Source organism: Neolamprologus multifasciatus, chromosome 16 (assembly GCF_963576455.1).
Source record: "Neolamprologus multifasciatus chromosome 16, fNeoMul1.2, whole genome shotgun sequence".
Taxonomy (NCBI): domain Eukaryota; kingdom Metazoa; phylum Chordata; class Actinopteri; order Cichliformes; family Cichlidae; genus Neolamprologus; species Neolamprologus multifasciatus.
In genome coordinates, this window is record NC_140454.1 from 29904475 (window position 1) to 30168185 (window position 263711).

The window sequence follows — 263711 nt, forward strand, 5'->3', positions numbered from 1 at the left end:
AATATGTTGGACACATTTGTCAAGTGGCCAGCAACATGACTCTAAATCAGGGGTGGGCAATTGAAGAGCTAGAAAGAGAGAATATTTCTCCAATATTGGCTTCTCTTCATTGGCTCCCTCTTAAATCCAGAATTGAATTCAAAATCCTGCTACTCACATACAAGGACTTGAATAATCAGTTCCCATCTTATCTATAAGAAATATGTTTACATTTTGGTGCGAGTATGCTAACTGTTGGATAAAATTAAGCTAATGTTTTCTTGTGCACTCTTAAGCTTAAGTAACTAGTAACACTCTCTCTTCTAATGTAATGAAGCATGAATGTCCTCATCTCTTAAAAAGTCACTTTGTTACTGACTCTCATGCTTCCCTGCTTTATTTGGAGTTTAATGGAGGTTATTAATCCCATTTGCATACAGATTTCCTGCCTGATAACCAAGTCACAGCCCGCTTCTCTGCTTTTCCCAGAGCCAGCTGCCACATTGCATCTTTATACTCTACGCAGCTAATCTGTCAGAAAAGCCAAGGGCTGAACTGTTAGAGCTTTAGGGACGCCATGCTTCACTCTACCTTTGCTCCCTCGCTCTAGAGATTCAGGGTCGCCTCGTGTAATTGTCCTGCAAATGCATCAGATATTCATGAGACACACTGAATGTTCCCTTCAAGAGCAAAGCATTCTCCAATTTACATAAGCTGTAAATTATCGTTAGGGAAGTCAGGACATGCCTATGCTGTAAGTGACATCTAGGAAAGCCAAAGCAGACATTTTGAAAGGAAGCTGGCAGGACTGGATGTACAAATATGATAAAAAGCATGGGAGCCTGGTTCACCAGAGATGAACTTCTTAAGGGAACAGCCCAACATTACAGATGAATTGCGATATATGCGAGTCAAAATTATTATTTATATACCGTGGGTTATACAGTGATCTTAAGTTGGAAAAAAACATACCATTAAATCATACCAGCCAACTTGAAAAACTAATGTAAGCAAAGTGGAAACTCTGTAACACATCCCACAACAGACAGAGGACGATCCCCCTTGAGATTTAAGAGAATGCTGTGGTGATTCACACAGTGCAGGGAGTAGAACAGCAGATGAGCTTTAATAGAACTTACCTCTAGGCAAATAACATCTGTGGTGTTTCTCTCCCACAAAGACACCAACAACAAAACAACTGACTGGTCTGTTAAATGATCTTCTTTCATTAGTGAAGCCAGTCTAAGGACTTATGTAACTCCCACATTTCCAAGAAACCACAAAACAATATCAAAATCAGATTTTACACCATATTAGAATTTATGAGTTACTTGAACTTGTCCAACAACCAGTGTAAGGTTTACGCCACACATATATTATTAAAATAGCTCAGTATGTCTCTGTAATTGACCAGTATGCACAATCTCTTTATTCAAAATATTTTTCATGCAGAAATATTGAAACACAGTCCCAATCAAAAGTTTAAGACCGCTTGAAAAATGGCAAAAAAAAAAAATAATCATATTGTGCATGGTTAGATCTTAACAAGGCTCCAAGTTGAGCTTCAACATGCAACAAGAAGAAGTGACAATGAAATAAAAAAAATTGAGCATGAAATTTATTGAAAACAAAACTTAAATTGAAACAGGCTGTTTTACAGCTGATCAAAAGTTTAGGACCACACCTCCAAAATAACAAGAACAAAAACATAAACCTCCCCAAAACAGAAATCCAAGTTCCAAACATGAACTCAGTAATGAGTAGCTCCACTGTTATTGTTGATCACTTCAAAAATTCGTTGTGGCATGTTTGATGCCAGCGTTTCCATGAGGTGAGTGGGAACATTTCTCCAAGTGGTGAAGATGACCGCATAAAGGACATCTACTGTCTGGAAATGTTCTTCATTTTTATAAACGTCTCCTACCTTCCATCCCCAAAATATGATTTTTTGACATTTTTCAAGTGGTCTTAAACTTTTCATTGGGACTGTATTGTTGTTGTCCATGATTTTTTTTTTTTTTTTAATTTATTTTATTTTTTACCAAAAAAAGCATTAAAAAATGTAAAGCACATGATCATTTTTTGATTCTAACCAAAGCTAACATTCAACTGATCCCATTAGATCGGAGCTGCCTTTTCTTAGCTTTGGAGCTGTGACAAACTGGAATACACCCCAAATTTATATGCTCTTTTAAATTGCACATTGTATTGTTAAAATATCCAGTAAGGCCAGTCCAGGCTTAACATGTATCCTGTTTTGACCTCAGTGTATTTTATAAGTGAAGCAAAATTATATGGAGGGACTGATGTCAAATGCCAAACTTGAACTTTTTCCCTTTATGTGAGCCATACATCAGAAGTGTCAGCTGGATTTTTACATGTTTTATTGGATTCTCAGCATAAAGGATCAGCTCCTGTACAAACACAAACTCACACGCCTATGTAGATGAAAGCACAGCCTGCTGTCTCAGAGGAACTGCACAAACATTGTCAAACTACTGCCATCCCCCCAAATAATGCGGAGCATAGTGTGGCACAGTCTTAGCTTCTCAGGCTAAACAAGGTGTTGAATTTGTCTGTGAAGGTTCTCAGTCATCCAGGTCATCGTAGTCTAAGGAGCTTGGAAAGAAAAGCGTCTGGACTTCTTTGAGTTGCTTGAAGACGTTTCACTTCTCATCTGAGAAGCTTCTTCAGTTCTAGGGTCAAATGGTGGAGAGTCTGGGACTCTGTTGTTGAATTACTTTCTGACTGGCAGCTTCAAAACTATGGAAAGTGTAAAGTCTCAGAGGAATCATAAGAAAGTGCTAGTGGTGTCCTTAACACGTGCAGCACATGTTGTAGAAGTACCCAGGTTTTAAAATCACATACGGAGGGCAATGTGACTCAGCAGTTCATCTCCGCTTTATGGGGGGCAAAGTGATTCAGCCTTCACCAGATGGGGTTCCAGGAAACAAGGGCGATTGGCTGAGCCTTCCCAGTCTAATGTGGCAAACAGAGATGAGCACTGAGGTTACTGTTCAGTGTTCTTTTTGAAATGATCACTTCCTTCAACTTCTTGTGGAAACTCAAATTACCTTCCATGCAAAATTGACTGCCTTTGAACTTAGAGACTCTAAAGAACCCAGTTTGAACCAGGTGTACAGTCACTACAGCCATTTGTAAGGTTTAAAGTGGACTCACTGTTTTATATATTTCATTTTTTTCCAATCCTGCTCTGCTAAAAGTTGTTTAGAAAATGCAAAGTCACTTGAAAAAGTTACCAGAGACCAAAGTTGGACCCATATCAAGTGATTGTGCTGTGAGTGTGCTCTCATTGGCTGCTCTGTGCTGTAACTCACAGAGCTTCTTGATTGGGCAGCACCAAAGGCACGTAAATGATCTGTGTGGTCTCTCGAGGTGAAATTTAAAACACACAGCCTTACATAAATAATGTGGGACCTTTCAGTCTTATCTGCAGTCACACTTTGTAGGCACAACAACAGAAAGACTCCTGAGGGCATTTTAAACAGTAGCAGCACCATCATGTATACATGTTACATGCTAAAAGGCTTTCCGAGTACACAGATTAAACCGATATGGTGCCAAGTGTGGCGACTAACAAGTGCGTGAAAACACAAACAAAATAAAATGCACCGCATCAGCTTAGGGTTAAATTTCTGTTTTTGCTGGCAGACTATGTGTAGACTGTAGTATAACACAGCCCAGCTCCTGTTTTGAAAGGAGAAACCACAGAAAAAACACATGTTTAGGTGTTTGAAGAGGGAAGTCTTGTTCACTCTGACTCTGAAAGGATAAAATGAAACACGGAAATGGGACACATCACGGGAAAACATTCCCAGCATACCCAAAAAAAGGCAGATGCTCTCATATTACTGTCTGATTGGATTAAGAGAGGAGTGGACACATGAAAGGGAAGCTTTACGATATGATGAAATGCTCATATTGAACTCTGAAGAGGCAAATAAAGATTTTTCCAATGTAAGAGCCAGCAGTAAACCACTAACAATCTGTTAATTCCTGAGTTGTGATTTTAATATGTATGCTACATCATGTGAGCCACAGTGACCCAACCTCAGTATTTACTATTATATCAGCTACAAAACAGAGAGATTTGACTTTCCTTTATTTATCCAGCTTATCCCAATTTGAAAGTTATAGACTGTAATTTCCTTTATTTTGAGAGGTTTTGTGGGGGGTTTCTGTATAAATTGACTGTAAGAATCTCTGTGAATATATTTTCCACTATGTAAATATAGTGGAAAACGACATACAGACTGTAAATCCAGTCTGCATGTCGTTTACGCATACTTTCCCAAATTTCAGCTTGGAAACTTTGGGGAATAATAAAGTTCTGTGGGTCTGAACAATTGCTGGCTGCACATGACTTGCTTGCTCCCAGCACAGTGCGGATTAAACAGGCCGGGGCAAATTTACATTTTTACATGTATTCTGAGTTTTAGTGAATAGCTTGTACTACATGTATGTGGTATAAATGTACATGTAAATCTGCAGATAGACTTGAGTGTGGACCTGAGGAGATACTGTAAACTCTTTTATTTATTCTAAGCTATTTGATTATTATTATTATCAATATTTAATGGTTAACAGGACCTTTCAGAGTGATCATGGTGGGTAGATGACTGAGTGATTTATGGGGTTATATAGTGAGTTAATTAATAATAAATAATCATAATAAACTATATTTATGTAGCACCTTTAACCTCCTAAGACCCAAACTCTTTCATGGCATGCATTTTTAATTTCTCTTTGATATTTGAGCTGATTGGGTCCTGATTAATTTAAAAAGAAAGAATTACCAGATTTTTTTTTTTACCTGATTTTTGTTTCTAAGAAAAATGAGAGTCACATATGAGGATATTCATTTAAAATTTCGATAGAACAGTAGCAGTATAATGTCCTCGTAAGTGGATATCAGGTCCTTGTAGAGCAAAATTGATAAATAACTAAATAACTAAATAAATAATAACTAAATAACCCAAAATGTGATGTCCACATATGTGGACCCCAGGTCCTAGGAGGTTAAAACACATGTTACAAAGTACTCCCCAAGACAAGATGGGAAACAAACAGCAAAACATTTAAGAATAGACAAAAGTGAAACGACATTAAGTGTGGGAACACAGAAAACACAAAGAGCTTAAAAATAATGGCTAAGGAAAATAAAAGATGGGAACAAGGTCATTTAAAAGCAAATGGAAAATAATTTAAAAAAAAAGGATTATTAGTGAAAGATGATAAAACAAGACAACATAGAAGTCCCATAAAAATAACTGTGGAGGCACAGAAAATTTCCACTTCCCACTTTTAGAGGGAATTAAATGATGATAGTCAATCTGATCTCCTCAGGGAGATTGTTCCAAGGAATCGGAGCCCTGACATAAAAGGCTCGATCACGCTTGGTTCTCGGCCAGCAAAGCCTTGGCTGAGGATCTTGGATTACGACCAGGCAATTACAGTGTCAGAAAATCTGAACTATATTTTGGTGTGATTTCAGAGTGGGCTTTAAAAGTCAACAATGAAATCATAAAGTTAATTATAAAGTTAATAGGTAACCAATGGGATGAAGCTAAAATAAGAGTGACATGTGCTCTATTTTGGACCAGCTGTAGCTTTTGCTTTGTTGGTTGATCCAAGTGTTTAATGAGTTGAAATAATCTAACTTGGAGGAGATTAAAAAAAATCAGGACTATTTTTAGATTAACTTAGAAACACTGCAGAACAAGATTGGACAACTGGAGTCACATGCACGTTCAGGTTAGATTGTCAAAAATGTTGCTGAGGTTTTTACAGCTCTGGCGAAACTTTACAAACGCTGAGCTCAGGTGGAGTTGTGTTACATGCATCAAGGCCATTCTATGTTATCCATATTTAGCTGCAGGAAGTTCTGTGCTAAATAGCAAAACAGTCATTGACTGCATTCAATTTAGAATTAGTGGTGTTGAAAGAGATGAATAAAGAAAACTGGGGAGGTCCGGGGACAGACCTTTGAGGTACCCCACAGTGACTTGCCAATGACAACACTGAAAAAGCTCCTATAAGTAAGAATAACACATCTTAAAATGTGAACCAGAGATGCCAAGCAAGTGTTGGAAACAGTTCAAGAAAATACAGTGATCCATGGTATCAAATGCAGCGCTCATGTCTAATAAAACTAAAACAGAGGATTTAGCACCAGAGGCTCATTCATCACTCTGGAGTGCTGTCTTTGTGCTATGATTTGCTCTAAGGCCCGGCTGGAATGTTTCAAAGAGTTCATTTCTGTTCAAGAAAGCAATCAATTGTTCAGTGATCTTTGGAAAAACTTATTCAGGAAATTAGGTTCCACAGGGAAAGAATCAGTGAAAACTGAACAATTAATTATAGATCAAATATGAAAGATTCGGAAACTTCCCTTAGGAATCTGACAGGCAGGATATCTGGGATGCATGACGACAGTTTAATTTTATTAATTATCTCAGTCTCTATAGAAAGGACTCAAAGTGAATAGAGGTTCTGGGAGATTCTATTGTAGCATGTGAAAAAATGGATATTAGACTGTGTTAGTTTAAGTGTGTTGATTTACTGGATATTTTCTTAAACAGAACCATCTGGCAAGTCATGTTTGAAAAGTATGGAAAGGGCAAACACCTAAAAAGTATGTGTTACCACAAGTAATGGTTCACTCACACCAGAGTAAAAATGTCCTTGCAAATAGGAAAAGTTCCAGGTGATTGACTGATTTTTTTATGTCACTAACTGCAAGCAGTTGCAGTGACTAACAGGTTACTCAGAGGTTGAGCATGCAACGCCATCAGTTTGTAGGTGACCACTTTCCATCACCAGGTGACTGCAACCATTCTCCTAACATAGTCTGTCTGGGGCTGATTGGCAAAGGGTTGCAAATAACTGCCATCTATCAAAAAGAGCATGTTAATATTTTTTAATCTGTCTGACTTAAATATCCAACATGTGCAACTTGTCTGCAATGCATCTCTTAGCAGTAGGGAACAACTGAACTGGTTGCCAACTGTTTGTACTCTGGTTAAAATCTCTATGTTAAAGCAAGATTGTTAAATGAATTCCTGTATAGACGGCAACAGTTTTCAATTTTCACCTATTTGTCATGTTTATCTCTATATTGTCTCAAACAGACTGCATTTAATTGTCTGCTTGACCCCACTCAATCATAAACGGATAGACTGCTTCCACTCTGTTGCTGTTTTAGTTACTCGCAGTCAGTGGTCACAGACCTGTTCTCCATCATTTTAAGGTGATGAGAACACAAGTTCATTGCACACAGCTGCAAGAATTTTGATCATGCAACCAGTGTTTCCCTAGTATGATGTTGCATAACCATTCAACAGAGCAGAGCCATTTGGTAAATCAGTCAATTCTGGAAGCAGTAGGAAGACAAGCAAAAACATCTTTTCCATTGTGGCCATGCGTGCATAGACTTAAGCCTGGCAAGATGGACTCTTCCATGATACGCATGTACCATGAGAATCCAGCTAGCTAACAAAGCAGATTACCACATACTGCACAATGTGTTACATTCAAGTTACTGTTACGCAACTATCTGTAAATCTATTCATGCAAAATTAAAAGGGGATTTGCAGGCATGGTGGCGAAATCTCAGCAATCAGAAAAACATGCTTCGCTTCAGTTCATTCAAGGAGAACTCAAATGCGGTCATTCTTATGCTCAATACAAAATGACACTGAAAGTGTTTTTTGTAAAAAAGGTTCATGCATTCAAACATTTCTCAGTAACGTAATATAAATACATTTAATCTTCTGAAGCTCACTAATCGGCATATGAAATAAAACAAACCAGGCTTCTCTCCCTCTCTCTTTAGATGTTTCACAAGTCAGTACAAGATGAGGAAGCTGTTCTCCATGAATTATTGGCAAGAAAACTAACACATCACCAGTGCCTTGCAGTTAAAAAAGAAGAAAAGATGACAACAGACACACACGGATGACTCCAGGCAGGGCTGAGCAGCACTGTGAAACAACCCTACGAACTGCAGTCCGACATGGCTGAATAAATAAGGTTTTTTGAAGAGTTGTCATTACTCAACTATCAGCTATTTGTAACATTACCTGCCTCAGGTAAGGTTTCCTTCACTTAGCTCTGCAGAGGAGGCAATTCATTCTGCTCTGAGGCTTCTGTATACATTATTGGGAGTCTGCACAGGCATGCAGCAGGCGTGTTGCAAAGAATACTTGTAGGCAAACAGATACTGTTGTCACTGGAGTCAAGGGAGGTTGAGGTGATAATAATAATGGATTGGATTGATATACCCAAAGCGCTTTACAATGCCATTATTCATTCACTCTCACATTCACACACTGGTGGAGGCAGCTACAGTTGTAGCCACAGCTGCCCCAGACTGACAGAAGCGAGGCTGCCATATCGCGCCATCGGCCCCTCTGGCCAACACCAGTAGGCGGTAGGGTAAAGTGTCTTGCCCAAGGACACAACGACCAGGACAGAGAGCCCAGGGAACGAACCGGCGACCTTCCGGTTACAGATACACTTCCATGCATCCATGGTTTACTAGCAGAGCATACCTTGGAAGTAGGTTCAAGTCTCTGTTTTACTTGCTACTGTTCATAGCAAGTCACAGTGCTGTTTCTGTGCTGCTGGAAATTTCTGTTGCACAAAAGTAGTGTCGTAACTTCTCATTTCACATACACTTCCTAAAGCATGGGCCCTTTTTTTCTGAGGGAATTATACACATCTTTTTCCTCTTGACTCGTGGATCTCAGAGTGATAAATTGCTCTGGTACATTCCAGTTTGGGCTGGAGGAGACCCCCACTCACCAGACACACAAGGGTGGTTTACCCATCTGTGGAAGTAACTGGAATATGAGGGCCATGATTTTTTTCCCTCCCCCTCGGCTGTGGAAAGAAAAGGCTCACATCCTAATAAAAGTGTGACATCACCACAGTGCATTCATTTGCTTTATACCCAGTGATTATCTGTCTGGTGTGGACTGTGATTTTCATGTAAGAAAATAGATTGTTTGTTTCCTTTGACTGCAGCTTGGAATATCATCATCACATAGGTTAATAGACTGTATGTCAAAACCTAACAATACATTTTCAGAGAAACTCTCATATTCATATTCCCAGGGATCATGGAGTTCATTTGACCTCATCGCTGGTGCATGGTAAGGGGAGATGGCTTTATTACTCGAGCTCCACGAGGCCTGGACATTTTCTGCCTCCGTATGCAGAATCATTCCCCAGCCTGTGGTCACATTGGTTTGGATGAATTCTACTTTTGCTGTTATACCAAATACTCCTAATTGGCCCAGTGTTCTCTACATAGTATGGTTTAAAATAGAAGTCTCAGATTGAAGAACAAATGAAGATTCAGACAGCTAAGAGTAAATTAAATGTTTGATTATGTATATCCAATCCTCTTTGTCTAATGTCATAGTTTAATGGCTTAAACTCAATGATCCTACAGTGAGCAGTGAACAGTGAACTGTAGGAGGCACATTTTTCTATAGCTTGCCTGCTAGAGCTTACAGTTATGCATTACTAATTGTGTGGCCTCTTTGAGTGAAAGGTAGGTGCTGTTTAGTCCTGTTTAGCATTTGGTTGAACTAAAAGACATTCTAAGGATTTGTTTCCTTAGTGGTTAGCCAACATATACCTTGTAATATTATCTGATTTGAGATAGAGAGGCTGCACCTTTCTGTCCAAACAGTCTAGATAGATATCTGACCATTTCCCATCTCTAATTTTTCCATATCTGTCCAATTTCAAAAATACGAAAAGCCAAAACACGAAACACAAAACTTTTAAAAAATTATTTCATTTATTGGTCTACGTATTCTGAGTAGGCACGGTGGTTAGCACTGTTGCCGCACAGCAAGAAGGTCCTGAGTTCAATTCCACCATCAGGCCGGGGTCTTTCTGTGTGGAGTTTGCATGTTCTCCCCGTGGTTGCGTGGGTTCCCTCCGGGTAGTCCGGCTTCCTCCCACCGTCCAAAGACATGCAGCTTGTGGGCATAGGTTAATTGGATAATCCAAATTGCCACTAGGTGTGAATGTGCGAGTGAATGTGAGTGCGAATGGTTGTCTGTCCCTGTGTGTTGGCCCTGCGACAGACTGGCGACCTGTCCAGGGTGTACCCCGCCTCTCGCCCTATGGGACAGCTGGGATAGGCTCCAGCGCCCCCCGCGACCCTGAAAAGGAGAAGCGGAAGCGAATGGATGGATGGATGGATGGATGGTATTCTGAGTAATGATTTATGTGTGTTGAAGATTAAGATTTCCGTATATCTACATCGTATATCAGCACCTTTTTCCAGTTATTTCTGGGGATCCCGAGACATTTCTGTCCACATATCCACATTAATTATGTAACCAAGGTGTTCTTTAGAGTTGGGAAAGCCAAGGAGGCATGCAAAGTAAAAAACAAATAAAATCCTATTGTCCAAGTTGTCCCTAAACCCTTTTCTAAGGTTGAGACCAGCCAACTTTTGGAGAAAACTCATGCATTAAGTTACTCATTGACGAGAGGCAATATGCTGCTATAACTTGTAAATATGAGTGCAACAAACAGATCAGAGATTTCTGATAAAACTTCCCCATTTTTAAGCTGCATGGAGAAGAGAATAATGTTGGAAGACGTTAAAGCTCCAGCAACACCTAATTCCTTGAACGACACATTTTGGCGCGTGGGCTTCATCAGAGTCTCGGAAAAGTAACGGGGTTCTGCCACAGCTATGTAGAGATGAGGTAAGCAATGTAACCAGGGGTGAGCATAATACATCAATAGTCATGTAAGGCGTGTGTTGGAGCCACTCTGGATTTAAAAGGTGACCTACAACATACTGAACTTTGCCTCTTAAATTGAGAATGGGGATATGAAGAAGTTCTTTGTTGCAAAGTGAAGTCACGGACTTTCCCTGATGGACTTGCATGTTCACATCTTGTTGTTCAAACTGGCTAATCCCCCCATGCCTCTGGGATATAATGTCAGATTAGGCTGAAAAAGTATGAAATCAAGTATTTCTTCATCTTTTCAAGTCAAGTCTGGACCCCCATCTAACATCACAACATAACAGTCTGCCAGTTTCTAAATAGACTGACATCCATGCCATGCAAAGTGCTTCAAGCCTGCATAGCACTCCATAACACTCACAAACATACACGTCCAGTCCTGTTCCCCAAGAAAGACTTTTATTTAAGAAAAGCTAATAATTTTCTTCTGATTTAATTTTCTTAGATGGATTTGAAATATTTAGAATGTGAATATGAGCACGATGTCATAAAACATCACAATTGTCCATTTCAAATGTCATGAAAAACCGGACAGTAGTTTCAAAGATAACTTGTCATGGTAGAGAGGCTAAAGGTTCATTCAAAGCCACGAGCTTTGTTATGAATAACTAATGATGATCAAGTGGTTTATGCCCGGAGCAAGTGCTGGACCGCCTGATTAAAGGCTATATGTCATCCATCACAGTGATGTGTGTTTGATTACTCTTAGCTAGTGTGCAACCTTATTATTGCACAGTCACATAGAGATCAGAGTCTTGCTAGAGGCTTTGTAGAGAACTGCTTTCAGCTAGATGTGGATATTAACAAGCTAAAATACTTAGAGTGACAATATTAATGCAGCTATCTAATAGCCTTATATTTTAAAATCTCACAGGTTAGTATGGTAGATTGGGAACATGTTCTATTTACCAGTAAATATAACATATAGCTAAGACTGATAGAAGTGGTATTAATTATTAAGGTATTTGGTGATAAACCAAAACATAACAAAATATTTTGCTCTGTTAAGACTTCTGTCGTAATGTGTGTCCTATGCAAATCTAAGTGTGCAGGTGCCCTTCTGTCATTGGTGGATCCAGGGGATAGTTGATGGATGCGGATTGGCTAACAACCCGGAGACGATGTAAATGATGACACCGCCATGGACACCCAGGGGATTCATCCTTGGGTCGTCTCATCCAGCAGACTTCATGTTGCCTGCCCAGCGCTGTTTGCTTTACACAGGAGCATGTACTGGACTGCCTTTTTGTTCTCATGTTAGGGAGGCAAGTTGTTGTTATTTGGTTTAATTCTTTTCGTAGGCAAGTTTGGCACATCCTTGAGATAGGCTCCTTTTGTTTGTTGTTTTGGCATTAGGTCCACCCACAGTTATAGTACTGCTCCTTTGTTTTGTGTCAAATCACCACAGGAATCCACTCATTGTAAATAAATCACCTTCAAACTTTACTAGCTGTGTGATGTGCTGCTTGGGATCAGACGAGGATGGATCACCCTGATGATATCGTCTGGCCACCCCTAGACGGATCATAACAGCTCTAATTATGGCACCATATGTGAGTAATGTTATTAGAATATCTGAATCATCCAAAGTGTCAAGTGGCAGAGTAACTTAATTAGACGTTAAATGCAAACATTATAGATATACATAGAATTTAAAAGTCTTAAATACATCAAACATGGGTTAAATTTGTCATTGGGTGTACTTTTATGCAAACCAAAATTCTTCCTCAGCCCAGACTGTTAAGCAAACCTCATGTGAAAAAGAAATATAGAAAATGAAAACACACTAATTAAAGTACAAACACAATGCACTCTCCTGTTAAAGAGGTTCTAGATTTACTTCACAACAATCCCAACACCCCTTCTTCTCATTTAATGTATCTCAGACAAAAAGGTTTAAACTGAAGTAGCAATATCACTGTAAAGGAGAACAGAACTGTTTAATCGAGTATCTACACCATTATGTTGTCAGAGTCGGTGCAAAGAGGTTGAGGTGGATGCATGGGTAAACATAACATTACAGAAACATCTTTTTCATTTCTTATTTCAGACAAACATAAGGTCAAAGTCAAACAGCATAATGTTCCCAGCAGTCTGTACACAGTTACAAATTCTGTTGTTAAAAGGAAGTCATTCCTGGGCTCAGCCAAGATAGTGGCAACATGACATGATGTCTTTCCAACTCATTAAGATTAACACAAATATACAGGTGGAATAATTATTATGACTAAGGCCTCAGTCAAGCAGGTCTAGATACTGGTTGGTAAACACCCACTGACAAGTGCTAGGTGACATTTCTTGTAAAAAGGGTGCTGAGCTCCTTGTAATCAATTTGATTGCTATCAGATTGCCACAGTTGCCCATAGTTTGCAAACACTTGCTAACTAGATCCTGAGCGGTAGTGAAACTTGAAAAATTGTGACACAAACCATAAACTGAGAATGTTTGAAGTAAACTTTATGCCATACTATGGCAACCAACATATTTTCTTCAAAGGCCAATTGTCTCTGTTTCATATTTTGCACTGTACTTTTCACAATTTTCCTCTAGTGCCTGCCAGAATGTCCTAAACTGGTCTCTAGATCCATATGACTGAGATTTAATGACTGACAATGCACATTCAGTATTTGGTCAGATGCTAGGTCATTGCAGAGTTCTCCAAGAGCTCTCAGGATGCTACATTACATCTCAGCTCAAAAGAGTATGACAAAAAAGGGAGAGAAGAAAGAGATTCTTAGCAAACCTGTCTTGAGGAACGTTTTTTTCACATATTAACCCTTTAAAGCCGGTCAGAGCAGCAGCTCCGTTTTGCATAAATATTTTTAAATCCTGGTAGCACTGCAACCACATAAGCTAGCGCAATAATTTGTTTTGCATATGAAACCAGAGGAGTTGTACTTACATCTTATGCTATCAGCTTGTCCTCGGTCACAGTTTCCTTCCACATATAGCTTTGCAAAAACTGCATAAAAAGCACTTGCAGCAACAAAAACATAATATTCCAGAAACAGGCTTTGCCGATCCGATCAGCTGTTTGTAACACTTCCTAGTCCATCAGCGCGAACTATCGCATGTCTGCCTTGTCCTGCCTGCAACCGGAAGTGACATCATTTTGCATTTGCAAATGTAGTTTTTTACCATCAGGGCCTTATGAGCCTATACTGGTGTTTTTAAAAGTTATGTTTGACTTTATGACTTTCTGTATCGTTTCTGGGATGCTTAGGACTCATATTGCACTGCTGGAAATAGTTTATTTTGATGCATATGCTGTTTTTTTGCGAATTTGCATTAAAATATTTATTTTCGTTTTTCCTGCAGTATATAAAAATTGGTGTATTTCAAAAATAAAACTATGAAGTCACTCAAAATAAATTTCCTGTGGTGGGAAACTATTTTGTGCAACTTTTTTGTATTTACAGTTTTGAGGGATAAGCCTCTTAAATTTCTCTAACTAGAAATATATGTTAAAAAAACAAAAACGATTTTCAATTTTTTTGTAGTTTATTGCACTTTTTTGCAATTTATGTAATTACTATGCACTCAATGCAGACATATTATTAAACTTTGGGCTATAATGGTTGTATTGATGTATATCAACTTGAAATGCTCCCCAAAACGGCACTACAACATGTAAAAATATAATATAAGCTCTGGCGGACTTGGTTCTATGGTAGGTCTTAAAGGGTTAATAAAGTAATTCTGATTATGATCAGTGTCTTTTTAAGCATTTATTGAACTTCCTTAATTTTCCAATTTCTTCTGAGTCTCTGTAGAATTTTTGATGACTCAGGTTTGAATCACCTAGAGTTATTTTTGAAGCTTTGCCCCATGCAAACATGGATAACCTTTAGTCAATGTGACCAATTCAGTCAGTCAGCTTACAGCAGCCCTCAAAGTCCTCACTAAAGCAGTCATAATTTCCCAGTCTCTAGGAAGATTGCCTGACTAAGTGTGATGTGTTTGGGCTGTGTTTTCTCATAAAGTCAATGAATAAGGCCTTTTGAGCTGTTCTAAATAATACTTTTGAGAAATGGCAGGTTTAGGTTATATTGTCCATCTAGAAAACTTGACTCAAGTGCAAAGCTGTTATAAGCCAATAAAGCACATTTATGTTTGCTCATTTTCATGCATTGGACTTTTTGCTTCTATCTGTGTTTTAAGTTATGCTTCTTCCCACCATCTTCCCCTTCGTGTGCCTCTCAACTCCTCTGTCTGAAAAGTAAACAAAAGTCTGAGTCCGGCACTCAAAGGCAGGACTTCCATCCCCCTCAAAGATAGCTGGCCAATGACTCATGCTCAGTGGCCTCAGTCCTCCTCACATTTTCCACAAGGTGCAAATCATTTCTCCACAACCATGTAAAACCAAATGTACATGTGGTCAGGCATTAGGCCACACTGAAAAGCTTCAAACCATTTATTGATCTGGTTGTTCCAGTTCTCTGGAATAAGAGCTGAAGCTGCTAACCGCTAGTGCAAACTTCCTTAACATTTGAAACTACAGCTTTGGTGAAAAAGAAAAGAAAGTATTTCAGCTCAATCACATACACAGAAAGGCAGTTTTACTTTTTATTTCTCACTGTAGCCTCATAAATATGTGGTAATATACAGCCAGATGCTGAAACACACTTGGGATTGGGATTTCTATTTACATAATGCTCTTCAATGAAGTAAATTTAGTTTTCTCTATAAATTAGATCTTCTGCTTATACTCTCCATTATAGTCCTCCCACATTACTGAGGAAATCCCTTCCCCAGATTGCCTGCCGTCTGCAAGGAGGAGCTCATCTCTGACAGATGACTCTTGTGTTATGGCTTTGTTTCATCATTTGTAACCTGACATTCCCATTGGTTGCTTCATTTGAGAGGTATGTTCAGACTTGTCCTGTTAGCTGTTCTGACATCTATCATCATTACTATCACTGCTATTGTCAGGAGAAATGAGAAAGAGGCAGGGAACATGCTGATTAATTTAACAATTGGCTTATTTGATCACTAAGAAAGGGAGCAGTTGCCTAAAAATACATTTGTGACTTGTCTGTCAATTGAGAATAAGCTATTGTTTTGGCTTCTTTTAATAGCTATAGAAAATAAATGGGGTTCCACTTAAGCTGAGTTGCACACGTTCCTGCATGCACATTGATCTCACAACCACAAATGCTTGACCTGAGAAAAAAGACTGCAGAAACTTTGGGGTGAAAGGATTAAAAGTTGAGCTTGGATCACTTTGACTAATGCAACACGAAAAGTACAGTTAGTTACAAAGAAACACCAATGAAAATCTTTTTGCATAGTATAAAACAATATTGTCTTTTGACTTTGGTTTAGTCTTGATTTTCTGGTCAATCTCCTACAGTCACCTGTATTCATGAACTCTGGCTAGTAAGTGGTGGAAATAAAGCTTAGAGCTTGGTTATTTTTGAGGGACTCAGAGTAGAGATGTTATTCATCCACATTAAAAAGAGACTGAAGTGATTCACACTTCAGGGATGCCTCCTGGATGCCTTATAGATGAGGTGTTCAGGGAATGTCCTACCAGAGGGAGGTCCCAGGAGAGACCCAGGACATGCTGGAGAGATTGCATCCTTCAGCTGGCTTGGGAATACCTTGTTGTTGATGTTTCCTTAAGTTACACTGTGGACTTCAGATAAGTGATGACTTTAACAATAATTAGTAGAGCAATGACATAAACATAACATATTTATAACTCTTTATGAAGCCTACATAAAAGTTAAGTAACTGCATCATAATAGTGCAGAGAAACTATGATGACTGTCACAAGAAGAGATATGCCGCTCAAGTAAAAAATACTGAACTAAAATCTTTGGAAGAATTATACAACAACAAAAAAATGCAAAAGTTGAACTTCCATCAGAAAAATTGCATACTGGGTAAACTTCTTGATCTCTTGGATTAACTGGAGATTCTATACGTGAAACGTTTAGCCTAGTGAGCAGTGAAATTATAGTGAATTTAGACAGTGCTTCAAATTACCTGCCCACATAAGTCCCTGAGCCACAGTGAGATGGCCATTCAGTAATGAAACTTGCTTTGAGGAGTTTGTGATAATCACTCATTGCTAAGTACTAAAACACTCCTTTGGCCCAGTTTTCTTCAGGATTGCATCAAGAGCTCAGCAAGAGGACTGAGGAAGATATTCACTTCGAGTTGACCCTGGTTTCACCGTAGCATATGGCTCTCATATGTGGGTACACAGGAGAAGCTTTGGTGTAGGTTTCTTGGGCTCAGTCTGGAAAGATTCATGCTATGAACAACAAACCCCTGCTGTCCAGATGAGTTTTGGCTTCCATAATAAAAGAGCCAAATTAGGTGAGAGGACAACTGAAAATGGATAATAAATGCCAGGAATAATTAATGGCAATAGTTTTAGCCTGATTTTGCTGCTCAGCATTACAATAAAAAAATACCATTTTGCAGACAAACACATGGCTAAAGTTCCACCAGGAAGGATTTAATGTTGTGAATGTTTGTGTAGATCATTTTGTACCTTGAGCATGTATTTCTTCTGTTAAGGAAATCAAATTTGCTTGTTTCAGGTTCTTGCTTGTTATTGTCTCTGTTTTACTGGCCTCCAATGTCTTCTCCATTTGGTAGGAGGACTTGAGATGAGATGACTTTAGCAGATGAGCCAAAACCATGAAAACTGCACGTTAGGAAATGGGGGAAATTCATCACAGCCTTGGCAGTCAGAGTGTGGAGGGAGGATTGCTGGGGAACAAGAAAGAGATAGCACAGGGGGAGATTTTTCCGCTGTAGGAAGTCAGCTCACAGCTTACATCGCTTGGGAGAATTCTGTCAAAACTTTCTGCCTGTAGGATCACTTTCATTTTCAGTACTACTTGTTTCAGATTTTGTGCAAAACTCGCACCAACTAGCTCAAATTTGACTATATAAAGTATGCATATATGTATGTATGTATGTATGTGTATATGGCCACAGTGAAATACAGCTTTCAAAAAGATAATTCATGCTTTTGTGTCATCCTCTCTAAACTACCCAAACTCTGTTTACACTGGCATCAGATGCAAATCACCCCTGTTTACAAATGGCCTCAAAAAAACAGCATCTAGGCTCTTTTCCATTTACAACAGTTTCTATTTGAATTAAGAAGTGATTTCAAACGATTTAATTAATCACGTGCAATATGTTGTTGGTAACTCCTCATCAGTTTCAAGTGTAACTTGAAACTGAACTCCTCATCCTCATTCTCAGGAATGAACCCTTTGGTCTGCCAAAAATGTTCTCCTTGAACTTTCCAAATATTTAAAGACTAATTATGCATTTGTGGCCAGAGCTACTAAACTTTTTTACAGTCTGCATGAACACTCGGTTTCACCAGGGATGACATGGAACAGTTTCACAACTCGATGCAAGCTCGAGTCGGTCTGTAGGACTGTTGCTCAATAAAACCTGTGATTTAAAGTTTTGAGGACCTTTTCAACTATACATTCACACTGGTGCCTTCAGTGATTCAAGTGAAAAGAGACATGTAAAGAACAGGAAAAATGCTGATGATTCAATATCTTGCAGAATCACCTTAATCAATAACTGGAAATAATTGTAACTGTATAATTTTATCACCATCTCGCATCATTGTGGAGGAACTTGGGCCCAGTTTTCTTTACAACATAGCTTCTCTTCACCATAACATTCATTTATTCACCACTCTCTTAAGATCTCACCAGCGTTTTAATCAGGGTGAGGTCTGGACTTTGACTAGTCCATTGTTTGGTTCATTTGTTCTTCTGTTTTGGATCATTGTCCTGTTGTATTAGTTGATTGGACAGAGGGCCCCACATTTGACTCTAGAATACTTTGGTAAATGGAAGAGTTCATGGTCAAGTTGGTGTCTTCAAGGTGCCCAGGTCCAAGGCTGCAAAACAAGCCCACCACGTCTCCACCACTGTGTTTAACAGTTGGTATGAGGTGTTTGTGCTGATATGCTGTGTTTGGTTTTCACTACACATGGTGCTGTGCATTACTGCCAAACATCTCCACTCTGGTCTTGTCTGTCTAAAGAGCATTGTTCCAGAAAGAGTTCAGATGAAGTTTGATTCTGCAAACCTAAGCAATGCTGCCATGATCTCTTTAGGGAGAAACAGATTTCGATGTTTACCCTGTTTTTCTAATAGTACTGTTATGAATTTTAAAACGTAGCATGCTACCTGAGGCCTATAGAACATGACACGTAGCTTTTAGTTTGTTTGGGGTTTTTTGGTTTCTCTGATCATTACAGTCTTACATTGAGATGAATTTACTTGGATGTCCACACCTGGGCATGTTGTGGTACTGTGGCCATATAAGAACAGAGGTGTAACGTTGTTTTTATTTTAAAAAATGGAATGCAAACTCCAGAACATTAAATACATAGCAGAGTAGAGCTGTCTAAAACTTGCCAGTTCTGGAAGCTGCATTTCTACCACAGGATCTTTCTCCATAGTCCAGGACTATGGGGACCAGGCCTGCAATAAATTAATCTGTTGATTCGAGCCACTGAAAAACTTTTCATCTGTCAGGTCTAATACTGTATTTATTGGTTCTTGTCAATGTACACAGAATAAATACTTTCTTCTTCTTTGGTTCAGTATTTTCAAGATGGACAAGTATTACATAAGTGTGGGTCACCTGGAGGTTTCTTTTTATCTCAGTGAGCTCCTTTGACAACATCATATACATCATTGAGGTCTGCATCTTACAGTGGGCTCCATGTGCTTTCCATATGCTCCAAAATGCTTTCTGTTCTCCAAAAAATGAGTTGACATCAGAACTAAATCTTTTCATTTCTGATGTCTGAGGACAGAATTCTTATTCTGTGCTGTGGTTTAAAATGTAATGTTTGCAATGCAGGACAGAAACAATTCTAGTTCATGGTTATGGATGGGTGCTTCTCCTGAGGAATGGTGAGCTTGCTGATGGTGTGTGAGCTCTGGCTGCACAGTCTGTTTATTGCAATATTTTGGCAGTCGTAGCCTTGGAGACTTAGACACTGCTAATTATTTCCATTCTCCGGTTCAGTCCAGAGCTAAGCTATCAAAGAAGCCCCCCTACCACAAAGTCTGTCAGTGCCATCAGATGTCTTAAAAAGGAGCACAGAATGTACAGATGTTTTACAGTTTGTCTTCCTTCAGAAAAAAATAAAAGTTAAAAAATAGCTTTTTGCTTAAAGGCTCGAAACGAACATTTCAAACACACCTTCAGAAGTGCGAGGCATGCTGTTTCAGAGCCAGGCCTCATTCTGCTTCAACTTTTAAACGTGTTTTTAGGTAATGCAAGTGGCAAAGTGCCTGTATTCCAAATCACTGTTGCAGGCACTTTGAGTAACTGCTGCAGTCATCAACTTTAGCCAGAGACACTGAAACATCATAGAGGATGAGAATGTGTGAACTGCTGTGACGCAGTTTAGGCAAAGTTATAGGAGAAAAGTTTTGGGTTTGGCAGTCATCTGATACCATTTCACTCTGGACACAGGCTTCATTGCTTTAAAAAGAAGCCAAAAAGGAGGAGTTTAGTATCGTGGGTGGAGATGGAGGAGTAAATAGATGGATGATGCCAGATGTGTCAGATCAGAGATTTTCATAACTACTTCCCTATACAGCAGACTTGCAAATGTGAAGTCAGTGATCTATATATAATTTCTTTCCTGGGCCATTAAACACATAGCAGAGTTGAGCTGTCTAAAACTTGCCCATTCTGCAAGCTGCATTTCCACCACAGGACCTCTATCCATAGTCCAGGAACCTTTAGAGGAACTCCAGGGACCGGGCCTGCAAGAAATTAAGAGCAGTGCAGTGCAGTCTCACAGCAGTTTGTGAAATAGTCATGCAAAGCAATCTAGTTTTCTTCCTTAGTATTTGAGTTTGTGTGCATGCATACAGATTAGAATATATGGAAGTGGGAAGATGAAATATTTGGTTTAGGAACACAATATGCAGGGAATCTCATGTTGAAGAATAGAAGGAAATAGAAGTTCATGTCCAGCAACATTAATAGATTAAAGATTGTGAGTATTTCAAAAAATGCTGTGAGACCGGGTTGACCAGAGATATCCTTTTATTTCAAGTCAAGTCTGAAAATTCAGGAACTTTGGGGATGAGGTTTGCAGTACAGAATTCTTTTCAGAGATCAAGAACACTTTTTGTTTGCGCTTTGCCACCAACCCCAGCTTGAAGCATGCACCAGGAGCATGCTTGAATATCTTCCAAGTCACAGAGGCCTTAGAGACTGGTCAGAAAGCAACTGGCAACCACCATCGTGAGACTGTGAATAGTGTGATGCAATTGGAAAACAAAGACCATTCACCTTCTTTAAAATCAATACGTGTTTATAATGGAAAAAATACAAGCAAAAAGCTGTACGCATGGACTATCCCACCTTATTGTTTTCAGTTGACTAAATGAGCAAAGGCTGAAAAATAAAGCCGTTAATTGCTTGTGATAACACGAGATTAATTTACATGTGAGTAAATTGTGAGTCTTTCAGTGTATGATGATGATGATGATGTAAATACATTATGAACATTTGTTTTGGTAAAATAAGTATTGCTTAATTCATTAATAACAGAGTAAGCGCAGCCACAGTCTAATGTGTTCACTTCCTTTGAGTTTGGACAAAGTTCAAAGAGTTTTCAGTTACAGTGCAGTGAAGACAGGTCAGATATATTTAGGATTTTTTTTTTTTTTAGACAGGAAGCAGAGTTGGATAATCATCTTTCAAACCCCTGAAATTTGAAAATATAATCCCTTCCCCCTTTAATGTATTCTTAGTGATGACAGTGTAATTTTAGCAAATGATATTTGTTCATGACTCTGTGCCTTTTATGTAAAAAGAAACCAAGAGCTGCAGATTGATCTGCTGACTGCAAAATAGATTAGGAAATCACCCAAGATGCAGCAGACATTGTGCATGCAAAACCATGTTATGAAAGGGGACCTACGCTGCTTTCCCCAGTTTTCTGTCTTATATATAATTGGTGGCTATTCAGTTTAAACATGGGTAAAGTTTTCGATAATGAGGATGAGGTCAGCAAACGTACAAAAGGTCACGGTTAAAACTGATTTAGGGGCTAGATTCTCACACTTTCATTGTACTTTTGGCTTTTAATAAAAGCACATATTCCTGTCTTAATGAGGGGCGGGCAATCAGAACAGTTAGCTTCAATGGAGTGGGAGGAATGTTACAACAGCTTGTTTCAGATGCTGGTTGAACTGAAGGGCTGCACCAAAGCCTGTAAAATTGAAAAATATAAATAAATAAAAAATAAATAAATATTATTTTGAACAAGCTTCTCTTGCGGAGTCCAAGAATAAAGGAATGGGTTGAAAGTTAGCTTAATTGCCCCCCCTTTATCATCTTTTTTCCATCAAAATATTAAGACTGAAGCAGGATTTATTACTTAAGAGCACTTTTACCCTCTGCTATTTGTAGTTATAGATGTATATTATTGAGTTTTGAAGACATTTTTTTGTTGTTGGTGTGGTGTGGCTGAATGTCTGTTGTATTATGAAACGTGAAATCTTCCTGGAAGCAACTTTGCAATCAAATAATTAGATTACTTCATGTTAATACATGAAGAAAACCTTGCCATTAAGTTGTCTAGTTTCAGATTGTTTCACAGATTATCCAGCGATTGTTGATTTTAGCTCTTTTTAAAATCTCATTTACATTTTTATGGTTAATATGATGCTTCAAATTTCCTTTTCGGAATCTACTGCATTTAATATTTACATTGCAATAGTCTTGATAGCCACTTGGGGTTGGCTAGCTAGCTAGCTTTATTCATAAATGGCCTGTCTTACAGCACATAAACACGAGTCTGTTACCGAAAAATATACATCTTTTCTCTCTAGCTAATTTCCCCCATTTAAACAGATGAGGAGTATTGCTCAAACATTCCAGTTGTTTTGAAGCTTATAGTTTACTTACAAGGGTGATGACTGCTTTGTTGGACAGGTAGGTGTCGGTACACGTGTCTGAAGCAGACGGCTCAGCTTGCTGAGATCCTTGAGGTAGACATCTTCACCTTTTTTGTGGTTTTTGTGCCCTTTGGGGCATTTTAATTAAATATCTAACACCCAATAAAGCCTGCTGTGCAATCATTTGTACTTGCAGGCTGCTAGCTGGTTAACTAATAACCGCTAACACGCCACCATCTTTTCTGTTCCCAAAAAATCATCCCACAAGATAGTGATGGCTAAAATGCCAAACCTGAGGCTTTAACCCATGATTAATCCAGAAACAAATGGGGGACAGTAACTTTAGCTTCATATAGTGTTCTACAACGAATGATTTAGTCTCTTTAAAAACAAACAAACAAAAAAACCCACATGAACCTTGTTCATTTACTAATTATAACAACAGCAAATCATTTAATTTAAATAAATGTGAAGCTTGCCTTAAATAAAGGCAGTCCAATCAGCACATGCAAGCAGGGAGGCAGTTCCTCTGCATGCAGATTAATACTGTTTACTTTCTAACCAGTCAGTTGCCAAGCTAGCCTGTATACAAACCAGCAGGGGACAAACCAGGATTCACACTAATTGATTCCCAGATCACTTTCTCTCCCTTTGGCAACATTCTTTGCGATGACAAAGTCTTTGGAAACAGGCAGCAACTTGCAGTGTTTGCAGTCAGTGTTCTAGTGTTTCCTTTATCCTTCAGTTTACAGAGAAAATATGGCTGATGCTTCTTGTGAGTCTTGTTGCTCTGTGGGACTCTGGGGGAATTGGCAGACATGGTTTCTGGGCAGGGCGAACAAGAAAACAGCTGTCTTTCTCATTACCTCTACTCCAGTGTCATGAACCCCCCGCTCTCTCTATATATACACACATGGAATAACCTGGCACTTCTAGCACCTGGTGAACATGGCACACAGCTGTTTCCTGCCACATTGTTGAGGTTTAGATGTCTGTGTGTCAAAACTCGGTTTAGAGTTAATCTACAATTAAGAGCAAAAAAAATAAGGTGTGAACTACAGCTCTATCACATTAGCTTTTCTGTTGCTATTTAGTGTTGTCATTCATGATGTTATTCATTACACTGATATACAGATCATACTTGAAAGTGAAAATCATTCTCTTGGAAACGCTCTGTTATTCCTTTGTCTCTCTTCCATGTGGATGAATTATTGGCTCATTTGAAGCCTATTTCACTGATTTATGGCAAATGTGAGCAAATAGCAACTCCCAGGGCTGCAAAGTGAAGCCAGTAACAAATGTCAAAAACTGCATTTCCTCCAATGGCCACTTGGGGCTGTCTCAGAAGTCGAATCAATCCTCATAGACTCCCATTAAAATTCCAAAGTTTTACAGCACAAATAAACAGGTTTAAGACTGGAAAAAAGGCCATAACTAGCATAAGTAACTGTAAATCAGCATCCAATTACAGCCACATCTTGCTAATCAAGCTAGATAACCAGAGTTAGCATTAGCTAGTAACAGCCCTAATCGAGCTTTTTGTTTGAATATGGTCCCATGTGGTTTAAAAATTAAAATGACAAAAAACAAGATGGTGACAGTTAAAATCTCAGAGCTGAGGCTCATAAATGCTATGAGGATATAATTGTGGCTATGTCATCTTTCTAACACAGTCTACGAAATAGATTAGTAGATTATTAGAAGCATATTGATGTTGTTTTTGTGGCAAGAAAATTATTAGATTGTATTAAAATTTGGAACTTTGCTAAGGTGCTACAAGATAAAGTGAAAAAATAAGCCATTTAAAAAGTGTTGCATTTTTTTTGTTTAAAATATTGCTCTCTAATCAGATGTCAAGCTGTTGTTTGCATAGGCGATTTCCAAGTTCCCATCGTAAGTCAAGAGGTGTCGACACCAGATTTCTCTCTAAAATTACACTCCAGATTCCCAGCGATGACCACCTACATTCACGACCACCCACGGCAGCTATTTCACTTTGGTTTTTATCTCTCTTTGTGTGCTTGTTGCTCAGTATAATTAAAGATGTCAGTAATTGCCTAAGAAATCCATCTAATGTAATCTTCAAATAAACTTTCTTGACTTCAGTTTCCCTTTTGAAAAACAATTGTAATAAACTCTATTCTTACTTTTAATTGCCCAGTAAAAACTGTCCTGTTTGGTGCCCCAGAGACAGCAATAAAAAAGGCGCTTTTATGGTCTTTCTTAGTGACCAGTTCTGAAGTAAAATAGGAGAGAAAAGAAACAAAAAATCACCTTCAAACAAGCAAAGTCATTTTTCTTATCTCCTCCTTGACATCTTTTTCTATGCGTCAGAGTAAAGACAGCTCATTTTTTAAGATAGATAGAAAGAAACACTGGAAACTATGAGAGCTTGTGAACATGGGTGTAGTTCTCTCACAGCCACAAAGCCTGTGAGAGGATGGTTATGGGAGAGGGCTGACAAAAGGGGGAGGAAAATTAGGCTCGCCAGCATTCTTCTCATTTAAAGCTGTAACTACACAAAAAAGCACTCTCGCAGTCAGGGTTGGGTCTGCTGCTTACAAGGAGAGGCACTCTTGTATTCATGGTGGTGCAGTGATAACCTGAACATTTTTTTTTCTTCTTCTCATCCCTTTTCCCCTCGCTTTGCACACAAGGACAGCTCATGTCTTTCTTATAGACATGGAGAGCTTTGTGCATTTAAGGACTTTCCTTTTTCTGTTGGTCTCCGTTGCTCAGGTTTTGATTGTTTCATCTCAGACCAGCGGTAAGTGAACCCCATCAGCTGCTTATGTTAACACCTATTGTTGTTGGTGATAATGTGTGAAGGTGGCTAACCTTCAGATACTGGCTTGGACTTTTTGTGCAGGCATGAGAAAACTTTGAAGTACAAATTAGGCTTGGTTGTATAGACTTATGTTGATTATTAATATTGCAGAAATGTAATTAAGTGATTTAGGAGAAACTATTTTAGATAGACGGGGTTTTTGCTGGTTTGTTGACTTCTCCTTGCACACGACAACTTAATTTGCCCCAGTGCCTTGTTCTGGTGTGGATGAGAAATGTTTCCAGCCCACTGAAGAGTCTGTGTCAGGCTTAAAGATGATTAATACGGAAAGAGAATCTTGTGGATTATTTGCTAATGGCAAAAAAAGAAGCTCTGCATGTCAGAAAACAGTTCAGTGGAAATCTGTCAGTGATTGCGAGTGATGTCACCCTGAGGCAGTGAAAATGTGCAGAGCAGGGAAACGAGGACCTTTGTGGTATTACATTACTCCTGCACGACTCTACCACTTTGGAAGATTCATTAAGTGTCACCACAACCCCCACCCCTGCCCCCCACCCCCTTACATTGTGCATCTGTGAAAAGAATTTCAGCTTTAGGGGAACACATGCTACATGTTAATTCAGGGCAGATGTGAGGAGCAGAGATGCTGCTGGAGTCACTGAGACTGTGGGGCTGCTGATGTCTCCAGCTGGCAAAGCTGCGACCTGGAACACCTGAGAGTTCTTGTTTTACTTGAACCACGCTTCCAGCTTTTTTTTTCCCCTCACCGGAGTGTTTGATGTCTTGCGTCGTCACAGGGACTGACTTGTTCTCCTCGTGATGTCATGGGGCACACTGAGCACTGGACTGCTGTTAGAGAGTGTAATTAAAAAGAAAAGCTATTTTTCCTTTATATAATTAACCAAAATTAGTTGTTTTTTCTCTTTGGGTTCAGTTTCATGTAAAGCTGTGGTGTGGTAGTTGGACACTGGATAGAGTGCCACCCTGTGGTGAAAGCAGCATGTGTGCACTTCATCTGCACCAAAGAAATTTAACACAAACTTTAATGCTGACATTTGATGATCAGTGCATTTAACCTGATTTAAATATACAAAGAGATCCAGCTGTGCACATCTGCACGTTTCTGCCGTTTGTTCTCTATAGCTCCTAGAAGCTATGTTTTAAGCATCTCACTACTCTAGCTGGTTAAATCTCACTTTCCATATTTGTTCATATTCAGCAGTACTCGATCTTGCATGCTTTTTTCCCCCATGGAACATAGGTGGGGGGAGATGGTTGCATTTCAACCAAATAAAAACTTTGGAAAGTCCGTGGTTTCTGTTGACTAAGGGAAAATGTGGTTCAAGGCCCTGTGGAACAATATACTCGTGTCTTAATGAGGGGGGCTTTAAAGAGACAGTGACCAACTCTGCTTGTATGGGTTTTGCTTGAGAGTCATTACATTTCATGTTTTTTTTTTTAACAACTGTCTGCAGCAAGACCAAAAACTATTTCAGTTTTCCTCTACTGTCTGGAATGACTCATGTCAGAAGTCCTGAAGCACACTTAGTGTTGCAGTGAGATCACTCATCGGGCTAAAATATATCCTTGTGCCAGATTAAATGCATGATTAAAAGGTCAGTATTTAATTAGGTGTTTTTCCCACCAGGTGACTGTATATACAATTTTAATGTAGCCACTGTGAACCCATTGGTTCTTGTCTTGAAGTGTTGAGCTGAGCAATTTGTCCATCGCCATCTTGGGGTTTTGAAACCGGATGTAGCAAATGAGCATTGGGAACTAAGAAACACTTATACAGTAGCAGCTTGGAAAACAAATGGTCAGCCCTAAAGCATTTGCTAAAGCATTAGCTTTATTGTCATTTTGAGCCCAAATAAGAAAGCAATTTAGTAAATAAACAGCATGTTGTATTTAAAGAAACTTGGAACTAACAACATTAGGAAAGTGGTTACTGAGGTCATAAATCGGTAATTAGCCTGTAGATTTCTTCATAATCTGACATTTTGCAATCAGAGGAGCCCCCTGCAGGCCATTAGAAAGAATTCTAAATAATCTTCAAGAAGCAAATTATCCAATCCAAATGTTTACAAAGTCAAATTTGAATATTTCCATATTCCATTTAGTTACAGGGAACTACTTTTATAGGGAAACTGCAGCTTGGCAGATGGTCGATGAAACTCTTGTCATACTCGCAGAAACCTTTTGTTAGCCAACATTTTGCTTTTTTTGAGAATAAAAAAAAAAGATAGGACACTGAAGTTACTGAAAATCAAACACAATGCTTTGAAGACAAAAAAAAACATGTTCGAAACAAATGTTGAACGTTTTAGTTGATACAGCTCTAGATTAGAGACATGTGCCTGCACATGTGTGGAACGTTTTCTGCATCAGAACATGGTTTGGAAAACGAGATCAAGGAGCAGACTTTTAGCTCACACTTGGAAATGGTGACGCCAGCACAGAACACCAGGATAAAAGAAAATATATAGTGCAGGCCTCAAAGAAAAACTACAACCTGTGCTGGAAGAAGCAGATTTTTTCAGTAATATTTGGAGGAAAGTTTAAGGATGTGAACACGGAAAAAAATAGCAATAAAATACTGATTCCAATAACAAGAAACAGCAGTCTGTGCCCGGAGTTTTAGCCAAGAACAGAAATCATGCATTTGTCTGTGTGTGTCTGTGTTCATGTGTGTGTGAGACCACTTCTTCCAGACACTGACAGAGCTGTAAAACGTCTTCAAAGATGGCACTTTGCACCTTACATCAAAGAAACTCAACACCCAGTCCTCATGACACCGCTGGCTTTCTTCGAGTGTATTCGCAGTTACATTTGTCTCATCATCACCAGCTTTTTCATTTCCATCACAGCCAAAATCTTAAAGCGTCTCCAAGCATATTTTTTCCTCTGTTTGAGAGAAACCATTAGCACAAAGCAAAAATCTAGTACTCCAGATCAGCAGACCAGCATGAGGTCACCCTGCCTCCTAAATTGGTTCCAGTTGTTGTTGCCACATCAGTGACATCGCAACAAATGGGCTGTTTTCTACTAAAGCTGAAACGTCCAAACATGTGAATTCATCCAGGTCCACAGACGGCTTTGATTAGAAACACATGCTGCATTTTTGAGCTATGACTTGATTACACGCCTTCTTCTACCAGAGTTAAAGGCAAGACAAGGGAAGGGGGGAGGGTCAGCCTTAAAAGGTTGTACATTGTCTTATATTGTTTCAGTTACACGTTTGAGGAGGTGTTATGTCAACTGATGTGAAATGTCAGACTGTAAACCCGGGGTGTGTTGGTGGTAGAGACAGTGGAGCTGATTAGGAGTTTTCATGCAGGGATGCATCATGGGAACTACTTATAAACCAGAGTATTGCAGTCAGAAAATGGAGGATTGGGGGAAAGGATGACTTCCAGATGTTAAAAAAGTCTCTTTGGCACTACTTGGAATATATAAAAAAGTCTTATTTGGAAGGGGAGGAAGTTAAACGGCCAATATAAAACAGTGTGTCAGTGTTGCTTTAGGTAAACTGTGAGCCAGTAAGTTTTACATCTGTCAACGCTAAAGACACCCTAAACAGTCTGAGGGGGACAGCCCATCTCCCCTGTCTTTACAGGTTCAAGTTAAAGTAGCTATTTGTTCCAAGGCCGTGCAATTATGGCTCCTCCTAACAGGTTTCCTGCCGCTTGATTGTCACTTGCTCGCCCATCTGTCCTGTGATCCTCTCAGTTTGTCTATGTAGGAGGAGGATGAGAGGACAGACGGTAAACACAGAACAGGCTCATTTCCCCAAATGCTACAATTGTCCTAATTTAAGTATAATTGACACTGAGTCCTACGGTAGTCAGAGGAAGAGCTTGGCCACTAATTCACAAGTTCTGTGTCACAGTTGAATAAATAAAGCTAATTTTAATTCATGTTTATACTGATATAGTTAAAGATAGTTGCAAAGCACTACAAAGTGTAAAGCTTTAAAATTAAAGGTGCACTGTGACTATATCAGCGTTACGGAAGGATTATGTATATAGAGCATGAAAATCCAAGCACATTTCACATGATCCACTATCTACTCCTTTTCATTACTTTCTGTTATATATACTTACATAGCCTGTCTCAAATAATGAGGTCAGCATTATTTACAAGTTTACAAAAGCCTAAGCTCTTGGATGTTTCAACACCAGCAGTTATTTCTACTGTCTAAATGTTGTCATACATAGTCCTGTTTGAGCCTTCTGACTGGAAGGGTCAGCTAGTCAGAAGAGCTGGGTCATTGCTAGGGTGACCTTATAGAGACAGGAGTTTAAATGGCTGCTTTCATGAGGTGGCTGAACTGAGTTGGTTCCAAATGATTTAGCTGAGTGTTATTTTAAACTATGAATCATGCTAAGTTATTTTTGTGAAGTCAAAGAATAAAAATATGGAGCTGGAAGTATAATAAGTTCACCATCCATCCAATTTCTTGCTGCTTATCTGGGTTTGAGGGCAGCAGTCTATGCAGAGAGGCTTACACCTCCTCTCCCTAGGCACTGATGTGTTCCCAAGCCAGCCAAGATATTGATCTCTCCAGCATGTATTGGGTCTGCCCCAGGGTCTTTTCTTGGTAGGACGTGCTAGAAATACCTGTCCTAGGAGTCATTTGAGAGACATCCTAGTCCAGGGGTGTCCAACTCCAGGCCTCAAGGGCCAGTGTCCTGCAGGTTTTAGACACACCTGAATCCAATGATTAGTTCATTACCAGGCCTCTGGAGAACTTCAAGACATGTTGAGGAGGTAATTTAGCCATTTAAATCAGCTGTGTTGGATTAAGGACACATCTAAAACCTGCAGGACACCGGCCCTTAAGGCCTGGAGTTGGACACCCCTTTCCTAATCAGACACCCAAGCCACCTCGCTTGGCTCCTTTTGATCTGAAAGAGAGCAGCTCTTTCTTGCTGCTTGTACCTGTGATCTCATTCTTCCGGACACTACCCAAATCTCATAACTACAGGTGAGGTTAAGAGATCGACTGGTAAATGCAGAGCTTTGGTTTCACACTCAGCTCTCTCTCCACCGCAGCAGATTGGTGCAGCATCATAAGGAAACAGAAACTTTTCAATTTTAGATTTCTATTTTAACAATTTTTTTTTTAAACAAGAAGTTTCTTTTACAAATCTGGAGATGTGAAGTTTGTAAGAAGACACAATATTAGTAGTCTAAAGATTGATTTTCATTTTGGAAAATCGAGGCTCCATCCTTTCAGTATGTGTCAAAAAATGTTTCATGTTCCGTCCAATCATTCTCAGTCTCTCTGTCTCGTCAGCGCCACGTCACTTCAGTACTAAACTGCAGGAGCAGGCCGTTAATTGGTCATGAAAGTAAAGATTATAAGCTTTCAGGCAAACATTATCTTTCTCCACAATTAAAAAGTAATATAGTCCATCACAAAATGCCAGGAAAACAAACATGGCCTTCATGATAATGCTTTTGAGCAGTCAGCCATTGCTGGTGCGTAGCCTGTTCAGCGAGTGTTGATACAGCTGGTTGTAGTTTTTCCTGCAGATCGGGGGGACTTTTACCCTCTGGAGCTTATCCTCTGCAGGTTGGCAGGTCTCAGTGTAATGTAGCACTCCCTCTGTACATGTTCTCTGTCTCTCCTCTGCTGACTGTTTAAAAGCTGCTGTAGTAGCTTTCAGGAGATGTTACAGCCCATCTGGAAACCTTTCTTTGTCTGTGGTGAAGTGCTTCGGTCCAGGTAATGATTCTGTAAAATCACACCACAGTTGCCGTGGAGGGAATCAGTTGATTGTCATAACGGGAAATGCAAACACATGCAATTTCAACTTCTCCTACAGTTTTAAATGAAACATTTTAAAGTCAAAATTACCTCAAGTCTTCAAAAAATGTGATTTTAAGGCTGACTGAAAGCTTTTAGAACTGAAGAAGCTGTTTGGATGAGAGCTGAAGTGACTTCAAGGACTTACAAAAGACATCTGGTTGCAGTAAACTCAACCACTTAAGTCTACCATGACCTGGATGACTATGAACTTACAGAAACACATTCTAAAGTCCTACCATGACTTGTTTGAATGCCACAAAATGGTGACAGTCGGCCATAATTGCAGGTTGCGGCCCGACCCAAATTCTAAGCTGAGGCCTGACTGTGTATATTACGACTGAAGAGGGAGACTGAATGGTGCTACATGGGTTACAGGGGTTAGCAGTGTGGCCTAAGACATGCTGTTAACAACTTGTTGGACAGCTGACTTCACAGTGAAATGCCTCATATATGAGCAGTGCTTTGAGGTACTTTTCTGTCCAGGTGGTCATAAAGCTGCAGCAGCTGCAAATACTGCAGATTACTGCGTTTCACTGAATACAATCATATTCAATTGTACGTTACACAAATAAATAAAAAAAATTGTTATGGAAGCTTTTTTTCTGAATACATAATTTGGAGTTAATTTAATTTATTTGCCATAAAACTACAAATTCAGAATTGATTTCAGCAGTTACACTAGAGAATGAAGCCATAAAGCTATCAGAAAAGGTACCAAGGTCATTAGGATCATTTTCTTATTGGCAGCTAATCTCACTTCAGGAGTTGACCTCCTGTTGGTCATTAGAGTGCAGGCATTTCCACACTGGATTCACTTTTTCAGATCTGGCAGTCATGTGACACAAAAAGCTTTCTCACGTTGCACTGGCCCAGTGAAATTCTGATACACAGAAAACAATTTCTTCAAATGACTGCTGCTCATGGTGGTCCTACAAGCTGCTGAATCATTGGGTACACTTAGTTTTCCACAGGATTGCAGGGACTCCTGTGGTAAACTTCTTTATCACATATTTTTGTACAGAACATTTGTACTTAAGTTAGTTTCAAAGACAAAAGTACTGCTATAAGAACTCGTCAGCAGTATCATATTATTAAGTTTTCTTGGTGTTGACCAGCAAGAGTGCTAATAAGCATGTAAGGATTTCAGAATTAGACTGTTAGCAGCTGGAAAATGTCCACCATCTCAGACTTTTGCAAATCAATTACAATCTTTCTGGTGTTTTGTCAGGCCGAGTGGATTTTAGCACTTTAATGTGAGGGCCAAACTGAGCTCCTCTTCTATTGGATTTTGATTTGAATGTTAGTTCCAGCACACACAGGGTTTGTATTTTCTAATCATCCCATCCAGATCCCATCAGAGGGTATGGTTTTTATTGAAGTGTCGTCTATGATTAAAGTCATAGTTTGCTCAGCAGATGCATGGACTATCTGGGAGCAGCAATAGAAACCAAGAAGACTTGCTAAGTGTTGGCTGCAGAAAAAAGTAAGACTGATTGGACTAATAAAATTCTGCCTATTTAAGACTTTCTTTGTTTCGCGACATTTCTTCTTTAGGCTATGATGTGAAGAGCTCACAGCAGGTCCAGTGGGGTAGTGATTTTTTTTTTTTTGGTAAAAAAGAAGGGAGCATTCTTTTAACACAATGTGAAGTCTGTGCCGGCCACTGGCCATAATGTCCAGCCAGTGTTCCCAAACAGACGCGTCTCACATCGAGCCAGACCAGTGAGATGTGGAAATGTCTGCTTGTTGTCGGTGACTCATCGCCACCATTTAACCTCAATGGTTTTAGCAAATGGGTGAAATGCTTTGGCAGACAAGTTGCCAAAAGAGACAAAGTTAATGAGAATGAATTAAAGTGGTGAAGCCAATGTTAAATATTGGAAAAAAAACAATCTTTGCTGGATTCTTAGTGTCAGCCAGGAGCCTTTACGCATCAACCGCCTTTACTGCTTCACCATTCAGCTGTTTACAGCACATTGAGGAAAGTTAGTATATTTCACCCAGAAGAACAACAAACTCACATGCTGGCGTGGTAATTTACTCTGTGCTAGCTTTGAAATTATGTCCATATGAATAACATTAAAACTGCCATTTTGCATTTTTGTAACGCTTCAAATTAAAAAGAAAAGCAACGCAAACACAAAGGCTGGTGTGGGATAACCGGGTAATTCACGTGTTGGATATTTTCCGCTCAGGTTTCACTTGATCAGCCGTATGAGATTCAAAAAAACAAAGGTTTACACAGCTTGACGTCTGCTGTGCATCATGCCACTCTCTATTTACTTTGGCTACATAAGAGCACTAAGTGGAGGCTTTGAGCCTTTTTTTTGAGTTTTATTCAGTTGCATGCTCTTTCTTGTTTCTAAGCTTTTTTTCCTGGTGTGGCACAGTGTTTAAAGAGAAGGGAGGGGTAAGCTTTAAATACAGAATCTTTTCATCGTAATTTTATATCTACAGTATTAGGAGAGGGGCATTGAGGGGGGAAGAAAAGTCCTGGCACAGCTGCGGATCAGAGAGGAAGGAACAGAGAGTAGAGGAGGAGGAGGAGGCAGGGACAGGGGATAAGAAAGGGAGTCTGAAAAGAGAGGGAGAGAAAAGAAAGGTGAGAATGTGAAAGGCAGAAGAAGTGAGAATGAGGGGAACCCCGGAGGATTGTTTGGGACACGTGATCAACAGCAGATACCTCCATGTGTATGTCGCAACAGACTCCAGTTTAAGAGTTAGGATGAAGGAATTTCCTCTAGAAAAGTGGTTGTTGTTGTTAATTGTGATTAACGATCTGAAGACAAGACAGATTGAGACATATGAGATTACTGCAAATATGTTCTTTTTCATAACGGAACTGAAAAATTGGTCAGCTGGTGATTTGTTCCACATCTGTAAAGCAAAACACTTCATTGTAATTTTATCTGGTGGGAGACCGCCTTCGAGATTTCTGCGACTCACAGCTGTCTGTGACATATTGGATAAAGTATGCATCTGTTACTGATAGGAGGGAGGGCTTTAAGCAAACAAACTGCAGCAGAACTGCCAAGAAGTGATTCGCTGCTAGTGAAAAACGTTTTTCATTGGTTGATGCAGTTTTTGGTGTTTTGCCATAATGTCACAAGGACCTGGGTGGGAATATTCCCTTCATACTTCTGTCATTAGAGAAAATGGGTCACTGTGAAGTGTATCTCAGAGCATTTGCTTCCGAGTAGATTGAACAATAATCTTTTTGTCAGTCAAGAACTTCAAAAACAGGAGAACATTATTTCATGTGCTTCGTCCTTTAAAATTAGTAGAGTAATGCTGCTCATATACAGTTTTTCTTATCTAAGACTCTTTTGGCAAGACACGTGTATGCCAGAACTGAACCCAAGGCCGTTTTAGCAAGTATTAGAGGTTCTGATTGGTTGAGAGGTTTGGATTCACTCTCAGTAACTGCACAGTTTAATATAGTTTAATCAAACATGTTTTAAATGCATGTAAAATCAGCTTTAGCTTGGGTTACTTGCTTAACCTTCAACTACAAAACTATACCCTCTTCATTGAGCAGATTTGATCATGCAAATTATGCATTGTGCAACTATGCACATTTAATTCAGTCAAAAAGCAAATAATAAAAATCGGCCTTGAATGAGACTTTAACATTAGCCACAGTTAAACTGGTGTTTTGTACCAATGGGGTGGCCGCTGGGCAAAAGGAGCCAGCACCACAATGTGACCAAAACATCACAGGAAATGAACAGATGTGGCAAAATCACAAGTAAAAGTGAAGGAGTACAAAGAAGGAGCATGTGCATATTACGGGATGCCACAAGGGTCAAGCTCAGCCACAGTCCTGCCTCTTTAGCTGATCTCAGTGATAGCTGATGGATAAACAGATTTACGGACATTCAACATGTTAAAAATATGAAAGAAAACCAAAACGTGTTTTCCAGACCAGTATTAAAATAATAAGTAGAATAAAACAGAATAACACTTAATAACTTAAAAATCATATAGTAACAAAAACACATACATGAACTGATAAAGTGCAGATGAAAACTTATGGCACTGAGTCCACTCAGCCTTGTTGCACGGGCGTTGAGGCTACGCAGGCTTCTGCCTGAGGGAGAGGGGGTAAACGGTTCATGGTCTGAGTGGGAGGGGCCTCTCATGAGGTCCAATAGCCTGTGTCTGTCAATATAAATGCCCTCTGAAGATTTTCACCATTCTTTACAGCACCTTCTTGTCAGCTTCAGAGACAACCCATGTTGTCAAGAAGCTCTGCAGATTTTCATGCTGTGTTTGTCTTGGTATCATCTGTTGTCACAGATTTCTGCTCAGATCTGTCTATAGTTTCTCTTTTCCAAAACTGAAAGTTACCAGGGCTGTGAAAGCGTCAATGCCTTGCACACCAATTGCAGTCTACCTAGAAGGATCACATGAATGGAGAAGACAGAACTTTGGAGATTCAAAAACATATTTTTTAAGATGTTTAAAGGGAAAAAAAATAAGATCACAGTCAATATACAGAAATGAATGGCTCAATTTATAAGGGAGCTTCTGCCATCAAAGTGTATAAAAGGCTTCATAGGAACTCAGTGCAGATTTCAGTTATCCTTCCAAGAATGCTTTGATTTACCTGTTGTTGAATAATTACAGTTATTCATTTATTTGCATAACCAAACCCAGACAGTCTGGCTCCAGCAATTTCATAGATACAACCTTCTGGAGACAGAACCATGTGGCCAATCCTGCCTTGACCTTATCACCCCTATTTGTCTGTGCCTCCAAAAATGCAAACTGCAGTAACTTCAAGGGCTTCATTTGGCAATAAAGAGAAAGCGATAAAGTCTGTGTGTCGCCCCTGGGCTTTCAACCTGAGTGATGTCACAACAGGAAGGGGGCCTCGTGTTGACCCCCGTCTCCCTGTGCTCGCTTATCTGTCCGATCCTAACAGCGGTCCAGAAAATTACCGTTTCTCTCTGCAGCAACGGATATAGTTTGTACCTGCAAGGAGCCGATCACTGGAAACAAACTCTGTGATTTCAATAACAGATGACTCGAGGAAGTACTTGGCGTACAGCTGAAATAGTTCACATGAATAAAGTCGTGGTTTCCATTTTGGAGATAATGCTGAAATAATATTGGATCAATTTTATCTCAAAGTGTTTTGGGGAGGTTTTTGGCCTAAATGTGGGCTCAGACAGTGTTTTCCTTACAGATGCAGATACAGATCTCTGCTTCCAAACCCCCCCAACAAAAACATCTTCCATAACAATGACTGTTTGTCTGATTCTTAGGGCTGGAAACCATTAGTAAAAGTGCATTTCTGTTAATACAATAACGTCACATTACTTTAAAACAAGGTTCCTCCAGCAATGTTTTGAATAGATGATGACTGCACTGAAAGCCTTTAGAAAATGCTGCGGCGTTTAAATTTGCTAACAGAATCGCTTCCATGTATTTATCTAAAAGTCCTCAAACTTTCATTTTAAAGTGAAAAGGGATTGTGAGGAAAGTCACTAAATGGCCTGGAATTTGTGTTGAAAATAAAACTAAGCAGGACAAAAAGACAGGAGCGTGGCAGAAAGATCATAAAGATAGTGTGTCCTTTGATAGGGATAAGGGTAAAGAAAGGGAGATTGGAGAGCTTGAGGGGGGATATGAGAAAACACAGGCTAATGCGAAGGGAAAAGTGGGATTTAAAATGGAGCCTCCGGCAGCTGCGGGGTTTGAGGAGAGGATGCAGCGTCCTTAAACTGCTGTAGCGCAGAGGTCAAACAAAATGTGGACGCAATAAATCTCTCTTGCCTTCGGGCTTGCTGCTTCTCACAAATGCAGAATCCCTTGTAAAAAGAGAGAGGGGAAAAAAAAAGAAAAGCCTCAAAGCTCTTCCCCGCCTGAAGAATGATAGTGGCTGGACATGTGCCTTCCATCTTTTAGCATTTACAAGTCAACATGTGAATTATTGGAAGTGTTTCAAGATGAGATGCCCTTGAAATGTCGCACATATACCAGCAGCTTTGTGTACACGAGATGCAACTTTGTGCAAAACACTGTTTTCTGACTTTGATGCATGTGACCAGCTTAACTATGTGCTGCCCACATTTATCCGTGTTCTTGCATTTTGAAAACGATGCAAAGACGAGGGAGAGAGAGGAGACAGGCGTGTTATGCGAGCGCCGCAGTCTGCACATGAAAATGCAATGAAAGTGGGTGAAAATGATGTGAGCTGAGATCATTCTAGATGAGGTTTTTTTATTGGTACCATCTTAATAACAGAGAAATAAACATCAAGAAATCTATAAAAAAAAGTCAGCAGCATCATGTTTTTCTCTGGACTTCTTACCTCTATAATAGACTGTAGGTAAAAGATGGTGACATCAGACCAGGTCACATGGTTTGTGACCTACTGCTTTAAAGCAGTTTTGGTTGTTTTTTGTGTTGTTGGGGTTTTTTTTTTCCTCGGGGGGTTAGAGGTGTCAGCTAATTTTACTTAATTTACTTAGCAAGGTGCATCGGCAGACTGGGTAGGTGTATAAACACAGACGTCCTAATTAGTGCTAACAAATAATTAAAAAACAAAAACATTCAGACAGACTTCTCGGATGGTCATATTATCCATAGTATTTATGGCTAATATGAAAGCATAAACATGAATGAGAATCTTGAATAAGCCGAGGTGATGCAGGTCAGACAGAGACCGACCACCTGTGTCTGCATACACCTCTCAATCAAAGCAGCCACACATTTTATCATGCAAAATCTTAAGCCTTAATATGATTTACATGAGGTAATTAAAGTTAATTTCTTCTTTAAAGTTGTACATTTAAAGATAGAGTCTGGATTTCAACTCATTTTTGGAGCCAGCCTGGAGTGGTCATTTTGGGAACAGCAGCAGAGGTTGCCTTTTGGAGTCACTCTAGATGTCTGAAGTTCACATTGTTGACACTAGCCCATTTCAAATGCAGCAGTAGTTGAATATTTGACCATGAAAACCGATCTTCACAATGTGTCATGCGAGAAAAGATAGTTTACTCTTTGCCCTACACAGACCTGCTGGTTTCATCTGGCAGTATGAAACCAGCAGGTCTATTTAGTTGATGACAATATCACAAAACCAAAACCTCAGGAATTCTCACAGATAACAAATGGCTAAGTGACTCTACCAGACATCAGACCGTAATGGTTAAACAGTCCAGTCATTTGCTTTTCAGTTAAATGCATATAGAAAGAAAAGTGCCTCTATTACAGTCATAATATAATCCACATGCTATGCTACCAATTTATCAGTGTCGGCAAGTACAGCATTCATCCATCAAGGAGGAGGACGAGGCTAAATCATCCAGAAAAAGGCTCACTCAGCACTCTCTGCTTCATTAAATCCTTTTAATCAGAGGTTTATTAGACAAGTTGCTCCGGCAGCTGAACCAAACCTTGTAGAGGAACTAAAGAATGGAAGAAGAGCATTAAGAAAACAAGCCAGATACAAATGCTGCACCGTTTCATTTGAGTTACAGCTACAGTATCTTGTAGTTGTCCAAATTCCAGACTGCACTTTGCTAACATTTGGTTTGCACAAACACAAAGGCCTCAAACACTAGCTTTCTTTGTATTCATGTGTTTTAATCAGACATTGTGAACAAACTCTGCTGGAAAGAAATTTCCTCTCAGTCCTTTTGAGTATACAATCCAGAGTTTATTCCAGCACATCTGGCTGTATGTTCAGTTGATGTAAAACACCAGGGTACTCTGACCCCTTGTATAAGTTAACTGCCTGCTCTGGTAAACTGGAATGTTTGACATCATCCTTTTTCTTTTGCAGCATACCTGCTCTTATGAGGACAAACCACAACTATTTATTTATATTAACACATTTGAAAAATCTGGTGAAAAAAAGACAACTGTGTTTGTGGCAGTCAGATAATAGTTCCATATACCCTTGATTGTAATTTCGGTGAGGACCACTTTAGTCAAAAGTCGATTCTTATTCCATATGACAATGTGTGCCTTGGGCTTCTGCGTATGCTGGAAGCCTAAGGCATACATTCCTGACTTCCATGTACAAACATGAAGCAACAGTAAGACTCGCCACGACAGAAAAGGAAAAAAAAAACTATCACTGACAAAGAAAAGGGTTACCATGCGGTCCTGTGAAGTATTTGCACTTAAATGATCGTGATCAGCAACGATGCGTGTGAGCACCTCTTTAAAAGCAGATGTTTTGGCATTTTGCTGATCTGGAGGATTTGCGCGTGTGTTAATATAATTCCACAATCTGTCCAAGGATGAAAAGGAGTAGTTGGGTTTGTGGTGGGTTGCAAAATGGCTTGCAGAGGCAGCTGCAACAGAGGGCAGACTAAAGCAACTAAAATGCTGGGTCCTATGTGAAATTTGAGAAATGAGTTTTATCAGCTAAGACATCAGTTCATGTGGGCTGGCAGTGTGATCAGCTTTTATCAGCTAATGTACCATGGCCGACCTAAACTAACATTAGGTACAGTTCGTTTTTATGCAGCGTATTATAATTAGCATCAAGAATAAATGCCTCAATGTTTTACATATTTGATCATAAGTCCATTATTGTCCATAATAACTATTCTGTAATATTTTAAGTACATCCGCAGGTGTTTGTGTATTTTGTTTAGCTTGATCAGTGTGCAGCTGGAAGCATCCCGAGAGGACATGAAAACCACATGTTTGACAGGGTGCAAGGATTAAGTGGAAGATTTTATTGAAATCAAACAGCTACACCTGGCAAGGTCAAGAGTCACTTCAAGACTTTGTTGTGCATTTTCACATCCTAATAGCAAGAACGGCCTGTCGGAATGCATCCAGTAAATCTGTCCCCTTTCTTATTTTTTGCTTTATCTTTAAATTATAGTCGGCATTTCACAGCAGAAGTCAATGCAGGCAGTTTCAGAGTCATCACTCAGTGAGATTTAAGACTTGGGACATTAAGAATGATCACACGGTTTGATGGATTAAACATTGATGCTTGTATTCCCGAGTGTGTTGGAATAAATTTGTCTAAATGGTAGGTTACGTACTGCACAATGTTGCCATGTGCAATCAGACATCTGCAACGTATTTTGATGCAGAAAAGCAAAAATAAACAAAAGAAGCTATGTGGTCACAGAGTAAACTGAACATAATCATACTTAGAGCCACAGTATAAAACAAAGACAGACCAGAACACTAATGCTCATTAAGAAATGCAATCTGTTTGGAGTCAGTGTGAGGACACTGCATTGCACTGTTTTTCAAAAGAAGTTAAGAATTCTTCTGATACTGAGCCAGAAAAAGATTGCCCTTCAATTGACCTTTGACACTGACCTCAGCAAGAGCAAGTCTAAAAACCTCACTGATGTGTAGCAACTTTCATTTTATCATCCTCAACAGCTTCTCAAAGTCCTGTAATTATAAAGAATTCTCACTCTTGAGCACGATTTCTGTTGTACAGCATAATTATCTCATTATGATAATGTGCCACAAAGACACAAAGGCACACAACCAGTTTGATAGAAGCGACCCCTGCAGCAAGCTTAATTAAACTGAGAAAATGCCACAATGTAAACTCGGTAAATTGCAGATTCAAATTTCCAGCTCTGCCATGGATATGTAGCATAAGATGGAGATGATTCCAGTCCAAGGCAACAGAAGCACAAGACATGAAGACAAGGAGGGGGTGATGTGTACTTCAGCAGGACCACAATCGTCCACTGACTGAACACAGGAAGGGAACAGCTCATAGCTGCGGTTGCCTCTTTAAAAGGAAGAGCCAGTGGAGACGGGGGCCTGTTGATGGAAAAGCCTAGACATGCAATCATTTTAACTTTCCTGGCCCGAGCTTCCTACCCCTCCCTCGAGATTCAGAGCTTTGTTTGTGAAAGCCGAGGTGAAGAGCATGTTCAAACTAGAGTGTTTCTTCAGCTTTCAAGCCCCGTCAGCATCATACGGTAAATCGTGCACACTGCTGAATATTAAACAGACAGGATGCCTTTTTCTGATGTGTTAAAATGCTAGAGGAAATAAAAGGAGGTAGATTGAGGTATAATCACAGGGTGTCGAATTACGTTGCAGCAAAGCACTGTTGACGCGAGTGCCAAAACATTGGGCGTCCTTTTTTTCTTTTTTTTTTACCTATTATGACTCCAGCTCTGGGCTCGGATGGCAAATACCTCAGTCAGTGTTTGTGGAACAGCAACTTTAATGGACAACTTTATCAGTGGACAAGTCGCAGGTTGACCTAAAGGCCATATACAGGGAAGATTTATGTTTGGCCTCGACACTCTGGGTTTTCAGAGCAAGAAAGCACAGCTGCAGCAGAGCCACCCCTCAGCAGCTGTAACTCATCTGCATCTGGATGAGAAATCATAGTTACAGTCCTCATGGTATAAACCATGTCAGCTATGGCAAGTTACTCTGACTGAAAAGAAGGGCTTGTTCAGAACAAAATGTATGATTTTATAAACTTACCATCAACTGGAAAATATCTTTTAGAAATTAGATGATGCTGTGACTGTCAGTTTAGGCCCTGTACTCATCTTTGTTTTTCTAAAAGAGATCAAGGATCCACTTTTAAATGACTCATCATTTCCATAAGTTCAATTTCTAACCCCTCCATTTCTGGCTTCCATAGCTTCTCCCCAAACGCAGTGTGTTATGAGTGCTTCCATATTAGCCAAGGAAAATCCATAAACTATCCCCTTTTTTTTCGTTCCTCACATCTGCCAAGTACATCACAAAGTAGCTTTCCCAGGTTTTCTCCTGGTGGTTGGTGCGCGTCATGACTTATGAGAAAGGAGGTCGGGTTATCTGGTCGATGTCTGGTGAATGATACTAAATGATAGCAGCAGTAGACACGTGAGTCATGTTGAAAAGATCCAGACTCCATGTTTTAAACCAGGAGAGGAAACCGTCTGCCCTGTTAGCTGACTAGTGGAAAGTACAGATCTAGAAGTAGAAAGGGAGCATGCCTTTTCACCGATGTCACAGTCAAACCGTGGCGTCTGTGGAAAAGTGCAGAACCTGCAACGAATTAGCTGAAAGGAGGGGAAAAAGTGACCCTCCCTCCCCCCGACTTCCCCCCTCTTCCTCGGGGCTTGCGGTGGGGTAGTAAAGACCACTCTAAAAACCACACTTCTCTTCCAGTAAATTTCAAATTCTCCCAACACGCAGTGTTTGAAAACTCTCAAACCTCCGCAGGAAAAATTGCTCCCCAGCTCTGTGGCCAACGGCTCTGCCAGACATCCCTGGTTTTATGTCTCTGTATTGAAATGCACTGACGGTACACACAAATTACCTCCAATGCCTTTGAGATAACATTTACCTGAATGGAAATTCAACAGAAGCTTGTTTGAGACTTCAAGTCAAACTGAGTCAGTTAGAAAGAGTTCCTAGTTTGATCTTGTGAAACTGAATACAAGAATGTTTTATTTGAAAAACAAACATAAAGTTTTAATTCCAGATATTGAGATGCATTGTTCAAATAGTTCCAAGCAGATGAAGAAAAATGTTCCATGTGAAGTACTGCTTCTCATTTTGGAAGACCACCACCACAGTGTGGGATATAACTGGCTGCTGAGAAGCAGGAAATTTCATTTCTGCACTATGTGTGTTGTTAGTGTCGTCAAATACTTTGTGGTCGATTGAACAGCGACATCTGAGAAAACATACCTTCAGGATGTGTTTGCTAGTTGGAGTGTTGATCCCCTGTGTGCACAGTTGGTTAGGAGAAACAATCTATGGGTGATGGATGTTGTACCTCGAGGTCATTTGTACTAGCCTATCATGTCTGGATGAGTGTGCCTCTTTTTTAAATGTAACTGATGTAACTATGGAAAAAAATACCAGATTAAGTTCAAAGTGCCCAAATTATGTTTTAGGGGGTTTTGCCATCTTTAAAGTGGGGCTTCAGAGCTTTCTTCCATTACTAAATCTGGGATTTAAATAATCCCGGGATAGTGAAACAATGAATGTGCAAATGCCATTTTTCTTTTGCTAATGCTTTAAAAATATCTCAGTCATCAGCAAAGCAAACCAACTGTTAGCACATTACTTGGCTAATGTTGCTAACATTACCATTAGATTTTACTGTGTGGCCACAGGGAGGTTTTTTTAATAATCAGAATTGTGGAAAATTGAAGGCTGATTTGAAAACAAAGTAATTTAATAATTCTCTAAAGGATACAGATGAAAGTAGATTACAATGCTACTAATTTTAGAAACAGTAGCACCGCTCACGGATTATATTGTACACTGTGTAATTTAATAATTTTTTAAGAAGTCTTTGATGCTAGTTGAAACATGCATGGTTAAACTGCAGTTTTATCATAGCCCTAACTATGCTCATAAACTCAAAGACTAGAGTTACGATACATAACCAATGTTGCCTTGACAGAGACAGGAGAGGATTACATTATACCAAAATACAGGATCAGTAAAGTAAAGTAAGGATGCTATTGGAAAAAACCTCTCAGATTTTTTTTATATTTTTATTTTTAAAAATTCTGTTCTTTTGAACCACAAGAACATAAATGGCCTGTATTTGTATAGCGATTGGCTGCCGGACACTGGCGCCACCGGGCCCTCTGACCACCTCCAGTAGGCAACGGGTGAAGTGTCTTGTCCAAGCTGGGGCTCGAACCGGCAACCTTCCAATTACAAGGCAAACTCCCAACTCTTGAGCCACAATCGCAGCCATAGAGCTGCACCTGCTTTCATATTGTATATATGTAGTTGCAGCAGTCATTTGTGATTAAAATATATACTAAAGTAATATCAGCTGGTAGGAAAGAAAACAGCAGCGGTAGTACAGCATAAAGGGGGTCATTCCACACCATTGTCTGAGATATTACCCAAATCACTGCTTCCCATCCTTGTGAGATTAGATGTAATGAGCTTAAGAGTGTCTGATTACACGGTGCATTTGTACAGAATCCAAGTCCAATTTCAAAGGTCCCAATGTTGATGGTGGATTGTTGAAGAGTTAAGCAATACTCATATTCTCAAGCTATCATTGACTTGCGTTGATCTTGTAAGGAGAATCTCAACATATCTCACAGATATGTTGAGGGTCTCTTCATTTTGTCACAGAAGGTTAGGCTGCTGGACTGCACTGATAGCCATGACTGATCTATTATTAATGGAATTCCCGAAAATATGTTTTTTTTTTAAAATTACTTGATTTGTTATTTTATTGAATTCTTTTTTAGTAACCAAGTTGAAAATCTATAGTAATTTTTTACTGCCTTCAGATATTCATCTCTACATGACTTCTGAAAAATGTTACTTCACATAGAATCAAATGTTGGAATAGATGGAACAATCTTTTTCTATTTGATCCTCAAATGTCATCATAGGTGTCAAATTTTCATACTGATCTGACTATAAGAAATATAGAGATCATAAAACTGTTTCATGTCAATGCCATGAGATGTTCATTAAAGAGCATCTCAATGCGTACTTCACATAATAAGCCAAGTTTTACTTTAGTTTATTGGTGTATTTAAGTCTTCCTGTACATCTGTCCTGACAAATACATGCGTGCAAAGTATATTGAGAACTACAGAAAAGCTGAAAGAATGCGTGAAGTGCAACTCTGATTTGCATTTGAGTCACCTCTTTGCAACTTCCTGCATCCTGCAGCTGGGTAACCTGACTTACCTGCTGTCTAAAGCTCAGAGCTGCCACCTGCTGTTTATATCAGGAACAGGTAAAGGTTTCAGAGCATCTGCAGACCTGAAAGACTTGGGCTCATGTTTACAGAACATGCCAGATGTCTGCTGAAGCCAGACAAACTACATCTACATTTCTTTCTCTTTTTTCTGACCAGAACTCTTTTTTTAATACTATTTATTAATATTTGGGGGGATTTTTAAGAATAACAGTTGGTATTTAGCTGGCAGCATGCTGCATTATTATTGAATAAACAGTTGTTTGTTAACTCATAAAGCAAACTCTGAACTAAATTGAATAATTGGCTTTATGGGAGAAACTCATAGGTGGCTGCAGATTTTTCTCTTTTGAAAAAGAGTCAAATTTCTGAGACGCTGCTTCTGGAGGAAATGATCTCATGTCTAACTGCTGGAGACTTTACCCCGACAGCGAATCACGTTTTCCAGACCCTTTTTTCCCCTCTTACAGTGTGTGCAGAATATGGTGGAAACCTTGTTTGTACATTTAGAAGTACTTTGTGTACACATTGAGCCATCCTGATCTTATGAGCAATGAATATCAGGATAGGCCACAGCGTACGGTTAGGTGTTTCAAAACCAAGATTTCTTTGGTTTCTGCAATCTTCATTATTAAAATGCTTTGTTAAAAAAAGGATATCTTCAATTCAGGAATTTCTCTACAGCGTCCTATTATAAAACAAGAGCTGTTCTTCAGTGGTTTCGTTTTGTATTCAACTGACACAAATTCCACCTTCCAGGAGATGACATGGACTGCACGGCAGACGGCCAGGTGTACACAAACAGGGACATCTGGAAGCCAGAGCCATGCCGGATCTGTGTTTGTGACAACGGGCAGGTCCTGTGCGATGAAATCCAGTGTGACGATCTGAGTAACTGTGAGAAGATGTACATCCCAGATGGCGAGTGCTGCCCCGTGTGTCAGACTGACTCATCAAGCAGCGGTGGGACGGGGAGTTTTGGTGAGCCTGAACCTTTTGTCTGCGTTTGTGGAATTAAAGAAGATTTTTTTATTTAATCTGGTTGGTAGAAGACACGGTGATACAAAGAAAGGCCTTCTCAGGTCTTTAACACAAATTTAATCCCAAAGAGGGGGCAAGAAATTAAACAGCATCGATTAAATAAACCTTCTCTACCATGTAGCTCAAAGCTTTCAGAAATAAAAGCTATAGCAGCAGATTTTTGGGTTTTTTAGTTTTGACAGGCTGCCAAATAATCTGAGATGAATTACTGCTGCCAGCAGCCTGCTGCACATCAGTAGCCTCACACTAAGAATGACTGACAACCGATTAATTGTGCTACTCGACTATTTTGCTTTTGACTGACCTGGGTGTTTATCCCATAATGATTAATGAATTTCTTTGGAGCTGTTTCAGTATATGCTGCCTACTGAGTTGTTACACTGATGATTTGTCTGCATATTCCTTACATGTTTCTTCCTTACAATTTTTCTATGCTTCCTCCTATAGATGGGGGTAGAATTTACAAGGTAGGCCAGTTTTGTGATCCTACACTTTATGTTCGCTCTGACTTCCACTGTCATGTCGTGCGAGTCTGAAAGTTGTTGTCACTTCTTATCGTTTGCGCAGGGTCAGAAGGGAGAACCTGGAGATGTTCCAGTTGTGAGTGTTTCCTACATTTAAACCTGCTTAACTGACAATTTTAAGTCCAAAAAACGTAGCAGGATGAAACTGATGTGTTTGATGGTTTCCCTGCAGGTGACTGGTATCAGAGGCCGCCCTGGACCTATGGTGAGCATCTTTTTTCTTTCTTTACCGGCAGGTTTTACCAAAAAGAACATTTCTAATGTTCATCCACCACAGTTGACACTAGATGGCATGAGAGGACAGCCGCATCCTTCATAACTTCACCTTAAAAGGAGGTCTACGCAGCAGGATAGGCCTCCAGTCAGCTGGGTCACGGTGGCATTTCAAGCCGTGCCAAGCATGCTCGTTGTTTTGATGTTACTGCACAAGTGTCAGGGTCAGATTTTTTTATTGATTCTTCTTGTCTATTCTGACAGGGACCTCCCGGCTCACCAGGAGAAAGAGGACCACACGGACCCAAAGGAAGGCCTGTAGGTCACATCAACAAGCATTCACAGACAACTTAAGAACAGAATATAAAAAGCATGAAGATAGAAAATCTGACCTTTTCCTGTTACCAGTCAGAGCATCACATCCTTCCTCTCGTTATTTTCCGGCAGGACTTTTAGAGAACACGTGGGTTTGCACAAAATAACAAACCACAGCAATATTTATTACCTTAATTAAGACAACGCCATCACTTTATTGTGTCTTTCTCCATTAGACTACGGCAACACTAACAATATTTATCATCTTGCATCATATGCAAGCTATAAATAAGGACGTCATGTCTGTACTATCGATTGGAAACACCCCCTTCGCTATAATTCACTTGACATTTGAGCTTTTTGATTACTGGGGTCATGAGACTGGATCCTCACTAACTCACTCAGCTTAAAGCCCATTCGGTTCAAGGACAAGTGACTAACGGTCAAAAAGTTATGTAATGTGGAAATTTGATCTATGATGTGCTTAGCAAGCAAAGACGTGGCAGCATGAGGAATGAATGTGCTCTGCTTGGTGGAGTTTCAGCAGAGTTGAGGGCAGCATTTTGCTGGTGATTTATTAATACATAACCAATGGTTTTCCTGTTGTACACGCTTTACAGCTCGCAGTTCATAAACAAATGAAAATTAAGTTTAGGTACATCTGTTTTATTATTTTCTTATTGAAGTCAGTGACATGTTCTAGAACACCTTCTGGCTTTACTGACTAATTGATTGATCTTCATTTCCATCTTTACAATTAAAATCCATATAAGAGCTGAAAGGAATAAATTAATGTGAGTGTGAGCAGTTTTAAAAATACTTTTTAAACAGTAAATTAAACTCTCTCTCGTTTACTCTCCAGGGAATACGGGGCCCTCAGGGCTTTGACGGAGAGCCTGGCATACCAGGTCAGCCTGGTGAACCAGGACCTCCAGGACATCCATCACACCCAGGGGTGAGCCAATAAACAGAAACACTAGAGTTTAAACTGCAGGCATCCGTGTCAAGCCTTACATGGTAAGCTAACCTGCAGTGTTTTACCTGCAGGGCCTGGGAGCCCATATGGCTGGAGTGACTGACTCAAAAACAGGACCCATGGCCATGTTGAGTGGCTCCAGGGTAAGAGCATGACAGCACTAATATGGACCGACCTTAACTGGATGTTTAATTAAATCCTTCAGCTGAAAAGCACCAAACTGACGCACCTATTTATCTCAAAGAATTTGCTTTGTTCCTGAGTGGATAACTTTTTTCCCCCACTTGAAGCGTTGGCAGAAAACTTTGGCACCAGTCTAGAACAGGTGTTCTTATTTCTTGTAGTTTCCTTAATACGTCTAGTACTTAATTAAATAAAGCTCCAAGCTACAATAAAGCTCCTATGTTTTGCTAATTATGGATAAAATATAATTAAATAATGGTGTTATATTTTCATTAACTCTATTACTTTGCAGTTCCACATCTTCTGGGAGTGCCTTCGTCTTTTCTGTCTCATTCTGTATCTCCCTCTTGTCCAGTCTTTGGCAGTTTCTAAAAGAAAAATGAAGAGAGCCACTTTTGAAATTTCTTTTCACTTTGGGTTTGCTGCCTGTCCAAACAATGTGACCTGCAGGAATTAAGATATGAAAAGATGCATGTGTGTGCAGTAAAACTTTGTCATTGAATTATGAAATAGTGCCTCTTCAAAGTCAAAAAAAGGTTTAATTAAATAAACCTTCTTATGGCAAAAATTTGTTCATTAGTCACTTTATTCAGCATTTCCAGACATGCATATGGTGCATATTTTGCTGTAATGTTCCACTTTGATCCCAATAATAGAAGAAGACAACAAGCTAATGCTACTGTTACTTACTTGTGGATTAGGGCTAATTTATGGTGATGCATTGGGGTCAGTTTCCTTCTGCAGCAACGACATCAAGAGAAGCAATAGGGATGCCATTCACTTCCATAACGTCCACTATGGATTCTGTCTTATTTGCAGAGAGAATAAAGTCATGAGACCAACCATAACAGCATGATACTGAACCTCAAGTTGCTCTGCGTTCGTTGCAGTATGACTGTGTGTGAATGTCAGATAGTAAGCACATGGAAAAGAAGCGCTTGTATCAATGCCTGAATGAGGCATGTTGTATAAAGTGAGTTTTGAGTGCTTTGAGTGCTAGAGTGGAGTAGAAAAACATTCCATAAGAAGCAATCCATTTATTAACAGCTCAAACACAAACAGAAGCGCACTTTGATCTTCACATACGCTTACCTCCAGACAGGCTTCAACAAATACAACACTAAGTAGACCTGTCTGCAAAACTTTGCACTGCACCAGTGCAATGCGATGGTGGAGCTTTGATTTACTTCACATTTCGGGTGCAGTTGATGAGTCAGCAGCTGATTAAACATGTTAAACGTTGATGATGATGATGATGAAACACGGTGAGCACAGAACTGGAGCTGGTCCTCTCTGAGTCTTCATGTCAGCAGCATGTTGCCCCCCCCCCCCGTTTTCCCACAGTGCATCCTGGTGTTCTCTCTTCCTCACCAGCAGCACCTCCTGTTCCCTCCTCCTCTGCAGGCGCCTCCGCTGCTTCTGTGTCTCCTGATCCTGAATGGTTAAAATCCAGTAATGCACCCTGCCTCGGGTTGTTTCCAGTACTCTCTCGCCCCACTCTCTGCAGGTGTTCACCACCCCCTCCCAGGAGCAGCCCACAAGCTTTGCCGTCTCAGAAACACTCAGAAACAATCTTGCTCTTATCAACCTCGCTCACGCGAGTCCCTTTTCCCCGCTTCCACTGCTCTGCTTACTAACCCCACACCTCCAGGTCTGTTGTTCGCTTCCTCAGTGAAGGGCTCAGGGAAGAAATCCCAGCCTCCTGGAACATCCCATGCCTGCGTGTGAGCAAACAGGAAGTCAGTTGGCGGGAATCTCATTTGAGCATGCTCTCTGTGGACTGTCTGCGCCTTCACTTTGTGAAAAAGATTTTTAAAAAAGTCCAAATATGTGGAGCAAATTGAACTGGGCTTTCTTCTAAATATTGTTCTTAACTAAGCTTTTTAATAACTGCAGATATTTTTAGAAAAAGTATGAATCAATGGCCCAAGGAGTAAAACCTGACTAGAAAGCCTCCCAGTAATTTCAAATGGTTGAGATGAGCCCCTGTTCTTTTTTGTGATACAAGTTATAATTTATTATCTAATTATAATCTTTTATCTAATTTCATTACCTAATTCATATGTAAGTTAATAAATAAAGTACTACTTCCCAAAACATTATGCTAATTAAACATAAAGATTACAACTTTATGAGATTTCACACATTTTAGTGTTTCCTGAACAGTTAATGAAACACAAATCTATTTCATTATTTTATATCTTTGTTATTTTTTTATTGTATTTCTTAACACTTAATATGTCTGTTAGATATTTGTCTTGTTTAGCTTTCATTTTCTTAAGTGTTGCAAATACCTAAATAAATAATGACAAATAAAAATGAGTGTGTGCTTGTGTCTCCTAATTTGCATTTGGTCATTTAGATGAGTTATCAGGATATATATGTAAAAGATATTTAGATCTGCAGTAAGTAAATTATATAGAAGACTTTACAGCAGCATGATCTCGTTATAGAAACAGCTACTGTTTCTGTGCACACCCACAGAGTGTCTACTATCACATAGGTGTCATAAGTATCTCTGTGAATGGAAGTAATTAACTTGATTTTTAACTGCTGCAACAAAAAAGACGAACATAAATAGATATATTAACTTAATCGTTTTTGAATAAAACACATTTAACTGATCTGACGTCGTCTTTGTTTCAGGGAGAGAACGGAGCAAGAGGACCTCCTGGGCCGAATGGATCACCTGTAAGTTTGCAACATTTTTATTAATACTGGAGTGGCGTTTTATTATTTAGTTGTTCTTCCTGTTTTGAATGTTTTATCCTTCATTTTAAGGGTCAAGGTGGACCACAAGGATCTCCTGGAGATGTTGGTGATCCTGGACATATGGTACTCTAACTTCAAGCATGCATTTTCTCTGTTCCTATATTTTCATTTACTTAATGTTATTTGATTTTTTTTGTTTTTGGTAAGCTGCTCATTTTGCTGTCAGAATGATGGGCTGTCGCTGAGTGTTTGCAATCTGTGTTTGTCAGGGTTCACCGGGGCAGAGAGGACCTGAGGGCCCTCCGGGGAAGGCAGGCGAAGATGTAAGTTAGCTTTGAGATGTTTTTCTGCCTCAACTTGTGAAACTAGAGAATTAAAAAAAATAAAAAAATTCTACTTTATTACGGAAAATCCTAATTTTGATCATTTCAGTAGAAGGGGGCAAGGTGCGTGGCCGCCATTTATACAAAAGGTGGCTTAAAAGAAAGAGGAAAGGAAATAAACTGGCGATGAAAGAGAATGAACTGAGAATCTGCAGGAAGACTGATAAGGATCATTTGGAATTGAATCATGCAAAGTGCACAAATTAAAATGTGGAGTTGGAAATGAATAATATGGTTCCCCTGTAAAGGTATACATGCTTTGATAAATTACAAAATAAAAAAATCTGTCACCTTAGATGTTTATAGGTCTTATACGGTACACCTCAAGCACGTTAGAAGCACCAACAGAAACACAGAACCCAACATAGAAAGACGTAACATAGAAAGACGTTTTACAGTCTAATGTGAAAATGTCATTTCCCCACACAGGGAGAATCAGGCAAAGCAGGAAATAGTGGAGAAGTTGGATTCCCTGGATCAGCAGTAAGCTTTAAATTAATAAAAAATTAAATCCTGTGCTTTTTAAAATTATTATTATTTGAAAAAACTAACAATGTTCTACTGTGGTTTTAGGGGCCTAGAGGATTTCCTGGAACACCTGGGCCTCCAGGCCTGAAGGGTCACAGAGTGAGTAATCCTTGTTAGAAGCACTTTAAAACAAGTACCAGTGGTGTGATGATGAAGTGAATTGACTTCACTTTGCTTTAAACTCTTCTGTCATTCACTTTCTCCATGTTTCCTTAAGAGTAAAGTCAGTGTGCTTAGCCCAGCTCTGCATACACAACATAAAACACTATGTGAGTCTTTTTTCTATCTTATTAACAGGGCCACAGTGGACCTCTTGGACCAAAAGGTGAAACTGGAGCTGTTGGATCCAAGGTATAACTGATGTCAAATCGACGGTCTGTCAGTTTGTGCCACTGGTGGATTAGATGGTTCCCATTAAACACTTTGTTTTGTGTCTTTTTGCAGGGTGCCACAGGGCCCAGCGGTCCAATGGGAGCACCTGGACCTATGGTAAGCTATTCTTAAAGTTTCTGTTGCTTATTTTTACAGTCTCCACAGAGCCAGTAAATGCTCAGAAACCAAGTGACAGTAACAAATTGCCTGGAGCAGCCCCGTGCAGATGATGCAGTTTATTATTCTTTTAAGCAGGCGTGGACTTCAGTGTCGGCTGCTTTTGGATTCTGCTCTCATTTTGAATCAACTAAACATGTATTCACTTTCCTGTAACTAAAGCTTTTCACCTTAAACCTTTGCATAAATAAAAAGTAGGTGTAATTTATCACTCTCTGTGGATAACAGGGTCCTTCAGGGATGCCGGGCGAGAGAGGACGCCCTGGACCAGGTGGTATAGCGGTAAGGACGATGACACCATTTGTGTGTGTGTATATATGCGAGTATATATGTGTGTATAGATAGATAGATAGGCCTACTCTATGACTTTTGAACCAAACTGATGTTTACCTTGCAGGGTAAGCGTGGTCCTCCTGGTAATATCGGGAAATCTGGTCCGATGGTAAGTCGCAATATGCTGTGTTTTACTTTTGTGAGTTTACTGTGCACCAAAAAGACTATCATGACTTTTTGGAAATCCAAATTAGATGCTTAGGTTAAACTGAGGAAAATATATTTGGGTTGCAATCATCAGTCTTATTTTAAACATATGTTTATGTGTTACTCCAAATAAACATATGTGAACATGAGCAACAATGGACACACAGATAGAAAAGTAGTGATACTTGCATGGTTGCTGTGCCCTGTTGTATGTCAGCAACCATTATGTTTGCATATTTTTAGATGTGAATTGGGTGATGAAGTTACAGTAACATCCTACTGTCAATACTCTTTCTTAACAGGGCCCCTTGGGTCTCAGTGGATCGCCTGGATATCCAGGGGCCCCAGGTATGAAGGTAAGTAACAAAGAACATAGCTATTTGCTCTTTTATGCTTTCAAAGCCAAACATATCACTTTTATTGTTTATATTAATTGTTCTTGGCTTTTGTTTTCCACAGGGACAGCCTGGCCCCACAGGTGTCCGAGGTCCAGAGGGGGCACAAGGACAGAGAGGGGAGACCGGTCATCAGGGGAGAGCTGGCCCCATTGGCATCAGGGTTAATTTCTTACTTTGTCCATACTTACATGCCACACTTTCACTTTTGCGCATTGATTTAATTTTCTAATTAGAGAGTTTCTATGTTCACAGGGGCCCATGGGAACAGATGGAGGCCCAGGTTCCAAAGGACCAGTTGTAAGTTAACGCTTATTTACTCCAGGCATGTTATTATTAAGACTAAGTGAAGTCACAAAAAGAAACACGTTTTAATTTCTTACAGGGTACTGTTGGTCCACAAGGTTCAGGCGGCCATCTTGGGCCCCGTGGCCCACCAGGACCTCAGGGAAGCACTGGTCAACCTGGTATCAAAGGACAACTGGTAAAAGGCCTCAGAGTTTGAACTGAATTCTTGCTTTTAACTGCCAGAGATTTTGTAAATGCTCAATGAACAGTAAGCTATCGCTTTATGTGCAGGAGACTCACATTTTTGCATTTCTGTGTCAAAGGGAGATGTTGGTGTTGGGGGATTTAAAGGAGAAGCTGGACCTAAAGGGGAACCGGTAAGATTCAGATCAAATAGTCAAACTGATGCAGATTGCATTATAAATCCAGACTTGCCTCTTATTCAGTCTTCTTGTTCCATGTGTTGATTTCCTAGGGTCCGCCTGGTTCCCAGGGAGTGATCGGACCTCAAGGTGAGGAAGGAAAGCGAGGACTACGTGGAGATCCCGGCTCTCTTGGGCCTCCTGGTCCTGTCGGTGAAAGAGTAAGCCTGGATTCTGCTTCCTACTCTAACACTCACCTTTCACGTAGTTCCTCTTCCAGGGCAGGAGTCAGCTCAGTAATTTGTTCACACAACTTTGCAGTTCGAGAAGTCAGAATTAAAGGCACATTAAATTATAGTTTCTGGGATTCTTCACTTTACTGATGTGGTTTAATATGCACATATTAAATCATCACTTCTCTTTCAGGGATCTCCTGGAAACAGAGGATTCCCTGGTGCAGATGGGCTGCCGGGACCGAAGGTACAGTTAGTTACCATAAATCATGCTATATGTACATAATGATTACATTTGTGCTCTGAACATTTTATTTACTGGTTAACCTTTTGTTTACCGCTTGTTTACTTGCTTTAATCAGCAATTTTGTTTTGTCAAAAGGGTGCTCAAGGAGATCGTGGAATATCAGGCCCACCAGGACCGAAAGGTTCTCTAGGAGACCTAGGGCGCACAGGAGAACCTGGTCTACCAGGTGCAAGGGTAACACAAGAACTTGGCATTTTCCCTTTTGAGCTACAATATTTCCGAAAGTTTCTCTTTATTGCTCTAGTTTCCTATCCTTATGTTTTAAAACTTTTTCCACAGGGTCTTACTGGGACCCCCGGAGTTCAAGGTGCAGAGGGAAAACCAGGACCACTGGTAATTCTGAGTATTTGTATATTTTAATGTGTTTGAATCGCACGTACTGGAGTTTTCTTTAAAATTATGATAAATAACCAGTGTCGGTTTGTGTCATTTCAAGGGTGCCCCAGGTGAAGATGGTCGCCCCGGTCCTACAGGGCCCATTGGAAACAGAGGGCCTGCAGGAACCATGGGAGTCCCAGGCCCCAAGGGCTTCAGTGTAAGGCTGCAGCGTCTCTGAAGCTGTGCCCTAATAGTCAAGTCAGTGTAGTAACGTCATGTTCTGTCTCTAATTCAATATATTTTACTCTTAAAGGGTGACCCAGGAAAGACGGGGGAACAGGGATCTGCAGGAGTGCCAGGTCAAAGAGTGAGTACTATTTTGAGTGCACAAGTGTGGAAGTACGGCGACAAAAAGTGCTCTAGGATTAGTTTTAGACTTATTACAGTCAAAAAGTTGTACTTGGGGCCTTGTGCACTTACCTTTTTGATTATATGGCAGAAAGGGAAGGACCCCTAAATAACTTTCAGTGAGTAGCAGGATGATATGTCAGCATTAATGATAAACAGTTTAAAAAAATTTGTTTTCAGGAATTGATAAAAATATATATATTTGGATTTATTAGATCTTTCATGAGCACAGAAGTCATTATTAATTCAATCAACCTAAACCGAACGCAGGCTGCTAGGAGATGAAGGAGTGGATCCCCATCAGGTGTGTAATCGGCAGGATTTCTAAGTGTGACTTTGTCCACAGGGTCCCCCAGGAAAAGATGGAGAGGTTGGGCCTGCAGGACCCCCTGGTCCACCTGTAAGTGTCTGATTACTATTTTTTAAAATCTTTTTGCTAAGACCTTTTTTTTAATTTATTGCTGTTGATTACATAGAAGTGTTTGTCCTCTAACAGGGTGTTGCAGGAGACAGAGGAGAGCAGGGACCTCCAGGTGAAAATGGCTTCCCGGTGTGTAATGTTTTTGAGGCACTGTAAAAGGACAGAAAGTTTTAAAACAGTTCATGGAGTTGGATTACTTCTGGTTCTAAATAATTTCTGAAAAATATCTTTTTTTGTGTGTTCTTAGGGTTTGCCTGGAAATCAAGGTCCTCCTGGAGAATCTGGGAAACCAGGTGACCAAGTGAGTCCAACAAAAACTATGAAAGTAGCCTTGAGTTATATCCAATACTAAATTATTATTGCAAAAGGTCTTGGATGAATTTACATTTCATGTCTTTTTTGGACTGAGCATTAAAGCTTTTTTCTTTCAGGGTATTCCTGGAGAACTTGGTCCTGTGGGTCAGATTGGACCGAGGGTGGGTGAACTGCATTGATTCCAATCACTCCAAGCTGGAGTTTGACTATCTGAGACTCAACTGGTCATATTTGTTTTCTAGGGAGAGCGTGGAATTCCTGGGGAGAGAGGAGAACTGGGTCCAACAGGTCTGCAGGGACCTAAAGGAATTCCTGGTGCACCTGGTCCAGATGGGCCAAAGGTATTGTTATACACCATAATCAATGTATAACTCACAAGTCTGGAGTAGTTTGGGCCAACTCGTATTAACCTTGATGCTTGTCACTGAAGGGTAGCCCTGGTCCCACCGGTGCTTTAGGTGACATGGGTCCTCCAGGTCTTCAGGGAATGCCAGGAGAGAGGGGCATCTCTGGTCCTCCTGGTCCCAAAGGTGAAAGAGTAAGTATGTGATCATCTTTGCAAAAAATGTAGTAATCTTTAGCCTTAGTTTTTTTCATGACTACATTCCTCTTTAAAGTGGTTGCAAAACTTTTTCATTTATTGTGTTTGTTCAGGGAGCAATTGGTGAGAAAGGATCTGAAGGTACAGCTGGGAATGATGGCGCAAGAGTAAGTGAAGCATCTTTGACTTGCTGCAAACACATTTAGTCTCAGCTCACCTGTGAACAAAGGAGTGTGACAGGAGCGTAAGCCAAAACTAATGCTGTACCCATACAAGCTCAAGACTTGTCAATGCTTGTTGAAAGAAATCTGTTTGCTGACGTGACTGCACAAGTTTCTGTTAATGATGAGTGATGAGCAAAGATCCCCAACCACATTTCTTTCCTGTCAACAGGGAGCACCAGGTCCCATTGGACCATCAGGACCTGCAGGACCCAGTGGTGAGAAGGTAGAGTCCTTATAAAACACACATAAAGCACAAAAGCAGTTTGACAGCAGTAGGCCCACTGTTCTGGGAAGGAAACTCTTTGCCTCATGCTGCTCTTACACCAATAAAAATACTGGATTCTCAATAAATTGTTATCCAAATTATTGCAATAAACCTGTGGCTTCTTTACAGGGAGAACCTGGACCCAAAGGGCCGTCTGGACCACCAGGATCCAGGGGAACACCTGTGGGTACACCTCACCAGTGTTTGCATCTTACACATTAAGTATTGCTTTATTGTGCTGAAACAAGGCAGGTCATTACAAAGTAATACAAACATTTATCTTGTGGTGCAGGGGTCGAGAGGTGACCCTGGTCCTATTGGTGCTGTTGGATTTTCTGGCCCCCCTGTAAGTACACTGAAACCCTTTGCTAAATATATGTATTCCTTTGACAATGCCACAGGAGATAAAGGAGGAAAAGCATCTCTGCTAATATCATTTACACCTCACAGGGTCCTGATGGCCAACCTGGAGTAAAAGGAGAGCCTGGAGAGCAAGGCCAGAAAGGAGATGCAGGGTCTCCTGGGCCACAGGGCTTGGCTGGTGCCCATGGACCTCCTGTGAGTTGCAAAATAATGTAGTTGTTCTGACACATTTTTATTTCCAAAACCACTTATTTATTGCTATGCATTTAGTTAATCCAGTTGGTCTGCGAGTTCTAAAGAAGTGAGCTTTCACTTCCTGCTTGCTCCTCATTAGAACAGAATCTGTCAGTTGCACACATTTCCTGCATGCGTGCACTGAGAGATTATGTTCTAATGAAATGTTGATATAATTTTTTGTAGGGGCCAGTTGGTGTTGCTGGCCTGAAAGGAGGAAGAGGAACACAGGGAGCACCGGTTAGATCCATTGATCCTACAATTATAAGTACATTTCAAAACACTATGTTATTTTCTGTTGCTGTTCAAACCACTTCTTTTTTCTTTTCTTTTTTTTTGCAGGGCCCCACTGGTTTCCCTGGATCTGCAGGAAGGGTTGGACCCCCTGGCCCACCTGTAAGTACTGCCCCAAGTTAGGGTTTGAATACAAGGTCACGAAAGAAAAAGAAAAATGTATGGGTTACAAATGTTAAACCACCAAAGATGATGCACAATCACCCGTTCATGTAAATAAATTATTTTACTGAAATAGTTTGCAAATCAAAATAAATGCTGACACAATAAAACAAATCTAAAATTCTACCTTTGTACATTATACCTAAGTCAAGTCTCCGAAAAGGCAAAAACGGCTATCTGTCTCCTTCCCTGTCATTTCAAAAAGGACACCATCATTCCCTCATTAAGCATTCTTGTGTGTATAACAAGTTGAAGTCATTTCAGTTTGATTTATATAAAGCCAAATCTCAACAACAGTTACCTCAAGGCACTTTATATTGTAAGGTAAAGACCTTACAACAGATAATAGATAACTCCTTTATAGTCTCATATTAGTCATGCCTCTACTCTGTGTTGTATGTATTGTATTGACCCTCTGAAATTTGTATGTTAAGGCATCATTATTCTTTTCTGTGATCAATTCTTTAATATTATTTGTATAGAAAGAAAAAACAGGCCAGAAAAGATCATAAAACTGGTGGCAGGATATGATCCATACACACATTTCCATCCCCCTCTTGCCGTGTCCTTCATCTGTCAACCCACTTCCCCACCCCTCGCATTTCTTTTTTATCTGTACCAACATACAGAGCAACATTTGTTTTCCTCAGATGGCCCTGCTGGCAAAGATGAAGTAAATGAAGGCATGGCACACAGAATGGCTAAATGCTGTGAATTTTGGTCACTATGACATAATGCTTTACAATAAGTCTGGATCCTTGTTTCAAAAGTCTCTTTAAACTATCGGCACCAATATGGTGACCCTGACGAAAAAAAAGTTTTATTTAAACGTGGTATCAACTTTTTACTTACTTCACTGAATACATAATGCAGCCTTTGTGCATGTTTAAAGGAGCTGGCGATGTCCAGCTTGAGATTGTCCCGCTGGTTTCATCACCTGGGTCAAACGTGGGTCAAACAACAGAATCAGCTAAGGCTGTGTGAAATGATAGACAAATAACTTTACCGGCTTTGTTTTCCTACTGTCTAGGTATCACATCACCATTGTAGTTAAGACTGAAGAGCACTCAAATAACAGAGGAAAGAGTTAAATATTATAACTACTAATTTCTGTCATCATCTATGATAATTATAGAGATTACAAAAATGTACAAGATATGCACCTCTAGGATTTTGTTTTGTTTTCTAAAGAGAAAAAGTATTCATCTGAAATTTCTTTTCTGTGTGTTGGAATTTTTTTCCCTTTTTAACTTTAAAGGTTTTCAGTGACCACTTGGATCAGGGATAAACTTTTACGTATTGTAGCACAACACGTCCCATGAAAAAGTGCATTTGATGCTTTCGACCACATGAAAATATTTGTGACTGTAACCGGTCTTATCAGGGTCCTTTAGGAGAAGCAGGACCCCTGGGACCTCCAGGAAAAGAGGGTCCTCCTGGACTTCGTGGAGATCATGGACCCCCTGGACGACAAGGAGAACGTGGACCTCCAGGATCACCAGGTAGCCCAGGAGACAAAGGGGACTCTGGAGAGGATGGCCCTACGGTAAAGTCAATTTTATTTTTATTTGTTTGTCACAATTTTAATAAAAAACTTGATTTATTTAAATATATTTTTTAATTGTCCCAGCTCATACATTTTTTTTAGAAATTCCTTGTTGCTTGTTCTTCTGTTTGCCTTTAAGAGTATTTAATTTAATGTTGTCTGCTTTAGGGTCCTAATGGTCCTCCAGGCCCAGCTGGAACTACAGGGCAGAGAGGCATTGTAGGTCTTCCTGGTCAGAGAGGAGAGCGTGGGCCACCAGGTCTCCCAGGACCAGCGGTTGGTATCAAATCCGATATCTGCTGTGTACCAGCTTTGTTACTTACTAGCTTAAAAGTCTAAACTTGACATTCGTGTTCTTTTTATTGTATTGTGACTTTTCTGTTTTCTTTTTTTTAGGGTCCCCCAGGAAAGCAGGGCTCAACAGGAGCGACTGGAGATAAAGGCCCTCCAGGTCCAGTCGGTGTTCCCGGTGCTAATGGACCTCGTGGTGATCCTGGTCCTGATGTAAGTGCATGTTTTAAAGTGTTTGTGGTTCCCAACTAACGCTAGCAAAGCTGTCTAAATGTTCTGTTTTTGTTTTTTTCTTTGTCTGGTCCTCAGGGTCCTGCAGGATCAGATGGCCCACCAGGAAAGGATGGTGTTATTGGACAAAGGGTAAGACGCCGAAAGGATCAAAATATGACATTGCAAAAAGTGCTCATCTTATATTAATCTAAGGTTGCTGGAGGGATATAACTCTTATCTTAAAAGATCTTGTACCTTAGTATGGAATGCACAGGTATTCCAAACTACCCTCTCCAGTGTAGGCAAAGGCTTTGAAGGATCTGTGTGTTTCCTGGAGACAAAGAACCTGAGGAGGTACCAGCAACCCAAAAATGGACTGTTGAAATGGCAAAAATATTAGCATTTGAAAAAACTGATCTGAAGTTTGATACATTGGTCTAAACCTGATGTTACGAATAGAAAAAGATGTTATTTTAGGAAGGATTGAATAGAAAAACATTAGTTACAATATTAGTTTAGCATTAGAAAATGAGGAAAATATTCTGACTTGGGGGACAAGATCTGTGAGGTGCTTGATTCCTCTTTTCTGTTCGTTGGGAATGGACAAAACTTATATTTTTTGCTCTTGGTTCCTCTTGACTTATTGCTTAATTTGGTGTTATTTATTGTGTCTGCAAATGAAGAAATGTACTTTTAACCAGGGTTGTTTGTGAATGTTTTGATGATGACTGCTAAACATTGGTGAGCAATGCCAAAATTAGATTTTTATTTTTTTTTATAGATAAGAAATAAAAAAAAAAAAATGATTAGAAAAAGGGAAAAAATAAAGATGTTGCAGGTAGCTAACACTTACTTACATTTTTAAATTTCCAGGGAGACCGAGGAGATCCTGGTCCAGAAGGCTTGGTTGGTCCTCAGGGACTTCCTGGACCTCCCGGTCCTGTTGGTGCCCCAGGTGATGCTGGAAGGAGAGGAGAGCCTGTAAGTGTTTGTTGTTTTTTTTCTGTTCATGTACAGGGTGTATTAACAGATGTACTGAGGGCACATAAGGACATCCTGGAGGCAGATTTGATTGAAACCCTTAATAGTAACTGAATAATGTGTTTCAGTACCAGAAGGCTGGATGGACTCAGTGTTTGTAGAGGTCTGTGTTCCCTGAGGGCTTTCTAATGATTTTGCTCGTTTTCAGGGCTCAAGAGGACCTCCTGGACCACCTGGCTCAGCTGGAAAGAGAGGATTAGTGGTGAGTCTTCAGCTTGTGGTTATGTGAAACGATCTGTTTTATGAAAGTAAATGACCTTTTCAGATAGCTTTCAATGAACATTCATTTGGATCTCAGTGCAGAACAACAGTAAAAGCAATCTTCATCATTTCATGAACGTAATTATGAAATGCCCTAAATCTTTTATAACTCAGGGACCCCAAGGGCCGAGAGGAGATAAGGGTGACCTGGGTGATCATGGAGAGAGAGGCCAGAAGGGACACAGAGGCTTCACTGGTTTGCAGGGTCTCCCCGGACCTCCAGTAAGTAAAAATGATAATGACTCGGATGACTTCTGCTTCATCTCAGAGGCTTTCCGACCCACTGCATACAGTACAGTGGAGTATTCTTCTGTTATTCCACCTTTGCCAACCGCGCTCTGAAATGCAAATCAGACAGTGATCGAAAGGATCTTTAATTTTTTATTTGAACATAATTCTCTTTCATTTTAATGCAGAGCTTGTAAATGAGTGCAGCTTCATTTCCGTTTTTTGCTAACAATGTTGTCTGTCATTTTTTACTTTGTTGGTACGATCACAGCCTCCCTTTAATATTCAGTACTGTATTAGGCTGGTTTTCAACATAACAGCCCCTTCAATATATTGCTTTTAGAAAAAAAAAATGTTGTGCATAAAATCAAGGTTGATTAAATTTTGCCCCCGTTTTCTTTAAGTACAGTGGACGGATACAAAAAACTTTTTTCAGTCTTGAAAAAATAAGCACTTTTGAACTTGAATTTGTGAACTCACCATTAAAAATGTGATCAGCTGATCAGCTGCAGCAGAGATTTGTGGATAGAATTCAAGGCCACCGCCTAAGCTTAATTTACAGTTTAGGTCTTACTGACAGACGCAGTTTAACCAAACTTTGTTTATCGTTGTAGGAAAAGGATCTATGTAGACATGATGGGATAAACAGTAAAACATTATCCCATCAACCCACCCCTCATGACCCAGTTACTGACAGCTATAAGCTAAATGAGAAAACGTAGTGTATTTACTTTACTCTTGGCAGTGCCCTAAAGTGGACACTTTGTTTCACAAAAATTCAGCTGAACAAAACAAATGGTACCATTAGCTGAGTTTTCCCACTTGAGTATCATCAACAGATTGTGTTCATCGAGTTCAAGTGCATTAAACAGACGAATAAATTTGATTTATTGCTTTTAGGGCACAACTGGTGAGCAGGGAGCTCCAGGAATTGTTGGACCCAGTGGACCGAGGGTAATTGCCACCGATTCATTCGTGTTGAGGAAGAGAATAATCTTCATATCAGCTATAACTTTGGAATTAATTTCTCATATTTGAGGCTAACGGTTCCTTATGATTTAGGGACCTCCTGGACCTATCGGGCCTCCTGGAAAAGAAGGATACATAGGACTGCCTGGACCAATGGGACCTCCAGGAACTCGTGGGATCACAGGAGAAGTTGGACCAGAGGTATTGTCTCATTACGCAGCAAAAAGTGTGTGCAAAGCTCATAAAAAGGAGCCAGATGAGAATGTTTGTTAAAATGCAGAACATCTTTTCAACAGATGTTTGGTACATAGGGAATAGGGGATGGGCAAAATTTCAATGTGTAAATAAAAACCCCCAAAGAGTACAGTATTCACACCATTATTCCAAAACCCGCAGGGCCCTCCCGGAGAACCCGGACCCGCAGGTCCTCCAGGCCCTCCCGGACGTCCCATGGCAGCTGTGGATGACCTATTCGGCGGCCCCCAGGATTACGACTCTGTGCCACCTCCTCCTGAGTTCAGCGAGGACGAAGCTCTGCCCAACAGCAATGCCTCCACCATAGTGCCCGTCGACCCCGGTGTTCAAGCCACCCTGAAAGCCCTCAAGAGCCAGATCGACAACATGAAGAGCCCAGACGGCAGCAAAAAACATCCTGCCAGGACCTGCGACGACCTCAAGAGGTGCTACCCGATGAAGAAGAGCGGTGAGTGAGGTCAAATACACTGCAACTTAAGAAAACACCAGCAAATTGGAAAATGCTGCAAAAACACAACAGGAATTAAAAAACTTACAAAATCTAAAAACGAGAAATTTTAAAAATCATGAAACAAAACGTTTTTCAGGAAATGATAACGTGATAGAGCAGAAGCGGAAATGACAAGCTAAAAATAAATGGCTAATGGTAAATGGCCTGAATGGTGATTAAATCATGTTTTACCTCCACACTTTTTCCAGCTCACAACACTGATGAACCCTCCGCTTCGTTTATGTCTCAGTGTGAGCCTTCACATGTTTTGGTTTCCATCACGTTATCGTGTCCCCAGAAACACTTGTTTGCGCTTTGTGAGATTTTTCTCTCTCACTTTATAGTGTTTTGTGTGTATTTGCAGCGTTTTTCCATTTGCTGATGTAAATATTGACACACAAACTAAAGTTGCTTGCATGTAATGTCAAGGCTCCCGAGTATAGTTTTATACACATGCGCCTAACAAGAGAAAGATCCACAGTTTGATCCCAGGAGGGGACACACATCCATCTGGGGGTGCATCAGGAAGGGTATTTGGTGTAAAAAGTCTGCCAGATCAAACATGCTGTGATTCCTTGTGAATAAGGAAGCAGGACATCCTATGTGTGAATGTGATAACTCAAGAACAGGTGACTTAGGATTTTCAAATTGATACTGTAGTTGCATCTACTAAAGACCTTGGACAGTTTGAATCTCCGTGACCATTACCTCAAGTTTTCAGACAATCTTGAGAACCCAATAACTCGGGAAGGAAGCCACCTAGAATTTATAGCACAGGTCTGTCTCCAAGGAGGCTAATTGCATACAGTCATCCTAAAAACCTATGGTATATACCTTTTACAGCTTGGGAGCTTACAGATATTTGCCTTTAATACCAATCGTTAGCCCTAGGGGTTCGTTCATGTAGACACTGACTTAGTATATCCCTACTTCTGGAAGTGCAATTTATTTGAATGCTTCCATTTTTGTGATGTAGGTGAGTACTGGGTGGATCCAAACCAAGGCAGTGCAGAGGATGCCATTCAAGTGCACTGCAACATGGACACTGGAGAGACCTGCATCTCTGCCAACCCATCCAGCATACCTCGTAAAGTGTGGTGGACCTCCTCCAGGAACAAGCCTGTGTGGTTTGGAGCCGACATGAACAGCGGAACACATGTGAGCAGCTACACACTAGTTGTGTGTCTCTGTGTGTGAGAGTATTTTTAAATCAATCCAGAACTTAACATGTTGTACAAATTTGTGCTTCTAGTTTGCTTATGGCAACAAAGATCAGCCATCAAACACCGTCGCAGTGCAGATGACCTTCATCCGCCTGCTGTCCAAAGAGGTTTCCCAGACCATCACGTACCACTGCAAGAACTCTGTGGGCTACATGGATGACAAGACGGGCAACTTAAAGAAAGCCGTGATCCTCAAAGGCTCCAACGACCTAGAGCTCAAAGCAGAGGGAAACAACCGGTTCAGATACACAGTGGTGGAGGACTCCTGCACAGTAAGTCCAGTGTTTCAACTGTTGTAGTTCAACACATGCCTGACGATGAAGATTGAGTAGTGAGTTAATACTGGACAGGTCTTCATCAGTCAAATCATGATGATGCTTGGTGTCTGCTGGGTGTGAAAGTAGGCAGCAGTTTCCAACAGATTCTATCAGGGTTAATACAAATCGAGTTTTTCAGCTTAATTTATAGCAGGAGGTGAGTGTATGTGCATGAACACGAACACAAAATGAACAGTGTGCTTAGGGAACGAACTGAGGAATTAGATGTATTTCAGGATTTGAAAGCCTTTTTCTTCAGAGTTCACTGACGAACCTGTGTTTTTATCTCTTTAACAGCAAGCAAATGGCAACTGGGGCAAGACCGTGTTTGAGTACAGGACACAGAAAACAGCAAGACTTCCCATTGTGGATATTGCCCCCGTGGACATTGGCGGCCGGGATCAAGAGTTCGGCGTCGACATCGGCCCCGTGTGCTTCTTGTAAAGGCGTCAGCAGGGAAGGGAAGTGTCGAGGAGAATCCCGAGACTGTTGAACTGACAGCTGATGCGATCAGCCACGTTGTACATACGAGTACCGAGGACTGTTGTGGCCCCGTGGCGAGATATTTATTGTGCCTTTCGACCCAGTTCAAGACGGCAAAGATTTATTTTGGAATTTACATGAAAAATTGGTTTGAGAAAAAAAAAAAAAAAATCTGAATCATTCCTCTGTCGTCTTGTGTATGTTTGACTTCGAGCTTTGTGCATTTTCGAGGTCCAAAGATCTTACCCTTTAATTTCGCCAAAGAACATAGAAGCTTTAAACTGTTATTATGACTGCTGTTCGTAAGCCCAGAACGTTTCCACTGAAACTACGACGTATGTCCCACCACTACTAATTTTTTTTAGAGACTTCTCGGTTTTCTTTTTGTTTTTTTACTTCATTGTCTGAATATAAAACATCTTTGTGGTGCTATTGAGGAAACAAATACAGCCGCTTATGCGTTCGCTGGCGCAGGTATTTTCTCATGAGAGTTCTGATGAACCGATGTCTGTATCTAGTTACTCAAAACTCTGTACCAACCATGTAGAACATTAAAGACGCATGAAGACTGTCAGTCACTCAGTGTTAGCTACCTCGTCACCGGAACTGAGAACACCATGACACTACATGTAAATCTTTTGTTTCACACAGGTGCTGTTTTGTAAGTAGTGTGACCTTTGTGATCTTCTCCCAGCCGCACGGTACAGGGCAGGGTTTGGGGATGCCAATAAAGATCTCTCTGTCAACAATGGGGAGATGAATGAGGTGTCATGCGAGTGATGTGTGGTGATTTGTAATTCTTTTTTCCCCTTCAATTATACAATTATGGTACAGTTAAAAGGTAGCACAGAATATTCGATTTTTATGCATGCCAGCTCCCCCTTTGCAGTATCCTGGACATATATGCTCTTGAAATCCTTTTTTTCAATACTCAGTTTTATAGAATAAGACGGCTGAGTGTGCCTGTTTGCTTTGTATTTTTAATTTTTATTTTTTGCTATGCAACAAATTAAACTAAATGCTTGTTAATCCCCCTAAGCTCTTGTCATATTGATTCAGGTATAGTTAGGCTCTTTGCGTTGGCCAGTTTTGCACCTAAATTAATATTTAGTTTAATTTACTTTTTACACAAAGTTTTCAATGTGAACAGTTTGTTTTACATTTTTCCCTTTTTTTGACTGTGCTTTTAAGTAATTCTCTTGTGACCATTTGGTTCGAATTTGAGTATATTTATTATAGATTTGTTAGAATTATGCAAGGCATGGCTGCCTGCAAACACCCCCAAGGCAGAGAGGAGGAGAAGGAGGAGGAAGAGGATGAAGAGGGGGGGTTCCACACTGGAAGCAGATGCGTTTCTTCCTTTGAAAATAAATATTGAAAATACTTCTCTCTGCCTGTTCTTGTTTGAGTAGACTTCATTTTGGATCTTTATAAATTGTCTACGATAGCAGCCCCAAGAGACCTGAAACTTTGTTTTAAGAGAAAAGAAAAAGAGAAAATCAGATGTGATTTTTTTTTTACAGCACAACTGTAGCAACTGAAGAATTCGGACAACAACTGAGTGAATCACTCTCTCCCTGCCTGTGGTGATGTGCTTAAGCACCCCAGTGGTTAAGGTGAATCTTAAATATGAGGAAAATCTGTTTAGACACTGGACCTAATCTGAGCTATTGCACCTCATGTCATAGTTGTAGCTCATGGGGCATTCGCAGAAGGTAGCAGTGATATGGCAGCTGAAGACTGAACACAAAAGGAGGCATTCCCAAGGTAGAGACATTACTAATGGGAGCAAAGGACTCCGATTAGTGGAACGTGACAGGTTGGCAAATAAAGTAAAAAGGTTACCTGGGCACAAATGGATAACTATACAGAAAGCATTTTATGGTGAAAACATATGATGAACATAAAAGGTGTTTAGGGTAAAGTGTTAGAAAGTAACACAACACATTTATTGCTAAATTCAAGTGACTAAGTTTCTTTATTTTTGGTTGATTTCTTTGGTTAAAACTCAGACTCACACTAGAGTAAAAGTAGGAGAGATACTGGGTTGTTCAGTGTTTGCATTGATTGTTTTTGTAGTTATGATGAATTTCAAGTAGTTGGAGTGATCAGCTACTTGCCCAGAGGTTCATTCATTGTGCAATGTCAAGCTTTTGGGTGACCACTTATGACTGCAAGGCGATTGCACAGGTGTCCTGGTGCGAGGCAGCTATCGGCGTAACTTTGTGCTGAACATGGGGGGAGGGGATCTCTGTCTAAATAAATAAATAAAATCATCTGGGTAAATTCCCAGATGATTAGACATGCAACTAGTTTCTTTACTCATAATAACTTAAATGAGTAAAGAAACTCAACAGCCTAATTATGCAAGATAATTCATAATTTTATTTTGGGGGGGGGGTTATATTTGTTGGGTCTGATTATTGGGCAAAAGCAAGGTGATTAAAAGCAAGGTTGCCAAATGCCTCTGTCATTTTTGCAATTAGCATGCTGTTCTGCAGCAACTACACCACTATTTGTGGAGGAACTTCTGTTTAAAATCTACCCATTCAGATTTCTGGCTGGACTCTTAATAGAAGTAATTAATGTGAATTTCTGTGTATGCAGATGGCAATTTGCAGATTTGCAGTTTTCACAATTTATCATAATTAATTGCTGTACTATCCCAAGCAGATTGGATGAAATTGCCATATTCAATATTGACAGTAGACAGAAGGCATCACCAGTCTTATCTCTGACAACTAACTGCAGGTGGTCACAGACCTGATACCAGTCTTTGAAGCAACCATATCAAAGGCATTGAGAGTGTAAGTTCATTGCACACGGTCAAAATCATTTTTGTAACGTTACAGTCTGTGACCGCTGTGGCTTCAGCAAGAGAAAAAAAGGGATCAAATCCTTGCTGTTAGTGTGCATTTGCACTTTAACTAGCAAAATGACACATTCTGTATTAGTGAGTGAAAAAGACGAGAACAACATGTAATCAATGTGATTACGTTACATCGGCTTTTAAGACCTCTACTGCAAATGTGAAGAGACACCTGCAAGCTAAGCACAGTTCCACAACAACCCCAACTTCTGCATCAGTTCAAGCTTTCGCTGAGCAGCATTAATGAGCTTGGTTCTGTGGAGGCGGAGATGCTATCAATATTAACTTACGATCCTGAGAAAACGTCAGTATATTTAGTTGTATTAGTACAGCAGTATTACACACGCTGCAGAAAGCGAACCACGCTAACTGCAGCTACCATGTACAATACCGCTGTTACAGACCTAAATCTTAACTCTTAAAAGTTCATTATATGTACTTAAAAGTCACAAAGGCATATTGGCTAAAAGAGGCTTTGATATTGCAGAATAGAGAGCAGTGGCATGTAAACATATGGACTCTGTACTTCCTATTGCTAACAGGAGTTCCAGTTTTTTTCATGTTTCCCTTTTGTAAGCTGATGGCAATCGCACACAAAATGTTGTGATGGCACTCGGAAAGATTCAAGGGCGTCATTGTGCTTTAGCCGAGCCTACAGCATTATAATCATTCTGCCACTAGAAGAAAATGTTTCATAAACAAATGAACAAATAAAGTCAGATATAAATTATATAACACAGAAGAATGAGCGAGGGGCAGTTTTCATAGTAGGATTTTCTTTAATATCTGTAACAGCAAAGTCAATTCAACAGAAAGTGAAGTGAAATAACAGGAATAGAACTGGCTGGACAGAGATAAAAGAGCAGAAAGGTAAACACCAAAATGGCAACTCAATCTGGTCAAAATCTGAACAGAACAAAGGACAAAGAGCGGAAAGGTCACTGAAGTAAAAAAACAAAAGAAAATATCAGACTGGATTAATCGACTACATAACGTATGAATTAATGTGGATTAAAATATGTGATGTTAAAAGCTCAAAGGTTTTGTCACAATATAGATTCCATTTATTTTTCTTGCCAGCTTGTGTTTGGCATACAAACAGGAATGTGTTGACAATACAGAATTCAAACGGTGCATACACACATATGAAAATTCTGCCACAGAGTGTACCATTGAACATATCGACTATTTACATCTGTCTCCTCCTGTGCAAGCAAAGGTACTCAAAACTAACGCCTCCATACGCATTTTTTGTCTTTTTTTTATTACAAAAATAGCTCTTTACTATAATGGATCTGAGTTTACCTTGAAATATCGAAAACCAATCTAAATGCAAATGCATATAAACCTCAAGATGACAACTGTGACATCTTGACTCAACCGTGGAGTGGATTTTGGCACTTCTTCTTCATACAAACGGGTTGAAAGTGCACCTCGAAGGGTTCATCTTCTCAGCATCAGCAGCGACTGTCTAGCGGGTCCAGAGAGAAGACGGTGCCCTCTAAGGTTAGTCCCATTTTGAACCCCTCCTGGAAGACATGAAGCCACACAGGGCCGCTTTTATAGACACTCAGGCCCTGCTGGAAAAACCTCAGAGGCAAAGACGAGCTAAACGCCACTGACACCGCATCATGCTGGGTCATGCATTTTAGACAAGATCAGAAACGGCAAGGCATGAATCCTAATAGGAAAACTCAATTATAGCAGATCAAAGTAAGTCGAGCTTATTTTGCAAATGAGGCCGTCATGCACCCCCAACATTGTTTATGTGCAAAACAAATATTTTCAAGCTTAAGCAGTGCGTATTTGTTCTTGTTAATCAAAAAGACACAGAGTAAATCATGAAGAAAGCCGAGCTAATGAAGCTGCCACAGATGCACTGGCAGCGTCTGCAAATGTGAGCGCGTGCAGCTGCATTCAGAGCGTGCAAGACGAAAACACAACAGCACAAGCAGAGGGCAAAGGACTACGAACCATCTCTGCCGCTACGAGTGAGAGAGGGAAAGAGATACGTTCAGCTGTTAGTCATTAAGAAGAGAAAGAACAGGGAGGAGAGAAACATCAGAGCAACGCTGCCTCCTACTGGCGACACGCTGCCAAAGCTCAACAGGTGTTTTCCAAACTGAACCTCGGATGTCGCAGTTTTGAAGTCACAACTTTTTAAAGCAAATGTTGTCATTTTCAGGCGGTTTTTACAGATTCATGCGAACATGGTGTAACCGCACTGATAACTGTGTGACAGCACGAAAACAGAAGCTACAGCAGCTTTTTTTCCATGTCCTCCAATTGCAAACAGAAAAAAAGCACCGCTACAAATCCACTTAATTAATCTCATCTGTTAACAAGGCTGCGAGGTGCGTTTCTAATAATTACCAATTACAGGACAGGAAACCCTGCGAATAAATAGCACCGACTAAAGGAAACTATTTCAGGATCACTTTTGTAGTTTGTTAGGAAATGATGGATCCACTTAATTCCACTTCTGCACTCACTGACCTTTAACAAGAACGTGCATTTGTCTGTTAACACAAACAGTGGCTGTAAGATAAATTCACACACTTAACAAAAAAAAGTCTGACTTGTTATCTTATACATGACATCATATATTCAAATCCTGATTTATCGCTTTGGATTAAATGACTGAACACAAGCTCCGTTTTTGGCAATCCGCACAAAGGTTTGAGACGCAGTCTGAAAGCAAAAGTTTATTTCTAATAAGCACCATTATTTTTTTTTATTACAGATCTGACTACAATATTAATTTATGGCTCCATCCCAACCACAACAACAATTGCTTGAACTCGCTCTGCTGTAATATCACGCCATTTTCATGCAGGCAGGAAAACACATCAGAGTGATACACTAAACACTTTTAATTAACACACTCCTTTATGAACACATTAGTGGTTCTGTCCTCTGATTAAAATGAATAAAGGAGCTACTCTTACCCATCGATGAGTCACTAAACCTTTCCTCATTAGATAATTCCACACAAATCGTTTCTATTGCTGTGCGACTGCATTATTTATTTTAATAAAGTGTGTACTGTATGGTGGAACTGATGTGGAGGCAATTACAGCGGTGTGCACTGCTGTTAGACAACTGGAGTTTGTTACTAGGTTCAGCTGAGGCGTCGCTTGTGATGCGTAAAGCCTTTTTTTTACAAAGGCAAGGGGAAAATCTTTAATCTTCAAAGTAATGGTTGTGATAATAAAAAGAACAAAACAGTTTCACAGTTTAAGCAGCCTGCCTGCAATTCTTCTGGAAGAGACACAGCGATGAGCTCACCTGCATCTCATCCAGCTTTGACTGGATGTCTGGAGGGAAGTCAGCTGCCCCGCAGGTGAACGGATCAAACGGCTCTGCACCAAACAAATCTTTACCTACACGCAGAGAGCAGATAAACACTGTAATGATCAAGGAGGCACATCGAAGGGGGTTAAAACACCGAAATGTAAATAGGTTTTTCACTTACTTATATCTGGTGGCAATGTGGTGGGTGGAGGGGGTGGGCAGCCGTTGCTGGCTGGTGTGGGCACCAGGGGTGTCACAGGGGAGAAGGGAACCATGTCAAAAATGTCTGTCGACTGCGGCTTCATTGAGATACTCCCCGCCTGCATACAAAGTAATGGTTGAGCCACCGGCAGAGACCTGTAAGTTCACCCATGCACAAACTACACAGCTATTTTTCTCTTTCTTTTTTTTTTTGCATCAAAGCAAGGGAAGAAGAAGAAGAAGAAGAAGCACAAGCACCACACAGACAAAGGCAGGAGATAACAAGGCTCCAGGGACAGAGAGACAGCACAGAAAAAGAGAAGCGGAGGGTGTTTACGCGAGGCCGCGGGATGCTGCAGCCCTCGTTGGGTTTAGGAGGAAGGAGAGCGGGTTTGGCAGGCGGAGGAGTTAGTAGCCCGGTGGACAAGTTGGACTCCGGTGAGCTCATAGGAGTGAGAGTGACAGAGGAGATTTCCAGACAGGAGAGCGACTTGATGCTGTGGCACCAGAAGAGAGAGGACGGCCTCTGCAGCATGTACGCTTCATTAGCCGCGTTTATGTGCAGCGGCTGAGAAAAAGATCGCAGACAGGAAATGACCAGAAAGAGAGAGACAGAGACAATATTATTCAGTGTTGTAGAATAGAGGAGCTGTGGGTAATTGCATTCTCAGGAGGCTGTCACAAGTGCTGGCATTTGCCCCAATTAGATGCCGAATGTATCGCATTCCTCATCAGACCAATCAGGTGTGTAATTGCTTTGCTTCAGATACAGACCCCTGCTGCCTGCCTCCAGATAGGCCTGGTCATTCCAAACCGGAGTCGTGCATTTAATCGCACAAACACAATCAGCAAAGCCAGCTGTCCTTAAAAGTAGTTTTAAAACTCAACGGTTTAAATTCAGGAATCTTTTAGAATTAAACGACGGTTTAGGTTGTGCACTTCTGGCTCATTCAGAATGCTTGAATCACAGATTATGTTATTAAAGAGTGCTATTACATTAGTCAGCTGTTTCGTACATAATGAAAGTCTTTAAATTAAACATCTCAAAAGGAACAAAAGGAATTTTATACAACTCAACAATTCAGCTGATTCTAGCGGCGTTGCTTGGTCTGGTATAACAGACACTGCAGGTAGTTTTAGATGGATATTGCAGATATTGGATAGTGTAATGCAGTCACTCTATTGTTCCCCGTGGCTACAGTAACTGCTGTTGAAAAGGAGCGAAATTAAAGTCTAAGGTCTCATTTTCTTCTGTAAAATCGACTTTTCTAAACTGAAGGTTGGCATGCTACGCAGTTTGTTCTTACTGGAGGTACGTGTGCTATCATCAGCTGTTCTTCAAGCTCTTGCAGTTGTTTCTTTAGCTCAGAGTTTTCCGTTTCCAGTTCTTGAATCTGCAAAAGATACAAACCGAATCAGGACACAGGGAAGCAGCAGAGTGCAGAAAAATATTTGATGTCATAGTGCAATTTGTGTAATTTGCTTATGATACAGAATCACGTTCGAAATGCTCACAAGTCTTTTTTTTTAACAGAATTTGACACAAATGACAAAACACTGTACTTTAGCACACTGCTAAAAACTAACTATTATTAAGTAATTAATCTGTCGCGGTCAACAATGAGATATTAAAAGGCATTGATATTCAACAAATCTTTCCTGAGACTTTGCTGAAACATTGAGATTATAATAATCAAGAAAAACCTATGACGTCTGTGAACTCATCAGACAAGTTGATAAGTAACCAACTCCACACAGCTTTAAGCCACAAAGGTATAGGATAGCAATGGCTAGTTAGCAAGCTAACTTCAGTGCATATCAACAAAATACACAGAAATCTGCCATGACGTCATAACTAAAATTATCGACAAAATATGCAAAAATGAAAGTTAATTTGAAAACACCTTTAAAACAGCCGACAAAAAGACTAGTTTAGTTGTTTCCTGTAGGGTTACATAGTGTTTAACAAATGTTACTGAAACGGGAGAAAATAGTACACACACATGCTGCTTTGCTGAGTATTACCAGCAGGGGGCAGCAGAAGTGATTTTGGGATTAAATCAAAATAAACGGTAGATCCTTGCCAAGCTCTGCTCAATAGCTATTTCTGGACCTTTGCTTCTATCACAAGGTCTTTATCAGCAGATGTTTATTCATGCTGAACAATTTGAACTCAAAAATCATTAACCTTTAACGTGTCTCCATGTCTGCATGTCTGTGTACATGTTCATAAACTGCTGAGTTGGCTGTACTGTTTAACACACTTGAATACACGTCTGCTTAACCACCGTCCTCCAACTGAGGTTAAAGTACACGTGAGGCTGGTGTTTAGCTAAAACGTCACGTCCCCAATTTGATCAAATTTATATGAATATCTGAATAAATCTAATTTTAAACACTTCCCATGGGACGGCTCCGTGTTTTCAGCTGGGCGTACAATAATTTGATTACAGGCTGGCTCTGTTACAACAGAAGTCTGCGTCATTAATATTCATTACGTTTTTTTCCCTTTTATCAGCACAGCTTAATTGTCCACACTGGATGATTTAAGACAATCAATAGAAACAAGCTCCGCATTAATTAATAAAAACATCAATGCATCTGCACGGTGGTACACGCTGTCAGAGTGTGTGTGTGTGAGCGAACGAGCTCCGCGAGCTGGACGTGAGACGCACTCGTTTCTGCAGGCTTCCAATCTGTTTCCTGGTCTCCACGTCTTTGCCTCCAGACTCCAAGAACTTCTTGTAGGCCAAATCAAAGGCTTGGCCGATAGTTAAAGTTATCTCTTCTGCCTGAAGCGCAAAGGAAACAAAGACTGGCTCAAACACTAAATAAATGTGAGTACAGCTGTAGTTTTCACTTAAGCTGATCGTGAAAGGTTAACTGTAAGATGTAAAAAATACCTTATTTTTCAGCAATCTGACTCATGTATTTCACATTTGTATCCAAGGAAACAAGCAAGCTTGTTGAAGCGGCAGAGACTTACACATTTTTCACTGTCAAAGACGTAGCAGAGGTGTTTGTTGGACTCCGAGTCTTTGCAGATAAAAGTAAATATCCTTTTATCGGTTTTGTCATCTGCGCAGAAGGATATTCTGTGTAACTGACAGTTATGCTGCACTTCCTGGGGGGAAAATAAAGCATTTATTATTTACTCTGCATATGAGAGATGACTTCACTGTGTTTATTTTCTGTATAGTCACAGCTGTCATTTACAGTTGTCTATATCCTTTCTGGACTCACTTTTGTCTTGGGATCTAGTATCTTCACGCCATAAATGGAGATCTGAAGTTCCACTTTCGGGATCTTCTGTCCCTCCGACTTTTTGATGTGCCTCTGAAACTGCAAGAGGAAAAATTAGTATGATAAAAGTGCAATTAGCATATAAGAAAGTATGCCACATGACACACAAATACAGCTACAGTAAAAGCATGGTAAGACATTTTTACCATATCCTGGATTTCTGCATTTAAAGCTGCTAATTCATTAGCAACTAGCTCGAAAATGTAGATATAATGAATGTGTTGGCACTGTTTGTCACATTTCTGCTCAAAGTACAAACGTAAACACTTGTTCTGTTTTGTTCTCTAAGTATATCTGCAAGCAAGCAAGAGCTATTGACATTAGCGAGGTGTCTTATGCTGGTGGCATGACAGATGCAGTTGTAAGGAAAGGACATGCCATGTTTGCTAAGAGTCTGAATCAAAGAGTAAAACCAAACCAAAGAGTTCAGAGATGTAACATTTAGTAGAGCTGAGATGATTATACTTTGAGTACAATTCCCTTTACAGTACATATTGTCATTTGAGGCACTGTTCATGCAAAGATTATGATTATTGCTGCTTTAAAAAGAAAACAAAAACAGCAGTAAAACTGATTGCTGTTCTCATCAGTGTAGACACAAACCTCTGCGCAGCATATTACCTTTAAATGCTAATTAGACTTGATCGAGGGAAATGCAATCATTAAAGTTTCCTGTTTTACAGAAGAAATTAAAAGTGTGAACCATGTAGTGGGTCCATCTTTGTTCTCTGCCAAAAAACTGTTCAAGTCTTTCTTCATTTTGTTGCCAAGTGTTATAAATACAAAGTGAACTTGGCAGCGAGTTGAGGCCAACAACCAGTGAAATTAAACGGGAGTGTATGCTGTCAGTTGAGAAGACATGCAAAGAAGCTGATAATATGAAAACTCCTTTTTATATCTCAAGATAGAGCATAAGAGCATAAGATTCTGACACTTGTTTGTCGGGAGAATCTGACCAATCCAAAATCTACAAACTGCAACAGCATTAAAACCATTGACAGGTTGACACTGATGGCCTTGTTACAATGGCACCTGTCAAGTTAACTGTCATGTCTTGAAGCTGACATGCTGGACACAGAAAATGGCTGTAACAGAAACACAGAGACTTTACCAGAAGCCAGTTGTGAGGGCTATGTGTGGGTTATGGCGCCTTAGGCTCACTGATGCATGCGGAGAATAAAGGCTGACCCGCGTGGTCTAACATCAACTCCGTATTTCTAAAACCTTAATATGGATGTGATAGAGAGGCACGGAGGCACAATGTGCATCCCAGCTTACAGAGTACATCAACTGTATATAAAAGATGGATATTGACATCAGCTGCTGGTTAGTCCAAATGTGAAGCTATGAGCTGAATGGAAACATTGAAACGAGATGTGAGGAGGAAGGTGAGGATCTGACTAAGAAACAAGAAGACACAGCACGCTCAAGCTTTTCAATGATAACAAAGCAACAGTGTACTTTATCTCACTTCTTTGATTCTAATGGGGAACATATTTTATAAAATGAACAACACTCTGTAATTAGGACTTAAAGCCTAATTACAGAGTGTTGTAATTAGGCTTACAATCAGACCTTTTTGCTGAGGTCACAGAAGCTGAAAGCTGGTTTCCCTTATGTGGACCTGTGAAAAACTAAATACAACCCCACGATTCAGTAGCTTACAGAACTACCTTTAGCAACGATAGCTTGACGTAATCACTCTCTGTATGCATTTATCAGTCTCTCAGATCATTGTGGAGGAATATTGGTCTACACTTCTGCCAAAACGCCTTGAATAGATTGTATTTGATTAGCATCACCTGGCTGCTACCTGTCCTCTGAATTCCTATGGAAGTAAAAACGTTGGAATGCTCACAAGTGAACAAATAAGGCTTTTGTGTCTACTGCTTTCCAATCATCTTCTTGCCTGCCTTCTTTGAGCTTCCACTTTGCATGGTTTAAATCTGTCATTCTTCCTTTCAGACTCCTTTGTGCATCCTACTTCCTCCCCATCTCCACCTCAGACACCTGAGCCAAAGCTCTGTTCGAGCCAGCTATTCTAGACTCTGGTCTAGACTTTAGTCTAGACGCTGTCCTAAATCCTTTTACTGCTGGGATTCAGTCCTGCCACGATGGGTTATTGGAGACTAATCGCCAAATATATTAATTTCTCCATCTCAATAAATCATGTTCAATTCTTTCAAGTGATCTCTCTTCATTGAAATGTACAGTTGAGGCACTTCTGCATGACTTTCACTTTTTAGACCCAAAATTACACCCAACCTGTTTATACGGCTGCATATGAAGCTGTGCAGTGTGTCAAAGCTGACTTCTGTGCAGCACTCACAGAACATACATGAGCTTTAGAGTGAGAGCATGGACCAATAACATAATGAACTAGTCAGGGAAGGATGTTTCATCTTTTACATTTTGTGCATTTGTGATGTTTTTACAAGAGGGAAAGAGGGCAACTTGGTGTAATGCTGAGAACTCGTGGGTCCAGGCATTCATATGCATGGTATTTTGCCACGTACCACCCACCTAAACACTAGTCACACTGATCCCTGATGGATGTGGTATTCCCTGACAGAAGTGGCCTCTTTTAGCAGAATAATGCACCTGCCACAGTGCTAAAACTTTTCAGGCATGGATTGAGGGAACTGAACAAAGTTCAAGGTGTTTACTTGGCCTCAATTCCCCAGATCTCTATCCAATTCAGCATCTGTCCTTCGCTGGGTCAGAGCTCTTTTGGGGGCACAAGGCAGACCTAAACAATCTCGGGCAGCCGGTTTAGGTGTTGGCATGGATCAGTTAGCAGACGAAATCATAAAGACAGGAGCTAAAAGAAGATGCGACCCCACAAATTGGATCACATCATCATCACAAAATCAGTCGGAGATTACACCAAGAGATGGAAGCAACTGAGACCTAAAGCACTTTAGAAAAAGTCAGCATTCTTTTCAAAAGCATCCTCACTTTACTTTCACTGCCTTCAGCGGTTACACAGTCGTAAAATTAGAGATAAATGTTCACTAAGTATCTGCTTCTGCCATAAAAATGGATAAAAGAAAGTAATCAGAAGCTTTACCATTAGCCTTCATTAAGAGTTCTTTTATATAGCCTCTAACACTAAAGCAGTAAATTGATGTTTATATAATTTAATACATTTACATTTCAAAGCCTGCAGACACAAACATGACCAGACACGAAGAGAGTGAGAGGACAGTAAATGTGTTTCATGGAGATGCTTCTTGCTTGAGCAAAACCACAAAGGTCATTTATATATACTAAGTGATAGAAGAGTACATTATTTGACCTAAACCATGGAGATGTGCCTTTGAGGCTGTCTCTGAAGTTGCAACATTTTTTTTTCTCTGCACATGATCTCAGGAAGCACAGCTAAAGTCGTCCCGACTGCCAGCGTATCTGGGAGCGTAACCATGGAGCCTTGGTCAAAAGCAGATCAAATGCAATGTAACAATAGAGGTGCGGGTTCGGAAAAACAAGTCTCCCCTTCCGAGTGGCCTCAGAGATTCAGCTCTTGGCAGGAGAAGACGGGGGGGGGGGTGAGGCCAGCATGCAGCGAGCGCAGCCGCATTACCAAGAAGCCGTGACAAAGAGAGCTGCCCAGGTTTCAGGCTGTTCCCATGCTTAAAGGTTTGATTAGATGTCCGTAAGGTTGAGGAGTATGTGTCCGGAGAATAACCCAGGTTAAGTGCAATTTAGTGGGCAGGTTTAATGAAACTGTGTACGAAACACAAAGGAAGCCCTAAATTACAAATGAGGCTGTTTGTCAAAGTGACTCATCGAGCACTTTCTTAAACGGTTGTTTAGCAACTTCCTACTTCCTACCTCTACAACTTTGACCACTTCTACCTTAATTAAAGAAAACAAATATGGGCTGTGACAGGGTCAAATATAATAGAACTTAACATTTTTACAAAAGTTAAACACTTCAGCTTAAAGTGAGTCCTCGATAAATAAGTTTGTTTTGTTTTCCAAAGCAAGGCTAATGTATGTGTCTTAGGCACAGATGTAACATGAATGCTTAATGAGAAAGCTCTTAAAAGAAAACCAACAAAAACAAATCTATTCCCTCAGTTCCTCCACGTTTCTCCATCTATTTTAGTGTCTTTCAGCTCATTGTTTTGGTTTTGATTTGGAATCACCTGCATAGCACCAGTGGCAATAAGATACAGTGGTACCAGATCTTCAACTCGTTTAATTTGTTCCCCAATAAAGACATTTGTACCCCTAATGATGAGTTTTCACATGTCAGGATTTATCAGTAAAGATGTGGTTTGATGACCATTAGCATAGTTTCCTGTTTTTTCCAAGGGTAGCTTCGTCGACAGAGACCACCCTCACTAATTTCTCGTCCACACCCGATCGTTTTGTTTGATACGCCGGCCTAAAATATGACAGCATCTGCTCAGTTCAGAAAATATCTTCAGGGGTTACTCCTGGTAGGCTTTCAAGCAGTAGACATTTAACACTGCACTTCTGACCACCTTACAAATTCATGTTAATTACTCTGTCTGGCCTCCAAAACTCCTGAGGGGAAAGTCTGCCTCTTAAAAGCTTCTCTGTGTTCAGAAGAATTCTAATGCCAGCCTCAGACTGCATGATCTGTTTCTCTGTGATAACAGTCACTCTGTCGGATTAGGTTTTCACACAGTCATGAAATCTTACTCTTTCTGACTAATACTTATGACACACTACAGGTTCCTTCCTCATCGGCCATGTAAGGAAAAAAAAAAGTAAATCGACAGCGACGACTTAAGTGGTGAGCATTGAACTGGCTGCACACAGCTGGTAGAGCGTGCTGTGCTCATACTGGTCAACATCACAGACATCACAAAACCATAATGCTTTCAGACCAAGTCCATTATGAAAAAACACCCAAGATAAAGCAATCAACTGCTGTCCATGATGGGCATTTTCATTCCTAACGCCAAGCCCTGCATTGTCAGTACTGGGCCGCTATTGGGCCAGTATCATACAGCCTGTATCTGGTATAACTGTGCATGCCTTGCCCTTTAATGCAGGGCAGGGAGTCTTTTACTATCACAGCTATGGTGATTTAATGATTTATTTCAGACTAGAACCTGAAACAGCAGATTTTATTCCTGATGAGTATTTCCTGTAACTAAACTTTACATCTACGCTGAGAAAGGGGAGCTGAATGAACTAACGTGCTTATCCAGCAGTTCTACACAGCTTAGGAGCTGAAAAACTCCAAGGGCACCTTGGTGCTGGCAGATGAGGGAGGGGAGCACTTGCCACTCACTCCCACCTCCCCTGCTCTGAGCCCCTTGTCCAATCTGGTCACTCAAGAATGCTCTGCTGTCCTTTAGGCTACAGCTATCTGGAGACTAGCTTTACCTTGAGCTTTCTGACCGCATCCTTTACAACTTCTGTGCCTTTTGGAGCTTCAACCTCTGTGTTTCCAAGGAACTGAAAAGAGAACAAAAAGACGCACACAGTAAAACAAAAGTATTTAATTACATAGCCCAACACAAAGGAGATGATGAAGAATACTTCTAAAATTCAAAAAGCAGGTGTGGTGTCAGTGTGTGTATTATTCAAATTGAATAATGTGTCAAATCAATTTATGACCTCTCCGATTTGCTTCATCCACTGTGCTCAAATCATCCTGTTATTTTCTTCTTCATGGTACGTCTGTCACAGTGAGTCTGTGGTAGGTCAACGTAGTCAGGGTTTAAAGCACCGACATGTTTTTATAAAAATACCAATATCTGGCACCAGTGCATCATATTTATATCCAAGTAAACAAATGAATCCATAAAGTATTAGTTGGATCTTTTGTCAAACTGTAGGAAAGAGGCTTTCTCAGAGTTTAAAATCTGTGGAGCTTCACGTTTAAGTCACTAAAATGTCAAATTTGTCACTCTGACTTCAAATAAATGTAGATGATCTTTCACATCCCGAAGGCATCAGTACATATTCTTCTTCATCATCTTGCATTTCCTGCATTGCAAAAAGTTATAAAAGTGTCTTTTACACATGAGGATTGGATGAACACACACACACACACACACACACGAGCAGCACTTCTGCTGTTCACCAACAGATGGAGCCGTTAACCTTTGAGCCTGAACATCGTGCGCACCATCTGGCAGCAACAGTTGTAATTGTTGCAGTCACACAGGTTGCTTCGCTGCTTCCTGAGCTTAATGTGTGGAGCCTGTTCCAACACCAGACTTCAAAAACACTGGTGTCAGAGCCTTCAAAGCTGGCACAAACAAAATAACAATGTCTCCCATTGGAAGCTGAAAGCAGCTCTGGCAGTTTGACTGTCTCTGTGACACATTAAAATCTTTGTGATGCAGACAATGACTTGGCTGTGCTAATACCCATAAAAATTTGGAGTGCGCACTGCCAACTGCCGTGGCTGTAATAACAAGAGGTGAAATACAGATTTTATTTGTATTTTTTTTTTAATCTTGCACATGTCTGACAGCGCTATAAAAGAACCCTTCTGTCAAAAATCGAATCAATTAATATAGCTTCTCCATCCAAAACGTGTCTGTGTAACTCTTTGGTGGCTGAGAGCCTCTGACGTCTTTCTAAATGCAGTAAGACAGGTGAACTAACACCAAACTGCAAGTTATCAATAAAGCCAGAAGACAGATTGAGGCTTCAGAGCAAAGTGTCAGCATTCTGCATGGGTGTGACAAATGTACTCTCCACACTTACGCTCATCTCTGGGAGTGCTGCTGACAGATGCCCAGAATAGAGTGGAGTAACACTTGTTCCTGACCAGTGCATTCTGGGCTGCGACTGGGGAGGTCTCACAAGGCAAACAGAGCTCGGAGGCTCATCCATCAACTGGTGCACGCAGCTGAAAACGAACCGGCCCTACCTCCCGTTGCCCGCAGAAAGAACTCACATTTCCAACTGCAGACACACACGTGTCGGCCTTGTGGCAGGTCTCAAATGTTCACTCAGATGACACAACATAGAGCTCGGTTCCAACTCACCATCCATCCGGTGTTCACTCCTCCCAGCTGAAAGTTCTCAGATTTTTTTTTTTTTCTTATACACCTTCAGAAAGGGCAGGATCTGTGTTGTGCATAATTTAAGTGACTTGTGAATGTGACATGATTACTGATGAAAGACATGGCAAATCCAACAGCTCACCTCTCAACATCCTCTTTCCTCTTTGAGCCCACAGGTCAATCACACTGAAGCTGCTCATAAAAAGCACCGAATTTGTATAACTGTCCGATCGGATCAAAGAACTGGCAGACCACCGAAACCACCGAAATCAAAGCTCACTTCAGTCTCAGCAGTCGTCACTGCGTACGAAGTTAAAGGTAATATATTTTAAAAACAGTGGACTTAGTTCTTAACTGGGAAGTTGCTGCTGTGATTTGCTGATGACAGCATAACGATTTAGCATGAATATAAAGCTGCAGATCTGTTGTGATTGGTGTGGATGTAAAGATACTGCTGTAAATATCAGCGAGGGAGACTTCCTGTGTTACCTGTTCTACAATTGTTCTTAAAATTGAACTCAAACATGATCAATTAAAGTAATTTGATATAGATATTTTATTCCTCTTAGGAATACGTTTAGTAAATTACAAAAGAAGAAAACTCATCAGCGACTCTCCACTTTGATAATAAATGAATCATTTCAGTCTTTTTTCTAGCGCAGATGGAAATAACTTTCAAATCTCTTTCCAGCTTCTTTTAATTTGCTTGTTTTTCTTTGCTTGTTTTACCAAAGGAACAATCGCTTAATTGTGATTTCAGTGAACAAAAAACATGAAGTCCATCTTCTGTGTATTCCCAATTCAGTCTTTACCCGAAGGATCTTAAACCATAAAACAGATGAGCACGCTTGAATCAGCCATCAGGCACCAGTTTTAGTTCCAATTAGCTTATTATCACCTGCACGCAATACTAAAGTTATTTTTCAGCCTACATTTACACCAGGGGCATCGTGGTGGGTGATGTAGCGTTGCCAGAGATAAAGTTTAGGGGAGTGGCTACTTTGATTGGCAGGTGTTCTGAAAAGGAGCTGTAGTTCGTAGCTGTCTGCTAGGTCGCATTTAACATGTTTGTGATGCCGCTAAGTTTCAAAACATTATTTATAGTTATTTTTGTCTACTGTGTGGTGTAGTTCCTCCAAAAAATTCAGATTTTATTGAGTCAAATTCTAGTATTTTCTTGTTATATCACAGTTAGGATTTGATCTCAGGTTCAGTTCATGAAAGTTTTGAAGTGCCGTCAAATCGAAATGATTGAAGTTATCAAAGATTTTACGTCTTTGTAAACGTTTGAAAATAAAGAAAAAAGGTTCATTTTCTTGAGGCTAAAAGAGAGCTCCCTCTTTCTCTGCTCTAACTATCTGGCACATTGTTCAGTGAACTGCTAACTGAGCTTATTTTTACAGTGCTGAGTGCTTGAAACCTGGGAGATCATGCCAAGCACATTCTCAGCACTCCCCCCCCCCCCCCCCCAATTCCTTCACTGATGAGCCCTTTACTCAGATCTCAGCAAATTTAACCAGACGGGGATCTCAACACTCAAAGCAATACAGCGAGTATAGGAACTGACAATGTGCTTTGATTTTAGAGATGTGCCTTCTGCCGGCTTCCTTTGCTTCTTTGCTGCATGCAGGAAGGCAGCTTCAGCAGTTTGCAGGGATATTTTGGAGGCAGTCTTGGAGTTCCACCTCCGTTCCAGCATTTGTGAAGCCCAAGAATGTAGGCTGACAGATTTTGTGCCTCATAGGAGGAAAACTCTGTCGAAATGAAGCAGAAAACCAGCTTGACAGGGGAGTCCTCCCCAAGGGACACAGTCCCTCCTTCCAGGGGTGTTTGCTGAATATTTGAAAAACACCTTTTTTCCGAGTGTTTTCTAACAGATCCTGATTCCAGGCAAGCCTGAAAGCCATTTCATTACAAGTTAGTCCTGCATCAGATCCAGAGTTCTAACCTATTTTGACACGTGCATGTGCCACTTTACTTAAATCCCTCTCTGTTCACACACTCATTAAAAATAAACAAATCAAGAAGGCTAAAAGACACACAGTCTCCTTCAAATTAAACTTTGATGAGGAAGATTTCCTTCCCCGCATCACAGCACCAAGAGACAACAGCTGCTATGAGAGACGAATACAACGGTATCAATTTTTTGACAGTACTTGAGGTGTGCTGGGCAGGGATTTAATTTAAACACTATTAAAAATCCAAATTATTGTTACACTGAGGAGAGGGGCTGAGGTTTATCAGCCGTCTCTGTCAGGAATTTTTATGCAGCCTCAACCTAAAACAATGCATCTATGGGCAGTGAAGCTCATTTGCTGGACAATACCAGAGTGTGCAATGAAAGGCCTGGTGTTTATCAGGGGAACTGCATTGTGGAACACACAGACAGAGAGGTTTAACAGGCATGACTGGAGGGAATAAACACAGACAAAGGTGGGAGCCACAAAAGAACAGACTTTTTTTTCAACCTGCAATAAAAGTGTCACAGTTCTTCGTTGTTTCATTATTTTGCAGTCGCCCTGCTCTGACAGAGCTCATTAAAATGTAGCAGGCAAAGAGAGATACCTACCTTGGCATTGTAGGCTATGTAATGCTTGGCCAAAGCTTCTGGGGTGTGCATCCATGATTTATCTGAAATGATACAGACAGCTGACTCAGTATGACAGACTTAATCACCCAAGTTAATACAGTACAGGTACAATTAGCCACATGCATTCAGTGGTTAAATGTGAGGCAGTGAGTAGAAGAAATTAGCTGAACCTTTTAAAGAGGAAAAATGGAGAAAATTGGCTCATTCTGCGAGACACAGTGCTTCTTTCCCATTTATTCACACCTGAAAGCTTCACATCACAAGTACAGTTCACCGCCACAGATGTGAGGGTCTAGCAGCATCATTGGAGCACCCTTTTAGGGGCATACCAATGAAAGCTAGGCAAGGGAAAATGCTGATTTTAATTTCACACCTCAAGTTATCCAACATGAAAGGTAATTGGACCTGTGACTTACTGGTCTAAATCCCACTTCTCAAACTGTGTGTGCTTTGACTGAACGCAGCAAATTTCAGAGGCCGTGCACTGTTTTCAATAAAAATGCAAACGCATGGAAGGAAACAGAGCCCGATGTGCTCTAGGTGGAGCAAATTAGAGGGGAGATGCATCTTTTTTTTTTTTGCCTGTCCCGTTTGGCTCTTTTGCCATCAGAATTATTGTCTAAAGGCGAAGAAAGATGCCCAACGGATTTTCTTTACCAAATTGACCATCCCAGCTTTCCGTAATGATCTATTTGATTCACCTTTTATTATTTATTTTATTTTCACTTGCTGAATACGGGACAGACTTGACTGGGGAAAGAAAAGGGAGAAAGAAAGAGGGAAAGAAAAACAGTTGAGAAGAGGGACGGGGGAGAAGGGCAAAAAACAAAAACCAACAGAATAAGCAGAAAAGAAAAATACATATATCGATCACCTGGATCACCTGTTGAGAAAGAAAAAAGAAAACAAGCAGAAGAAAATGAGAGTAATAGAATAAACAACATCACAATGATATATGGGAATATGACAGTAAATACTAAATATTAAACATTATTGTGCAGCACGTAAGATCGACAGCACAGTGTGCTTTGAGGTAGGAGCCAAAAAGGGTGTAGTTTGTGTGTGTGATCACCCGTGTCTACACCTGTGAGCATGGACGCGCTTGTTTTTTTAAAAGGTTCCTTCATGTAATGATCTGCTAGAGGGTGTGGGGGGGCCACAGCCCCGTCCTCCAGGGCATGAAGCAGGTATGGAGGAGATCAAAACTCCAGACATCCAGAGGCCCTCAGAACACAAGAGACCAAGGAAGACCAACAGAGGGGCAGCCGCGCCACTGTCCCAGAAAGAGCTGAGGAGAGTCCCAGATGAGGGGTCATTCAGCAGCCACGGAGCAGAAGCCAGGGGGGGTTGCAGTGACGTGCCCGTGAGCTCCGCCGGCAGCCAGCTGTGCCTGAGTGACCGAGCCCCAGGCCGAGAGGCCGGGGGCACCCCACCTCCGAAGTGGCCCGAGCGAGCCCCAGGCTCCAGGCCCCGATAAGCAGCCGCCAAGGAGTGAGCCGGTGTGTACCCGGACGCCCATCCCCGGACACAAAGAACCACCAACGCACCGATGTCTGAGGGAGTCCGCCCCCGGCAGGGGAAGTGGTGGGGGGAGATAGGCCTCCAAACCTTGGAGGGTCTGAGATGTCCTCAGAGAGGTGGCGTCTGATACCCAACCTGACATATGGACACAGACATACAGGCACACACAGATACAAACATCCATTCCCACCCTCATGCTCTCATATGCAATTACTCAACACTCAACTAACGTGGAGACAGACATAAAGAGACGCTGTACACACAATCACACTCCCCAAGCGTACTCTACGAACCGGGTCTAGGTACCCTTGCCCCTGGAGGGGGGAACTGCACCCAGACCCAGGTGGTGCTACCCTTTTACCTGCGGTGGGGAGAAGCAGACCGCCCCGACTCCGCAGCAGCAGGGAGGCCCCACTTTCCGGACCCCAGTCGGACGGCCAACTCCTCCTCCTAGCCCCCCCGCTCCAGCAGGCCGCAGAGAACGAGGGTGAGAGAAGACTCCTAACCTCCCTCCACCCGCTCATTGTAGTGTTGATGTATGTGTGTTCTAAGGTGCATTTAAAACCCAGGAGGACATGGAGCTACCTGCCAGAGAGCAGCAGGTAAGCGCATAGCCCCTCCTGCTAGCCCTCAATGTCTACGTGTATTTAAAATTGAGAGGTGGGCAACAACGCCAGGGGTGAGGTGTACACCCTGATGGTAATTGGGATTCCGTATAGCGTGCCCACACCCAAGATCCTATATGTATGTGTAATGAGAGTGAGTAATGTGAATGTCTAAGTTGTGGGATAAAATTGAGGCAGAGGCAGCCAGAAGGGGACAGGGGGGGGGGGGGGGGGGGGGGGGTTACCTCCTCTGCACCCTGGTGACGCACCCCTACTCCAAGGCCCTGCATGTGTGGGTGGTTGTGGTGGAGCGGGACGAGGGAGGCAGCTGGAGATGGGGAGGGAAGGAGGGGAGGGGCAAGGCAGCTCCCCCGCTGACCCCAGTAGGCACCCCCATACTCCGCGACCCACCAGGGAAGGGGGGCCCAGGCCCATCCGAACCGGGGCCCAGTGCAGCGGCGCCGCCCGGCCCCACAGAGCCCGGGACAGTCCACCCAACTCCACCATAGAGAAAACTACACCCACCCCATCATCCACTCTTGATGCATCTTTGCAAGTGGACAATGTTTCCATATCACATAAGTATGCGTGCCCTGTTACTCCACTTCAAAATATCAAAAAACAAGATAGAGACGGTAAGGATTGGAGGACTTAACGGAGCAGACACAGTGAGAGTGCATTTTACCAGTTAGCTACAGTTAACGTATCCAAGCAGACTATATAGAAAACCAGTCAGATTCTTCGTGTTGCTGTCACCTGAGTCGTCGCTAGGAAAAAGTATGTATTCCAAATGTGGACAGCCAGTAAGATGTTTATGGAGGTTACTTGTCTCCAGAAGCAAGCAAACTAAAAGTAAAGTAGCAATTAAACGTTGAAAAGTGCGACGAAAACTAGAAATGAAGAACTTCAAAGTAAAAGCTGATTTTTTTTAAGTGTTGGTAAGGCAGAGCTTTTACATTGAAGGCAAGCAGTGTCTGTTACACATTTATTTAAATACAGCTCAGAAGTCAAAATAGCAACAGTTTGCAGACAAGTCGGTGTCTTTCATACAAACAACAGGCGACCGCAGAAATCTGCTTGTATCCACAGCGATCACAAGGAAGTTTTTGGTGCAGCACCTTCTTTGCAAACATTTTACTTACGCTACATGTCGAGTTTACTTGCTACTCATGTTAAGCAAGCTGAGCAAACTGGGTAGCTTGGCTGCCCTCTGTTCAAACACTTATTTGTGTTTTTAGTGTATTAAGTTTGGTGGTTTTCCCGGGTTTGGGTACATGTCAGAGTGTGGTAGTGGATTACATCTCTGGACTCATCATTTGCGAATGTTGTTAGCTAGGTGAACTCGTAACTTGTGTGGTGTTTAGCCACATTAGTTACAATCAGTACAAGGGCGTCTCTCTTCAGTTGTAGGTGGTTACGTGTTTGTTTGATTGCTTCAATTCCTGATAGCTCATTTTGTACATCAGAGACCAAATTAGAGTTAGAAAGACAATCAAATTTGGTATAATTTGGGGTCCACATGCCACTGCATGCAGTGTTTGGTTTCTCAGTAAGATTCACTCCTCACTGTGATACCCAGTTTAAACACAGCAACCTGGTGACAGTCAAAATATTCAAGCTGAGGCCTGACAAGCTGTATGCGCTGGCTGATTGTATATTCTATCAAAAATCTATGGGTTTACATAGCCTGGAAATAAACTTCCATACTTCTTAAAGCATCTAATTTAATAATCCTGCATTTACCATAACATGATTTTAACAGTTTTTTAGACATGTGGCAGCTTTTGAAACATCAGTAAATCCTTAAATAAATAATATTTGTTTACATAGAGCATGGAGTATTTTGTCTGTGGTGCTTTGATGAAAAGTGGCCAATAGGGTGGTCTGCTAATTTGTTCAGTATTGTCTTCGTTCTCTATTTGCAGAGCTAATCAAATGTGAAACTACACACAAATGGAACCATTTATCTTCAAATGGTTCCATCAGATAAAGGATTGCATAAAGTAATATCTTTTGCTAGCATTGGTTAAACTAAATTAGAACCTTAAAACACCATCTCTCTCAGCTGAAACACTACTCCAATGCCACTGCCAATCAAAAGATAATCTGTGTTTAATCACTTGAGTTTTAGCACCGGTGTATTTTTTTGTTGGGCAAATCATCCCACAGTGCCTATAGTTAGTGATTTACAATTTGCCCTGGAGACAGTCTTTGAAGATTTACACCAACACAAAGTGAGCAGTGGTTCAGAGATCATTACAGGTCACTGATGACACAATCCAACGCGCCCATTATGCCATTTTCAGCATTTAATCACCCACTGATTAAGGATTCTTTTCGCTTTCCATTTCCACATTCATAAACGGCTTATCGCCTCGTTAATGAATCTTGGGACAAAAGATGCATGACTGTGACCTTGGGGCCACTTGGCTCCTGTGGGTTGATTGCGTTAATCAAGACTTTGCAAGGTGCAAACGATGTGATGTCAACTTTACCGCGTCCTCTGCACAGGTACGCTAATTACTTTGTTTACATTCATGTGCTGGCTAAGTGGCTTGATGAATTTAAAGTCTGTTCTAATTAGTGTTAATGTGGTACACCGCATTTGTTTAATTGTGATTGCTTAGAGTTGCTAACCTACAATATTATTTTCAAAGAAACGTTGGCAAAAGAGGATGTAATATGTAATGACGAAATGTTATGGAAGATTTTTTGAGATTATACATTTTAATTACAATAATTTATTTAGCAATTGTTTAAATTCACAGATTTAATGTGATGCATATTTGCCTGCCAAAAACAAATACAAACTATTGTGAATGCGTAATATTTGACTCATATGCTGTTAAAACTCAAACTAAATGGATGCAATACATTTAAAATAATCTGAGTTAACACGACTGACTATTTTTACAGCTGTAAGGCAAACTGTGTTGACTTGTTTGAGTAATTTTTGATGGGGAAATATGAATCACATTACGTTTATTAAATGGTTTATTTTAAAATAAGCGCCCGTATTGTGTTTTCTATCCAAATGAATAGAAAACACAGTACTGTGCAGAAGTCTTGAGCTACACATCATTATCGGCGCCAAGGAGGTTATCTTTTTGTAGGGTTTGCATGTCATTCAGTCATTCTGTCTGTAAACACGATAGTTCAAAAAGTTTTTAATAATTCTAAAATATCTGCCAGGTGTGCAGAGTGGGGTTATATTAACATCCATTAAAATTAGGCTTCCATCCACTGAGTTCTTCAAGGTCACCTTAATGATATATTGGTCAAAAGTTGACAAAAGAAAAAACCCTTAGCACTAGAACGTAACTATAAGTGTGGTGCTTATTGTCAACATATATAGAAAGTGTTGTATAAGGATTTCTAATATCCCGTCATATCTGACCTCTGACCTCTCCTTCAGTGTCAACAGACTCATCTACAGGTCAAAGTGATATTAATGCCATATAGCAGGATTTAAAACTATGTTTCTTACTGCCAGTGCCTGTATTGAAATCACATCTGCATGTAGTAAGTGATATATGGGGATTGGAAATATCACATTACCTTGGACCTTTGACCTCTTCATCAAGGTCAAATGAGGTCAAATTGTCATAAATGGCTTTTATCTTCAAAACAGTGATTAAAATTCGTCTGTCTTTGTTTGTATTAAGGAAATGATACTGGTGTATGGGCTAGAGATGGCACGATACCACTTTTTTATGTCCGATACCGATATCATAAATTTGGATATCTGCCGATACCGATATGAATCCGATATAGTGTGTTTTTTAATCAACAAAACGTTTTTTTAATATCTTGCTGCATTTTGTATAAGTTTATACTCAAGTTTAAATAAATAACAACACTAAAGCTATTCTGTTATACCTGTATGTAAAAAATACACTGCGCCCAAAATATTTCATAGTTCAGCAACACTGATCAATCTAATAAAGTTAAACCTGCTCCATCCTCCCTATTCTGGTATTTTAAAGAGTACTTAGAAGAAATTTTAAGCAACCTAACTAATAGGGTTGCAAACTCCCAGCAAAAAAAAAAAATAGGGAACCACCCTCCACCTCATGATGCTTAATCGATGTAATCAAATTTAATTTGATGCAGGGGGAAAATGCACAAAAATAAATTATTTTTCAAGAATAATTAAATAGATTCAACATCTTTCTTCAACAGAATTGCAGACTGCACAGATGGTATCTTCCCAAAGGAAAAAGTACTATAGCTTACTAGGGTATATTAGACTTAACAGTTACTATATACAGTAATGGACTTCTATATATTTTACACAAGATTAAAACTTTGGGTGTAAGAGTCAGATAATTATTTATTAAAAACTAGACATTTTAAATGAGAATAAGAAAGAAAAGTATGTCTTTGTGCCCCCTTTTCCCTGTTCATGCCCTATCGGCCCCCCTGGCTAAACTTTGCTAGATCCGCCCCTGCACAGTTACCAGCTGTCAGCTGCGTAGAAAAAGATCCTGGTGTAGAAAGTAATATTAAATAAATTCTAACAACAGCTTATCAAGATTAAACGTGCTGCTGTTGTTCAGCCGCTGGTTTCCTCTTTCTGGTGAGAAGTGGGCCACAAACTAAGAAGAGAGAGGGACTCGCTACAGAAAAGCCGATCAGCTGATCATTAAGCAGTTTCAAGATTGAAGCAGCAGGAGAGAGAGAGAGAGAGGCAGTCGCTCCAGGTATGGTTGTTAAGCTTAACGTGGGAACGCTTTACAGACATTCAGAGATGAACTTACACACTTGCTTTACTTCTCTCTGGGAAAACGTCCTCAGATGAAATGCTGGTTTGCTAGCAAGGCTACAAATACACACAGCCACTCTATCACGTGATGCACACTGCTGCTACGTGCTACGGTTATGAGCCGAGTTATGCCGCATAGCAAGTTTTGTGAGGTGCTTTTTTGATATTTAATGGATCGGATTACATTTTTTATTTCTCGCCGATATCCGATCCAGTAATTTGGGTCAGTATCGGACCGATACCGATACGTAATATCGGATCGGTCCATCTCTAGTATGGGCATCTAAATATCATGTTACATTTGACCTCTGACCTCACTTTCACATTTCACATCTGCTTTTCTTTCAAGTTGACCCCAAAATGTTTTCTTTCTTCAGTTGTCAAGAGAAAGAGAATGAGCTTGTTAGTTAGAAATATACTGTAGTATTATATATCAAGCTCAAGTTATTAATGTCCTGGTATTTACGAAAAACAAATTTTATAAAAAAAAAAATGAAAAGAAAAATGAAAAACAATAAATGCTACAAATGTAATATAATCCACATAAATAAAAAAAAGAAATACTAAAATAATTTAAACTAATAGCTCCAATTACGCCAAATAAATTACTTTGGACAAATTATAAAAGGCTGCATTTTGCAGTTATTTTTGTTGCACTACTAGTATGTTTGAAAAAATACAATACACAGAAAAGAAGTAAATACTGGACAAAGAATAAGATTTGCACACTGACTGCTTCTTGTGTCCTCCTGTTTTGCTTCAGAGGAGCCAAACGTTCCTGCCAATTTTTGGGGGTTTCACACTGTCTCATTCTGTTCTTACCTTATATGCTGTACTGCCGCACATATATCCCATTTCCATGCAAAAGCTAAAGAAGTGATGGGTAGCCTGAAACTTTTCACAGTCCTGTACATGTAACTGAAATACAGGATCTTAAGAATTTAGACTAAAAAAATTTGAAAAAGTTGATTTTAATTCATTTTGATGACAAACATGCCCACAGCCTTACAGCTAAACAACACTAACACATCAGTGTGGTGGTTTGTTTGCAGTCTCCGGCACTGCACTGTGAACTTTTCTCTACTTAAACTGTATTCCTTCCAGGTTTACTTAACAGCTGTGCAATGAGATTAAACCTGCTTACACCTTGCAATGGCCTCCTCTAAAGCACAATCAATTTCCTAGTGGGAAGCTTGAATGAAAACTGACATAGGAAGCCATAGGCGCCTCCTCCCTACTTTTACAACAAACTCTAAATTCCAAGAAGGAGTCAAGAGAAAGGATGGAAGAGATACTGTGCGGGCTGACACAGCCGCATGGCGGGTAGGCTGGCATTATTTTAAGGTGTCAGCACACACTGCTCTGATGAAAGGAGAGGGGGGGAGGGGGATGCTTTTTGTCTCTCTTTGCTGTTTAAAATGGCAGCTATGTGAGCATGACAAAAACTGGCCACAGTGATGTGTACAGTTGAAATAACTGTTGGGGTGTGAGGAACAGTCAGAATCTGAAGGTCAACTTTGTGTGGATGAACTGTCAAGTGTTGGGTGGATTGAGGGAGAATTTAAGGGCTGACAACCGGAAAAGTGTCGCTGCTCCTGTGGCTCATAGTGTAATGTACTTTGGAGCGACAGGTTCTGTTGCATAAAGGTCACAAGTCCTTCATGCATGTTACACTGCAGCTCCAACCATTATTAACAAGAGCTGTCTTCACGTATCTTTCGCATCATAGAATGATCTCCTTCAAAAATAATGCCTATTTTATACTTATTCCTGAGAATATGAGCCTGGGGATTTATTTTATAAATACATACGGACAGTTAGGGCCATGTCCGTAATAGGTCCTTGAAATTCTGCTGCTGTACACCACCCCAGTGGCTTTTACATGAAACTATTAAAATCGGAATGAAGTGCAGACCTTCAACTTTAATTCAACAGGTTTAATAAAATGTACTGCATTAACTGTTTAGGGATAATAAATCATTATTATACGTACTGTCCCATTTTCAGAGGCTCAAAGTTAACTGGCCAATTGATTGCGAAGCAACTTTGTGGCCAGGTGATGCATGTTTCTTGGTTATTCCATGACAAGTTGAGGGGAAAAAAAAGTCTAAAGTTGACTTCAAAATGTTTAAATTGGTGGCTGTTGATTGGAAATCTCAATAGGAGGTACAAATAGGTGTCAGTCTATTCATGCATAGGCTGAAAAAAAACTAAATATCAGAGAGACAGCAAAAAAACTCAGGATTGACCAAACAGTTTCCTTCATTCTTAAAAACAAGGAATGAACCGGCTTGAAAGACCACAGAAAATATGTAAAGTGCATGGTGAGATGTCTTTATGGAAGGAAATATAAAGGTTTACAACAAGGTGCAAACACCACTGGTTTACACTCAAGAACAGGAAGGCCAGATTAGACTCGACTTTAGCAGAAAACTTCTACAGGAGTCTCGACTTCAAACACTGATTTGAAACATACCACATTATTTGTCAAACATGGCAGAGGCAATATTACAGGATGGGCATGTATGACTGCCAGTGAAACCTGGTGAGAATCTGGTGTTCAGCGGCAACAGGATGAATTCAGCTACACTCTCTGCTCACATTCACACAAATGCTGCATAACTGATTAGATGGTACTTCACAATAAGAATGGATAATGACCGAAAGCAAAGTACAATCCAAGACAAGAAATGGCATATTCTTCAATGACCAAGTCCAGATCATACTATTCAGTTACGACAAAACTGAAGTGAAACCCTTTGAAGTAAAGCTTGAAATAACAAAGCTGTAGACTGCATCACATCTTGATGGTTTGATTTAAAATCCAATGTGGCATTGTATCGCACAAGTAAGCATTCTGGTTGAAAAGGAGAAAAAAGAAAGACGCTTTAAGTTCTAAGTATAATGAATTACTGTAAACAACTTCACCCAAAAGTGATCCATTATTGTTCCAGAATACTGCTTTATTTTCGAAAACTGCCTCTTGTTGAAAATCTATCAGCAAGCTGAACTTGCAGCAGAAATAGCGCCCATGAATGCCTGCTCTAATTACACAGAGTAGACAGATATAAATGGTTTAATCGTTGGACTAGAGTAAAAACAAAAGAAATAAACAACGTTTGCTTCTGGCTAAAAGTAAAATTTCACACTGAAACAATACAAAGAAGCAGCTTTGGAGAAGTGATGGTCCTCCACTGCAGGTTTCACCAATAATGATGAAGAAAAGAACAAAGTTCACCGAGGTTTGAACTAACTCGGGAAATGCTGCCTTCAAGGCTTTCATAAATTAACAAAAGAAAAACAACTGAACACGAGATTGGCTGATAAACATTTTAATGTTTATCAGTCAATCTGAAAAAATTATCAAAAAAATCTCTTATCCACAAGCCAACAGTCGTATTTTACGATTTCTCACAGTTTCTTCATCTCAAGCTCTACTTTTAAAAAGTTCTTCATATCAACAGTGTGAAGAAAAAAAATACTGCATTTACTTTATCAACTTTAAACTACATTGAGTGAAATCCACGGATATGTTGCAAATAAAAATGCACCAGATACAATACAAGTACCTGTGGATTAAAATGACCAGATTATGCGTTCATTATTCCTTCAATTGTTCTTAAATTTTCAGTTTTGCATTTACTTGTTATGTTCTCTTTGCATTTGGCATTATTTATTTCATGCAATCTTGTTTACTTCTGTATTTAATTTTTATTTTTCTTTATTAAGTAAAACAGAAATAAATGCAATCATATACATGGATTAAAAATGAATTTTAAAATGTACTTAGTAAAAAAAAAGGCAAATTTGAGACAGAAATTGTATTTTGCAATTTGCTGTTCAGTTCCTAGATCTATTTTTAAGATCTTTAACGTTGTATTTATGTATCAAGTGATTTAAATAATGTGTCATTAAATTAAATCCAGGCTTTGTCTCGTTTTTCTGTGTAGAACTTTGAAAATATTGGCATTACAGCATGGAACATAAAAATAAATTCCTGCTATTAATAATATAATACAATGACTGTACTAAGCCGGGAAAGATGCTGACCTCAGCTAGACCTTGAATTGGGTAAGGGGTTTAAAAAAAAACGGGTTGATGGGTGGATGGATGGATGTCTGTTACTACTAAAGCTAATTAGAAAAATAATGAAATGCTTAAGTCAAAAATTGCATGAAGTATTGTGGTCACAGAGAAACTGCCTAATATTCCTTGTCCTTGCCTTGTCGAGCTTGAGTGCCACGCTGTAAGTGCACTTTTTTTTTTTTTATACGGCCACAAGACGAGTGCAGGCAATAGACTAATTCACTGCAGTGCTCAATCAATGACACACAATGAATGTGCTGGCTATGCACAGTTCTCCATCAAGCAGAAGACAACTTCAAATGGGCTCCAAGCAGAGCAGACCTAAACCACAATTCTACTGCAGACTTGTGGGAGAGTGTTACGCTGAGATAAAGACTTGGAGAGTTTAAACTATACTTCTCAAAAAGAAGTACATGTGGTGAGCTACATAAATGAAGTAAAACTGTTGTAATCACACAGACATGGGGACAGTAATTCTTCTGAGAAGAAATCTCTTGAGGTTTCGCCTTCATCATATATAGTACATTTGGGGAGATGGACAAAAATGTCACAACTGGCCTGCAATTTAATTCGAGTCAGTACCAACAACACTGCAATACAGCGCCTCAGAAATGAAAGCTCTCTGCAAGTACAAACTGAACATTACAAAATTCATTCACTGTGGTTTCATTATTGCAGAGCTACTGTACTGAAGTTAATTATGTTCTACAAATGCTTATGATTTTGTGTGAAGCTCCTGTAAATTATTGTAATAGGACTCCTCCATTCTGCCCAAAACCTATGGGAACTGAATTTAAAATGAAGAGAAAACTGCAAATATTGACTGTAGGAAGAAAGTCCAGGCTCATTCAGAGCTAATGCAGATTTTAAGGCCAAAAAAGGAAACGCTTAAGGATCATGCAAATGGCCGTGCGGCTTTACAAAATAACACTGTCAGAGCAGATGTTAAGGCAAGGACAATACAGCCTCTCCTCTCACACTGCAGTGTTCTCTCAGGACAAGGCAATCAGACATGCATGAATTAAACGGTTACTACTTATTTGTGCTCCGATCAAATCGCAAACCAATAATAATGGCTTGTGTAATAGTTAGAGGGATCATTTCAGGAATGAACATCACTTGGACTGGTATTTATTTAGTCCAGCCATTCAGCTGTGATGGCCACGGCAAAATTAAAAAGCCCATCCATCCATATCTAATTTCCATGTGGGTGCTTTCAGTTAAATATAATCATAATGGTGGATAGAGAACATCTGACCATTTTTATAGCAACAATAAGAACAAATAGAACGCATGCACAATCCTCTTTTCATTAACTTTAGTTTATTATATGTTAGAGGATTCAGCAACTATCTGTAGCCATGTAGATATTGCAATAAAAGTCGTATTGCAGGTGGAATGATTGAGAACCCTCATTAACCAGCTGAGCTTCTGCAGAAATTTTGTTAAAGGTACTTTTGTGTAAAGCATTTCAAAGCCCTCATTTTAAAATGTTCAAAACCTTCTAAAATGAAGGTTTTGACCATAGCTTTTCCCCCGTGTTGTGATGCCTGTGTGTTGTGTTGCGGAGATATCAAGCAGGGCTCGCAAAATCGCTAGCCTGACGTCCCGGGGCTAGCGATTTTTCCAGTCGGGCTACCAAAATCTAACTCTAATCTAACTATCATAGGAAAATATATGTCAGTGCTTTTGCATTCTTTCGCCAATGTAGCTGAGTAATTATGTCATTGGCATCGAGGAGCCACTGTCAATATGTGACATATTGAAATCGCGTTTGAATTTGCGCTTGCTTTTTGCTTTCATTTTCATTTTGCGATCGCGCGAACGGTGTATAGAGAGCGGCAGCACTGATTGGTGAGTGACGATTAATTGCGCACCAATTCCTCTGACATCGTCTTATCACTCATTAGCTTACTATTCAAACGCGACAAGTGAAATCTCTCGCAGCAAGCTTAAACATGTCAGAGGTTGAGTGCGCAAAGAATCGCTGATCATTATGTAAGTACGTGTGTAAAAGCAGCAGGATTTACGCTGGTATTTTAGTTCTGCAGAGCCAAATAAGACAGGTCAGGGTGAAGAAGGGGCAGCCAAAGAAAAGCCGATCACAAAACGGAAAAGATATGACAAATTCTCACTCCCGAGGCGTAACATGGCGACGTTTTGTCACGTCCCGCGGCGTTCCTGAGGGACGCGAAAGGAGACTTTCGGCGTTCTTATGGTACGCGGCGGGTTATGGCTGAAATCCAGTGCAATGACGCTCCCGCGGTAATCAACGTTCCAGCCCTGTATTCCAGCCCTAAACCTAACCTTATCCCTAGCCCTAACCATAACCTTTTTCCTCACCTTAAACAGGACTTAAATGATGTTAAATAGCGTGTTTCTAAGCTATTTGAAGGAAAAGAGCGAACATGTGTAGATTGAGTCCATACGGTTCTCATATTTCCTCATTTTTCCGAGGTCGTCATTTAGGAATGTGGTGGGTAGCCGAAAACGTAATATGTTGACGATTTGTCACCTAGCCTAAAGACTATGAGGCAAAAAGAAAGCGCAGCTTTTTTGGTTTCATGGACAAAAGAATTTCTGTGGCTGGAATATGACGAGCTAAATAACATGATGTTCTGCCAGGTGTGTTGTGAGTTTCATTTGATTTCTGAGTGGACAAGCGCCTTTGTTACTGGGACCAGTCATTTTAAGAAAGACCCCATCAGAACCCATGAGAAATGCAAGAAATGCATTATTGCCCAGTCTGCAGTATCTTTCCCAGAACAAACACCAATTGCAAAAAAACATACTACAAATAAACCAAGCACAACAAGAACTCCTGAAAAAGCTGTTTAGAACAGCGTGCTATATTGCAAAGAGTGAACTACCATTGGCAGAATTTAGCAGTCTTTGCAAACTTCAAAAAGCAAATGTCCTAGATCTTGGTTCCACTTACTTCTTACCCGTGACTTCAGTGAAAATTTCAGATTCAGGATCTGACACAGACTGATTCATGTTCTACACAGTTCTTACAAGTTCATAGAAATTTCTGTTCAATTAGAACCAAGTATTTGAGTTGATGGTTTTAATTTTTATACAGTTGTTGTGATTTGTATTTTAACAATTTTTTTGATTAATTTTTGTTTACGTTACAATATTATACTTTAATGTATAATATTGTAAAGGAAACCAAACGTAAAAAAAAATTCTTTTTTTATTCGGGCTACTTAAATTTATTTTGGGCTACCAAAAACTGAAGAATGCCTGCCCGAAGGGCTACCAGAGATTTTGAAATTTTGCGAGCCTTGTCAAGTGAAGTTGAAAGTGGTCCGTGCTATCACAGGACAGTGCAGCAAATCAGTGCACTGTCCAACAATGGTTTTCAAGCTTGTGTTACCTCACCATTTACACAGAATTTCTTTTTTTTTTTTAAATTTAATACAGAAATATTAGATTAGTTAGGAGTCATCTTTCAAAGTAGCACTGTAAAATTGTTTCAAACATACAGATTGTAATGCTCATTAGGGTGGATCTAATGAGCTTAGCTACAATACAACTTTTTAGCAAAACACTCTTTCTGGTAAAAAATGCTTCTCAGGCACAAAGTGTCCCTTGATTTTGGTGTCATGAAGCATCGGATTACAGAAAAACTTAGCACGTATTACTGCTTTAAGTACTCTGTCACATTTAAACACAGTGGCTGAGTGTCATTTTGTATTGTGCAGGGTTCATGTCTAGGGGACATTTTAACCCACCAATCGTTCTAGCTCCCAAAAGCAGTATGTCTCTTTTTTAAAAAGCGCCACTTATCTCTTGGCCAGTCCATCAGGACACTTTTTGCCAGCAGGATTGGACAAAGCAACAATAGTTGATGACAGGGTGAGAACATGCTCAGCATTAGAACCACAGAATAAACACACTGCCTTACATTTTCTAAAAGAAACCTAGTGCTTTTATTTGATTAAAAAATAATAAAAATTAGGGCTGGACCATATCATACCGTTCATGGTAATACTGGTATAATATTAGGCAATGATAAGAAATGAAATATCGCAATAGAATATGGGTAAAACACGCATGCGCAGTGCCTTTGTTTTCATACGCACATGGCAGAAAAGGCATGGCGGCGACGGAAAATTAGAAGGGCGAAAGCGGATTGCTGAATGACAGATGTGGAAATTGATGAACCAGAAATGGTTCATCAATTGGTGCAACTTCAGTGATGTGGAACTGGTTTGGCTTTCGTCCGACAGATACACACCAATGCACAATTTTTGGTAGAGCATGCAAGCGGGCCGTCGTTATTACCATGTTTTTCGGAAAATAAGTCGCTCTTAAAAATCCTTGGATTTCTGAAAAATCGACAGTGCTCCTTATAATCTCGTGTGCCTTATGTATGAATTCTGGTTGTGTTTACTGACCTCAAACCAATTTTATGTGGTACACGGCGCTCAAAAATCGGTCACAAAATGTTTTAGTACGACTTTGATACGCTATGAAGCCGCTCTGCTTGATGGATTGTCGGAGCATTACAGCTATCGTAGCAGGAGCCTCGCGAATTGATACGTACTGTGCTTCAACATAATATTACCGTATTGTGTGTGTATAACCTCTTTTTAAGTGTTGTGGATATTATACATGGTTATGCTGAGGATATGTCGGCCAATTTCCACTGTCAGCAAGGAATTTGCATTTGCACTGTTAAATTTTTATATAGCTTTAATGCACAGAAAAAAAAACAGCTGCTTGCTTAAGTGAAAATACATTGATGGGTTTTTTTGCGCTAATAAAGTTGTGGAGTTGTAAAGTATTTTGTCTCACGTCAATTATATCGTCAGTTATATCATTATCGCAAATTTTCAAATATATATCGTGATAAATATTTTTGGCCATATTGCCCTGCCCTAATAACAATTTATGAGAATTTAATACTGGCAAATCAGAATTGCGTAACGTAAGTGCAGCTTGGTAAGTAAGAGTGGAGAACTTTAACCACCCAGTGTTACAGTTAAATACTTCTTAATACTTTTTTTTTATTATTTACTTCTTTTTTGCTCAACAGGATCCAAAACAACTGAATGGCACCATAAAACACATCCATCAAAATGACCATAAGGTGAAATCTGGTGAAGTCTGTGCAACAAAATCTGAATTTCAGTCAGGACCATCGAAATCACAAGGTGATCATATATTTATATAAATTACTGGGAATGGAAATACCAGAGCAGTATGGCTCTGTTGAGGAATCAAATAACTCTTCTTCCTCTAACAGGCAACTGGAATATCGGAAAGCCACATCAGCAAGTCTCAGCCAAAACAGAGCAGCGTCAGTGACAGACAGCAATGACATGGATTACCCATGAAGCTTTTCCCCATGAACACAGCATGAAAGGTGGAGATGAGGTGGAGGTGGGCTGCAAAGCAGCGTGCCAAGAAACGGCAACACTGAACGAGCTAATACAGCTTAGAAAGCCTAGCCCAGAGATCTGTAACACTAAGATCAGCTGATCTGCTGGGACGGCGGCCGAGTTTGACTTCCTGGCCTGCCCAAAATAACCCTATGCCCAACAGCAAACGCTGCCTACAGACAGGATTGCATTAGAAGTAATCAGCATTAAAGAGTTAAACAGTCATCATTTTCAACGTCATGCCATCACTTAAAAAACTCAGTAGGATACAATGATGGTACCTAACAAGCTAAAAGAGCAATATTTTTAAGTGCTTCTCATAGAGTTCAACTCTTCAGTGCAAGTCACGTCCAGGACCATGGAGCAATCAGCACAGGAGATAAAAATGATCAAGATCCCTGCAGGTAATACCTGCTAGACGTGTTCGTGCCCACAAAACGCAGGCCTACACAGAGACAACAAAGATAAATCAGTGTGATGGACCAGTTTTTGGTGCCAGCTGCCAGCCCAAAGAGCCAGAGGCAGACAGGACAGGTGCAGAAACAGAAGAAAGCTGTTGGATAATGTGTTGACTATTGATGTCAACTACTACAAATTAAAAAGTGACAGAAAAAACAGCTAACACGATGTAAACCTTTCTTGTGTGTAAATTCAAACGGCGACAAAATCCAAAGATGATAATTGAACGGAGTGATGTCATCAACAACAAGAGGCAATTATCCTCTTTCAGTCACATTATGACCTCAGCAAAGACTGAATAATTCACTCCAACGTGAAATCACTGGCGAACTTTTGTTCAGCTCATGCAGGAGGCTGCCGGGCTGCAGATGAAATATTGCACATCCGCTGATATTTAGGATTGATGGAAATGTGTTAAGCACAGCTGTGCTCAGATTATTAGGAGACTGAGGAAGTCATGTTCCCAAAGGAGTTACAAACCTCACATCTTCCTCTTATTCTTATTACAGGATTTTTATTTGGATCACTTAAAAGGTACCGGTTAATTCAAACATTCATTCCACGCCTTCGTTCACATTTTTGTCTAAGGATATTTTAAGGATAAAGCCGGAGGTGACATTAAAGCTGTTTATCAACAATCGGTCTGGATTGCAAAAGGAAGGCTGCAGCATCAAGGTCCATGGAGCATGAATGCACGCGGTGAAATATACTGTGCGCACACATGACTGGATATAGATACTTTTTTCAATATTTTGGTTCATGCTCTTTCCCCTCCCGAAAAGATAAGATGCAAAACTTTTATCATATACTGTGAATTCTTGAATCTCTTGGCACCATCTGCTAAAGTCTGACAGTAACAAGTGTTGCAGAAATTCAATCTGCAGAGAAGCCTAAGGGTCAGGCATCTGTTGCTACTCTGATGTAATGGTGGAGGTCAGAAAGCTGCTGTCCTTCTGTTTAGTGAAAAAGCTTTAGCACACTGTTATGGCAGATACGTAAAAAGATGAACCATTTAGAGCTGTAAGCAGTTAAAAACAAGTGGTCAGTTTGACCGTCTGCCCGTGAGCATGTTTGCCTTCTCTGTGACTGATTTTCCTTTCAGCAGCAGCCCTCACCTGTCTGCTTTGAGTCCTTCACACCATGCCTTCGGATGACTTTAATTAATTTTTTTCATCATTCCTGCACACGTGCATGTTTATGCTGAAAACCACAGGAATTAAATAAAAATCTAGCAGCATTTCCGCTCCATGCAATTATATATTGAAATTTTATGTGAGCTGAGGCTCTTGCAAAAACCTTCGCAAACAGTCAGCGTAGTGAGGGGGAAAAGTGAATTAAAACCAAATATCATTAAAGCCCGGCACACCACCTGGGCCCCGGACACTTTTCCTCAACGCTGTCCAAGGCTTCTCCAGGTCTGATGATTCACACCAGAGGGAGCGGGACAGATGGTGGTAAACACATCAAGCTGTTTGGCAAACGGCAGTCCCAAATATCTCCTCCTCTGCATTTGGGAAGGGTCACTTTGAGACTCGGGAGTGTTGCACAACCCTCATAACTGTCTAACGCTGCAGAGACTGGATCTATACGTGCTGTCGTGACTGCCTAATTCTGCTGTTTTGTTGTCCTCCGTGGCTTTGTGCTAATGAATCATTTGATGTTTTTGTTGATCTATCGCAGACAACATTTGTCGAACAGCGTTTTGAAGTTGCACGGTTCATCATTTTCATCTTAAACATGAAATCATTTCATCAGAGAAAATAATAAACATTAACATCAGTCAGTTTGTTTTTTTTATTTGTTTTTTGCGGGGAGCTTTTCAAGCGTGAAGACTTTATAGTGCTGCCAAACTGATGAACTGCACGCAGGAAGAATTTACCATGGCAGCCCTGCAGTTGAGCCTCACCGAAAAAGATTTCTGCACATGATTCACTGAGTGATTCCAAAAGCTTCCAAAGCTTGATAAACAAAACCATAACAGTGAGGGCTTCGTCCAGATAAAGCTGCTTGGTCTTTCTTATCTCCTGCCATGGCATCTGAAGAATTTTTTTTCATTGTTTCCGAGACAAAGAGCCAGAATTTGTTATAAAAATATCTTTTAAAGAAAGAACATACTGGTGGTTGAGCATGTTTAAACCAAGCCTTCCCTTCAGTGATACTGTAGCTTTCTTGAAATAAAGAAATACCCAAGTGACATCACCGCGTTATAGATCTGCATTCCTAACTCTTAGTAACTGAGACTTGGATTTCTTGTTGTTTAAGTTTGCAGGGCTGATATCCAAGATATACAGTGGCTTGCAAAAGTATTCGGCCCCCTTGACCTTTTCCACATTTCGTCACATTACAGCCACAAACATGAATCAATTTTATTGGAATTCCACGTGAAAGACCAACACAAAGTGGTGCACACGTGAGAAGTGGAACAAAAATCATACATGATTCCAAACATTTTTTACAAATAAATAACTGCAAAGTGGGGTGTGCGTAATTATTCAGCCCCCTGAGTCAATCATTTGTAGAACCACCTTTTGCTGCAATTCCAGCTGCCAGTCTTTTAGGGTATGTCTCTACCAGCTTTGCACATCTAGACACTGAAATCCTTGCCCATTCTTCTTTGCAAAACAGCTCCAGCTCAGTCAGATTAGATGGACAGCGTTTGTGAACAGCAGTTTTCAGATCTTGCCACAGATTCTCGATTGGATTTAGACACCAGACAGGTCAGAGATAACGTTATTGAGAAATTTAAAGCAGGCTTAGGCTACAAAAAGATTTCCCAAGCCTTGAACATCCCACGGAGCACTGTTCAAGCGATCATTCAGAAATGGAAGGAGTATGGCACAACTGTAATCCTACCAAGACAAGGCCGTCCACCTAAACTCACAGGCCGAACAAGGAGAGCGCTGATCAGAAATGCAGCCAAGAGGCCCATGGTGACTCTGGACGAGCTGCAGAGATCTACAGCTCAGGTGGGGGAATCTGTCCATAGGACAACTATTAGTCGTGCACTGCACAAAGTTGGCCTTTATGGAAGAGTGGCAAGAAGAAAGCCATTGTTAACAGAAAACCATAAGAAGTCCTGTTTGCAGTTTGCCACAAACCATGTGGGGGACACAGCAAACATGTGGAAGAAGGTGCTCTGCTCAGATGAGACCAAAATGAAACTTTTTGGCCAAAATGCAAAACGCTATGTGTGGCGGAAAACTAACACTGCACATCACTCTGAACACACCATCCCCACTGTCCAATATGGTGGTGGCAGCATCATGCTCTGGGGGTGCTTCTCTTCAGCAGGGACAGGGAAGCTGGTCAGAGTTGATGGGAAGATAGATGGAGCCAAATACAGGGCAGTCTTGGAAGAAAACCTCTTGGAGTCTGCAAAAGACTTGAGACTGGGGCGGAGCTTCACCTTCCAGCAGGACAACGACCCTAAACATAAAGCCAGGGCAACAATGGAGTGGTTTAAAACAAAACACATCCATGTGTTAGAACGGCCCAGTCAAAGTCCAGATCTAAATCCAATCGAGAATCTGTGGCAAGATCTGAAAACTGCTGTTCACAAACGCTGTCCATCTAATCTGACTGAGCTGGAGCTGTTTTGCAAAGAAGAATGGGCAGGGAGACATACCCTAAAAGACTGGCAGCTGTAATAGCAGCAAAAGGTGGAAATGTTCAAAGGGGCTGAATACTTTTGCAAGCCACTGTAAGTAGGTCGAATGCACTATATATTCTGCAACATAGCATCCTCTTCAGGGTAGCATAAACATTTTTGAAATTTTCTAAAGCTTCAACAACAGCTGCTGTCTGTCTGTCTTTTCCAGCTTTCTCAATGGTCCAATGATGGAGCTTCAGAGATCTGTCGTGTTGCCATTTTTCCAGCCTCACAGCTTGCTTCACTACCCCACCCACACTCCGCTTCAAACCAGTGTGAGAACCTACTGACTGATCTGCTAACTAAGAAGCATCAGCCAAATTTAGGTGGCTACTGGATGTAGCTGCGATAATAGGAAGTCCTGATCGGGATATCGTTTATCCACTCTCCCGTTCCACATTTTGATCACTGTTTGTGGCATCCTCAGACAGCAGCAGATGCTTTCAATGTCCTCCAATCTGAGCTTAACATAATACTTTTCCTGTCCCACTCAATGCAACTAACTCTCAAAGTTTCTATAACATTCACAAAGGATTTGTATTTCCTGTTGGGTTCTCTAGTGTCACCGCCATGTAACAACAGAATGGAGACGCCTCACTTCAGCATTTGAATGCACCACCAGGAAGGATTCCCAGATCTCTCTGAAACAAAAACCAGTGTGGGCGTGTGTTTCATTATGATGCATTATTTATGCTGAGGGTGTTTAAAGTCTCTGTGAGTTGATTATGGTTGTGTACTGAAATGAACTGAATCCAAAGATGCCCTGGAAGGTAGGAAAGACTGTGTAACACCACTGGCACGGTTCTTTGAGGTATACCCTGCCCACTGACACAGGTGATGGTACACATTGAGGATGTTCAACAATAAACAATGTCAGGAATAGCTCAGGTTTATGAGCTACACAAGCGGCGGATATGTGTGCTCACCTTTTTTCCTGTTGAAGGCGCGGTTCATAGTGGAAACTGTGCGTCTCTGTGGTCCCTCCTGAATATCTGCCAATATTCCACCTGGAAAAGCAGCAGGGAGACGAGAGTTAAAAATGGTTTCCACCACAAGCATTCAGCAAAAGACAGAAAGTCGAAAAAACAAACAGTCTAAAGTTTCCTTTGAAAAACAAAAGAGGAGAGAATAATCCCACCCTCTTAGACTGAGGCGAGCATTTGCTGTCAGAAAGCGTAAAAATTAAACTCTCAGTGTCTCTGCGTTACGTTTGTTTACCATGGAGCCACGTCATTCTCATCTTATCTGTAGTGCCTTTAACCTTGTGCTGCTGATAAAACAGAACTCACTGTTCTTGCTGTTTAACGGTACAAGGTGTGTCTAAGAATGGTGATTTGTACCAAAGGGAAGCAACAAAGCTGCACGGTAAAACGCTGCATTGTTTACCATGATCCTCTTACAGGCGCTGGCATTAATGTTCAAATCTTTCCAGCAGAACTAGGGCAAATTTTTTCAGCTAAGCAAATGCACACATACACACATGTGTGTTTGTTTAGCTGTTACTAATCATCTCCAGGTTTTTATTACATTACAGAAAGACAAAGAACCAAAAGGATTTGAGGAATACCGATAATGGATAAAGTAAGAGATGATGTGAAACATGGATAAAAGTCAGATTTCGTCCTTCTTTCTTTAAACCTACAGTAGCTGCGGTGATGCATGCGGGATGCGTCCGAACAGACAAACTGTACAGCACATTGACATTGCTACCTCACAGAAACAAAAGTAGTGATTTCTTTTGGGAATGCAAAGCATCCACCTCCACAATGTCTCCAAATGTGACACTGCTTTGACTGCTTTCTGAGCTTTTGCATCAGTTCCCCATGAGAGCCCAGCTTTGGAGAGGACTGCAAGGACAAACTGTCCAGAACCAGGTAGCTGTTCTTTACACATTTGCTGCTGGGAAATGTGCAAGGACTGCCACACAACAGCTCTTTCAATCTTTGCCTCTACAAACACATTATATGGGCTATAAAGGAAATGAACACAACTTTCCCCTCGCTTACATTTACAATGCAAATACTGAGCTATTAAAAGTTTGAGGTTGATGAAACAACTAATCTTGTACAAGCTGCTAAATTTCAACATGATCCAAACTGACACATTTTTTAAAAAAGGGTTTGGTGTTTGCTCTCTACAAGGAACATCCTAGAATAGCCAATGGAATTAATCATTTTTCTTGTTAGCTGTGACACATAAAAATATCTATTAAGCGTATTAAATCTCAGTTATGTCATTCATCAACTGATGGATATACAGAAAACACCCCGCTGTCCAAACAGCCCATTCTTGTAAAACGTCATGTGACTTGAAAGATTCGAGGGAATTTCCTCAGAGCTCAACGAATAAATGATTAACTTCTTAAACATAAATATTTTTAAAACGCAATAAGAACCAGACGGATTTTTAAAAAAAAATATGTTATGATACATGAACTGCTACAAATGAAAGAGTGTGCTTTCATTTTCACAGCTGTGAATGTGAGCTGCAAGTTGTGTGTTAGAGCTGCGAGGCACTGTTTACCATTTTCTTCTGAAAAATGACTTATGAATTGTTTTTGTATGATTAATTTATTGCAAAACTTGACAACTTAGTAGCTCAAAAAGCATCATCCAAAAGAACCCAGACAGTCAGAGGAGACTGAAACACAAACGCTGCTTATTAGACCCAATTCAAAACACAGAGGATGTGAGCGGAGCTAAACCCAGAGACAGACAATAGCAGCACCGTGATTTGGCACAAAGCAGCCAGGCTCTAATATGGAGACAAATATCGATTCACGGGACTGACACCCGCAGCTATAAAACATATACTTTGGCCTCAGAACAGTTGGGACTTTGTCACAATGTTTATGTGATCATTTGTAGAAAATTCCACTTCAGTGACTTCATTCAGCAGTTTGCTTAGCTTGGTAAATGTAAGACCTCAGTTTAGGTGGTTGGTACTTTGGCCTCTCTGCCATTACCTCCCTTCATCAGCTCCCACAGCAACAAACGCTGACGTTGATGTTTATGTTCATCGGCAATTGTGAACAAATGATGACATTTATAAAATGGGTTATAATACGAATACAATTATCAGCCAATACTCCATAGGGCTGAGAAATAAGATTAAAAGTTAAGTGTTACAAAATGAATCGATCACCACGACATGGGAGGGTAACGGATCATTAGCTCTGACTGAGGCTGTGTCTGAGTCTCATATCTTTATTACCGAGGGGAGCGATTCTGACAAACAAACACAACATCGTTTTGAAAAGAAGATTCATCAATGACAGAACTCAACGTATTTCTGAACTCGCATTTAACAGACTGAAAAATGAAACACTCTAAACTGCTCATAATGAGGAACATAATGATGTGAGGCACATCACTGAGGGGAAAACGCACACAATGTAGTGGGCTCTCGCTGTAAGGGGAGCTTTTTTTTCCTCTGACAGAGGCCCCGGAAAAGGTTGTAGAAATTTTAAATGGAACAAGCTTCAGGGTGGAGACTCTGACATTCCTCAGTCAGCTAGAAGAGAAAATCGGCTGCTGAAAGAGACCGACGTCTTCTTGCTTAAGCCACACATGATGCCGTTGCAAGCATCACATAGGCAGGTGAACCGCAAGGACACTATTATTATGTGCATTTAGCCAAAGGCGACAGGGAAAGCAAACTCTGCAGATCTCTGCATCAAACTACTTTGCAGTATTTGGTTTGCCAAATTAGGACCTTGGCAGTCGCTGCTTTGCTACCTGGGACTGTATATTTAGATTTAAGTGCATTCTTACCTTTCTCTTCGAAGCAACAGATATGTGTTTGCTGCAGAATAAAACTGTCTTAAAAGACTCATCTTCCTTTTAATGGTTTCTGGTATTTTGATAGCATCAGTATGGGTTGTTTTATTTTTTGGTTTTTTCCATTCGAAATTGGGGAGAGAGCAGCAGAAAGTATGAGGGGGTGTGAGCCATCGAGAGCATAAAAAGCCTTTTTAACCTAAAGCAGACCTGTGGAGGTGTAGTACACCTGAAAATTAAAGATAAAATAGACTTGAAAATTACAAAAAAATATGCTCCCACTAGGGCTGTGTTCTACCCTTTTCTTTTCCTTAAAAGCACAATAAGGGATACTGAAGCCCAAGAAAATTTGTAAGAACAAATGATTGGAAAGACTGGATACATGGATCCAAAAGTGAACCATTAAAAAGACAAAAAAAAAAAAAAAGGACAGAACTGGCCTGAATCCATAATCGTGCAGAGTGGCTTACACGACCTCCCTAAAAGTCACAGCTAAGAGCTTTAACGTCTTAAAACAAAGATTGCCTCATTCTGGCATCCACAGTGGAAAAAGGCCTGGCAACCTTTTTGTTTGTTTGTGACATACTTGGACGTAGTGCAATGGTTCGCCTGACACTTGACTGTGATATCACTCATTTTGATTGACAGCTGAAGTGTCGCGCCTGTTTTAATAGCTTCCTGTCTGGTGATTCAACAGCACCCTCTCAGGAGAACCCGGATCACACACACACACACACACACACACACACCTACACAGACATAACACTGAGCTGCAAATGTCGTCAGTCTTAAATGTTTACCAGCTGCAGAGGAAGCACCGTGTTCTTCTGAATTCCTCAACAACAGTCCACTCTATACTCACTTCAATGGTCAATTAAGAAAGAATTAATAGTATTAAGACTAATAAGAAAAGCAAATGAGCACATATGTCAATAATTAAATGGCAATAAAAGCCCAGAATGCCTTTACATTGTATTGTAACACACACACACACACACACACACACACACACAGGCTAAGAGACTTAATTACACAGTACATTCAATGTAGGCTGAATTTTGTTTATGAATTACGGGCAAGGCTAGTGGAAAAAGTGAAGCAGCATCTACTTACTTAGATTCTCGTCCTTCCAAAAACCATGTCCAGATTCTGACAACTCACCTTCAGTGACTCATACATTTGGAATTTAGCTTGGGAAAGAAACTTACTGGAGCTGAGTGCAACCTACTCTGACCCTGTGCGGTCTTCCTCTTTCAAGCCCAGTCAACGCACTGAAAAAAAGTTTAACAAACCCCAAAATGTTTCAAAATGCTTCGAATGAAAGCAAGAAAGCAAAGTTAATGTCCCATTTAAAAATCCCCCTCAGCCGCTCACTAATCCAAACCATATGCACTCAAAAGGCAGCGCGCTTTTAACGTGGGATAAGAGCAGAGCGTGCACTGTGGTCCCAACACGATGCCCCAGCAAAGAAAAATCAACAAAGATCCTTTGTTTTCCTCACTTTGCTCTCGCCTCGGCTCTGAAGTCTCGCTGCCTAAGTGCAAAGCATCGCAAATACAATCTGTTTATGAATTTGGTGCCAGGATTCCTCCACTGAATCAACCGTGGTGTTTTTAGTGTCTAATCTGGAAGGCAGTCCTGCTCTCTCACAGCCCAGCACTTTCATCTGAGGTGTATCAAATGCAAAATCCTGACATATTTTTATAAAAGAAAGGCACCTCTCCCCTTCTACTCTTTAAAAGGAGAGGAGAGAGGGGAGAAAGACCTGCTGTATGGAGAGAAACATGCAAACAACAACAGAGTCGAGATAAAAAGCTACTTACTTGCCTCCAAACTGGGGTGGAATAGTGAAGAGGAAGTTTCAGAGGATCTTAATAGTTTTCAGCTGTGGGCCAGATGGTGGTGCGCTAAGGACTACAGTAAGCAGAGATGATGGGGCTTGCAAGCTCAACAAGAAGCGTTTGCCTAGACACAAGATACTTGACATTCAAACCCAACTTCCTCCGCCCACAGTTTGTCCAAAAGGAGTTTCACATGTGCAAAACAAGAGACCCCTTTGGACAGGGACTATTTTGCTGTGATGCACAGGGGCATACCACAGATGAGCCATAAAAGCCATTTCGCCAGAGGTTGCAGGCTGACCCTTTTGCTGCAGTGTGTGATTCATCATCACACTATGCACCCTGGCAACAGCCTTAGGTCAACATCTTGGCATCAATCAACTCAGCAGTACGGCCAAAACATTATGAAGTAGAAGTAACAACACTTCTCTAACTTGGAGCACAAAAAGCCTCCCTGTGAGATGATGTCAACTTAATAATACCTTTTCCTTTTTCTCTGCACTCTGCAAACATTTACGGCTCAAAGTGTGAGTACCGGCAGCTCCAAGTGTTACACTGCTTTAAAATCTGACATTCAATTTTTATCACATAGAGATGAACTGCCCTAGAGTGCCCTCAAAGTGGGCAGGGGTGACGCAAAAACAAAATTGGAGCTGACAAACAGCTGAATTGGCAGCCTACTTTGTCTGCTTATTGAGATTTTTCTATGTCAACATCTAAAGCGTTATGCAAATGTCGTCTCCCAGCGGGCTATTCAGGAAACTGTCGATCTGAATGTCTCCTTCAAAAACTTTTGAGCATCTCATTGAAGTCCAAATACTTGAGGACAAGCAACTGACCACTTTTATTAAAAGTGTATCAGAGGAGGTTGATCCAAACAGGCAGATGAGGTTGCTCCTGCTCTGCTTTTTTAGACATAAGGAGGAGATCAAAATATAAATCATAATCAAATCTCGCAGAAGTCGGTGCGGCGCTGCCACTCACGCTGTCCTCCTCATTTCAGTTTAATGCGCTTCATGTTTTTCATGAGGTGGGGGTACAGTTCTGAAGCCAAGACCTATCACAACAACATTTCTGCTATCTCATGTCACAACACTCCTGCACCATTCACAGAGACACTGTCCACACAGATGAGCTCTCACTGTTACTAACAGAGGCGTCAGAACACGTAGAGGTTAAGTACAGGAACTCGGTGTACGATTTAAGGCACAGATAGATGCATGTAGCTTTTAGTCTGAAATCTACAGTGTTCGTAATGGCCACCAGGGGGTGATACCTGTGGTTGCAAAAAGACTTTCAGTCCTATAAAATCTGTAGGAAAATTAAACTTGGCCCTGACTTTAACACTTTTCTCAGTTTTTGGGCTCAGTCAGCATTTTCACTCATATTAAATGAAACACCAGGTCAACATTCTGTAAATCATGGTGATTCTAAGTACTCGGTACTAGATAACCAAGCCAAAATATGATAATGCAGAATATGCTCATTGGCCAATAATTTGTGACCGACAGTCAGATCCACCTTATCATCACATCTAATAGGGCTGTGCGATATGACCAAAATCTCATATTCCGATATAAGACATCCATCGTCCCGATAACGATATAAATCACAAAAATATAACATTTTCTGTAAATTCTGTGAATCTGGGGCAGCTCGTCTTGCAGGAAGTGTTTCCAGCTGGGCGTCACGTACCTGGAGTCAAGTGTTTTAACTGATGCATGAAACGATACATTTTTAGACATAAGTTGTAACGGCCGCCGTTTTCTTTGTGAGTATTTATTACACAGCGTGCTGCGGGGGAAAGCCTGTTCTAACGTTTGAGTCTAAGGTTTATTTTTTAGCACCTGACGGCTCTTTTTTGCTTCTCATCCGTAAATACTCTAGATCTTTCACGTGATTCAGTTTATTTTGAAAACTCTCAACAGGATCTTGAGCTTTATTGTGAAAGGTTTATGTGGAAATAACCACAACGCATAAAAACAGGCGCTTGTCCGTCCGTAGTGTGGTTAGATTAAATATAAAAGAAAGCGAGAACTTTAAGAAATTAATATAGCCACTACAGTGACCATCAAAATAATGAAAAAATATTGCCGTAAACAGTTTATTTTGCAACACCACGAAACAAACGATAGACTTTTTTTATATCGTCATCCGATATATATCGTTATATCGAACAGCCCTAACATCCACTATCAAAACCTTCACCTCTAGACTTCATAACAGGACTTAACAGCAAAGTTAGGAGGAGGAAATGTGTCAGAAACATCAGAATGACTATGATTATCTGACAGCAATGGCAGAGAAGATGAGAAGGCACCGTTAAGGGTTTGTCAGCAAACCAGTGTGCCGCTAAACATAATTTAAATTAGCATGCTTTACACCAGAGGTCGAGAAGTGGCAATGAAGAAATAGCTTCAAAAGCTAACTATATATAATGATATGCTAATTTTGTGCATATCATATGTTATGTCACTTCCTCATGTTACTATGCTGGTGGGCCAACAGAGCTATTGTTTAGAGTGGAAATATATCCCAGTGATGCCATTTTTGCATTTCTGATATACATAGGTTAGAGTTTACCATTTATTATGGAGGGTTTGATGCCAGGATTTAAGTGTCCTTTTTGTGTCAGTCTCATGATTTTGGTGTGAAACCCGAAACAAACAGCTAGAGAAAGTAATCTGTCTGTCAGTAAGTAATAGTAAGTAACTGTTGCTCAAAGGTTTTCCCTCCTTTTTCTAATCCTCGTGGTTGCTCGGTGTGAACCTAACTGTTGATATGGTGAACTACTTGTAGTTATGGTCAAGCACTAACAAGAAAGTATAAGTACTGAGTTTTAGTTCCCAGCAATTAATAGATGCATTAAAACTCAGATACATTCAAATGTGCATTGAAATGCAATGAGAATACATAACATTTTGGAAGCTTCTATGTATGTGAACTGCAGCAAGTGCAACAGGAAATATAGCTGTGGAGATCAAGCATCTGGCAAATAATGCCTTCTCTTAAAGAGAAGACTTTTTTTTAGTTTCCAGCCAATTTACAAAGGTCACTCGGAGAAGAAAAGAGCACATTTCTTGTTCATTCTCTCTCTTTTCTTTTTTTTAAATCCAGTATCCGGTTAGAGATTCAGCTTGGTAAGGGCCTTGGGTGGCGGTGTGTTTATGCTGGCCGGCACAACTTTGGTTTCTGCATGAGAGAGCATTTAAAGCAGGGAGGGTCTCCGGATTTGGGCTGTTCTGTTCACACTTTATTTTTCTAGGGGTTTTTCTTTGCACTGCCCAGTATCGCTTCACATTTGTGTCTTGTATGAACAGCTGTGGTTAGGTAAGGGAAGTGGCTAGCCGAGACACTTGAAATGGGGACATTTATGTTGAAGAGCTAAAGATATTACTAAATGTCCATGGAGGGGAATTGGGAAAAAATTAACTAATAATTAATGATATCTATAACACTTTAAAAACATATCTGTCAGTGTACACAGAAAGAACATATCTGTGTACAACATTATGAGCCTGTCAATGATTAAAAACAACAACAACACACATTTCACGGGATTAAACATCAATTTTTTAACAGATATTCGAGGCAACAGTGGCACAACAGACACAGCAACTCGAATGCATCTAGGTCAACAGTTAAAAATAATGAGTCATCTCTTCTGACTGTTTCATAACATGGTTGTAACGTCGCACTTCTGGGAATCATTTCTAATTGAGCAGGAAACCAAATAATTTGGATGGCATAGTGATCGTGTCCAGTTTATTTATTTGTAGATATGCAATAACTTAAAGCACTACTCTCACAGGAGAAGACATACGCTGTACCTGATTTAGCAAGCAGCTAATTTCCATATGAAATCCCCAGAACGCACTAAAAACAACTAAATACAAGGCTTTAAAGTATCTTCTTCTGGATTCTAGTATTTACAGTTCTTATGGTTTACAGATTTTCTACAAGTTTAGACTCCAATTATTTTGATCCTCGCCTGGGATGCATGTGTAAGTGTGTTTGTGGGAGTGGGGAGTGGGTGGAGAAGCAGGAATGTGCATCTCAATCAGAAGCATCTCGGTGGATTTTCATTGAAATTTGCAGCCTCCATATGATTTGTGCTTCATCCAGGCAGTGATGCAAAGTGCCAATGTGTGACACCAGAGATGCATTTTCAATTGGCATGACTCGCACCGCTCACTGCGATGTGATGACAATGGCCCAAAGAGAAAGCAATCAGTTCAATTTACCACCACCGTAAAACCAGTTCAAGCAAATACACGATTCCCAAAAACTAAAAACCAAATACCAAAGGATGACTATTAAGGTCCAGCTCTAGTTGTTAAAATGCTAATCAACAGCAGGTGTAATATCAGTTTGTTTTCATTCCAAGGGTGTCAAATATTGCCATTTTGTCACAGCTGCTGCCATCTCAAAGTCACACGCAAGTAAGGGAGGGAAAACCAAATGAAGCAAAGTGCAAAAGGAGACACAAACTGTAATCTCCCAGCTGACAAACCTTTGACTTACTCCAACACCCCTCCATCTGCCTAATGTGGATTATGGATTTAAAAGAGGTCCATTATCTGTCCGTAACCAGTGTTGCTACGACAGGCGAGTTTAACCGTAAGAATTCAAACGTCACCCTGCAGGTGATGCCAGAAGAAATGTCAGGCCATCATTAACGCCATTAGTACGACTCCATGGGGGAGCTTAAATGCCTGGTCAGTAGTTGTGGTGGACTGACGAAATGACAGTCACTGATGCTGCCAGCAGGACTAAACTGGGGCTACAGAAATGCTGTGAACAGTGTGCAGTGCTCATCCTTAGATGGATCTTTAATCAGTCTATTTCAATCTTGCTAGTATTACAGGGAAAAAAGCAAAGATATGTATAAATATAATAAGGTTTATATCTGCTGTGTAGAAGGGCGATCTTTGTGAGTAGCAGAAAAATTCAAGAACAGTATTCTATGACCTTCATTATGCACAAATTTTCTTCCATATTCCAATGGGAAATCTTAATGGAAACATATTGTATGCGCAATCGAAAGTCAGAACGATTGCCCTCCGGCTCTGTGAAAGTATTCAACTATTAATGGGCAACAATCAATCACCAGTGTCAGCCACCTCCTACCTGAAACACCAAAGCCTAAACTGTGTGGAACAGCAACCAATCCTCACTGTATGAATGAGCTGAGACCAGAGGGCTGTTTTTTATTTTCAATTTTTTTTTGAAAAAAAGCGAAGTGTTCGGAGTGTTTGCCACTGGCTGGCTGGGTTTTTTAAGTGTGCATCTTATCCATCACATCCCAAAAACATACATGTTAGGTAGAGGTGGGAATCACCATACATCCCACGATACGATATTATCACAATACTTAACGCACGATACGATATTATTGTAATTTAAAATATTTTGCGATATTCAGATTCTGTACATAAAGGTAAACTTTATCAATATTCATATCTAATATCAAAGTCTCACACTCAGTCTTTCTCTCATTTCAGTTTTATTGTTAACAAACTGAACGGTTTGTATTACAGTCTAGTCCAACTTAACTGAACGCAACCATCTGGTACAATTATAGCTATTCTGAACTATGCAGTTTATGAAAACTATGCAGCCCCTTCAGCAACTGAAGAATTTGAAAGTAAATTAAAACAAAATATAATTTTACATTAAATAAAAAAGTTTTAAACTTAATTAAAATAAAACATGTCTTAAATTAAAATAAGTAAACTGTCATGTTTATTGCTGCCAAAAAAAGTTAAACACATTTGGACAGTGAAGGAATGTCAGGATTCTTGCTCAGAAAAAGGATCAACATGCTCTGAAGTCAGAGCATGTTCCAGTCCACAAAAACCTTTTTTGTAACAAAATATCGATTTCTGCTGTCCCTGTATCGATACATTATTAGCAAACAAAATATCATGATACTACACAGTATCGATTTTTTCCCCCACCCCTAATGTTAGGTATGTTGGTGATTCTAAATTGGCAGTACGCGTGAATGTGAGTGGTTTTCTGTCCAGCATGTACCCTGCATGTCACCTTATGACAGCTCGGACAGGCTCCAATTTGACTTTGACCCTGAATTGGATAAGCAGATGAAAACGGATGGCTGGATTCAGCAATCTTACACAATAGAGGCTCAAAGTGTCCCTGCACATTGGTAAAAAGTGTTTATATCACTTAATTATTTTTTGCAATAAAGACATCTCTCCTTGACCCACTGTAAACTATCTCCAGTAGTAGTAGTAGCAAAGAATAACCCTAAATGTGCATTAATATTTATTTCAAAAACAGATTACATCATGTAATCAATCTTCCTCCGAACTGTACCACATGGAAACTCAATAGGTCATGAACTGGTCCTTTGCTGATTGTACACAAAGCAGCTAATTAAAAGACATGGCGTCCAATATCATGAGGTACAAGGTGAAAGTGGAAGGGTGTCCACTGTGAATGTTCCTCTTGTTGCTGCAGGCTACAAACTTGCTCGAGAGTGTTCAAAAGGTCACGGTGTGTCTGCTGCTCTGCTGTACTATTGATCTGAATAAATTAACTGTTTCATTCAAGTGTTTTGTTAATTAATCGTTACCCTCCCCGCTGCATTCATCTGGAACAAAAGGTCTATTCCGCGGTCATATAAGCCAGGGCGAGACCCAAAAACAGCAATTTTGGGAATTCTAAAGGTCACAACAAGCAGTTTATTAGGAACACCCATGCATTTAAAAAAAAAACTTGGCAGAGCTAGTGCATTAGATTGCATTTGAATGCACAGATATATAGATATATAAAGTGAAAAGCTCTTTATGTTAGATAACATTTAGATGTCAAATTATAGATTGATATAAAACATGTGCTCCAGGTATAGATATAACAGCTCCACCATTTTAGTGCCTCTGGCCTTAAGTAAAACAACAGAAATGGAACAGACTGTGTTTTTCTTACAGTAAAATTTACCAGAGCCTTCAGAAACCTTTCATCTTTGTTTGGGTTTCTCTTTGACTTGTGTTAGATACTTTTCCAACAAGGCTGAATACAAATATCTGTATTTGTGTGACATTATTCTTGTAATTTTAATCCCCCACATATGTCTAGGTCATCTCAATTCAAAGAGGCTTTTCTGTAAAATCTTCCCACACGTCATCTGTGTCAACACAAACAACTGACAGCCCGAGAAAAATAAAACCCTGTATTAGAATATATTCTCTACCCACGTCTTCCAAATGTGTATCATACAGGCTCAGAAAGCTGTAGTACATTCAGTGTTAATATACAGAATTCATCTCCATTATCTATAATTTTTATTTTTAAAAAAGGAAAAAAAAAAACAATTACAGCTCTGAGATGAAGGGTTAGACATTCTACTTGAAGGTCTTAGGTTTTCTTTTCTTATCTTCGATGTGTTTTGTCATTCTCCTCTAAGTGCAACATTGCTCTGTTTTTGTTTTGATGGCTTTTCTTTTGTCTCCATGTCATGCTTTGTTCTTTCCCAGTCCTCTGTCACATCTGCACTGGCAAACAGCTTCTTTCATAAGTTTAAAGCATGGATATATATAAGGCAGTTACACTGAAATCCATCGTTGGATTGTTGTTTAACTTTAATAAAATTGGAATCGGCTACCTGAGATTCCTGAGCATTAATATTGTTAACATTAACTTCACTGAAACTGTTGTTTGCACAAGTCCTTCCAGCATCTGTTGGTCTGTCCTAAGAGGCTTCTTCATCTTTAGCTAATGATCTAGAATCGAATGGCTCTAGATTCAAAGACTGTCCACGTGCAAGTGAAGCCTTCTGAAACATTAAAGGAGTTTGTAGTCTTGCAGAGATAAGGCAAGAACGTGTATCACAGGTTATCACGGCTGCTTCTCGTTAGCACTTCTGCTCAGCTGTAAATGCTGGGCTGATTGCTGTAGTTGTCCACTTTTACTGCGTTATAAGTCCTTAATTTAAAGGAACTTATGGAAGTATGTGCAGACCTGCACTGAAATTCAAGCCCTGGCTCAGGTCAATATTCTTCAGTCCACCATTCTGCATAAGATACAAAGAATCAAGCTCTTAAAGGCAAATAAGTGTTCATTCTTTACAGGCCAAAAGGTCTCTGAGAGAAATTTTTGTGACAATTTTAAGAGGAATAACACCCTGTATATTGGATACAGAACAGAATTGCTTTCACTGGCTAACAGACATGTCATTGTTAAGTTAAGCATGGCATTAAAAAGAGCAGAATGGGTGGAGACAGGCTGAAGTAACTTAAACAGGAGACTTTGCATGAAATTTGCCGGCTAGGCCTTCTTCCTCCGATGTGTGCTGGTGAAAATCATCCGCTAATGGATGATGTACTGGGATTGTGGGGCAGAGTTTGAATTCATGGTCTTCTGAACTAAAGCCTAAACTGACTTCCCCATGATTGCATATAAGCATGGTCATAAACCTCATGACAACGTCCTCCTTTAAATCAAGATAAGATGAAGAAGAGGAGCGTTAAGCTTGGCTCGGAGATGATGATGGAAAAGAAGAAAGTCGGGTGGGTGGGAGCAGTGCACATATGCCATAAATTCAACCGTGCAGAAGAATTATTCCATTATGTTTCATATGCAGGTACATAATTACTAAATTCTATAGAGACGTGTGCCATAGTCTACAAACATTAGTGGAGAAAATGGAAGAGTTTGGACTGACTGGATGTTTGTGCACACTGAAAGTCAGCATAGAGAATAAGTGTGGAATAAGAATAAGAGTGTCTGCAAAAATATGAATCAGTGCATACATCAGGCTTTCTTTAGAGAGGATGAATTTAATATAGTTGAAAAACAAGTGTTTTACCACATTTAAGTAAAACCTGTTGTTCTTCAGTTTAGGGGAATTAAAAGCAATAATTGAAACATAATTCTCAAAAACCACCTCAGATTTTTTTTTACAAATCGGAAAATCTGAGGTTTTGCATTCAACAGGTGACTAGTTAATAGGCTGAAATATCACTTTTCTGCTTTCAATATTTGAAACTACAGGGTTCAGGTTGCACTAATCATTTTGTATTGATTAGGGTCAGATTATATATCGAGTGAGCCGCAAAACTCACACACAGGAAGAACACACCTAGTTGTTGATGCCCAAAGACGCCAGGTCATGATTTTTCAGGCGGCTAATTACAACCGATGGCTGGTCACAGGGGATACGATAAAACCCTGGAGTGTGTCAATGGTGCGCACCTTGCCCGGTGTGTCAACTGGTCAACCAGCCAGCCATTCCAAAAGAGTTTTTGCACCCACTACCGTTAATGGAGGTCCCTTTTGAGGACCTCATTGGGCCATTTCACCAGAGTTCATGTAGATATCACTTTGTATTAGTTGTGTTGGATGATTCAATGCGACATCCCGAAGCAGTACCGCTACACACCATTAATGCAAAGAGTGTGGCCCATGCACTGTTTTAGGTCATTTCCTGAGTCAGCATCCCAAAAGAGATACTGACTGGCCAGGGCATGTCATTCATGTCTCGCGTGGGGTGTTAGACCTAATAAAAGAAAATTTTGAGGAAGGTCCAAGCCCAGCTAAGAATTAAACTCAATACTTTCTGAACCTGAGAGCCAAGCTACACACACTGGGGAGATTTTCATGAGAAAATCTGCCCCAGGTCCAGGAATGTCAGCAACGCCTGTACAACAGAGGGGCTATTTCACAGCGAGATGAAGTGCTTGTATTACTCCCTTCCTCTAGCTCAAAATTACTAGTCAATTGGCAAGTGCCCTTCATGGTCACCCAGCAAATGGGGGAAGTCATATGAAGTTGTACAGTCAGACAGTGGAGGAGCCACACAGATATTTCACCTCAACCTCATCAAAGTGTGGAGAAACTTTGAAACTGCTTCTCTGGTGAGCCTGGTAAAAGTAAGAGATGAGGTGGTGCTGGAGGTGCTAAATTCCACCATTCCCACCTCTCACCATTGTAATATTCATCTCACACAGGCCCAGCCGGTACCAAGCTCATAGAGCACCCAGGCATGACGCTCCATTCCAACCCTATAGATTACCTGAACATAAAACACAAATTATTCAGAAGGAATTGGCTGAAATGTTAAAGATGGGAATAACAGAAGAGAAGAAAGATGGGTCTACATGGTTCTGTGTTGACTACTGCAAAGTGAATGAGGTGTCACAGTTTGATGCTTAGCCCAAGGCCCAGCTCCATGAGCTCCTGGAACAGTTAGGTCAGCTTGTTCAGAGTCCCCATGGACCGGGTCCTGCTTCAATGCGCTGCATATGCTGCTGCTGACATCATCATCTATAGTGACACCTGGGTGGAGTGTGCAGTGGGTGGCTGCGGTCATGGAGTTCCTGAGGCAGGCTCACAGCCAAACCGAAGAAGTGTGTGGTAGGATGGAGGAAGATGCACCCGCAGGTGAAAAAACAAAAACCAAAAAAGGCCATCGCATCCTGCTTACATCCCAAAACCAAAGAGAGGTAAGGTTCTTGGGGCTGGCGGGTTATTACTACCGGTTTGTGCCTGGCTTTGCAGAGCTCACCAGCCTCGTAACTGATTTCACCTTAAAAGGTGCCCCAGATCTGCTGGACAAAGCAGTGCCAGGCAGTGTTTGTGCAAGTGCATAGGGCCCTCTGTGTGTGGAGCAGGGGTTCCACACAAACAAACCAAACACAACTAGCAGATGTCGTACTGTGTGTCCATGATGCCGGGTTTGAGGACTGGGGACGTTACAGTGACACATTGATTTAATAAGACTATGAAGTGTGTTTTTGCCTTTTATGTCGGACATGTTTTTCTCTAATAGATGTCTTTGTAAAAAAAACAAAAAAAACACACAAATAAACAAAACATAGAAGGATTTGTTATTAAGCCTTCCAAATGGCAGATCTTTAACAGTGAACATCCATGAAAAATGTATGTAAAAACTAGGGCTGGGCGATATGACCCAAAATTCATATCTCGATATTTTTTAGCTGGATGGCGATATAAGATATATATCTCAATATTTTTTTTAAGCCATAAAGTAAGAACAAAAAGAGAGTTCTTAGTTAAAGCTGTGTCCCAGATGTCACACAGGCACTTTTATTAACATACAGCACAGATGTACATGAAAAAATTAAACAAAAATTAATTATGAGCATTTATTAATTAATAATGCTCCATAAATAAACTAAAACAATGTTGTTTTTGTGCATAACAAAAAGCTCACAATTGTGCAGTCAAAATGTAAACTAAAAGACGCTGAGCATAATAACATAGAGACAGATTTCGCAACTGCTCTGTTCCAAAATTCTACCGCGTGACTGACAGCCTGGAGTTTGAAATCCGCTTCGTAAACAGGTGCCATTTATGGTCCTTATACACACGTTGAAGCACAGTACGTATCACTCCGCGAGGCTCCTCGGTAGCCGTAATGCTCCGACAATCCATCAAGCGGTGCAGCCCCCTAGCTTAGCAAAGTCGTACTAAAACATTTTTTTGACAGATTGCTGAGCGCTGTGTACCACATAAAATAGGTTCGCGGTCATCAAGCACAACCAGAATTCATACATAAGGCGCGCTGTCAACTTTTAAGAAAATGAAAGTATTTTAGGTTGTGCAGCGCCTCTGGGCTGCATGGCGTTAGCGTGGTTAGGTCGTTAGCTTAGTTAGCTTGTTAACACTTGACGCCGTCCAGCCCCACGCACGGGGCGATGCGCAGTAACTCGTTAACGGAGATTTGCCGTGTCCATCTTGTTGCTGCCTGCAGGTGAAGCGATGGGGGAGTTGTGTTCAGTGAAGGAGAGGCGAGGCAGAGTAACGTTGCGTAGAGACAAAAGTGGACGAAAGAGAGGCAAACTTGCGGCTCCACAAGTATAATTATAACGTAACATAGACTATATCGATATAAACGATATTGTCACATCTTATATCTCGTATAAAAATATATCGATATTTTCAAAAAGCTCGATATATCGCCCAGCCCTAGTAAAAACTGAGGCGGAAACGCAGTGTGACTCTGGCTTTATGGTTAATGGTAAGCTGCTTACAGAGTACTAACTGAGCATCAGATAATGAATCCTGGATGAGTACTTAGTAAAATATGCCACAGGTAACCGAACATTATTGTCACCAATTCAGCAGCCAGCCACTGTGAAATATCGTCTGGCATTTAATAATGACTATAAAAAGTACAGTACTGTGCAAAGGTCTTGAGCCACTTCTCACTGCTTTATAAATTGGTAGGAAAATGGGAAATATGTGCAGCCATGTATTGAAATATAAGGCAAAAATAGAGTTACAGGCACAATTCTAATTGAAAGTCACAATTCATTATGTTGACTTTTAATTGTTCTACTGAATTTCTTCAAGTAACCTTCAGGAATAGTTTTCCAGGCTCCTTGAAGGGACATTCAAAGCTCTTCTTTGGATAATTTTGCTTTTTTGTTCTGCTCTCTGTTAAAAGGACCCGCACTGCTTCAATAATGTCGAGGTCTTGGCTCTAGAGAGGCCAGTTCAAAACTGATAATGTTCCACTGTGTGTTTTGCTATCCAACTATGCTTTTACTGCATTGGCAGTGCATTTGGAATCAAGTGACAATCAGCTGTTTTCCAGATGGTTCTGCAGATCAAAATCTCATGTAATTTTCTAATTCCATCAGTTGTTACAAGATCTCCAATACCACTGGCTGAAATGCAGCCACCACCATGTTTTATAGGTGGTTGTAGAAACTCTTTGTTGTACCTGTCTGTTGGCTCTTTGGGACCAAAATATAAAGAAATGAGGGGCAGCTGAAGACTTTTGCCCAGTACTGCATTTTTGGAAATCATGTTGCATGTTAAAATAAAATGTCATCACTTCATAATTTTTGTTCATTTGCGTTGAAATTTTGTCATAATTAGCAAATGAATTCTGAAATTATGTTTAAATTTATACTAATTAATAAATTTGGCCATAACTGTCTTGGGGGATATAAAACATCTACCAAGATAGTACCAATTTCAAAATGAATGGAAGTGAACCTTTGTGTGAAAAGTAATTATATTCCCTCCAGATGTTCCTGGGGTATTATATTCTCAAGAATGAGATAGATATGAGGTTACAGTGACCATCAAAATCAGTACACAGGGGAAGCTTTGGTCCACAGCAAGCACTGTGATTCAATCAACCAATCCACAGACAATGAACTCTACATCTGCGTAGGTTAAAGAAAGAAACCCAAAAACTATTTATGCAGACTCTGTATACTTGCTAAAAGTAGAACATAGAAATTAAATCACAGACCTTCACCTTTCAGAGAATAAGGCTACTAAAATGTAGCTCTGAGTTGAATCATGAATAGTCATACAGCCTAAAATGAACTCAAAATCCTTACACTGTAATGAAAACAGAGTCATGTAATCTGAAAGAATACAGACAACCCGCCACCAAAATGTGGTTAAGAGAAGTCTACAAAGAATTACTTGATGGGAAACAACGGGGAGTAAACGCTCAAGAAAACTTCACAAACTACAATCCTATTACAGCATTAATGCAATAAAGCTTTTTTAGTGCTGTAGTTTTCACATCCCACGAATTCCCAGCCTAAAATCCTAACTGCAACGCAAAACCTTAATCTAAATTGACAACTCAGAAGGCTGAAACGATTTCCTGACATTTTCAATAATGTGCCCACAAAGCTAGTACTGTTTATGTCATAATGTTATGGGAAAGAGTTTCAAATGGTCTGGCATGCATCCGAATTTTGCATCATTGTGTTTGTGAAAGAAAATAAAATGCAAAGGACGTTTTTTTGGCAAACTACAACTGGTCAAAGAGTTTATGAACAGCTTCCCAAATGCCTGTCACCACATTCATGTTCACAATGTGGACTGCGGAGAAACCAAAACCTGTGCTTAATCTCTACACAGTATCTGGCAACCCAGGCTAGAATAGTTCTACAGTAACACACCACTCCTCCAAAAACCACAGACTGAATTTTAACTTTAGACCCATTAGTGGGTGTATTTTCTAACTTTTTTAGACCGCCCGGAACAATCTACAATTAGTTCACTTCCTTGAATGCATGCAAGAGAGTTTCATTTCGTAAAATAGTGCATATGTAATTTAGGTGTGAGGGGAGCAGATTCTCTAGTTTAAGCTCCGATGGAGGAGCCTTGGTTCTGACTGGAAAGTAAATGTGAATTCCTGGGGAAAGGAAACAGCTGAGCAAGCACTGTATATCTGAAGGGGCATGGCAGCTTCTCCAGAGTGTTTGGATAAAGACTGTACAAATCTGTCTAGAGCCGTCATCTAAAGCAATGATGAATTAATGCTTATACTGCATCCCAGCCAGCGACTGGTATGTCCACTGTTTTTGTCCAGCACTGGCATTTTCTCCCCTTTAATCACTCCAGGTTTCACAATATTCAGACCCTGCAACGCTCTTCAAATAAAGTGAAAATTCAAGTTTAAAACACGATCATTTTGGAAAAAATACAGAAACCAATAGAATGGACAGAAACCCGTAGTGAGCAATGCAGTACACAATAGCAGGTAGTCATTATATTTTCAATTGCCTCTGGATTGCAGGCATTTTTCACAGGAATTCAAACGCTCCTTTATTAGCGGTGACACACTCGTAAATCTTAAAGAAGGATTCATTTATGATCCAACTCTATCTCAATAATTTACCTCTAATCTACACCCCTGTTTCTGCATGATAAGACATTCTCCTGCTTCAACATAAAATCAAGCCAAAGTCATTTATACAAGGCCATATTTTACTGTTAGTGACTCCTCTAAATGTACTGACTACATTAGAAAGCGGGGAAAGCTTTAGGATTATGTTTACTCTCACAAACACTCAAAACGTCCTACAAGGCAAAGCACTCAATATGAACCAAAAGGTCAACAGAAGCTTAAATTGCTCTTATACAATAAATGATTCACTTTTAAAATAAAAAGTCTCCAACGTTAATTCATAAGTAAGGTGCTGCCACAGAGGGATGCTACTCTAAAGTCTAGCTTTAAAAAAATAAATGCCAAAACCCATCAAGACTACAGCTTTACAGAAAGTCTTCTTCCTCTTTATCGTCATGTCCTGACTGTCTGCATATCAGACCCCATCTGCCCAGACTGTCTCCAAAATAATACCTTGCAGAGGTTTACACATTCACCTAACAAGCAAAAGATTCCTGGGTCCCTTGGGGGCTGGGTCAGGAAGTGATCCCATCTGAATAAGGAAGCAGCCTAAATGTCTGTGAAGGTTCTCAGTCATCCAGGTCATCGTATTCTAAGGAGCTTTAGGCTGCTTTAGGCATGCAGTACTTGCTTAGACTTTTTAGCTCAAAGAGTAAGAAAGCTTGGTTGTAAAAGCTTTTTTCTTGGGATCATGATTTTATCTTTGATTTTTACTGAAGAATACTGATAATAGAAATGAATATTAAAAGAAAAAAAGAGAGAAAGAAAAGAAAGAGCTCTAACACTAACTTGCATCTTATCTGGAGGCCACCAGATAGCGATAGCTGTGGTTGTAAAAAGATCTCCAGTCCTACAGAAGCATACGGGAGAGCAGCTTTCTGACCTCACCTCTGTAAACACTTTTTTGATGAGTTTATGGTCTCAGTCACTCATTTTGTGCCACAGCGAATAGAAAAGGTTCTACTTTGTAAATGGTAAATAGACTGGTTCTCAAGTAGTCCTTCTCAACTCTACTTGATCGCTCAAAGCACTTTATACAACAGCTCTTTCACCTGTTCATACAATCACTTTTTTCTGTGCTTTTTCGACCCAAGTGCTTTCTGTCTATTCGTTCATACTTCAATAAAGGCATCAGAGGACAAAATCCCAAGGATACTTAGGCATGCAGGACGGAGCAGGATGGCTAATGATTTGTCAATCCCAAACCATTAGCCAGTGAGCACGCCAGTTACAGTCGGACCCTGTGCAAAATGGGAGAAGTTACTGTCTCAGTGGTTCCGGCCCTACTGTTACTTTTGTTTACTCATGCCTATACCGAACATTTATTATCCCCCAAAGAGTTACGACTCACCCTGATCCCCTAAAGACAACCCAGTCAGAGGGAAGAGGGCTTATTTTTGTGGAATTGCCTTAGAGCATTCTCACAAAAAACAAAAAAACATCTAGTGCCTCTAAATAAATAAATTGCAGCCAAGCTTCACTTCAGCTAATCTGAGTCACTGAACTTGACCTCTTGGTTGTGTTTGTAGTGGCAGCATCATTTTAACAGTTCAGTAACAGTTCAGACCTGCTTGCAGGGTGCTGATCAGAACTAACAACCTCTCCAAGGAATCCAGTTTTGCTGAGTGAACTGTAAGTGGTATATTTAGGTGTCACTAGTACTAATTGTCATCTATCAGTGTAAAGTGGACCCATGCTAGCATAAGCTGATAATTTAGCACTCTACCCTCTTGTTCAAATACGGCCAAGTATGGTTCCCAAAAGACAAAATGAAAGCAGGTATAATGCCATACCATTCAAAAAAACAGGTGACTTCCCAGTGGATATATCCAACTTTTATAGGCAGTCTATGATTTAAACACACAAGAGGATTTAATATAAACAGTTCATCATCCAGGGGTAATAAAAGTGGACTAATTAATAAATTGGTACTTGTGGTTTGGACTACATCTAACAAGCTACAGCTTACATTAGTAATGACAGCTCACGGCGGCTGCTCGTCACGGTAAACCAACATAGTTTGTGGCAGGCAGGTTCTCCGACTGAGCAGCAGTCACAAACATTGCCTGAGCATGAGAGATGAAGAGATTTGTCACTGTAAATGCAGCTGATGGGAATGCAAACAACGTCTAAGCTGACTAAACCTGGAGTTAAACAAAAACTGAAGCAGAACAGTTCATGAGCAAGTATTATCAATAGGCAATTAAGTCGTTTCCAAATCTGCACAGCAATAAAAATGCAGCTTCGACGTCAGTTCATATATTTTGTGACTTACAGGTGTGCATATGAGAGGGTTTCAAAAACTTCTGGGAACCACCGACCTAGAATATATGGACAGCAACATAGCAGTGTATATCATTTTATAATATTTTCCAGCACTGCATGAATTTGAAAGATGTGCTTCTAAAGGAAAAAAGAATCAAAATGTCACCGGTGAGCATAAATACATTTTTTAAGAAAGATAAAAAACACGGCATCGGACTGTCGCCTCACTCCTGTCTGCGTTTATCACAAAGCAGCGGAACCATGACGAGAATATACACAGCTGAATTATGTGTCAAAACTGTAGGTGTGATTGCTACCATATGCCATCTACCGTCTCCCACAGTCACAGTGATATTCACTGTTCAGAACAATAAGCACGCGCATTAGCAGGATCTCAAATGAAGAGGATTGAAGCATGCTGTATAACCATGACGGCACATAATTATAACTTCACAGACAGCTCGGAAGATAGCTGATAATGTTTCTTACTGTTACTGTAGACTGTTGATGTTCAGGTGTTTTTGTTGTGAGTCACTCATCTAAAGGCTGATGGCTGCTCATTAGTGCTGCATCATCTGTAAATAGAAAGAAATGAGAAAAAAACCACTTAAGACTCAAGCTTTCAGAGATGAAAGATTATTCCTGCAGGTCTACTCTCTGATTACATCAAGCAGAAATCCATATCTTTGCATCTAAGACTTTTTCCCCGTATCCAGATGATCCTCAATTCTTCAAGTTACCTAGCTGACAACTTAGCACGCAACCCTTTCAATTAAACACGAAAAAGAAAAGCAAAACACACATACTGTGGCTGACATGAGTGGCTGTCCACATCAATACAAAGCCATGGAGGAAGAAGGGCAAGTTTAAACTTAGGCTGCACACATCCAATGCAAATCCTTCCAATACCCTTGATAAGTAAGAAAAATGCATGTACTGTGATTGTCCAAAAGACCATTGTGAGCAGTCAGGGGAAAAGTAATAAATAAAAAAATATATACAAATAATACAATCAGTGCATACATAGGCTGTGCAAGGCATAGTTATTATAGGTGCTGACTTAGCTTCCAGTGCAATTAAGCACCCTGAATTTTGTCTCATTTCCAATGCTATAAAGTATTTTTATTCATTCAGACTACTGGATTTATAGCACCGACCCAGCTGTAGAGATTTGTTGGACTTTGGTGTGTATCAATGGTTTAAAGAAGGCAAACACATTGATCACTCACTCTCAAAAATAAAAAGTAAGAAAAGAAATCAATGCTGCACTGATCTGGCAATCAGAAAACGAAAGCTGTATGATGGCTGAACCCATTTAATACACTCTGATGCAAGTTTTGTCTTTACAAGTAGCACAATCTCCAACTTCATACCTTCTACAACAATCCCAGTCTGAGTTAAAGAAAACAAAGTATCGAGTTTTTAGCCAACTTTACAGCCAGTAAGAAAAAAAGAAAGAAAAAAACACTCATAACAAACTAACCCCTTTAAAGATGAATGATACCCGTCTGCACTCTGCAGTGATTACATTAAGCAGATATCTAAAGATTTCTTCCTTGTCCATCTACATGTTGTGTATTAAAACAATCTAAGAAAAGCAATTTATAGACTAAAGCATTTAAGACTGCTTTTCTCACTGTGTTGAAATCATCCAAGTCATACAGAGGCTCTTCACAGTAATTTATTGGTAGGTGGAAGGCAATAAGCAACCCCTGGGGTGTAAAAAATGCTAATAATAATGAAAACAAACACTGCAATCAGTCAATAAGGATATAACTGAAAAAGTGGGTGAACTATATTTTTATTACATTAGTTCGTGCCTGATGAATGAGGTGCAGACTTAGCTCATGGCGTAATCAAGCACCATGAGCCTGGTCTCATGTCCAATACCTTAAACTATTTTTATTCATGCAGACTATTGGATTTACAGCACCGTCCCAGCTATAGAGATTTGTGGGCCTTCAGTGTTTATTAATGGCTTAAAGAAAGCAAACAAACACACTGATCAATCACTCTCAAAAATGCAATGTTGAAAAAAACAGGGAAAATCAATGATACGCTTGTGTGGCACTCAGAAACCAAAAGCCATATGACAGCTGAGCCCATTTACTAGAACGCCACGTCTGCTTTGCCTTTATAAGATCTGCAATCCCAAGTTTCTTCTAAAGTGAATCTTGTTTTTACATTTTATCACAGAAGTGGAGATTCTATCAAACCTTCACTGGACTGTGACATTTTTCAGCACGATATCAGAGTTCAAATTAGCACTTCAGAAAGGACACACTCGAGATTAAAGTGTGCTGTCTGCACATTTGATAAATGAGGGCCAAAGTTTTCTATTATGTGTTAGCCTGTAGTAATGCATAGTTATCATAAAAGTGCCTGAGGAATTTGTGGGGAAATGACATTCAGAGATAGATTTAAAGGGCACAGACTGTGGAAGGTGTTGCATTAATTTGAGCTAGGTGACTTCCCCCTGTGAGATTTTGTTGATATATACACTGCTGGATATGGAAATACAGGTTTTGCAATTTTAAAGTCAGCATGTGAGGCATTTCTGGCAACACAGATGATACAATAGTCAGTGTACTGTATGAGGTCAGACCTCGAGCAACACTAATAATATGTTAGAGCAACCTTCTTGCTAGACTTCTGACCTTAATTTGTAAACATGTGAGAAGATAAAGAAGCCATATCACAGACAAGATAAAAAAAAATACATTTCAAATAGTTAATGTAGTTTGGAACATTGAACGATAAGATTTCTCATTTCGGCACATTTAGTGAGAGGAAATTTTACACTATCCAGCTATTGAGACCATATAGTCAAAAAGAGCAGCTAAGCTTTTAGTATTATGTTTCAGCAGTACATATATCTTTGCATTGTATGTATGCTATGTATATATAAATAGAAAATAAAAAAGGGCTTCAAGTCCAACCTTGTGGTACACCACAGGTAATGTGAGCTACAGGTGATGAACTGTTACCCATGTTGACAGAACTTGGACTTTTGAAGTAAGCTAACAAAAGCAAAGTGGCTAAAGATAAAGCTATCCAGAGCACAGAGGCAGCCAAAGACCAGAAGCCTCGGTATGAGCAATGGGTCAAAGAAGTTATGATGGAAACTACAGAGATGAGTGAAAAGGGGTTATTGTCTTTTAGCTGTTGAAGTTATAAACATAACAGAAAGTGATGTAACTACTTTTTTTTTTTGCCAAGGTAAAATAGCCAGGCAAAGGTGGGAGCACAGCAGCTCACTGTCAGTTAATTAACTGTACCTCTTATCAGCAGCAGAGCACTTCATTTTTGATTATTTAAGCGAGAGATCCTGTAGCTTACTCTGGTTTATAAAGTTTAATCATTACATTTATTATGAAAATAATATTTTGCATTGAAGAAAAGTACATTTTTTGTTTGTATATGCTATCAGTTTTCTATACAAAGAAAATCTAAATGTGCAAAAAGTGGTACTGGCAGGTTAAACTTACAAAACAATGGAATGGGTCAAGAAAATTCCAATTGGTGCATCTCTACTGTAAAGCAAAAGAATAAAGCAAAAGAAATACATTAAAATACATTAAATATATTAAAAAGAAAGACATTATATACGATTTTATTCATATGTACCTTCAGTGAAACTTAATGTCTTTTTTTTAGCTTTTGACTTTGTAACTAAATCTCAACATTAATTCAATTTCTTGATTAGTGGTTTTCTGTCTGTTGTGGGTGGTTTCACAGTTACAGGTAATACCATATTTGGGGCATAAATTGGTATCACCCAACTATAATATATACAGGCCAAAGGTATATTTATTTATATTTTAAGTAATAGATTTTATGCATTTTATGCATTTCATTATCTGAAACTATATGACCACCTAGAAGGACACCAACAACTATACTTGTAGTTGATAAGCCTACTTTACAGTCATTTTATCTGATAAGTTGTCTATAATGTTTCATAATGACTGGGATTGATGTCACATGAAAAATCTCACACTAAAAGTGCAGAGTTTGAGTGTTTGACTTATTCCTCTCATCTATGCACACTGGTGGCGTGTGAAGTTCTGCCAGAAACCTCTATGTATTTCTTAGTTCTGCAAGTCCACCGTTCTATCACAATGTATCAGCAAAAGTCCATTTTTGGCATACAGAGAAACAAAAACAAAAACTTCATCATGAAAACCTGCACTAGTTTAGATAAGGAAAAGTTTCAGAGACGAAAAAGAGATGTATGTCTTCTCTAGATTCAAAACTCAAAACCCAACCCCTCTCTCCTCTCTTAAAATCTAATCCGTCCCTTCTCCATGTTGCCATTTCCATCTCAGCAAAAACAAAGGTGACATGATCAAATTTATCCCCTCTCCAGCTGAGAAATAATGCAAAATGGATTTTCTTCAGCAACACTTTCTCACCTTTCTGGCTTCCCACAGTGTGTATTATACTCAATAACTGGTGAATGGAATAACAAACAGCCTGTCATTTCCATATCCCCTCAAGCACTAAGTTTATGTTTCAGAAAAGTGGAATCTTATTAAGGAAACAGGTGTTTAGGTTGCAATGGTTACCATCAAATTTACTTTAAATGTAGGCTGTAAACAGTCCAGTTATTTAAATTAAAAGTGATAACTACCGAGGAGGCAATTCAGTACCCTGCACAAAAAATGTTAAAAAAAAAAAAAGCCTACAATGACAGGCTTCAGTCTGAGCATGTTGGTAAAGCACGTGCAGGAATATGACAGAGGATCACGGCACCATTCTGATGAAATTAATTTATTCTGCTCCTCCTCATTAGGAGAAAGCCAATCACCCAAAAATCATAATTAAAATATGATGACAGCGAGAGGCTTGAAGTCACAAGGACAGGGGTGGGTGACTTGTTATGAAAGAGCGAGGTCTGCTGGATTAATCCTCTTAGGCAAGTTTTGACAGCTAGGCAGAAAGTGGACTCAAAAACAAACTATGAAACATGCCTTGATCTGGAATTCCAAGTAAAGTCAAGTTTATTCATATGGTCCAATATTAAACATGACTCAAAGGGACTTAGAGGCTCAGGACACGAACCCAGCTCAACTTTTTTAAGAGAAGAAAAAACTTCCAAAAGCATACAAAGAGAAAGTATTCATACGAGTATAATCACACAAGAGGATTAAAATTAGTGTAATAGTAAATCGGACACAGTATATTTCACCTAATCAAGTCAGAGTGATATGCCATGGAGGAATGAAACAAGTCAAATTAAATCTTTCAATAACTTCTTCAAAATATGCCAAAAGCTGTTGACCACCAGACAGAAAAACAAGTGGATAAAGTAATTGCGGAGGATGTGTGTTTCTAAATGGTTGAGGTCATGGTGGGCTAGCATCTACCATCCTGACCCATATAATAATCCTCTTTCAAAAATAAACTCTTCTAAACGTATCGAACCCTTTTTCTCCCTCTGGGCTCCATAACGAAAGTTTCCTGATAGCAAAACACCATCATGCGAGCAGCAGCACAGATCCAGTACCAAACATGCTGGAAGTGGTAGATAAGAGACCGAGAACATCCAGATAGCACCAGACTGGCTCTAGCCCATCTCACTTCCTGAGGGGCAGAACTCTGCGTGCACTGGGCAGATGTCAAGGTTTTAGTACAGAATGTGCAAGCTGGCATTAACATCTTGAAACCTGCAGTGTTCTGACCCAAACACAGAAACTTCAGACAGCTTTCTTGGAAGCGTTTGAGAAAAAAGTCAGTGCAGGGACTCTGTGACTTGTAGGTTTTGTAAATGGCTCATTCTTCATGCTACATTAGGGTTTCCACAGCATTAAATGACAACGGGAAAAGATTATGTATGTGTGCTTTAAATAACACCACTATGAATTGATACAGAATAGCATATGAAGCTTTATGGGATGCTGTCACAGAGATTGTGGCTTAATAACGGTTTTAATTTTATATCTTTGATGATTAGATCACTGATAATCCCAGTAATGGAACTGTCATTCATGTTTATATTATTTATATGAAAGTGGGTCACAATTTATTGTGGCTGGGACAGAATTTTTGTCACCAGTTTTTGCAAAGATCGTACTGGATACACTTGTACACTGGAGCCAAGGAGAAGAAGAAAAACACCTAATTAGAAATGAAATATCCCCTATTTGTTGGTATTACAAAGGCAAGATGAAAACAAATGCTCTGGGTAAAGCATAACAGACAATAAAATTGGCTTTAAAAATTTTGGCCATCAGCCATTATCAATGTTTTAATCAGACACTTTGCTAGCACCCTCAGTCTGTTACCAATGAACAGATGCAGTAGACTGTTATCATAAATTCCAATCAATGATAAACACAGCAGAGCAGATTATGCAGACGTAAAGAAAATTATGTGAACAAGTCCAGTTGTAATTGTTATTGTAAAATGATTAATTACGTATGAAAGGTTTAGTTTAAGCTCTTCCAAACCTTAAACAAGTAGTTTATTTTAACTAAACCCAACCAATGCCAAACTAAACACCATAAAAAACAATAAAAGTAAAGAGTAGGGAAAACCACAAGTTAAAAAACCAGGCAAGGGAAATTAGAAAGATGGGTCTTAGACTCACATGCTCAGTTGAAGGTTGAACTGAATATACTTCCTAATGGAGACTAATGCCATTTCAAAGCAGAAACACTCCCACTGGCCATATTTATCAGGACTGAAAACAGCTGGTGATACTGGCCATTTAATGAGCTGGTGAAAATCTGTAAGAAGAATCAGCCTCTCAGCAGCATTTGTTTTAGCAAATCCCAGCTTATTTGGAAGTTAGTGGCAAAGGGCATGGCCAGTCATGATACTTTCTCTGGCGCAGATGGCTTTAAGCGTGGTAGATTGAGGCTGGACATTTCAACCTCAAAAGAGCCCTGTTTGACTGAGCCACGTTGCATTTACTTCCGTAGTTTATGCAACAATAAAGCAAGCACAAGGATGTCTGAGAGCGAGAGCCGTTTGTCAGCATGCAATGACGATATAGTATCTAAACTGCTATTGTTTAAAAAGGGAGCTACTTTAACAACCTCCAACAATACACAAGAAAGCTGTTCCTGCTAAAGGTGAAAACAACAAACTTGTTTCCCCACTTGAGCCAAAAACACACCATTCAGTACACCCAGGCTACGAGGGAGGAGATACTAGCAGCTGGCAACCCAACCCAAAAGATGCACATCACTGAGCATTACCGGAGCACTCAGCTCGATTCCATATGACTGGAAGAGCAAACAGTGGGTGGAAATTACTGATGAAGTAACACGGTGGAAAAGCAGGGCTTTAAGAAGCTGGTTAAATGCTTAACTCAAGGGAAAACATCCCAGGTGGAAAATATGTTTGTTTTATTATGTGACAATGTTGTGCCGGCTCCTGAAGAGTTAAAGGGTTAAGTTAGTGTTAAACTGTTTAGTAGTAGTAGGATCATTGTACTGTTGCTTAAAATCCCCAGAGTAAACACTACCTAGGCACTTTTTGTGCGTACACTGACTTATGTTGTGTCACTGGATATAATGCGATGTCACTAATGTTGCACGATATTGCTGCTGCTGGTGGCTGCTTGTATCAATATAAATCCCACTTTAAATTAGTTACTGTCACCAGTGACAGAAGCATATTGGAAAAGAAGAAGAGAAAATGCCATTTATTTACTCATAAACGCTGCTGCCTGCAAACTCCGAGCATCAATAAAACATTCAGCTTTTTCCTTTTTTTCTACATCATGAAATTTCAGTACTGCAAATTTTCTCGAGATCATTTTGAGGATATATTGCCCATCGTGAAATAGAAAAAAGTTGCATGTTATTCTTCTTTTGAACAGCCATTATTATTATTATAATTATTTTAACCACTCTGAAATAACCACTCAGGTCCAAACATCAGTGTATTTGGTTGAAGATATACACATTAAAGTTCCAACAGGGCCGAGCCACACTTTCATGTAGTACCACTTTCTACCACAAGATACTGTAGCAAGTCAACTAACAACACATCGTGGGTGGTATGGGGAAGGAAATTCTTATGAAGAAATGGGGGTGGAGCTTGAAAGAAATATGTGTTAAATAAATGAAAAACAAAACAATTAAAAATAAAATACCTCACACAGTCCCTGGTGAAATGCTGTCCCCAGAAGTTTTAGTTAATGCCACAGTGTTTAAAAACAGCTAGCAAATGCACAATTAAATCCCGTTCCCAAGATTTGGGATACATATGAGCAAGTTCCGTGCAGTGCAGTGGAAGCGGATGATCTGCTGCAAGAACACCTGTAAGAAGACGATGTGCAAGGGAAGTGCATGGGAAAGACAAGAATTAGAACCATTTTTCACCACAACAGAGATCACAACTCCAACTGTGACCCAGAAGAAGCAAGTGTTAAATGGATTCATGTGCACATGAAGATTAAACATGGATGCACCCAGATATTCATGGGAGTATACGCACATAACGGCAGATGTAAATCCTGCTTTGCAATCACTCCTTAGAAACACAGCTCAAGCTTTATGCTGATTAGCATCTATTTCACGTCATGGTGTTTACAGCAGTTTGTGTTGATTTTGTATTTGTTTGACTTGAATCGTCCAGTAAATTATTGGCAGAAAGACGGCAAAAATGTTCAGTGTGTAAATACCACTGGGAGGGGAAAATTGAGTTTAGCATATAATGAATAAAACAAGGTCTGAATAAGTCATTTGAAAGTGGAGAAGTACTTAAGAGATGGGAACTGTTTTTTATCATTATATTATACTGAATCCCACAAGATCTACCAGCAACACACGCACACGCACACACACACACTTTGCTGCAGAAAAAGCTGCATCCCTTTCCGTGAGAACCTACAGCAGCTTTAATGCACAACCTGACCTAGTTAAGGCACTAACTGATATTCCTTGTCAACCTCAGACAAGCTAGGCTGAACTGTATTTCCACACGTGCAAAGAAACCTTAATCAGCCTTCCCCTCAGTGTGCACAGAGCGAGACTGTTGGCTGACATGGAAAGCAACAAAGGGATTTGTATTATTGATAAAACATTACCAGAACACCTCCCTGATTTGGAATAAATATAGAAGCATATCTCTGCTTCTGCTGAGCCAGCCCACCCAAGTACAATAAACTGTTTTACCTCTAAGTGTGGAAGTGAATTCTACTGTTTTCCTCATGTGGTTTCAGCCTTTTTGACAGACAACAAATACCCCTGGCTGAGCATTAAACTCAAAGCTGAACAGATCTGTTCTACCATTGTCACTGTGTTGATACTCACAGAAGCACCTGTGCAAGTCAAACCAAAAGACAATGCTTTCTGCGAAAATCATCCTGGTGTGAGAAACAGTCTGCACTTAAATGTGCTTTTTGTAAGTGAATAACAAGAATGGTAAAGCACGTGTCAGTGGGGGTAGGCTGACACCTGGGTAATTGAGTATCTTTATCTTCAATGTGAAGAAAATACCTGTAATTATAACTTAAATGGACATTTCAACAACTTCTTTAATAACAGTCACACAAAACCTTTATATTTTTCCCTTCATAACATCTTCATCAAAAAGTTGTGTTTATTTATTTATACAGCACCAAACCACAACATAATAATGTCTGTAACCTTATCTTTTCCACTGAGCAAGCAAGCAAAATAATATTTAAATGGTTCATTTCATTTAAGTTGGAAGTACAATGCAATTCAAAAAGTATAAACTACTACAGAGATTCAGAACCACTAAACTTTACTAACTTTGCTCGTATCCAGTTCAGTCCTGTTTTCCTCTTAAAACTGAACACATTCAACAAGGTGCTGAAAACACTTCTCAGAGAGTTTGGTTCACCACCAGTCTGAACTGTTGATACAAGGCAGGATTAATCATTGTTTCCATGTTGTTTATGCCAAATTCTGACCATAACACCCAGATGTCATAGCAGAAATCAAGACTCAAAGTTTTTCCAGTCTGTTGTCCAATTATTGTGCTCCCGTGTGAGCTCTGCTTTGCTGTTCTTGGCTGACAGATATGACACTCGGTTTGATTTTCTTCTGTTGTAGGTTCAATGTGTTGTGCAATTAGAGATGCTCCTCTGTATACCTTACATGTTATGAGTGGTTGTTTGAGTTACTGTTGCCTCCCTATCAGGATGAAGCAGTCTGGTATTCTCTTCTGACCTCTGACATCAACGGCATTTTCACCCAGAGAACTGCCACTCACTGGATATTTTATTTTTTTTGACCAGCCTAGAGATGATTTTGTGGGAAAAATCCCAGCAGATCAGCAGTTTCTGAGGTACTCAGACAAGCCTGTCTGGCACCAACAACTATGACTCAAATAACCTTTCTTCCTCATTCTGATGCTTAGTTTGAACTTCAGCAGATTGTCTTGACCATGTCTACATGACTAAATGCACTGAGTTGTTGCTATGTGACTGTGTTAATATCTAATCAGGCTGATGGCTCTATGGCCATAAGATGTACACAAGATATAGCAAGTGACTATTAAAAATATTCACTTTGTCAACATAAAGAAATGCACCAGTAGCATAGTAAAATTTATAAGATCCATAAGTTAAAATCTAATTTTAAAAAAGCAGAAATAAAATAAAATAGTAACTGGTAAATTGTAGTATACCAAAAGATGATGACCTCAGGGATCAATGACAGGTGGATGCCACTTGTTTCCCAGCTTTGCATTACATTGATGTTATCCTTATGATTCGATTCATAATAAATTGAATCTACTTCACTATAAATTCGTACCATGTTGTGTACAGTTTAACTGACACTTGGAGCACAGACATTTGTTTAGACTGACACTCTTTAAAATTAACTTGTAAGAAAGGAGCAGCTGTGAGAAAACATAAAGACTGTGTTTCTGCCTGCTGGACTGATTTCAAATGAGAGCTTAGTGAAATTGTGTGTCTGCAGAATTGCCTGTTTATGTCCTGTCCTCAACATTTTTTGCTAAACTGCTGGGTGTTTGTGTTTGTCAGTGAAATACTCTGTATACTGCAGAACAGAAGAGACACAGGTGAGACAGTGATACAAAAAACCCAGAATGACTTAATCGACACCAGAGTCAATCACAGCTGTCATAAGGTGGGAGGTGGGACATCTGTCCACTTATTTTTACTAATTATAATAGGCTTAATCCCTCCTATGTGAACAAGGCTGTCTTGTTGGACTGGTAAGTTCTTTTTCTGCATGTTGGAAGTAGGAAATAGATATGAGATGGACAGCACCTTCTAAAAACACACCAGTGGACACGCCTTCCATAACTGCAGCCATTTTCAAATCCAAATTAAACTTTGTGTTTTCTTTGGTGCACTTAAGGAAATTTAAACCCACCGATGCACTGTACCCTCAGAAAAATAGATTTCTTGTCTTTATATTTACGGTTGGGGGAAATAATTATTTGATCTCCTGCTGAATTAATACATTTACTCACAGAATCTAGTTTTTATAGTAGTTTCATTTTAATGTAGAGAGACAGAATATTAACCATTAAAATCCCTTAAAACACACTATATAAAAGTCATTTCATTTCTTTGGAACTCAGCAAACTTACAAATTCAGCAGGGGATCGAACAACTGTTTCCCCAACTGTATATCACTATTTTATATAGCACTTTTACTTTTATTGGTTTCTTTTTTTTAAATCTTTGCTCAATGTTTACTTTTCAGTGCCTTTCAGTGGTCTAACGGTTTGCTTGGACTATGTACAGTAGTGACATCAAGTACTAAATCACTTTAAACACACCTTCTCTTGATTATTAATCTCACCGTTTGCTTATGTAGTTATAATTGTTCCACTAAACAATATACATTTTATATGTCAATTATAAAGGCTGAGCTTGAATAAACAGAATGTCTCAATTTATTGCCTCCTTAAATGACAGGTGTACAACATCTAAACACTCAGCCAATTGCTTTAGAGCCTCCATGTCACAGTGCTCATCCTTAGTGACAGCTCATACTCTAATAAGTGCAAACCAGTCAAGAGTAAGATTTTTGCTTCCCTTAATTCATCCAAGGGCTGGAAACACACAGAGACTAAGCTTGAGGCTCAACCAAACAAGGCTGTATACAGCAAACGCTGAACAACAGTTCATCTGTGATTGAAAGACTGTCGTCAGAGTTCCAAGTGAGTCAGAGTCTTCATCCCCTGTTTTTCAGAAAGTCCAAGAGCGGTACAGTGTCCTTATTGATAGCTGTTAGAAAAATGATCTCTCTCTCCGTATCATATCTTCCCAGAAAAAGAGGCCTTGCATTAAGGCAAGCACGGAAAAGTCCAGTTAATCCACAGAAATCATAACCCTGACCCTGGCATGTTGCTTCATTCATAAAACCAGACACCGAGTTGCTCTCCCACTCGCCGCAAAGCTACTTCTACAGTAACAGGAGTATTGTTGAAATTACGCTGAGACAATTCTGCTTGTTATGGCTTCGAGGACATGCATTCAGGCCTGGCCTGTCAGACCACTCTAATTAATTCAGTTTGCCATGGCCAGAATGAAAGGGAAAAATCTTCCGTCCGAGGACACAAAAATTGGAGTCAAATCACTGCACTGACTTCCCAGGAATTGTAGAATTGATTAAAAAAATTGACTTATTGTCTAGAAAGGCTTGGCTCCACACTGGAACTGTCAGGCTTTTCAGAAATGAGTCGAACCTCTTTAATCTTGTGCTGCCGGACTGTTTTGGGGGTTTGAGAGAAGCTGATGAAGCTGCGTTTAGTTTTATATATTTCTGTTTGCTGGTACGCTCCACTGATTAGGTATACTTGTATATTAAGGTCATTATGTGCCATTCATCATGCTAAAAGCAAGACTGAATATCTGAATATTACATTTCTCTTTTTTTTAATCCAAGACATCTGAATTTGTTAGTAGTAGCTGTTTGTTTGTTTTTTAATTGAGGTTTTTTTAAAATAAGCACAAGAAAAGCCAAATCCAGGCTGTTTTCTTTGCTTTTCTGTGAATCTGCATTCCCTAAGAAGCCAACGGAGCGTATTAGCAAAGTAAAAGTTTTGCTTTTCTGCTTTTGGTCACATACAAACTGCTGCCTGTAAGTTAACACATCATTTTGTACTAAATGGACTGAAAAATGGTTCATTCAAGGCTGCTGTTAGACTGCCTTTTTAAGTCAAAGTCTTTTTCTCCCACGTCTCCCGGGGCCCAGTTGTCAATCGAGCACCACAGGGGTTCCTCTATCTCCATCCTTGCTTCCTGACTGTGTCACTAACACCCCCAAAAATCCTCTCATCTCGACAATCCTTTGCAGCTCTCCTGTGCAAACTCTCAGTCAGAAGTTATATATTTGTTTCTCTAAAGGATTTCTGAATTATTGCTTTTAATAAATAAAAAAGCAACTTAAATTAAAGTTACAGGGAAACAGAGCTGCGCTCCATTAAAACATAGTCTTCACAGTTACAGTGTTGTGCTGTGAAAATGTGATACTCATTTAAAGAGTCAGACAGGTCTTCTAATGGCTCAATTCAGAGCTATAAACTTGTCAGAGAAGTGAAGATATTCTTCAGTGAGTCGAATCTGCACAGAGTCACAGAGAGGCTAAGCTGCATTTTTAGCACGCTCACATTACTGTTTCAGCGTGAGGTTAAACTCAGCAATGGCTTTTACTCTGAATCTATTCTGGGAAAAGCGACCTTTTTCAGTCTGCTGACCTTTGTAAACATCACAGCTGCTGTGATGTGTTGACAGCTGGCTTCGGTTTTGATTTTGACTTTGACGACAACGCGTTAGACGATAGGTTGGATCCACTGTGACAGCAAATCATCCGTTTTCATTATCTTTATTGTCCACTGCACAAAACATTGTCAAGTGTGACACTCTAAAGACAGGGCAGTAGCAGTATTCTTTAGACTGAGCCCCTCTAATATAGTAAAACATGGAGACAAGTTGAGTGCTTGAGGGACAGATGAAGACTTTAAGCTTAGATAATAACACTCTTGTATTTAAGCACGTACTGCGAGGACAAGGATTTTAATAGTGACACAGCATGAAAGGAGAGTTAGAGTAGACAAGCAGGACACTTTAGAGAATTTATTCTTAAAGTCACCTTTGCACAAGAATGCCCTTGCAGTTGCTCAGATGCTGAATGATAAACAGAAAACGGGGAGTTATAGCTCTAATATCACCTTTTAATGTGATAATTTCAATTAAAAAAAATAATCAATATGAAATAGGTCTTTTCTAAATATGTGTAAAAGGAAAATACATCGCGTAGTGAATTATTTACAAATATTATATCTTGCACTGGCACATTACCATCATCTCTCCATCTGGTGGACAGTCAAGGCTAATGAGAAGTCATTAGCAGACATGTTTCTAATAGGATGCTTTGCCTGAAATGTGCAATTTTCTCAACTTAATTTTTCCTTGGCTTTGCACTTGTCATATTACGTGACTGGGAGGCATGATGGAAAAAATGACACACTTCTCCTTGTGAAACTGCGTTTATTTTTAGACTTTCCGTTTCATTCTGCACTTTATCACATCTTCCTCATCCACAGCTTCTCCAGCGAGGGTTATAATGATCATGAAACAACAGAGCAAAGCAGCCAAACAAACGTCCTGGTTTTGCTTCACACATCCAGTTTTCTTCTTTCTGAAACTCCCCCACCCTCACTCCCCGCCTTGCTTGACCCAGTGCCACCGCTGCTGAGCTCTCATTACTCTAATAGAGGCGCTGATAGAACATAGAGAGATTGTAAAAGTTAAGTGCAGAAACTCAGTGCATGAATCAAACCTGGGGGCTTATTTGACAGCCACAACAGGGAAACAAGAGATTGCGTCAGCTCTATAGCTAAATGCGGTCACTCTACTGACATGTTAGCGCTCTGAGGTAAATTAGCTAACATAGCATACGTGTGCACCAGTTTGAATTAAAATAAATAAATAAATAAATGTTGTTAAATGAAAAAAAAAATGTGTCTTCATAATTACTGAATAATAGTGTTTGAGTAATGGCTTTAATTATAGGGATTAGGTACTGGTCCGTGGCCATGGGGTTGGGGACCGCCGCAGGTACAGGTGCCGTCACAGGTACTGGTTATTTTGAAAGAAATGTTTAGGCATTACCATAGCGACCAGAGAGCATTAAGGGGCAGAGAGGAGGATGTTACTCTCAGTGTTGTTGGTGCATTTCAGGAGGACACTACTAATAAAGTTAAACAATTACACAGTGAATTCATGTTTATTATTATATTTACAAAAAAAAAAAAAAACCCACAGTTTTTATCTTGGTCGTATTTTATAGTGTTGTATTTATCCATGACACCTTAAAACTATTTTCATTGGAGTTTGAATGGTCTCTGTATTCCAAGTTCGCACACTATAGTTCTAAAATTTGATTTGTATAGTGGCTATAGTGTTCATAGGTCTAGTCTTTGTACAAGCCTTCTCATCCAATGAGAGAGAGAGAGAGAGAGATGGATGGATGGATGGATGGATGGATGGATGGATGGATGGATGGATGGATGGATGGATGGATGGATGGATGGATGGATGGATGGATGGATGGATGGATGGATGGATGGATGGATGGATGGATGGATGGATGGATGGATGGAATTTGTATATTTCTGCCCATCCCTGTATCCTACAGTCATGAACCAAACTTCACTAGAGTAGATTTCACTCAGACAAAGTAAGACAGATCTACTACTGGCTTCAAAGTTCAATGCATGTATGGGCCACTGGCCAAAACAATCTGCCAAGGGGCTATCCTTCTTTGTCAGTGTACAGAGCAGCTTTGACAGGAAATGGCCTTGAGGGTAACTAAGCAAGCGAAACACATCTTCTGACTTCTTCTAGTTCATCTTGATTTAGTGCTTCAAATCAGGGTTCAGGATTCCTCCGTTCTTACACTGACCTTAAACTCCCTATAGCACTGAATAACACATCCTCAAAAGCACCTCATCCAAAGTGAAGTGAAAATGGTTTGTTCACATTTTAACAAGTTATGTTATGCTTCACCAAACTGTTATCTCGCCTATGTATACGGCAGCTCATGCATGAAGCATATCTGTGGCTGGGCCAACTAACACTGGACCCATTACATTAATTCTTTATGAAGTACATTTGTCACACTCCAGATAACCTCACTACAGCCTGTCAAGAACAGATGTGTAACAGAGTAGTGTGATGAGGAAAAAATGCATATTATATATATATACATAATATATAAACACATACTGTGTGCACTTGTACAAAATGAAACCTCCCCACTGGGATTTTCAGGTGAACAGCCATTTAAATGTGCTTATCAATCACTGTCATCGCAGCACACTCCACAACAAAAGCAACAACTTGTTTCTGTTTTGGTGTAAAGTTGCACCGCACAATGTCAGAAGTCATTTGAAATGCATTTCCCTTACTTCTCCCATAAAGAAGGTCTGCATTTCGAGACGAGAGACACTTCCGAGTCAGCATGTCACTGAACTGTTCCCGAAAGCGTAGAGCAGTCTACATACTAGCTTCTATGGTGCACTGCTTTATCTCAAAAACATTCCCGCAACAATCCTGATTCTTTACTCGTCATTTGAGGCTTAAAATAAAATCTGCCTTGACGATTTGTTAAGATGGTGCCCACTAATTATTTACAAAGCTTTAAAAACAGTATCAGGCTGATATAAACTTGGCTGGTCAACGCAGTTATGATCAGAGGTCCAGACTGCCCAGCCCACTGGCTAATGAAGACAGAATACAAGGTAGCAGTGTCACAGTCCAGGGACAGCATCTTCCAAGAGAGAAACTCAAAAGAATGACCTCCGCTTGTCAAGATATATGGGCTGTAATGGCGATATACAAAAAAACCCACCAGAAAGACCCCAGCCTGATGGTGCAATTGAACCCAGGACTAGAGCAGGGCGATATGACCAAAAATATTTATATATAGTTATATAACGATATAATTGACACTAGACAAAATACTTTACAACTCCTCAACTTTGTTAGTGGGAAAAAAAACCAAAACATCAATGTATTTTCACTTAAACAAGCAGCTGTTTTTTATGTGCATTAAAGTTATATAAAAAATTAACAGTGCAAATGCAAATTCCTGCTGACAGTTTAACCAAAAGGCATTTCCAGTGGAAATTGGCTGACATATCCTCAGCATAACCATGTATAATATCCACAAAACTTAAAAAGAGGTTATACACACACAATACAGTAACATTATGTTGAAGCACAGTACGTATCACTCCGCGAGGCTCCTGCCTACGATAGCTGTAATGCTCCGACAATCCATCAAGCGGTGCAGGTTTGTAGCTTAGCAAAGTCGTACTGAAACATTTGACAGATTTTCGAGCACCATGTACATAAAATAGTTTCCAGGTCAATAAACACAACCAGAATTCATACACGGGATTATAAGGGGTAGGGCTGTGTGATATAACTAAAATCTCATATCCCGATATAAAACATCTATCATCCGATAACGATATAAATCACAAAAATGTAACATTTTCTGTAAATTCTGTGAATCTCGGGTTGCTGAAGTGTTTCCAGCTGGGCGTCATGTACCTGGAGTTGACTGTTTTAACGGATGCATGAAACTACACGCCGTGCTGCGGGGAAAAGCCTGTTCTAACGTTTGAGTCTAAGGTTTATTTTTTAGCACCTGACGGCTCTTTTTTGCTTCTCATCCGTAAACACTCTGCATACTTTTTCACGTGATTCCGTTTATTTTGAAAAGTCTCAACAGGATCTTGAGCTTTATTGTGAAAGGTTTATGTGGAAAATAAACAAGGGGACATGCGATGGTTTTACCGTCGTTGTTGCTAACGACAACGCATAAAAACAGGCGCTTGTCCGTCCGTAGTGTGGTTATATTAAATATAAGAGAAAGGGAGAACTTTAATAAATTAATATAGCCACTACAGTGACCATCAAAACGATGAAAAAATATTGCCGTAAACAGTTTATTTTGCGACACCACGAAACAAACGATAGCGTGAAATGAAATGATAGACGTTTTTATATCATCATCCGATATATATCGTTATATCGAACAGCCCTAATAAGGGGTACCGTCGATTTTCAGAAATATCAAAAGGTTTGATTTTAAGTGTGCCGTATTTTCCAAAAACGGTATGATATGGCCCAGCCCTACCCAGGACCATTCTCTGTAAACATTTTTTAGTTTTATAATTCAAGAAATTCATCACATTATAGTTTCTGGAGCAACAAAGAAATCGCTCATTGTTAGAAGGTCACAGTTTTACTTAAAATACTGCAATGTGAGTGCTTTTCATCAATATTTAAGTGATTGAAATGTTTCCTGACAAATTAATTTAACAGCTCATAACTGAAAATAGAGTGCTTCTCTGGAGTGCTTTTTAAATTTTTCTGAGGAAAAATAAAAGAAAAACTTGTGTGTTTTGTGTCAGAATTTTGTGTTTTTCCCTAAATATATTAAAGTACAGCTTCATCACTGAATTTAAATATTTCAGTTTGTGTTCATGCATTGCAGAAAGGTTTTATGAATTCAGATTGGGAAGGAATCAGTTCTTACATTTGTACAACATGAATTTTAATCAGTCCAACCAGATATATTTCAAGCCATTATTCCAAGCAACAAAGCCATCTGTGCAAACGATCACAACATGAGCCCTGCCAAGATCAAAGTGATTATTCTGAGGTGGTTTTATCAGGAGACCTCTCCTACTGCAGCCAGCATGTCATGTTTTTCTAAGTATATTAAAGGTTTGAAGCCACAGCGAGATCAATATTGGATATTTTTGACTGTCTGTGACTCTGTGAAACATCTGATATTCTGCACTTTGTGAATAGCTGAGCACATCAGAGCCAAGCAGACGTTCACTCTGTGTTTTACATCACAAAGCAATTATTTTATGTTATAATTTACATACATTGGAAATGAACATATACTACTTCTTGGTTCTGCATATTTTAATGTGTTTGTTTCTTTTCTGTCAAGTGCAATGACAACTGTATCTGTGTGGAGTCGGCCATAACGAGTGCAGATACATTACTAGCAGAGACAATGGTAGAAATGCGGGGAGACAGAATAGCTCATTTATACAGGCTGTAAGGAGGAAGGCCGGGCTGCGCCTGTTGACTAGGCAGTGACTTGGATGGGTACACGGGCAAAGTGATTAGCATCCATCATTGCCTGTTTCTCTTGACAGCAAGAGCACTGTGACAGATGAGGGGACACAATGAGGGGTGAGACAGCAAAGCGTGGCAGCAGATAGAAACCTGGGAGGCAAGAGGGTGACCCTGGTCAGCTGACAGGAATGACAAACTTAGGAAAACATATTAAAAGGTCAAGATAAGGATAAAGGACATTTGCTGTGTGTCAGTTTGGGTCTGAGCAGCCATTGTCTGTTGGTGGGAAGGCAGGAGAAGATGCATTAGTACAAATCTGTACGGGGTATGCTGCAGAGTCATTTTAAGAAACTGCCACTGAAGACAAACATCAGGCTACAGGGCATTCCCACATCTTATTATAGGTCACAATGGATCTCAAACTGTCACAGTGTTCTCTAAAAATATGCCAATGCAAATGTCAAGTATCTGCACTTAGAGCAGGGCTGCAGAGCAAGGATATTCCCTTATATTTTATATTCCCCATGTAGAGGCACTCTTTGGTCACACCAGTGTGACTAAAGACCACAGCTAAGTGTTTAAAACATCTGACTTTCTAATGTTTCCCTGTGAGGAGGGAAACTTCAAAGCAGCAGCTTGGCTTTTTAAATTGATTAAGAGGACAGACTATTTCTGGTAAATGGCAGTCCATTATAAAACAGAGCTGTAAGAGCTCCATTTGCTACTATGCATTTTTTTTTTTTCATTTCTAGAAAGCACAACTCAAAGGAGTCTGAAAGCACGGTTGAGTCAAAAGTAGTTCACATTAAAACCCTTCTAGATGCAAGTGTTGCCACTCTTCAGCAATTTTGAAATGCTCCCAGATTTTATTTATTTATTCAAACAATTAAATCAATGTTTAAAATACTCATTAGCACTCACAATAACCTCTCGTCAACTATCACTTCAAATCTAACAGGCTTTTCTGTCTCCCTGCCGCCATATTGGTTCCTGCTGATCCCAACAAGCTTTTTAGGGTATTTGGTGTTTCTATACTGGCTGTGGTGTGACTCTCTCTCTTTCTCTGTCCTGTGGCCCTGTGATGTACTGGCAGCCTGTCCGGTGTGTACCCCTCTACGGCAGCTGGAAGAGGCTCTAGCCACCTCGTGACCTTAAAGTGGAGAAGTGTTTAAAAAAAGCTGGCTGATTGGAAAACCCCATGTGAACAGTATAAGGAACACAGAAAGTCAGTCTTATAAGCTGTAAAAACAAATGAAACTGATGAAAACAAAAGTGCATAAAGGCAATAAAATGTGAGGCATCATCATCATCAGTACAAGTTGAGTTATAGTGAAATATTTATAATAATATATAATATAATAGAGCATTCGGAAAGCTGTAATGTTTAGTGTGCCACAGCTAACACTACAGTAGCTTGCTAACACAAACACTATATGTATAAAAGTGTTGCACCACACCTCTTAATCTTTGATATCAGCTGGTTTCAGTCCCGTTGCCAGAGGTGTATAAAACCAAGGACCTTTTACACACCTCTGTGAAAGAATGGGTCAATCTGAGCTTTACACTGATCATAGAATATCTAAAGAATATTGATTTAATGATCTTATCTAATATCTAGTTGATCGTTTTTGCAATATGGAAAGTTACAGAGTGGGTTCACCAAGTCCTGATGTGTGTAATGCATAAAAGTCACATTGCAAAGTTCCTCTGTCATTAACACAAACTGTACCGGAAGCTTCATGTCATGGCTTTCCATGTCTGGGTGTATAGCATGGGTATAGTAAATGGTAAATGGCCTGTATTTGTATAGTGCTTTACTTAGTCCCTAAGGACCCCAAAGCACTTTACACTACATTCAGTCATCCACCCATTCACACACTGGTGATGGCAAGCTACATTGTAGCCACAGCCACCCTGGGGCGCACTGACAAAGGCGAGGCTGCCGGACACCGGCGCCACCGGGCCCTCTGGCCACCACCAGTAGGCAACGGGTGAAGTGTCTTGCCCAAGGACACAACGACCGAGACTGTCCGAGCCGGGGCTCGAACCTTCCGATTACAAGATGAACTGCCACCTCTTGAGCCACGATCGCAGCTGACATTAGCTACTAATATTTCTAATATTTCTAACTGCTAACTAAGCAAATAAAGCTCAAAATCATGTAACATCTAATATTTTTTAGAAAGATGGGAAAAGATGCATCACAGCTGCAGAATGATGGGTTTCCACCAAACTTTTTTTAAAAGGTACATGATTCACATATTTTATATTTAACATTACATCTTAATGTGCTGGACCACTGGCTTAAACATTCCTTCGCTCTCTGTCTTATTCCAGATGATATAAGATATTCATCCTCCAAGAGATTCAGCTCATATCTTATATTCTTCCTTCCATGTATCATGTTGTCATGTTGACCTTGTTTTCATCTCCTGTATGTGTGCATGGTGTGAGCGTCGTCTCCTGTGGTTTGTTTCCAGGTCTTCATGATGGTGCAACGCTGGTTACACCTGGAAGTTGGTGCATAACCTCCCCATCATATTTCTTCATGAGGTGGAGGTGGATTTTTTTGTCTATATTAAATCTACGATTGCGTTCCGTACCAACAAGATACCCATTCTTTTTACTTAATCCTTCTCATGGGAGTTTTTCCCTCATTCAAATAGCATTCTTATGCTGCACAGATTTTAAAGCACCTTGAAAGGTGTAACGTGTCATAGTAACAAGAAATGAACTGACCTTTGGTCACTATCTATGATTTAAAAACATTAGATTTCCAGGTTCCTTACGACTTGCCACTGGTGTTATTCTTACATTAAAGATCCGACCATGTTTCCCTCATTGACAACCACTTTCTAAGCAGTCTTTTTTTAAAAGTCTGGTTCAATCCCAAGACAGTGAAAGAAATATGAAATAACCTTATGATCACATGACAAAGCCTCTCTCATATGTGACTCAGTCAGCCCCACACTTGGTACTTTAGCCAACATACAGTTATGCTGGTGAGTGCGTAAGGGCAGCAAACAGAAAATAAATGTGAAGTCAGGCATTTCTGACCCAGTTTTAAAACTTTATAACCTGCCACGCTGCTCCTGTGAGTTACTCTATAAACATTAAGCTAAAATAAGTGCTTTGGCAAAACAAAATGTAACCTAACTCCAACTGCCAACTGCCAGTGCATGTTGGTTTATCTGTACAAAGGTTGAACACACTTTAGATGCAGATTTAGCATTATGTGACAACAAGTGCGCTCACCCGTCACATCATTACAGACACCTGTGCAACCTTAAGCAATCCAATGAAAGAGCATTGATATAAATGTTGCTTTCACTGAGGGTCTATGCTTCTGAGCATTCACAAAGTTTGGAGAATTTGGTCTCTAAATGGTAATTTCAGCTGCTATTCAGTGAGCCCATTTTACACACAAAAGAAGCCAACCAGCAAGAATGATCTGACAGGATAGTGTTTAAGAAAAAGACTCACAGTGAGCAACATAGTCTCCTTTTACAAAGAGAAACTGTCAGATCAGAATCAAACAAAGGAAAAGTAATTATTGAGTCCTAATGCAAAAACAGCTTTAACTGCAATTCAGCTAAAAATGTTCTTCCTTCCTCGAGAATGATCTTAGCTGCTGTGGAAGAGGACAACTGAGACTCTACCCAGCTAAGCTTGCCTCAACAGACTCAGAGTCACCCTCCAGGTCTGTATCTGGGTTCCTGCACAAAGAGCTAACCCGAACTGCTGTTAGACCTGCAATTACATACTAGATTTCCTCACTGCCTACTAGATTTCCTTACAGTACTGCCAAAAGGATTTTTAAGCAACCACCATCCAAGCTGGTGGGCTAGATAAAGAAAAAAAAGACAATGATGGGAAAAGAAACAACAAGATGAATGGAATTTTTATAGCAGTACTGTATAGCAATACATCAACAAAGCATGGTACAAATGATTCATTGACCTGCAGTTGTAGTATTTGGAATTTTATTTCTCTGAAAATACCATCATGAGCAACACTGAAAACAACTTGTGGTTTTTTAAAGGCCTAACATTTCTTTCATTGTCCATTTTATCAAACTAGGTGATCTTATTTCCAAGAGATTCTTATATTTGCAACTTTACTCATGTGTAATATGGTTGTATAAATTATACCAATTACCAAAACTATGTTTTATATATTCAGAAATGCAGTAATTTTTTTATCCTCTCTTTTAGGAGTGCAAAATATTTCAAAAGAAATATATAAATACATTTCTGTCTATCGATCTAGCTCTCCATCTATCTTTCAAAGTGGACAGTGTAGTCTGGTTTACTCTAAACTAGCTGCACTGCAGCACAACATAAAAAGTTGCTAATGTACTTCAAGGATCCAGAATTCCTGCTACTCTTCTTTCCATTAGTGGAGAGAAAGTCTAAATTGCACTGGAGAGCAAATAACTACCGTCTGCTTGAAAAGCAAAGCATGTTTTACTGGCGGCTCCACTGCACCCTCCAAAAAAAAAAAAAAAAAAGTACAGAAGTTTGTTCCTTTTTCTGTGAAAGCTCGGGGCTTCAAAGAATGTGGCACCATGGTGAATGTATGAGCCTCGGGTGGTCAGTGCCATTTTTCATGCAGTAGTTTGCTCGGCAAAGACCTGAGGATGGATGACACCAAGAGGCAGGATAATCTTAGAAAGGCCATCGCACCCTTGGGGATCAAGCTGGAAAACCTCTCCTATCGTTTGCATTGTTCCTTAACAGCCAACCCTTTATACTACTCATGAACTGAGAAACCATTAGTTGCAATACTATTAAAAATGTTCACGGCATTCACTACTCATCAGCAGATCTCACTTATTTCTGGATACTTTTTGGATTCTGCTGCAAAAGGGCATTATGTAATTTTTTGGCAGGGTTACCTTCCCCTTATTGAGAGGTCATGATGATTGACTTAAAGTTCAACACACAACAAGTCATAAAATATGATTAATTAACAATTAGTTAACAATTCAATGTTTCTGTGTCCAAATCTGGAAAAAAGAAAATTTGGATGAAAAAAAGAAAACCTTGTCAAGGGTCTCTCGTCTAGTGTTAACCTCGTCTAGGCTGAAATGGAAAATGGACGGATGAATGTAGTAGAACAAATACTAAGATACTAGATTTCATCAAAATACACAGGAAGGCATACTCCAAGGATCGTTCTTCTTCCTCGGTTTCTATTCGTCAAAGTGAAGAAAAAAGAAAGAAAAAGTACTAAACAAGTTCATTCCAACATGAAATGTTCTTCTGTGTTCAAACGACACCATTACATCAATCCGATAATGAAAAGTAATAATTATGTGGTTTAATTACAGTTTTTGCAAACAAACCACGACACTGCAAAGTAACTTAACCGAGACGGCGGCTATGCATTAGCGAAGTCATAAAGAGGTGTTATGTTGTAGTCAGGTTCGAGCACAGACAACAGCCGTAGAAAAACACTGAAATCCTCGATGTGTTTGCACAGGGAGCCTGCAATTTAATGAGCCCAAATAAATCTAATTAGTTTTAATGTGAATGATCTTTATGGAAGAAGCTTCCAGGCTGATAGTGTAGAAGAAAATAAATAATGGACTTGAGAAGCAATTTACTCCAGACTGCAACCTTGGCAAAACATGTACAACGCATAAATAGGCATTCGGGTCTGTGAGGATGAGATATGCGCTCTACTCAGGCAATGAGCAGAGAAATCAGCCTCCTAACTAAAACGTGAAACAATACCAATAAAACACACATAAATCTTGCCAATTCATTATCAAAAGGAGGATAATGCAGTCGTGTTGTCTCCAGTGCATAAAAAATGCCAGCTGGAAAGAGCGCGTTGCCCTGTGAAATTAACGCTACTCATCAGGAAATAAAAGAGCCATAAAAAGGCGTCTGTTTTCGCCCACAACGGGATGACTTTCTGAATTAACTGTGGACGCCTTGGACACCAGCAAGTGATTTCTTTGGAGGTGTTGGATCAGGAGGACATCCATTATAAAGCATCAGCCACCAATGGTGACGGCGTTAAGTTCGTCTCCCTGTCTGATTTGCTCAAAACCATTACCTCTAAATGCTGCTTGTCAGCTCCACAAACGCTGAATAGTATCTATGAGGATATGATGTAATGTAGGCTTTTTATTCCAGACACTGTGCTTTTCACTAAATGTGAATAAAGATGAGAACCAAGGCAAAACATGGAGGGTTCTGATTTGTCAAAAATTGAATAAAAGCTATCGAAGCTATGTGCTCAAGGCCTCAAGGATAAAACAGCAATGTAACCGTATCATTTTTGTATGAAATAAATTTAAAGTCAGCTGTAAATCTTCATCTAACTTACTGTCTTTGGTCAGAAGACAGGAGTTTTTACAGTTGACAATAAACCTGTTGATCTTGCTGAACTGAATAACTAGTAACTGACCGCTGTTACCAGCCATCCCAAAGAATCAGCTCGGTTCAATGTCTAGTTTGAGAAGAAACAAAACTGGTTTTCTAATCATGTCACAAACAGCAACAGATTTCAGTGGCTTTCAAACAGCTCAGCAAAGCAAGACAGAAAACTGAAATTACCGTTTGGTAAAAGACAGTTTCAAAGCACAGCGACACTTTTGTTAGACTTCTGAAAGATGAATGTAGTCAGCAGCCCAGATGCCTGATTACCACATGTTAAAGAGAATGCAATGCTTAATAAAGGGCAAAACTGTGCGTGCTTGGCCAAGCTCCCATGGAGGGCCACAATTTGTGCGACGAGCAGAAAAACTCATGACAATAGAACAATGAATCAAATGGCTTAAAAAAGTAAAGTCACATTATTTATGAATATACTTGACCATTCCCATATGGAAAAGATATATATAAATCATATAAAGTTTGTATCTGTCTTGTATGAAACTTGTATTAAAAGCATACAAGAGTGAAAACAGATATAAGATCCCTTGAAAAATTATATAATGAAACTTGTATGTTTTGGATACTTACTAAAAAAAATATATGAAAGTAATGAGAAAGTGGCCACTTTCATGAGTAAATCATATATGTTTTTACTATTTCTTTTCCATATGGGTTGTAAATCAACTATAAATTGTAAATCATTGCTTTATAAGTTCTGCTGTTTTATTTTAATTCGTTTTTGACAGAAGGACAGCAAGAGTGACGTTTACACGATGGTAGTGAGACCTGATGTGATGTAGGGTTTGGAAACAAAGGCACTGAGAAAAAAAAACACACAACAACAACACAGAATCGACAGGATCAGAAATGAGTACATCGGAGGGACGGCTGAAGCTGTGAGCGGTTTGGAGACAAAGTAGAACGTGTGCAGAAGAGGGATACAGACCACAGAGGAGGTTAATCAATGAACCGAGGGAGGACGTGTAGATTGTTGGTGTAACAGAGGATGCTAGGGGTAGGGTATGATGAAGCAAGGCCCTAATGTATATAGCATAAGGGCCTATTTTCCCTTCACCCCTTGTAGCCCCCTCAATTTCTCTTTCCCGGGATGAAGGTAACTCAGCACCCACCCACTTTGCGCTGCTAACACGCTTTTGCTTATCACTGCAAGTGCAAATCGCTGAGGTTCTCAGGCATTCTGAGCTCAGTTGTTGCCACATCACAGCTACTCCCTTCCTGTTTGTCTGCCCTTTAAGGAGTTGGGTAATAACAATAAATGCTCAATTCATGTGAATTAAAAACTGAATTAATGTTAAAAGTGACTGAAAATCTATTCACTGTGAAGAAGGTTGTTTTTTTAATAAATAGGATACATGAGAAATATAAATGTACACAACAAACAATGACATGTCAGTGAAGCAGTAGATTATATGGTTCATGATCAATCACAATATGCAAGTTACTGTACAGGAAGACTAAGATGGCTTTGACTGTCTGTACTGCACAAATTAATCAGAATGAAAATCCGCTGAAAAGGAAATTGTTTGAATACAGTATTGTTAATTACATCAGGAGCAAGAATCTTGTGAAAGTAGTGCATGAATGTAGACATGCCAGACGCCAGATGCACACAAGAAAAAAAGAAAAAGTAAATCAGCCCATTAAATGTCCTTAGAACTTAGACCTATAAGGTGATTGTTGTCTCTAAGTTTGATAAAATTCTGACTAATAATAATGAAGGAAAAGTAATTCTTGTGAATTGTGGATCGACGGATGAATGGACAGGATCCTCATCATGGCAGGAGCGCATCAGTCTTTTTGGCCGTTTGAGCAAAAAATGGTAGTTTCGTGCTGCCTAGCAGTAGACTGCTCTACTGTAATTTAACAGGGAAGTTATTATTTTATTATTTGTGCCAGTGCTATTATTAAGTATTTTCCAGCACCCTCCCAACATCCTCTTTGCCATTTATATCAGGCAGATGGTATACTTTATATATATATATATATATATATATATATATATATATATATATATATATATATATATATATATATATATATATATATATATATATATATATATATTTTTTTTTTTTTTTTTTTTTAAATGTCCAAGCTTTCGTCTTATGACAGAGCAACTGTCACTCCTCTACTATATGCTGATTACTGACTGTCTTTCAGACACTCTGGTCCATTATGATAGGTTTCAATGATTTACTTGCCAGATCCTTTTTAAGTGTGATTTAATGTTTAAACAAACTGAAAGATGGAAATGAGGCTTTCGTGTCTGAGTGGATAACTTATTCTGACGGCAGTATGGTTAAATAATGACTCAACTAAGCTGCCATAGTGGCTTGATCACGCATAGTGCCATAAGAATACAAATATAGTATACGGGGAAGATTTTACACCACCCTATGGTTGTGAACTTGACCACAGACATGCAAACACATTGAAGTTAACTTCCATACAGAACCAAAGCTCATTTCCTGTGAATAAGCTAGCTGTCACGGTGAGGGCGAAAGTGCAAGAAAGTGTCCAAAAAGTTAAAATTCTGAGAAATGATGGAAAAGATTTTAGCATTCAGTCTGTATGGCTGCTGTGTCTATTTATAGTTACCGTCACTATCCAATTTTGATAGCAATAAGCGCTAACTGTGAGAAGCCATGTTTCTCATCCCATTAGCTTATCTCTTACAAAGGAAGAAGCTCATTTATCAGGAAATTACATGGCACAGAGACTTTTATTAATCAAAATGTATAACCTCATCCAAGTCTTGATAAGCATTCCTCACTGACATTCAGCTGCGTCCGACCTTGCAATGACATGAAAACATTTACAAGCCATGGGTTAACAGCAAAAAGCCAAACAAAAAAAAAAAGAAAGTAATGACACAGATAAGTATATGAAAAACTAAATGTGTGAATTGTTATGACTAATTTCAGGTTTGCAAGCCGGTTTGGCTTTGCCAATGTCATGCACTAGATTCAGAAAATGCACACAGCATGCAAAACCACACGCAGCGCCAAAGATGAAGACCACATTAAATCAAATCAGTGGTTGTAATCCGCCTCCAATCAGAGGAAGGCTAAAGTCACAGTTTGAAAGCACTAATGTAATAAGGCTGACGGGAGTTTTCTTCTCATCAGCTCGCCCGCTCATTTTTCTTTCATCATTAGCTTCCCATGTCTCAGTTGTGATTTACTTGCGAGATCAATCTGACCTATCCCAGAGACAGGCAAAGACATTTCCTCTAAATGTCAATGGGCAACAGATGGGTATGAATACAAAAGCTCTTCTACTTTTTCATTCACCTTTTCTCATCTCCCTTAGCAATCTTTTAATATTGCAGTGTTTAAAAGGCTACAGTAAGAGATTATAGACACAGACTCTATTTTTCATAGTATTTTCAAGTGACATGTTTAGGATATAAAAGTGCCCTTTTTAAATATTTAATTTAAATGCATATTAAGAGTTGGAACAATCAATCACTGAAATGACTGATTGTTTGAGTATATTTGGTTGTTGCTATTTTCATTTAGAAAGTTTGCTGATTTTTCCCTTTTTTAAATATTGTTCATAAATATCCGCTTTTGCTTGCCCTGCCACATCACTAGATGAAGCAATAGAAAAAAAAAACCCTCACTCGGCTCTAGAAACTTGCGTTACACAAACAATTAACTGATAAAATAATGAGCAGACGCTTATTCATGGAAATGCTAAATGATGAATGATTTTATCGGTAGGAATTATTTTATTTTTTCTTACCAACCGTTTAATTATTTGTCATTTATTCAGTTTGGAAAAGATCAGGGTCTGATGAGAATTACATTCTACATCAGCTTTAAAGATATTTTTAAAAAAAGGAAAAATTAATTTATCAAATCGTCTTGTGGCCTTCACCTTCACAAGTAGATTGACTTTCCTCTGTTGTCATGGAGATTCTTCTTTCTTTTTTTTTTTTTTTTTTAGTTGAGAAAATCACAACAATAACCGGTCTCAATCTACATAAACTCTCCAGGAAATGTACAGTACGTGGTCTGGAACATATTTTCTCTATATTTATACTCTCCTGAGGTGGTTCTAAAGAACTGAGACCACAGCGTCCAGTAAGAAGGACAAGTTCAGGTGACAAAACGATATCACATCCACCACCTATGCACACCACTGGTTAATATCAGGTGACTTACTTAATGGTGAACAACATTATGCTGAAATTTATAATATTAGTAGAAATCCAATCATATGTAAGAGTGGTATACAAATGACTACTCGAGCTAATATAGCAGTACTGCTGCAGAGTACCTGACATGAATGATTGAATTTGTATGTACAAGGTCTGTGCTTGCTATGGCATTAGATCTTCTATCTGATTACTCCTATGAGTTTGCCCATTCATTTCGCTGCACTGGCAGAAAAACCCAAACAAAAATATATGGAAAGTGATTTCTTGTGTCGGGGAGCATACATCATTAAAGCTCAACGACATAATTGGGAATTACAGTAAAATCCCCAGGATCTGGCTCCAAACCAAGCACGTGTCTGAACAGCTTATGAATTTAATTACTTATAGCACATATTTTTGTAGACCCAATATCATACTTAAAAGATTAGTGCTAAATGCTTACAGTGCTAACCATGAATGGGTTACCTCTCAAAATTAAATGCCAACCATGAACACGTATGTCATTTCTATATAAAAAAGGCAAGCACGGTGTGAGCTCTTGTTTCTCCCTATAGTATTGCTCTGCTGCCTGCCTTAGTGTCAGCACACTCTCCAGATTGCCACCCAGCATATTTCAATTTTGACCATATGTGCAGCTGACCTTTCAAAGCACTACCTGTGAGAGTGAAGCTCTATAGAGAGAGAGAGAGAGAGAGAGAAACCGTTCTACTCATGCTGTGTTTTATAAACTCCATCAGATTATAACACCTTCACAACCTTGGGAAAAGTACTGCACTGGAAAACTGGAAAGCTGCACAATTAAAGGTATGAAATGCTGAAAGGACATCATTGGGAAAGATTTGACCCTAAGACCATTTTTAACGTGGTATCCAAGGAGAACAACTAATAAGATGGTTCATTTATCATGCTGAAAGTTTTCATTAGGACCGTCACCTTGTTCCATTCACTGATTTGGCAGAATTATTCACCCTTGGCTCATTTGGGTTTTTTTTAAGGGAGAATATACAACCGCAGTGTGTCGAGACGACACGTTCATGATACGAGTTTTTCTACTTTTGTTATCATCTCCCATTTTATTTTTGCAGATTTGTTTTATTGGACATATTTCTGTGACAGTGACCTTTATATCACCACGCGCTGGTATGAATCCAAGCAAACCTAATTCGTTTTAAAGCCACAGTGTACCAAGTAAGTCACAGAACTATTAAGGAGCTGTATTTCGTGCACTATAAGAATATCCATGAATATCCATTGGCTGATTTTGTTCTAGCAAGCATGACTGTATTAACTAAATCTCAGAATTTAACTTAATTTGACACACAAAATGTTTTTTTTCCCCAGAAACAGTCATTTAAAAGCCCAGTGTATGAGTGCACATAAGAGGCTCTACTGTTCTAACCTTCACTGCTCCTTTTCTAACTTGTTTTTCTTCTTCTTCTTTTTAGCTATAACTGTTATACTAATGTATCCTATTAACATAATGATCTCTGAAAGTTTGAAAGAAATGCCTCAAAGAAGTAAACACAAAAAGTACCAGGCTAATCGGTTATCTGATCTGACTTTAATCTGTCCATTAGTAATGGCAGGCGAGATATTTAATCCTATACTGATCCTGAAATGTTACAAAGGTCAACATGCAAACTGTTGAAGTATTGCTTTGGCTTATTTAAGAAAACAAAAGAACATATGCTCATTTTTAATTTTATCATCAGAAATGCAATTTCAACATTTATTTAAAGGACTAAAGATGATGTTTCAGAACTTTTTAGACTACTTTATATTATTGAGAATGCTTACTATGTTGGGCTTTGCCTACACATTATGCTTTTCTGCTTTTTCCTTCTACAGATGAGACAACAGCACTCATTAAAGCACTGACGGCACCTGCATAAACCAGACAAGGTCTGCACAGGAATTTGCACATGAATTATGATGTTATTATGGGCAGTGCTAACACACCCACAGAGTTGCAGCACAGAGCACGCTGTAGATCTTACACTGCTGTACCTTTCTGATTGGCTGTATAGATCCTCTGAAATAATTTATGCTGCAGAAAGTGGAACAAACATCTTGTTTTCCACATCAAAGCACTGAAGTATCCATTTTTAAAGTGTTTGGGACTTTAGCTGCATTCTTTGTTTCTTCTCTTTTTAGGTCTTAATATGCTCCCAAAATGACAAATCATTTGAACAACACAAAAGATTCCATTAGCTCCGGGGCAGCCTCTATTAAGTGGAACAACACCAGTATCACCCAAGAAAAGTGAGACAAAAGAAACTTGACACATGTATGGCAAACAGGCAGCACCATTCAAGGTTCATTCAGCTCAGCTCGCTTCCTTTGCAAGAGCTTGTGATTAATTGAGATGTATATGAACTGCTTAGAAGATTCGTTCAATCACAGAGGTGCTGAGACAACAGGCTTTGACACTTCTAAACATCGACACCTTTGCCAAGCAAGACCGAAATATCCGTTTTGTTGACTGTGGCGAGTCATCTGTGAGGGTTTTGGACCAAGGCACGACGAGGCTGAGAAAACTGAGTCAGTAATAGGAAGAACCTTAATCTTCCTGCCCAATTTTTATTCCAGAGGTAACAGCTGCAATAGTCATAGTGGATGAAAAGTTGTTTGATGTTTCCAACTGCACACGAGGCTGCAGTCACTTCGGCTTTCCAGCAATCTGACAGCAAACTGCTTGAGGTGGAATGATGAACTTGTTGTAATAGAGTTTCTGGCGACAGTGAGGCATTGAGAGCACGGGCTGATAGTAATGATGATATCAGTCACTGTGCAAGCGTGAACTGATAGATAGACGTGTCTGCTGAACGTTCTGAAGGCAGGCAGACAGCGGCGAGCATGAGCGCTGTCAACATTACAGGAGCATATGCAGATTTTACTCAACTACCTAATGTTCCGACATGCAGCCTCCAAGGTCGCCAATCAGTGTGTTAATATCGTGCTGCATTTTGCAGCGATGTGTCATCTTAAAGTGTCTTAAACAGAGAAACCAGACGACAACACACATACAGTAAGGAGGCTGAGGTCAGTGTGACAAATGGTTGATGGTTGCTGCTTGGCTACTTCAAGCAAATCCTGTGCACCACTTCTAATTTTCACAAAAATTTAAAAATAAAAAGAATATTAATAAATTACATATAGCATTAAATCATGGGACCATCATCTAGCATTTTTTTTTTTATCATGAATTGTCAAAAATTCAAAACAAACCTTGTATATTCAAGGAGAGGAAGAAACATTTGGGTTTTTTGCTATATTTTACCTGAAAATAAATCAACAATAACAACATAAGTGTTAATTTTCTGTGAATGGACGAGTTGATCAAAGAACTATCCATTTCTGCTCTTTTTAGGCTTCCTGAACACACACAAGCAGAGACACCAGCTCACACTGCGCAGCCTGCGTATCCAAGGCTGTTCTTTAAGCTGTCATCCACTACCTACACTGATAATAAGTCTTCTCAGGATATCTCTGATTCAGCTCAGCAGGTGACCAATTGGGCTCAGCAAATACACAAAACAATCTCCAAGCGGAAATTCTGCTACAGATAACCTGAACCCTATTTGTTTAAATGCTTGCCAGCATTAAATGCAAAGATGCATTTAAACCTCTGAATGTTTTGCATGTAATTTCCATTCAAAACACCCCCACCCACTTCCCATCTGCATTTAATTTGGTCAAGTCTGAACTCACTGATGTCACACAAGACCACTGGAACTGAGAGAGCGAAATGAATACCGAGGATAAACGGTTTTAATTAATTTAGAAGCAATATAAATTACTGTGCATAGAGCAGAACTTCAATATTATATATTCATAACATATCAGCTTAAGATACATTTAGATTTTATTCAGAACTAAAAGCTAATCAGGTTGATTCTCTATTTCCATAAAAAAAAAAAAAAACCCTGCGTGAGATGCAAATACAAACAGAAAGCAATGATTTGTGCTTCTCATAAACCCATATCGTATTCACAGCAGTACACAGAAAATATATCAAATGTTTAAACTGAGACATTTTACTCGTTCATAAAAAGTATTAGCTCATTCTGAATTTGATGGCAGCAGTACGTCTCAAAAACGTTGGGACAACAAAAAGCTGGAAAGGTAAGTGGTACTAAAAAGGAAACAGATGAAGGAACATTTTCAACTAATTTGGTTAATTGGCAGCGGGAGTGTAAGATGGGAAAATGGGTTTCAAATGAGCATCTTAGAGAGAGCCTTTCTGAAGTAAAGATAGCCAGAGTCCATCTATCTGCAAAAACCTGTGTCTACAAATTGTAAAACAATTTAAGAATAATGTTCCTGCATATAAAACTGTGAAGATATCTCATCATCTACAGTACATAATATCATTAAAAGTTCCAGAGAATCTGGAGAAATCTCTGTGCGCTAGAGATGAAGCAGAACATATTGAATGCCTTTGGTCTTCAGGCCTGCAGGTGGCACTGCATGAAAAACAGACATGATTCTGTCATGGAAATCCTTGCCATGCTCAGGAACATTTCTAGTAATCACTCTGTGAAAACAGCTCACAAATGCAGGCGCTCTGTGTGCAACGAAGAAGCCATATGTAAAGATGATCCAGAAATGCAGCCAGCTTCTTTGGACCGAAGTTCAATCAAAATGGATTGAGGCAAAGTGGAAAACTGTTCTGCGGTCAGACTAATGGGAATTTTAAATCTTCTTGGAAAATGTGGACACTGCATTCTCTAGACTAAAGAAGACAGAGACCATCCAGCTCAATTAGAGAACATTAGAGCCTCTGGATTTGGCAGCCTGCACAGCACGATCAAGACCTTCAATGGCGAGAGGAATGTACAGGTTTTAGAGCATCATATATTCCCATCCAAAGGACATCTTTTTCAGAGAAGGCCTTGCAAACTTTGGTAAGACAATGATAAACTGCATATCACATCTATTACAGTAACATGACTTCCTAGCCAGAGTCTGGCTGCTGAACCAACTGAAACATTTGATGAATCGTGAAATAAAAAATACAGCAAAGCAGACTTCCTGCATCAGACTGGTGTTAAAAGAAGAGATAAACATGACCCCGTTCCAACTCGTGAGACTTATTGCAATCAAACTCATAGCAAAACATAAAATAAAATGAGCTAAAATAAGCCAATTTCAATGGAAACTAAGGAAAAGATTTCCTGTTCCAATGCATAACTTGGACCAAACTCTCCACAATGTCAAGCTCATGACGGTAGAGCTTCTGGACATGCGAGTCACATGCAAGCCTTTTTTTCTATCTGATTCTTCAGTCTCGGATAATAATACAGTTGAAGGTAAATATGCAGGTATAATTGATCAGGAATCAATAAAGAATACGACTTACAATATATGAAGATAATAGAGGTACTATCAGTGGTATCTTATCTATCTTTACCGCAATCTCAGTAAGTCAGTTTCACTCCCAAGTGCATCATCCAGCACACATGCTCACAACACACGAAAAAATTGAGAGAAATTACCACTTCCTAGACTATTTAATCAAAGCACCTTATTATCCCTTAGTTGCTGACAATATACAGAGTACCAATGGGATGCAAAACAAACGGCACTTGTCTGTCTTTGACTATAACAACACACGACATGTCTAACTAGGACATGTACTGACTATGCCAAAAGCCTGTAAACGAGAGTGAGGACTGAGGGGAAAAACAGCTCTGGGTTCAAAGGTTTAGCAATCACTGCATCACTGCAGGGACCAGAAATGGACTCAAAAATATACCCTTTCTGATGTCTGTGTAGTCTCCTCATATGCTATTTAAAAATATCTCATGTTGTTTTGTTTGCGTTTGTTAGATATTCATTCAAATGTGTTTTTTAAGGCATGTTGTTGAAGACTTTTATTGCATCTTAAATCTGTACCTCCCCCAATATCAGCAGCAGTTTCAAAGTCACTATTGGGCTCTAAAATCAATCAAGCATACAGTTTAAAGCCCCTGTATTTTATGAAACTACCCCCCCCCCCACACACACACACACACACACAAAAGACAATATCACACTGCTGAAAAATATCAACAACAGTCTCTATGATTGTGCTGAGAGCAAAAGTTCCCCTAACAGAGTAAATCACAGGCTGCCAAAAACAACCAATGCCAAGACTACTGAAGGCCAGTAAGACGCTGTCATTTATTAATTAACATGACCTTTATTTTACTAAGACCTCGATGCCCACATTGTTCTTGACTTACTCCGGGCCGAGACACTGCAGCCCTGAATGGCTGTTTGTACAACCCACAAGGCTACTTCATAGAGATTTTTACTGCATACAATATGACATGCTTGACAGAAGCTATTTAGTAACTACTACCAGTCACAGAAGGAACAAACAATAATAACCCAGAGCTCATTCAGCTGCTGTTATACCATGAGTCTGTCAAAAGGCGAGACTCGAGATTGAACATTGAAAATTTGTGAAATCATGCTGATCTCAACAAGTCTTCCCAAAATCTCTATTTCGCCACAATGGGAACCAGTGACTCTTCAGCCATAAAATGAACACTGTGTGGCAGAAACCAGAAGTACTAGAATACGCAGAGACAGCACTATAAGTCCTCATAGTAATGGGCACATGATCTCTCCACAAATTAGGGTCCACTACTTAAGTCAGTGATGTCTGGCAGCACACAATGGCAAGCTATTTACAAAGTTATTAACATCGCCAATCCCCTGCTGTCATCTTCTGCTGAAATGGTTATCCAGGCAGGGTATGATGAAAGCTAAAAGCCATTTCATATGCCTTCGCAGACTATGGAGGTAGATCAATGTGCCTCTTCTCACTGAGAAAATAATAAGGCGATGCATTACACACAATCACACACGACCTCATACTCAGTTCTAAGGCACGCACACAACGAATGCGAGGAATTCTGAAATGGGAGAAAATGTGATGTTTGAAGTAGACATTTATTGGTGTATCCCAGCTGCAAGTGTATCCCCCTGTGTGTGCCTCCAATGTTAAATACAATGATCCAAAATAACGTCACTGCAAATGCAAATGAGAGCGACTTTTTTTCTCCCCCTCTTCCTTTTATTTGAAAAGCGTCAATGAGATGCGGGAAAACGAGCGGCCGAGGAGCAAATATCCACTACCACTAACTTTAAAGTGGCGGAAAACGCGGAAAAAATCATGAATAAAGATTTTTGAGTGAAAATGTTTGAGGCAAACTCGACGGAGCTCGCAGTCCACCTTGCACGGACTTGCGCAACAAAGTTTCCCGTTAAGAGTTAAGGGAGAAATGAATTCGGGAACAACGATGCCTGTCTCCTCCCAAAACTCTGATTTAAAGCAAACAAACAAACATATTATAAACAGCTCAACGCAACTGTGTCAACTTCGTCTTGGTGGCAAACAGCATATCGCACAGGCGCAAGAGTGCAAACGATACACAAAACATTCCCAGCACAGGCGAGAAACTCGATGGTGAACTCCAAACAGCAGGCTCGGTGCTCGGGAAACGGAACGCAGAGCGGCCGTACTTACACTGGAACCACAAAGTAGTGCGAGCAGTCCCGCAGAAAACAAGTCCACGATCCTCGGCGCTGCGCGGTCCGAGCTCCACATCCAGCAAGCTCATTCCCTCCTCTCCTCCTCCTCCTCAGCTCGCCTCTACAGCTGCTGGATAAGTTTGCTGACGTCAACAAGCACTCAGTCTCAGCCGCCAAAGCTCTTTGGTGGAATAATACATGGAAAAGGAGGGGAAAGACGCGACCGGAAAGACCCGGGGAGGCAGCCATGTACGTTAGAGGTTGCTCATGCAAGACAAGGGCCGAAAAAATAAACAAACAAACAAGCCAGAAAATTTCACCACCTGTTATTATTAAAATATATAATGTAATGAAGTAGAGCTTAATAAATGCTCAAAGCGTTAGTACTGCTAAATAAATACATTACCTAAATACATTACTTTACCACTAATCCAGTTAAGTGGATTTACTTTTGGTGAGCAATTTGACTTTACTCACCAAAGTAAAGTCAAAATAAATAATTTAACCTATCAGCATTTACTTATCTCTAGTTGCTAGTTTTGACCATATAGAATAAAAGTTGTATGTGTATGTGCAGCCTCTGGGTCTGAAATGTGCAACCAATAGGAAAGCGTCTTAACCCTGCATTCTTTTTGATAGACACCAGGGGGCGATAGCTATGGTTACTAAAAGTGTGGGAAGATGACACTCATACTAGACCTCAGAAACACTTTCCTGGTGAGTTTATGGGATCTGTTTGTCATTTCTGAAAATGTTGGTTTTTATGCCTTAGTTTCATAAAAGGATGGACTCATGGGTCATTGGCTCAGGTGACAGCTCGGGTTTAGAAGTTTGGAGACTAAGGTTGAGATGGTTTGGTATGTCTATCTTGGAGAGAGGTTAATATTGAGCTGTCACGCAGGAAGAAAAGAGGAAGACCTCAGAGGGGGTTCCAGGATCTAGTGAAGGAGGACAGGTTGGTGTGACAGAGGATGATGCTAGAAAAAGGGTGAGAAGATTCACTGTGATGTTACTAGCTGAAATCAAATGTTTCTGACTTGCTATTAGACCAAAATTTCTGCCTCCTAGCATACAGCAAATTATCACGTTTAGCTTTGCTGTTTGCACTCATGGCTGGCTGCTCATAACTTCATGCTGTCAAGAAATTGGCTAGCTAGTTTGACCAAAAATCAAATGAGCAAGTCAGTTTTTTTAAGGAGCTTGCTATTACAAGAACACATTTAGCTAGCTTCTTTTTATTGTTTTTATGCTAATCTTTGCTGTATCGCTTTTTAAAGCTAAACCATTGCTAGCTAACTAATGAAAAATTTAGACCGCATTTTTTTTCTGTGGCAAATCTGGAATCTTTGTGCCAAGAATAAAGGTGATGATGTAAAATATCAGCATAAGATTATAGTAAATATATTACATAATTTACCTCTCAATTAAAAGTAAATTACTTGTTCATTAGCAAACTACAGAGTGAAAATATGTTTAGTAAAATATATACTAATATAAGGTTCATGATCAGTAATCACCATGTGATAATATATACTTAATTTACCCCAAAGGTTGCACAACCTCGAAAATAATTAGATAATCATTATCATTAAAACGATAATGTTTAACAGATACAGTGGAGAAGCCTGCTGCTCTTCTTCTCATCTTTTAAGTATGATGTGAAAATGTGATCATCATTATGAGCAGGGTGCATTTTTGCATTTTGACTCATTTGACATGAAGTATTATATGTTTTGCACTAAATTAAATTACTTCTATTCAAAAAATGTAAATGCCCCAAAAATGTTTTTTGTTTATAAAGCTAATTTCAGTGTAGTTAATAAGCAACCAAAATTTAAAAAATCTGAAAATGTTATGTTTTAAACATTATCATACTACAGTGGTAGACTGAAACATCTGTATCAGGAGATCTGTGGGGCTGGCACTGCTTTATGATACCCAGCTATGAGTGTGTCATATTGTAGTGCTACAAGAAACATTAACAGGAATTTAGAATGTCTCTATTATATAATTGATTTTTTTCCTTCAGCAGACAGATTTAAAAAGACAGCTATACACAGCTTAGAAATCCAAGGTCCGGCCTTGATGATAAATGTTAAAGGGGCAAAGTCTTTGCTGTGTCTCAGTGTCATTGCTACTACACAGTCCTATTTTCAATTATACTTCAAATGTGCTTTCCAGGTAAACTACGTATCGAGGAGACGATAAAATTGGAAAAAGTTTACAGTGAACAGAGTTTTCCTTTTTTAATTCAAGGGTAAGCAAGCCCAAAATGTAAGGGATCCATAAATGGGCTCGCTAGATTCGAAACAGATCTTTTCATGATGGTAGAAAAGTAATTGCAACAATACAAAGCCTTACACAAATCAAGAAAGACACTCCAACAAAATGGCAGGAACACACAAGGGGGACTGAGACACACTCAGACAAAGGACACACACAGGTAACCAGGGGAAGTCGACACATCAGCGTAATAACAGCTAAAACTAATAAGACAAAAGACAAAGTCAAACTGGACAAAGTCAAACTAACAGCGAAGTATGAAAACAATTTAACTCTACTGACAACAAGTGGGATGAGAACTAGCGCCGTCTCTGACTGTGACCTGTAAGTGAGAAGTTATAGGCTGTACAACAAACTCATTTGTCATCAAGAAATAATATAGCGCTTTTCAAGGCACCCAAAGTGCTTTACAATGCCACTATTCATTCACACACTGGTGGAGGCAAGCTACGGTTGTAGCCGTAGCCACAGACAGAAGCGAGGCTGCCATATGGCGCCATCGGCCCCTCTGGCCAACACCAGTAGGCGGCAGGTAAAGTGTCTTGCCCAAGGACACAACAACCAGGACAGAGAGCCCATTGATCGAACCGGCGACCTTCTGGTTACAGATACGCTTCCCAACCCCCTGAGCCACGGTCGCCACAAATAAATACTGCAAGGAAGAAGAAATGAGTCATTTCCTGGATGTTGTGCTGATTAAGTCATTATTTTGTGGTCTTCCTGATCCAAATTAAAGCCCCGCCTTTTTACAAGAGGTGCGGCCCAACTTAGAAGATCTTAGTGCATCTTTATCCAGATCTGTATCTAGAAATGTTGCACTTTACAAGTGCAAACTTTGATGTTTTGCATCGTGTTTTCACAAATACACATCAAACTGAAATAAGAGAAAGCTGTCTCAATGAAATACTGCTGATCCATAGACTGAGTTCATGCAGATGTACTGGGATTTTTCACATTGGCAGAGGTATGAAGTCTTGGGCTGCCCTTGATTTATGTAATCTATCTATCAGTCATCCTGGCTATTTACAACCAGGATTAGCTGACAGTGAGTAACAGGAGGGATCTTAGACAGGTCACCAGTTCATTAATCTACACGGTGGCTACACAGAAAGAACATTTTGGGTTTGAAACTGCTTTTAGGCTTGAGTCTTGCTGTGAGATGTTACTGTGTTCTTCATGCACCTGTTTAGGTTCTTTGTGGGTACTCCAGCTCCCATTTACTGCCCAAAGGCATGTGCATAAGAGTAACTACATTAGACAAAGGTGTAGGTGTTAATGTCAGCGGTTGTAGAAAAATAAATGAAATTCTAGAGGTGTGAAGAAAGTTTTACTTTAATTCATGTGTCAGAAGATACTGTTGCAGAATCTTTATATGATAAATAGAGCTGAGATGAGAAAAAGCTGAGCAAAGTTTGCAGAAGTGTTGCCAGATGTAGGTTTACCTACATACATACATATTGTAAATAAATAATAGTTTCATTCATTAAGCTCAAACAAACAGATCGTTTAATTGCTTGATATATTTTCTTAATAAGAAGTCAGTAATAGCTGACAGCTGCTGACTTTCATAAAAAAAAGCTTCCTTTAAATATCAGTGAGACTTCACAGTACTTATAAATCCATTTGTGAAGGACTAAAAAAATCTTTTCAGAACAAAATCCAAACAGGTCACTGAATATCCATGCTGACAGGGAGATGAGCTTTGCACAGTCAGATGTGTGCTCTTGTTTAATGCATTTACAATGACATTAAGTTTATTTCACGGCAGCCCAAGTCTGGCTTAGATATTTCACAGAGGATTAAAGAGTCTGCTCTCAAGAGAACTGGCAGACAGTCAGCTTCAAACGACTTTGCCTCATCTACAGTTTGCTAAAAATGTATCAATATCACTGGAGAATCACCGCAGCTACTATTAGAGTATTTATAGTCTGTCCCTCTCTGAGCAACTTTACACATTGTTTTGATGACATTGCAGATGCAGTGCGTGCCTCCAGATTTATTTGGACAGACACCGCTTCCCTCAGTGATGGATTAAGGTGTCCAAGATGATAAATAATATGAGTATCTGATTTTTACGCTGGAGAACCTTCTTTTGTTTTCTCATCTCATATAATTTCCCATGTTAAATATTGCCTCTCTTCAGTCTGGCTTTAATCCACAGTAATAACACAAATATGTCCCTTAGCAATAACCCTCAGTGCAAATAATTTTTAAATGTCCTTGCCTAAATTGCAAGCAGTGGCAACATTTTTCCAGTGAGATGAACAGAAAGATAAAAAGTAAGAGACAATCCTGATGAAATTTCACTTTTTTCTTGTCGTCAGTGATAATGAATAAAAACATTAAAACAATGAAAACAATAAAATGTTTCTGGATGAGGCTGGAAACTCCCAGACATACGTAAACACATTTAGGTAGTTATTTTGGAGCATTATCAAAATTAAAAGTTTTTTTTTTTTTTTACTTCGACCTTAAGCAAGGGTTTAAAAAAGTTTTCTCCCCTGGAAGTTTTACATTTATCACCATCTTTAAAGTTGTGGCATTCCCCCATAAATTTTCATTCAGGCTTCTTTGAGTGTCCATGATCACCATAATTCTCCCATAATGTGTCTGCCTAAACCAATTTAAAAACAGATCTGGTGAAGAAGTATTTTATGGAGCTAAAGCCTGATTTAGAGCCCTCATAGAGCTCCATTCTCACCGAAAAACGATTAAAAACACATCAGTGGGTTCCACTGTGGCACTATTTGTCATGTTCCTTCATTATGATGAACATGGGCACTGTGGTTTGTTTTGAGTCAGTCCTACATATGTCCCGATGCTTTAAATGCTCAACGGACTATCTAATGTGTGCTAATCCATCACTGGAAATAAGCCCCAGCTGATTCACTATTTACTTCTGTTTGAGTAATGTTTGCTGGAAAACTACTGTGCTTAGCTGCTCTGGGAAATTAAAAAAAACAACTATTTGTAATCTTTTTTTTTTTCTTCTTTTTTTGATTAGTGGAGGTAGAAGCTTTTTTAATACTGGAAATTATAATTTTGTCTCTCTGATCTTTAAAAAAAATATATTAAAAAAACCTGTTAAAATATTTCCACAGACAAAGTTTTTATCACAAGTTCATTGAACTTTTTCAATATTTAATCAGGAACACCATATTTCCCATATTTCTAAACAAGTGCTTTGAGAATCTACAAACATAGCCATTAAAAAAGCACTTATAATGCTACACTCACTACAATAAGCAGGGCCTGCATTGCTAATGAATATTGTTGGAAAGAAACAAACAAACAAAATATCTTCTATTCTAGCAATTCACATTCAGCATGAGGATTCTGCTAATTGTCTTGTGTAATGTTATGAATAAAAATGGCATTTAAGGAGCATTTTTGTTTGTTTGCTTGTTAAGTTACTTACAGAAACTTATAAATCATTCAAGCTTAAAGTCAACCAAATCAAGGCATAAACTTTTGTGTCTACACATAACAAACACTTTTGTGTGTGTCTTGGGCACTTTGTTACAGCATCCCATCTCAAAAATACACCATTTGTTCCCATTTCTTTAGTTGAAGCTACAATAAAATACCAACGATAACACAGTTTGACAGGCATGAAAAAGTATTTTTGCACCAACAAGGTGATTCAGAGCTTTTAGCTGGAAACTTGGCGTATCTCGGCACGGCGTGCAGTGTGTCCTTAAACAATTGGGGACCAGTGAAGGACAAAAGAAGTGGCAGGCCTAAAAACTATGAAAGAAAAAACAACAATTTGAACGTCATGTCCTTAAGAAATAGAAAAAAAAACTCTAGCCAAAGCCTGACAAAGGACTAAAGAGATGCATCTGGCCCTTGAAATGATCTATCCTCTGTTCAACAAAGCCTCATCAGAAGTGGTCTCAGTGGAAGCATGGCAGACAAGAAGCCATTCTCAAGTAAGGGAAACAGGGAGAAGAGGCTGAGGTATGTAAATATACAAGAACTGTACTGAAAATCGGAGCTAACATGACTTACAGAATGATCCAAAATAGACTTTTGGTTCAGACTGCCATCACTATGTACTTAAGCCAAGGGTTTTGGAGATAATGTTCAAAATTGACTGAATTATGAATGCATTAAAGTAACACCAGGTTTTATATACCATGCAATACCATCTGAAAAACACCTGATTAGCAATGACTTCATTTTTGTGGATTGAAGCAGTGTGGGATCATCTTAGAAAAGCAGCCAGCATCCTGCATGCCATGTAATGCTTTTCCATTTTTGTTTGCTTGTGTTTTAATAAATCCCTCCACCTACACCCCATTTTCTCTGCAAATGATTAAGAAACGTGGGACGGATCAAGACTTTTGCACAAGACCCCTGCAGAGTCCTGTGTGATGATCTGCTATCAAAGTTGTATTTAATATTTAGTTTTAGTTACCGTATAAATAAAGCATGCTCATTTATATACTAATAATTTCTGTAGGGCTGCGTTGGATAACAAGCCGTAGTGCTTCCTGGTGCCTTTGATCAAGTGACTGAATTTTATACAGATTCAAAGTTCTGTCCTCATTTCTATACAGAGAGCAATAGAGAAAAAGATTGGATTTTTCTTCTGAGATATAACAAACTTGTTGTTTTTTAACTCATCTGTGTTTTTGGTCACATTTGGCTAAAACATCACGCTTGAGCGTAATTGAGAAGAAAAATAAAAAAAAACCTTGAGCTGGGCAAATACCCCCGAAATTTAGGCCACATTAACTATGTAAACTTTGTACCCAGGTTATTTGTCTGTGTTAAAGGCTCCAGCACTCATGGCCAATGTAATTTACTGCTGAAAATGTACTGATATAGAAAAACCTGTGTTGCTGATTTGGAGGGCAGAGGTATAAACAGCATCATCCACTTTCTCCCAATTTACTGCTCTTTTTGTCAGCTCGCCTCCCTGTTTCAAAAGCGCACAGAACAGAAAAATATGCCTTTTCAAAAGAGCTCCCTGCATCAGAAATGCTGTCTCCTTTGTATAATGCCTAAGCCTGCTCATTTGAACTCCAAGCTCAACCCTTCCCATTGATTGTTTCTGAATTGTTTTAGCGTATTGTCAGAACCGGAGCTATTTTCAGGCAACTATTAGAAATGTAAACCACCTCTACCCTGTGGATTCATATATAGAAACCTTTTTTGTCTTTTGCAGTGATTTATGCAACAGCAGCTTGTTTTCGGTTGCCTTCATTTGATATTGCTATTTCCAGTAACCTCCTCACTCCATCAAAAAGGGAGTCTTACCAAAAAAAAAAAAAAAATTCCTCGTCAACAAGCCAGAGCTATCCATTACCACCTGGTAAGATGAGGCTTTGCATTAACAGCAGAGCTAAAGACAGATCTTCATATCCATCATCGTTACAGCTCATCAGCACAGCCGTCAGAGAAGATCACCATTGAAATGATTAATGAAAAAAGGCCCATAAGCAGAGAAGTGCCACGTGTTTCTTTCAATGCTCTTTAAGCAGAGATAATAAGAAAAGGATAGTCTGCTTTGGGAATTAAACTGTGAAAATGAGACCCGTAATTGGCAATATCCTCAACATCAGCTACTGTGAGTTTTCCTTTTGTGGCTTCTATCTGGGATGTTGGTTCTATTTCTGACTTGCAGTGTTGCACTACTTCAGAGACAATTTCAAAGTATTTTTTGAGTCCGCCGCAGTTTTTTCTCTTAGTTCTGCGAGTAATAGTAATGGTGCACAGGTGATTCTGTGCCATTTAAAGATGTTAAAATACAGATCAACCAACTTCAAAATCAGTTGCTCTGTGATCTGCTGCAGCAATAATGGGATTCGATATCCATTCAGCAGCAAGGCAAGTTTTTTTCTTTCCCCCAGAGGCAGAGCGTTTGCCCTGTACATCCGATCTCAGAAGAAGATGAGAATATTGATGTCACATAAAGCACCCATTAGGGAACCGTGCTTTGGCAGTCTTTACCCGCTTTGTGTGATGTTATTGTCTAAAAATTTCACCATGATTGCATGCTTTGTTATGCCTTGCTCACATCAGCTGCTCCCTCCCCTCTTTCCCCTCGTTAGGTATTTAAGATCCAGACAGAGGAGCGATGGAAAAAACGAGCTGTGTTCTGATGAGCCATTTTCAAATAAATATACTCTAAGTGTAAATGGAAATAGATTATTAGCTGTTTTTCACCAGTTATTTTTCATCTCATTTTGCTGTCTGGAGCAGGCTGCAGGTTGGGCTAAACAAGGAAGGATCAATAATCCTGGTAGTATTATTTTCTTTGTAGAAAATGAGACAAAGGTACAGCTACATACCAAGCCTCGTGGCAAACTCCTAATGGCTTCGCAAGGTGGAGAAATGGCCACTCGTGAATCACTGAAAAATGGAGGGTTAGGGCACAGCGACAGCAGCAGAAATACAATGCCAAGCAGATGTGATGGAAGGATAAACAACACCATAAACCTCTATCCAGCCCGCAGACATCTTAAACTTGTGTCACAATCAGTCTTACTCCATAAGCTTGCATCTTAGTGATGCAACTCTGTCACATGGTGGAGTCATCGTCATTATCAGCTGCTTTCAGTTCTGTTTTTCTTTCACCGTTTAACTGAATTTTTAAAGTAGAGCATTAAGAGCAAGAATAAGATGAGGAAGTGACCACAAATTTAATGCTACTGTGTTTTCTAAATCTCCTACAAAATGTGACATTGCTATAATCAAAGTTTTATAGTTTATGTTTAGGCTGAAGAATGACTTGATTATAAGTTGATGCTTTGGAATAAAACAAGTTGAGGGTTATGTTCATGCTGATGAACCACTAAAGATGACCTTTGTAGCTCTCACTATCCTCCCTTCTTTGAAACTAACTTACTTTTCCTTACTTTAGTCGGCTTTGTAAAGCGGATTATGAAATCTTTTTCAATTGCAGCATACTCCTTTTATCCCCATGGTTCTAACAAAAGATCATCTGCTTGCTACTTTTCTTTCATTATTGACGGCCAGCGTTCATTGATTTGTAGATTTCTCAAAACAGGCTGAACACCATCCTCAGCCATCCTAAGCGTTTGGTATATTTTTTATTCTCTCAAGTTCTAAAGTTCAAGTGCAAAGTTGTTGTTTTTTTTTAACAGTTGCTCCAAGTCACCAAATTTCATTGACAGTTGATGAATTGCTTTGGAAAATGTGAACATTTCAAAGGAGGACGGCATGAATTTTGAACCTTCAATTAGCTTTAGTCGTCTTACTGACAAAAACATAATTTATGCTATTGAGTTTAATAACAGAAAAGTTCCTTCCTATTTGCTATTTACAAAAGATTTTTTTTTCAAAAGTAAATAATGGAACATTTTCTGTGAATTCACAGATAATTTTTGTCACAGGACAAAGTCTTTCATTTCTTTATTTCCTTTACAGCGTGAACCCAGTGAGCCTTGCTGACAGCTTCCTTTCATTTACTACAGCAGCAGCATTTTTCTGCTAAAAAACTGAGAAGAACTGTTGAAACTGCACTTTTTTTTTCCTTAAGATATCTCAGACATTAACTGTGAAGTTAACTTTTTTTTACACTGAAACCAACAATTTGGAGATCTTGTTTTTTGGGAGTCTTTTTTCAGCCAATAACTTTATTGGTCCGTTCCACTTAAAAGATGAAGTTAAGCTGTGTGTGTCCTGTTTTATAAAATGATTTTAGGATTTCCTTACCTGGATGACTGAGCATGCATCATGTTGGACCTTTTGAAATACACTATATGTCATTTCGGGGCATTCACTGAAACCATTTATGAAGCATCTTGTGCTGTAGCAGCCATTAACAACAAGGAATAAAAAGCTCCAGCTTATTTTGTTATTGTCAAGAAAATTGTCAGACTATTTGTCTTTCCTTCTTCCAGGTAGTTTCTCTAATTGCGCAAAATATAAAGAGTTGTGTGTACACTGCATGCGGGCGTTAAGATGAGTTTTCAAGTGGCCATGAATCGTAATAATGGATGAAGTAACTATTTGGTTTCCACCAGTTATTTTCCATCTCAGATCCTCTTCACTGAGGTGTGATGAGAGGAAGCTCTGAAGTAAAACAGGCTGTTTTCCATTGCGTTACATTTACAATAAATAAACTGCGTACAATAAAGCTTTGAGGTCTGTCTTTGTAACTCAGTGTCATTTCAGTTTCAGGAGGAACTGTTGTGAGTACGGCAAATTGCGGAATATGCATTATAGTGTGCATGACACATACAGTAAATGCTCTAAAGTGTTCCTACAATAAATTAAGTTTATTAAGTTTATAAAGTTTTTGAATATCAAATTTTCCACAGCAAATCCAAGCTGAGGCAATTTTATGCTCTCCCAGGATCCTCTTGGAAGGTGCTGGTGATAAACTGCTTTCAATTATTTAGATAAATGATTTTTTTCTTGGGTTTGTACTTTGACACATGACCACAGATGCTATTATCCAATTCACCTGAGCTGTCAGAGTGGTACAGAATCATATATTTCTTAGTTCAGATCTGGGCAAAGGTCCCCCACATCATTCAGTATACAAGAAGCTGAAAAACAGCCAGTTCTCCCTACTGACGTGTCTCACATAAATTGTAATTACGCTCCCCTCTTTGTGTTTTATGAAACAATAGAAATTTACAGTCATCTCAAAAACTCTAAAAAAAAGTGAAAAAAAAGAAAACTAGAGAAATGACATTTGGAGCTGAACTAAAAAGCTTTGACGATGAAAGCTTTGTAGCCTCAAGCTACTCAGACCCAAAGGGCAGATACAAGTAAATCAAATTCCTATTACTGGGTTGAAGAGTCCATGTGCTGCAGATGTTATTACCCTCATTATTGCAGTCCTTGGTGGAACACAAAAGAGAAAATGCTGGAGCCTTGTGGGCCTTATTTTTAGTCTGACGTATAGACCTGGAACAATATAGATGAGCTGGGGTAAACCTGCTTGAATGGAGCAGGAAAAAAACAGCTGTTCTGCAACCAAAATAGACAAAAGCGAATGACTCAGAAACCTTCGATTTCAAATCATAGGCAGATGTCCCACCTCCACTGTTCTAATTATACCTCACCTTTTTTAGTGCATGTTTTAATGGATATCAAAGAGGCATACAGGTGCTACCTTCTCATTCTTTTCCTCTTTGTATGCGTGCCATTTTTCTGCCAGTCTAAACGATGGACATGTCCCTGATCATACTTTATAGCGTTCTTCACTAAACACAGGCTTAGTTACTCCTTAGATGACAGATTATATGTACACAAATGAGTCCTCATCCTTGCACATTCCACAAAAGCTATCAGTTGAATTATAAGCCATCTCTAGAGGGTGATTTAGAATACCCGTCGCTTTAATTTTAATTGACTGCCTTTAAAGAAATTGCCAATTTGTTTGCTTGTTATCAGAGGCCTGCAGGCCTGAGAATTCCCTCTGCAATGAAAAAACATCCTCCATCAGTCAAGCTGATAATCCTGGGAATAAAAGCACGCATTAGTAAATAAGTATACGTAAATCTACGATCGTCCCAGACATGCTTGACATTTAGAGCAGAGATTACATCGCTGTATGGAAAACATAAAACCCCCCATGTGTGCTACAACGCCAAATGGAAACAAAAGCAGACGCCGATTAATTATGGTGATATAAAATCTTAACGTCTAGCTTTTAGGACCTTACACAGCGTATTGTATTAGATATAACCATTTTGTGACCTCTGTATTATTACATAAAGCTTTACATAAACACTGAGGATACATATAAAATGGATAGTTTACCATTTAATGTTCACAAAGCTTTCACTGAAAATGTTGCATATCTAAATATTCCTGGAGCCGGTTTCTCCCCTTTTGTATCGCATTATGATAATAGGATGTATGCTGTCGATTTCAGCCGTTTGGCTACTGTGCCTGCTGAATCAGGTGTCCTGGCGAGCGGTGCACCTCTGCTAAAAGCAGGCAAGTTGCCTTGAGCAGAGGTGGATTAGAGCAGCGGATTAGAGGAGCTCACTGTCAGTTTGCTTCAGTGCATGCACCAGGTTCAGTTCTTGATCCCAAAAGGAACGGCTTGGAGTCCCTGCAGTTCTGTGTTCTCAGGTGACGCCATTCAGCCAAACCAGAACTAAAGCATAGAGCTGTGACCGAAGACTTTTTGGCGAGGAGAAAACGTTTCTTTTTATGAGCCATTCTCCAGGGGACACAATATCAGCTAATTGCTGCAGTCTGTAACAAAAAAAAACCAGAGGTGAGGAAATCTGTTGTTAATTGACAAACTTGCGGCACGCTAATTGAAGTGCTTATTAAATATGCTCCTCAGTAGGGATGGGTATCGTTTAGGTTTTATCCGATACCAGTGCCAAACCGGTACTTTTGAAACGGTGCCGGTGCTTAAACGGTGCTCGAACCGGTGCTTAAAGAATGGAGAACACAAAATTGGTCCAAAAACCTCTCATGTTCAGCTGTTTTTTTAGTAAAAAGATAACAATGTTAGCCTTTTCTGCAGCTATAGGGCATATATGGTATCACTCTTGGCTGGAAGCAGTGCTTTAACAATGGAAAAAACAAAAACTTTATCCAAAAACCTCTCATGTTTAACTGTTTCCCACTTTTTATTTGGTCATTTTAGCCTTTTTGGCCAGGGTGAAGGGAGTATCTGCCATCAAACAAGAAGACAGCTGCATGTAGCTATGATGGTGTTTGCTGTTCACCTTACATGCATTAATGTAATAACGTGGTTAGCCTACTCAACGTAAATTATACACGAACAACATTAAGCTACTCAAGCAGAGAAGAACGGCTGCTGCTGCCATCATCATCCTCATCATTTCTGCTACACTGGCAGGGCTAGGGGCCAGGACTCTACTCTTCAGCTTTTTGGGGGATGTTGCTAACTCTTCGTCCGATAACAGGCAACCCACAAGCAGTAGATGTGCTCGGTGTGAGGTCTCGCAGCAAGCTATCAAATACGGCGCATTTTTCGGCTTTTAAAAAAAACGCTATGCGTCGCCAGGTGTTTCATCGGATTTCAGGTGTTACCTCCTTTCCACAGTATCAGCTTAAAGCACTTGTTGCAGGCTGCTGAGTTTGCATCTTTTGCTGTGAAGTACAGCAAGACTTTTGACCGCTTCGTCTTGGGCATTTTTAATCTGTAGCTCTGCTCTAAAAGAACGTACGTACCTGGACCCGCCTACTATCCCCGGAAACGTAAAATGATTGGCTAGAATTCAAAGTGTATCACATCTCAGGAAAAAAAAGCACCGAAATAAAGCACCGAAATGTGCGCTGCTTTTCGGTCTGGTTACTACCGTTTATGTCAGAACCGGTGCCATCATGGCACCGGATACCGGTACCCATCCCTACTCCTCAGTGCCTGTGATAATATTGATGTAGATACTACAAATTAAGATCTACCAGCCACAAATTGTATGTGCATGTTAAACGCTATCCCTTTGGTTTGTGGACTCACTCATCAGCTTGAGCTTTTTTTGGCCATCTTGGGGTTTTTTTCTAAGCTGATTGTGACAAGCAAGGACCTGCCTGAGAAACTGAGGATGCTGCATTCATCCTGAAGTGACTCAATCCTGCTCATCATTTTAAAAATGAACGTCGTGATATAGTAAACAAAACTTGCTTTACTGCCAAGATTGTGGCATTAAATCAAGTGACTATCTTCTTCTTTTATAGTCTGTGATGGATTTGTAAAAAGAGGAAACACCCCCTGCTGACCATAAGCAAGAATGCAGAGTTAAGACACTTGGATTCAGTTTTCACATCTCAAGGCTATGTTCATTTGCTTAAATCAGGGGTGGTTGAACTCCAGGCCTCAAGGGCCGGTGTCCTGCAGGTTTTAGATGTGTCCTTGATCCAACACAGCTGATTTAAATGGCTAAATTACCTCCTCAACATGTCTCGAAGTACTCCAGAGACCTGGTAATGAACTAATCATTTGATTCGGGCGTCTTGACCCAGGGTTATATCTAAAACCTGCAGGACACCGGCCCTTGAGGCCTGGAGTTCCCCACCACTGGTTAAATAGTCTCTATCCTACTAACACAATGAATGCTCAGTTTTTAACACTTTTCTGCCATCTGTTGCATTTGAAACTACCATATTAAAAGATGTCTTCCACTAATCTGTCTGTTTCATTTAACAGCGCAAGCTCACTTTTAAAGAAAGATTACTGACAGGCCATGAACCTGAAGCAATAACAGGCCAGGAAGGCAGAAAACCCAGAGAGAACCCGAGCAGGCAAAGGGACAACATGACATCCTGAAAACTAGCTCAACAGAGCAACAAAGCTAACCACCTTCAGTCATTAACAATATGCTGCAGAGTAATCAGAATGGAAAGAACAGGAAAAAACAAAACCTTGGGCTTAGAACATGTTGAGTGTACAAGGTGATTTTCTCTAGTACCACTCCTGCAGTCACATCAGATGAATAGACCTAATTTAGATACTTTTGTTATTTGAAGCAGTTTGTTACTAAATGTAACCAGATAGGCTGACTTAGGCTTTTTAGACTTTTTTAGAATAACTTAAACTTATTATGTAGTATTGTACTACAATATATTTTTACCTACCCAGGCAGCTCATTCTCTTTCTCTTGACAATTAAAAATAAGAAACACATTCTTGGGTCAACTTGAAAGAATGGCAGATGTGAAATGTAAAAGTAAGGTCAGAGGTCAAATGTCGCATGATATTTATAAGCAAACTAGGATATGATATTTAGAATCCCCATATATCATTCCCTAAATGTTGTTAACACAAACAATAGCTCTGTATAGCGCTAAGATCACTGACCTTCAGGTCAATCTATTGATCTTGAAGGAGAGGTCAGAGGTCAAATCTGACATATTTTAAATCTTTATAATAAAATATTTATTATTATTATTATTAATAATAATAAAACTAAAGCTAAAACTATTGATGCAATACTAAAGATGCAATGTTAACCTACTAACACGAGAGTGATATTCACTGAAAGAAAATGAATAATAAAGGAAATAAATTCTTAATGTTTAAGATTTCTTAAGGAATGTCTTGTATGTAAAGTTTTAGTTAAAAAGTTAAAAATGGGAGCAGAAACTTCATCTGAAATACAGAAGTGTAAAATCTTAAAAAATATATGCATGTCGGGGTTTGTGTAGACAGGAATATATTCATCTGCACCGTTCTTGATTTTCTTGTCAGCCGTGGCTGATTGTCCGCTCATGACAACCTGTCCCTTGTGATATTCAGCAGTGAACTGTTTGATTCCCTTTGATTCTCAGTGTGACAGTGGAAGTCAGGTTGCGTGCCAGTGTTTTTTTAATAACAGCGGCAGTCGGAGGCATTAAAGTCAAATCTTGCTCAGACCCTTTGGAGGCTTTGAGTTAACTTAAACAAAACAAGGTCAAGGCTCCTTAATTAATCTGAAAATGTATTGTGCAAATCTTGCAGGATTCAGCTTCTCTTTTCCTTAACATAGCTCTCCAAGGACTTGCTATACATTTAAATGCCTTGAAGGAACTGTGGATATATTTCCAGTTTTACCCATGCTTGAGTTAACGGAAAAGATGTATAGGATAAAGACATTATAATAATTTAGTGCTACCACTCCAGCATAACCCTACACTTTGCTATATTGTGCTACTTCCAGTACTATATTTCCAAAGCCATAGAATAATTATCTCCGCTTGGATCACCATAAAGGGCATAATGGTTCATTGGCTTATAACAGCCTATGAGCTACCCGGGTACAGTTCAGTATTTCAGTATCCACTTAATTCTCTCTTCCAAAGTACACAGCTACTTTACTACTAGAGTGACTCGGACCACTTGGGTAAACTGAATTATCTTGATCGTAGTGTTTCTGCATGGCTCGATTCCACTAACAAGGTCACATGAGGGACGAAGGACTGACTTTGAAGGTGATTTATACACATACGAGGTGCAGTCATGTCCCCATTGCTCAAAAACAATCATTTCAGTAGCTGCGGCAGCTTGTTGTTGTCCATGTGTCGAATACGTGTGCGCTTTGAAACAGTTACTGAATCCATGTAGGAGCATTATTCAGAATCGTTGTTGCTGTTTCATTATCCAGCTCCGTGAACCAACAGCATGTAGAAAAAGAGAAGATCAAAGGCCACAGTTAGATTACGTTTCATCTGGATAATGGGGAGTAGCTGCCACAGAACCTTTTTCATGTCCATTTGTATATGTGGGTGTTTGTTTACACGGATTTCTACACGGTATATTTTTGCCCTGGATACACTTAAATAAAATATAAGTGCAGGAACTAAACAGACGTAGGTAGCGTTGGTATCAATGATTTAAAAGGGAGCATTTAGCATAGTCTAAAACAGAGGTTTCTAAAAGGTGCATTGAGGTGAGTGCATGTATGCCTGGGAATTTTATGGCAAGCATACGCTGTTATAGTGATGCAGAAGTAAAACTAACCATTACTGTATCTATAGCCTTACTTTTTAGGCACACATGTTATATATCTTTAGAAATCGTAACAAAAATTCTTTCAAAGGTAACGCCAGCGAATTAAAATGCTCTGACTGACAGCGAGGGTGATACTGAGAGTAAAAATATGGTAAGCAAACCAGGTGATCCGGTAAATAGAGAAAAGAAATCAAATGTTCTGTGGATAGTATTGTGAAACTATCTCTCTTAAGGCTTGAGGTGGACAGCATCATCTGTCTGGAGAAGTTGGATAATGCTATCACTTTGCCAAGCAAGCTAAAATGCACCAAACATCCTTTGTGAAAGAAACTTGGCCGGCTTCAAAAGAGTGCTGGACCTGAACCAGAGGGAGCACGACCATTAGTTGGACAGTGTCAGAGTCTGGTAAAGTGAGGGAGGAGACGAAGTAGATGACAAAGGATTTATATTGTAGATATGTGATAACCAGTGCGCCTTGAATGTTCGTCTTGGCTAAAAGTTTGAAAGTCACTTGTCTGATTTATAACACAAAAATAAAAGGTTACATGTGTATGTCCATGCCTGTTACTGTGTGGGGCTTTTTATTAACATGATTAAACATTGGTATACATTTATGCGAAATATACAAACTAATAATCTTTGTTACAATACAGGGATGTGTGTAGTGAAAACACAGATTCATTATGACCTTATTCTACCATCCATTTAGTTAATCAAACGGAAGCAAAAACAATTATACTGGAAGGGTTCCTTTGAATAGCAAAAGAATTATGGGCATCGCCACAGCAAAGTGAGCACAGTTTATGAACCCTTGTACCACCGCAGCCTTTTTTCTGCTGTACTATTGTGAATAATTGTTATGGCTTTCATGGCAAAGTTACATCATCCACCTCTGATCTAGTGTGTAGTCTGTGTTTAAAGTTGATTTTTAAGGTAACATAAAATCCTGCCTGTAATATATTCCTCGCTTTAAACTGCATATTTTGTTCTGTTCTCAGTCAAGATGACACCACACTGCTTCAATAATATTGAGGTCTGTGCTGTAGGGAGGTCAGTCCATGACTTATAGTGTTTCATTATGTGTTTTTCTTTCCAGGCATGCTTTTACTGCACTGGCACTGTGTTGGGGATTATTGCTACACTGAAAAATCAAGCTGTTGCCAATCAAACACTTTCTAGATGGGACTGCAAATTAGGGCTGGGCGATATGACCCAAAATTCATATCTCGATATTTTTTAGCTGGATGGCGATATAAGATATATATCTCTTTATGGCTTTTTTTAAAGCCATAAAGTAAGAACAAAAAGAGAGTTCTTAGTCAAAGCTGTGTTCCAGATGTCACACTTTTATTAACATACAGCGTAGATGTACATGAAAAAAACTACTCAAAAATAAATTATGAGCATTTATTAAATAATAATGCTCCATAAATAAAATAAAACTATGTTGTTTTTGTGCATAACAAAGAGCTCACAATTGTGCAGTCAAAATGTAAACTAAAAGACGCTGAGCTTAATAACAAAGACAGATTTCACAGCTGCTCTGTTCCCAACTTCTACTGCGTGACTGACAGCATTGAGTTTGAAATCCGCTTCGTAACCGTGTCTCTGAACAGGTGCCATTTACACACACAATACGGTAATATTACGTTGAAGCACAGTACGTATCACTGTGCAGAGGCTCCTTGGTAGCCGTAATGCTCCGACAATCCATCAAGCGCTGCAGCTCCGTAGCTTACCAAAGTCGTACTAAAACATTTTTTGACAGATTGCTGCATGCCTTGTACCACTTCAAATCAGTTCGTGGTCATCAAGCACAACCAGAATTCATACATAAGGCGCGCTGTCAACTTTTGAGAGAATGAAACGATTTTAGGCCGTGCATGGCGTTAGCGTGGTTAGCTCGTTAACACATTGACGCCGTCCAGCCCCACGCACGGGGCGATGCGCAGTAACTCGTTAACGGAGATTTGCCGTGTCCATCTTGTCGCTGCCTGTAGGTGAAGCGATGGGAGAGGAGGGGGAATTGTGTTCAGTGAAGGAGAGGCGAGGCCGAGTAACGTTGCATAGAGACAAAAGTGGACGAAAGAGAGGCAAACTTGTGGCTCCACAAGTATAATTATAATGTAACATAGACTATATTGATATAAAGGATATTGTCATATCTTATATCGTATAAAAATATATCGATATTTTTAAAAAACTCGATACATCACCCAGCCCTACTGCCAAAGCTGTTTTCATAATTCCAAAATACCCAACACCACCAGTTTAAATGTAGCTCAAAACCATGACAGTACCTCTCTCCTGACTTCCTCTGTACATAAAAATGTCAAATTTGGATAAATCACTCCACAAAGTCTTATTATATTTGTCGTGACAGCCACCCTTCCACAAGACCTTTTATGATGAAGTTTTGGCAAACAGGTATGTCAATCAAAGGGTCGAATGCTTTTATTTTCTTAAAATTACGGTAGTCCCCGTTATTTAGTAACTATTCGGCCTGTGTTCCAAGCTATCCAAGGTGATCTGAAAATGTGATTTCAGCAGACTGCACCAATTGGCTAGTCGGCGGTGTAACTCGATGAGTCATGAGAGCATATCTTTCACGAAAATCAACACTGCTGTTTTTGAAGCCTGGCAACAGATATTGCCTTTGTTTACACTGTCTTTAATAAAAAAAAAATCTGATTATCCCTTAATAATAAATGACAAGTATGCATTTAAACCTTAAAGCAATTTATTAGAGGGGTGGATAAGCTATAATTCTATGTGTGTGTGTGTGTGTGTGCGTGTGTGTTCACTGAGCCTTGTTTGTGTTTTAGCTAGTTATACGTATATAACCATAAGGCAATATGAATATGATGCTCTTTGCGAGCCTAAAATCAGACTCTCTCAGTGAGGGATGACCGAACGCGTTTATCACACAAGAAGGCGCCCACAACCACAGAACATGGATTTGGAAATCCCATTAAAAATGGGTCAGCTGATAAGAGCAATGAGTATACAGCGCTCCAAGTGACTCCCAATTTCACACCTCAGCATTTTTCTCCATTTAGCGCAAGGGCTAGGGATGCAGCTAGAAAGTGAAGACAAGTGCATATGCACAAAATAATAAAAACCTGTTTGGTTTGAAAAACAAAATGCATGTCCTCAAAGTGCACAGATGACTGCAAAACTATCTGGGCAGTATAAAATATTAAAAAGATTCAACCTCCTGCCTCCTGGCTTCAGGTCTGTGAACTCTGCATTGGGAAAGGATTGCAGATGGTTTGTTCATACATCATCATTTTTCCCAGCATAATGTCCCAACTGCTCTGTCATAACCAAGAAACTCAGCAATAGCCATAAATTGCTCCTTGCTGTGCTGCAGGTCAAGCAGCCTCCTGTTTTTGCCTCTGTACTGACAGACAGTGTGCAAAATGATCCATATTTTAAATGATGGTGATTTCTTTCAAAAAGAGTAGATTCCTCACTCGTCGCTGGGACTTACTCTCTCTACTTGAGGCACAAAGTGTTTCTCAGGGTGTTGCTCTCAAGTGGTGGAAGATTAAAGTATTGACATCCTGTCTATTGAGTGTCATGACTTCCCAAGACTTACTGTTTGTGGTTATAGCAATTTACATCTTACTGTGCCTTATTTTTCATTTTTATGCAGTTTCTCAAAGAAAACAGCTGTTCTCTTTAGCATGCATGTTTCTTCTGTTTGTAGAGAACAATCTCATCTCACAGCACATGCTTTACTGATACCTCACCTGGTAGTTAGCACAGACAGTATCGAAGATGAACGTCGTCACTGTGACTTCACCCAGTGGGTTTCACAATCTTGATTTTCAGTGTTGGTGAGCCAAAAGTCACTCTTGACAGGCCAGATTTATAAATACATATAAACAGATGACTCAGATTTATAAATACATATAAACAGATGACTCAGATTTATAAATACATATAAACAGATGACTCACAAAAATTTTGCAGTTTGTTTTTAAAAACAGAGGCACAGTCAGTTCACTTAGTTTGGTCCAAGTAGCAGTAGAGTGTGTTGCAAACATTAGCAAATAAGTTTGTGTACTTGCTTTAAATATGTTTTACTCTATACTTTGCGCCAATTCTTTCACGTCTTTCTAAAAAATGCTTAACACTCTTTTTTTATGTGTCTAAACTCAGTTTGTGCTCTTGCAAATCTGGGCTTATGAATTAAAAAGTTGGAGTACTTTTGGATTTCTTTTTATAAGCTAAGGCTAGCTAGCTTGGTTAGCAAGCTACTTTCAAAAACTGCACATACGCTACATTCAGACACACAAATCACACAGATACCAAAACAGTGAAGTTGTAGATTTTAACAAGAGGGTCTTTGGGGATTGATTTCTATTTGGAGACAACCTCAAGCAGTTTTTTCTTTGTTGGCTTCATTTTTCAGATCTGGAAGTTTCCCTTTGGCACTTATGCTGCATTCCATTTGAACAGAGAAATCAGTACTCCTGAGTTTCAAATCTGATTTTTAAACTGGAATGCCGCCTCAAGACAAATTTCCAGCTCAGAAAGTCAGAGGAGCCCCACGAGCTCTAATTTCATAATCCAAGATGGCAGCATTGCATATAAACAATAGTAAAACTGTCAAACTTGCCATTGGTGCTATCGCTGTTATGGTTTAGAGACTCATACACAGAGCACTGATGGGGTACTATGCAGTTTAAAACAAACAGGAATTGTGATGGATGAATGGCTCTACCTTGCAAAGGACCAAAACAAACTTGTTTTTCCAACTTCTTCTCCTGGAACTGACATCACTCCCAGCTCCGACATCCAACTTCCAGGGTAAAAGGAATGCAGCATTAGTAGCATTCTTTTTGGTCACTGGTCAACAGCTTGCTGGGGTATTGTCACCATTGTCTGGAGGTTGTCACCTATTACATCCTAGCAGGCGCTGGGGAGAACAAGAGAAAATATACATTAAATGAACAGAAAAAGCTACTTAAACTCTCTTATTTTTCATAACTTGTCCACTATTCAAAAACTATGCTCACATCTATTTCTATATGAATACAATGAACTGCTGTAAATGCTGGAGCAGCAATAGGAGACATCCTTACCTAAAGCAACACCAGCTGCTATGCGATGTGGATTAAAATGACCCATCTACCTTGAATCATTGATATCAATGAGTTGATGTGTCTCAAGAGAGCCCAGAGGATACTAAAGGATATACCTACCTCAGCCTGTTCACCCTGCTGCTATTATTGCAAATAATACAAAAGTAACCACTGCTGTGCCTCCAGACGTCAGAGCAGTTTGTGTCCTCGGGCTGCTAGACTTCATGAATAATAGCTTTATTTTTTAATTATTTATTCAGTTTGTTTATCAATTGAAATTTGTGTTTGTTTTTTTGTGAGTTGCATAAAATGCCTACATCTGCAATTTTGTTATAGAACCCTGTGTTGCATAATGAGAATTAAAATGAATCATGAATCTCGAACGACGCTGTTGCCTCCCAACAGTAGTTAAACCGCGAGGCGGTAACACTTTATAATAAGTGCACACTATTAAACATTAGTTAATGGTTACTTAATTATCTCTACAGCATCTACAAAGTATTTCTCATAATCAGTTAATAGTTTGCAAGCACTGCTTTAAACACTTTGTTAGTGATGAATAAGCTAATGTATAACACTTTTGATTAATCATGTTTTCATGTTCTAAAACTCATTGATTAATCATTTATAAACACTACTCTGCATCAGTTACAAACCAGTCATTTCAGGATGTTCAATGGTATACAAAATCATTGATAAAAGCAGGGGCGATTCTAGGATCAGCGCTTTGGGGGTGCTGAGCACCCAGAGAGCTGCCCAGCCAGGCAAAATAAATTTTACACATCACGATGAGATTTCTTCTCTGTCTCTGTTAGTCCCTGCATCCTTAAATGTCTCCAGTTGTCCCGAGTTCCCTCTGACTGTCTCCTTGGTGCATTTAAAACCCTGTTCCTCCCTGTTCTTGTCGTCTGTTGTTTTCGTCTCTGTTATCAGTTTTCATAATTTTACCATCACTGTGTAAGTCTGCAAATTGCTTTATTAAATCATAAGATTCTTAAATTCATCAAGTCTCTCTGTGCCTGGGTCCTCATTACAAAACATGACATCACTATTTATTACATTTTAACACAATTTAATCCCACATTTGTGAAAGAAAAACACATTTTTGAAAAGTCTGTAACAAAACCATCGAATCCCTGTCATCCCTGTTGGACAACATCTGCCACCCCATGCAAGAGATTCTGACAGCACTGAGCAGCTCCTTCAGTGGGAGACTGCGGCACCCACGGTGTGGGACGGAGAGATTTCGCAGGTCTTTCCTCCCCACTGCTGTCAGACTCCACAACAAAGACTTTTGCAGCTGATTAAACCCTCACACATGCAATAAGACTACTATATGTGCAATTCTTGTACAATTCTTCTTCTGACGAAGTTGTACTTTTGTATTTTCTTACTCAGTTGTATATAGCATTTGTATTTCTATTTTATTCTATTGTATATATTATTCTATTCTATTCTATTTTATTCTATTGTATATAGTATTTTATTTTATTTTATTTTATTGCATTCCAGTGTTTTTTTTTAATTTCTGCTACATAACTTTGCACTTTTGCTGTAACAAAACAAATTTCCCACCTGTGGGACTAATAAAGGTCATCTTATCTTATCTTAAATCTGATAAAGTTTATTTAAATGCTGCAAATAGGCTGTATACATTTCAATGGGAGCAACAGGACGGTATTCATCTAGTATGGATATAGTATCATATTTGTACAATATACTTTTCACGTTTGAACAACATAATATCTCGTTATCACAATATAATATTTATATTGTACGAACGTGATAATTATGTATATTGTAATAATGTGATATTATGTTGTACAAACATGAAAAGTATCTTGTTAGAACAATAAACTTTTCACGTTATAAGTTTATAGTATTATATGGGGTATGTTAACCATCTACTTACCTTTTACCAATGATTTTGTATACCACTGAACATCCTGAAATGACTGGTTTGTAACTGATGCAGAGTAGTGTTTATAAATGATTAATCAATGAGTTTTAGAACGTGAAAACATGATTAATCAAAAGTGTTATACATTAGCTTATTCATCATGAACAAAGTGTTTAAAGCAGTGCTTGTAAGCTATTAACTGATTATGAGAAATACTTTGTAGATGCTGTAGAGATAATTAAGTAACCATTAACTAATGTTTAATAGTGTGCACTTATTATAAAGTGTTACCAGCGAGGCAAACAGACTTTATGCTTTAATGGCACGATGACAAAATTCAGCCGAGCAATTTCTTATTTTGCATCTCTCTCCTGAAAAACAGAGGAAATTAAACAAAGCAAGAGAACAAGGAAGTTGAAGATCTCTTCCTCTTGTCAGTTATAACTCTTTTTGCCTCTCAACTGCAGAGGAAATGATGAATTGTTCTGTAAGTAAAATTAATTTGTGCCGAGCCAAAACAGGAGGGGGTAGCCGTGGGGAAGGGAGAGCACGCTGTATTGATAAGGGCGCCGTGGTGAGAGTGGTTACTAAAGGGTGAATTATGGCTCATCCTTGAAAAGTAAAATTGCTTCGCAGCACATTATTTGGAGACCCTCACTAGGATGCACAGCTGGCAGTGCCACAGTGCTCACTGCTGCAGGCCAGTAGGAAGTCATTACTTTGCTTAGCCATTGATTTTCCTCCCGCTTAAAAAGATGCGCCACAGAAAATATGAACAGCTTTCAAGATAGATTGCCAGGATTTGGAGGAAACTTGAAGGACATTTTATCATAATATTTTGTGCCTAGAAATAAAGCCGTTGCTTTCCTGTTTTCAAACACTGCTGGTGCTTTCAGTCTACTTTAACCCTAGAGAACGTGCTGGTTCTCCTTGCTAACAGTTTTAATAAATACCTTGACATTTCTTTAAATAATTGAGGTCTCAAATCATCAGTGTTGGGAAGGTTACTTTTTAAATGTATTCCATTACAGAATACAGAATACATGCCCCAAAATGTATTTTGCTCCAGCATACTCAATGAGAGTAACGTATTCTGAATACTTTGGATTACTTAATATATTATCATGCTGTTTACAACTACATGAATGTACTATTGCTGTGATTTATTACTGTTACTGAAGGTTCGCGGCTCCGAACCGTAGTAAAGGGACCTCTGACTAATACGGTGGGTTCTGTGTCGGCTCGTAGCCGAAAACTAGCTTTACTTTGTTGTCTGGGTCAACTTTGCTAGCGAGAGACAGAGAGAGGCGTTGAAAGGCTGCTCCAACAGAACTTATTGTTTTTGGAGGAAAACACGAACACGGTGTACAGTCGAGTCTTAATAGCTTACTTACAACTGGGCTCGTCAGGCACTCTTCTTGGCTGCAGTGGTTATTATTATATTTACATGCTTCCAGCTCCCATTTTTGCTCGATGATAGCTCGTACTTTTCCTTTTTCTCCCTCCCTCGCTCACAGACACATAACGTGTATGGCAGTCCATTCTCCCTGCAGCACGGACTACACTGCCTATGATGCTACATTCTTTAGAGCTATACCGGTAGCATTCTGCCTATTAGCTTAGCACAACAACAACAAAAAGGCCTCTCTCACCCAGGAAACACGCAGAGAGAGCGTCACCCTGTAACCATGGCAACCGTAACGCTGCCACCTGGAACAACAGAACGTAGCTGTCAAACAAAACCCAAACAGGCCTGACCCGCCACAATATGAAACAGGGAAGTACCGCCGTGTAATCCATTTATTTCAACAAAGTAACTGTATTCTAAATACCACCTTTTTAAACGGTAACTGTAACTGAATACAGTTACTCATATTTTGTATTTTAAATAAATGTATTCCGTTACTCCCCAACACTGCAAATCATATGCAACTTGGAATATATCCAGTAGCCAAAAGTGTGAGATTCCTAAAAAATATTCCGCTTTAATCAAAACCAAGACTTTGCAGAATTTAGAGGAACTGTATCAGGACTCCAGTAGGAGCTATTATTTAACTAGGTGGGAGGCAATGTGGTCCACATTTGCACGCATTAACACTATCTTGAGCATGATTTTACAGCAGGGCGCTGGCAGATTGGCTCATTAAGAGTAATCACACCATATAAGACTTCATCAAAAAGATATTTGCACTCACACCATTAAGATTCCCGAAGGGTGGAAGAGTGCACCGAAACACAAAGCAGATTTCCATCGAAGCCTGTTTACAGTCGAATCTTCTCCCCTGCAGAAGTGCAAATAGAAAGTGAAATATGTGTAATAAAATTACTTCCTATTTCCCACCTGCCACCCAGTCTATGAAGTGTGATGAAGCAGCCAAAATGTTCATTTGATGCATATTAATTCAGGTCAACGAGCGTGGCGTATGTACGCTGCTGTGAGGTTGTGTGTGTGGTAATTAATTACTCCGGGAGATTCATGAAGCGAAGGAGCGTCCACTCTGGAAAAATAGGTTGTTTACTTTGCCAAATGTTGTTGAAATATAAATGCTTTGAAAAATGAGCAAAGAGTAACTGCTTTGTTGGCTACACAACACACTGGTCAGCTGCAGCTCCATTATAGTGACAACGTCCTGACAGCTCATCAAGCCCTTGGAAAGCCACCTCAAGCTGTTCATTGTGTGCACAAATGGCCTGCGGCTGTATCGCGCTGGCCAGCAGAAACTCATCTTTGGGGAAATAAAATGACAATACAGTGGATGAAGAATGCGTCAACAGATATTTTTTGACTTATTTATACTTTGAGGCTTTTTCGACCTATGGTTGTTTTTGTTCCAAATGCCAGCCAAAAGAATAAAAAGCTACCGATCACAACTGTCATTCATGATTTCAGATTCTCGGTCAATCTTTCCTGTTTGGCCCTTTGCTTACCACCTCAAATAAGTCTGGATGCGTTTAAGGGTTGTTGTTTTTTTTTATCAGAAGGCAAAGGTTGAGGTTAGTGGGAAGCCCCAAGAGGAATGGTTGATACCTGCCCAGTGTCGTAAGCTGCTAAGTGGAGCCTCTGTGGCAGCTGCAGAGGTATATCACCATGGCTATCTAATTTCCCAGCATCGCTTAAGGGACCAACAAGGGCAATTTTCTGCTCTATCAACACTTCTTTCATTTTTCGATGTGGTGAGACGGCATCCTTTAGACTTGGTGTCACACAGCATGTCAGCTCAGAGAAAGAGCCCAGAGAGGAAGACATAAAAGTGCAAATCAGAAAAAACAACAAAGCCGCTCATGTCCAAAAGACTATTCAAGAATGTGGAGCAAGGCTTTAATGAGTCTTGGCAATCAACCGGCAGCTCATGTCCCCAGTGGAACGACCCACTAAGAAAACAAAAGAGTCATGATTTGTCTGTTTCCGTCTCTCCAAAGCCAACTGAAGGCCTGATTTTGAGGCCACCGTGGTTGGGGGGTGAATGAAGCATTCAGTGTTTCAGCGTGAGACAACAATCAGCCTCGCTTCAAGACTCAGGGAAAAAAAAGAACAGTTCTTATTATTAGTGTGCAAGGCTGCAAAAGGTACACAGTACATGGATTCTCATCTTTTGCTTTGCAAAGCATGATTAATGCGATTCATATTCCATAATCCTTTTTTATCACATTGCTTGATTGACTCTAAGCTTCAACGCCATCAAAGAAGACATCCAAATTTATCTTACAGAGAAAATTTAATAAACCCTAATGTTAAGGATGATGTAGATAATGTATCTAACCACAAATGTAGTGCATGCTACGAAACACGAGATCTCTTTTTTCCTACCTGCCATACATATTTGCATAACAAAGCCATAATTGTGTTGTCGAAGAAATATGAGGCTGAGCACCACAGATGGGCTCAGAGATTTTCATTTATATTGGAGCACATTGTTGCTCAGTAACACAGAGTGTAAAATGCAGTTGCTACAGCATAAAACTAACTTTTATCAATCTCCTTCTTAGCAGGGTCAGTGAAACTGAATTCTCTGCCCCCCTTTCAACCTCTATAAAATAGCATCATTATGAGATATTTTGCTCGTTGACCCTAACAACTGTGGGAGCAGTTGCTGAGCTAAGTAAAGAAGCAGAACACTTGCTGACCCGCTCTTTTCCTCTGAAAACATAATTACAGTCCTCAGGGTAGCTGATAACCAAATTATTTTGGAAAGTGAGATGAATAGAAAATTGCTATATCATTGCTTATGCTAAGGAGAACCAATTTTGTGCCATTACACAGCATTTCCTGTTGTTTACATGGCTAAAGACCAGAGGCAGCCTTTGGTTCCACAAGGCACTGGCCTCATGGTTCTTGGGATAGTCCAGCTGGAGACAAAGTAAACATGAGTGTTTATTAGCTATCTAACATTAATTCAGTAGTTTGATAGTCACTGTCATTAGTGTTGGGTATTAGTGACAAGACCACATTATTTTTCTTAGGTTAAAAAAATATGATCTAAAGTGAACTGAAGGTTATTTCCAGCATCACTTTAAACGAGCTCCAAAACCTGGGCGGGTCTGCAGAATAAATGACACGTGTGATTGGTCCACTGTGGGAGAAATGCTCTCCCATACAGTGGGGTAATATTGAACAATATAAATACATTTAACAGTGATATGCATCACTGAGTTGTTGCTCGCATCAGTCACAGTGCAAGTTTACATGACAAAATATTAGACCGGCCTGCCTCCTTGCACATCTCCATCCCCCCTGTTTTTATTCAAATAAAATAGCTTTGCTTTCCATGACCACTTCCTGCAACTATTTCACATTAAAAGCCTTAATAAGAAATGCTAAAGGCTGTTAAATCTGAAATGAACACACCACAGTGCAGTGCATTAGAGTGGTAGTAGAGCAAAAGTAGTAAAATGTTGCGGCTTATGCTAATTAACCAGAAAGAATAAGAATAGGCCAGGAGAGGTGAATAAAGGTTAATCTTTGTAAGATCAAATTCAGTGTTGATGTAAATGAAGAAGAAACAAAGAGTTTGGCTCAGCTTTTACAGGTTTGGCTGTTCTAAAAAAATAAAAGCATCATCCATTGCAGTCTTAACTCTGGCAGTGCAGCCAAAATAAAGAAATAAAAATGTACTGTGTTGCTTCAAGGCAACCTTCAGCTACCAGCAAATCTTAAGGGATAATGCTTTCTTACATCTAGCTCAGTGCATGAGTTGAGAATGTGAGTCAAGCAAGCAAGTTTGTCTTAATGGTTCTTGTGTATTAAAAAAAACTGCATTTCAATAAGATGATGCTATACATTTAATTTTCTCACATCACGAAGAGCTTTTCTTACACTGAGAAAAATCTCATCCAGCCCAGTGATTAATACTTTAAGCTACACTCTACTCCTATGCACCTGATAAGCCCTCATATAAATAAGTATGTCTATACAAAACAAAAACTCCTTGACAAATGCACACAGTGTTAAAGCATCTCATTTGATTTCCATGCCAAGTCTCCTCCTGCATCTCTGTCTTGCCTTGGGCAGCAGGTATCTCGGTGTGCTGTACTAAACGCAAAGATGTCTGCAGTGACATCTTCTATTGTTCTTCCCTGTGACAAGAGTGAATTGAGCAGGCATTGAAATTGTTCTAGGGAAACAATTGGGTGCACTCATGGTACTAAACAGATTCTTCTGAGGGAATGAAGTCTGCTTTGTTCTTACTCGAAAGCCTGAGACTGCGAACACAGCAAAGTGACGTCTGCATGATAAATAAATGACAAATGCTACAGATGGTTTAAATAGATTCAAGGTAAGTTTCATCTATTACTGATTACTGAACTATGTTGAACTGCATTCCTGTGTGTTTTAAAAGCTGTTCAGACTTAAGTTTGCATCTAAAAACTTGCAGTTCAAAGGCACTGCCAAGAACCTGGCCTGAGTGTGTGGGCTGGGCGGACACATAGGGATTTAATAATTGAACTAAGAGACTCTGCTGGCTGCAAACAGTTGGTGAAGGTCCACTCTCCTCCAGCGCCCACACGCACAAACAGCACAGCTGTGTTACCATGCCTTCCGTCCGAGGAGATTACAATGACATACATTCATTCCCTGGAAAAAAAAACTACACGCAACTAAGCCATCATACTAAAATTTATCGATTTACATTATGGAGATTTGCATTTTGTTCTCCACAGTTTGACTCAGTAAAGAGATTTAAGTGCACACAATATGAACAATACAAACACACACACATACAAACAAACACCAAAACAAAAGCTGAGAAATGTCCGTGGACTATCCCAGGTTTGTGTGCTGGTTCAGAGTGAGAGTCGTTGGGGGAAAGGCTGCATTTCTAGCTTTACAAGATAAAAAGAAATGGAAGAGACAAAATGCTTCAATTTGAAATGTTTTGTTTGAAATGTGCATAAATAGACACACAAATCTAATTTGGATCTTTTGCATTTTTAACTTTGGCACCTCCCAGTGGCAGTGCCAAAAACCCCCACACTGGACACTGAAACACTGCTGCCACTTTTAATTAAAACAAGTTAATATTCTACACATAATAGTTTTCAGTAAATATTAATCAATCCAAGAAACAACTTTACGAAACTGAAACAAGGCTTTGTGCAACAAGCAGCAACAGACTACACTAACACACAACTTGGTGACATAATATAATTATTTAATGGCTGTGTTTGGTCACGTATAGAGTTTCATAATTGACATCTTGCGATATTTTATGACACCATTGTGAAAACGGGTTAGGAAAAGATGTTTGATGGCGTTTTTTCACACCAGTTGTAGCTTCTGTTATGACCATCTCAATGAAATGCAGCAGTGCACAGTCACAGCCTCATTTGTTACGTTTGTTCTGCGTATAGTCAGTGAAAGATGAAAGAAGCCTGTCACTAAGATATTTATTGATGAGTCTTTGTCCAGCCAAACATGTAGGAGGAGCCCTGAAGACTGAACAGCTGGAGCTGCATGCACTGTGATACACATGAAACCAACTGAACAGCATACATCAGTGGTGGGCAACTCCAGGCCTCGAGGGCCGGTGTCCTGCAGGTTTAGATGTGTCCTTGATCCAAAACAGCTCATTCAAATGGCTAAATTACCTCCTTAACATGTCTTGAAGTTCTCCAGAGAACTAATCATTTGATTCAGGTGTGTTGACTCAGGGTGATATCTAAAACCTGCAGGAAACCGGCCCTTGAGGCCTGGAGTTGCCTACCCCTGGCATACATTTTAAAACAGCAATTTAACCTGTGCAATAGGTTAAATATATTAAATATTCCTTTAAAGTCCAAAATCTCCACATGTTGCATTTCTATGTTAAGTTTGGGAGAACATAGTGGACAAAAAAGAAGCCAGCTTATAAAAATGCAAAAAATACTCCTTAAATCGAGAACTGAAGGTTACCTGGGGGTCACATTCCTCCGCTCTTTTACAGGCTGCCTGCATCCTCCCACTTAGCTGTTTGCTCTGCTTTCAGTCTTCAGTCTTTGTGTCAGCCTAGGTAAATATCCTCCCAGGTCCAGCTCTATATCTAACACATAAATATGGGAGTGGAATCAATCTTCTCATCTACCACTCGGAGACAAAGTAAATAAGCGCATCCCCCCGAAATGCTTCTAAAGTACACATGAGGACACATTTGAAACAGCTTGTCAGCAATAGAAGGCCACAAGTGTTTTCTTTGTAATCAAAACCTGACTGCTTTTAACCGGTTGCTACGTCTGCGTCAGTGTCTTTGCAGAGTCGAGTAAACACCGTCTGTGTTTGAACTAATTATTCACACTGCTCCTCTGCTGAGTGTTGGGGTGATTGGTTACAATCGCACGTCGAATCCCTCATTACAAAACACTGCTTTGAGGGAGGCTCAGCATGCCCGATGGTTCTCAACGATGCCCTCCTTATCACTGGAATCCATCAGCTGTAAATCACATCAGCACTGCTGATTGCAGAGCGATGCAAATTTGACCTTTTTATGTGTACTGCAATTGAGCAAATAGGCCTTTCATGTCCTTTATCTTGACCTTAATCTGTTATTGCATTTGTCATTTTTGAAGGTCAAACTGTGAGGGAGGGAGGGAGTGATTGAGCGAGCCAGGGAGATACTCGTTTCACCAATTAAGCCTCAAATCAAGCATCGCGCCTAATGAATCAAAAGGAATGAGACTCCATCGAGGAATTGAATGAATAAAATGATCAAACAGGAACGCTGAATTTCTTCAGGGAGAGCATCAGGAATGATTCACAGAGTAAGGGAGGCGCGCAGCACGACTGTGTTTCATGTCCATTTTAATTTGCAGTTTGTGCACCTTTTGGAATCACAACAATTTCTGTGGTCATTCTGCATAAAATGCGGTCTGATGTTCGTCTGATCTAAACTAAACTTCACAACCCACCTGGGAAAAGTAAATAAAGTCTTTACTTTAGGAACTGTCTGTCTGTGAAGGTTCTCAGTCATCCAGGTCATCGTAGTCAAAGGAGCTTGCAAAGAAAAGCGTCTGGACTTCTTTAAGTTACTTGAAGACGTTTCACCTCTCATCCGAGAGGCTTCTTCAGTTCTAAGGTCAAATGGTGGAGAGTCCCAGATATAAACCTGGTGAGAGTGTCCCCCCACAGAGGGACAAAAGGACCCCCTGATGATCCTCTAATCGCCTGAGCCAAGGTGTGGAACTGGGTGTGGGTCCCAATCAGCCAGAGTTTCGGGTGAGTTCATTGTGAAACCTGGCCCCACCTTATCATGCGAATTCCTGAGGTCAGATGGCCCAGGGTGTGAGTGGGCGTTAAGGCGTCTGGGAAGGGATCTCAAAACTGGATTATAGATGGCAGAGAGTTGGTGTCGTAAACCACCGCCTCTGTTCAAAGATGGTCGCTCACAGTGGACATAGATGGCTTCTTTCACTCCTCTTTCAAACCATCTGTCCTCTCTGTCCAAAATGTGAACATTGGCATCCTCGAAAGAGTGTCCTTTATCCTTAAGATGCAGATGGACAGCTGAATCTTGTCCTGTGGAGGTGGCTCTTCTGTGTTGTGCCATGCGCTTGTGAAGTGGCTGTTTGGTCTCTCCGATGTAGAGGTCTGGGCATTCCTCGCTGCACTGTACGGCATACACCACATTGTTAAGTCTGTGTTTTGGCGTTTTGTCTTTCGGGTGAACCAGTTTTTGTCTGAGTGTGTTGCTGGGTCTGAAGTACACCGGGATGTCATGCTTGGAGAAAACCCTCCTGAGTTTCTCTGATACACCGGCTACATAGGGGATGACGATGTTGTTGCGTCTGTCCTTCTTATCCTCCCTCGCTGGTGTCTGATCTTCTTTTCTGTGCCTCTTTGCTGACTTTAAGAATGCCCATTTAGGATAGCCGCACGTTTTGAGTGCTTCCTTCTAACCCTTCTACCCTCTCCAATCTTAGAAGAGGTTTACAAGTTTGTGGACAAGGGTGATGGGAGTCAAAGAGGAGGTACTGGTCCGTGTGTGTGGGCTTCCGGTAAACTTCGATGTTGAGGTTGCCATTCTCTTCAATGTGCACAGCGCAGTCCAGGAAAGGCAAACAGTCATCCTTCGTGTCTTCCCTGGTGAACTTGATGTTTTTATCCACAGCGTTGATGTGCGCAGTGAAGGATTCCACTTCTTGTGTCTTGATTTTGACCCAGGTGTCGTCTACATATCTGTACCAGTGGCTGGGTACTCTTCCTTTGAAAGAGCCAAGAGCCTTCCTTTCCACTTCCTCCATGTAAAGGTTGGCTACAATAGGTGACACAGGGGAGCCCATGGCACAGCCATGTTTTTGTCTGTAGAAGCCTTCGTTGTATTTGAAATATGTAGTGGTGAGGCAGAGGTCTAACAGTGTGCAAATCTGATCGGGTGTGAAGTTGGTCCTGTCCTCCAAGGAGTTGTCTTCTTGTAGTCGTTTTCTGACAGTCTCCACTGCCTCCGTGGTGGGTATGCACGTGAAGAGAGAGACTACATCAAAGGACACCATGGTTTCATCTGGATCCAGGGTAAGTTTCTGGACCTTGTCAGTGAAGTCGGTGGAGTTCTTGATGTGGTGTGGGGTGTTCCCCACGAGAGGAGCAAGGATGGTAGCAAGGTGTTTTGCAATGTTATAAGTGGCTGAGTTTATGCTACTGACTATGGGTCTGAGTGGGACAGCTTCCTTGTGGATTTTTGGAAGTCCGTAAATGCAGGGTATGGCATCCCCTGGGTAAAGGCGGTGGTAAGTAAGGCGGTCAATGATTTTGTCCTTTTCCAAGTCTTGAAGGCAAGCTATAACTTTCTTTTTGTAGCTGCTTGTGGGGTCTCGCTTTAAGGCTTCGTAGGTATTGTTGTCACTGAGGAGAGTAGTGATCTTTGTATGGTAATCTGTAGTGTTTAGGACCACGGTGCATCTTCCCTTATCCGCTGGTAAAACAGTGATGTTGTGGTCTTTGCTCAGGGAAGCGACGGCCTTCTTTTCCTGTATTGTGAGGTTGGACGGAGGGACTTTGGCACTGGAGAGGGTAGCTGAGACTTTCATCCTAATTTGCTCTGCTTCTGTCTGTGATAATTTATTAATCCGTATGGCAGATTCTGTGGCTGTGATGAGGTCCACTATGGGCAACTGTTGTGGAGAAATGGCAAAATTGAGTCCTTTGGCTAATACTCTCTTTTCAGGTTCAGTGAGATTCCTGTCTGAAAAGTTCTTAACCCATTTCTCCTGACTGTCTTCAGGTGTGTTTTCTTCTCTGGGTTGTGTAGGTTCAGAATGAGGAGTGTGTGTTTTTGAAAGCAAGGTGTGAAATTTCCTGCGTTGTCTTTCTTTTCCTTTCGAGTGTTGGGCCCGCTGAGCCTTGTCCACAAACTTGTAAACCTCTTCTAAGATTGGAGAGGGTAGAAGGGTTAGAAGGAAGCACTCAAAACGTGCGGCTATCCTAAATGGGCATTCTTAAAGTCAGCAAAGAGGCACAGAAAAGAAGATCAGACACCAGCGAGGGAGGATAAGAAGGACAGACGCAACAACATTGTCATCCCCTATGTAGCCGGTGTATCAGAGAAACTCAGGAGGGTTTTCTCCAAGCATGACATCCCGGTGTACTTCAGACCCAGCAACACACTCAGACAAAAACTGGTTCACCCGAAAGACAAAACGCCAAAACACAGACTTAACAATGTGGTGTATGCCGTACAGTGCAGCGAGGAATGCCCAGACCTCTACATCGGAGAGACCAAACAGCCACTTCACAAGCGCATGGCACAACACAGAAGAGCCACCTCCACAGGACAAGATTCAGCTGTCCATCTGCATCTTAAGGATAAAGGACACTCTTTCGAGGATGCCAATGTTCACATTTTGGACAGAGAGGACAGATGGTTTGAAAGAGGAGTGAAAGAAGCCATCTATGTCCACTGTGAGCGACCATCTTTGAACAGAGGCGGTGGTTTACGACACCAACTCTCTGCCATCTATAATCCAGTTTTGAGTTCCCTTCCCAGACGCCTTAACGCCCACTCACACCCTGGGCCATCTGACCTCAGGAATTCGCATGATAAGGTGAGGCCAGGTTTCACAATGAACTCACCCGAAACTCTGGCTGATTGGGACCCACACCCAGTTCCACACCTTGGCTCAGGCGATTAGAGGATCATCAGGGGGTCCTTTTGTCCCTCTGTGGGGGGACACTCTCACCAGGTTTATATCTGGGACTCTCCACCATTTGACCTTAGAACTGAAGAAGCCTCTCGGATGAGAGGTGAAACGTCTTCAAGTAACTTAAAGAAGTCCAGACGCTTTTCTTTGCAAGCTCCTTTGACTTTAGGAACTGTCATTTAGCAGCAACAGTCCCCATATCTGCTCATAAGACTCTTGAAGCTGTGAAGGGGAATTTTGGACCAAATCTGCCCTTCCCACCCTTAATTTCCTGGTATTATTTTGAATACATTTAAGGGTTTGGTGTGGCTTGGCAGTGCTGTTTTCCTTCCAAACTTAGCATTGTGCATTGTTGCTAGAAGGTTAGGCTTTTGTCTCAACTGTTCACAGAACATTGTTCCAGAATTATCATGGAACCTCCAGGCGGTCAGACAGAATGATAAAAGACCATGTAGATGGTGCTTTCACCGACCACTGTGTCCACTTATAATAGATACCTGAATACAAATGTGATCCATTTGTATGGCTTTCTGCAGGTGTTTGTTCTTTTACCTCTGTCTGAATCAGAATATTTTATTAATCCAAGGGGAGAAATTATTTTGTTACAGACATACTAATAAAATGCAAATATGTAGGAGTGAAAATATAAACTCTTTCTTTAAAAAAGTGAAAGTAAATAAACTGCAATGTTAAAAATTCCAAAGTCCAAGCAGTGGAAGGATCACCGAGGATCTCCTCAGTCCTGGTAGTTCCTGTGTAAAAGAAGGGTAGCCAGACTCTTCAGCCTCACTGAGTGAGTCTATGCCATAGTACTGGAGAGGACAGTCCATCTGTTAGTAGAATCCTGTCCTAGTCATGGGATATTGGACCAGCTTTTCATCCTATCGAGGATATCTCCAGGTGTTTGAGAGCTTGCAGAACTTGTCTGCGTGTGTTTTGTGGACCTCCTGTGGGAGCTGCGTTGGTAGTATAGGGTATCTGGCCCATTGTAACGGGCTATTCAGATAATGCTGTAAGGAGATAAAGACCTCAACAAATTTCTGCTTCAAAATTGGTCTCCAGTAACAGTGTGAGGAATGCTGGAGTTGTTTTTGACCAGCACGTATCCTTCAGTATGCATATTAAACAAATATGTAGGGCTGCTTTCTTGCATTTGCCCAATATCTCTAAAATTATACATCTTGTCTTAGAGTGATGCCGAGAAACTGGTTTATGCATTTATTAACTGTAGGCCGGACTATTATAATTCATTATTACCACCTGTCCAAAATGGTGCAGCGATAGTACTGACAGGGACTAGAAAGAGAGAGCACATTTTCCCATACTGGTTCCCTGTTAAATCCAGAATCTAATTTAAAACCCTTCTCCTCACATACAAGAATATCAGGCTCCCTTTTATTTTAAAGACATTATGGTACCATGCCACCCCAATAGAGCATATCACTCTCAGACGTCTAGCTTATTTGTAGTTACAAGGTTTTCTTTTTTTAAAAGTAGATTGAGAGCCAGAGACTTCAGCTTTTAGGCCCCTTTTTGACGGAAAAGCTCAGACTTTGGATTTGGGAGACAGACAACCTCTCTCCTGATGCTGATAAAGCATAAAGTTAGGGCTGGATCGGGTGATTTTGAATCCTTCCATAGTTAAGTTGCAATAGTCCGAGGCTGCTGGCGAATTCCCATGATGCGCTGAGTGTTTCTCCTTCAGTTTATGACTTTTGTCATGAACTGCCTGTGTGCAGGCAGGTGAGGACCCAAACGCAAAACTCACGGAAACAGAACTGAACTCAAAAATCACTACTTTATTGCAGGTTTAAAGACGGTACAGAATATAACACCAGACTGGGAATGATAAACTGAGACATGAGGAAACACAGGGAAAAATCACACAGTTCCGGGGATGAGACAACGCAACACTAACCATGGAGAACACAGGGCTTAAATACAAAAGGCAGTAACAAGGAAATGAGACACACAAGGGGAGCACAGCTGGGAGCAATCAAACCTGAAGAGACTGAAGGAAGCAAAACAGAATACATAACCTGAGACACTGACCTTCAAATAAAACAGGAAATGCACAGACAGAACTTACAGACGCAGACTCAGGGGAAACACACCTCTGCCAGAGGTTTTGTCACGTTAAAAGGGAGCATTTTCTTGCCACTGTTGCCAAGTGCTTGCTCAAGGGATCGTTTGATTGTTGGGGTTTTCTCTTTATTATTGTAGTGTCTTTACCGTACCTTTACCACAATATAAAGCACGTTTGGGCAACTGTTGTTGTGATTTGGTGCTATATAAATAAAGCTGAATTGAACCGAGTTGAATTCAGTTGAATGGCCCTAATGCTAACAGTATGTTGGACTCATTTCCTGTGGACATTGTCCTCCGTCAGGACTGCCCTTTGTCACTGATTCTGTTCACAGATTTTACAGACAGAACGTCGAGGTTGTGAAGGGTTTCCAGTTTGGTGACCTCAATATTTCATCTTTGCGTCTTGTGTTTCATGCTGACTTAAATTCCTGTGATTTTGTTTCATTCGCGTTTTCAGGTTTTGAGAATTTTTTGGGTTGCTTTTAATTTTCTGCTCTTATTTGGAAACCTGTATTTTTTCTGTTTGCAGGACACAGTTTGGTTTTCTGTCATTTCTCTCTCTCCCTCCCTATGTGTGTGTGTGAGAGACATGTGACATGTGTTCAGTATTCGGAATATACATATTTCTTTTCTTTTTGGATCAAAAATTAGCTGCTGTGTGGTTCTAATTGTATTTATTAATTTAATGTGGTAAAATAAAATAAAATCTTTTTTCACAATTTTTATTTATTTATTTTTTAATATCATAGAACCTTGTATTTCTTGTTATTTTAAAAAATTAAATCTATTTTTATTTTATGTATTTCATATGTACGCATTTTTACTGACATCTAAATGACATTATTGTTTTTCTTGAAATATATATTTTTGAATTTACACATTATACTTACTAGTTTTTCTTCCTGTTTCTCTTATTAACTTCTGGATTTGATTTGAAACAGTTTCCTTTTATTTTACAAAATTAAATAATTAAATAAAATTATACAAATAAATAAATAAAATAAAATAAAAAATCAGCCACACAACAGCTGACGTTTGATTTTAAAAAACGGTGTATTGTTTATTCCTAACCAGTCACCGCTCACATATCAGTTAAATATGAAAACCACTACAATGTGCAGCTACAGCTCAAAGGAAATGAAGATGACAGGATCAGCGAAGCCACCAAAGTGCATTTTTGCTGCATTTACATGGCACGAAATAACAAAAAAGGGAAAAAATAAACAAAAATTGGGAAAAAACAAGAACTCCACACCATAATAAAACTAAATCAAATTAAGTCCACATGAAACATTTTTATGACAATGTCTGCGATGAAGATGACAAGAAAGTGGAGGGAAGCTGAGAGAAGGCAGAAAAATAAATTTTATTTTGAAATCCCTAAAGAGATTTCAAAATAAATACTGCTACAACAATAAAATGAAGCATGTGTAAGTTCAATAAGGAAGATCTGTAGTCACACATCTGTCTTTCTTCCAGATGTCTGGTGGCTAATCTAAGCTTTACATCACTTCCACTTTCCCACAATGTCAAGGTCATTGTGACATCACTGGTCTGGTCCAATCATCTTTCAGCCCGCCTTCTTCAGGCCAATCAGCCTCCACTCTGCGTACTTTAAATCATGCTGCTCATCCCTTGCAGGCAACTTATTACAACCCACCTCCTTCCCATCTCCGTCTCTCTCAAGTTACTCAGTCTCCACCCAAGCCTCCATGTTCATCTCCACCACCAGCATCTAGACTCTGAGGGGGTACTGCCTTAATTCCTATCACCGCTTGGAATCCTGTGATGGACCATTGGAGAATAATTGCCAAAAAAAAGCTTAATTGAATTCTCTATATCAATAAATCTTGTTCAGGTCCTTCTAATGATCTCTCCTTATTGAAATCAATCAGACAGACAATCCTACATCTCCCAACCAATTAAGAATAATCAGTCTAACTCTGCTTTTTTGTTCTCATCCATAGATTAAATTATTTAATCTGTCCAAACCCATCAAAGGAATTTCTTTCAATAAATAAATGTCCTGAAGTTGCTTCTTTCTTCCAGAGCAAGGTTTATAATATCAGAGGTAATATCAAATTAGCTAACACTGCATCACATTCTGATCAAATCACTGCCAAAAGCTACATTTCCACATTCGCACTTGTAAAACATCTGGCAGAAGTTATTCATCAGTTCAAATCTTTCCCCTGGGCGATCGTGGCTCAAGAGTTGGTGTTTCGTCTTGTAATCGGAAGGTTGCCGGTTTGAGCCCCGGCTCTGACAGTCTTGGTTGTTGTGTCCTTGGGCAAGACACTTCACCCGTTGCCTACTGGTGGTGCCAGTGTCTGGCAGCTACCCGTCTGTCAGTGCGCCCTGGGGCAGCTGTGGCTACAATGTAGCTTGCCATCACCAGTGTGTAGATGACTGAATGTAGTGTAAAGTGCTTTGGGAGCCATAGGGACTAAGTAAAGCACTATACAAATACAGGCCATTTACCTCTTTACTCGACCCCATCCCCACCAAACTACTCAAATCTGTATCTCAGTGTTTTAGAAATAAATACTAGCAGCAGCTCTCTACAGTCTGGAATTTTCCCTGTTTCTCTTGATAAAAAAATTAGCTTAGATTCATTGTTAATTAATATGAAATATACCTATTTCAAATCTTTTCTAATCTCAGCAGCACATTTGAAAAAAAAAAAAAGGTTTCCAAACTACTGAATGAATACCTGAATGATCTCACAGTCTTTATGATAAATGGTAAATGGCCTGTATTTATATAGCGCTTTACTAGTCCCTAAGGACCCCAAAGCGCTTTACATATCCAGTCATCCACCCATTCACACACACATTCACACACTGGTGATGGCAAGCTACATTGTAGCCACAGCCACCCTGGGGCGCACTGACAGAGGCGAGGCTGCCGGACACTGGCGCCACCGGGCCCTCTGACCACCACCAGTAGGCAACGGGTGAAGTGTCTTGCCCAAGGACACAATGACCGAGACTGTCCAAGCTGGGGCTCGAACCGGCAACCTTCCGGTTACAAGGCGAACTCCCAACTCTTGAGCCACGATCGCCCTAAGGACCAATCAGGGCTGTGTAGCAATCAAGGCATAGAAACAACTGTTATTAAAGTCATCAACAGCGACTCACAGAGAGTTTCAGCTTTAGTCTTCTTGATCTCACTGCTGCCTTCACAGTATTGATCGTGACATTCTAATTCAAAGATTTCATGACTCACTGGATTTAACCAGCCAGATTTTTGATTGTCTTTTGTTGTATCTAAAGGGCAGACATTTTTATGTTTTAGTTAGCAGTTTTATATCTGCATAAATAAAAATTCACTCAGGTGTTCCTCAACGGTCAGTCCTCCGTCTGCTACTCTTTAACCTCCACATGCTCCTGCTTGGTGGTAGCATAAAGAAGCCTTTCATATCCTACCATTTTACCCAGATGACGCACAGTTGAGCTTATCACTTTCCTCTAATGATCTACCCTCTGCTTACAAACTAATGAGCTGCACTGATAAAATCAACTGCTGGATGGAACTTTTAGAACAGAACAGAGAAAAGACAGAAATATTAGTTATTGGTCCCAAAGTTAGAAAATGTTCTCATATTTATGATCGCATCTGGCCCACTACATCGTTTTATGTGGTCTGCAAGAGCTTAGGGGGTGTAATATTGTAATAAAGTATACTTAAAGTATGCACAAACTACATATTCCATAATACAACTTTTGGTGTTGTGCAAAAAAAAAAAAATGTTATGTTGGCTGTTGGCCCATAGGCTGTCATAATATTTCTTCTTCTTCTTCTTCTTTTTTAAATAACAAAAGTCTCAAACAAACAGTGACTTGAGTCCTTGAACCTTGAATTCATCCAGGTACCTTGTATAACCTTTGTTTTGTAATTTCCCACTGCTCAAAATAATCCCCATTTGCTAATTAACTACTATTTGAGTTGCATTTGCTAAATGCTACAGTCTCCAGTTGTGAGGAAATCACTTGCAAATTATTATAAAGAAATGATATATTTATGTACATAAATATATGGGACATGCACAGGGTTGGTGTTACAGAAAAGGATGCTAGGAATCAGGTGATCGAGTGAGATGGAGGCAGATGATTCACTTCAATTCAATTTTATTTATATAGCACAAAATCACAGGAGCAGTCGCCTCAAGGGGCTTCAAATTTATATATATAACTCGATCCACTGTCTCAACTCCTACAGTGAGTAGCTGATAGAAAAAGAAGAAGATATATTTATGACTTGTTATTAGATGTAAAGATTTAGAAGTTAAACTTGACATTCTACTTTTGGTGTATGTGTATTTGTTGACAAATGTAGATCAATACAAATCTTGTTACTTTTAAGCCATAAAACAACATAACAGGCTGTTAGGAGATCAGTGGCTCAGTAGGTATAAATCTTACACTAAAATATTCAGGTTTTAAGAATAGACTGTATGTTTGTATGACTTTGACAGGTCAAAAAGACTTGTGCATAATTTGAGTCTTTCAGTCAGTATCAAAAAGTAAAAATAAGTCCAGGGTCTAGCGCCGCGTAAAAAGTGTGGACTGCATTTGGAGAGTCACTCGATGCATCGACCCTGTCAGACTGCTACTGCTGAGTTACAGCTATAGCTCCCCCGTTGCTCTTAAAAATACAAACAAGCCAAAAAATTTGCTTTCAAACATAATACTTTGCAACAGAAGAAACTCCAGTGTCTGAGGGGCAAGTGAAGAATTTGCTCTAGGAGATGAAAAACTTATTTTAAATGAAACACATTTAATTCCGTCTTATGTGCGATACCTTTCTGAGTTCAGTCATTCAACCAGCAACTATGAAGACCCCACATTTTTACCTGCAGGCAGGTACTGTCAACACTTTGACAAATTACTTTGGGATCTAGAGTGAATGTTTCCCAAGGTCAAAGCACTTGACAGCATACAGTCACATTGTCAAGGAGCCAGAGAGAAGCAATTTAGACTTAAGCAGACAGCCATCCGTCTGCTGCTATGCTCGAAATTACCTTTGTACTTGGAGGAGAATGAAGCATGACAGAAATGGAGACAAAGGTTTGAGTAGATGAGGGTGGAGACTGAGTGCGAGTAGGTGTAGGGCAGTGGCTTCAGTCTCATGAGAGATCGTTAGCGTCAGCGCACAGTGAGACCGGACCCGGGGTTTAACACTCAACAGACCTTGTAAAGCGCACTGTGGCATGGTAACATGTGGAGTGTATAGAGTGTATAATTGGATAACGCTTCAATATAGGGAACAAGCAGTTCGGGCTGAGTGGTGAGGTCAGGATTAAAATGGGTGTTCTGTGGTGTCTGGCTGACATGCAGTAATGTTTTTAAAATTACTTCTGACAAGTCCTCAGCTTTTTCCATGAATCATCATCCAGCAGCAGCATGCAGCACCCCGGGAATATTCACCTTAGTTTCATCTCCGCCAAAGTAAACTTTTGGGACAATTTATTCTGAAATGAACACACACATTAGAAATCATATGATCATATAAAACATAGATTGTGCACTTCTGTGTTGTGTTTTGCAAATTTAATATAATTTTTTTTCCCGCTGTGAAGTTCCTGAGTAATGTACACAGTTGCCCCCATTTCTTGTTAATGACTTATTGAAGCTGCATGATTTTGCAATAGTTTGATGCAAGGAGTCGACTCAGACCAACCATAAAGGTTTACAAGATTTATTTAGGGAATAGACTGAATTGACAACTGGCAGGAGAGTAACTGGGCTGGAAATAATCTCAACTGTTGAGCTCAGGGAGTGTCTGCAGAAAGGTAGTTAATAGCCAGCGAGGAATTGAGATTTACAAGGGTCAGCAATACCTGACTCTTAGACCTTATTAGTTTCTGTGTTTGAGGTGTAGGAGGGATAGCAGGGGAGGCTGGAATCCAGGGAAGGTGAAGAAGGTTCGCTGGTGAGCAGAAAGGTGAAAGGCAGGTAAGTCCTTGTTTCCCCAAAGGCTAACAGACTCAGAGCAGAAAAAGAAAGCTTTGATCTTCAGACTCCTTAAAGGGACACTGGTAAATGCTCCAAGAAGTGAACAGTGAACCTCAGGCAGGGAACTGATAAGCACACACAAGGAAGAACAGTTACTGAGTGTAATACACGAGGCGAGGACAAAAACTGGAATTTTGTTTACCACCAATTTGCCACCATGATGGACTGCCACAACCACTCCTTTGATGCCAATGATGAGACAGTGTGCTGCAGGTGTGTGAGTGCAAGTCTGGGAAAGGTGGAGACAAGTAAAAAGCCCACCTCTCCACCTGGGAGAAGGGAGGGAAAAAAGAGACAGAGAGAAAACAGAGAAGAACCCCGAGCGTGTGCAGACCCTAACAATGTGATCACAGTGTAATTGTAATCTGACAATAGTGCAAAAATATTCAAAATTGTGGATGACATCAAACAATTGTGGATCACAGTCTATAACAATTAGCATTCTTTCTTTGGTCTTCATAGTTTTAAAGGAACTCAGTGGGCTCTGCTGAAGAATGAATCCTTCCCAACAGAGATGCAATCAGAGGGTGGCTTGTTGGTCAGCCTACTTCACTCTTCACTCTCTCCCCACTAGCTCCACGTTACCCCACTCATGCAGTCATCTGCTGTGAAGTGTCTGTCTTGTTTCCTCTCTGTCTGCAGATATCAGAGGGCAAGCAGTGATACTAAATCTCTTCTCAAGTCTTCTTTTCACATGAGTTTTGTTGACTGGAGTCCTACGGTGAGTGCAAACTCTGTATCTTTTGCTTGTTTATCTGTCAATGAATACTTATGAATGCATCAGTCTTCTGACAGCACGGTTTACTTTGGTCTATCTGATCGTGCCTTTGACACAACTCATTCAATCCCCTAAAGGTGTGCTGAATAATCATGTCCTGATGTTCAGAAAGCCTCTTTGACTAATACTGCTGTCTGATTCGCCATCCAATCTTTGCCTTAGAAAGATTGGGAATGCTGATTGCAGTGGGAGAAAGAGGGGCGTAGCATCTTCACTTGGATGTCTTTCTCCCACTAAATATGTTTAAAGTGAACAGAATCAGCTTTCTGGAATTTCCTTACATGTGTTACTGAGTGTGAATGAAGACACGTTTTATTACATTAAGACATTTTATAAAAATGTAATATAACAGAGGAGTTAACATAGATCCTTGTGAAACACTGCATCGTAGAGCAGCATCTAACCAAAAATTGCCAACTGAAAACAAAAAGGTCATTCTATCAGCAAGGTGAATGAATCCAAGGCAGGGTCAGAAATCCATACCATACAGTATAACTATGAATCAAGGTCTACAGCATGTCTTTTATCCTGTCTTCCTTCTCTCACCCCAACTGTTCGCAGCACATGGCCCCGCCCCTCCCTGAGCCTGGTTCTGCCGGAGGTTTCTTCCTGTTAAAAGGGAGTTTTTCCTTCCCACTGTCGCCAAAGTGCTTGCTCATAGGGGGTCATATGATTGTTGGGTTTTTCTCTGTATCTATGAAGCGCCTTGAGGCGACTTTTGTTGTGATTTGGCGCTATATAAATAAAATTGAATTGAATTGAATTGAATTAAAGGTCCATATGGGATGAACTGTGACTGTTATTATGCACTTTTCTAAAGGTAATTTGAGATTTTAAGGCTAGCTGTTTGAGTTGAATGTGACTTTCTGAAAGCAGACTGAAAGCTATTGAGAACACTGTGTCTCCAAATGTTCTCAGCCAATGCTAGCACACCTGGCTAACAAGCTGCAGTCATACACCATGTGGTTGCAAAGCAGAGAAACATGTTTTGGCTAATGAGTGCTTAGTAATGGACTAATAAAATACTAGAATTAGATTCACCAAATCAGACTTCAAACAGGTCCAGACAATGATTTGAGGTAGTGGATGAGGCCTAGTAGACGCCAATTAGTTCCAGCCACCTGGTTTGGGACGCTTGTTGGTTAAAAGGGACATGCCCATAAGTCACTTATCCAGGTGGATTACTTAAATGTTCACCCCACTCAGAGTTGTTATAAAGCTTTTTAATGCTGTAAAGTTTAATATGAGGGTCTATGTGGATTGACTCCCTTTTGGAATGAGCCTCAAATGGCTCATAGAGAAACTGCAGTTGTTGCCAATTCTGTGTTGGCTTCGTTTCCAGAAGTTCACCCTTGCAGCTACTTAACCACAATGTGTTTGATTGAATAGTTGGCATGGTGTAAATCAAAATTCAAATCAAATTCATAAGGTGGCATATTTACACAAAATATCCTGTCAGAGGAAGGTAGGATTAAAGAAAAAAAAAAGGGGGGGATAATGATTACTAAAAGGGTTTTGTAGACTATCGTTCACAAAATGTCTAAATGTTAAGCAACTTTTTTTTTTATGCCTTTTGGTATAACTGTCAGGATGCAGGAGCGTTTTTATTATTTCATCACAATATTGATGTTTAAAAGGAGGGATAGAGAGAAAAAAATCAAAGAGCTGGGGCCTGGCACTGTCAGCTGTAATATTGTTGATGTCACTTTTGCAGCGCTGAAGGGAATCTGGCTTTGTAGGCGCCCAGGTGCTCGTCAACGTACATGGGATTTTGGTGAGACTCTAGACATGAATTCAGACAAAGCAACTTTTGACTGCACGCTGTTAGTGGTCCTTTAATCCCAGAAAACCGAGGCGAGCGAGCTGCAGGAAGGCATACTCCAGGTCAAGACTGACGTGGTCAAAAATACAGACTCTAGGTCTCCATTTGACTTCATATAATCCTCGGGTATTTTCTGACCAAAATAAAAATGCTGCCACTCCCAAAGAAAAATAACTGGCAACCAACAATATCAAAGACGTACAGAGTAACTTATCTGCTGCATCCACCTGATAACACAGGGACAAGGCTTATGAAATCTAAGCATAACAGGAGAAGTGCTCCTCTCTACTCTGTCCCCAAGGGTGAGCCGTTTAATTTGAAGTTCAAGCTAAAAGTCGCTTCTTTCGTTTTGTGTCAGATTTTAGCTTCAGGCTGAGTTTTATAAAAAGCAAGAGAAACACTTAAAACAAACAAACAAACAAAACAAAACAAAACAAAAAAAAACGGGCTTCTTGCCCTTTCTAAATTTGCTATTTTAACAACAACAATAACAAAAAAATCATACTGAGAGAAGGAGGTGTTGGACGATAGCCTGGGGGGGTGGCTGGCACTGACCCGCAGTTAAGAGTTAAGGTGTGGAGTTTTGTAGCACGTTATTCCCCATCTCTGTCCAATACCACAGGCAGAGACACTGCAAATGTAATTGTGATTCTTATGCTTAGTTTTGCATGACTCACAATTAAAACAAGATTTACCAAAATATATTTGTGAATAACTTGTGGCAAACTGCATTGTCCAATCAAATCCAATATATTATATGCAGTTGTATTACATACCACACTCCAAATTCCTGTTTTGTTCATTGCTTTACATGTGTGTGCATTTTGATTGAAGTGTTGAATCCACCCAAACATCCATCCATCCTACACTGAAGCCTTCCAGGCCAGCCGAGAAATGTAATCTCTCCAGTGAACATGACCAAAAACACCAAACCGATGAGGCGCCAGGGTGGTATCCTGGTCAGATGCCTGAACTACCTCTAATAGCCAAAGTCCTCAGCTGAATATTTGCTAGTAAAATATGTTAAAGTCATGACGTCTTTTGATTGTTCTCATGAGATGAAAAAAAATAAAATAGTCTAAAGAACACAAAACACAAATGTTGATGATTACTAAGGCAGTAAAAGTGTGTTTTAAAGATTCCTGAAAAGGCATTTAGGTGGGGGTGATGATGACCTGTGATGTCTAACCCTCGAGGGCTCATTCCTGGCCTTGGAAACACAGGACTTCAAAGTGATTCTGAAAAACAGCTGCAGAACATGTCAGTGATGTATAACATCCACACACATAATTAACTGTAATAACTTTGTAGTCAGCTCGGTCTGGCATGTTAAGCATGTAGATGCCTTTAAAGTATTTTTGTCTAGTTACTTCTAAAAGGTGTCCGAGAACAAGTTATGTGTTTTTGAATTACTTTTTTGCCCAGTTTGGAGGAATAATGGACAAAAATCATGTGTAGGAAAATGAAGAAGTGAATGGTATAATCACATATGTTTCAGTAATGAAGAGCATCACCTCAGCTCATGGTTTAAGGTCAAATATATCCCTTCAGAACATATAACACCACAGGAAACTCTAGGCTGGGTACATGGTGTATTGAAATGTGACCAAATACTGTGTGAGTGAGAACGCTTTATCACAGAAGTTAATCATGGCCATGTTTTATGTAGTGTGTTATTGACCTTCCGGCATTTTAGCGTGCACAATACAAATGCCATGGCCCACCAATATTAAAAAGAGCCATAATTAATGTTGATAATACCTGTGTTTACCCTGCAACAGGACTGTTATCTGCCTACAAGTGGAACACTTTCTGTTGGGCTGCATGACACCAAACCCGATGAGGCTCTGCTGGAAAGAAAGTGTGAAGCCTACCTGTGGTAATGGCTGCCAATCAACCTCTGCAATCACTTTAGCCAATCCAGTAGCACTGCCAGCAAGCTATCAGGCGCGCACACACACACACACACACACACACACACACACACATATAAAGCAGCACTACTGAATGCTGTAAAAAGCAACAACAATAATGTAGAAAAATATAATGGTTTCATTTTTCCATTATAAAGTCCTAAAAACGACAATATTAAAAATGTCTATTTTGCCAAAACATTAAAAAAAAGTGTTGAGTGGGCAATGTCCCGATTGGATTCATACATATGGAACAGAATTTCCATGCATACAAATTGTGTTCTTCCCTCAGGGAACAGAATGAGTTCAGGATAGTGCCGTAGATATAGGAAATCAATACAAGTAAGACATTGCCTCATGCCGATGCCTTGGAAAGGTCTCAATTTACATAATATAAAGCACTGTATGGTTCTTGATATAAATCTTATCTTGTGGTTTTCTGCCTGATACTTGACATCTTTTTGTATCTGTCAAATAATGGGGATTAAAGATAACAGATGGGCTTTAAAGATTAAAAGATAGCAGCCTTTTGGTCAATTTTCTTTAAAATAGAAAATGAAGAAAACAACTCTTTATGAAATTAGATCAAAGATTGTTGTAGATGACTATGATCAGTTAGTTCCTTAGCTGTCTCACTTAATACCGTCCAAGGACTGACTGTATAAATAACAGTGTCTCATTTTGGATATTACATATCAGTGTAGCATGCTATATGTTCTAGCATAGTGTGCATGGACCTTGTATAGAAGATGAACATATGCAGCCTCAGTGATAGCATTTTGGCTGCTGCCAAATTAGTTTTTCTAGGTCAAGAATATATCATATTTGGATGGGACGGATGGGCCACAAATTGTGCATTTTAGAGCTGTAAAGTTGGGCATTTAAAATTGGGAACGTATGGGGTTAGACTGGCAAGGCGGTGCAGCAGTTAGTACTTTCACCTCACACCTACAAGGTATTAGGTTTGTATTGGATGACTGATAAGCGCCTCTGCATAGAGTTTGCATGCTCTCCACGTGCCTCTGTGGGTTCTCTCCAGGTGCTCCCACACTCCAAAGTCATGCATGTTAGATTAACTGGTAATTCTAAATTGGTTGCAGGTATGTCTGTCTTTATGCATAAGTAACATGTGGGATACTTCACCACCACCACTCCATTTTAAGAAACTGGATAGAATGGTTTCTGGAGCCATCAGAAGAGCTGCATTTTCAGGCATTTGTGTGTCGGTTTTATTTTTTAATGCCTGTCTCAGTTTTGAGACTACATTCAGATAAATGTGCAAAACACTAAATGCAAGTATGGAAGGTTAGCACAACTGCCTGAAACCCATCTACTGTTAATTAATATCATCCATAAACAAATTATGTAAAACATTCCGTTTTTCCTTTTCAGTTTTTCTTTAGTAAATAATTATTAACTTACACTGGAGTTCGTCTTTCCAGGTCAAGCACATCTACATGTATTGCTCTTTATTTGCTGTGATGCAGCAAACAAATAATTTGCAAAACCTCAGATGTTTCTGAGTCTGGCTTGGCCTCAGATTGAAAGGCCAGCGCAAATATGGCGTGACCTAAGGGATTTATGCAATGATGAGAAAGTCTTTTCAACATTTGCCATCGACAATCATATTTGTGGCAGGAAGCGAGAGCGTAGTTGTTATTCAAAGGAAGTACAATATTGGACACAGATGTAACGCAGTCCTGCATGTGCCTGCCAAGTCCAACACTCAGCATGACACTAAAAGCAACAAAAGAGTCTTATTTTATTTACATAGTGTCATGTGGTGTGGCAAAATGTTTGCGAAGTCAAGAAGCTCACTCATGACTCTAGATTTTCTTCCCTCATAGCAATTCAAAGCCAAACAAATCTGATTCTGATTGAAGAAAAGGTGTATTATTTTCCAAGAACAAACTCTTCACAGCAAATTCCTTCATGAGTAATTTATGATCAATTATTGCAAAGCCATATTTCTTGAAACTTAAATCAATGTCCTTCTTTTAAAGCCTTTGTGGGTTTGGATGGGAGCCGTACATCTGGATATCATTTTAAACTATTGAATATATTCATTTTTGTGTTTAAGAGATTGTGTTTTAAACCCAGTTCACATGCTCAGCCAACCTTATTTGAGGCACCAAAGACTGAATAAGTGGAATGTGCATGCTTTGATAAACACTTTAAGCAAAGAAACCATGGAATTGGACATTTGTACCCTGCAAATGAATGTGAATATCCAAGACAGGAGTCTCAAAAATATTTGTCAAGGGAGATACAGATACACACTTTTAGGTTCGATCAAAACATCTCCAGCCTGCTCAAGTATGAAATCTGCAAGATCATGAAGGTGTCCTGGAGTGTCTGGCACAAATACATCTGGCACAGAGATCTGTTCAAGCATTTCCCAACATAACGCCACCACTGTTTCATGCAACACAGCTGATTCAGGCACAACATGTTTCTTGAAGTTTGCACTGATCCAATTACCCAGTCAAAGCTTGTCCTTGTCAAAAGGCAACGATTCCTGCCAATCTCAAGTATACTGGAACAACAAGCTTGCAATAATAATCTTAGAAAAAAAAAATCTTAAAATATGTTTTTATTTTCCATCAATTCAGTTAACCAAACATGCATGTCTTTGGACTGATAAGTACGGAGCCCCGCAGGGGACATGGGAGAAAAAAAAAAATTAAGACGGACTTTTGCGAGATCTTCCGGTCGAAGCGTTTTACGATAGTTACGGGTCAGAGTATCTGTTAAAATGTTAAGAATAATAAGTATCTCTTAAAATGTTTGCAATAATGAAGCATTTCAGTACAATGTAGACAAAAACGAAAAATAAAAAGATAGTTACGGATCAGGACTCCCCAATCCTTACTGCGCATGTGCAAAGTCGGACCGTACAAATCGGGTCTACCCGATCCGTACCGCGCATGTGCAGATGTTTTCTTCTTCTTCTGTTCGTTTAATGGCAGTGTACTCCCCAGTGTACGAGGATACCGCCACCTGTTGACTGAGCGAAAGAACCCTATTGTAAACTGAATTAGCGTCATTACAAACGTGTGTTAAATTTGATTTAGTGATAATCGAGTATGTTTATGCTTGTCTGTGTGGAGAGGATTGATTGGAATAGTGATGATGATGTCCGCTATCACTGTTAATTGTCAGTAAACACTTCATCTGGCTGCTGAATCTTCACGTGAAACATTGCTAAATCAATATTATTAAGTCTGCAATTAGGCGCCATTCTTCTTATTTTACGGCGCTGTTGTTCAATCGGGGAACGCTCTCTGTTAAGGAGAAAAGCATGAATTTGTTTGTATACGGATTATCCATTGTTTAAATATCCCGGGCAGTCAAAAAGGAGGCAGAGCTGTTGAGAAATGCTAGGAGCTAACTGGGCTCTAACCGTATCATTCAAATATATTGAGTGTCGCAATGTTGGCAAAGAGAGGAAGTGACGTAAGATTTGCGCATGCGGGGTACCGATCGGGTTTCCGGTACGGATCGGGTAGTGACACGCATTCTTCCCATTAGCTCGAAGCTAACGGGAGGACCTCCCGTTAGCTTCGAGCTAATGGGAGGTCGAGACCTACTACAGCCGGGAGGAACACCGCTTTCCCGGCACATCGTGCCTCGACCGCCCGGTCGGCTTCGAGCCAGCGTCCGAAGAATGCGGCTAAAACGTTTGCGAGATCTCGCAAAAGTTTTGCGAGATCCCGAGTTTGTTTTGCGAGATCTCGCAAAACTTTTGCGAGATCTCGCAAAACTTTTGCGAGATCCCGAGTTAGTTTTGCGAGATCTCGCAAAAGTCCGTCTTAATTTTTTTTTCTCCCATGTCCCCTGCGGGGCTCCGTAGTACCAGGTCATACAACTGACCGGGAGAAAAATTTAACAAATGTTTTGACCACGCAGGAACAACTGCAGCTTAAAATTCAACTGCAGGATTGCAGAGGTCTGCTAAGCACCGGCTACTAATAACCTCTGACTTAATCTAATAGATTAAATAAGCTTTAATACGCTGATGAGACACAGTTTTCCTCCTAAGTCCTTATAAAATCATTAGCTAAATTTGCTCCTTCTCGTCACTGTGAAGGGCAGTTGTGCAGTTCTTTAGGCCTGTTTGGGGCACTGCAATCAAGGCTTGTTCTTGTTCTTCAAGGCTTGGTATTGTTTTTGTTAAGTAAATATCTCTTATTCATTTCTCATTTTAATAATTTTGTGCAATTTAGGCAGAACTATTGTTTAAGTGTCCCCTGCTCCACCCTGCTTCCTATTTAGAATCTGCCAGCACAGAGCGAGATAACGGCAGACTAGACCTTTTCAAGGCTTCAGCTGGGCACCAGTTCAAACCATCACTTATGTCCATCTTTACTACATCCTGTGGTTTTGGCTCATTGGTGTAGGACTCCGCATACTGTATAATATGCAGTGTTGGGACTAACGCGTTATTAAGTAACGCGTTACAGTAACTACGTTACTATTGTGGTAACGAGCACGGTAACTAGTTATTATGCCAAAACCAGGAACGCGTTAGTCGTTACTAGGATTTAGATAGGGTCGTTACTCGTTACTTCGTGTGGTGGCTATCGCGGAGCTTCCACAGATTCTGTAACATTAGCAAGTGGTGGAGGCAGCAGGTGGAGGACGCAGAAGGAAAAGAGACCCGAGGCGGCCGCCGGTCCAAGTGTGAACTGAACTTCAGGTAAGAAGTTATGACCTGCAGTCTATCTGGGTCAGATATAAACCAAGTTTAGGTGGAGTTTATTTTCGTTGTGCTGACTTTTTCCGTACTGCGTACTAGCTAGCATGACGGAGTTTCTATACAGCTGGGTGGGTGCTATGAAGTTAATGATGTTGAACTTTATTTTGTTCATAAGTTATTAGAGTTGCCAACCGTCCCGTCTGGTATTCAGAGAAAATATTACGCGTTTCTTATTGAGGTGAAAAGGAACAGTTTGTCCCGTAATTCAGCTACAATGAAAAAGGCACAAAGCTGGAGTTATTCTGTGTCTTTGCTGCACAGCTGTCTCTTCTTCTCTCATTCTCCCCCTCCCTCTCCCGTTTCTACTTCAATCATGAAAACTGATCAATGATCAGCTGATCGGCTCTCTTGTTCGTTTATCGCCCATTTTGCGCCAGAAAGAGGAAACCAGCGGATGTCACGCTAAACAACAGCAGCACGTTTAAGCTTGATCAGCTGTTGTTAGAATTTATATAATATTAATTTCTAGTATCAGCTGATGTTTGCTGGAGCCACAGCTGCAAAAAAGCTGCTGGTCATGATGTCGGTTTGGTTATCTGGTGAGAGGGAAACATGAAGATGAAACCAGGAGATGTCCTTACTGAATCATCAGAGCTGAGCAGGTGATGGAGAAACAGGTTTACCTTTTAGGTGACATGAATGAGTTGAAGGGAAGTTATGAACTGTTTCTGAGAGACAAATAACCCCAGGATCCTTTTTTAGGTAGCTGACAGCTGGTAATTGTGCAGGTGCGGATCTAGCAAAGTTTTGCCAGGGGGGCCAGGTAGGGCATTAACAGGGAAAGGTGGGCACAAAGAAATACTTTTCTTTCTTATTCTAATTTAAAATGTCTAGCTTTTAAAAAATAATTATCTGAATCTTGCGAACAAACGATTCATAGATTGATGCAAATATACCATCAAAACAGTGTACATCACTGTCACAACAGTGTTTGTTTTCATTTAAAGGCTTTATGATTTTTCCTATAATGGTGGGCCGGTCTCTAGTCAAAATGCCCGAGCCGATTTTTTGTCCCAGTCCAGCCCTGTATGCAGCTCATCTGCAGTCTGGTGTTACCTACATCTTCCTATTCAGAAGGCAGAATTTCCGAGTTCCGAGTACAATCAAAGTACCACGACTGCAGTTTTTGTGTTGGATGTAAAAGGCGCACATGATGCTGTGACGTAGGCTAGAATCATGGCAGCAGTCAATGATGGTCCGGGTGTGGGATTTCTCTCGTGGAAATATGCACATTATCTGTTCCTTTCTATTGGTAGGTGGCACAGTGCACTTGTGGCAAGTAAGCAAGCTAGAAGACTGGCAAAGTTATGGAAGCAACACATTAACAAGAGAATTCTGAGTAAAACCAAAGTTACTTTCCCTAGTAACTAGTTACTTTCAAAGTAACGAGTAACTTGAAGTAACTGAGTTACTTTTGATAGAAGTAACTACACAGCAAATTCAAAAGTGTTAAATGTTTTGGTGTTAGTAGTCTTAGAGTTAATTTTACTCTAAGTAGAGTCACATGCTTTTAATGTAACTCTGAGGTGTAAAATGATAGTAGTTAAAATCGAGTGTTAAAAATGAGTGTTTCTATTTCAAATCTGGAGGTGTTACAATGGAAACATTAACTCTTGACCTCTTAACTCTGAACTCCTAGAGGGGCTATGACACTAATAGAGTAAATTCACAGACTCCGCCCCCAGCACGGCTCCGATCGAAGCTGAAGTGAAGCCGTTTCAGAACATTTTGCTCTACATATTTGAGTTGTTTGCCATGCTTGGTAAGTCATTTTTTCAAAGATTGTTTCAATTATTATTATTAGCTTTTACTTCTGTGGCTCTTTGGAGTTGAGACAAAGCTGTGTGAAAGGCATTAGCCATGTTGCTCGCTGATAGCACCGCTCGCTGTTTTAGCTAGCTGAAAGGTATTGTTTTCGGCAAATACCACAGCCTTGAAAAAAAGTTTGCATGTGAATTTTCGGTTAAATCTTTTGGTCAAATACACCTAAAACAATGTCTAGAATGTGAAATGTTGGTATAATGGTGCTACTTGAAGCCTGAAAACGATCTCCCATAAAAAACGAGCAAACAGCAGTAGCAGATGTCCTGACTGGGTTCTACGTTAGCATTTAGATCCCTCCAGAGTTTTGTGCACACGGTTTAGGTAAAAATGAAAAAGGTTGAGGTTTTACATTTAGTTCAGTACTACCTGTTGCCTGTGTCCTTATCTTTTGGGAAAATACTTTACACAAGTAATGTCTCAAAAAGGATTCCCTTTTTTTTTTTTTTTTTTTTTTTTTCACTGTGCTGCAATTGATTTGTGCCATTAATTAGTGTCAACTAATTTTTATTCAATCTCCACATAGGATATGCTTGTGAAGATGGAATATGGGGGAGAGCAGAAGTGCGTTGAAGTTCCACAAAGTGATGAATGAAGGACATGCATATTGTATTTTGTATTTATTGAAATAAGTGATGAGAATGCTGTTATTTGCATTTACCAGCTCACCTATGTCAGACCTTTTGATAAACGAAATTCTAATGAAAGTGAGAACATGTACACTGTTACATCTTTCAGAAAATGTTTTGAAATTGTGGTGCACGGTTCAGAATAAATGTTTTTCAAAAACCATTGCGTCTTTTTAGTAAATGTTTATTTCCAAAAGAAATTTCTAGAAGTTCAGAACAGTAAAATTCCCGCTTTTTAGAATTAATTAGAAGATAACTCTTACGTAGTTAAACTAAAATACTCTTTGAGAGTTAATATATAAACTCTTAACACCAAGTGTTAAATTATCAACTCCAGAGAGATTTGGTGTTTAACACTAAATCAGAGTTAACATACCAACTCTCCAAAAAGAGTTAAATTAACACTCTCTGGTGTGGACCCATATAGACACTTTAAAAGTGTTGAAATCAAATCTGACAGTGTTAATTTGGACATGCTGGATTTGCTGTGTAGTAATGTAACTAAGTTACTATTTTAAAGTAACTTACCCAACACTGATAATATGGCACAGCATATGACCTCAGTCTAGACAGAACTATTGATGGGGAAAAACCAACAAAGGAACTAAAACTTCAGGGATATTCAGAAGATCATAGTGGTAATAGAAAACTTGAAGGCTGCACAAGAGTAGGTCTAAAAAAAACCAAACACTTTATTAAAAGATAAGCTATTTTAAAAATGTCATACAAAAACTGATTGATTCATGGAATGAAAGCATGAAGAAACATGTCAGCGTTGGTGAAAAGTAGTGATGAAAATTGTAAAATCCTGAAGAAGGTCAAAGGAGGAAAAAATATATAGAAAAAACCTCAGAGAAATGTTATTCACGGATTCTCTGACAAGCGAAGATAGCCCAGTAATGTTTTATCAGGACTGAAAGTTCAAATGTCACTACGTTATTGATCCACAGCCATAAAGTCAGAGGTGTTAGTATTTCCATTAAATTCAGTAAATTTTCATTTCAAACTTTACTTTTCCTCATCATCGAATTATGCTTCAGGTCTCTCGCATAGTTCACCAGCGGGAAAAGTTTGTCTCTATCATCACTTTCAATCAAAGGCTGACAGATGATCTGGAGAGTCTGTCAAACTCCAGAACAGCCGGAGGATAGAACATCGTCAAGGGCTGTCGGCCTGCTGAACTCATGATTGACTGTTGTAACAGCTGCCCTAAATATTAATCAGTGTCTGCGTAAAAGCAAGTATTTTGACTGATATTACTTCAGCATGTCAAATAGTTTAAATGATACCTGCCTTTTATTACACGTGGAGATGAACATCATTAAATATAACTGGACATAAATTGTCAAACTCGTCCATAACGGTGTCCCAAAAAGTAAAGTGATTTATTAATTATTATTATTAACTTTAGTTTACCACCTTACTAGGTGTTCATTCCATTGGATCCAGTCAATATATTTAAATAAACTCTGCTGTTCACCACAAGAGAGACGAGAAAGAGGAGGAGAAACTTCATGACAAAAACAAAAGCTTTGAAGAGCACTGCCTCAAAATACAGGAAGTCTTTGAGGCAGAGAGGAGAAAGGGAACCGGACTATCAGAGCAGGACAAAGATATGTTCAGTAGAGAAGTGAAAGATAAGCAGTAAGTACAGGAAGCCTGTTGCATCATGTTAACCTTATCTGTAGGTAGGACATTATTCACTGCTGTGTCGAAAAGTTTGTGTTTTGATTGCAGTGAATGGATGATGTAGTGCAGCAAGCTAGAAAAGTGATTAGTTTCAAAATACTTCATTGGTACAAATGTATTCATTCAGGATGAGAAGATATCTGCACAGGAGGGCCTCTGTAAGTCTGACTGTTTGGCTCAAAAGAAGAAATGGTCACAAATGTCAGAGAGGAGCCAAAAAACGCACAGGAAACTGGAAGCAGAACTTTCAACAATACTGATTGAAAGACCAACAATACAAGTCAAATAATTTTCATCTTTAAAGCTTTTGCTAAGTCACGTTCTTCGAAATTAGGGAAATGACATGCATCAGGCCTTTGTGTTCATGGGTTAATGACATGCATTATCCCAGACGCTGCTAATCTGAATCAGATGAATCCCATTACACATGTTGGAGGTGTTACTTTGGTCATGTGTCTGTAGTCCGGCATTTATTACTGAATTTTAACAGAAACCAGTGGACCGATTCATTTCATCATGAAATGAATGAAATGACTGTTTGGCTCAAAAGAAGAAATGGTCACAAATGTCAGAGGAGCCAAAAAACGCACAGGAAACTGGAAGCAGAACTTTCAACAATACTGATTGAAAGACCAACAATACAAAGTCCACAACAGAAACGGAGTCCAATAATGTAACATGAACAATAAAGAGATCAGATCCAAAGCACAGGGAGAAAGACTAATCACACAGATGTCTAAAGGGAAGACTGGGTATTTATGTACATGAGGCAGAGGGAGCGGATGCAACTGTTTGATGAGGGACAGATGAGACTAATTAGGGATAATGAGAGAAAGGAAGTAAAACTCAGCATGAAGTACTAGAGACAAAGGACTACCAAAATAATACAGGAAGTGACTAAATATAGATACAAAGGCTCTAACACACTAAAATTAAATATAGCAGAACATGGGGGGGGGGGGAAGGAAAACTAACATGAGAAACTTTGAGCTATGAAACCCTAACCAAAACCTCGGCTCAGGATATAAGAAATATGAGTAACAATAACCAATAAGAAACCAAATAAAACAAAAAACAAGACTTCACATAAACTGAAAACTCCAGGTCAAAACACAAGACCACGACAGAAATAATGTAAAGTTTGAGTGCTATAGTCAGCTAATGAGACCAGACTGACTGCCTACCAACTATGTAAAGTCAGGTCAAATCTCAAGACACTCTGGAGACAATGTAACCTTGTTCTTTCACTGTGTTAATGCCTGCTCCCACTGAACATATCATTTTATCACATGAAATCAAACCAATTCAAAAACTACTACAGCATGCGCGGCTGTTCGCATTGCATATATTTCCAAAGTTAGAGCATCAAAATCTGCCTTCCTTGGAAGTGAGTTCTTGAGGTCAATTGAATAATCTCTCAGAAAAACATCAGCGGCTCTGCAATGAATCTAAATGCACTAAATCCACTACACTGTAACTTGATCTCTCAAACAACACCAACTGGGAAGAAGAGGCATTCCAATACGACACATAAATCCATCCATCTGTTTTCTGTTGCTTATTTGAGTCAAGATTGTGGAGACAGCAGTCACTTAAATTACATTCTCTCTAACCACATCACCCAGCTTTTCCAGAAGAACAAGATAATACCACGGGGCCTGCTTCCAATACAAGATGCCCTCAACTAGGAGGCACCAAGGAAGAATCCTGATCAGCCCAAACAGCCTCAACGGTCTCATTTCAGTGTGGAGTAGCAGCAGCTCTAGTCTGATTACTTCCAAGGTGACTGAATGCATCATCTCTAAGGCTGAACCTAGCCATTCTTTGGAAAACACTCCACAACTTGCGTCTATAAATTTAACTATTAAAATCTGTCATTAACAGAGGTCGTCACAAATACTGTACCCAAAAGCAGACTCAATGAAAATGAAAGTGAAAGTGAAACTCGGGCCAGAGAAAATGGGAGCAAATATGGAGGTGCTGAGAGAAGCTGTAATCAGGACTGTGGAAACACTGCAACAGAAGAGGAAACAATTACTAAACTGCGGGGAAGCAGAGGTGAGAGGACAAAACAGGATAATGATGCTGCGGGCTTACTGTCAGAGCCAGACCGTGGAGCTCAGAAGGGGAAAACTAGAGGGGGATGAAGTAACAGAGAGTATTATCCAGCATACAGGACAGGCAGGTAGTATTTCCAGTGAGCAGGACGGAGACCTGGGCACAAGGGAGCAGAATTAAACACAAGCCAAAACGGGTACAGAGCACAGACGAGCCTTAGTTACCACTAAAAGTGACTGAACGGACTGGCGTGGAGCAGCAGACCGTGCTGGCTGAAGTAATCCTCCTGTGATTGCCTGTAGATGGAATTCAGGTGCGACACTGGTGACCCTGCCCGAGGGCGTAGCCGAAGAGCCATCTCGAAACACTCCCTACACGATTGCTCCCACAGACCACGACAAACTCCCTACACAATGCTTGCAACCACAGGTAGAAATAGAAACGTAAATTGTACATTGAGAGCTTTGCTTTCACAATTTCATTCATTTCATTTCATTTATTTATTTCACACTTGGTGCAACAATTCAAACAAACCAACCGCACTTTCTATCAAAAAGCACTACAACCATGTGTGAAAAGGAGCAGGAAGAAGAAAATATTCTTATTAAACCCTGCCCCCTATCTACAATCCAATTTATATTACAAGTGGGCACCAAAAATCAGGGAACAAACTAACATTAACATTTATCTCCGGTCCTAACCCAAACCAAACAACAAATTTACAATCAGAATATACAAATTTATAATCAGAATATACAAATTTACAGTCAGGATATACAAATTTACAGTCAGAATATACAAATTTACAATCAGAATATACAAATTTACAGTCAGAATATACCACTCCACATAGTAACAAGGAGAAAAATAAAATTAAAATAAATAAAACAAAAAATTATAATGGATCCTTTTTCAATGAACTCCAATTTCATTCACATTGTTCTTATTGAGTTATCGTTTTAAGCATGTATCACTTTTTAAAACAATGTAAGTTTATTCAATTCTTTAAATTATAATGAAGAGAGTTCCACAGTCGTATACCCCTAACCGCTGGACTCATTAATCTTTGTGTAGTCCTAGCTAGCTGATGCTTAAAATAAAATTTCCTTCTGCTATCTTCTCCCCCTGAACACAATAAAAATACTCTTTATAACTTAAAGGGCAAAATATTATTTTTAGCCTTAAACATAATTAATAGTGTCCGTAATTTCACTAAATCTCCTAATTTCAATAATTTCGATTTTATAAATAATTTATTTGTATGTTCTCTATATTTAACATTATGAATCATTCGTATCACTTTCTTCTGTAATAAGTATACAATATACAATCGGATCACTATTCACCACAACAGATCACTACAGCAGCTGCATAGTTGCTGATGCCATCTGTCAATCTCCTGCTCCACTCTCCCCTCACTCATGAGCAAAACCACAAGATACTTAAACTGCTTCACTCTGGGGCAGCAACTTGCTCCTGACCCAGAGTGGACTCCCCAGCCCTTTCAAGCTGAGAACCATGACCTCAGACTTTGAGGTGCTAATCTTCCCAGCTGCTTCTCACTCAGCCACAAACTGCTCCAGCGTGAGCTGGAGGTCAGCACTTGATGAAGCCAACAAAATCACATCATTCACAAAAAAATCAAAAAAATAAAATACAAAATCTAGCACACATAACCCAACATAGTCAGCCAGACACTTACATATGATCATTACCATTTCTCTAACTTTCAGTGACTGCACATAAAATGATCCGGACTTAAAAACTCTGAATGACGAAAGAAGAATTTTACCACGCTGTTTGAATAAAGGACACATTTCGGTATAACTTCATTTGATACTTTTAATGTGGTTTTTTTTAATATTTGAGATGTGACATTAACATGATGTCCGTGATATAATAGGATATAACTGATCACATACTGTGCAAGTATAATAATGTGTAGATTATACTCAGTAAAACTCCTGTTTAATGCGGCCCCAGGAAATAACTTTTAGACAGATTACCTCTAATAACTCAGTGGCTGATTCATTAAATATATGAGACAAGTCAAATAATTTTCATCTTTAAAGCTTTTGCTAAGTCACGTTCTTCGAAATTAATGAAATGACACGCATCAGGCCTTTGTGTTCATGGGTTAATGACATGCATTATCCCAGACGCTGCTAATCTGAATCAGATGAATCCCATTACACATGTTGGAGGTGTTACTTTGGTCATGTGTCATTTGTCTGTAGTCCGGCATTTATTACTGAATTTTAACAGAAACCAGTGGACCGATTCATTTCATCATCCCACTCCAGTGGTTTCAGTACCACCAACAAAATAGGTCATGTTAGAGGAATTTTTTTTTTTAAGTCATAGGCTGACATCATTCATTTGCCACATGTGTTCTGCACTTTTAGAACTCAGAGAGGTCTACAGTTAAAAAAAGTAAGAAGACAGGGTCACAATGTTTAAAGTTTAACACAAAAATCAGATGTCCACATGAACACTGAAACAATTTTACTTTGCCATAATCCTTCCCTCTCATCAGGTTGATTTTTTAAGTAATTAAAAAGGGAAGGGACCTTATTTCCAAAGACTTCTTTCTTTGCAAAAATACATTCCAAAGTTCAGCTGAAGCCAATATGTGGTTTCAGCAGTATGGGGCAACTCAAGTTATCTTCCAAAGTTAGTCACCTTTCACCACTGTCTGAACTCCCAAAACTCTGCACTGATCTTAATCCTGATGAAGAGGTTAAGCCTACGCTTGAAGGCACTGAGGTGCTCGATGGCAGGGGGGACGCAATGCCAATGTTATGAATAAAACTTGAGAAAGTCCGATAACTCCAGCTGTACTTAACACGTTTGTTGCTCACCATCCGTCGCATTTGTTGTTCAACAGTTTCACTTAGTATTGGACATCATTAACATAAATCACAACAGCGCAGCGGTCACAACCCGTTTGCTCCTTCCGACCAACAACACCTGATGCTAATTAAATGTGCCTACCTTAAAAACCATCGTTTACAAACAGAAGGGCGAGCCCTAGCGGCACACATGACGTACTAGACGCAAAACATAACAGTTCAGATAACACAGATCACAGCTTGCTATATGTCCACCTTTATTAATACTAAATTAGATTTAGCAATGTTACAATTTATTTAATTGATGCTCAATTAGTGGCTGAAAGTGTGCCCAAAAAATATCCACCACACCGTTAAACAACCACCACCAGCTCGAACCACTGGTACAAGGAATGCTTTCTTTTTGTTCACACCAACCACAGCAGGAACTGAGCCTGCGGAAACTGAAGCTTCAGCTTCCTATTCTTAGCTGACAAATGTGCAGTCTCGGTGTGATCTTCTGCTGCTATAGCACATCTGCCATCCGCATTCAGAGACGCTCTCCTGTATATCTTGTCTGTAAGGAGTAACTGTAACTTTGGCTTTAACTGTTGCTTCACAGTCAGCTTAAAGTGGTCCATTCTCCTTCGATCTTTGGCATCAACAAGATAAATGAAAAAAGAACTGGTACTTACATAGTGCTGTTTTCCACTCTACCTGAGCACTTAAAGCACTTTATACAACTTCTCTCATTTGCCAATTCTCCCTTATGCTTTGCACACACATTCATACTCTGATGGATGCATCAGACAGCAACATTAGTTAGCCTAAGGATATTTGGCATGCAGACTGGAGCAGCCAGGAATCAAACATCAAACCTTCAGCTTAGTAGATGACCTGCTCTGCCAATTGAGCTTCGTTCACTACACAGAGAAATACTAAGAGAAATTAGTGCATTTCTCTTAGTGTACTAACAATTGAACTAACTGAGGCATAAACAAATGAATAAATAAATCAATAAACAAAATGTCTATAAACTGTATTTCTAATAATTCAAATAAAATTGAATTGAATTGAATTGAATTGAGTCCAACTGTTGACTGTTGACAGAGGCTCACGTTGACTTTATGTGTTTATTACAGCCAGAACACATGCTCACATACTGAAACCAGCTTGACAGTCTTCGGTAGGTGATGTTAACAATATACCACAGAGTACACATTTATTCACCGTGTATTCCCCATACAGAGTTAGTTTGTGGTCTAGACTTAATGTGCTGTCAAACACATTAATTACCCACCGCCCACAAAAAGCTCCAGCCCCTCTTGCTTCAGCATCTGGCAGGTAACATCAGGCTACGAGCAAGGGAACAGCCAAGGGGATCTTGTGTCAGAGATGTGGAGAGGTTAACACAGATTCACTGGCCCTGCATTAATCACTGAAAGGTCATGCGAGGAAAGGCCAAACCAAGCAAATTACTCCTGGCTAGACTTCAGGTGAATACCCATGAAGTAAAGAACGACAAAAGGCAATCAATGAGACAACCAGTGTGATGCTATGCATTCATTAAGTTGTTCATGTACCGATTTAATGATATGCAAGTATGATTGGCTTCTCATTGGCTTTCATGTCTCACACAGAATCTATTGGCTAGATAAACAACGCACCCAAGGTCAAGGCTTCACATCTTGGGCAAAATAAACGTTGTAGTCTAACGTCTATGATTGTATGGACTCTTTTTTTATTTTGCACATCATTCATTGCCCATTTTTAAAGGGATGCCAAATGCTGTCATTTTTTCTGTGAAGCAAATTTACCTTGCCTATGGGTATAAATAAAGTTACCTTGACCTTGACTCCACTGAAGTGTATCCAGAGAATATTTCATAGATTACTGATATTTTTATGAGTGGTGGTTTCATTTTGTAAATGTTGCTAATCCCATGTTAATTTTAATGTTATGCACCAATGTAGATTCTTTTCCTGACTGTGACCTCTTACCCTGCTGAACAATGATGCCATGCACAGCTGTACTTTAAACCAAACTGCGAGCTTCAAACCAAAGAAACAAAAAAGTCAAAAGTTTTCGGTCACTCCAAAACTCTTTCCAGGCTGAAGATTTTCAGAAGCTCAGTTTCTACATTTACATGTGGACACTAAAAAAGTCAAAGGTGTGTGTCTTTATGTCTTTTTTATGTTACTCTGTGCACCATGTTATTAGTAGGCTTCTAATTGGCCAGCATTTCTACATGGCTAGGGTTATATTGCCATCTGTTGCTTGTGCATGCCCTTCTTAGTGCTTTTGATGTGGATGGAGATCTTTTTCAGAGGAAAAGTGGAAAAATCCTGTTTGAAAAAATACCTGTGCACATGTGGATGTGGCCTCATTAACTCCAGACACTCTGAACTTTACCCATAGGTGATCTTTCTTATATGTAGCACACAGCAGGAGATGTGTTCTCACTCGCTTTGATTTAAGGTTACCAGCTGCATAGAACCTGCTGGAAGCATGATACGCGCTGCCCAGATGCTTTCAGTATAGTCCCTGAAAATGTGTGCGCTTTATTCTCAAATGGGCATGAACCTTATATGAGGACGCTGGCAGTGTAAAGACATTTAACCTCTCGATCTGACTGATCTGGACATTTGCTTTGCTGCATGGAGCTCTCCAAGGTAATGTCAATAAAATTCAGACCTGAAACAGGTCAAGAGCAAAAATCCCCAAAAAGAACGAGTCTTGTTTGACTGTCGTGTGATTTATTCTATCATCGCACATTCTGCCTCACTGTGTAGACTTTTCACTATTTCAAACAGGATCATTTGCCCTTGAGCATATGTCAGGGAGTCCAAAATCCCTGACAAAATGTTTTTATCTGATGCTCTAGCAGTACACAACTATATTTTTGCGGCTCATTTTAGAACAGGTAGAGATATAATTCACAAAAGAAAAGAAAATGATTTGTGTACTTTTCCATAAACAGACATGGTGTGTCTTTAGTATTCTTGTATTGAGGCCTCCCCCCCTATTGTAAATAATGGAAGATATTTTCTAAAATGAATATACTCAGGAGGTTGGGTTTCTGGAGAGTGGCTGGAATGACACATTGCTGCAATGAACACCTTTGAATGTGCTTCAGGTGATGCAGTCAGGATTGCATTTAACAGATGATTTGTAGAAAAGCAGCTGGGTTTGATGGTCAGGCAAAGCAGATTACTTGTAACAGACTGCGACAAGTGCCTCATCTCCTTCCACTGGCTAGTCCTGCAAGTGTGGCCATAATGACTGTGATTTCCTCCTAACCTTGACCAAGCAATTTACCCAACCGGTTGTTTAGATTGTGCTGCCATATGACTCATTTTGTCATTTAGATTTGAATCCCTGTTGGCTTACAGTGCTGCAGGCTGCACTTCAATCCACCCAGAACCTTCACAATATTTGTAATGTATCTGTGGACCAGTCAGCTTATCTCAGTCACTTATCTGTCTTATAAAAAAGACACCCCATTCAAGCAGCCTTATGAAAAGAAAACTGCACACATTCATCAAAAACACATAGCTGAAGTGGTTAGCAAGGCCACGTCATACAGCAACAAATACCATAATTAGTAGTGTGTACTCCTTTAAGCTCAGAATTGCAGTTTGTGAGGAAAGTTTCTGTTTAAAGTTTATTGTAAAAGTGGAGCTACACAATAAAACATCTGATGGTAATGAGAAAAACATGACCTCGCTGACAAGGGAAATGGGTCCTCTGGGAAAGAGAGCAGATGTCCTGATTAAGTCCCTAAAAAAGAAAGCTCGAGTTAATTTCCCCCATAAAAAAACAAACTACAAACTCAGAACGAGCCTGAGGCAGAGAAGCAGGTAAATCAGTAAAATAATCTCCATCATCTTGTATGAATTTACACTCTTTATGAAAAATATTTACAAGCTGAGTGCTCACGTAGGTAATATCTGGCTGTGTGCACTATTGTGAGCTGCTGATGAATAGATCTTTTATCATCATTTTAAAATGTCACAGTCTGTTAAAATGATGAAAATCAACTTGAGGATAATGCCGTGAGCCCAAAAAACATCAGTCCACATCACTTAGGAGCTCCAAATGGGAGCGTGCAGCGAAGAAGAATAAAGGCATGATACTTGAAAGGACCTTCAGAGAAGCCTTTTCAATAACTAGCACATTTTAATTTAACAGAAATTTGATTTTGTTCTTTTACATGCAAACCTTTTGTGTGAAGAAAAAAGTGTAGACTCCAGAGAGGACGTGGCTCACTGCACTGTCTGGTAGGGCTAAGTGAATATTTATCTTTACGTGTATCATGAAAAAGTGTCACCTGATTTCGCTCCAGGTTTCTTTTACAAAACTGATGCATGAAATGGGGAATCGCTAATCATTCCAGACGAGTGACAGATACTACCTCCCTAACTGTGTCAGTTTGTGCGCCTCTATCTGTGTTAGCATCTGTACTGCAGTGGTTGTGCTTTAGTGTGCCTCCTCTGTTCATATTGTTGGCTTTTTTTAAAAGTAAACCTGGATTTAAAATGGCCTCTGTCACCCCACACAACATTAAATGGAGGGCTCAGATGTCAGGTGAGACATCCCATTCAGGGAGATAAATGGATTTCCACTACAGAGAAGAGCTTCCTGTGTGTTCACATTATGGAATCTCTGATCGGCTCAAGGGTGAATCTTGGAGAAAAGCGTGAGCTCACAAGGTGCTGCATCCCTTTAGAAAACTCCTCTGAGGTGACGGCTTTCTAAGTTGTCGTGATTTAAAAACTACCATAAAGCCATCAAATGACCAATATCTTCTGCAGAACCTGTAATCTTAGCCAAAATGTCTATTTACCCACCACATTTGTGTGATAAATTGCAAAAATACAAAACCCAAGCCACCCTATGAACAGCTTGTGCTCATGATGGAGGCATGAGCCCAAACCATTTAGAAATGTTGGCCGATCACAGGCTGAGCGGGGCAGTATCCTGCAGAATTACATTCATATCACATTCTGTAATACACTATATAATCCAGCTCATACACTGACTTTTGTTGCTGTCGCTTTCACTCACCATGTGGCCTGGTCCCATCAGTTTTGGTCTTTTCTTCTAGTTGATTTTGGACGCGAGAAACACCATCTGCAGTATAGCGATGTTTATCAAAGCTACAAATTCAGGCATCCACAGGCCCAGTGCTTGGCAGCAAAAGTTTCTCTCCTCAGTCTGCAGCAGAAGAGTGAGTGCAGTAACACCACCCGTTTCTAGCATTATATTATTTGTGCGCCTCTCCCTCCATCTCCTGTGTTTCCTCAGCCATTTGATTTAACTCCTTGTTTGTGTACTCGACTGTGGTGCCCATAAATATGGCTAACCGTCCAACTGGAATGACATTCAGTCGTCCTCATAAGGATCCACAGGCTAATCTGCTTATCTGTTCTTCAGTAGACATTATGAACAAACCTCATAAACAAAAAAACAAAAACAAATCAGTGTGCGGCTGTAGGCAGAACAACTAGTTTTTTTTTTCTTTTTTTCAAATCATAACAATAGAGGTGGAGAGTGCACAGTTAGCGTAGCCAAAAGAGCCACTTAAACTTTCTATTTAAGCTTAAACTTGAAATGTAACTGAATTATAGTTTTTTAGTTGCGTTTGCATTTTAGTTGCTTAAAATGTCAAAACATTGCATCAGTTGAGTCATTTCCAAAACAAATATCCAGTGTCAGCCTTTTTTTGCATGAAAAGTGCCAAAGGTGACTACACCGACTGTATGGGTTCAGTGTGAGGACACAGGAACTACAGGTAGGTTCATATGTATTTGGAGACTGACAAGTTTTAGTTTTTTACCTGTTTACTAAAACATATATCAATTACAGTTACATAATGGACATGGACATAATGCGTAGACTCCCAGCTTTCATTTGAGGGTATCCACATTCAGATTGGATGAAGGATTTAGGAGTTCCTTAACATATGCCACCATCTTTGTAAAGGGAAGTAATTGGATGACTTAATTATGGTGTTATCAATTAAGTAGATAAAGGGTCTGGAGATGATCTGAGGTGTGGTGTGGTGTGGTGCTTGATTTTGCTATGAACGGACAAAATGTTGCAAGCCGTGTGGAGATAAGAGAAGGCCCAAGATGCAGGGACTGGTTATGATGCGAGTGAGCTTCATTAACAGGAAGTGAAAACAAACAAAAGCGAGGATGGCGAGGACAGAACTAATGGGAAAACTAGTGAACAAACCTGAAACCATAAAATGCAGGGAGAAACACAGAACGATGAGCAGAGAAGCGCAGAGAAACACCAAGAAAGGCAGACGGATCAACAACGAGCACAGGCAAACACACACTATATATACACACGGAGGGAAATGAGGAATGGCAAAACACGAGGGAGGCACAGCTGATCCTAATTAATATGATGAGACAAGAGACACAGACCTTCAAAGTAAAACAGGAAATATACACTGACAGAACTCAGAGACACGATACTGACTGAGAACAGAAACCAAAACCAAAGAACTAGAATGTCTTAACCTGAATACATAATCAGAATAAACTAGAACATAAGATCATGATAATAAACACAAAACGCTGGGTCAAAAGACCCAGGACCATGACACATGTGGTCAATCGAGCTCTCCATGCAGGTGAAACAAGCCATCCTTAAGCTGTGAAAACCGAAAAACTCCATCTGAGAAATTGCTTCAATATTAGGAGTCGCAAAATCTACAGTTTTATCCATCCTGAGAAAGAAAGAAAGCACTGGTGAACTCAGCAACACAAAAAGACCTGGACGTCCACAGAGTACAACAGTGGTGGATGATCGCAGAATCATTTCCATGGTGAAGAGAAACCCTTTCACAACAGCTAACCAAGTGGACAACACTCTCCAGGAGGTAGGCGTATCGATGTCCAAGTCTACTGTAAAGAGAAGACTGCATGAACGAAAATACAGAGGGTTCACTGCAAGGTGCAAGCCACTCATAAGCCTAGAGAATAGAAAGCCGATAGAAATCTAAAAAAGCCAGCACAGTTCTGGAAAAACATTCTATGGACAGATGAAACCAAGATCAACCTCTACTAGAATGATGGCAAGAAAAGAGAAGGTGTGGAACAGCTTCTGATCCAAAGCATACCACATCATCTGTAAAACATGGCGGAGGCAGTGTGATGGCTTGGGCGTGCATGGCTGCCAGTGGCACTGAGACAGTGTGTTTAGGGTTTACTGATGATGTGACACAGGACAGAAGCAGCTGAATGAATTCTGAGGTGCTCAGAGTCTTACTGACTGCTCAAATCCAGCTAAATGCAGTCAAAATGATTGGGCAGTGTTTCATAATACAGGTGAAGCAAAGAAAAGGAATATCTTTGAATGCCTGATCTTAACCCGACTGAGCATGCATTTCACTTGTTCAATACTAAACTTCGAACAGAAAGACCCACAAACAAACAGAACCGAAAGTCACTGCAATAAAATGGCTGGCAGAGCATTAAAAAGGAGGAAACCCAGCATCTGATGAGTTCAAGACTTCAGGATATCCCTGGCAGCAAAGGGTTCAGCCAAGTTTTAAAAATGAACATTTTATTTTCAGGTATTTCATTTGCACAATTGCTTTTGAGTACCTAAAATTAAGGCATTAAAAAAATCTTTATTTCCTCAGATTTTTATGCAATGTGTTTGTTCAACCCACTAAGTTAAAGCTGAAAGTCTGCACTTCAACTGCATCTGAGTTGTTTCATTTAAAATTTGTTGTGGTTATGTACAAAACCAAAATTAGATATGGACTATGTAATTAGATCTTTCACACATTTGTGGAGATGCTTAATGCAAGTTACATTATGGCTGAATAGGTTTCTTCTTTTTGGCAAACTGGGCACTGGATGCTCCCAAAAGCTCTCCAAAAAGGATCTGTGTAAACACACTTTCATAGCCGTAGTCTGTCTTCAGTAGTAACTCAATTTTAGTGGGAACATATACATGACATGCCTTGATTATGTGTGATGGATCAGCCGCTTCTCTCCACAGGGTGTCAAACACCGCTGTCATGTGCGCACATGGTGTCCTTTGATGTTTGTGACTTGACTCACCGAAATTCACGTTACTGAGCGCCAGCAGCAAACGGGCCGGTTTCAAAGAGTGACTGCGAGGGTGGAGAGGTGGTGGTGGAAGCACAGAGACAGAGTTGTGCTTTTCACTTTGATTTCACTCAGTGTTTCGTTTTTACCTCTCAGCCGTAAAAGGCTGATGGGGTATCATCTTCACACTGTTGCCTGTGGTCTCAGTGATCTTAACCTTAGCGACCTTAAAAATCTAGTGATAAATCCAGAAAGAAGTCAGTTAGGATTTTCAAATTTTGGTGTGTATTTACTAGACAGCTGAGAGGTAGCACCAGTGGCTGCCATTATTTTTGTTTACTTAGGTTTCGCAGGGCTAACGACACCTTCTAGAGACTGGTGACCAATCCAATGTGTACCCTGCATCTCACTCTTTAGCAGCTGGGAAACTTTCCATCCTCCCAGGTTCCTTGATGGATGGATTGATGGATGGGTGAAAGGTTTGGAAGCCAGAAAGACTTGGATGTCTTTTGGTTTCAAATGCCTTTTTATAGTATTGAACGCAAAAATGATGCTTAAGGATCACACAGTACATTACAATCCGATGTGAGGGAAAACTGTTTTTCCTGATATTTTTGAAAAGAAAGCTGCATTTGACACCATAGGCTAGACATAGGGTTTTATGCATGGTTGCACTGTGTTGCTTCTATTGACAGGTAGAGGTTGCCTACTTCTCTAGTATATCTATACTTTATAATCACAACTTAAACCCACTATAAATCAAGTAAAAGTCAGTGGAGTGTGTAAATGAAAAAAATTTTCCTTTTGGAATTAGAGTTGACAGGACTGTATGTGGCAAACTTCTAGAGCTTCTTATGAAGGTTAAACCCATAAGCGCTCTAGCAATGACCTTTTCAACAAGAACAGTCTGTCAGCCTGCTCCTGGGAGAGAAAATCGGGGGGAAAAAGGGAAAAGTATGCAGTCTTTCATGCACAAAAGACAGTAGTACTCTCTGAATACATTTTTCTATTTCATTTAGTCCCAAAACTCTTACAAAGCACTCTTTATAGGGCATGTTTTTAATCATGTTAATCAAATACCAAGAAAAAAAAATTGCTGTAAGACAGATCGACCCCTTTTTAAAGGGCCTATCATCCACAGACTGCCATGCGAAGAACATTTATAAACACAATCCCCTGCTCACTTCATGCTATTTAGCGCTGCTGATGTGTATGTGAGACAGAGCACTGAGAATCCCATTACATTCACTGTCACTTCCCTCAGGTGTCGTGAGTAACGACGCCTACCCACTGACACTGCAGAATCCATTGCTGCCGATTAAAACCGGGCCGAGGCAGAAATTGATTCCGCAGCTCCAGTTTGCGGCCAATCCTGCCTTAATTGAGTTACAGGACGACACATCAGCATCCTGCCTCGTGGCGTCACTGATACATGAACTCGTCAGCTCGCTGAAGTTGAAATTTTCCTCTCCTTTGGCAATGAGAAGCAGAGAGGGATCTGCCTGCTCGAGAGCTATCACAGTCGGATAGCTAATAATGTGTTGACGCACCATTGCGGGTATATTAGTTGGCACAGTGTCATTAAATTAAAATTATTGCCAAATGATGAACGAGGTTTTTATTATTAGTTGCCATTTTAATACTATTAACTCAGATGAATAATTCATTACTGTGGGAAGATGTAAATATACTGAGGCAAACTCGATTCCCTCTGACATGTCTGTCATTTTGGAATAATTTTTACTTTTTTACAATATTAATAAAGTACAGTTTATGTGAGCTTTGCCCAGCTAAAATGAAGCTACATCACATGGCCTTTCCATTCACCATCTACTTAAACTTAAACTATTTAATTAGTAATGCAATTTCATTAGAGGATAAACCACTGCAAATCTCCCTTTTAAGCTGGTGGATAGAAACAAGGCATGGAAATATATATGCTAAAATATGCTATAAATGACACAAAAACTAGCCAAATAATGCTGCTTTTTCCTTTTCGATATTACAAATGTTTGAATGCTGTGCACTCATAGCATTTTCTCTAACATAACCTCACAGAATAGTGTCAGCAAACTGAATGCACTCTATATAATGTGAGTGATCCATGCCTCTGACAGCAGCTCACATTCATGGTGAAGGCTCCTCTCTTATTCATCCATATGTCTATTTCCTTAGCTGCTTACCCAGCTTAGGTTCACAGGGCAACTGGAATCTATCCCACCTGTCACAGAAAGGCAGTCTGGATGGCCCCACCACACTGTGGTCCACCTTTCTGAGTAGGCTGGTAAATATTTTACTTTACACATAAACATGTTCACTCATTCAAGCAAGCGTTAGGGGGCCACAGACATCTGGATGTGCAGTTCAGCAACAGGATGAACCTGAGCTCTGTCTTAAACATCTGCAGCAGTAATACTGCAGAAAGGGTACTTTCTAAAATAATTTCCAGTAATACAGTTTTATGTGCACCAAGATACTTTTACAGTGTTTCATTGCTTCTTTTGCTAAAGAAATGGCTCTGACAAACCCCTCAGCACATTGTAAGCTAATGATAAATATTTAGATGATAACTGTAGAAGCAATAACATTTTACAATTATTTAGCCAGTAAAGAGTAAAGGATGAATAAAGATGAAGAGGAAACTTATGCAGCAAGAGGCTACCAGCAGGCTAACTTCAATTTGTCTTGTTAAATAGTGGAGGTGGCATCATCTCTGCTTATCTCTCTATAATGTTACCAAATGCCAGTGAATTTCTGTGTATGTAGGCTGCAACATGACACTGACAATTATTATCAGTTATCACAATAAATAAAATTGTCATTTTGTCACAACTTTGACCCACCTTTGAAGAGAGGAACTGTCTGCAAGTGGTTAATTTATATATTTAAATGAAATGACTGAAAAAGAAGTAAACCTGGCTGTTACATGGTGTTATCCATAGTGACATGTTCTAGATGGCTTCATGCAGTCCCCATGACTCAACAGCTTCCCCGAGGCTGTCATTACTGCTCCTGAATAGCTGTCAGGAAAATAGCCTGTCTGAAAACATCGACTGCAGAGTGTCCAGTTTCTAATGAAGTGCCCGTTAAGCTCATACAGGGATGTGTTGTTTGGCTCATTCACATATCTGTTTCTAACTTGCAGATTTCTTTCATTATTTTGGCCCAACATTCATAATATAAACAAGTCTGTATCGTTTTATACGTGTTGTTTGCACAGAACAGTTTCCATGTCCATGCTACAGATGTAAAGTAGCCCCTCATTTAGCAACAAGCTCCTTGTTGCTAAATGAGACGGTCCTTCTGTGGGGACTACTGCAAACTGTTATCTAAAGCCATGAAAAAATACTGCAGTAAAAAGTGTGTTTAGCACCAGCACAAAATTAATGACAGATTTTTTAACACTGTGCTCCGATATATCTCGTCACATTGCACAGCTCTACCTCTAAGCAACCATTTCAGAGGCAAAATGATTACAGGTTCATTGCACAAGGTCACAGTAATTTTTAACATTGTAAAACAGTAGCTTTTCTGGTGCTAAACCACAACCAGGATATGGTTTAGTGTAAAATACACAACTTTACAATGTTACACACATTACAAAATTTCCATCTAGCTTCCAGGGTGTCAAGGTCAGATTATTTTAAAGTAACAAGGCCAGAGCACACTATATGTTTCATGGACCTCATTGCTCTTATTTACCAGTTCTTTAGATGTTTTTGAACTTTAAACCTTGATAAAAGCTTTTACTAATAGCTTGTTTACTGGGGGAGGAAAATCCCTATTCAACATATCAGACAAAAAGCATCAGCTAAAAAGAAGCTGCATGTCAGGCTGTTCCTGCACACATCAACAATCACAGAAATATTAATTTTAAGAGAAAACTCCACATTATTAAAGGCACAAAGTGAGTCATGGTCAAGAAAATAAAACAAAGAAGTTAAAAGGGTTTTTTGAATGTACCCTGAATGTAAAAATATTTTTTCCTTTAACCTGGTGTCGACCGGGTTTTGTTTTCCCACTGGATAGCAGCTTGGCTGATTGAAAGCCAAAGGGCTTGGGTTAATCCTTAGTGCCACTGGGAGAGTGTGAAGTGGGTGTTAGCCAGCAAACTGCAGGCCGTCTGCATCTTATACTGGATGCCAACAACTGGCCCCATGAGCAGCATATCAACTCTCTGTTCCAAGTTGTGCACGGCCACCGACCAGCAGGCACTAATCCCAGTTCTGTCTCTCTGTGTGTTTGTCAGTCTTTGTGGGAAACAGACAAACACATGCACGCGATGAAGGAAAAGTATGAAATATTAAGTGTGCTGTCCCTGGAGATACCACCGTATTAGAAAGATGAAAGGAATTCTGTTGCAAATGAGAAATTGCTTTCAGTTAAACATGTTTGCAAAAGCTGACTGAAAAAAAAAGGGTAAAAAAAATGAAATGGTGTTTTGCATCACATTCTCACGATGCCATGAAATGTGAATAAGTGTGATAATATAGCAAAGCGCAGGCAGCTAATTAGCAAGAACAAAAAAACTATCCAATCAACTTCCCATTTTCAACGGCTCTTTGATGTTCTTACTTGACGGTCGTGGTGTGCTCGTCACGTCATACTCCTTATAAAGAACAAACCTATCTGAAATGAAAATGTGCCTCTTTCATTTTGACTCTGATTTGCTTAGAATTCTGAATGCAAATACAAAGAGAGGGTTCAGTCCCATCCGTAGTGCAGAAGGTGAAGCCAAACTCAAAAAAGTAAGCTGGATATTTTGCTTTATTTTATATCTTATCTAGTGATGGTTTGAAGATGGTTTGGAGATATTTTTATTAAACAGTTTATAAGACTACCATCCCCAAATATTTGCAATATTAAGGAATTGTTATAAATGTAAATTTGGTTACAAATACAAGTGGATATTTGTCCAGAGCATTTATTTACTATTCATAATCACACTTGGCCTTCTTTTTAATATAATAACAACGATTAGCATTGGGAATTTTAAGGGATTTGTTTATTTTTCTTTTTAATTAAAAAGGTTTAACAGCTTGTTTGGGTGTTATAATTTTGCAATTTAAAAAAACAAAACAAAACGTGTTTTTATCACGATCTCATTATTTTCTACTGGCTATTGTTTCCACAGAATTCTGCAGCAGTTTTCAAAGTCACTCTGTGATTTTGTCCTTAGTGTAAAAATACATTGTTCTTCTCCGGGGCACACACATGCTGTCTACCTTCATAAATCAGCCAAAGTGGTCACTTTGAAGATATTCCTTATTTGCACCTTAATGGGACCTCTCCATCAAATATGCTAATCATGCTGGGAACGCTAATATCCCCTGCCTGTAGCCAAACTTTTTGTGCTAAATCTACCATCCAATTTAAAATGAAGACATAATTCCATATTGGTCGTGACAATCTGCACTGCACATAGTCTTAAGTTTTTTTTTTTTTAAAAAAACACACTAATTAATATAAACAGCTTTTCAAAACCTTTAGATAAAACCTTAAATGCTCTTGCTCCTGCTTATGGGTCATCCCACAGTCAGAGCTTATTGCACCAAGATTTGAAAGATCTTCCAAGTGACCTCCGAAATGCATCAACTCTGACTATCTTTAAATCATGTAAACAGTGTGACTGTGTATGGGATGGGTTTCAAGTAACTCTTTTAATTTTTCTGTTACAAGAATCTTCCGTTTTAAATGTTCTATATAAATAAAATGTATGAAAATATAAATATGCTGTTAAAAGTACAAAAAATGCATGTAGTAGGATACATGTAGTAACTTCACTGGAATCAAGAGTTCTCAGAAGAACAATTTAGAGCCATTAGCACTCAGTCATCAGTCACGTTCCGTACAGATGTCCAGATTATTCCAGGGACAATGAACACATATACTGTATGAACACATGTTTAGTTTCAACAGAAAACTAAGAAGCGCGATTGCTTCTTGCATGTTTTTATTTCATAAACCAGATTCTTTGACAGAGATACTGTAGGTAGCAGCAAAGGCTACATAACACCAAATGCCATCTTCATCAGCTGTTGTCCTCTTTTGTGTGTTTACCAGTGTGGATGTCCTGTTGTTCTGTTTACCACACCATGTGGTGATTAGGTGAAATTACTGGCTATATTATCTGAAGGTGTGGATGTGAGTGGGTTTTTCTCTCTGTGTCAGCTTTGTGACTGACTTATGTTTGCTGATATTTTGCAGGAAACTAACTATACTGTCAGTCACACCAGAGTATGACATAGAGTACATAAAAATATAGGACTGGGACAAACCCTAACCACAGAAGCCGGACACCACAGGACACCTTCAGAGGCCTGGTGTACATGCCGCAAATTATTAGCGCTGTTTTTGGTGACATTAGAGCTGTGAGCCACTGCTGCCACTGTCATCTCATTGGAGGGCCACTTTAGTGTTCAAGTAGTATAAAAAAAAAACCCCAAACAACCAAAAAAACAAGACAACACTCAGAAATGTTTCTGAAAATGTAGTGTTTTGTTAGTTTTTTTTTTATTTTAAATATTGCATAACAAGATAAAACTGCAAATGTAAACATACATTTTTTCTTACTTTTAACTAACTGAAGCCTTTCATTGAACTACCAAATAAACACACTGGTACTCTCGTTCTTGCCAGACACGTGGCAGCACTTCTGCTATAATTTTGTTTGTATTTAACAAAATAAAAATGCAGATATAAGTGAACACATTAGTTTTTGAATCTCTCACTGAGCTAACACAGCCAGTCCCTCAACATGTTTGTACTCTCTGCTCATCTTGTCTTAATATTACATCATTTTTTGCTTTTTAAAGAATTTATTTCAACAATGCACTCAACAACACACAAATCCTCTCTAACAAAAAAAGAAACTTCAAAGGCCAAATTGCATTATATTTCTTCACATCACTATACTGGCCACAAGCACGGGTGACGTGGGCCACAAGTGGCATTCTGTGCATTCCTCTGCCATTGTGCCAGGTCATGTTCTCCGTAGTTAGTTTAGCAACATGATGTGAACAATTAAAAGACTACTTAGTAACACTGGTTTCATTGCCCCAATCAGAGCCAGAATGTGCATCGCACTATTTGAGTGAGGGTTGAGATTTGAGTTGCATTAACATTAAATCAAAGCTTTGAATGAATCACTAAGTCGCATACAGTGGGATAAGGATGCTTCCTCCATGGCTGGCTCAGCCTGGATTGGGTTTGTTATGGCTGCCGTATTAATGTTTAACCACAGTTTGTCCTAAAAGTGAGGTGCATTGCATGTCCTACATTGATTATTCTGGAATTTTGTCTCTTCCTCTCTAGCACTTCGTTTCCTTGCTAATGCTTCTTGATGAAGCTTGGCAGCTGTATCAAGGAAATGTAACCGCAAAATAGATCTCACAGCGGCTGAGCAGCATTTCATCTAGTTGAAAGGACATGGAGGAGGGGAAGGGCAGAAAGAGTTTAAAAGGGGAGGAGAGAGATTTATTTATTTACTTCATTCGTCATGTTGCTGAAGCCTGTGACAGGTAGCAAATGAGAGACGCAGCAGAGTATTGACAGCATGCATGCACAGGTCCCACCAGGAAACTCTGAGAGCAAAAAGAAAAAAAAATATTAAGATGAAAAGAGGATTTAGCCCCAGGCAGATATACATCATTTATTGTGACTACTTGAACATGATGAGTATTTTGCAGCTGTAAGTGAAGTAAAAAGTTCTTGCTCAAGTTTTCTTGTTGTGCTGTCTTCTTGTTCCAACATGGTGTCAGTTTTTGCAATTTCCGTAAATTCTGTCACCCCTGGAGAACATTTCCTCTCCACATTTTGTGTGTGTGATTTGTTTTCTGCGTCCCGCTGGTATTAACTGTACCCTGATTCAGGCAGCAGGGAGCAGCAGTTATTATTTCCAGCTTATCACGAGATTACTTAGTGTAGCGATGTCAGAACAAGCTATTGGATGTCTTGTTTGATTTAATAAAAGATAGTCCTCACAGGCGTCCAATTCCCCACGACTGAAGCGAGTCGTGTTTCTTCTTGACCACTGGCGGCCTCTTGAGAATGGCATTATTGATATATGACAAGTCTGAGCACTCTCCATGCAATATGAGGGTTTTTTTCCCCCCCCTGAGTAAAGTCACGTGTGAAACTGGAGGTAGAAAAATGTTTGATTGATTCTCTTAACATGCAGTACTTCTTTCCAAAGCAGTACAAGAGAAAGGTATTTATCAAAAAGTGCAACTTGACAGGTTGCTGATACTCAGAAAAAGTCAGCGTGCCAAAACTCTATTTCATGTTTTGAAAAGCACTCACCTTTAAGTCCATCATTTAATCTCTTTAACTCATCAGTTCTCAGTGTTACCATTAACTCATTTTAACAGGCACCTGAAGCAGGCTGCTGCTTTTAGTGAGAAAGCTCTCATTCTGTCCACACAGCAGCACACAGCAGACAGACGATGGGTACATTTTACTTTGAAGTTACATTAATAACACCAAGTCACCATCAATGTCATTAACAGCCATCATCTTTATATGGTGCATAATCTGACACTTTATTTTTACACTTGTTTATTGCACACAGTGGACATTAAATTTAGCTTTGAAATGCAACATGATTTTAAAGCTTAATCTAGAAGGCTAGCTGTTTTTTTCCCCTCACAGCAGTCATTTTGGATCCAAAGTACCTCAGCTGCCCTTTACTTACGTGGCACGTATGTATTAGTCTAGATCACAGCAAAGAAATTGACTGGTTAGCATATAGCACTTTTACCTAAGCACCCAAATTGCATGTCTCATTTACAGTCACCCTTTAATAAAGCACCAACTTAGCATAATGATCTGCTGGAAGAGCAGAACAGGATTAAACAGAAATCCGAGTCATAACATACATAAAATAGAAACAAAATCTCTGAGCAGCACTTCCTTCTGACTCACTGTCTATCTCATAATTAACTAACATAATTAACATAATTAACTATCGTTAATACAGGAATTATTATGGTTAGCTTATAAAATACATTATAGCTGTTACTACGTCAAATTCTCTATTCTCAAGATTTTGCAGTAACAATTTTACAAATTGCACTTTTAAAGAAGTTCTTAGTTGAAAGATATAAGTATAAGTATCTTTTCACAGAAGTATGCGTGCCCAGAAAAACTCTGATTTTGCACCAGGTATGGTTACATTCCAGCTCTGATGCAGAGCTTGCAATGTATAAAAGTTCCAGCAGATGCACCACAGGGCATTTCAAGGCAATCCCAAACCAGAGCTAAAAATATATGCCACGCTTATTTTAGAGGGATGCCAAATCTAGCTCTCAGTCTGTATATAAAACATGGATTTAGCCACTGTGATATTGTCCAGTGGTTTTGCATTTTGAAGCATTTTGTCGAATGCAAAAGCACAGATACCTGCTGATTAGACATAATTAACATTTTCACTGGAGGTAATCTACAAGTCCCTGTGCCGATGAAAGCAGCCAAGGCCCTAACTTTAAGCTTTCCCAGTATCCAAACATTTGAAAGAATAAAAAATTTAAAGTCACCCCCTACAGTTGTTATGAAGGGAGAAACTATCCCATCACACCAGGCTGTAAACATGCTTTTAGTGCTGTTTGTTTTGGAGTTTTTACACTGGAGTCCATGGGGACTGACTTGCTTTTGCAGCGATGCTCAACAGGCCACAGAAGAACTCTTTTTTTTTTTACACATATGTGCTGGCTTCATTTTTAGACCGCAGAGGTTGCTGCTACATGAAGCTGCACAGCTTTCTGAAGGATGGAACAGAACGGCCTCTGAAATAAGAACTTTATATGGGTTAAATAAAGCCTCTGTTGTCTCTGTGCTGTGAGAGGCTGCACAGCAGCACCTCTATTATAAAAAAAACTCATCTCTTATATCCAGTGTTGACAGTGACATTTCTAACTATGCTTCTGTTTAATGCTAACTTATTAAAAACTGTACTTATTGCTAAACATTCATCCCAGAGTTGCTGTAATTCTAAGTTATTCAAGGCAATATAATTATTACACATGAGTGATAAATGTGTTTCCAGCGACCACTGAGTTAATCCCTTGCTGTGGCATTACAGCTAACTGCAGGTACGGCTGGAAAGCTCTTTGTGCCATAAGTGTGTTTTCAAATAAAATGTGCTTCCACATGTCCAGTATTTCTCGTCCATTTTTGCTTTTTTTTTAAAAAATAAAATAAAACGATTTTAAGATGTTGTCTATTGAATTTTGTCCAGAAGCAGAGGAAGACAAGTGGGAACTTGTTTTTCCCTCTGTGAGGTGTTGTTTGTTTGGCTCACTGGTTTCTTCAGCTATTTTAGAGTCAGGTCAGACTGGAATGTCCCCATTACTGATTTTCAAAACACCTCTGGGTTTCAAGAGCTCAGAGTCTGTTATGGCAACACTATTTATGGCTTACAGACTCTAATTGGCAAGGTGTGATGCACAGTCTTCTACAATTTGAGGTGCAGCATGTGCAGCCATCGGTGGCACAAATCTGCGCTGTCACTGATAGATACAGCAAACGTATCGACACTGAACTTTCAATTTAAGCTGCAAATCTCACTTTAGCAGATAAGTTGCATGCCACTTCCTCCTCTTACTTTGTCCGTGTAGACAGAGCTTAGAGGGCCAAGATGGAGATGATTAAAACGGGCTTAGTGAGGTGGATTTGCATTGCCTGATGTGATTGCATCACCTCAAAGGAAGCTTATTATTTGTGCGGTGGAGCAGAATAGCTGGTAGAGGGAAATTGCTGCCATTTGGCAAAATTTGTCGAGGGAATGGCTCCTAATTTCAGCCTGTAATGTAATTATTTTAGCACAGCCTTATCGGCACGTCCTCGCCGGCTCAAAGGCAGACTGGTTAATGTTCCCTCTTGGCATTTCTGCGTGAGCTGGCTGGCTTCGGATTTGAATCCTTTATTGAAGGAATGTGCAAGAATGTTTTAGGATCTTTTTAGCAGGTTCTTAAATGGTGTGTTTAGCCATCAGAATCTTTCAAGTTTTTTCTTTTCCTTTCCCCACATTTGATTTGTACAGAAAACAACTTTTACTTCCAAAGAGACACTGGTGAATGCATTTCTAATATTTCAGTTTATGAGCTGTGATTGGAGTTTTACCGGACACAGACAGGATTTTCTCAACAGCATTTAAGGGAGACAATGTAGTGTATGCTATACAGTGTAGCGAGGAATGCCCAGACCTCTACATCAGAGAGACCAAAAAGCCACTTCATAAACACATGGCACAACATAGAAGAGCCACCTCCACGGGAAAAGACTCAGTGGTCCATCTGCATCTAAAGGTCAAAGGTCACTCTTTCAAGGATGCCAAATGTTCACATTTTGGACATAGAAGACAGACGGTTTGAAAGAGGAGTAAAAGAAGCCATTTATGCCCACTGTGAACAGAGGCGGTGGTTTACGACACCAACTCTCTGCCATCTATAATCCAGTTTTGAGATCCCTTCCCAGACGCCTTAACGCCCACTCACATCCTGGGCCATCTGACCTCAGGAAACCACATGATAGGGTGGGGCCAGGTTTCACAATGAGCTCACCCGAAACCCTGGCTGATTGTGACCCACACCTGTTTTTACACCTTGGCTCATATGATTAGGTAGAGGATCATCAGGGGGTCCATTGTCCATTGTCCTGAAGAAGCTTCTTAGATGAGAGGTGAAACGTCTTCAAGCAACTTAAAGAAGTCCAGATGCTTTTCTTTCCAAGCTCCTTAGACTACGTTGACCTGGATGACTGAGAACCTTCACAGACATAAGGGAGACAATATTACCCAATTATCTGTGAACATAAAGTTATATGAGATTACTGAAAACAAGGAACTGTACAAACAAACTGTACATACCAGGATAAGTGAAGTTCCCCAAACTGTTTATGCTCAGGTTTGGGTGCTTTTAAACTATTTTCCAAAAAGAACTACACTTCATTTGTGTCAAATTCTTAATATAATATGAATAACATTAACCTTTTATACTGAAGATATCAAATATTTTAAAAAAGTGAGGAAGGAAAAAGTAGTGCTGTGCTATATTTATTTATTTGGCATCGATCTGATACCAAGCATGTACAGGGAAGTTTTGCTGATAACAGTATCAATACTGAAACCTATAAAGGCACCTTATGGAGGGGAAAGCAGTGTGTCATGACTTATGAGCTGAATTCTTACTCTCCAAAATAATTAGTCAACACAAAAAAACACTCTTTAGAACTTTTTGTTTATTTTGAATCTGGGTTTTTTGAGGTCTGAAATGTAGATGTGCCTGTTTATAGTTCTGATACTAATACCAGCATTAATATTGCTTGATATTTGGATCGATCTGCAAACCTCTAGGAAACAGTAGGTAGTGACTGAAAGGGAAGCAAAACTAGTGCAACAAGCTAAAGAGTTCTGAAGGAGTACTTAAGGTTTTGTGACTCCCATAAAAGTTTGGATGCACCTATTTGTTTCCTCAGCACATTTAAGCACTGTGATGAGCACTTAGGTGTTTCTCTTCACTCTCTGACCATAATCATCTCAAACCACGTCAGCTTGGTTGAGGCGAGCTGATCTGATGCAGCACTCCATCTCGCTGTGTCTTGGTCAAAAACACTTTTCCGAGCCTGGAGGAATGTTTCCAGTCGCTGTCTTTTTGAAAGTGTTTGTTCCCACTGAGCACAAACAGGCTGGGTGTACCTGCACACTAAATCAGCTCTTTAATTTAGTGAGTAAATCTCACATTGTCTGTTGAGAGCCATATGTACGCAAAATGTATGAGGTTCGAAGAGGAAGGAAAAGACATAACGAAAAAAAGAGGATGCACTGTGCCAGAGTTGCAGGGAGAGAGAAACAAACTGAGAAAGCCTGGGTTTCATGCTCATCCTGTCAGGTAAAAAAGAAAAAACCCAAAAAAACAGACACCAATCAAGGCATTACCTCACAGCAAACTGGAAGCTGGCCCAGCGAGCCAAAAGAAGCATGTGGTCGGGCACAGCTCCTATAACAGGAAACAGAGAGCCAGCTCGCCTGGGGCCTTCACACGACTCTAACCTCAGGTGCTGCCAATCACTGGTGCTGGTGCCTCTGTTGAACTTTTCTTCTGCAGCAGAGGGAACTCTTGCTCTTACTTTCCTGGGGCAGTCCTCATTAGAGCCAGCTTCATCATAATGTTTGAAAGTTTCCTCAAGTCCAGTTTTAAAGAAATGATCAAAGTTCTTGAAACTTTTTGGAGTGATTGGCCTTCATGTTTTACAGTAGTGATGGACCTACCTCAGCTAGTCTTTGCTTAACTGGGAGGTTTAGTGGGTTTTGCCATTATGCACTTAATTTAATCCATTCAATGTATTACTGAAGTAAACAGTAACTTTTAGAAACTGGAAATGTTAAAAAATAATTTTTTGCTTACTGTGCATTATTCTATATGAGTTATTTCATGATTCTTGATGTCTTAAGTACTGTAGGAAGCATTATAATGAAGAAAAATATCTTTGCGTGGTGTGTCACACAGTGACACACTCTGTGTGTAATCAAAGCTTGGCAGTTGTTATCAACAGCAAACATCTCCCATAAAGATATGAGGCTGATATAAAATACTGTCACGGTCAAAGGCCAGTGTGTTTTATTTGAGGTTTTGTTTTGATTATTATTTACATCTATGATTTATATTCATTTTATTTCTATATGACATATTAATTATATTTATCTAGTAATTCTAAGTTTTCGTTCTTGTATTTTTTTGAGTTATAGTTCTCATTTAACTCATTAGTTTGAGTTTTGGTGTCAGTTTGCATTACTGTACTGATGTAGTGTCTGAGATTTCGAATTCTATTTTTTATTGAGTGCCAGTTCTTATTTTAAGTTCATTATTGTGTGTGTGTGTGTGTGTGTGTGTGTGTGTGTGTGTGTGTGTGTGTGTGTGTGTGTGTGTGTGTGTGTGTGTGTGTGTGTGTGTGTGTGTGTGCGTGCGTGTGTGTGCTTTCAGTATTTCTCTGTGTTGGCTCTATCTCATCAACATGCTTGTTGTACCCTCACTGCCATGCATAGTTACAGTATCTTTCCACGGGAAAGATACTGTAACTACATCCCACTTCGACAGGAAGTAGAAGCCAAGTGTTGTTATTTAGTCAATATTCATTGTTTATTGTGAGCACGTCTACAAAACAGAAACATTGCATTCAAGTGTGGTTACCTACAAAGCAGGAATCAATTTGTTGCAATGACCCTCTCAAAGTCTGGACCTCACCCTGACTGAAATGCTGTGGTAGGACCTCAGGAGAACTGCACATATAAACAAATGCCTGCAAACCTTAATTGAAGCAACATCCAGGATTGGTTCACAATTATTTTAAAAAGTAGGGATAGTGTCTGTGTCCTGAATCCAAACTGGGAGCTGGTTCCACAGAAGAGAGGCCTGAACACTGAAGGCTCTGCCTCCTATTCTAAAAAGGGAACCAAGGGAAATAATACAAACCACAAGTAAGACCGAAGTCTGAGAGCAAAGTGCTCTAATGGGTCGATATGGTACTATGAGGTCATTAAGATAAGATGGGTTATGATTATTCAAGACCTTGTATGTGAGGAGCAGGATTTTAAATTCAATTCTGGATTTAGCCCAGAATCTAGCCCCTGTCAGGACTCTTGCTGCAGCATTTTGGATCAACTGAAGGCTTTTCAGAGAGTTTTTAGGACATCCTGATAATAATGAAGTCCAGCCAAGTAATAAATGCATGAACTTGTTTTTCAGTGTCACTCTGAGACAGGAATATACATAACTACAAACAGCTACGCCAAACACATATACATTACAAATACCCATGTTTCTGCATATTATTATTTGGTCTTATACAGTTCTACACAAAACACAAATGTGGAAATCCAGAAACTTCTCGTGTATCTCTTCAGTTTGTAATACCAGTTTTAATTTCCAGTCTGTGTTTAATTTCCAGTCTGTTTAATTTCCAGTCTGTGATCATTACAGCTTTAAGGTGACTCTTTGTCACTTTTAATTATATATGTTGTTCTTTTTTCTTTTCCATTTAGCTTTTTTTTCTGTGTACTTCTTTTACTGAAAATTATGTTATTACATGTACAGCAATGCTGTTAATTGAATATTTGATGACATTTTCTCAAATTTATGTTTATTCCTCGAGAAATATGGAAAAAGAACATGAAACGCTTAATACTCTCAGCACTAAGAGTGTCCTTCTAAAATGTTAGCGTTTTAGCCTTGCAGAATAAAAAATTATGAATTATTAAAAATTTAAGAAACCTCTCAAGTGGAAACAGGTGTTCATAGAAAATGTTTCCCATGTTTCCAGAGAGCACACATAAAAATGTTCTCTTCAGTTTTAAACAGAAAGTCATTATTATTAGTCCCTGAGCTTGTGGTGCTCTTTGGTCTGCAGGCCTGTAATGATTGTATCAAATATGGAATTAAATGTATCTTTTTTTTTGGGGGGGGGGGGGGGGGGTAAAATGTGCTTAATTATCAGTTCTGGGTGAGCAGAGTGTGAGAAAAACCTGCAGTTTAAGTTCATTTTGTGCAAGTATGATTGATCTTGAGTACACCCATGAAAGTTCCTCAGTCTCCCAGGTAAAAAAAAACAATAAAAAGAGAATTCTTCTCAAGAACAGATGCCTGCAAGTAAAACAGAAACATTGATGCGTGCGTGGGAAATTTTCTGCATCTAGCTTGGAAGCTGTGCTTTGGATATTAGAGTTGCTTCAAAGTGAGCCTGCTGCATCATCTGAAAAGTCAGAATAATCATTAAAATTACTGACTTTATGAATGTTTCTGTCATGTCTCATATTCAGTCTGCTGCTTTTTCTTTTGCCCTGTAACCACAATCAGATACTCATAACTTGGGATAGAACAAGGACCTTAATTGTGCAGCAAAGCCTTTGTAGACCTATTTCTTTATGAAGTAATTGCATGAGCTTGAAATCCCCGTAGGGTCCTTTGTTTGACATTAGCCTAGTACGTAAATCCATTTTAATCAAGTTCCCGTGGACTCTTGCTTTAATGTGAGTGTGCAATCTAAAATGTTCATGCTGAGAGAAATATATTTTTCTTCACGAAGTGAAAGAGTCCTTCTTTGAACTCCTTTCAGATACAACAAAAGATATTATTTGTAGGAACTACAATTAGAGCAGTGATATTTTCAGGGTAACTTCCGCAGTCGCCACACAGCACAAGGAAATTGGAAAAGTTCAACTAACGGAAAACGATTAATTAAAAATAGAGAATCATGTGTATTTGTGTGTTTTAATTGTAACCTGTGTGTGTGGCACAGGCAGTTTTGAGCTTCCATTTCCAACATTGTTTTGTGTCTTTTGATTGACAGGAAATATGAGTGAAAGTTGATTGCTTCGCATCACAAGTGTTTAACATATACATGACTAAGGGGATACTTGAGATTGAAAACTACTGATTCTAATGATAACAAAAAATAATTAAAAAATTTAATGGGTGTTTTTCCATATGTTTCATCACACGCTGAATTTGAACATTTACTACTTTCATCACCTTTTACAAAATCTGACAGAAAGATTCTGACCTGTACATTTTAGTGAACATGCGCTGTGCTCAGGTACAGTTAAGTGTGACATACGTTGGCTCACTTGAATAGATTTAGATTTCCGTTGATTTCAAGTCTTCTTTAACATTAGCTCAAGTTAAAGTGTTGCACAGAATCATTCTGTAAGGCATGCAGAGGGCCCTGTGCTGCAAAAATTACTAAAATAGCTTAACATAGCCATACTTCCAAAAGTCTTCTCTTCAGTTTGTAATGAAGGGTGTAGTTTGGAGAACAGGCAGACCTATCAAACGATCTTGTCCGATGTTTGGGACAATAGAAAAACCATGTGTGGATACATGATTAAGGCCCCATTGAGTGACGAGTGAATGTCACTCGCAGTGTTGGGGAGTAACGGAATACATGTACCACCGTTACGTATTTAAAATACAAAATATGAGTGAAATATTCCGTTACAGTTACCGTTTAAAAAGGTGGTATTTAGAATACAGTTACTTTGTTGAAATAAATGGATTACACGGCGGTACTTCCCTGTTTCATATTGTGGCGGGTCAGGCCTGTTTGGGTTTTGTTTGACAGCTACGTTCTGTTGTTCCAGGTGGCAGCGTTACGGTTGCCATGGTTACAGGGTGATGCTCTCTCTCTGCGTGTTTCCTGGGTGACAGAGGCCTTTTTGTTATTGTTGTTGTGCTAAGCTAATAGGCAGAATGCTACAAGCATAGCCCTAAAGAATGTAGCATCATGGGCAGTGTAGTCCGTGCTGCAGGGAGAATGGACTGCCATACCCGTTATGTGTCTGTGAGCGAGGAGGGAGAAAAAGGAAAAGTATGAGCTGTCATCGAGCAAAAACGGGAGCTGGAAGCATGTAAATATAATAATAACCACTGCAGCCAAGAAGAGAGCCTGACGAGCCCAGTTGTAAGTAAGCTATTAAGACTCGACTGTACACCGTGTTCGTGTTTTCCTCCAAAAACAATAAGTTCCGTTGGAGCAGCCTTTCAACGCCTCTCTCTGTCTCTCACTAGCAAAGTTGACCCAGACAACAAAGTAAAGCTATTTTTCGGCTACGAGCCCAACACAGAACCCACCGTATTAGCCAGAGGTCCCTTTACTACGGTTCGGAGCCGCGGACCGTCAGTAACAGTAATAAATCACAGCAATAGTACATTCATGTAGTTGTAAACAGCATGATAATATATTAAGTAATCCAAAGTATTCATAATACGTTACTCTCATTGAGTAACGTAACGGAATACGTTACAGAATACATTTTGGGGCATGTATTCTGTATTCTGTAATGGAATACATTTTAAAAGTAACCTTCACAACACTGGTCACTCGATATAATGTTCTTTGATCAAATGTTTTGAGTTATGTATCCTTTATTTATTTATTTGCATCTGGTTCATTCTTTGTTTCAGTTTAACTTCGATAGTGTTTTACTGTCAATTCTCCATTTCTGTGTTGTTTCCATGTTAACTTGCTTCCTGTTTTATTCTGACAGTGATGTATGCAACAATTTGTAATTACTTTTACTTCCCTTGCCTCGGACCTGATCTTTGTTTTGTGTGCCCTCAATTTGTGTACCCTGAGATATGTGATCTTTTTAATTTAGTTCCTGGTTTCTGAGTCCTACATTCAGATCTGCAAAACTTTAAGACACACAGTGTTTCTTGACCCATACGAGCAGCACCTCAGCCAACCTGAATCGCATAAACTGATCTCTCAAACATGTCTGTTGTGGTTGTACCACATATATTAAACCTTTTGGTTTTGAAACACATAATGGCACTGGCATGGCTGGCAGCCTTAATCAATTTAACTGTGTAGCATAAAATGAGTTATAATTTGGAGTAAAACTGTCACTCAGCAGTAAGAATATAATAGCGAAACTGCATCCAAAAGAGTCTCCATGCTGACTATTTGTTTTTGCCTTCAAGTCCAATAAGCCTTTGCAACGAACATTTCAATAACGCTCTTTCGCAATAATAAGACTGGGATTTGTGGTGGCAGTGGGGATGGTATGCTTAGTGAATTGTCCTTGTTCCACTTGTAAAACTTTAATTATATTTATAGACAGGAAAGAAAATCTAATTAAAAGGCATTTATCCATTAATACGCTTTAATCCATTACTGCCCTAACTTGATATCTATGTAAAAAAAAAATGAAGCAACTGTTTTTCCTCCATTTGTTTTTTTTAAATGTCTCTCACTTATTGCAAAATGACTCATCAACTCCTGGAGGTGCAATTAAAGTACCCTGCATTTTTAGCTGAGACTTGAGGTGTGACCTGGGTTTAGATGGTACTCAGGGAACAGATATACTAGGCTATAAACAGTAATATACAATATGATGATGTGTTATTTCCTTTTGACATACAATCAACAGAAGCTTGTATTTCAGCCCCAGGTAAGGAAGCTATTTCATACCGCCTTGTATCAGTGCTGACAACCGTTTCATAGTTTCACACATATCAGTAGATGGGTCGGAGAAAAACAGTGACCTCCTCAGATATTTTCTCATGCTGCTGGGGGGGATTTTTTTAAAAAAAAGAATCCTAAAGCCCTTTTACAACAAAGAGACCTTCTTTTTCTTTGGCCCCTATACTGAGACAGAATGAAGTGCACCAGGTGGTTACAGTATCCTGTGGAGGGGGCTTCACATCAAAGCCAGCAGGTTCTGTAGCTTTGACTCATGCTCTGTACTTCGATGAGTGACCACATATTTCAGTCCATCTAAGTCTGTGCTAACAGCAGTTCTGTCCTCTCTTATTCACAGCCAACAGGGCCTTCCTTTGTCAAATGATGACTTCTACTGACTCATAAAATTAATTATTGATCTCCGAGTTAACTCAGCGTGGATACGATGTAAATTGTTGGCTGCTTTTAGCTGAACTTTGTGGGCATAGTGTGGTATTGAAGCAAATATAATAACACTTTAATGAATATAAAGACCAGATCAAAGCTTTATTATTTGCTAAATCACCCACCTTGAACTGTCATTACTTAAGTTACAATTTTTAGGTCACAAACTCAAGAACTCGTGACGTTTGAATCCAGCAGAAAAAATCCCACCTGAGCTGAACTTTGATCCAAACTGGATCTGACAGAATGAAGTGGTTTTGAGTAAGCCTTTATCCAAGTCCTCTGCAGAAAGTGGCAGCAAGAAAATGAAAAGGAATGATGGTTTTAAACACTCAGACTTCAGCCCACTGAACACCCACAGATGCTGAGCAAACATTTTGGTTAACTATATGTATCACATCCTCTAACTCAAAAGCACACGCTTAATGTTTAGAAGCATACAAAGTGTCTTCAGGGGAAGGTGCTTCAGTATTTCGGCAATACATAATAAAATATATTAAAAAATACACATAGCCACCCGTGACATTGTCCATTTATCTATGTTGTTTCTAGTTTCCTGCTGTGAAACCTCAAGCTGATGTCATTGCCATAATGACTTTTCAGTCGAGGCATTAAAGAATATGCTGTTTGGCTATACTAAATGGAAGTCTTCATAATAAATAAGACTTGAAAGTAGTGGCCATGAAAGCAGTGGAGACATTTTTTTTAAATTGATTTTTATTCTTTTCTTTCCATTTTGGATTACAGGAATAACCTCCTGCTGACCATAGGAGAGAAATCAGGAAGAACTGATGACATCAACCAACCTACGGCTCCTATTGTGTTTTATTGTAGTTGTATAATAGTTTTATTAGCACTAGTCATGTGCAGCAAGTTTTTAAAAGCTTACAATTTAACTATAGTTCATGGGCTCACCTTTTTCCAGATGCCATATATTTGAATGCTTCAGAAAAGAATCACTCCGGGGCTAACTATACAAACAAATTCAGCGGGTGCACTGTTCAGGACTTTTTTATAGCGAGTCATCGAAGCCAGAGGGCAGCGTTTTAATGACTAACCTTGTGTTATAAATGAATCATCTCAGGGGTTTTCTCACTGAAGTTTGGTCCATTTGCTGTATCTTTTTCCTGCCAATGATTGCTTTAATCCCTGTCCTCACATTTTTATTGCGGGGAAACAATTATGTTTATCCTCCATCTTCCCTCATCTGTTTATACATTATCCTAATCATTGGTAGCCACCAGTTAGCACACCATTATATGCTAGCTAGCCCAACTTCAGTGACCCTACAAACATTGCTATTTAGTTTTCTCTCTTCATTTATGTCCAAATAGCAGATAGCAGAACCATACGCCCTGGTTCCTAAGAAATCCCTGAGTCAGAACATGGTGTATCATCTTTAGACAGAAACTAGCATGCTAACTTCCTGCTACATCTTTGTCTGTCTTTTTCATGGATGCCTGGATGTTAAGCATGATTGTAATACCTGGGAGAGCGGCCACTCTGATTATTTTATTGGAGATTTTAACTCTTAGTGATACCACAGTGTTTGTTTGAGTTTGGGAATTGAAGAAGAGTTTGGACTGGAAATGGCTAATGACGTTAGACTTAAGAGGCCAACCACTGTACATTGTACCTGAAATATCAAAAATAGCTACACAAGGAACTGGGATGGAGTGGTATGTGTATCAGTATGAAAAAGCCTAGTTGAGGCAGATTTAAGAACTTAATGTAGACATGAATCATTTAAATAAAAGATTTAACTTTATACAAAATCTGTCACTTCTGGATACTTTAATTCTACTCACTCCTCATTAAGTCTGCAAATGTGGCATGTTTTTTTTTATGAGCAGCCCCTCAGATATATCCTATGGACCTTGATTTTCAACCTCCTGTCTGGGAAGATGTGTTCAAACGGATGACAAAACCGTATGAGTAAAAAATTATGACAGCTGCAGTGGTTGCTGTAAAGCTGTGTCTTGTGTTTTATACCATGAATCATCTTTTAGCTAACTGCAGCAATCCAGTGGGAAGAGGAACCAAAAGCAGGACAAAAGAGGGTGAGTAAGAGTTCAAAATCCAAGTCTTAAAGTTGAGGTCATGCGCAGGCAGTCGGGCGGTCTAGCAAAGAAAGCCAGCAGTGTCATGGCCGTGGTTTAAAACCTTGTTTCCTGTTTTGAATCCTTAGTTAATATAGGAGTTACTATTTGGGTTTTCCTGTTACTCCTCTGTGTAAAGTTTCGGTTTTTGTGTTCATTGTAATGTTTGGATTCCTGATTTGACTTTTCTGTTACTGTAGTCAAAGCTCTGGTTATACTGTGTCTCCTGCTGTTTTACTTTATAGTTTCTTGTTATGAGTTCTAGTGTTTGTGTTCTGGTTCATGCCTATTTTTAGTATTTAGTAGGACCTGCCTCTCCGGTGTTTCTCTTATGTCTCTTCTGTGTCATACTGTGTTTGCATCTTGGTCTCCTTTTATTTTCTTGTCTTGTATTTGTTATGTACGCTCTGTATTCATGTCTCCTTTGGTTATTTCCTGATTTCTTTGAGGATTTGTTTTATTTCAGGTCCCGTGTTTCCTTTTTTCCTGTTGAGTTGTCTAATTTTGCGCCTTTTATTTTCTTCTTTTTGTATCCACTTCTACTTCATGTTTTCGACTTTGTTACTTTGCATACTTTTACATGAGCCACATTAAAGATTTATGTTTGTTAAGTTCTCATATAAATACTTTAACACAGTTATCCATCCCTTATTTATTCCATAATTATTCCAGCATCTTGTTGTCTACACCATTAAACAATCTGGAAACATGCTATACATGCTGTTATTATTTATAGTATCTGTCTACTCTGTTGAGTACATTCAGGGTCATTTCTTATTATGCAGATAGATACAGCAAAATAAACAACTGTACATTTAATTTTTGTAAAATGTTACTTCATCACTTAATTCCTTTTGTAAATATACTCTAAACAAAGTATTAAAAATGTGAAATCCAGAAATTATATTCATCTTCAGACAGATATCCAGACAGTCCTTGAGAACAAAGCACAATGTCATCCTTTCATCTACTAATGTCAGAGTTCTTCTTTGACACATTGTTCCAAGCGAGAAATATTGAGGTCATGATATCGTGGGAAAATTAGCATAAAGAAAATTCCATCAGAGCTTTCCTCCAGATTTGACCATGTGACTTTTACTTTCTTTCATTCTTAAACTTTCCATACAGAACGTGGGGGACTACAGAGACATTGTTTCCCCGAACAGAGTGAGTAATGGCTCTGCATGATTAGTCTCAGAGACAGGCACATTCTTGTCCACTGACATCCCACACATGTGAACAAATGCACAAAGCAACCACCACACTGGCTAAGTACCAAGACTGTGGACCGTTCACTCAGATTTTCTGCCTTCGGGGCTCATTTTCTTAAAAACAAGAATGTATCTGCCAATGGCTTAAGATAACTCGCCTTTTATTTTCCCAGTGTGGTTTCTTTTGTTTCAGGAACCTTAGAAGTGAATATCATCATCAAGACTGAATGGGCGTCTCTTTATTGCATCTTCACTACAATAAATCCGACTGTTTGTTTGTGTGGTCTCCAAAGTAAGTCAACAAATGCATCGTATTTCTGACAGTAAAGAATCGTCTACTGTAGGTTAGGAGATACAGCTAAAATGTAACAAAACATTGAATATACGTAGTTCTTCTGAAATACGAGGCTTTAATAATAGTACTGACATTATAATATGTTTTATAACGTATATATGTGCAAAATATTGCACTGGCACATGTTGATTGCAGAAATGAAAACACAGAAATGATAAAAAAAAATGTTTAAGGAAATGATGTGGCATTGTGGCTGGAATATCATTCAACAGACAGGGGAGCATGCGAGTCATTCATCACTGGGGAAACTATTTTGAAAGCACAGAAGGGTAAATGTAGTTTCCCGGTCTTTCTGACTGGAAGAAACTGGACGTCAGCAACTCTGTCCACTGGGAAAAGTGAGATCGATTAGCTAAATCCACAGAGAAAAATTAAAAAAATGTAAAAATGACTATGTAAGAAACAGGAAATATTTTAACAAACCAGTGACAGACGAGCTCAACAAACTAAACTGAAATGAAAAAACCCACTTTTCATGGGAAAATGCAGCTTTAGCTTTGGTTTTGTAATCAGTTTCCATCAACTGATCTGAAACAAGAGTAGAAGCGGGTATATTGCTCCATATGGGATTACTCAGCCAGGCAACTTCTAAAACAGCGTGCAACAACTTCTCTGAACATTTGTTAATAAAGGTCGAGTGAGAGGTGGTGATAGCTGTCTGATTAGCACACTGCATGGACATGCCTTCACAACAATTAGGACGAAAGAAAACAAGGGGTGGAGTTGGTCAAGGATGTTTCAATTACAAAAGAGAATCAATTGCAAAACATTAAAGATTTTTTATGGTCAAAGTAGCTTGAAGTTTTATAATTTAACCACCCATAAAATGTCAGATTAGCAGTTTAACTACGTTAATATGCGATTAGGAATATATTTGCAGCGTACATTTATGCCACAGCATTACCAAAATGATTTGTTCATGTTTCTGTAATGGTCAATCCACCAGTATGTGTAAGTTCTTTAATCAAAATGAAATTTTAATGCTAAAATGGACCCCAAAGCACTTTACACATTCAGTCATCCACCCATTCACACACACATTCACACACTGGTGATGGCAAGCTACATTGTAGCCACAGCCGCCCTGGGGCGCACTGACAGAGGCGAGGCTTACTATTATTATTGCTGTTATCGTGAATTTTCTAATTCTGTTTCATTAAAAAGAATTTCATTTTTTTTCCTGAACAAAAAAAAAGAAGTTTTAGTTTTTGAATGTTATGCCTGATTTATTTCTCAGAGAAGTTCAGTGTGCCAGCTTAAAACTGTGTATAAGAAGTTTGAATCAGAGAAGTTAGAAATGTTTTGTTTTTGGTAGATTTGCAACAAGGTAGGTAGCCATGTAGTCATTCATGTGTCCATTTTTTACAATAAAGTGGCAAATTTATAAGAAAGATGACAAATTACTGCAACTTACTGAAACTACTGCGCTAACGCAGTAGTTCCCACCCATGTAATTGAGCATTGCGTGGCACATCCGACATACTGTTTTACTTTTGTCCATGACGTGCTTACCTTCAGGGTCATACGGCACATGAAGACCAAAATAGTTACAAAGGCCAGATCTGAATGAGGGTAGGGGAGGTTCAATTTCGGTAGCGTTGAGGCAATTGCCATGTTGCAACGAGCTTAGCTTCTGTCTTGCTAGATTGCGCTGCTCTCAGTGGATCTGCGCTCGACAGTGCAGCCTAGGCGGAGTAGTCGAACGCAGATCCACTGAGCTCTCAACACAGACAGCATCGTCAGAAGAAAAGTTGATAAAATAAATAAAAAATTTTGTATTGTTCGATACATATGCGTACCGAACCAAAAGCACTGTATCGAACGGTTCAATATCGATACGAGTATTGCTGAACCCCTAATATATATATATATATATATATATATATATATATATATTATTTGTTTCATTCATTCATTCATTTATTTATTTATTTTTTAACTTTAAAGTTGGGATTTATTTCAGATATCCTATCTAACAGATCTATTCAGTGTATCCCAATGTACAACTGGAGCAGACAGGGAGGCCGCTTACGCACAACGTTTGAAGCCCAGTTTACTGATACTATCTAACTGGCACCGATTTCTGTGTGAATGAACAGCTGGCAGCTTTCACAGGCACATGCTGGTATGTCTTGTAAACCAGCCAAGTATGACATAAAGATCTGGTGTGATTGCAACATTCCTGTTGCATATACGCAACTGAAATATATTATACACACTCTTTTAGTGTGGTTGGTTCACGTGCTATGCCAAAAAAATAAATAAAAAATCAGTATTTACATTTTTTTTACTGTTGTGCAGACCAGCAGATGAACATTGGGCTCTACATTTGGTTCACTAGCTAGTTCCTCACTTCTGTCTGCTATTGTTGCTGGTTGTTGTGTATAGTTGGTTTGTGGATATTCTTCTGTGAAACAACTATTGCTGATATAATCAAGGTTGGATAGACCTGAGGTCTGTAATCTGAAGCAGGATATCGACTTATCCAGGTAACTTTAGGATTAACCTTGGCTTTTGTATAAAGAAGGTGGTGCACTACTTATAAGGTTACATTGCCATGGTAACATGCTGCAAAACTAACCTCTTTTTTGAACAGGTTATATTCCAGATTAGAGATCAGCAGGTATGAAATCACCATCAACTCACTAACCATGAAAATAGTATCACCACGCCTGGATGATCCCTCAGTGTCTGCTTTTGAAATATTGTCTAAAGTCTCTGTGTTTACTCAATGAGCATAAAAGATTTTTTTTATTGTCCTGTTTGCTGAAAACTGTTCTACAGCATTTTCATCGAGCTATAAGCATTAATACAAAACAGGGCACCTACTTGTGGCTAGGCTAATTTGTGCATGGCCTGTTATATATATATATATATATATATATATATATATATATATATATATATATACATATATATATATTCTTTGCTCTCAAACCACAGAGCGCCACAGAGGCTCCAGCTGAAGGAAGCAAAAATAAAACGGTCTTATGTACATTTAAAAATTAATTTTAACAATGGGTGATGATAAATCAGGTTCTGAAATAGGACAAACTTTCTTATGACACTAGCTCTTTTTCAGTCTTAAAAGCTTAAAGCAAACACACATTCATACAGCACTTTTTATACTAAACTGCAGTGCTTTTCCTCTTACACACACACAAACACACACACACTCTTGTAGCTACCTTGACTGCAGCTGTTGTGGTGCTTTCAGTCTGTATTATGTGCTTAACCGCTTCACCCCCGCCCCCCATGAAATAGTTTTATCTTCCTTTGTGCCGTCGCCGATACAGTTGCCTATAATTGTGACTGGTCAGACACTGCTGGCACCTCCCCCGTGTGTTAACTTACAGAGTTGACAACCACCTTCAAGTGACACTTATCCTGATTACCCATTTTAGGGTAACTGAGTCCAGATAATGGAAAGATACCCGGAGCATGCTGAGCTCTCTTCATAGTAGAAGCCTCAGGGAATAAACCATAAGAATGAGGGTGGGGTTCTAAAAACAAACAAAATGGGGAGGATACAAACACACTCTTAGTTGCTAAGGAAAAATAAAAGAGCACATGAATGATTCATTTAATGTAACACATCAATCTTTCAATCTATATTAATGAAAATGCATTCACTTGAACCACATGCACAATATGTTTTGAATCTATGTGAAAACACAATGACATTGGTCTATGAAAAAGGAAATAGTCACAGTTTACTAAGGGTGTGTTAATGTCACTTAGTCATACAGTTAATAGCATCTCCATAGGAGTTTCACCCTCAACTATCTTGGTTTGTTTTATTTTCATCATTTTATTGTGAAATAAAAAAGAAATCTTCCACTTTTCCCATTTTGCATCACACACACAAACTTCCACGCAGTCTCTCCAGGGAGCTGACCAAGTCTGACCACGATCCTGCTGCCGGCTGTTTACGAGCTCCATGGGAGCAACTGGGGTTTAGGAGGCTGGCTTGATGGCACCTCAGAGAACCTTTGGGGAGAAGAAACAAATATCAACTTTCCCTGCAAAGATTTTTCCAGCTGTTCTGAGGAGTTGAACTATGACCCGCTGTCAAAGTCTTGTTCGGAAAAAAAAGTTTGTCTTGGCGACTGGAGAGAGAGCTCATAATGTTTTAGTGGATCAGTCAGTTATAGAACAATGACAATTTACTTTTTGCTTCTTTTTTTTTTATAGTACCTGCTTTCTAAACACTAATGTAATTCAGTTGATCAACTGCAAAATTTATAACGCATATTTGTCTAAAAGCCCAACTCTCTAGTCAAACCTTTGGGTAGTATGAAGTGTTTATGGTTGTAGCATTCAAGTAAATGTCTCCTATGCACAGATTAGTCATTAACACCAGTTTCTCAGGCTTCAGTATTTTCACAAACCATTTCCTTGTTAACAGTTTCCTGAAAGAAAAGCCAGAGAAAGAGTCATGCTGAATCACCTGAGCTCTACATTTGTTCTTTCAGCAATTCAAACTCATTGGTCAGACTTCTGTTCTGATCAAAATCACACCAGTTGCCACCACATTTAAAATAACAGAGTATGTTTTGTCAGTGTTCATGTTTCATGGCATGTTTGAACCTAAATCACAATCATTTCCTGAACCTAATCGAAATAGTTTTACAGTGTAAACCTCACCTGAAAAACAACTGGTGCCTAAACATCCAACGAAAAGCAAGAGTAAGGGGGGAAAAAAATCAATGAATCAAAAAGTCACAACAAAGCAAAATAAAGCAGCAAACATAAAACTCATAAACAGGACACAAAGTGTAATCTCCTGGTTTTATCACCTTAAGAGAAGACCATTTCTCTGTAACCAGTATCGCCATGAGTGGTGCATTAAGGCACCAATACCAAAGGACACCTTGTGCTTATCTATAATGGCCCTGAGGGTGTAAACTATAACAACAAAAAGGAAAAACATAATAGCATTCCAGAAAACACCGAGACATAAAAACACAACATTATTTACTTGAGAATTAGGTAAAAAAAAAAAATCTTGTTTTTGGCTATTTTCTGTTCCTGTGCTACTCTGAGCTATGCCCTGTGAAAGGATGGAAGAGTCAAGGGAATATTTTAACAAAAGACATTAAACAAACTAATGTCTGCATAAAAAAATATTTTTAAACCTGAAAAGAATATTCCATAGCTTAAAAGAAATGTTTCCAGTTTACAGCAGATGAAATGTGGTGTGCAGCAGAGTTCGACTCCAACTTTTGGCCCGAGACTTTCTGTGTGGGGTTTCCGTGTTCTCCCTGTGTTTGCGTGGGTTCTCTCTGAGGACTCCGGCTTCCTCCCACAGTCCAAAGACATGCTAGACACATGTCAACGTGTTAACTGGTGATTTTAAATTGGGCATAAGTGTGAATGGTTGCCTGTCTCTCTGCGTTAGGTGTATAGTACAGTACTATAATCTCCCTATAGAAGCTGGGATACGCTCCAGCCCCCCTGCAACCCTGATAAGGATAAGCTGAAGAGAATGGATGGATCCTAAAACAATATAGCGTTTTAAGTGTTCACAGCACAGGGCAAACACCTTTAATCTCTGACAGATAAAGAACATCTCCACCAAAGTGTTCTATGTGACAGTCAAAGCACTGTCAAAGCACCAACTGTGACTCAAATCCTCAGCCTTGGCAGCAGTGCAGCCAAGCTGTATTTAACAAAGTGTGCTTTGTACATAAATCCACTGGGGTATTTAATGCAGTGTAATGAATCCATCCAAGTTATGAACATTTGTGGGGAAAAGAGGCTCGCAGACTGTAATTTCAGGCTATATGAGCCAACTCAAAGCTCAATTACAGCTTGTGTCACCAGCAGAGGCCTGGAGGCGCTGGAAAAAGAAGTGTTTCAGAATCTTTCCAAAGGCTCAGGTACACATTTTCTGCATGAAGCAGACAGCTGAGGCTCTGTAATGCACTTCAGATGAAAGTTTCTCATCACAGGGAGATGAATATGTGTCGCATCTTTGCAGCCCTTGAGGAGCTGCAAAGATGCAACCGGCTTGATGCAAGTTCATGAGCTCCCGAGCGTGTGTGAGAGAAGGATTTTCTCCCGCTGTAAAGTTTCTGGCCAACCCTCTTATTACTCTTGTTATGATTACATTTATGTAACATTA

At 39.6% G+C, this 263711-nt stretch overlaps 2 protein-coding genes and 1 long non-coding RNA gene across 7 annotated transcripts; 1 reads left to right on the top strand and 2 right to left on the bottom strand.

Moving 5' to 3' along the window:
- Positions 1-25206: 25206 nt before the first annotated feature.
- Positions 25207-65443, top strand: LOC146501050 (uncharacterized). The gene is made up of 54 exons (XM_085136657.1): positions 25207-25478; positions 45725-45946; positions 46454-46473; positions 46574-46606; positions 46703-46735; positions 47008-47061; positions 47921-48013; positions 48106-48177; positions 50864-50908; positions 50999-51052; positions 51199-51252; positions 51742-51795; positions 51886-51939; positions 52138-52191; positions 52285-52329; positions 52618-52671; positions 52787-52831; positions 53172-53225; positions 53329-53427; positions 53520-53564; positions 53650-53748; positions 53876-53929; positions 54028-54135; positions 54341-54394; positions 54530-54628; positions 54734-54787; positions 54891-54989; positions 55086-55139; positions 55527-55580; positions 55677-55730; positions 55849-55902; positions 56033-56077; positions 56159-56257; positions 56347-56454; positions 56571-56624; positions 56851-56904; positions 57076-57129; positions 57239-57292; positions 57397-57504; positions 57730-57783; positions 57886-57939; positions 59384-59545; positions 59714-59821; positions 59942-60049; positions 60146-60199; positions 60923-61030; positions 61239-61292; positions 61466-61573; positions 62480-62533; positions 62642-62749; positions 62945-63251; positions 64270-64451; positions 64546-64788; positions 65131-65443. Exons 1-54 carry the CDS (start codon positions 25394-25396, stop codon positions 65275-65277), a joined length of 4479 nt encoding a protein of 1492 aa, XP_084992783.1. The 5' UTR covers positions 25207-25393; the 3' UTR covers positions 65278-65443.
- On the bottom strand, positions 45613-49234 carry LOC146501051 (uncharacterized). Its single transcript, XR_014870005.1, has 2 exons — positions 48908-49234; positions 45613-48585 (listed from the first exon to the last, which is right to left on the bottom strand). It is a non-coding gene; the product is annotated as an uncharacterized LOC146501051 (long non-coding RNA).
- Positions 65444-65471: 28 nt separating the features above from the next.
- Positions 65472-165003, bottom strand: LOC146501052 (PTB domain-containing engulfment adapter protein 1). 5 transcript variants are annotated; one of them, XM_085136665.1, is made up of 13 exons: positions 164760-164996; positions 128077-128162; positions 105979-106059; positions 84557-84618; positions 80351-80422; positions 74924-75022; positions 74667-74804; positions 74356-74472; positions 72988-73074; positions 72018-72248; positions 71661-71799; positions 71474-71568; positions 65472-69714 (listed from the first exon to the last, which is right to left on the bottom strand). In XM_085136665.1, exons 3-13 carry the CDS (start codon positions 106004-106006, stop codon positions 69643-69645), a joined length of 1140 nt encoding a protein of 379 aa, XP_084992791.1. In that variant the 5' UTR covers positions 106007-106059; positions 128077-128162; positions 164760-164996; the 3' UTR covers positions 65472-69642. The 5 variants fall into 5 exon arrangements, with proteins under 5 accessions (XP_084992791.1, XP_084992790.1, XP_084992792.1 ...); XM_085136664.1 differs by lacking the exon at positions 128077-128162 and having other exon boundaries at positions 164760-165003; XM_085136666.1 differs by lacking the exons at positions 128077-128162; positions 164760-164996 and adding an exon at positions 110655-112300.
- Positions 165004-263711: the final 98708 nt, after the last annotated feature.

Excerpts from the sequence above, each read along its gene's own strand:
- LOC146501050 (XM_085136657.1), top strand. The coding sequence starts at position 25,394 with ATGGAGAGCTTTGTGCATTTAAGGACTTTCCTTTTTCTGTTGGTCTCC. Across the intron at positions 51,053-51,198 it reads TTGGTGATCCTGGACATATG|GGTTCACCGGGGCAGAGAGG; the intron begins GTACTCTAACTT and ends TGTGTTTGTCAG. Across the intron at positions 55,903-56,032 it reads CTGGGAAACCAGGTGACCAA|GGTATTCCTGGAGAACTTGG; the intron begins GTGAGTCCAACA and ends TTTTTCTTTCAG.
- LOC146501052 (XM_085136664.1), bottom strand. The coding sequence starts at position 164,853 with ATGAGCTTGCTGGATGTGGAGCTCGGACCGCGCAGCGCCGAGGATCGT. Across the intron at positions 84,619-105,978 it reads CGCCTTCAACAGGAAAAAAG|ATAAATCATGGATGCACACC; the intron begins GTGAGCACACAT and ends GTATCATTTCAG. Across the intron at positions 73,075-74,355 it reads TTGGAAGCCTGCAGAAACGA|ATTCAAGAACTGGAAACGGA; the intron begins GTGCGTCTCACG and ends TATCTTTTGCAG.